At 42.5% G+C, this 288,358-nt stretch overlaps 4 protein-coding genes and 2 pseudogenes across 10 annotated transcripts; 1 reads left to right on the forward strand and 5 right to left on the reverse strand.

Annotated features, from left to right (window-relative positions):
- Positions 1-1,566: 1,566 nt before the first annotated feature.
- LOC147438531 (uncharacterized) lies at positions 1,567-2,405 on the reverse strand (annotated as a pseudogene).
- Positions 2,406-10,728: 8,323 nt separating this feature from the next.
- LOC147438532 (uncharacterized) lies at positions 10,729-14,165 on the reverse strand (annotated as a pseudogene).
- Positions 14,166-46,432: 32,267 nt separating this feature from the next.
- On the forward strand, positions 46,433-46,939 carry LOC147438533 (uncharacterized). Its single transcript, XM_086484520.1, has one exon. It carries the CDS (start codon positions 46,433-46,435, stop codon positions 46,937-46,939), a length of 507 nt encoding a protein of 168 aa, XP_086340646.1.
- Positions 46,940-100,974: 54,035 nt separating this feature from the next.
- LOC147438534 (Pseudouridine synthase family protein) lies at positions 100,975-223,318 on the reverse strand. Of its 7 annotated transcripts, none has more exons than XM_086484625.1 (15): positions 223,162-223,318; positions 196,275-196,332; positions 193,745-193,772; positions 193,614-193,660; positions 193,356-193,446; positions 192,984-193,161; positions 189,440-189,524; positions 189,182-189,248; positions 146,172-146,247; positions 134,680-134,747; positions 101,981-102,074; positions 101,740-101,833; positions 101,578-101,671; positions 101,447-101,506; positions 100,975-101,357 (listed from the first exon to the last, which is right to left on the reverse strand). In XM_086484625.1, the coding sequence occupies exons 1-15, from the start codon at positions 223,238-223,240 to the stop codon at positions 101,202-101,204; spliced, it is 1,275 nt and encodes a 424-aa protein (XP_086340751.1). In that variant the 5' UTR covers positions 223,241-223,318; the 3' UTR covers positions 100,975-101,201. The 7 variants fall into 7 exon arrangements, with proteins under 7 accessions (XP_086340751.1, XP_086340752.1, XP_086340755.1 ...); XM_086484626.1 differs by having other exon boundaries at positions 102,005-102,074; positions 223,162-223,317; XM_086484629.1 differs by lacking the exon at positions 223,162-223,318 and adding an exon at positions 196,447-196,495 and having other exon boundaries at positions 193,614-193,670.
- On the reverse strand, positions 106,708-107,980 carry LOC147438535 (uncharacterized). Its single transcript, XM_086484129.1, has one exon. It carries the CDS (start codon positions 107,795-107,797, stop codon positions 107,300-107,302), a length of 498 nt encoding a protein of 165 aa, XP_086340255.1. The 5' UTR covers positions 107,798-107,980; the 3' UTR covers positions 106,708-107,299.
- LOC147438536 (uncharacterized) lies at positions 108,298-110,129 on the reverse strand. The gene has a single exon (XM_086484128.1). The coding sequence runs from the start codon at positions 110,077-110,079 to the stop codon at positions 109,393-109,395; it is 687 nt and encodes a 228-aa protein (XP_086340254.1). The 5' UTR covers positions 110,080-110,129; the 3' UTR covers positions 108,298-109,392.
- Positions 223,319-288,358: the final 65,040 nt, after the last annotated feature.

Consider the following 288,358-nt stretch of genomic DNA (forward strand, 5'->3'; position numbering starts at 1 on the left):
TCCATAGTGTTTTAGGTACGTTTGTTTGGTTTCCTACTAGATGCATGTGCATTGAACTCCAACCCACGAGTTCAAACACCAAGAACCTGAACTCTAACACATACGTCCAAATCAATTATATGGAGCACTGTCTTCCCCTTTGTGCTACTCACAAGCCTCTCTCCTTAGGCTGAAGCTAGTGGCGGCAATGACCACATGACTAGAAAGGTGGAACCCTTGCCAGTGTAGTCTCTACCACACCAGCAAATCTTGTAACACATTCCATCGATAATCCGCCAACAACAATGGATTGGTGCACTCATCCATAGTGTTTTAGGTACGTCTGTTTGGTTTCCTGCCAGATGCATGTGCATTGAACTCTAACCCACGAGTTCAAACACCAAGAACCTGAACTCTAACACATAGGTCCAAATCAATTATATGGAGCATTGTCTTCCCCTATGTGCCACTCACAAGCCTCTCTCCTCAGGCTGAAGCTAGTGGCGGAAATGACCACATGACTAGAAAGGTGGAACCTTTGCCAGTGTAGTCTCTACCACACCAGCAGATCCTGTAGTATCCTTCCCTGTGTCATCATCATTGCTTTCGTCATTATGCTTTGCCCTTGCCTTTGTCCTTTGTAGAGCCTCTGTCTTTGTCTTGGGATTTGCAATCTCTGACCAAATGACCGCGCTTCCCACAGTTGTAACAAGGGCTTTTGGTCTGTAGTATCCTTCCCTGTGTCATCATCATTGCTTTCGTCATTATGCTTGCCCTTGCCTTTGTCCTTTGTAGAGCCTCTGTCTTTGTCTTGGGATTTGCAATCTCTGACCAAATGACCGCGCTTCCCACAGTTGTAACAAGGGCTTTTGGTCTTCTTTCTGGAATCCGAAGTAGCAATTGCTTCACCACCTCTATCGGAAATGCGAACTTTGCCTTGAGGTACCAACACAGCTTCCTCTGCAATGAGAAATGACCCGAGATCATCGAATTCCAGCTTTTCGTTCGTGATTTGTAGCTGTAGTATCCTAGACACCATCTCGGAAGTATGGCTCTTGGTGCATGTTTATTGACTACCGTGTGCTGAATAAGAATACTATCAAGAACAGGTTTCTTATCCCAAGGATTGATGATATTCTTGATCGCCTAGAGAGTGCGACGATTTTTAGCACCATAGATTCGGATTTGGCCAAAGGATGTGCATAAGACTGCATTTAGAACAACCTTTGGTCTCTACAAGTTCTTAGTGATGCCATTTGGTATGAGTCCTTGCCTTTATCTGCCTTTTTTAACCCCTGTGATGTATCAAGAGCCGCTTTCATAAAGGGCTTTGTGTTGCTGAATTTTTCTTAGTCTGGGCCCCTTGAACGTTGCCCTGGAACCCACTGTCCTCTCCCTTCAACAAGGCAAGACTAGTGTTGGCAACTTCCATAATCTGAGTGAGGGTGGCCACTCTGTTCTTTGTACAATAATCCCTAAGCCCTTTTGGCAACCCCCAGCAATACTTCTCAATCTGCTCTATCAGTGGCACAAACCTGTAGGAAGTTACTGAGAGCAAATCTTTGCAGAACTTCCGATTGTAGTTCTCTAAACTCCTGCAAAAGTAGCCGCAGTGAGTTGGTGCCAATCTGTCATGACATCGGCTTCAAATTCGTTTGATAGCCACGCAGATGCAAACATTTGCTTTAAGTAAACCCAAGTGGCGGGGGCCAACCCTTGGTTGAAACTGAATACTCCTTTGGCTGCATATTGGTTGTAGATACAGTTGGAATGACACCAAGATGGCGGCCAGTAGATGGTTGCATGAGGGAGAAGATAACGGTTGAAATGTGCAGCAACCAGAGACGTGAATGCAACTTGATCCTTGGCCGTGGTGAGGAGGCTGATGCAAAGCTGAAGTTCGCGAGAGGTATAGGGCAGAAAATCGCCAATAATGAGCCGATGACGCATTCCGGAGCTTGGACAACAGTAGTAGGAGAGCATTGTATAACTCTGGAAACGATGACATCCCGGAAGAGAGAACTTCCCCCGGATGGCATCGACCTCAAACGCAAACCTTGCCACTTCTGTATTGATTTTGGCTTCGCTGATATCTTGACTTTGACAGATCCGGAGCTGTTTTTGGCTTCGATGACAACCTCTCCGACATTAAGCATCCTCTTTCGGCATCTCCGACACATACGACTCCACTGGCGCATTTTGGAGCTCTGATGACGGATTCCGAAGATCCGATAGCGTATTTTCCGCTGCTCTATTGACACAAACCTCATGGCATTTGACTCCTTGCCATCCTCTTGTTGGTCTCTTCGAAGAGTTAACTCTCATACAAATAGAGGCCTCGACATCTCTGTTGTAAATGGTTTATGAAAGTTGAGATACACATATGACTCCGATGACGCATTCCGGAGATTCACCGGCAGCAACATGAGAGAATCGAATGGAAAATCTTACTGCCCTTGTTGCAATAGTTAGGGATGATTTGATGCACCCAATGGTACAAGACAGCAAATGGATCACCAGTGATGAGCCAACGATGCATTTCGGAGCTTGGACGACAATAGCATGAGAGCATTGTATAACTCTCGGACACTGCAACATCCGGATAGAGAGAAATTCCCCCAGATGGCATTGACCTCAAACACAAACCTCACCACAAACACTTCCCCCCAGATATAGTGGCCGGCCAAGAGGTCTCTTTGAAGAGTTAACTCCATTACAGGAAGAGGCCTTGACATCTCTGTTGTAAATGGTTTATGAAAGTTGAGATACACATATGACTCCGATGATGCATTTCGGAGATTCACTGGCATCCAACAGGAGAGCATCAAATGGAAAATCCTATTGCCCTTGTTGCAATAGTTAGGGCTGATTTGATGCACCAAATGTGAGGGCAACTTCTCCCATACGGCATCAACCTCGAACGTAAACCTTGCCACATCCATATCGATTTTGCCTCTGATGGCATCCTGACTTCAGGACATGCAGAGCGGTTTTTTTACTTCAACGAGACAACCTCTGCGACATTAGGGATCCTCCTTCGACATCTCTGATGTTGAGATGTCGAGCTCTACACCTTAAGCTGGCATCCACTACGGGTCTTGGCCGCTTACGGCATTTACTCACTGGCGCGTTAGGTGACCGACACGGAGGATCTCTGCCAGTGATTCTATAGCTGGACTACACTTATAGTGCCAGCCTAGTACGCTTCTAGCGAGTTCACACTTAGTGACCGCATGTACATATGTGCTACTTTTCAGCTTTAGCACTTAGTCATTTTGTACTCTCTTTTCTGTGAAGAAGAAGAAGAAGCTTTCCATCTTTGTGTGTTTTTGTGCTTGTCTTGTGTAGCTCTCTTGCATCCTCATTCTTTACATGGTATCAGAGCCTGGTGCAGACAAGAGAGGCTAAGAGAGCAAGAGCATCACAATCCCTTCGTTCGCAATCCACGACCAGATGCCAAGTTAGGTTTTTCGCACAAGTTTCTGAACAGGTCTCCAAAGTGCAGTATACAGAGATTTACTGTACAAGTACAGTGGTTGTGAAACGCTTGATTGTGGACACTCGTTGAGTGTAGAAAGCGTTACAGGAACCACGATAGCAGGTTCAGCAGATTTGCAGGTTTTTGTAGATTGCAGCTATTTTGTCTTAGTGCTTCAAGATGTCTGACGGTTTCAGTCAGATTGTTACTGAGAAGCTTGAGAAAAATAACTACCCTGCATGGAAGTTCAGAATAACAAATTTCCTAAAAGGAAAAGGTTATTGGGACTATGTAGAAGGAGACAATGAAAAGGAACCAGAGATTCCCGAGGCAAATGCTACAGCAGAACAAAGGAAAGCTTTGAGGGACTGGCAACAAAGCCAGAGCAAAGTGATGTATTGGCTTTCTATGAGCATCACAGATGGCATGATGGGCTATCTACAGGATGCTGAAACCCCCGCCATTGCATGGAGAAACTTAAGCAGAGTGTTCGAGGTGAACACCAAGGCCAGGAAGCTTCAACTAAAGTCGGAGCTAAATCAGGTTAAGAGGAACAACCTCTCAATCAATGATTATGCCTTGAAGATCAAGAGTATCATTGAGGCTCTTGGATCTATTAAAGTCTCAGTGGAAGATGATGACATTGTCCGTGCATGCTTGGATGGTCTAGGAGATGAGTATGTACATTTCAGGTCTTCCATGAATACAAGAGACGACATCCTCGTGTTCCAAGATTTGATTTCTATGCTTATTCTTGAGGAGAAGAACCTTGACACATCTTCTTCTCATGGCAGAAATAATATTGAACAGGCCTTCTATTCTAACTCCAACAGAGGTAGAGGTAGAGGTCGTGGTCGAGGCCCAAGGGGTTGCAGGGGCCAATTTCTGGAAGGTCAATCAAATCAAAACAATACAGGTGGCAGGGGAAACCAGTCTCAAGGCAGGGGGAGTCAAAGAGGTCGTGGTGCAGGATCAAGCAGGCAGCAACATACTCCAGATAGTAGAGAATGTTGGACTTGTGGTGAAAGAGGTCACATGTCACGTGACTGTCCAAAGGGAAAAGCAAGTAGAAAGAGAGAACAGGGCAACTATACATCTACTAGCAGAGATGCAGATGACAGCAAAAACGAGTGCATGTTTGTTATGCAGCATGTAATGAATACAATGACTGCAGAGAATTCCACCCAAGATGATGTTTGGTATGTGGATTCATGTGCCTCTAATCACATGACGTCTCGTGGAGAGTGGTTTAGAGATATGCGCAAACCAGATGTGTCAGGCTATGTGCAGACAGGAGATGACACAGCTCACCCCATTGCTCATGTAGGGGACATACCTCTAAATACGAAGAGTGGGAAATCAAAGTACTTAGCAGATGTACTTCATGTCCCAAACATTACAAAGTATCTTGTTTCTGTTGGACAAATGGTTGAGCAGGGTTTGCAGGTTCGCTTCAATTCAAATGGCTGTTATGTAGAAGATTTCCAGAATGGCTGTAAGCTGATCACAGAGGGAAAATGTGTGGGCAGAATGTTTACGCTGAATGTAGACATGCCTGAGGTAAAAGCTGCATTATTTGCACAGGGCACAGGTGTTGTGGCTGATGTTGACATTTGGCACAAACGCATTGGCCATGTCAATGAGCAGAGATTGCGCAGCATGCAATCAAAACAGATTGTAAAAGGTTTGCCCAAATTCAAGGTGGATGGTATGCATAAAGTGTGTGCAGCATGCCAGTTTGGAAAACAGTCAAAGGGCTCATTTCCACATGAGCGCAATGTATGTAAAAAGCCACTTGAGGTGGTGCACACAGATGTTTGGGGTCCAACCGATACTGCAAGTATACATGGTTGCAGGTATTATGTCTCTTTCATTGATGACCATACAAGGAAAGTATGGGTCTTCATGCGTAACAAAAGTGAAGTGTTTGGTCACTTTCAAGACTTCAAAGTCATGATTGAGAAGGAGACAGATATGCAAATCAAGACATTGAGGTCAGATGGAGGGGGAGAGTACTTCTCCAATGATTTTTCAGATTTTCTGCGAATGCATGGTATACACAGGCAGTTTACATGCAGATATACTCCATAGCAGAATGGGGTCGCAGAAAGGAAAAACAGGCACATTGCAGAGGTTGCACGTGCATTGATGAATGAGAAGAACATGCCTCATCATTTCTGGGCTGAAGCTGTAAATACAGCTGTGTACATTATGAAGAGGACACCTACAGCTGCGGTGCATGATGTAACACCTGAGGACAAGTTTACAAGTACAAAGCCTGATTTGGCACACTTGAAAGTGTTTGGTTGCATAGCTTACGTGCATGTACCAGATGAGTTGCGTAGGAAATTGGATCCTAAAGCAGAGAAATGTATTCTTGTGGGATATTCCCTTGAACAAAAGGGGTACAAGTGCTACAATCCTACTACACGAGAATTATGAGTGAGCAGAGATGTAGTCTTTGATGAGATGAGCAGCTGGTACAGTAATGCACATGGCACTATTGGGGCTGATGTAAAAGATGATGTGGTTGTACAAAATGTGAGGCCACAGTCACAGGTTTTGAGTGGACCACAAGAGTCCTCTTCTCGTGGCTCTGTTGAGAAACCATGGAATGGTAGACTACGTACGCAGGTTACTCCACCAACAGGTACAGGGAATGTATCACGAAAAGGAAAGGAAAAGGTTGATGAACCTCCCTTTATGGTTGATGCATCATCAGGTTTTTCACATGTAGACATGGATTCAGATGGTTCTGAACAAAGTCTTGATGAGGAATTTGGAATTCCGGCTGTCAGGACACCTGGTGTAAGGAAAGTACAAGAAGATGCTAGAGGGCAAAGGAGTGACCCAGGACCGCGCAGATCTAATAGAGTCAGAAATCCAGTTCAGAAATTGACTTATGATGGGTATCTAGCGCATCACCAAGCCTACATGGCTAAGGTGATACAGGATGTGGAGCCCACATGTTTTGAGGATGCAGTTGGAAATGTGCATTGGGATGATGCAATGAATGAAGAGATGGCTGCATTGGAAGCAAATGACACATGGGAGTTGGTGCCATTGCCAAGTGGCAAGAAAGCTATTGGCTGTAAATGGGTGTATAAAACCAAGCATAAGGCTGATGGTAACATTGAGCGTCACAAGGCAAGGCTGGTCGCAAAGGGTTATGCACAGACGTATGGCATAGACTATGAGGAGACCTTTGCTCCAGTGGCAAAGATGACGACAGTGAGAGCTGTCATAGCAGTGGCTGCATCTAGAGGATGGATTATGCATCAAATGGATGTAAAGAATGCCTTCTTGAATGGTGAGTTGCAAGAGGAAGTGTATATGGATCAGCCACCTGGTTATGTCGATCCAGGTTACCCAGATTATGTATGCAGACTTCTCAAAGCTTTGTATGGTTTGAAGCAGGGCTCTAGAGCATGGTATGACAGGATTGCCAAGTATCTTGTCAGTATTGGTTTTAGGAGAGCTCATGCTGATCATTCACTCTATGTACGTGATAGTGATGTGGGGATTGTGGTCATTACCATATATGTAGATGACCTTATTATTGTTGGTGACAATGCTATGGAGATTGACCATGTGAAGGGTCTTCTCAAACAGGAGTTTGAAATGAAAGATTTGGGCGAGTTGCACTACTTTCTTGGCATTGAGGTGATCAGGACTCCAGAGGGTGTATGGCTATCACAGAGACAGTATGCTTTGGACATGTTGTCAAAGTATGGTATGGTTGATTGTAAGCCAATTTCTATTCCCTTGGATGTGAATGCAAAGCTGAGTGCAGAGAAGGGTGATGTTGTTGAGGATGTCAACATGTACAGGAAGATTGTGGGTAGTCTAATCTACTTGACTATCACGAGGCCAGACTTGAGCTACACAGTAGGCTTGGAGAGTCAGTTCATGCAACTTCCGAGGAAGCCACATTTGGATGGAGTACGACGCACACTTAGGTATGTGCAAGGTACTCTTGACTACGCATTGTTCTATGCAGCAGATGCACCATTAGCATTGTATGGGTATACAGATGCAGATTGGGCAGGTAGCATTGTTGATAGGAGATCTACGAGTGGCTTCATGTTCTCTTTTGGGAGTGCTGTTGTTACTTGGAGCAGCAAAAAGTAGCCTACGGTTGCTTTATCGAGCACAGAGGCCGAGTACAGAGGTGCAGCAGTTGCGGTGTGTGAGGTAGCTTGGCTACGCACATTACTTGAGGACTTGGGAGTGCAAGTGGACCAGCAGATTTTCATCCATTGTGACAACCTCAGCAGCATGCAGTTGGCTAGGAACCCAGTGTTCCATGCCAGGACCAAACACATAGAGGTCCATTACCACTACGTTCGAGAGCGAGTGTTGGCGGGCGACATCGACTTGGTCTATGTCAGCACAGAGGAGCAGATAGCGGATATCTTTACCAAGGCCCTCGGAGCTGAGAAGCTTCGACATTTCCGGACTATGCTTGGACTCTGCGACATGCAGAGCTCGAGGGGGAGTGTTGAGATGTCGAGCTCTACACCTTGAGCTGGCATCCACTACGGGTCTTGGCCGCTTACGGCATTTACTCACTGGCGCGTTAGGTGACCGACACGGAGGATCTCTGCCAGTGATTCTATAGCTGGACTACACTTATAGTGCCAGCCTAGTACGCTTCTAGCGAGTTCACACTTAGTGACCGCATGTACATATGTGCTACTTTTCAGCTTTAGCACTTAGTCATTTTGTACTCTTTTTTCTGTGAAGAAGAAGAAGAAGCTTTCCATCTCTGTGTGTTTTTGTGCTTGTCTTGTGTAGCTCTCTTGCATCCTCATTCTTTACATCTGACACATAAGATTCCGTTGACGCATTCTGGTACCACGGTCGAGAAGCTTGTTTCAGGCCATAGAGGGCCTTTCACAACTTGCAAAACCATGTCGGGGAAATCTAGATCTAAGAACCCTGGAGGTTGTTCCACATACACCTCCTCCTCCAAGTTGCCGTTGAGAAAAGCCGAAACAACATCCATCTGAAAGACAGGCCACCCAAAGAAGGCAGCAAGGACAAAACCTGTCCGAGTGGTCGCCATCCTTGCGGTCGGGACATAGGTCTTGTCATAGTCCACACCAGGTTTCTGAAAAAAGCCTTTGGCAATGAGTCGTGCCATGTGCTTGTCCAAAGAACCATCAGATTTTTACTTGGTCTTGTAGACCTATTTGACACCAATCACCTTCCGCTTGGCAGGCCGTGGAACCAACTCCCAAGTGTTGTTCTTTTTTATTGAATCAAGCTCTTTCTGCATAGACAACTTTCGCTTGGGTTGTGGAAGTGCTTCCTCAATTCTCAGAGGATCTCTGTCTTTGATCACCATAGACATCAAAGTATAGTTCACCTGTAATAAGGGCTCAGTCGTCCCAGCAAGCGGAATTCGTTGAGAACGCCGAGTGGTACCGGCATCATGCCAGTCTCATGGAAAATCTGAAGTCGATGCATCTCACAAGGTCTCCAACAGTCACCTTCGTAACTTGTCTGTCTTGCCCCTTGTGGAGGGAGCAAATGGTACATCAGGTTCTACTTCGCCACTGTGTTAAGCACCACTGTCATCGGCATCATCAGGAATGGGTGCTATCTCCTTACATCTCGGTTATGCTACTCTCAACTTTGTACCTTATAAGAATGCCATCTTGAGCATCAATTGTCTTTTAGAAAATTGAACTATCTACGTCCAAGAATCTTCATTCGTGGTTTGTGAACACATCACATACAAAATACTCCAAGATAATGGACTTTGAAACACATTCCATCCATAATCTGCCAACAACTGGTGGTTGCATGAGGGAGATGATAACGGTTGAAATGTGCAGCAATCAGAGACGTGAATGCAACTTGATCCTTGGCCGTGGTAGGAGGTTGATGCAAAGCTGAAGTTCGTGAGAGGTATAGGCCAACAAATTGCCAATAATGAGCCGATGACGCATTCTGGAGCTTGAACGACAGTAGTAGGAAAGCATTTATAACTCTCGGACACAGTGACAGAAAGAGGCCTCGACATCTCTGTTGTAAATGGTTTATGAAAGTTGAGATACACATATGACTCCGATGACGCATTTCGGAGATTCACCGGCAGCCAACATGAGAGCATCAAATGGAAAATCCTACTGCCCTTGTTGCAAGAATTAGGGCTGATTTGATGCACCCAATGTGAGGGAAACTTCTCCCATACGGCATCAACCTCCAACGCAAACCTTGACACATCCATATCGATTTTTCCTGTGATGGCATCCTGACTTCAAGGGATCCGGAGCGGTTTTTTGACTTCAACGAGACGACCTCTGCGACATTAGGGATCCGCCTTCGACATCTCTGACACATAAGATTCCATTGATGCATTCTGGTACCACGATCAACAAGCTTGTTTCAGGCCATAGAGGGCCTTCCATAACTTGCAAAACCATGTATGGGAAATCTAGATCTAAGAACCCTGGAGGTTGTTCCACATACACCTCCTCCTCCAAGTCGCCATTGAGAAAAGCCGAAACAACATCCATCTGAAAGACAGGCCACCCAAAGAAGGCAGCAAGGGCAAAACCTGTCCGAGTAGTCGCCATCCTTGCGGTCGGGACAAAGGTCTCGTCATAGTCCACACCATGTTTCTGAGAAAAGCCCTTGGCAACGAGTCGTGCCTTGTGCTTGTCCAAAGAACCATCAGATTTGTACTTGGTCTTGTAGATCCATTTGACACCAATCACCTTCTGCTTCGCAGGCCGTGGAACCAACTCCCAAGTGTTGTTCTTTTTTATTGAATCAAGTTCTTTCTGCATAGCCAACTTCCGCTTGGGCTGTGGAAGTGCTTCCTCAATTGTGAGAGGATCTCTGTCTTTGATCACCATAGACATCAAAGTATAGTTCACCTGTAATAAGGGCTCAGTCGTCCCAGCAAGCCGAATTCGCTGAGAACGCCGAGTGGTACCGGCATCACGCCAGTCTCATGGAAAATCTGAAGTCGATGCATCTCACAAGGTCTCCAACAGCCACTTCCGTAACTTGTCTGTCTTGCCCCTTGTGGAGGGAGCAAATGGTACATCAGGTTCTACTTCGCCACTATGTTGAGCACCACTGCCATTGGCATCATCAGGAATGGGTGCTATCTCCTTACATCTCGATTATGCTACTCTCAACTTTGTACCTTATAAGAATGCCATCTTGAGCATCAGTTGTCTTTTAGAAAATTGAACTGTCTACTTCCAAGAATCTTCATTCGTGGACTGTGAATACATCACATACAAAATACTTCAAGATAATGGACTTTGAAACACATTCCGCCAATTGATGGTTGCATGAGGGAGATGATAACGGTTGAAATCTACAGCAATCAAATGACGTGAATGCAACTTGATCCTTCGCCGTGGTAGGAGGTTGATGCAAAGCTGAAGTTCGCGAGAGGTATAGGCCAGCAAATTGCCAATAATGAGCCGATGACGCATTCTGGAGCTGGGACGACAGTAGTAGGAGAGAATTGTATAACTCTCGGGCACAGTGACATGCGAAAGAGAGAACTTTCCCCGGATGGCATCGACCTCAAATGCAAACCTTGCCACTTCTGTATCAATTTTGGTTTCGCTGATATCTTGACTTTGATAGATCCGGAGCAGTTTTTGGCTTTGATGACAACCTCTCCGACATTAAGCATCCTCTTTCGGCATCTGCGACACATGCGACTCCGCTGGCACATTCTGGAGCTTTGATGACGGATTCCGAAGATCCGAAAGCACATTTGCCGCTACTCTATTGACATAAACCTCATCGCATTTGACTCCTTGCCATCCTCTTGTTGGTCTCTTCGAAGAGTTAACTCTCATACAAATAGAGGCCTTGACATCTCTATTGTAAATGGTTTATGAAAGTTGAGATACACATGTGACTCCAATCACGCACTCCGAAGATTGACAGACAGCAACACGAGATCATCGAATGGAAAATCCTACTGCCCTTGTTGCAATAGTTAGGGCTGATTTGATGCACCCAATGGTACAAGGTAGCAAATGGATCACCAGTGATGAGCCGACGACACATTTTGGAGCTTGGACGACAGTAGCATAAGAGCATTGTATAACTCTGGACAGTGCAACATCCGAATAGAGAGGACATCCCCCAGATGGCATCGACCTCAAACACAAACCTCACCACAAAAACTTCCCCCACATATAGTGGCGGGCCAACGTGAAGCAAAGCTTCAGTTTTCACCTTGTTCTGCTGCTTGCAATAAAAATAGCACTGGCGTAATCCCAAGGACACTCTAGCACGGATGAGAGTAAGGAGCTACAGAAGGTCCTCTCTCTCTCTCTCTCTCTCTCTCTCTCTCTCTCTCTCTCTCTCTCTCTCTCTCTCTCTCTCTCTCTCTCTCTTTTCTCTAGTTGGTTCTGTGTCGTTCAAAGAAATCAAGAGGTCTGTGTGTGTGTGTGTGTGTGTGTGTGTGTGTGTGTGTGTGTGTGTGTGTGTGTGTGTGTGTGTGTGTGTGTCTCAGCAGGCTAGCCTCATACAAGGAGGCCATGCAGATCGGTACCCATACCTCACCTTAAGCAGGAGGACTTGTCACATGCACATGGATCTGTGTGCCACGTGGACATGCTTCATCAATTGATCAGATTCATTTTTCTTGTCTATTCCTATAGATTCCCCGCCGCAGGACCTGCATGCCCGGACGAGTCCATTAGATTAGGTTTTCCAATTTTGGAACCCTCTTGCATAAATGGTTTGTACACACGTTTTGACAGATGTTGTTACACTTTGGTAGGCATCTGGCATGAGAGCATGTAGATTAGGGTTAGAGAAACCCGGCGTGCCCGTTTGCGAGTCAATCGAATTCCTGAGTCGACAGATGTGCGTGTTTGCACCCAGTTTTAACCCCATTCAATTTATTAAAATAAATTATTATTTATGATTTATTTTGTTGGGTTGGTGGACGGATTGCCTGACCCAGACTATAAAAAGTCCTTACGCAGTATACCCCCGATATAAAAGGAGCAGCTAGGCTCACATTTGGCATCTGCAAACAAGTGGAGGCGCTCAAAGCCCAAATCAGCCCACCGTTTTGGGGAGCAGCAAGAGACCCTAGCGTTTTTGCCTCTAAATCGGCCATAGAGTTATCAGTTTCGGGCAGGATAAACCTAGCGCCATCAAATGCAGCAGATCAGCCTTGCGTTTTCAGAATTCAGCGAAGTAGCAGATTAGCCAGAGTTTTCAGATTTCAGCCCTTCGTGCGGGTCGGAAGTCTATGCCGGCGTCTCCCCGCCGTTGCGGTCCGGTGCGTAGGCAGCCCACCGAGCATCTCCTCGGCCATTGCTTTGCCAACATCGAGTGCCCCCATTGCTGTCCATGATCGAAAACGTTGAGATCTGCATTTTCAGCCCTTTATTCCTCTCACGTCGAGCGCGACAATTCAGCCCATTGCCACTTTCGTCATGTTATATACCCACATAAAGCACAAGCCCTCGCCCTCAAGTCATTCCCCAAATTAGCTTCAGCAACTAGCACATTAAACTACATATGACCATCGACCGTTTGGACGTGCCATGCTCAGTTTGTTTAGAAGCACTGCTTCTTAAGCTACCACGAATGTGAATATCGTACAAATAGAGGCCTCGACATCTCTATTGTAAATGGTTTATGAAAGTTGAGATACACATATGACTCCGATGATGCATTTTTGGAGCTTTGCCGGCAGTAGTAGCTGGAGAGCATCGGATGGAGAATCCTACTATCCTTCTCGCAATGCTTAGGATAATTTGATGCACCCAATGTGAGGGCAACTTCTCTCATTCGGCATCAACCTCAAACGCAAACCTCACCACAATCGATTTTGCCTCCGATGATATCTTTACTTTGACAGATCCGGAGCAGTTTTCTGACTTAAACGATGACCTCTCCAATGTTAAGAATCCTTCTTCAACATCTCCGACACATAAAATCCATTGACGCATACTGGAGCTCTGATAACGCATTCTGATAGAGAATGCTACTGCCATCACTTTCTTGCTAGTCTTCCTGAAGCATTGAATCTCCAACAGATATAGGCCTCGACATCTCCATTGTAAACGATTTATCAAAGTTGAGATACACATATGCCTTGAGTAGTAACAAGAGAGCATTGAAGGAGAATCCACATTGCCCTTGTTGCAATGCTTAGGTATGATTTGATGCACCAAATGTAAGGACACAACCCTTTGGTTGAAACTGAATACTCCTTTGGCTGCATATTGGTTGTAGGCACCAAATGTAAGGACACAACCCTTTGGTTGAAACTAAATACTCCTTTGGCTGCATGCAACTGGATCCATGGCCGTGTGGTGAGGCTGATGCAAAACTGAAGTTTGCGAGAGGTATAGGATAACAAATGGATCACAAATGATGAGCCGATGACACATTCCAGAGCTTGGACAACAATAGTAGGAGAGCATTGTATAACTCTCGGACACGGTGACATCCCGATAGAGAGAACTTTCCCCGGATGGCATCGACCTCAAACGCAAACCTTGTCCAAAGAACCATCAGATTTGTACTTGGTTTTGTAGACCCATTTGACACCAATCACCTTCCGCTTGGCAGATCGCGGAACCAACTCCCAAGTGTTGTTCTTTTTTATTGAATCAAGTTCTTTCTGCATAGCCAACTTCCTCTTGGGCAGTGGAAGTGCCTCCTCAACTGTCAGAGGATCTCTGTCTTTGATCATCGTAGACATCAAAGCATAGTTCACCTGTAATAAGGGCTCAGTCTTCCCAGCAAGACGAACTCGCTGAGAATGCCGAGTGGTACTGGCATCACGCCAGTCTCATTGAAAATTTGAAGTCGATGCATCTCACAAGGTCTCCAACAACCACTTCGGTAACTTGTCTGTCTTGCCCCTTGTGGAGGGAGCAACTAGTACATCGGTTTCTACTTCGCCACTATGTTGAGAACCACGATCATCGGCATCATCAGGAATGGGTGCTATCTCCTTACATCTCGGTAATGCTACTCTCAACTTTGTACCTTATAAGAATGCCATCTGGAGCATCGGTTGTCTTTTAGAAAATTGAACTGTAGACCACACTATGTCCAAGAATCTCCATTCGTGGACTGTGAACACATCAGTTACAAAACACTCCAAGACAATGGACTTTGAAACACATTCCATCCATAATCAGCCAACAACAATGGATTGGTGCACTCAATAGTGTTTTAGGTACGTCTGTTTGGTTTCCTGCCAGATGCATGTGCATTGAACTCCAACCCACGAGTTCAAACACCAAGAACCTGAACTCCAACACATAGGTCCGAATCAATAATATGGAGCATTGTCTTCCCCTCTGTGCCACTTACAAGCCTCTCTCCTCAGGCTGAAGCTAGTGGTGGCAATGACCACATGACTAGAAAGGTGGAACCCTTGCCAGTGTAGTCTCCACCACACCAGCAGATCCTGTAGTATACTTCCCTATGTCATCATCATTGCTTTCCTCATTATGCTTGCCCTTGCCTTTGTCCTTTGTAGAGCCTCTGTATTTGTCTTGGGGATTTGCAATCTCTCGCCAAATGACCGCGCTTCCCACAATTGTAACAAGGGATTTTGGTCTTCTTTCTGGAATCCGAAGCTGCAATTGCTTCACCACCTCTATCGGAAATGCAAACTTTGCCTTGAGGTACCAACACGACTTCCGCAACAATGAGAAATGACCTGAGATCATCAAACTCTAGCTTTTCCTTTGTGATTTTTAGCCGTAGTATCTTAGACACCATCTCGGAAGGATGGCTCTTGGCGCATGTGTATTGACTACCGTGTGCTGAATAAGAATACCATCAAGAACAGGTTTCTTATCCCAAGGTTTGATGATATTCTTGATCGCCTAGAGAGTGCGGAGATTTTTAGCAGCATAGATTCGCATTAGGCCAAAGGATGTGCATCAGATTCGCATTAGGCCAAAGGATGTGCATAAGACTGCATTTAGAACAACCTTTGGTCTCTACGAGTTCTAAGTGATGCCATTTGGTCTGAGTCCTTGTCTTTATGTGCCTATTTTTCTTTGACTAGGTATAATTGGAATCACTTTGCCTAATCCACTATTACTGTTTGCAGAGTAAGCTATAGTGTTATACGATATTTTGTAAATTTTGAATAAAGGAGCCAGAAAAATATAGACGTTGGATAGCTCTCTTCACGATCCCAAATGTGAAGAAGGTCGAGGTAGTGCAACAAGGATATGATGGCCCGAGAATCAATGCTTGTGCATGGATTTGGTATAGGTGCTCTCTAAGTCAGGCCATATGCAAGAGTCCTCCAAGTGGGATGTGGGACGTGGATCTTTGAGGATCCTCCAAACTGTGGTGCAGTTTATACTCATGAGAAGGTGTTATAGCTCAAGCTCTTGTGCCTCCTCGAAGGCTCATCGTTTATGATGTGTGATGGCCTTCATATGTCGTTTAATCTTACTCTATGTGATCACCCCCAAAGCTGCTGCTGAGCTTGCAGATGCCTATAAAATTTTCTACACTCTCCATCGTACCATTGATTCTGGGGTATCGTCCCAGGAGGTGGGGGTCGGCGGTTGCTATGGATAGTGTGTGGGAAGCAGCTGAGGACCGAGGTGTGTAGGATAGTGGAGAGCTGGCTAGTAAGTGTAGCTAGTGGTGTGTTTGGATCCAAAGTGTATATCTCCTCATATATGTGGGATGAGTAAGCTCTAGCTAGCTCATGTGTGAAATGAATGGTGGTGTGTCATGTATAAGTAGGAGGTGTATATGGGACATATGAGACAGTAAAGGAGAGAGAAGAATATGCTTGGTCAGTCCCAATGGGTAGTGATCGTATGGTGAAGGATGTGAGCAGGTGGGCTGCCTCTTGAAAATCCATGATGTAATCTATTGTGCTCCCATCTCTTGGATGGTGGTACACATGTCAAGGCCGGATGATGGAAAATTGCATCATCCCGTTTTAGATAATGAGACAGTGCTATGATCCTAGGCAGAGCAGGTGTCGTCCATATGGTGTGGATGTCGTGGTATTTTTGAAATTCCTCTCTTCTCTTGTATGCTCCATGGTGGAGAGTAGCTCTGGGTCATCAAAGTCATAAATGTCACACTATCTGCTCTATGTCATGGCATTGAAATCTCCCATGAGAAAGAATTTCCTTTGTATGGAATACTCTATGATCTTCTTCATGAGGCATGCATATGGTGAATTCATATCATCCTCTTTCTCTCTGCCCATGTGTGTTGGACTCCTTAGCGTCTTCTCCTCTTGTCTGTGCAAATCTGGAGTCATTGGGCACAAAGTAGCAAATGACAAGGTAAAGAATGTGCTCCTTAGATAGCTAAAGCCGCATCCACATGTAGCGTGTGCAAATGGGTCGTGTGCTACTATCTATATTCTATTGTGGAGTGAGCGATGATGGAGAACTACTGTCCCATTAGAGCCTCTGGAAGTGTTGTGCCATATACACTTCGTATGTAGGGACTCCCACTGAGTTTTTATATTGGCATCCTATGGCCCTAGGGACACAGGATCTCTCATTACAATAGAGGAAAGCCTACAACCCTTCAATTTATACACTGGCACCCTGTGGCCCTAGGGCCATATCATCTCTCATTATAATAGAGGGGAGCCTATAGTTGTTCAACTTATACATTGGCCTAGGGCCCTAGGGCCATATGATCTCTCATGAGAATTGGTATATTTGATATGTATGATATACTTTATATAACTGATAAAGTTGATATATTTGAGATCATCCACCCTACAAACCATTGCTTCAAAGTTATTGATATCTCCCGACATTATTGTTAAGAAAGTGTTGATGTATAGCACCATGCAAAAAGCGAACGTTATGAGGCCTTAGCTCAATTGCTATGAAGCCCTAGCTCAATCGTTTGTGAAGCATTAAAGTGCAGTAGTTTTTTGTTACAAAGGTTTGAAGTATTAATACTTCATCAGCATAACATGATGTTCTCTTTTCGCACCAAAAAAAAAAGATTTCTTGAGCAACGCTTCACAAAATATACACTTCAATTGGAGCAGTGTAAAAATTATTAAAAAATTCTTTTTACATTGAGCTTTTTATCTTTAGTTTGAGTGTTGACAAAAAAATTATCCGTCTTTCCTCTTTATTATACATCAATGTGTCTTAAATTCAGATATAGATTGATCTCATAAATAATTACTATTATTGTTAACCTATACTTTACAATGGATTTTTAATGAGCACACAATAAATTTTTCATGTAGCTATTGTAAAAGGGTATGAATTCCTATATTTACTCATCGTGTTGTGAAAACAACACTTTGATTATGAATGATATTGATAGTTTTTTACCATATTATAAAGTCAAAGAAGGGGACCTCTGCATATTTTAAAAAAAAACTTCAAAAGATGCAAAACTTTGCATTTGATTTATTAAAAAACTTATGCATACAGTTATATTGTCATCCGATCAAGGGAGGATGAAGAATATGACTCTTTTTATGAGACTTTTGATGCCATCATAGTGTTTTGATATTGTATAATTTATATTAGTTAATTTTTAGAACTGAAATTGTGTCTTACCTTGGTACAATCCTATGGTTTTTTTTAGATTGTAAGAAGGTAGAACACAAGTTCAGTTTGCAAGATTTGACTATGTTAAATTGTGCAATATAAAATCACTATGATGACATCAAAAGTTCCATTAGATGAGTCATATTATTCATTCCTCCTTGATGGGATGACAACATAACTCTAGAGTTATAAAAAATTATCCATATCATTCACGATCAAAGAGTCGTCCAAAGCATGATGAGTAAATGCAACGATCCATGCCCCCTTGCAAAAATTGCATTAAAGAGTTACGATGTCCTCATAAAAAAGCTATGATAGAGTATGAGTTAACAACATTGATAATTGTTTATGAGATCGATTTGTATCTGAATCTGAGTAGCATTGATATATAACAAAGAGGAAAGACGATAAGTTTTTCTTACACGTATCCCTTTCAAAACCCAAACTAAAAATAAAAATCCCAATGTAAAAAAAAAATTATTGATAGTTTATACCCCTTGTATTGCTTCAATTGAAGTAGGTACGTTTTGTGAAGCGTTGCTCAATAAATTGCTATTTTTGTGAAAAGAGAACATCTTGTTATGTTGATGAAGTTTTTTTACTTCAAAGATTTGCAACAAAAAACGGCTTTAGATCCCTCACTCCCCACCTCTTGTGTGTAGGAGGATATCTTAGCATAGCTTAGTAATTAGCATGATAGAGGAGATGAGCATGCATTGGAGCTTGTCTCTTGGTTGGATTTGGAAGGAGATAGACTTTTCCTTGCTTCACACATGGTCTAGTGTGAGAGTGTGTGGAATAATGTCTCACAAATCATCCCTCTCTCTCATCTTGGTGGACCCCTCTTGCTAATTCCTCTTGCTGGCTCCCCAATGGATCTTGCCGGGCTTAGCCATCAGATCCCCTGCAGAGTGAGAGTCCCAGGGGCTCTTTTAAACTTACAAGGGATGACCAAAAGCAGAACCCCCAAAAGCATCATTTCTAAAAGCACATAACCCCAAAAGCTCCAGCTCAAAAATCTCACGTAAAACTACCAAAATCAGCCAGAATAAATTACGAAAATCTGTACAGCCTGCGCCACAACTGTCGAGAGCTTGTGCTCCATTGCCCCCTGTTCTTTGCTCTAGTAAATTATGTTGGAATGTGTGATACACACGAGAGGATTGTTGGGATATATTACGTATCTGTATCCCAACAAGTGAGAACATCAATAACAGTAAAGATCTTCCCAAGTATCCATGGCCATGTCCTCTAAGCTTATAAGTGTCTCCATGTGAACTATCTCTTATTGGAGCTCTTACATCTTGTTGTCATAACTCCTCATGGATGAGTACTTCGCATCAAGTGTCTTATAGTCAATAGTATGCATGATGAAGTTGATGGTTACATTGTTCACCATTAAGTCATCATATAGAAGCACAAGGACCTCTTGAGCCCTTCTTCTTTATCAAATAAATCAAGTACGATGCTCAACATGGTTGTGACAAGGATTCGTACAATTCATATTGCATGTGCTCCCTTCGTTCAAGGTTAAAGTACCTTCTGTGCCAACTTCTCTCGCAAGAGAGTACTCAATCAGAAACTACATATGTGTAGAGATTTTACTTCGATTAAAACTAACAAGGATTCATGCAATTCATATTGCACGTGCTCCCCTTCTTTCAAGGTTAAAGTACCTTTTGGGCCAACTTCTCTCACAAGAGAGTACTCAAACAGAAATTACAGATGTGTAGAGAGCTTACTTCGATTAGACATGGACTCTTTTAGCATTCTCAACCGTGACACAAAGCTGTTACACCATATCAAGACAATTTACGCGCTTTCCTTGTTCATTCTTTGTAAAACATGCAAAAACATTTTTTGACATGTACTTTGAATCCACTTTCACGATAAACCATTCATATCTATTCAATAAGACAAGCAACAACTTAGAGCCAACATCAACATTAATTACAACATACATGCATAGCAATGTCAATCATCAATTGGATATATTAATGCATATTTAAAACATTAGATCTTTCTTCAAATTAAATAATACATCATGTGTGTGGATGCATAAAACTCCCTGCACAATCAAAATTATCCATCCATAAGCTTCTATAGAGTGCTTTCCCACAAAACTGTAAGATTACAAACTTTGCACGTTGCTATACGTACAAAACTCTTCATGAGACAGTGCAAATAGAATCAATGGTTACATTGTAATGTATAAAACCATTACTAAGGTTGACATGCCAAATCAAGTAGAAACACAATAAATTGTTGCACCATCATATATGTTCCTGCTTGATTTGAAATGTCAACCTGAGCAATGGTTTTACACGTTACGACATAATCATTGATTCTATTTGTAATGTTTCTTGAGAGTATTGTACGCATGGCAACGTGCAAAGTTTACAAATTTAAAGTTTTGTGGGAATGCACTTTATAGAAGCTTATGGAAGGATGATCTTGATTGTGCAGGGAGAATCTTATGCATCCATACACATGATGTATCATTTAATTTGAAGAAAGATCTAATGTTCTAAATATGCATTAATATATCCAATTGATGATTGACTCCTATTGAACAGATATGAATGGTTTATCATGAAAGTGGATTCAAAGTACATGTCAAAATTTGTTTTTGCATTGCTTTACAAAAGATGAACAAGGAAAGTGCGTAAATTGTCTTGATATGGTATAAAAACTTTGTGTCACAGTTGAGAATGCTCAAAGAGTCCCTGTTTAATTGAAGTAAACTCTCTTCACATCTGCATTTTCTTTTTGAGTACTCTTTTGTGAGAGAAGTTGGTCGAGAAGGTACTTTAACCTTGAAAGAAGGGGAACACATGCAATATGAATTGCATGAATCCTTGTCATGTCTAATCGAAGTAAGCTCTTTACACATCTACAATTTCTGTTTGAGTACTCTCTTGCGAGAGAAGTTGGCACAGAAGGTACTTTAACCTTGAAAGAAGGGAGCACATGCAATATGAATTGCATGAATCCTTGTCACAAACATGTTGAGCATCGTACTTGATTTATTTAATAAAGAAGGGGGTTTTAAGAGGCCCTTGTGCTTCTATATGATGACCTAATGGTGAACAATGTAACCATCAGCTTCATCATACATAGTATTGACTACAACACACTTGATGCGAAGTACTCATCCATGAGGAGTTATGACAACAAGATGTAGGAGCTCCAGTAGGAGATAGTTCACATGGGGAAATTTTTAATCTTAGAGGACATGGCCATGGATACTTGGGAAGATCTTTACTGTTGTTGATGTTTTCACTTGTTGGGATGCAGATACATCATACACCCCAACAATCCTCTCGTGTGTATCACACATTCCAACATAAGTTACTAGAGCAAGGTTGCAATTCTAAAGGCACTCTATAAAAGCTTATGGATGAATGATCTTGATTGTGCAGGGAGAGTCTTGCATCCACACACATGATGTATCATTTAATTTGAAAAAAGCTCTAATGTTTTAGGTATGCATTAATACATCCAATTGGTTATTGGCTTTACAATGCATACATGCTATAATTAATTGGTAATTAATGTTGATGTTGGTTTCAACTTGTTGCTTGCTCTATTAAACAAAATATGAATGGTTTATCAAAAAAGTATATTCAAAGTACATGTCAAAGAGAGTCTTCGCATTGTTTTGCAAGGATAAACAAGGGGAGCACGTAAATTGGGTTTCGATATGTTGTAACAACTTTGTGTCATGGTTGAGAATACTCAAAAAGTCCATGTTTAGTTGAAGTAAGTACTCTCCACATTTGCAATTTCTGTTTAAGAACCCTCTTGCGAGAGAAGTTGGCACAAAAGATATCTTAACCTTGAAAGAAGGGAGCATATGAAAAGTGGGTGAGAGATTACGTAGTCCTTGGATGCAAGGGTATGTTTTAATCTATGTAAGCATTAAAATAGCAATGTAAGGGTATGTAGGAGTACTCTAAGACTAATTAAAAGGTTAATCACTCTTGTAGCAACTACTATACCCTGACACTATATTTACACCAATTAGTATACCTTGACATTACACTTGCACCAACTACTAACTACCAACTAGTATACCCTCACTCTATCCTTGCACCAACTACCAACTACCAACTAGTATACCCTCACTCTATCCTTGCACCAACTAGCAAGAGTATACCTTATATTACCCTTACACCAACAACTAGTATAGGATACCTTGACATTATCCTTGCTAGTTGGTTCTAAGGTAATGTTAGGGTATACTCTTTTTAGTTGGTGCAACAATAACTTCACGGTATACTCTTGACAGCTGATGCAAGGATAATATACTCTTCCTACTTGGTGTAAGGGTTATGTCAAGGTATACTAGTTGCTATTTGGTGCAAGGATAACATTATGGTATACTTGATATGTTTCAGGACACTCGTAATGTCAGGGTGTACTCTTGCTTGTTAGTGGAAGTGTATGCTTTGAGTTCAAGGGTAATACCACTGTGTACTCTTGCTAGTTGGTGCAAGTTTACGCTCTAAAGAATAGTTTAGGAGTAATTTCAGTGTACTAATGTTTCCAGATGGACCATTGCGCGAAGCAGGAAGGGAGGGACAAAGCACAAGGTGGAGACAGGGACGAGGACGGGGATGAAGCAGTAGGACTGTAGGACAGGGATGCCTGGCTAGGTGCGATGCGGAGAAACAGGGTGCGGGGAGGTGGACGAGGGGGAAGCAAAGAGCATAGTGAATTTTTTATTTATCTTAGGTAGAGTTCCCTGAGAGCAACCAAATGATGAGGCTTACTTGGTGTAGGACGATGGAAGGTAGAATCAACCTCCGAACAGTGGGGGTTCGAAACTAATGCAATACTGTTTTGTTTGACTCAATAACTGAGGGTGCGAGAGTCTAAGGCATGTAGAACTGCAAGGAGTTCCTTTTCATATATGCATAGAGCTTGCTCAACAGGGTCGAGCCTTCGACTTTCATAGCCTATGGCATGCTCTGCTTGGAGCAAAACAGCTCCAAGGCAATCACCACAAGCATCACATTGGACCTCAAAATGGCTTTGAGAGATCCGGTAGTGTAAGCACAAGTTGAGAGATAAGCTTTTTGAAAGCATTTTTCTCCTTGGCAGACCATGTGTACCTAACATTTTTCTTTGTTAGGTCATGTAATGGTCTTGCTATTAGTTAGTGAGAAATTTTGTATGAAGCGTCTGTATAGTATGCACACATACCTATGAAGCGTCTGTATAGTATGCACGCATACCTATAAAGCTTCTTAGTTCATGAAGATTCCTTGGTTTAGGCCATCCTTTTATTATCTCTAACTTTGATGGATCCATTTGGATGCCATCTTGAGAGATAATGTGACCTAAATACTCAATCTCTTGTAAGAAAAATTCACTTTTCTTTGGATTAACATAAAGTTTATTCTCTCTTAAAACTTGAAATATTACCTGGAGGTGTTGCTTGTGTTCGTCTAATGCATTAGAGTAGATGATGATATCATCAAAGAACACGCCAGTAAAGGTTTGATGAGGCCTGAATAACTTCTCCATAAAGCGGTTGAATGTGGTTGGTGCATTGGTCAACCCAAAAGGCATGATAATTTATTCGTAAAGACCAAACGTAGTGCAAAATGTGGTCTTTGCAATGTCTTGATCAACTACCCTTATTTGATGATAGACACTTTTTAGGTCAATCCTACATAAGTAGGTGGATCCTTGTAGCTTATCAAATAGGTCTTCTACCCGTGGAACGGGAAACCTATTCTTGATAGTGATCCTATTTAGTGATCTATAGTCGACACCCATACAATATGTGCCGTCTTTCTTTTGCACTAATAGCACAAGAGAACAAAATGGAGATAGCTAGGCCTAACTCATGCACCTGCCGCATAATCTCCTCTTGTTGAGCTTGAGAAACTCTATAAGGAGGTTTGTTAGGCGGTGAACTTCCTGGAAGAAGTTCAATTGCATGGTCATCATTGTCTCATTTAGAAGGTAGCTCACAAGGGATGTCGTCAATAAAGACATCTTCAAAACCCTTGAGGTAATTGGATAACTCTAATCCTTTGATTGTGTACATTTTCTTTTGCTAAAATATTAGGTTCATTTTGAGAGTCTTTAACAAAAATCATGTACACAAAAATAGATCTCTTTATTGACTTCTTGAAAGCTTGTGTATGTACAATGGGTATGGTGTTACCCATTTGCTTAGCATCTATGTACATATCTTTTTCTCTGAACTTAAAGGAGATTCTCCTTTCAAGGAATTTAACATTGCAAGCCATGCAATCAAACCATGGTGCCCCTAGGATTACATCATCATGCTTGAGAGGGGACATAAAGAAGTACTCTTTGTCCATATAGCTTTGGACATGGAGCCTCAATTTCTCGATTAAGGGAGTGACTAAAGCTTCTTGCCCCTTGAAAGCACCATCTCTGGACATCTCCCATCTCAGAAGCTTGTATGCCTAGCTTGGTGGCCAACTCTGTGGATATGAAATTTTGAGTAGGTTGTCAAAGAGAATAAAAGCATCATGTTCTCTTACCTTTCCCCAAGCATGGCATAAAGGAGATCATTTGTGGTGAGTTTCCTCCTCTTGTATTTCGACCAAGGTAGCTCTAGAAGGCTTATGGTGGCGGGTGTTCTTTTGGGGACAAGCGCAGTAACATGTCCTTGCTGCTCACCACACTCGAAAATGAAATTGCGAAATAAAATTTGCCCACCTCATTTGTTTGTCCGGAGAGCTTGGTCTGGGTCAAAGTACTTAAGACTTTGGTGATCCGTTTGCAGAATGTTCAAGGAGTCCTTAATAAATAGTGATTCCATGAGTCTAAGGCATGTAGAACTGCGAGGCGTTCCTTTGCATATTTGTGGATGGATTCGTAGGGAGAGAGCTTCAAGCTTCACCATTCGGTGAGTAGTTTTTCTTTGGCATCGGTGGCCAAAAAATGCTTCATCATGGAAGCTCTTAAAGCTTTCCATGTTCGTGGAGATTCACCGTTGGCCCCCCGCAGGCTAGACCACCATTGCCTGGCGTACTTTTAAAAGTGCACAGCTACATGGCATAACTTAGAGAACTCCTTGAAGCCCTCATCTCCGAACACCGCATCGAGCTGTTGGATAAAGGCCAAGACTTTGTATGTAGCACCAAAGGTTCCATCGTAGGTAGGGAAAGAGATGATCTTCCCTCCCTCTTTGAACTTCTTGAGCTTGGATGACCTCTTCCATGAGTCATAGGATTTCCTATGGCCTCTTCTTTTTTATGTTTCAAAGGTTGCACCGTCACTTTCTTCAGAAGGTGATGAATTTGAGGAAGATGGAGAAGAGGGTGACCTCTTTCTCGCCTTTTCTTGCTTTGATCTTCTTTGTCTTCACCATCACTCTCATAAGAGGAAGAGGATGAAGAAGATGGAGAAGAGGGTGTCCTCTTTCTTGCCTTTTTCTTCTCTTGATGTTTGTCACCCCTCTTTCAAATATGGTGTGGAGAAGTATGTGATGGTCTTCTCCGTTTTGGAGGTGATGAAGAGCGTTTAGCCCGCCCTCTTCGTGGAGCCATCTCCATCGAGGTGGCAGGAGACTCACTTCTTCCTCGTTCCTCCGGTGGGGGCTCTTGAATTCTCCTTTGAGAAGGACATGCCTCATCAAGGAGAAAATTTCTAAGCCCTTCAATCCTCTTTAGGGTAGATTAAAGGTTCCTCTTTCTTCCCTAATGCAATGGTTGAAATCACATCTCTAAAATCGCGATCAATAGCATACTCATCTATGATTGAAGATAGATCATTGTGAGTTGCTTCCATGAGTCTAAGGCATGTAGAACTACAAGGAGTTCCTTTTCATATATGCATAGAAATTGCTCAACAAGGTCAAGCCTTCGACTTTCATAGCCTATGGCGTGCCCTTCTTGGAGCAAAACAGCTCCAAGACAATCACCAGAAGCATCACATTGGACCTCAAAATGGCTTTGAGAGATCCGGTAGTGTAAGCACAGATTGAGAGATAAGCTTTTTGAAAGCATTTTTCTCCTTGGCAGACCATGTGTACCTAACATTTTTCTTTGTGAGGTTATGTAATGGTCCTGCTAGAACTTGCTCAATAGGGTCGAGCCTTCGACTTTCATAGCCTATGGCGTGCCCTTCTTGGAGCAAAATAGCTCCAAGGCAATCACCACAAGCATCACATTGGACCTCAAATGGCTTTGAGAGATCCGGTAGTGTAAGCACAGGTTGAGAGATAAGCTTTTCTTTAAGCTTTTTGAAAGCATTGTTCTCCTTGGCAGACCATGTGTACCTAACATTTTTCTTTGTGAGGTTATGTAATGGTCTTGCTATTAGAGTGAGAAATTTCCTATGAAGCGTCTGTATAGTATGCACACATCCTATAAAGCTTCTTAGTTCATGAATATTCCTTGGTTTAGGCCATCCTTTTATTACCTCTAATTTTGATGGATCCATTTGGATGCCATCTTGAGAGATAATGCGACCTAAATACTCAATCTGTGGACATTACTGTGGACATTACTACTGTGGACACTACTGTGGACATAACTGTGGACAGTATTACAGTATATGGCTAGTAATGTCAATCATCAAAGTTGGAGGTAATAAAAGGATGACCTATTCCAAGGAATTTGCATGAACTAAGAAGCTTTATAGGTATGTGTACATATTATAGACACTTTATAGGAAAATTCTCACTAATAGCAGTACCATTGCATGACCTAACTAAAAAGAACATTAAGTTTACATGGTCTATAAACGAAAACAATGCTTTTGAACTAAGAAGCTTTATAGGTATGTGTACATATTATAGACACTTTATAGGAAAATTCTCACTAATAGTAGTACCATTGCATGACCTAACTAAAAAGAACACTAAGTTTACCTGGTCTATAAACGAAAACAATGCTTTTGAAAAGCTCAAGGAAAAGCTTATCTCTCAACTATGCTTACACTGCCGGACCTCTCAAAGCCATTTGAGGTCCAATGCAATGCTTGTGGTGATTGCCTTGGAGCTTTCTTGTTCCAAGAAGGGCATACCATAGCCTATGAGGGTCGAAGGCTCGACCCTATTGAGCAATCTCTATGCATATATGAAAAGGAACTCCTCGCAGTTCTACATGTCTTAAACTCGTGTGATGGCCTTCATATGTCGTTTAATCTTACTCTATGTGATCACCCCCAAAGCTCGCTGAGCTTGAAGATGTCTTTATAAGTTTCTACACTCTCCGTCGTATCATTGATTCTGAGGATCGTCCCAGGAGGTGGGGGTCGGTCGCTATGGATAGTGTGTGCGAAGCAGCTGAGGACTGAGGTGTATAGGATAGTGGAGAGCTTGTTGTATTAGTTGTAGTCTCAGTATTGATGATTATGGTCGCAATGGCCTAGTGATACACAATTTGCCATGCATCATCATAAAACCATATTTGAGAAGATAGTGCTCATGGTATTGTTCATCTAGTAACTATTTAAAGACCCTTGCAAAATCTTCGTCATTGGCAAACTATTCCTTCATGTCATCAAGCTCATGATGACAAGGAATTGACACAACTGAAATTTGTGGCTTTCTTGACAACACATCAGCCACAACATTCTTTTGGCCTTCCACATGCACAATCTGAAAGTGGAACATAGACAAAATATTTTCCCATTGCATATGCTTTTTCGATAACTTAAACTGTGTCATTGATACAACCCTCCTAGAGCCATTTATACAATCCCTCACTGTCACAAGCCTGTGATGCTTAACTATCTTTTTGCAGATTTTCTTACTTTTGTATAATTTCTTTTGCTTTTTGGAATTACCCCTTTGGAAATCTAAACGCCGGGAGTTGCATGGCCAGTGTGAAACGGACGAGAATGTCCAGTAAGAGTCTTGGTCTGCGGCAGGTAGTTTCCCTGTTTGGCTAGTTGACACTATAATTGGACAAGTAGACAAGAGACTAGCAAATGTAATTGCAGATGTAGATGAGCTACATTGCAGATGTTGGCCTAGTGGCAGTCTTCAATGATGGTAAGGAGACCAGTAGGGATGCAATAGAAGCATCTCCTAAATTTTATGGAGCTACTATTTTTGGCTAGAAAATGTGTTCGCATCATTAGCTTCAGTATATTATGGAAAACATTTCTTAAGTTTGCCATCAAATCAACTGAGACATGGCTAGGTCCTTTTAGACAGAGCCTCTTTTGACAGAAATAGGGGTAGCTAGCTGCTGCTCCAAAGCAAGTACTTGCCACTCCAAAGCAGGTATCTATGAGGGTCGTAACATTGGTATATCTGATGATGTAGATGACAACAGTTCTTATTATAGTACAGAGGTAGATCTCAATATACTAGTAGCTCCTCCCGTGAGGAGCCAGACAGACAAGTTACTGAAGTGGCTATTGGAGACTTTGCGAGATGCACTACATATTTTTCACAAGATTGGAGTGGATTAAGATACGACTCGGCCTTCTCAACATCTTTGGATTGTTGCGGGCAGATGAGACGTTATTAAAGGTAAAAATCCACAATGATCAAGGATAGGGAACTTATGACAATCCTCTGAGTGAAATTAACTTGCCCGTCCGTGGCGGCAACGGCCATGTACGTACTGTCAGCCATAAACTGCTTGTGCCTGGCTAGCCTTGGTAGGCTAAGTCTGTGTCATGGTTTATGACAAAGATGTGGTTATTTTCGTCGACCACCCTGGGTCGGTTAAAGACTTCATTTCCATCGGCATAGCTGCCTGCCTTGGCATGGATGAATATGCAAAGTTCCGTGCAAAAGAAGACATTGATAGATTATGATTCAATTTGATGAGCACTTCACTCAAATAGATAATATGCCCTATCAAGTAGCTTCAAGTTGATTTGAAGATGGAAAATTCTGAACTCAGCGTTCCAGAGAGTCTTAACAAGAAAGCTAAGGAACACTACAACATCACCCATTGCCAATCGTATGACACACGTATGTGGAAGGTGACAAGGTATCCTCATAAAGGGATTGGTTCCCTAAAGGAATTAGTGTACTTCAAAAATTCCAATAGAAATAAAGCGAGAAGAAAGGGAGCAAAGCTAAAGGCAAATGAACGTAGCAGTAGAAAGAGTTAAATGCAATCCTATTGGACTTCTTGAAGCAAACTAATTCCTTTGGGGATCCATTCCCTTGATGAGGAGATCTTGTCGCTATTTACATTCATGTGCAAGATGGGTGACAATAGGTGATGTTTTAGTATTCTTTATCTTGCTCATTAAAAGTTTTTGGAACTCTGAGTTTAGATTTCTCCATCTTCAAATCTACCAGGAGCTACTAGCAGAGTATTTAGTCTCTTTGACTGCGGTGCTTTCATCAGATTGAGTCCTAATCTACCAATGTGTTGTCTCACACCCAAGTCCTAACTCTTAGCATTTTATTCCTTGATTGAGTTAATAGAAGGCACATGACAAGAAGCATACAATATAGTGATGTCTCTATGTCATATCATCATGTCAGAGAAGCTGTCACAAACGGGAGCGCATAACAATATCAAATATACTTGGATAAATAGAATTTATCGGTTAATACTGAAGCCATTTGATATGGAGAGTAAGAGAGAGAGAAAGAAGATCGATACTACATCAGGGACTAGAAGATGGGACGGTCCCTCCTTGTGAAGAGTATCTTTATTACTTGGCTTTATACAAGCATTTGAACCGAACGTAGTATCCCGTTCGTTCTAGATCAGATGAGATAGTACTAAGAATCCATTCTCAGAGAAAAACCCTATACCTAGGAACCTCTGTTCCTTACTCATGGGTCTCGGAAACCAAGGTTCTCACCTCCCAGACTCGTGGCGCGGCATCCCTATAAACTCTATATATTTATGTATATATGTATATTAGATGTATATTGTGCATAATTCTGTATATTTTGGTGTATTGTTTATTGTATATTTTATGATGAATATATGCATGTATATTTTGTATGTGCATATGTGAGGATGTATTTGTATGTTGTATGCATATTTTATGTGAAATTGTATATTATGTATATTTGAATTTGAATATGAGTGTGAGGATACTTATGTATATGTATATTTATGTATATTAGATGTATATATGTATATTGGATGATTAATATATGCATGTATATTTGTATGTTGTATGCATATTTAATGTGAATTTGTATATTTTGTTTATGTATGTATGCATATTTTAGGATGTATATTTAATGGATATCTAATATGAGTATATTTATGTATATATGCATATTTTAGGATGTACATCTGCATGTGAATTTGTATATCTATGCAATGGGAGTTGTTAGAAGATTTATGTTTAACCATGTCAAACCACATTGGGAGGCAGTGAAGAGCATTTTGAGGTACTTGAAAGGTACACAGGACACGGGTATATGTTATGGACATGGTACAATGTCTATGCAGGGATTCTGTGATTCGGACATGGCAGGTGATCTTGACACTAGAAAGTCTACCAGTGGGTATGTATTCACACTTGCTGGAGGTGCTATTTTAATGAACGTACCCTACAATCTTGATGCTTTTTAGATTTCAAATTTCAAATAAGGTGAGCTATTGGCTCTTTGAAATTCTTTGCTATACATTTCAGGCTCAATCAATGAATCAAAGGTAGGCTAAAGATAAAACATGCAAAGACAAAGTTAGAAGACTGTGTAGAGAAACCATACACAAACATAAAAGAATATGGTAAACACACTTGAGTTGAAGAAGAGCAATGTTAACAAACAACAAAAGAATATGGCGAAAACACACTTGAGTTGAAGAAGAGCAGTGTTAACAAACAACAAAAGAATATGGCGAAAACACACTTGAGTTTAAGAAGAGCAGTGTTAACAAACAACAAAAGAATATGGTGAAAACACACTTGAGTTGAAGAAGAGCAGTGTTAACAAACAACAAAGGAGATTTAAAAAAATACAGCTTTAGAGATCATGGTTAACACAATGGCTTCAGGCTTCAAGAACATATTTGTCCGCCACCGGTGAGATGTCAAAGAACATTTATACAATGTGCTTGAATAGACCTCATCGCAAGTGTCCCACAAAAGAAATGGATGATGGTGAAGGTTGTGATCTGAATCTAAGTCTAGAGTGTTACACTTGATTGGTTGACGGTTTGAGACAAAAAACATTTAAGAACGACAATAATCTTGATCCACTACATGTCATTTGATTATTCCATAACTTGGAATACGCTCTTGGGTGGTGATAGCTGACCACACCAATACTTCCTCAATAATAATAGAATGCTCTCTTTTTGCTGTGATAACAATTTTAGGAGCAATGCCTCTTAACAAAAAAACCTACTTTAAGCGTGACAATAAGCACACCCTAAAATAACATGTGAGGAGCTAAATGCTAATTGGGTCAATGCCACCTTTTAAGTAATAGATTCTTTTGGTAAGAAAGAACTTATAAAAATAAAATCTGCTTTAAAACAAAATCTACTTTAAGCGTGATAATAAACACACCTTAAAATAAAAAATTTTGAGGGAAATAAAATGCTACTTGTGTCAACACAACCCTTCGAGTAGTATGTATATTTGTATATTATATGCATATGTATATTTGGATATCTATATGTATATTTATATATTATATGCATATTTATATATCTATATGTGAATTTGTATATTAGATATTTAAATGTATATTTGTATGTTATGTGAATAGTATCTGCATATTTGAGGATGCATATTTGAGGATGCATATTAGATAAGTTCTTTCTTACAAAAAGAACTTATTACTTAAAAGCTTACACTGACTCAATTAGCATTTTAACTTCTCACAAATTTTCATTTTAGGATGTGCTTATCATCACGCTTAAAGTAGATTTTTGTTCAGAGGCATTTCTCTTAAAATTGTTATCATTGTAAAAATAGAGCATTCTATTATTATTGAGGAAGTATTGGTGTATAATCCTTCTAAGTTGCATATCAATGATATTTGTAAATTTCAAGATTGAAAACCTCCTCAAGCTTTAAGAGACATAGTAGGATTTGCAAAATTTGATATCTTCTTTTTTGGGCACAGTGAGTGCTTTGCAACATATCAAATACTGGCTGAACGATGATGAGTTTTGGATATGCAAGAATCAAGAGGTATTCTTTATAGAACATCTATTTATGTATAAGCTCAGTAGATTACAAGCTCAAAACTCTATTACTTTCTAGCTGTAGCTAATAAGGCGCTTCAATTCAATTCTTCATATATGGTGCCAAACGAAAGTAAGACATTAAAAAAAACCCCACCATCCAAGCCATATGATTTTGATACTGACCACATCAAGCTATCCATGGATGCATTCTTTGAATCTAGGTAGCTTTTAATCTTAAATGGGATGGCATTAAATCTTCATTTACTGTGAAGCTAATTTAGTAGTAGTTGGAATTGTTATGATGGCTAGTTTTGTTAGGCAACAAACACGTGGCTTGCCCTTATGGGTAAGTATGTATCATCTTGCAATATGAATGTATATTTGAGTTTATATCTAACTCAATATTCATTATTTATTTGAGTATATATTTAGATAAATATTTGAATATAGATTGCATATTTGAATGTATACTGCACATATGCATTTGAATATATGTTTTGATGTATATATGTAATTGTATATTTAAATGTATATTCCAATATTTATGGCATATGTGAATGTTTATTTGAACGTACATTACCTATTTGAATGTGCTTTCTCTCTTCTTGGGTTCGTCTTGCTTGTTCATACCATTTTGGCTTTTTGAAACTTGTCACACACATGTGATTAGTGTTTCCTCAAGCATTGGTTTGTTGTGTCACACGAAACAAAGACGAGCGCGTCTCAGCTAGAGTACCTTGTCTAGGAGGCACCTCACCATGTCTTGCTAGAGCACCATTGGTGTGAAGCAGGGCTACCCTCTGTCATGGACTTTGTTTGGGCTATATATCCACGAGTTGTCACAGCATATCCTTCGAGAGATGGGGGTAGGGGCGGGGACGTGGATTTAGCAAGTACACCTATTCATATTATGTTATATGCTGATGATATTGTATGAGTATCTGAGTCACAAGAGGGACTACAACAACATCTTTAGATTCTAGATGATTTTGCACACAGAGAGGTCCCACTATGAACCTCGGTAAAACCAAGGTTCTTATTTTTCATACTTCAAGATAGATCAGGAGTAGAGATAATTGAACACTAGTAGTAGGAGGGCAAGTCAGGAGTAGAGCTAATTGAACACTAGTAGTAGGAGGGCGAGTCGAGGTCACCAAATAATACATACATACCAAGATGAATCCTAGATAAGCCCAAAATAACCTTGGAAGAAAAGTGCAAGGTAGTTATCCACAAGTCAACATAACCATCAGCTCCACCATGCATAGTAATGACTAAATACTACAACATCCCCACTAACGTCGTGATAGTGGGTGTAGAATTGGATATATGCTCCCACACACACATCCACCACACACACACACACACACACACACACACACACACACACCAACTCATATATATACTTGCGGATCACTTTCATTGCTACTACAGGTCGGTTCTCCACGACGCGTGCAACCAGAGATAGGATTGCATGAGGATATGCGGCATTAGTCCTGCTAGAGCAACGATACCGCCAAGCACATTTTCAAGAGCTCCGCACCAAGGGGTGACTCTTTGACACACTATCCAACCTAGCTCTCATATATGCAGCACCAATTTGTGCACCAAGTCTTACAGGATTTTGGTAGACATAGGCTGAGAGACCACAGATTATCATGCTATCACGTTTGATATGCGGGAAACCCTCAGCTAACTATGTACACTTGGGTCCCATGTTTTATGAAACTTTGAATTTCAACCCCATGACATGCTATTAAATGAAATGGAAAAACTGTAGAACTTCTACATATAAATTAATGAGCATGGGCATCTCCTTCTTTGATATTTCATTCATTAGCAGCTCCCTGAGACCATCCGTATGTCTATAGCCACCTATGGGTGTCTCCTATCAAGCTATGGGTCTTTGCTACCCAACTATGGTTGTCACTTATCCAACTATGGTTGTCTCCTATCATTATGATATCTTTTCTTTTTTACGAGTGCTTGCAATTTTGGTATGCACAATTATATTTTGGAGGTAGTAGTACTATAAGAAATGATCAATAATGTCAAGGAGTACAAAGAACCCCTGGTGTGTGGAGAGTGTGGTTGTGGACCAAAATCAAATAATTACAGAAGAGAAGAGACTCAAAAAGAGAGATCATTGTGAATATCAATCACAAAGTGCACTTCCACAATAGGTGGCAACGATGATTAGAGAGGCCCAAGCTATACTAGAAACCTTCGTGGCAATCTTAGTGTTGACAACCTTTATACTAGCATCCTTTATGCTTGCAACCTTTTCATGCTTTAACACCAGTAATGCATTACTGTGCCAGTATTGCACAAGCCTGGTACTAGTGACAAGCACACATTTGCTCTCCTCTAGAACTCCACACCCTTAAACCTTGTGACTTCCGCACATGGTGGCCAAAAGCAGGTGGAATATCATTGGAACACCTGCCCAAAAGAGCACCTACCCAAAAAGAGCATCTGTCAAAAGAACTGAAGCATCCTGACCCTCTATCGCTCGCCAGACTTTTAGATCCAAAGGAAAAAGCTTTGTCCTCTCCCACTTTCGTAGTTGTTCCATCGAGAAGGGGTCGTGGACAGTTTTATAATACCATATCTATGCAGTTTTACAATGGACACTAATATGCAGCATGATAGGCAAATAATGGGCGCTAATGTACAGTGGAAAATAATATGTAGAGATAGTAATATGCATGTGTGATCAGTGTGGCAAAGATAGGGATGAGTTTGGTCTCCCTAAAATTTTTAGAGATGTTACAACAGCCTTCTTCTTTGTGTTTGTTGTTGCCATATGGTTTATGAGATGCCATAAAGCTTACCATAGGCAGTATGCCATAATGCTTGCCATATGGCTGGCAAGCCATATAGCTCACCATAGGCAGCATACCATAATGCTTTTCATATGGCTGGCAAGCCATATAGCTCACCATAGGTAGTATGCCATACCATATGGCTTATGAAAAGCCATATAGCTCACCATAGTCTATGTGCCATAGCATATGGCACATAGACTATGGCTTATGGCAATATGGCTTATGGTTTATGGCTTATGGCAATCCATATGGTACTTGCCAAAAGAATATGGCATATGGCAAGCCATTTGGAACTTACCTAAAGCCATATGTGAAGCATTATGGCTCACCAGCACCCTTCTCCTAGCGTTTTTGCAACCTGGCATTTTGCGTCACCTACAGTAAGACGGTTCAAGCTAAGCACTTGCCTTTGTAAACATCAAATTCCAGCAATCATCTAGCTTTTTCAGGTCGGGCCACATGAACGGAATTGAGAAATGCAGTGAGCCAAATATCGCATCTCGCAAGCCTCGTTTGGATGATTAGTATATTGATATGTATGCTTGTATGCATGTATATTTGTATATTAATATATATTGATTAGTACATTGATATGTATGCTTGTATGAATGTATATTTGTATATTAGCATATATTAGCACATATTATTAGTTTGTATATTATTATATTAGTATAGTACTATGTATATTTATATACTGGTATGTATATGTGCATGTATGTAAGTTATAGTTTGTAATTGTATATTATGGATCTGTATATTATGTATATTTGGGTGTGGGTTTTTTTGGCTTGCCCAGCCTATATGAAAGATTTCCAAGGCAGTGTTAGAAAAGAATGCATATTAGGGGTTATAGATTTTTCCTACCACACTACTGTTTGACTTGCTTTATCAAGCGGGTTGCTATCACATTTAGGTGCCTCAATATGCACTAAACCCTAATATGATAAACCTTGCAACTCTAATACTTGAAACCTTGCCTCAATATGCACTAAACCCAAATATGCTAATCCTTGCAACTCTAATACTTTAAACCTTGCAACTCTAATACTCTATTCTACTCCTCAACTTAAAAAAATAATTGAGGAGAATCTAGCTAGATGCTCCCCCCCCCCCCCCCCCTCCCTCCCCTTGCAAAAAAGACTATGTTGTCTTCCCTCTCCCTCCAACTGTGTCGCCCTCTCTTCCTCCATCGCTCCTCAGTTAGACTATGTCGTCTTTCCTCTCCCTCCAACTATGTCGCCCTCTGTTTTAGGTGCCTCAATATAGTCAAATAGGCATAGAGATACATGCACTATGGAATCACGAGACACACAAAGACATTTGTATGTGAGAGCTGTTGTAGGAGCTATCTTTCAAAGATTATATTGACACTTATAATATTCCTCAGATATCTTCGTCAACAGCTCTTACTAGTAGTCTTTGTTTGTTGTTGTGTTTGTGTTGTCACAATTCCATACTACGATCAGTAAATGGTCCACATATTATGTCTCTATACTGTGCCCATTTGGTTTTGAGGTAGACGTATCTTTTTTGACAATGACACCCCTCCACAAGCTGTCCCCTTGCTTGTAGTTTAGTGAGGTGTCCTCTAGGTGCCTTCCGACAAACTGACAAGTGTCCAGTTTTCCCATTTGGTTTAATTTCCTTATCTCCTTCAACTTATAAAGTCTAACGAAAGGCCTTAGGAGACTTTAAGCTGGCCTAGGCCTTCTCATGCGGCCGCTTATGTTGTGGTGGCATCTTCTAGACTCACCAAGACAGGGTTTGTCTCTAGGTTCAGATGGTTTGGTGTACAATTTGTATCCTCTCATGACACGAGTATGCCTTCATGATGGCTTTGTTACTTGGGACGCAATATATTTGGGTCTTATAGTTTCTTGGTCCTTATTTGATTTTTGACAGGGAAAATAAGGATCTCCTCATATTCATGTTGTTAGTAGCCACTCGTGGATGCTTATGTGAGAATTCAGACATACGTGTGTATATATATTTTTTTTAAAAAAAAATTTTTATTTGTATATGTGCATAATTGTTTATATGTATATATTTATATATGCATAATTGTATATATATATGGGGTTATAAAGTAATGGGAAGAGCACTATTTTAAACCTAATGTTTGGTACACAGCTGAATATAAGTGCTAGGCGGTGTATTCAAGGAATCTACATCCAGCTAGTGCCATCGGAGAGAGATAAATATGATTATGTAATGTTGCTTGACACAAAAGGGATAAGATCCCCATATTACTTTGGGCTTGAATAATTAAAGTCCCATGATAATCGGCTGGCCACATTTGGGTTTTTACCAGCAGATGCATCCATCTTTATGGTGCCTAATGAAGATGATAATGGATTGAAGGAATTCTTGCCAATGGTTTTGTTGGCTTTCAAGGGCTCTGCAATGGCACAGAGTTGTGGGTGTTACCCTTATCCATGTGTGACAATCCATCATTGTACTCTTATATACATTACCACTTATGCCCTGTATACATTACCACGTGTACCCTTATATACATTATGACTTGTAGCCACATCCACAAGTATAGTGGCACTCTTGCCTATACTACAACATCTACCCTTACTTTATGAAGTCAACCCTTACAGACATTACCTACCCTACCTTTATACTCTTAGAAGTTGCATCTAAGTGTAATGCTGCAAGAGTGTACTAGTAGGGTGCCATCATATTTGTCCTTATGGATATAGATTTCTATTAGAAGGTACAAGGATGACAATATATACCTACTTGTGGATATTTCAAATTACAATACATTAATGTAAAGGTTCATTTACCAATAGGCAAAAGGAAATGCTCTACTTAGCAGACTAGATTTGGTAATCTATGTAAGGGTGCATGGTTGATAGATATAGATAGGTAGGTGCATAAAAATCAACTTGATGAAGAGTTTTTAGGCAAGTACATAGCACTCTAGGGAAGTCAATAATACTCTAGCATGTCCATAATGCTCTATGCATGTCTGCAATGTGCTTTAGGCATTTACATAGCGCTCTAGGGAAGTCCGTAATAATGCTCCAGGGCAGTCCGCAATGCTTTAGGCAAGTACATAGCACTCTATGGAAGTACGTAACCCTCTAGGCATGTCTACAATGCTTTAGGCAAGTACGCAATGCACTTTAGGCAAGTACATAGCACTCTAGGGAAGTCAATAATACTCTACGCATATTCGTAATGCTCTATGCATGTCCGCAATCTGCTTTAGGCAAGTACATAGCGCTCTAGGGAAGTCAATAGTACTCTATGCATGTCCGTAATTCTCTATGCATGTCCATAATGCTCTATGCATGTCCGCAATGTGCTTTAGGCAAGTACATAGTGCTCTAGGTAAGTTCATAATGCTTAAGCATGTCCGCAATGCTTTAAGCAAGCACATAGTGCTTTAGGCAAGTACATAGTGCTCTATGGAATTCCGTAACGCTCTAGGTATGTCCGCAATGCCCTTTAGGCAAGTACATAGCACTCTAGGGAAGTCAGTAATACTCTAAGCATGTTCATAACGCTCTATGCATGTCCGCAATGTGGTTTAGGCAAGTACATAGCGCTCTAGGGAAGTTTGTAACGCTCTAGGGCAGTCTACAATGCTTTAGGCAAGTACATAGCACTCTATGGAAGTCTGTAATTTTCTAGGCATGTCCGCAATGCTTTAGGCAAGTACGCAATGCGCTTTAGGGAAGTACATAGCGCTCTAGGGAAGTCAATAATACTCTATGCATGTGCGTAATGAACTATGCATGTCCAAAATGTGCTTTAGGCAAGTACATGCGCTCTAGGAAAGTCAGTAATACTCTATGCATGTCTGTAACGCTCTATCCATGTCTGCAATGTGCTTTAGGCAAGTACATAGTGCTCTAGGTAAGTCCGTAATGCTCTAAGCATGTCCGCAATGCTTTAGGCAAGTACATAGCACTCTAGGGAAGTCTGTAATGCTCTAGGGAAGTTTGCAATACTTTAGGCAAGTACATAGCGCTCCAGGCATGTCTGCAATGCTTTAGGCAAGTACATAGCACTCTAGGGAAGTCCGTAACGCTCTAGGGAAGTCTGCAATACTTTAGGCAAGTATATAGCACTCTATGGAAGTCCGTAACACTCTAGGTATGTCCGCAATGCTTTAGGCAAGTATGCAATGCGCTTTAGGTAAGTACATAATGCTCTAGGGAAGTCAGTAATACTCTACGCATGTCCGTAATGCTCTATACATGTTCGCAATGTGCTTTAGGCAAGTACATAGCACTCTAAGGAATTCAGTAATACTCTATGCATGTCCGTAACACTCTATGCATGTCCGCAATGTGCTTTAGGCAAGTACATATTGCTCTAGGTAAGTCCATAACGCTCTATGCATGTCACAATGTGCTTTAGGCAAGTACATAGTGCTCTAGGTAAGTCCATAATGCTCTAAGCATGTCCGCAATGCTTTAGGCAAGTACATAGTGCTCTAGGGAAGTCTGTAATTCCCTAGGGAAGTCCACAATGCTTTAGGCAAGTACATAGCACTCTATGGAAGTCTGTGATGCTCTAGGTATGTCTGCAACTCTTTAGACAAGTACACGCAATGCCCTTTAGGCAAGTACACACAATTCCCTTTAGGCAAGTACATAGAGATCTAGAAAATTCAGTAATACTCTACGCCTATCCGTAATGCTCTATGCATGTCCGCAATGTGCTTTAGGCAAGTACATAGCACTCTAGGGAAGTCCGTAATTCTCTAGGGCAGTCCGCAATGCTTTAGGCAAGTACATAGCGCTCTATGGAAGTCTGTAATATACTATGCATGTCCGTAACGCTCTATGCATGTCCGTAATGTGCTTTAGGAAAGTACATAGCACTCTAGGGAAGTCATTAATACTCTATGCATGTCCGTAACGCTCTATTCATGTCCGCAATGTGCTTTAGGCAAGTACATAATGCTCTAGGTAAGTCTGTACTGCTCTTGGTATATCAAATGTGTGAAAGCATATTATGTATATTATGTGAAAGCATATTATAGTATGTATATTGTATTCTATATGTATAGATGCATATTATAGAACCTATATTACATGTGATTGCATATTATAGTATGCATATTACATATGTGAAAGCATATTATATTAGGTTTATTATATAACATGTTTATTATGTTATGTATATTATAGCATGTGTGAAAGCATATCTTAGTATGTATATTACATGTGTAGTTAGTTGACATTATGTATTTCTAATGGTCTCATATCTTAGGTAATGGATCCATTTATATAGGTAGTGGATTGATATGTGTAGCTAGTGGACCTCCTTACATGTTGACCTACAATCTCATCCAATTGCCATTGTATGGTGGACCAACATTATATGTGGTAGACACATTCTACTAGGATGGACACATTAGAGACATGTCTCTTACAAGAGTTTGACTAAGAGTTTGACTACTAGAGACATGCCCCTAGTAACTTCACCCCTTATTTGTACACATTTACTGTAGCTTTCCAACAACTGGGAGGGGAGATAAGGCAAAAAACATATGTTCCATGAGAATAAGGAATAGAGCATGACCCCTTCTAGAATGGCTCCACCCATTATAAAATGGGTCCACCCATTACAGAATGGGTCCACCCCTTATAGAATGGGTCCATCCCTTATATAATGGGTCCACCCATTATTGCAAATCCATGTGTAAATATGTGTAGAGACACGTGTATGTGCTTTAGTATTTTTCCAAGAGGGCAGTAAAGACCCCATGTGCAAGGTAGTAGAGAGCTATCTATATGTACATATTAAAGACAAACCCTTGTGTTTGTCTCTATGGGAGAGCCAAACAATTGTGTACTTGTTCATATGCTTCCTCCGTTGGCTCTATTGAGAGAAACTCTCCTATGAATGCAAGCACCAATTTTGAACTTGAAGAGGTTAGAACTGGATAGGGAAGAAGTCATTAGCTATATGCAAGCAAAGTATTGGTATACAGGAGTCTCCACTACTTATAATGTGTCTTTTCTACCCGCACATTGGTCTCCTCTACCCACATATGGGTTTGTTCTAGCCAAATATGGATCTCTATGATGGATAAAAACATAGATATCTATGTATAGCGCGATTATGGTGTGCGTAGAGAGACCCATATGTGTATCCATGTGGGGTTTTATTACACACACCCATGTGTGTGTAGAGAAAACCCATGTATACTTGTTTGAAACACTCATGGGTGTGTGTAGAGGAAACCCATGTATACACACATGGGTGTTTCAAACAAGTATACTTGTTTGAAACATGGGTGTGTTTAGAAGAAACCCATGTTTACTTGTACAAAAAATTTTGAGTGCTTACACAAATCCCCACTATTTCAACAAGGGTCTCCACTACGTATACAAGGGTCTTCACAACTTACACAAGGATCTTGACAACGTACACAAGGGTCTTCACAACTTAGACAAGGGTCTCCACTTCTCACAAAAGGGTCTCAAATGCTTACACAAGGCTATGGCTCCACCTAGTATAGAGATTGCTAGTTAGATACATAGATAGATAGCTAGGTAGATACATAAATACCTAGATAGATAGCTACGTAGATACATAGATAAATAGATAGATAGGTAGATACATAAGTACCTAGATAGATAGCTAGGTAGATACATAGGTAGATAGATAGCTAGGTAGATACATAAGTACCTAGATAGATAGCTAGGTAGATACATAGTTAGATAGATAGCTAGGTAGATACATAGGTATCTAGATAGCTAGGTAGACACATAGGTACATAGATAGCCAGGCAGATACGTAGGTACATAAATAGACAGCTAAACCAATAAATAGGTACAGAGTGGAGACCTCTGTGCATGAAATGGGGGAGTTTTTAAAATAGTGGAGACCATTATTCAAGTAGTGGGGGGCTTGTTTAAATAGTGGAGACCCTTGTGCAGATTTTGGAGACCATGTAAAAATAGTGGAGACCTTTGTAATAGTAGTGGGGACTTGTGTAAGAATTGGAGACCCTTGTGTATGTAGTGGGGACCCATGTAAGTATTGGAGACCCAACTAGTTGTGTACTTACACAAGTTCCCACTACATTCACAAGGGTCCTTTGTGAATGTAGTGGGGGAGTTTTTAAAATAGTGGAGACCCTTATTCGAGTAGTGGGGGGCTTGTTTAAATAGTGGAGACCCTTGTGTAGATTTTGGAGACCATTGTAAAAATAGTGGAGACCCTTGTAATAGTAGTGGGGACTTGTGTAAGAATTGGATACCCTTGTGTATGTGTGGAAACCCGTGTAAGTATTGGAGACCCAACTAGTTGTGTACTTACACAAGTTTCCACTACATTCCCAAGGGTCCTCACTACTTTTACAAGGGTCCCCATTACTTCACAAGGGTCTCCATTACTTTTATAAGGGTCCTTTCTGCTTTCACCAATCCCCCACTACTATCACAAGGGTCCCCATGACTTTCATAAGGGTCTCCACTACTTTCACATGGGTTTTTTGTACTTTTATCAATCCTCCACTACGTTCACAAGGGCCTCCCCTACTCACACAAGGTTCTCAACAAATTACACAAGGGTCTCCCTTACTTTTACAAGAGTCTCCACTACTTACACAAGGTTCTCACCAAATTACACAAGGGTCTCCCTTACTTTTACAGGAGTCTCCACTACTTTCACATGGGTTTTTTGTACTTTTATCAATCCCTCACTACTCACACAAGGTTCTTTGCTAATTACACAAGTGTCTTCCTTACTTTCACAGAAGTCTCCACTACTTACTTTTATAGGAGTCTCCACTACTTTCTTAGGTCCCCTCTACTTACACAATGGTCTCCTCTAGTTACACGGGTCTAGCTCTCCTATATAGACACATCGGTTGCCAATATGGACACTTGGGTCTCTTCCACAAACACAAGATAGATCTCTGTAAATAGATAGATCTCCACTACCCCACACATGGGGTCTGTACTATGCCATTGGGAGATTACTAGGCACAATTTTATACGGGATGGACCCCCTGTATAAGGGATGGATCCATTTTATACAAGGTGGACGTCCCCCTTGTATAAGGGATGGACCAATTCTATAAGGGGTGGATCCCTTGTATAAGGGATGGAAAAATTTTATACGAGGTGGACCCCTTGTATAATATATGGACCAATTTTATACGGGGTGGACCCCCTGTATAAGGGATGGACCCATTTTATATAAGGTGGACCCTTTGTATAAGGTATATGGACCCATTGTATAAATGGGTGTCCAATATGGACACTTGGGTGTCTTTCACAAACACAAGAGTCTTTATCTCTAATATGTAGAGATTATATATAAGTCTCCAACTAGCTGCGTAATAGTGTCCACCACTACTTATAATGTGTCTTTTCTACCCGCAAGTTGGTCTCCTCTATCCACAAATGGGTCTCTATGATAGTGGAGACCTATTACAATTAGTCAAGGCCCATGTGTGGCTAGTGGAGAGCTATTTATATTAGTAAATAGACACATAGATAATAAAGTACATTAAAGATAAATAGGTAAATAAATAAGTACATAGATAAATAGGTAGATACATATGTACAAATTGTTCATATATATGGATCCTCTCATCTATATGTATGGGTCCACTCATTGTATAAGAATGGACTTATTCTATCAAGGGTGGACCCATTCTATAAGGGATTGGCTTCCTCCATGTTCTGTTCCTAATTCTTGTGGCATATATATGTTTTGCCTTATCTCCCATCCCAATTGTTGAAAAGCTACGGTGAATGTTTACAACTTAGGGACATATGTATCTATGTACATATGTACATAGGTACATACATACCTATGTATCTATCTTTCTATGTACCTATGTATCTATGTATTATCGTCCTTGAGGTGGCAAAAATCTTGCTTGCCCTGATGTTATTTCAAAGGCTTCATTATCCTTGTGTGAATGCCTTGTAACCCCTTCCCTTTCATCTGATCTATTTCCCCTGTTGCTTCTTTCCATACCCTTTGCATTGCCCCGCCAATCGTGGTCCCTCCTGCTACCACCCACCTTGCCCCACCCAAAACCAGTACCTCTTTCACTTCCAAAACCCCCTTTTAGGGTCTTTTCATTGCTCTCAGCACAGTGCCCACAACCACCATTCCAACATTCAGTCAGCATAAGAGGCGACAGAAAAAGAATTGCAATTATGTTCTACAATCAAACTCTGTGTGAGGGATGAGTCTACTGTTGGCTGTGTGCTCCTATTGCACTACATAAATAGATCATCTACTCATTCTCCAGGTGCTCTCAAATCATTGCAAAAGCATGTCACAACTTCCTCAAGAGAAGACTCTCCTTCTCATATATATCGCTTAGTGTTTTATACATGATTATGCTCATTGCATTTTGAGAATCTTGTTGAGTTTTGTCATGATAGTAATGAATAGCACGAAGTGAGGCATGGGGGTGGCATTGGTATCATTTAAATCTAAAACTACCATGTATAAAATAATGGGAGGTTCTATATACATGCTTACCCTTTTCAATAAAACCGTGTTTAGTGTTCAATTTTTTACCAGTTAGTAGTTCATGGTTAGTAAGCTTCTTTTGTGATGGGTTCTAGACACTGCCAGGAATTGTTATCCTCTCGGTAAGACCGCCCAAGGTGAAGCTGTGAGAGTCAAGGTGTCTGCATGATGGATTCTATCCGATGTTAGTTTGGGTGGCATGGATTCCTTTCTAATGTGGAAGCACACTCTGGGATTGAGTTGTGTGATAAGGGAGGATTGTTGGGGTATGTCCCACGACTGACTGGACTCAGGGGCTTGAGTTGGGTTGTCTAGGGGATGAGGTGTGGGATGCACCTCTTGCAAGATTTGTGGTCTAGGAGTACATGCACACATACCAATAATGCTTCTTTGTTAGAAAAGAAGCATATGACCACACAAATGCACGTAGGTCAATTGAATAGCACTCTTGTGGGCCATCACATACTGCACGTAGGAGAGAGAGAGAGAGAGAGAGAGAGAGAGAGAGAGAGAGAGAGAGAGAGAGAGAGAGAGAGAGAGAGAGAGTAGTGTAAGGTGTACATGACATCACTTCCTGCACATACACTATACATAGAGGGTAAGCAAGCTTTCCATAGCTCTTAACCTGTGACAAAAGGCTGCAAATGAGGCTCCCTCTCTCAAATCAAGCGCCCCCCCTTCTCCCAGACTTGGTAGATTAACCAGAAAGTGCCATTTGACACCCATTCGTGCATTTCCCGCTTTCCAACTCCAGGTTTAAAAATATCCCAACTGTGATGTCAGGTGAATTGACCATAGAGTAATAAAATGATCACCTTGTCAGTCTGCAACTAATGACGCGAAGACATTTTGTAGTCCAAAAGTAGCATCCCCCTAAATCTTAAAAGATGTTGCCATTGCATCTTTACAGATCACCTGACCCTCTTTGTACACTGTAGCCACACCCAAAAGTGTAATGTATCCTATTTACCAAAGGAATTTCACTGGTGATCCCACCTTGGCCAACCTTAGACAACTTGTCCAGCTCTAGTGCTAACTGGCCACGCACTTGGACTCTGTCTAAACAGTTCCACACTAGCTATGCAATAGGGTCTTTAGATTTCCAGAGGGGTGCTTCCAAAAAGCAGAACAAATAATATAACAAGAAAGAAGCCAACATAAAGATACATAGTAGTCACATGTGACATACCCCCCTCTTGAAATCTCAAACGTCCGTGTTTACATCTATGTCGTACATGCTTACGGTCAACTCTAAGATTGCAAACTTGGCCATGGCTTGAAAACTCAAAGAGGTGGGGTTTTTTATAAGCCATGAGTTTTGAATATGCAAGGTGTCAAACATTCCTAACTCTATTGAGCATATATAAGCGCCCTCTTGCACGAGAAGATCTAACCAACCACATTGAAGATCTAACCAGCCATAGACTCATTCTATAAGAAAACAGACCAATTTTATACAAGGTGGACCCCTTGTATAAGAACACGGACCCATTTTATACAAGGTGGACCCCTTGTATAAGAAAACGGACCCATTATATATGGACTCATTCTATAAGAAGACGGACCCATTCTCTAAGAAGATAGACCAATTTTATACAAGGTGGATCCCTTGTATAAGAAGACGGACCCATTTTATATGGGGTGGACTCCTTGTATAAGAAGATGGATCCATTTTATATGGGGTGGACCCCATTTACAAGGAATGGATCCATTTTATATGGGGTGGACCCCATTTATGAGGGATGGACACATTATATGATGCAGGGTGGCGATGATGCAGGGTGGACCCCTTGTATAACTCATGGACCCCTTGTATAAGAAAGTGGATCCCCTACATATGCCACAAACCCATTAGGGTGGCCTCATTGTATAAGGTAATGGACCCATTATATAAGGAGTGGACCGTTTGTCTAAGCGTTAGGCTACTTTGAATTAGGAATAGAAAAAAAATCTACTTTAAAACAAAATCTAGATGAGTGTAATTTTTGACTTTTCACTTACTCTAAAAGCCCAAAAATTGGTGAACTTAAACGGTCTCTAGTTGCTGTTTTGATGGCCAAACTAGCTGATCTCTTTGTTTGCGGTGATTTGGACTTGACTCTTGATGGTCAAAACTTAACCATCAATTCCTACTTGGATTCAGGTGCGACAAGCAGTGTGTACAAATGTGATTATGGTGGCAAAGTTGTGGCTATGAAAATGTATAAAGCAGATGTCTCTTTGCAAAGTTGGGAATTGGCTATCAAGGAGAAAGAATGCTTGCAGCGGCTACAGGGTGTTCCTGGTGTTCCATCTTGTGCTGGAGCTGCTGAGGATTGCAACTTTTTGGTCATATTTTCAGTTGTAAAAAGGATAGGGACAAGTGAGCCAAAAGGAGCAAGGAAACACCTGGCTAGTATTGTTGACACACTAAAAGTGGCACACTCCAAGGCGATTGTCCACAGGGATGTAAGGTTACGGAATATAGTGCTTGTTGATGGTCCCTCTTTTTTGCTGATTGATTGGGGTTTTTCCTGTTGCACTACTGATGTAAAGTCATTTTTCATGGAAGCTTGCTGATGACAGCTTCAAAAGACGTTTTAGTCAGTACATTGAAAGTAGTTCTTCAGTATTGTGTCTGCCCAAGGATGACCTTGTTTTTTATGTGAAAGCTCTTTATTTACTGTCCCAACCTACCTTTGATCGGAAATTGCGTGGTGTTCAACTTGCTAGAGTAGGAAATGAGGTACCAGCATCAAAGGTGTTGTATCTATGGGAAGAAGAATTGAAGGGATGCAATGATTGGTGCAAAGCTATAAGTAAGTTGGATGTGTCGATGGATGAAAATAACTTCATTGTTGTTGACAAATTACATGCTTCTTTGCATGCCAAATGTTCTTTGATAGATAGATTTGCTAGCCTCAATTCAAAAGGTCATACATAGCCTCTATATGCAAATTATATAGTCTATGATTTATGGACTATGATTGATGAACTATGCATTGTGAACTAACAAGAAACTAGCACATATTATAACGTTGCTACTAGATATCTCTTCTCATCCCATCCCAAGCATGGTTATTATTTTTAAAAGAGCTACTTTATCGCCGTCAGCAAACTATAGTCTATATGCAAGTTATATAGTGGCCCTTGTGAAAGTAGTGGGAGATTGATAAAAGTACAAAAAATCCATGTGAAAGTAGTGGAGACCCTTATGAAAGTAATGGGGACCCTTGTGATAGTAGTGGGGGATTTGTGAAAGAAGCAACAACCCTTATAAAAGTAATGGAGACCCTTGTGAAGTAATGGGGACCCTTGTAAAATGAGTGAGGACCCTTGTGAATGTAGTGGGAACTTGTGTAAGTACACAACTAGTTGGGTTTTCAATACTTACACGGGTCCCCACTACATACACAAGGGTCTCCAATTCTTACACAAGTCCCCATTACTATTACAAGGGTCTCCACTATTTTTACAATGGTCTCCAAAATCTACACAAGGGTCTCCACTATTTAAACAAGTCCCCCCACTACATTCACAAAGGACCCTTGTGAATGTAGTGGGAACTTGTGTAAGTACACAACTAGTTGGGTCTCCAATACTTACACGGGTCCCCACTACATACACAAGGGTCTCCAATTCTTACACAAGTCCCCACTACTATTACAAGGGTCTCCACTATTTTTACATGGTCTCCATAATCTACACAAGGGTCTCCACTATTTAAACAAGCCCCCCACTACTTGAATAAGGGTCTCCACTATTTTCAAAACTCCCCCATTTCATGCACAAAGGTCTCCACTTTGTACCTATTTATTGGTTTAGCTGTCTATCTATGTACCTATGTATCTGCCTGGCTATCTATGTACCTATGTATCTTCCTGGATATCTATGTACCTATGTATCTACCTAGCTATCTAGATACCTATGTATCTACCTAGCTATATATCTACCTATCTATCTACCAAGGTACTTATATATCTACCTATCTATCTTTGTATCTACATAGCTATCTATCTAGGTATTTATGTATCTACCTAGCTATCTATCTATGTATCTAACTAGCAATCTCTGTAATAGGTGGATCCATAGCCTTGTGTATGCATTTGAGACCCTTTTGTAAGAAGTGGAGACCCTTGTCTATGTTGTGAAGACCCTTTTGAACGTTGTCAAGATCCTTATGTAAGTTGTGAAGACCCTTGTATACGTAGTGGAGACCCTTGTTGAAATAGTGGGGATTTGTGTAAGCACTCAAAATTTTGTGTACAAGTATACATGGGTTTCTTCTACACACACCCATGTTTCAAACAAGTATACTTGTTTGAAACACCCATGTGTGTTTCAAACAAGTATACATGGGTTTCCTCTACACACACCCATGAGTGTTTCAAACAGGTATACATGGGTTTTCTCCACACACACATGGGTGTGTGTAATAGAAACCCACATAGATACACATATGGGTCTCTCTACGCACACCATAATCGTGCTATACATAGATATCTATGTTTTTATCCATCATAGAGATCCATATTTGGCTAGAACAAACCCATATGTGGGTAGAGGAGACCAATGTGCGGGTAGAAAAGACACATTATAAGTAGTGGAGACTCCTGTATACCAATACTTTACTTGCATATAGCTAATGAATTCTTCCCTGTCCAGTTCTAACCTCTTCAAGTTCAAAATTGGTCCTTGCATTCATAGGAGAGTTTCTCTCAATAGAGCCAACGGAGGAAGCATATGAACAAGTACACAATTGTTTAGCTCTCCCATAGAGACAAACACAAGGGTCTCCCCCACAAACACAAGGGTCTTTGTCTTTAATATGTACATATAGATAGATCCCTACTACCTTGCACATGGGGTCTTTACTACCCTCTTAGAAAACTACTAAGCACATACACGTGTCTCTACACATATTTACACATGGATTTGCAATAATGGGTGGACCCATTATATAAGGGGTGGACCCATTCTATAATGGGAAAATATTTCTCCTCTCCCACATTTGTAGTTGCTCCATCAAGAAGGGGCCCTGGACAGGTTTACTGGGGTCTTGATAATACCATATCTTTTCTTTCTCATTGTTCCTGTTTGCCTCGGCTCCACCATCCACCCCTAGTTGTATAGTTTGTAGTTTATAGTTATAGTTTATACTTTATACTTCATACTTCATATAAATAGCTCATCGTTTATTATTGATAGTGTATAGTTCAAAAATCAAAGCATTGTTCTTATTGTATAGTCCATAGCTCATTGATGATAGTGCATAAATCATATAGTCCATAGTGTATTGTGCATAGTTTATAAATCATAGTTTGAGTTATTAGAATAATCTCTATTATTTGCTCCTTGATCCCAATGCTCCCTAGAACAATCTCTGTTACTATCTTGAAAAAATAGAATGTCAAATCCTAGCAATCGCCATGGCCTTGCCCCTTCTGTAATACCATGATGACACTCCTTTGCCACACTGCAATTTCATGTGTCCCATAGGGTCTTGAACCACTGTCTTGCACAAGCCTGGTACTAGTCGTCTTGTAGGCACACATATTGTCTCCTCTAGAACTCCACACCTTAAACCTTGTGAGTTATGCGCATGGTGGCCAAAATTTCATGGCATGGTTATGGTAAGGATAATGATGCAGAAGAGGACACTGGTGCTCATCACAGAGATGGTGGTTTGGGAGGCAAAATGCCTTTTCACAGCCAGAATGATAATTGGGGAGGCAATCCAAGTGCTTGCAAGAGGGGTGGTGGATGGAAGAGCAACACACATTCTCCCAGTAAGTATGATCTGCCTGATGGCTGCGGAGGCAAAGGAGTTACTCACAAGAAGGATGATGATGGCTAGGAAGGTGGAGGAGGATGTGCTCATTGCAATGATGATGGTTCGGGAGATGATGCAGGTATTGAATGTTGGAATGGTGGTTGCGGCCACTGTGCTGGGAGCAATGAAAAAGATTTTGAAAAGGGGTTTTGGAAGTGAAAGAGGTAGTGGTTTTGAATGGGGCAAGGTGGGTGGTAGCAGGACGGACCACGATTGGGGGGACAATGCAAAGGGTATGGAAAGAAGCAATAGGGGAAATGATGGTGGTTTGGGAGGCAAAATGCCTTTTCACAGCCAGAATGATAAATGGGGAGGCAATCCAAGTGCTTGCAAGAGGGATGGTGGATGGAAGAGCAACACACGTTCTCCCAGTAAGTATGATGGCTGCCCGATGGCTGCGGAGGCAAAGGAGTTACTCACAAGAAGGATGATGATGGCTGGGAAGGTGGAGGAGGATGTGCTCATTGCAATGATGATGGTTCGGGAGATGATGCAGGTATTGAATGTTGGAATGGTGGTTGCGGCCACTGTGCTGGGAGCAATGAAAAAGATTCTAGAAGGGGGTTTTGGAAGTGAAAGAGGTACTAGTTTTGAATGGGGCAAGGTGGGTGGTAGCAGGACGGTGGGGGGACAATGCAAAGGGTATGGGAAAGAAGCAACAGGGGAAATGGTGGTGGTTTGGGAGGCAAAATGCCTTTTCACAGCCAGAATGATAAATGGGGAGGCAATCCAAGTGCTTGCAAGGGGGATGGTGGATGGAAGAGCAAAACACGTTCTCCCAGTAAGTATGATGGCTGCCCGATGGCTGCGAAGGCAAAGGGGTTACTCACAAGAAGGATGATGATGGCTGGGAAGGTAGAGGAGGACGTGCTCAAAGCAATGACGATGGTTGGGGAGATCATGCAGGTATTGAATGTCAGAATGGTGGTTGCGGGCACTGTGCTAGGAGCAGTGAGAAAGATCCTGAAAGGGGGTTTTGGAAGTGAAAGAGGTACTGGATTTGTTGGGTGGGGCAAGGTGGGTGGTAGCAAGATGGACCACGATCGGACCACGATTGGGGGGACAATGAAAACGGTATGGAAAGAAGCAACAGAGGAAATAGATCAGATGAAAGGGAAGGGGTTACAAGGCTTTCACACAAGGATAATGAAGCCTTTAAAATAACATCAGGGCAAGCAAGATTTTTACCACCTCAAGGACGAGGTACCGTGCATGATGCTTCTACGAGACTAGGGGTGGATGGAGGCAAGGTAACAGAAACAATGAGAAAGAAAAGATATGGTATTATCGAATATGTGCGTATATTTAGACGGATATTATACGTGCTTGCATATTTAGATGGCACTTTTTTGGTTGGTTGAGCTCACATAACCGTTGCACCAAAGCTATGCATATGCATAACAACAACTAATGTGCCTTGATTGGTTCAATGTGCATATGCACCAAAGCTATGCATAACAACAACTAATGTGCCTTTATTGGTTCAATGTGCATATGGTTGAAAAAAAATCGAAATTTTTGGGATGATAGGAAAAGCTAGTTTTTAGAGCAGAGAATTAGTCATTGTACCTTTCTTATAGCATCATCTCTCATTTTTGAGGTTGTGTAGCTCATCATTCCTTGAAGCCATTCTAGTCATGAACCTTGACGACCTTGACACATGATTGAAACTCATACTTAGCAAAAGTATTTGCAAATTTTATAAATTGTAAATGCGCCTGCTGGCTTATCCCGTTGTAGATATTGGGTGTTCTAGTCCCGACTCCCGGCTCCCTCCAACACTGGAGATAAAGCTCCTCAAGAGAGAAAATGGAGACACATGGTGGAGAGGGACCAGAATCCCTCGCCACTTTATATATATCTATAGGAGAATATCAACCTATTGTAACTGACTACCTGACATCCCCCCCTTATAGGCATATTTTGTGTTTAAATGCCTATTAGATGCAATATGCACTCAAATAGACATCTCACATATTGTATGCAGCCAAATATACTATGAATGCCCCCCTTTTACTAATTGGAATAGATGCCTTTCAGCTAGTTTGTTGATTTATTGATGCTATAATTGCAAGTTAGAAGAAGCTACATGAAGATGGAAAAGAGTTGATAATGTCAATCAATGCTAGCAGCTTATAAGAGATTATATGGTTTTGAACATTGACTAGCTTTGAACAAATTGACTGGCATAAGAGGGGTTTTAAAGACATTAGGGCACTGTATGATTAATAATTGGGTTGCTAGTGAAGCCTTTCTATGGGCCTGGTCATGTGCACCTGTTTACCTGTTGTGCTGCCTTGTTTGCCGGTGGTGAATATGGCCCACTAATCACCATCATTACCCTCGATAGTGCTGGTCAACCGCTCGATGAGAGGGGCGTGAAATGAGCTTGCTATTGTGGCAGGGCTGCTACCCGGCATCTACGTCACGTCGAATGCAATCAGCGTAATCAAACCAGGATCCTACTAATTTCGAGGTAATGCAAACAAAAAAGCTCGCCTATTTATGTGATTTGATGGATGCATTCTCTCTCTACACAACCAGCTGGTCAACGGCTAAATAACGGGATAGCATTGCACGCGACCAGGCCCTATGCCTCCAATCTTATATTACACTTAAAAGCATAATAGTTACTTAAAAGCTTTGCTACATCTTCAATAGTCTCTCTGCATAGTCATGCCATATCTGTGGATCCTCAATAGCCTTGTAGTCGGGCGTGGCTTGCGGAGGGTGCGCCATTCCGTGTCGCTATCCATGCTCATGAATAGGCGGTATAGCTCAAGCTCCTGTGCCTCCTCGAATGCTCGTCGCTTCCGGCGTGTCATTGCTTTCATCTGCCGCCTGGCCTCTCTCTCTTTGTGATCTCTCCCAGGGACCGTTGTGTGCGGAGGCATCGGTATAGCTCTCTACACTCATCATCCTATCATCGGCTCTGGGGCATAGTCCCAGGAGGGGGGGTGCGTCCTGTGTGGGTGGTGTGTGGAAAAGAGCTAATGGCTGAAGTGTGGAGGACGGAGGAGATATTTGATGTGAGAGCTGAGAGTGGTGTGGATAGGTGTAGGAGGCATAGGCCGTGCTCGACCTCGGCCGAATAAAGAGGGGCTAGCTCATGTGTGAAATGGATGGTGGTATGCGGAGTGCATGCTGTGGAGCTGTGTAGAGTGGTGTCTCCGGTGATGGAAAAAGAGAGGTATGTGTGGTCGGCTCCAATGGGTATGGGTGGGATAGTGAAGGATGTAATGAGGTGAGTGGCCTCCCTGGGACCCATAATGTAGTTGACTATACTCCCCCCTCCCTCTGCAACTTCATGTGGTTGTTTAACTTCTATATGAGTGTGGTTGGTGGCCTCTCGCTATTTCACTTCTTCAAATGTAGCTACTAAAAGAAGAAGAAAGTATTTGTGTACCTTTGTATGTTGTTGTACGTTTTCTCAAGGCTTTGTAGCATTAATGCAAGATGCCTCCAACCTCGCCACACAATTAAGTTTGGAATTAGTAGCTATTGTTGGGGTATAAAGCCCAATGTGGTCGCCCAGGTAAGTGGGCGGGCCGCCAGGTATGTACACATATTCTTTTGTAAAAACCTAATAAGAACTCACTATGCTCTACACATTACAGTAGAGCAAGTTCACCATATCGTCGTGCTCTTCTTCTCGCACTTTCTCTCGCGTCGCACTTCCGCTCGTACTCCTTCAACTGGTATCAGAGCTCAGATCGAGGCTCGGGGCAGCACTGCAGGAGGCTAGAGTCACCAGCTCAGATTGGAGTGAAATTCGACAGGCGAAGACACGGCCCCAAATCTCGGTCATCTCGGTCACCGTTCGGCTTCGACAAAGGTCTGCGTAGGCCATTTTCGACTACATGGTCTCGGCGGGTGCAGATCCGACTCTGCAAATTTGGGGTTTTCGGCCTACGACTGCAGGTGCTGAGGATATCGACACTCCCAGAGTGCTGATTTGTGGCTGTCTACACATCGAAGGACGGCTCACAGTTCTTGGAGGCGTGTCACATACGACACGGGCGCATTTACACACAGTTTGTAGGCGACATCCACTAGTTCATCAGGTAGCTTGTGTTTGCTGCTTGATATTCCAGATTTCATCCTGACATTGCAGGTACTTCCACATGGGATGTATTGTCAGAGATGATGTATGTTTGTTGAGGGTTTCCTGGCTGTGAGTCACGCAGCAAACAACCGCCGCAGCGGTTACAGCATACAGTGGGAAATTTGTGGATGTATGACTTTGTGGGAAGTCTATGTACTGTCAAATTTACTGCAGCCTTTGTTGAGGGTCGAGTGAGGTTTTATTGAGCTGGGGGATTCTCGAATGTTGAGATCCTTTCGGTGATACAGGTCTTGGAGCGATCCCTCGAGCACCCTTAGATAGGTAGCTAGGATGTATTGACTGTGAGTTAGACAGTTGGGATTGCATCTTTGCTTTACTGCCGTTGAGGCATTGTCGCAGTCTATGCTTATAGGACAGTGACAGGACAGTGAGAGACAGTACAGGTGCAGGACAGGTTTACCCGCATCTTACAGTGTCAGAGAGACAATGTTTTTTGAGCTATTTTTTGGTACACCAGAGCCATTTTACAAAGGAGACTCTGCCAAAATTTATGCAGAATCTGAAGCTTTCTTGGTTCATTTGACAGGTTGATATTGGTTCAGAGGTCAGTTTACAGGGGAAACTCTGCCGAATTTTTCCCAAGAAAGTAAACCACTGTGAAGCGTAGCTATGGCTGGATCACAGGACACTGCTCTTTACAATATCAAGAAGCTGGATGGAACCAATTTCCCATTGTGGAACAAGCAGATTTGGCACGTGTTGGTACAAAAGAAGCAGATAAAACCTATAAAGCTCAAGGGGATAAAACCAGAAGATATGGACGAAGATGAATGGAGCGAAATGGATGAATTGGCACTTTCTACCATTATGCTGACTTTGGCAGAAAGCGTTTACTTCAATGTAGCAGACGAGATGTCGGCTTATCAAGCATGGTTAAAGCTGAGTGATCTTTATGAGAAGCACAGTGCAGCTTCACAGGTATACTGGCTTAAGAAGCTTGTTGACTTGAAGATGAAAGAAGGGACACCTATGTCCAATCATCTGAATGAACTCAACACAATCTACAGTCAGTTGTCAGCTCAAGGTGTCAAGTTTGATGAACCTGTTAGAGCTATGTTCCTGTTGATCACATTGCCGGAAAGTTGGGACACTTTTTGCACAGCTTTGAGTAATTCTGCACCTCCAGATGGTTTGAACATAGCAGGTGTAGAAGGAAGTCTGCTTACTGAAGAAACCAATAGAAAGACAATGGACAAAGGTAAAGGAACAGCCTTAGTTGTCAGGGGAAGGACCAAAGAAAAGTACAAAGGTGGAAAGAGGAATCAGTCTCGTAGCAAGTCCCGCAGTGCTAAAGGCAAGAGTGACATAGAATGCTACCATTGTGGCAAGAAGGGTCACATGAAAAGAGACTGCAGAGAATGGAAAGAAGAAAAAGGAAAAGAAAAAGCTGAAGACCATGGTGAGAAGAACAAGTCCTCAGTAAAGATTCAGGAAATAAATGTGACAAACACTGTTGCAGAGGATGACAGTCTAGTGTCAGGAGACATCTACTTCTTGAAGAATACAATGGACTCAGCTCTTCTTACAGCATCTGATGGAAATGCACTGAGTGACTAGATTATAGACTCAGGGGCATCACTTCATGTGTCTCCAAACAAGGAGTGGTTTACCTCTTATGTGACCACTAAAGATCATGTTTAGCTAGGCAATGGGCAGACATATGCGATCTTAGGTGCTGGAGATGTACAATTGAAGTTTCAGAATGGCTCTTCTTTCACGCTGAAGAATGTGAGACATGTTCCCACAATTACAAAGAGCTTGATTAGCACAGGTTTAGTTGATGATGCTGCTACGTCACCACTTTTGGACAGAACATGTGGAAGATATCCAAGGGTTCTATGACAGTAGCACATGGAGTAAAGTCTGGAGGACTTTACATGATTTATGTATCAAATGTCTCTAAAAATGTAATCAATGTAACCGAGCAGCCGAACATTTCTTTGTGGCATAGCCGGTTAGGACATATGTCCAAGAAGGGAATGGAAATCTTGTCTCGTTCTCGTTATTTGCCTGGCTTTTCATTTAATGATTTTGAATTCTATGAACATTGTCTGTATGCTAAGCAAACACAACAGCCACATAAGCATAGAAGCAGTAGAAGAGATACACAGTTGGCACTTGTTCATAGTGATTTGTGTGGACCTATGCCTAACCTATCTCTAGGGGGAGCTTCTTACTTTATGACATTTATAGATGATTACTCGAGGAAAGTATGGGTTTACTTTCTCAAGCACAAGGATGAAGCGTTTAGTGTTTTCAAAATGTTTGTGACACTTGTGGAGAATCAGAGTGGCAAGAAGCTTAAATGCTTACGCACTGACAATGGTGGAGAGTATGTTTCAAAGGCCTTTCAGGACTTTTGTGAGTCAAAAGGTATAAAACGTGAACTTACTGCTCCTGACAATCCTCCTCAAAATGGTGTTGCTGAGAGGATGAATAGGACCATACAAGAGAAGGTCAGAAGTATGTTGTCTAATGCACAGCTGCCAAATGGGTTTTGGGCTGAAGCTGTATCAACAGCTGTTCATCTTGTAAATAGATCTCCTAGCAAGGTTTTGCAGAAGGATTCAGTGCCAGAGATGGTATGGTCAGGCAAAATGACCTCATACAAGCATCTCAGAGTCTTTGGCTGTGAGGCATATACTCACGTTCCAAAGGAATTTAGGAACAAACTTGAGCCAAAGAGTAGAAAGTGCATCTTTCTAGGCTATGGTAATTCTGGTGAGATGGGTACAGACTTTGGGACCCGAATCCAGAAAGGTTGTCCGCAGCAATGATGTTCACTTTAATGAATCCAAATATCATTCTAAACCAGAGAGGGTTGAGGAGATTAGAAGAGTTGTCTTCCAAGAAGATGGACCTGCACGTGCAAGAAAAAATGTCACGGCTCAAGAGGAGCAAGGACAGGATAGAGTGGAACCACAGGTTGTGGCTGAGCCTGAGCCACCTATTGTGCGTAGATCTGGACGTGTCACGCGACCTCCTGATAGGTTTGTTCCATCTATGAACTATGTCATGTTGACTGATTGCAATGAGCCTTCATGTTACAAGGAAGCAGTGCAAATGAAGGACTCCGGGAATTGGCAATTGGCCATGCAGTCAGAGATGACAGCTTTGCATAAAAACCAGACATTGAAGCTAGTTAAATTACCACGGGGCAAAAAGGCTCTACCCTGTAAATGGGTTTACAGGTATAAGATCACCGCTCATGATAGTCAGCCAAAGTACAAAGCAAGGCTTGTTGCCAAGGGCTTTAAGCAAGAACAAGGCATTGACTTTGATGAAGTCTTCTCTCCGGAAGTGAAGATGAATACATTGAGATGCTTTCTTGCATTGGTTGCCATATTAGATTTGGTGTTGCACCAAATGGATGTCAAGACAACGTTCTTGCATGGTGATTTAGATGTGGAAATTTACATGCAGCAGCCAGAAGGGTTTGTTGAGAAAGGCAAGGAAGATTGGGTATGCCAGTTGTTAAAGAGTCTTTACGGCTTAAAACAATCACCGAGGGCATGGTACCATAAATTCCACAAGTTTATGCTTTCTCAAGGCTACAAACGTAGTGAGTTCGATCACTGTCTATATACAAAGAAGGCTAAGGATGGTAGTTGGTTGATCCTTATTTTGTATGTGGATGACATGTTGATTGCTGGCAAGCACTTGGAAGAAATTTCAGCTTTGAAGTCAAAGATGGCAAAATCGTTTGACATGAAAGACATGGGTGAGGCAAGTCATATACTTGGTATGCACATTGAGAGAGACAGATCAAAGAAGTTGATTTGGTTATCTCAAACAGAGTATATTGACAAGGTTTTGCAACGTTTCAATATGGAGAAGGGAAAGGCATTGAGTGTTCCATTGCCACCATATGTGAAACTTAGCAAACAAGATTGTCCTGTGTCTGAGGAAGAACAGGCTGAAATGGATAAGATTCCATATGCGTCTGTAGTGGGTAGTTTGATGTATGCAATGATTGCTACTCGCCCAGACATTGCACTTGCAGTGGGAGTAGTAAGTCGATTCATGTCAAACCCAGGCAAGAAACATTGGGAGGCAGTGAAAGGAATATTGAGATACCTGAAAGCTACAAAGAGTATGCGTATATGATATGGGAGTCAGGAGCTAAGTGTAAAGGGTTTTACAGACTCAGATTATGCAGGTGACTTAGACAACCGAATGTATATGTCTTTACATTGGCTGGTGGAGCAGTATCATGGCGTTCTAGATTACAAGATTGTGTTACTCAGTCTACTACAGAGGCTGAATATGTTGCAGCATCAGAGACATGCAAAGAATCAATTTGGCTTAATCGACTAGTAACAGATTTGGGAATCAAAGAAGAGATGCCTGTGTTATATTGTGATAGTCAAAGTGCTATACAATTGGCTCGCAATCCAGTTTATCACTCAAAGACAAAGCATGTGGATGTGAAGTATCATTTCATCAGGGAAATGCTCGAGGATAAGCAACTTCAGCTTGTCAAAGTTCACACCACAGAAAATCTTGTTGATCTACTTACAAAAGGACTTCCCTCAGAGAGATTTGCGCATTTTCGCAAGCAGTTAGGTGTAGGGTAGTACATCTCTTGTATATTAGCTTGTATAGTAGCTTCTCTCACATTTAAAGTACCACATTGGACTTTAAGTGGGAGGTTGTTGGGGTATAAAGCCCAATGTGGTCACCCAGGTAAGTGGGCGGGCCGCCAGGTATGTACACATATTCTTTTGTAAAAACCTAATAAGAACTCACTATGCTCTACACATTACAGTAGAGCGAGTTCACCATATCGTCGAGCTCTTCTTCTCCCACTCTCTCTTGCATCGCACTTCCGCTCGTACTCCTTCAGCTATACGAAGGTGAACATTGTTCAAACAATAATTTTGTAAGATGCAGAGAGGTGCATAGTGTGCACGCATGCTTGTGCTCTCAAAGAAAGGAAAAATACCATACATGTTGTATGGGCGGGGAGGTGGCACCGTCCTCTCCTCTCTCTCTCTCTCTCTCTCTCTCTCTCTCTCTCTCTCTCTCTCTCTCTCTCTCTCTCTCTCTCTCTCTCTCTCTCTCTCTCTCTCTCTCTCTCTCTCTCTCTCTCTCTCTCTCTCTCTCTTCCATTCTTTCCCTCCTAATTAAGTTTTTCTTTTTCCTCTCTCTAGCTCACTGTCTCTCACACACACTCTATATCTCTATCTCATGTCCTCTTCACATTGCTTGCATACCCAAAATGGAGCATAGATTGTCGGTGGATTATTGCAATCCAAAACTATATAAAGATATCTCTCATTCATCTGTTTCTTGTGTTGATTCCTTGTGTAGAAGCCCCCTTTAAAAGGAAAAGAATTGTTAACTCTCTCTCTCTCTCTCTCTCTCTCTCTCTCTCTCTCTCTCTCTCTCTCTCTCTCTCTCTCTCTCTCTCTCTCTCTCTCTCTCTCTCTCTCTCTCTCTCTCTCTCTCTCTCTCTCTCTCTCTCTCTCTCTCTCTCTCTCTCTCTCTCTCTACATAGATAGATTTTAATTTTATATCTATGTGATAACAGTAGCCCCTTTATTTGTTGTGAAGTGAGTCAGTAGTAGTTGCTATAGGTGACCACAAAGTCTCATCATTAGATCATGACAGTTGTCCTATAATCATCATGTTAATTGTGCAAAGCTCCGTGTGATCTTTTTGTCTTTCACAATAGTTGTGCCACTTCTTCTCCTTCCACAAGCATATGCAGTTCACATCCCCTTATGTTCTTCAACTGCTTATACCACAATATGATAGTCATAATGTTCTTCTCTTCCTAAGCTGTTCTTTTGACAAGTGTCCAATACACCAATTCATTGACTTGTTGACCACAACCTTCCTTACTTTTGACTTTGTAGTTTGCTACCAAAAAGACCTTATAAAACATTAAACAAACACAGATGGCACTAGGTGTGGATTGTATAGCCTCTAACCATTCCACATGGCATGTGTGGCCTATGTATAGGTATGTCAAATTCTTTGTTTGCAAGTCATACTCCCACTAATTTTCATTGAGAAACATCCCATCTAGGATTGGAATACTAGGGGGTTCTCTTGAGGTGGATGCATTGCGGCCTCATTGCGGCTCCCTACAATTTGTCTGACTCTTAGGGCCTGCAAGTTCATGAGAACGTGATTGCTCAATTGGTACGGCTATTGTCATAGGGGTCTTTGTCTTCATTGCTCGACGTTGTTCTGCTAGGCGTAATCTCTCTAATTCCTTCTCTCTAGTTGCTTGGACCATCAAAAAATAAAACTTTTGAGGGTGATGGATTGTTAAGGCCTTTAATGAATGCCATGGGCAAGATGTTTGTGTGGATACTCTTAGGGAGTGTGGGGTCTATATCAAATGTGAACAATGGTTTCAAAAACTAGCCATCTCCATAATTACTCCAGGCATCCCATGTAGCTGCCAATTTTTTAGTGTGTTGCTACCAGCAACACACTAAAAACCTGGTTGAAACCTATCTTCCCATACATAGGGCTATTAGTGCCCACCTGCATTGCTCCATAGGTATTATTTGGCATAGTTTATAAATCATAGTTTGAGTTAGTAGAATAATCCAGGCTATGGTTTGCTCCTTGATTCCAATTCCCCCTGGAACGATCTCTGTTACTATTCCAAGAAAATAGAATGTCGAATCCTAGCAATCACCATGGCCTTGCCCTTTTTGTAATACCATGATGACACTCCTTTGCCACACTACCATTTCCTGTGTCCCATTGGGTCTCGGACCACTATCTTGAACAAGCATGGTACTAGTCTCACAGGCACACATTTTCTCACAGGCATGCATCTTGAACAAGCATGGTACTAGTCTCACAGGCACACATTTTCTCTCCTCTGAACTCCACACCTTAAACCTTGTGAGTTCTATGCATGGTGGCCAAAACCAAGTGGAATATCATTGGACCACCTACCCAAAAGAGCACCTGTCTAAAAGAGCATTTGCCAAAAGAACTGAAGCATCTTGACCCTCTGTTGCTCGCCAGATTTTTAGATCCAAAGTGAAAAGCTGTGTCCTCTCCCACTTTTGTAGTTGCTCCACAAGAAGGGGCCCCGGTCAGCTTTAATGGGGTCATGATAATACCATATCTTTTCTTTCTCATTGTTCTTGTTTGCTTTGGCTCCATCCCACCCCTAGTCTGGTAGAAGCATCATGCATTGTACCTTGCCCTTGAGGCGGCAAAAAGCTTGCTTGCCCTAATGTTATTTCAAAGGCTTCATTATCCCTGTGTGAAAACCTTGTAACCCCTTCCCTTCCATTTGATCTATTTCCCATGCTGCTTCTTTCCATACCCTTTGCATTGTCCCCCCAATTGTGGTTCCTCCTGCTACCACCCACCTTGCCCCACCCAAAACCAGTACCTCTTTCACTTCCAAACCCCCTTTGAGTATCCTTTTTTCCGCTCCTAGCACAGTGCCCACAACCACCATTTCGACATTCAATACTTGCATCATCACCTCCCCAACCATCATCATTGCTTTGATTATGTCCTCCTCCACCTTCCTAGCCATCATCATCCTTCTTGTGAGTAACTCCTTTGCCCCCTCAGCCATCATACTTGCTCGGAGAATGTGTGTTGCTCTTCCATCCACCATCCCTCTTGCAAGCACTTGGATTGCCTCCTCAATTATCACTCTGGTGGCTGTGAAAAGGCATTTTGCCTTCCCAACCACCATCTCTGCAATGAGCACCAATGTTCCCTTTTGCAAAGATGGTGGTTGTTTAACTTCTATATGAGTGTGGTTGGTGGCCTCTCGCTATTTTACTTCTTCAAATGTAGCCACTAAAAGAAGAAGAAAGTATTTGTGTACCTTTGTATATTGTTGTACGTTTTCTCAAGGATTTGTAGCATTAATGCAAGATGCCTCCAACCTCGCCACACAATTAAGTTTGGAATTAGTAGCTATATGAAGGTGAATTTCTGGCCAAAACCCCGAGCTTGGGGTACTTCCAACCATGTAGTTTAAGCATGTGCGTGTTGATCCTTTCAACACCATATTGCTCACCACAACCATACCTACACACAAATGTTTTCCCACGTTCAGTACAACATGAAGCTCGTATACCATCGCTTTCCAGTCGTCTGTCTGTTTGTCGGGTTCAGGTGAATGCACTTCTTCATCATCGCTTTCCATGTAAGTATCACTAGGGTTTAGGCTGCAAGTATTACTAGGGTTTACGCTGCAGGTATCAATGCTTAGTGCATATTGCATAATGCATATTGCGTGTAACATTGTATATCATATTGCATATATGTTATGCATATTGCGTGTAAGATGATATATCATATCGCATATTGTGTGTAAGACGGTATACCATATTGCGTATATTGTGTGTATATCGAATTACGTATATTGACATATGTATACCCAAATACAAAGATAGGGGGGGGAGAGAGAGAGAGAGAGAGAGAGAGAGAGAGAGAGAGAGAGAGAGAGAGAGAGAGAGAGAGAGAGAGAGAGAGAGAGAGAGAGAGAGAGAGAGAGAGAGAGAGAGAGAGGGTGGGGGGGGGGGAGGTAGCGCTAGAGAGAGAGAGGAGGTAGCTCGCATGCGACTCCACTGACAAATATGAAAATTAGTTTGCATAATGAATTGAATTGTCATCTGCAAAGGGGTATTGCATGTAATGTGAATGGCCTATGAACTTAGAGAATAGAGGAATTAAGAGAATTAGAGTGAGCAATTTTGAGAGCATAGAGGGTGAACTTAATTGGTAGTAGCAACTCTATCATAACACTTAATTAACTAGGCATGAACAATACTTTTACAAGAGAGAGAGTGTAGAGAATATGACAACAGTTGAGGACCGGATTTATGTGGAGCCGGTCCCCCCTCCAAAAGGCATTTGTATTATAGATTCTCTCATTAAGAGAGACTTGGTACAATACAATCTTTGTGTTCCTTGAGACCTCCTTGGCAATATGAAGATGGAAGGTTCACACACCAAGATTTTGCATAATTTCAACAATCAATCTTAGCTTGGAAACAATTAAGAACTTGTGAACATCATTAATCTTTGTGTTCCCTAAATCATTTGAGTGCATGAAGATGTATACTTTTATGCATCAACTTGTGCTTAAAGCAATAATTAATCTACCTTGCAATACAATTAATCTACTTGCATTAAGTAATTAATCTACTTGCAATAAACCATTAGCCTTCTTGCAATAAGCATAACATGCACTTGTAGAAAGCATTAACTATCCCAAGCCTCAGTCCCAAGACCTCAAACACCTTCGAAGGTGGAGAGAGCTAGCAGGGAATGAGGGTAGGGAAGAGCAAGAAGAAACATTTCGTAGGATAAAGAAGTAGTTCCTCACTTATCATACTCTTGTTGCTAGCATACATAATAGCATAGTAATGAAGAAGGAGGAGATGGAAAGCTTAAGCATTGAATCATAGCTCTTGGTTGGATTTGCATTCCATAGCCAAGAGAGTTGGTGTAGGCTCTCAACTTCTCAAGGAGCTTGGAGAAGGAGATGGAGCTCTTGCACTTTGCATAGCACTCAATGAGAGTGTTTGTGAGTGTGTGTGGGTGAGTATACCCCCTAAGCACCCCCGTAGCTTGCTTGGGTCAACCCCCCCTTGTAGCTCATGCTTGAAGCTCCTTGGACCCCTCCAGGCCTAGCCAATCACAAGCAGGAGCCATTACAAGCAACATGGGTAGCCTTGGGACAAGTGTCCCCCTTTCCCCTTTGAGAGAGAGGACTTGATAAATGAAAAATCAATTAATTAAATATCCTAAATTATTATTCGACCCCTTGGGTGGCCAACCAATAGGCTTCAGGCACACCATGAGGGCAACATGGGGAGGAACTTGACAAGTGTCCTTGCTGCCTCTTCAAGCTGGGGCTTCCCTTGTGTGTGTGTGTGTGTGTGTGTGTGTGTGTGTGTGTGTGTGTGTGTGTGTGTGTGTGTGTGTGTGTGTGTGTGTGTGTGTGTGTGTGTGTTCTCTCTCATCCTCCCCCTTGTAGGCTCGCCCCCCTCCTTGTAGGGATCTTTTTGACTTTGGATGAGCAAGCCCCTTAGTCATCAAGCATGACAAAGCACTTAAACTAGGGGGTGGTCCCACAAGCATCTCAAGGCACCTCAAGCACCTTAATCATGTAGCAAGTGAAACACCTCAAGCATGGAGCTAGTCAAGCACCTCAAGCATCTTAATCAAGCACCTCAAGCATGTCAAGCACCTCAAGCACGACAAGCACCTCAAGCAGGACAAGCACCTCGAGCTTAGGCCGGGTTCCCACCTCAAGCTCAGCCCTAGCTTGCCTAAGGTCAAAGGACTTTTACACACATTATTGGAGGTCTTCAATGAAGCTAACCCTAAGGTCTTATGCTCCATTGGTTAGCCTTGCTCTTTGATAGACCATCTCTCATTTGGGCCCCTTAACCATTGGCCCCGTGCTGAGATAGATCTATAAGCACATGTCTATATCTTAACCCTTGTTCCCGTGTATTCTCCCACATTAAGTGATCAGTTTAATATGAGAAAATCATTTGGGTTGGATAGATATTAATTTTTATGACAGTACCTCTCTCTTGAAATCATAGTCGTCCTCGACTATGAGGTAGAGATGGTAAAGTCTCACCCATTAGTCCATTGGTCTTAGCGGGTAGAGGATCCATTTTTACCCTACGACATCATTCCAGAGTGGATGACTAATCCATTTGGTGCTTGAGAGACATTGTCTCCCGCAAGCATGTCTGCTCTTTTTAGTCCATATCATACTTCCAAAGTAGAGTGACAAGTTCTACTTGGTGTTTGGGAGACGTAGTCACCACAAACATGATCCTAAGTATGCATACTTTAAAATTTGTGCACAAAACAGAAAAAGAGAGTCCTATAAGACAAAAACATTGATCATTTAAAATGCATTTCTTTTACATTTGCTTACTCTTTTGTGTCATTGTAAGCATCATTAACAAGCTTGATATTATCCTTAAGCCATGTTCTTTGCATGCATTTAGCATCTTTGAAAGGATAATTAAATAAGATACTGTCAGTAATCTTACCATTTCTTAATACCTTGTCTTCTTGTTGAAGGATGAACTTGGGTTGGAGCTCCTCTGCTTCATCCTTGATTTGTGGCGGGTCTTTATTTGTGTATAATTTGCCTTAGATGAGCCTTGGGGAAGTTTAGTAAGACCCAACTTTTTTTCTTCTTCTTTTTTTTTTTTTTTTTTTTTTTAAGGATAAGGCTCTTTTGTGCCTAACGGCAGGAGCCTCTTTTGCCTAGCTAATAAATGGATATAGCCTGTTTAATCTTGTAAAAAGATTCGTTTTGATCTCGGCTATACTCCTTTGCAATGAAGATCTTCCCAGGTATCTTAAGCTACAAGGGACTTTTGGATCTTCCGTCTTTAGCCTCGAAAGGTAGTTTCTCCTTAGAAGTATGTTCACGTTATGAGAGACATACTATTATTAAGATAAGTACTTCTCTCATTTTGAGCATTGATCTACTTCGAATCACAGGCTTTTAGTAGATCAAGGATCATTAGTTTTGTAACTTTGCTTTTGGCCATCCGTTGGAATAGTAGGCCGACATAAGAGGATTACTCTAATTCTGATAGAGACTAAAATTAGTGGTCATAGTAGGATTTCTATTCGACACAATTGGATGTTGGCAAGCCATGGTCCTTTTTTCATACTTCATCTTTTGGTATACCATACATTTTGAAACATTCTCTTGTATGTTATTGTTTCTTGGTAAGCCAATACAAGTATGCTTTTACTCCTAGCATAGTAAATTCGAATTCCTCTTTGCCCCGCATATGGAAGGAGCATGGGAAGTAAGGAAGATATAGCCTATTGAGGTATGGAAGATAACCATCCTTTTACGTGAGTGGTTCTTTTTCTTCCATTTGTAAGGCTATTATCATATCCCTAAAGCCTGGGTTAGAAGCATATTTAACTATCATAAAACATATCTCATTGTAAGTTGCTATTGATATCCTATCTACCCTTGGCCATTGGGAAAGTGCATCGGCTACATGATTGTGCTTGCCAGCAATGTGAGCAAAGTAGAATTTAAGTTGCAAAAAGAAATTTTTCTACCTCATTTGATTGTCTGAAAGCTTGGTTTGCATCATGAATGGAGTCCGCAAGAAGTACTTCCATGTGTCTAGAGCATTTAAAACAGCTCATAGGTCCTTTTGTATATGACCAACATTCGCTCATTGGAGTTGAGTCTTTGAATCTTGTATGCTATGGTATTCCCTTCTTGAAGCAAAGTTTTGCTCAAAGGCAATCATCCAGGCATTACATTGGTCCTCAAATAGCTTTGAGAGATCCCATAAGTTGAGAAATAAGTTTCTCTTTAAACTTTTTAGAAGTATTTTTCTCTCTTTGCGGTCCATGTATACTTAACGTTCTTTTTTGTTAAGTCATGTATTGGACCTGCTATAAGCATGGATTTTTCCTATGAAGCATCTTTAGTATGCACTCATACCTTTAGAGCTTTGCAACTCATGTAGATTCCTTGGATTAGGCCATCTTTTATTACCTCTACTTTTTGTGGATCCATAGAAATACCACCTTTAGAGATAATGTGACCTAATTATTGAATCTCTCTCGAAACTTACCAGTCCATGTTATTGCCTTTTTGAACTCCTCTTGTGGAGCTTGTAAAGCTCAATAAGGAGGCTTATTAGGCAATGAGCTTCATGGTAAAAGCTCCATTGTATGGCCATTGTCCCCTCATTGTGGAGAGCCCACGGGGGTATCATCATTAAAAACATTTTGGAATCCATTTAAGAATTTAGACAATTCTAATTCCTCTTGATTCCCGTTTTTTCAATTATTATTATTTATTTAATAATATTGTTATTGGTTGAAACATTAAATTCATTTATAGACTTTCTAACAGAAATCATGTATATGAAAATATAAATTTTCATTAACTTGTGAAAGCATGCATATTTACAAGGAATAGGATACTACCCGACTCATAAACATGTATGTACATATCTCCTAGCATAGGAAAAACAAAAGCCTTTTTCTATAAGCATCCTCTTTTGGAGTTTCCAACATAGAAACTCAAGGTGGCTTGTTGTGTGCATTTCTTTGGGGACAAGCACGATAGACATGCCCTTGTTGTCCACACTTGTAGCATTTGTTATCCTTATCTCTAGCTCTATTGCAGAGAGTTTATTCTTACCTTTATAGACTCCTTTCTCCTTAACTTTGTTATCGGTGTTGCTAGAGTTGCCTTTGGAGGAAGTTTGAGCATTAGTACTCCCTCTAGGCTCATTTTGATCCTTCACTTCCATGGGTTTAGAGTTTTTCTTAACCCCTTTTTGGGAATCGATTTGAGAGGTGACCATAGTATGATGTATGACCGCCGATATGGTATTAGGCCTTTGTGAGTTAATATACTCGGCCTTCTCTTCAGAAATACCCGCACATAATTGTTGCTCTTGCTCCCCAAAGTCTATCTTTTTGTAGATAGTGGCTTTGAGAAATAAATCCCAAAAATTATCTACATACTTTTGGCTAGACTCGTAGGGAGAGAGTTTCAAGTTTTGCCATTCTGTGAGGACATTTTCTTGAGCATTGCTTGCCAAAAACTGTTTTATGATGGAGGCTCTTAAAGCCTTCCATGTCTTTGGAGCTTTTATTTGGGCTCGTAGGCTATCCCACCATTGTCGAGCGGAACTTTGGTAATGCATAGATACTTGATGCAGTTTAGAGGACTCTGTGAAGCCCTCATCACCAAAGGCCGCATCAAGCTGTTGGATGAAGGCCAAGACCTTGTCCATAGCACCAAAGGTGCCAGCATAGGCAAGAAAAGTGGTGTTCTTCCCTCCCTCTTTGAACTTCTTTAGCTTCTTGGACCTTCTCCATACCAGATAGAACTTGCGATGGCCTTTCCTCTGGGACTCTTTGAGAGAAGAGCCGCTACCTTCATTGGAATATGAGGAAGTTGATGAAGATGGAGAAGAGGGTGACCTCTTTCTCTCCTTTTCCTTTATTTGGTACCTCTCTTCCCTTTTGTGATAATGAGGAGGAGGACTTTGCAGTGATCTTTCCTTCTTGGGGGAAGTTGGAGATCATTGAGGCTGCCGTCTTCTTGGAGCCAAATCTTTGGAATTATTGGAAGACTCACTTCCTTCTCCTCCTCTTGGTGAAGGCTCTAAAGTAGAGACTTTATCTTTCTTCTTGGATGGAGGTAAGCCCGCTAGTAAACATTTAAGCGCTTCGTATGGGTTCTCCTCTTCTCTCGCCGTAGAGAGCCCTCTCTTGGAAATCTCATGAAGAGACTTCTCAGGTGCTCTCTCTTTTGGGGGAGTTTGGAGAATCCCATAACTATGAAGTTGTTGGAAAACTTCACCTTGTAGGAATGGGTTTTCCATAGCTTGTTGCAGCTTAGAAACAAGACATTTGATAAACATGGGAGCATCATCATTAGCACTTCAATGTGCAAAATCAAAGTTATCAATGTTCATTCTACTCTCTTGATTATTATCAGCCATGTTAACAGAATTTATGTATGTACTTAGTGTATGCTTTGGCAATTCAAAAACTTAGTTGCCACTCCTCTTAGCCTTTGAAAATCGGCTCTTAAGTATCTACACCCACGGCTCAAAGTGGTTAATTATAGAGAGTAGAGGAGTAGGTCTAACATAGCAGAATTGCCAAGGGCTAGCTCCTTTCGGACTTCTTATGGCTCAATAATGGTAAAGCCGTAGGCAAGTCTAAAAAGACTCAATTATTAAGTCCAAAGCTCCCGAGGTGTGCACCATGCCCCACATAGTGGGCTTAACAAAACCGATATTAGATCCCAGTTCCACTTACCCTATTATAATTAACAACATAAACCATTTATAGGCTACTTAAAGACCCCTCTTCTTAAGCAAGAAAAGAGAAACCAAATGCTCTGATACCAATGTAATGTGAATGGCCTATGAACTTAGAGAATAGAGGAATTAAGAGAATTAGAGTGAGCAATTTTGAGAGCATAGAGGGTGAACTTAATTGGTAGTAGCAACTCTATCATAACACTTAATTAACTAGGCATGAACAATACTTTTACAAGAGAGAGAGTGTAGAGAATATGACAACAGTTGAGGACCGGATTTATGTGGAGCCGGTCCCCCCTCCAAAAGGCATTTGTATTATAGATTCTCTCATTAAGAGAGACTTGGTACAATACAATCTTTGTGTTCCTTGAGACCTCCTTGGCAATATGAAGATGGAAGGTTCACACACCAAGATTTTGCATAATTTCAACAATCAATCTTAGCTTGGAAACAATTAAGAACTTGTGAACATCATTAATCTTTGTGTTCCCTAAATCATTTGAGTGCATGAAGATGTATACTTTTATGCATCAACTTGTGCTTAAAGCAATAATTAATCTACCTTGCAATACAATTAATCTACTTGCATTAAGTAATTAATCTACTTGCAATAAACCATTAGCCTTCTTGCAATAATCATAACATGCACTTGTAGAAAGCATTAACTATCCCAAGCCTCAGCCACAATACCTCAAACACCTTCGAAGGTGGAGAGAGCTAGCAGGGAATGAGGGTAGGGAAGAGGAAGAAGAAACATTTCGTAGGAGAAAGAAGTAGTTCCTCACTTATCATACTCTTGTTGCTAACATACATAATAGCATAGTAATGAATAAGGAGGAGATGGCAAGCTTAAGCATTGAAGCATAGCTCTTGGTTGGATTTGCATTCCATAGCCAAGAGAGTTGGTGTAGGCTCTCAACTTCTCAAGGAGCTTGGAGAAGGAGATGGAGCTCTTGCACTTTGCATAGCACTCAATGAGAGTGTTTGTGAGTGTGTGTGGGTGAGTATACCCCCTAAGCACCCCCCTAGCTTGCTTGGGTCGACCCCCCCTTGTAGCTCATGCTTGAAGCTCATTGGACCCCTCCAGGCCTAGCCAATCACAAGCAGGAGCCATTACAAGCAACATGGGTAGCCTTGGGACAAGTGTCCCCCTTTCCCCTTTGAGAGAGAGGACTTGATAAATGCAAAATCAATTAATTAAATATCCTAAATTATCATTGGACCCCTTGGGTGGCCAACCAATAGGCTTCAGGCACACCATGAGGGCAACATGGGGAGGAACTTGACAAGTGTCCTTGCTGCCTCTTCAAGCTGGGGCTTCCCTGTGTGTGTGTGTGTGTGTGTGTGTGTGTGTGTGTGTGTGTGTGTGTGTGTGTGTGTGTGTGTGTGTGTGTGTGTGTGTGTGTTCTCTCTCATCCCCCCCCTTGTAGGCTCGCCCCCCTCCTTGTAGGGATCTTTTTGACTTTGGATGAGCAAGCCCCTTAGTCATCAAGCATGACAAAGCACTTGAACTAGGGGGTGTTCCCACAAGCATCTCAGGCAAGCATCTCAAGGCACCTCAAGCACCTTAATCATGTAGCAAGTGAAGCACCTCAAGCATGGAGCCAGTCAAGCACCTCAAGCACAACAAGCACCTCAAGCAGGACAAGCACCTCGAGCTTAGGCCGGGTTCCCACCTCAAGCTCAAAGGTCAAAGGACTTTTACACACATTATTGGAGGTCTTCAATGAAGCTAACCCTAAGGTCTTATGCTCCATTGGTTAGCCTTGCTCTTTGATAGACCATCTCTCATTTGGGCCCCTTAACCATTGGCCCCGTGTTGAGATAGATCTATAAGCACATGTCTATATCTTAACCCTTGTTCCCGTGTATTCTCCCACATTAAGTGATCAGTTTAATATGAGAAAATCATTTGGGTTGGATAGATATTAATTTTTATGACATTGCAAATGAAAGATAGACATGGAGGGAGCAACTCTAGGCCTCCTTGTTTGTCGGTCAATCACAACCAAATATAGCAGGCACATATAATATACATCTTCAACATGTAACATACATTGTGCACATATAGTGGGCTATATAATCTACATCTTGCACACATTAAGCATCATAGAGGCACTATTTGAGACAGTTTGCTTCATTCAGAGGATGAGAGAGTTACCTCCTAACAGACTCACTGGTAGGGCTTTTGAGGCAGCCATACAACTATTAGAGAGTGGGTATGAGAGGGCATGGTACGCATAGGTCTGAACATGGTTTGAGGCACATGGTCTTGATATGGAGAGCCTGCCACCCTTCCAGTACGACCCTGACTCATCACCTTATGTTCACCTCTCTCGTAGCAAGAGGAATATAGTGCTGCGATAGGACCTTTTGGCAGCTATACATTAGGAGGGTATGGGAGTTACTGAAGCTTGGGATCGGGGATGTACTGCCGGATGGGTTCATACAGAGACCACGCTACATGAACACATATATGCCACATAGCTCACGGGTGGCGATTGGTTAGTTGAGGGTGGCATCACACAGATTAGAGATTGAGACCGGGAGACATATTGGGATGCCTAGAGAGGAGCGAGTCTGCCGAACCTGCACAGAGGAGGTGGAGAGTGAAGAGCATTTTGTATGTCGCTGTCGAGCATATACTGAGATCAGGGGTAGGTATAAGGCCCCATTTGGAGGACAACCCACCCTCCGAGAGATCATGGACTCCCGAGATCAGAGACAGCTAGGGTGCTTCTTACTAGAGATACAGAGTCATCGGGATACACTATTATAGCCACTCACAACTACACAGATAGAAGGGAGACAATTGCAACTCATAGGCTTCTTAAAGAGGACCACATCCCTCCCCTGCCCAATACTCCAAAGGGAGTGACACTTCCGCAAGCAAAGGCCGATTTCGGCTTGATATGGACATTAAAAATCTTTCTTTCTCTCTCTCTCTCTTTCTCTCTCTCTCTCTCTCTCTCTCTCTCTCTCTCTCTCTCTCTCTCTCTCTCTCTCTCTCTCTCTCTCTCTCTCTCTCTCTCTCTCTCTCTCTCTCTTCCATTCTTTTCCTCCTAATTAAGTTTTTCTTTTTCCTCTCTCTAGCTCACTGTCTCTCACACACACTCTATATCTCTATCTCATGTCCTCTTCACATTGCTTGCATACCCAAAATGGAGCATAGATTGTTGGTGGATTATTGCAATCAAAAACTATATAAAGATATCTCTCATTCATCTGTTTCTTGTGTTGATTCCTTGTGTAGAAGCCCTCTTTAAAAGGAAAAGAATTGTTAACTCTCTCCCTCTCTCTCTCTCTCTCTCTCTCTCTCTCTCTCTCTCTCTCTCTCTCTCTCTCTCTCTCTCTCTCTCTACCTAGATAGATTTTAATTTTAAATATGCATGATAACAGTAGCCCCTTTATTTGTTGTGAAGTGAGTCAGTAATAGTTGCTATAGGAGAGCACAAAGTCTCATCATTAGATCATGAGAGCTGCCCTATAATCATCACGTTAATTGTGCGAAGCTCCGTGTGATCTTTTTGTCTTTCACAATAGTTGTGCCGCTTCTTCTCCTTCCACAAGCATATGCAGTTCACATCCCCTTATGTTCTTCAACTGCTCATACCACAATATGACAGTCATAATGTTCTTCTCTTCCTAAGCTGTTCTTTTGACAAGTGTCCAATACACCAATTCATTGACTTGTTAACCACAGCCTTCCTTACTTTTGACTTTGTAGTTTGCTATCAAAAAGACCTTATAAAACATTAAAACAAACACAGATGGCACTAGGTGTGGATTGTATAGCCTCTAACCAGTCCACATGGCATGTGTGGCCTATGTATAGTTATGTCAAATTCTCTGTTTGCAAGTCATACTCCCACTAATTTTCATTGAGAAACATCCCATCTAGGATTGGAGTACTAGGGGGTTCTCTTGAGGTGGATGCATTGCGGCCTCATTGCGGCTCCCTACAATTTGTCTGACTCTTAGGGCCTGCAAGTTCATGAGAACCTGATTGCGCAATTCGTACGGCTATTGTCATAGGGGTCTTTGTCTTCATTTCTCGACGTTGTTCTGCTAGGCGTAAGCTCTCTAATTCCTTCTCTCTAGTTGCTTGGACCATCAAAAAATAAAACTTTTGAGGATGGATTGTTAAGGCCTTTAATGAATTCCATGGGAAAGATATTTTTGTGAATACTCTTAGGGAGTGTGGGGTCTACATCAGATGTGAACAATGGTTGCAAAAACCAGCCATCTCCATAATTACTCCAAGCATCCCATGTAGCTGCCAATTTTTTAGTGTGCTGCCAGCAACACACTAAAAACCTGGTTGAAACCTATCTTCCCATACATAGAGCTATTAGTGCCCACCTGCATTGCTCCATAGGCATTATTTGGCATAGTTTATAAATCATAGTTTGAGTTAGTAGAATAATCCAGGCTATGGTTTTCTCCTTGATCCCAATTCCCTCTGGAACGATCTCTGTTACTATTCCAAGAAAATAGAATGTCGAATCCTAGCAATCACCATGGCCTTGCCCTTTTTGTAATACCAAGATAACACTCCTTTGCCACACTACCATTTACTGTGTCCCATTTGGGTCTCGGACCACTATCTTGAACAAGCATGGTACTAGTCTCACAGGCACACATTTTCTCACAGGCATGCATCTTGAACAAGCATGGTACTAGTCTCACACGCACACATTTTCTCTCCTCTGGAACTCCACACCTTAAACCTTGTGAGCTCTATGAATGGTGGCCAAAACCAAGTGGAATATCATTGGACCACCTACCCAAAAGAGCACCTGTCTAAAAGAGCATTTGCCAAAAGAACTGAAGCATCTTGACCCTCTATTGCTCGCCAGACTTTTAGATCCAAAGTGAAAAGCTTCGTCCTCTCCCACTTTTGTAGTTGCTCCACAAGAAGGGGCCCTGGTTAGCTTTACTGGGGTCTTGATAATACCATATCTTTTCTTTCTCATTGTTCTTGTTTGCTTTGGCTCTTCCATCCACTAGTAGAAGCATCATGCCCGGTACCTCGTCCTTCAGGTGGAAAAAAGCTTGCTTGCCCTGATGTTATTTCAAAGGCTTCATTATCCCTGTGTGAAAACCTTGTAACCCTCCCCCTTCCATTTGATCTATTTGCCATGCTGCTTCTTTCCATACCCTTTGCATTGTCCCCCCAATCGTGGTTCCTCCTGCTACCACCCACCTTGCCCCACCCAAAACCAGTACCTCTTTCACTCCAAACCCCCTTTGAGTATCCTTTTTTCCGCTCCTAGCACAGTGCCCACAACCACCATTCTGACATTCAATACTTGCATCATCACCTCCCCAACCATCATCAATTCTTTGAGCATGTCCTCCTCCACCTTCCTAGCCATCATCATCCTTCTTGTGAGTAACTCCTTTGCCCTCGCAGCCATCATACTTGCTGGGAGAACGTGTGTTGCTCTTCCATCCACCATCCCTCTTGCAAGCACTTGGATTGCCTCCTCAATTATCATTCTGGTGGCTGTGAAAATGCATTTTGCCTCCCCAACCACCATCTTTTCAATGAGCACCAGTGTTCCCTTTTGCAAAGATGGTGGTTGTTTAACTTCTATATGAGTGTGGTTGGTGGCCTCTCACTCATGAAAAGGTGGACGCATTCATGGCCTCCCACCAAATGGGAATCGGCATTGTAAGGATTGCTTAAATGTTCTTGTGATGGTAGAAAATTACATTGTATCTTAATCAATTGATCAACAAGTCTTATGCTCCAAAACATTATGCATTCCTAGTCTTTTGATGTAAGAAGAGTTGAAAGACTACATTTCATGGAGCAAATATCTTGGCGCCGATCACGGGAGCCTCGCGCACAGCAGACCCTTGGTGCCAATTACGAATGCCTCGCGCATAGCAAACCCTTGGCGAGATCTCTAGAAGTCTCATACGTTTTTGCATGAGATTTTTATTTGAAGGCCCAATGCACGTGCATACATGTAGTCATGCCAGAGTCCCACGAACTGGGGGGCCATGGAGTCCCTTCACTTGATGGATTTTCATAGAGATGCATAGAGTGGGCTTGATCTGGAGATGGGAGGATCGCATGAGGGGAGCACATGGAAGGGAGATCAATTGGCAATGGACATTAAAAAATTGTTATTTCTAAACCTTTAAGCATGGAGGTTGTTCTTATTGAGCTTCTCACTAACAATAGCACCAATTTTATCCCTATTTGTTGTGACTATAGAATATCATAGTTCTACACAATCTTGTAGTGTACCAAAAATAGCCAATATTTGTTCACATGTGACCACAGTGTTGTGCGTACATACTCCCAAATAATATCTCAAACTACTAAACAGTAGTTGTGAATTTGCAAAATCTCATATCTTAGTGTTCTTGCATACAAATGCACTCTAACATGATTCTTTAAACATATGTCTCATGAAGACTGAGCCAATGTTGAGTGAAACAAAGGCGGGGTGCTTCAAGTCTTCCAAGAATCTTCATTGATTGAACAGACCTTTAAGGATTACATAGCAAGCATTAAACGGGCGTTTCACCATGTCAAGAATTTGACCCAAAATAATAGAAGACTCGACATGCCTGAGTACATAGCAAGCATTAAACGGGTGTTTCACCGTGTCAAGATTTTGACCCAAAATAATAGAAGACTCGACAAGCCTGAGTTGTGATGTTGTAGTTTGCTCCATGAAATGTGGTCTTTCAACTCTCTTACATCAAAACACAAGGATGTAACTAGAAGATCATGAAGCAAAATGCAAAAGTCACCAAAGATTCAATCACATCTTATATATATAACTTTGAAGCATAAAGGCTTTACTTCTTGCATGTCTTCTTAGTGTCAAGTGCTTCATAGTAGATCTCTACAAGTCTCATACATGTTTGCATGAGATTTTTAGTTGAACCCCCCACATTGCAAGATGATACATACTTTTTGAGCACCCAGGAGACATGAGGAGGGGTTTGTTTGTTGTAACAAATGTACTTAATTCTCTATTGTCCTCAAATAAGCCAAACCTCTTTTGTCTTATTATGATGTAAGTGTGCACAAAGCACAACAACAATTTCAACTAGTAAGATAGTTTGACATATTTGTTGCTACAAGATCGACCAATGCAAAGTTTCCCCTTTGTGTGCATGCACTCCATGTATGTGGAACCATTGCATACAAACTTTGTAATTGGGTGAACATGGTTTACCCGTATTAATCATTTTTGTGTTGCTCATTGGTTGTCACATAGCTACCCTTATTGCATATGCTCACCTTTGCAACAATCCGGCCTTAGTGTTTTGCCCAAAAGGTGGCAACACTCTGCTATACAAATTCTCTCTTTCATAATTCCTTGTGCAATCTTGAGTATTGATGATGTCTTGCTCTCCTTTGGCACCATCCATGGAGAGCTAGTTTAAAAGTACCTTATTATCCTCAGCTAATAAGATTCCAGGACGATTCTAAGCTTGTAATTAGTTGAGATTACACATAAACAAATTTTTTATAGAGAATACCTCATGTTTTTTGTTGTATATCCAAAACTCATCATTGTTCAAGTAAGCATTTGTCATTTGATATGTTGTAGAGCGCTCAACGGTCTCATCTATGAAGAAACACAAGGGGTCCTCAATATGTTCTTGGGAGCTCTCTCGAATATGTCCAAACCGCTCGTCTAGTTTAACATGACTAGTTGGCAGCATGACCAGCCTATCAACGGACGTCTTGCCAACTCTTAGAGTCGGTTCTTCAAAAGACAAAGGGCACTCTCAGTGCGCTCTGGAAGATGACATCCCAGACAGGAAGCTCCTCAAGCACTTTAAATCAGACTTGATGGCATATCAAATCCATGACAGATAGAGATCAGAGCGATCAACTCCATGACAAGTAGATTAGGGCGATCAAACCACTTCCTTGTCCCCCAGTTCTACTTGTTTGTTTTGATAGCAAGTGCTTATCGCCCATTTCACCCTACCTTCCATAAAGGAACTTACCAAATCTGCATCTCCTGTGTCAACAATTTCATGCTTCATTTCTGTATGAAATTCCTTCAGAGGAGATGTAACATCTTTTATTCACTTAGTCTCTCTCGCTCTCTTACTAAATGTAAGTACCGTTTGTCAAACCTTGCGTAGAAGCCATGAGGAAACACATGTGGATTATCACTAAGCAACTTATACACTGGCAACATATATACTGGCATCATTAACACTGGCAACATTATCACTGGTAACATTATGACTCGACTGGACCATTTCTCTAAGAGATGACCCATTTCATAATGGCCCATTGTATCACGATTGGGGGACCTTATACAATAGGTGCATCCCTTATACAAGGGTCCACTCTGTATAAAAGCGGTCCATCAACTTATACAATGGGTCCAATCATTATACAATGGGTTTGGCCCTATATAATGTGTCCATCCCATACAATAGGTCGGCCTCGTATTACCCCAACCAATGGGCTCACCTCATCTAATGGATCCACCCCATACAATGACATTTAGATGAGAAAATATGTCAAAATACGAGGTTTTAAAAAATGCCATTGGATGGGCTGGACTCAGTAGATAAGGTGAGTCCATTGTATGGGGTGGACCCATTATCTCAGCAAGAAAAAAAAAACCTCTAAAGATGAGATGCATAATTATTATGACAAAGTATTATCAAAATACAACCATTGGGTTCTTGAGTCCGCATAAAACTAGAGGTAATATATTCTTTCTTGTACATATGCAATTTCTTTTGAGTCCCTCCCACATTGGAGGAGAAGCATGTCCTGACCCTCCAACACTGGAGGAGATACAAAGTATATGACGGAAGGGCACGTTCCCTACTACAGTTATTAAGAACAAGGAGAGGACGGTGCCACCTCCCTGCCCATACAACATGAATGGTATTTTTCCTTTCTTTGAGAGCACAAGCATGCGTGCACACTATGAACCTCTCTGCATCTTACAAAATTATTGTTTGAACAATGTTCACCTTCATATAACTACTAATTCCAAACTTAATTGTGTGGCGAGGTTGGTGGCATCTTGCATTAATGCTACAAAGCCTTGAGAAAACGTACAACAACATACAAAGGTACACAAATACTTTCTTCTTCTTTTAGTAGCTACATTTGAAGAAGTAAAATAGCGAGAGGCCACCAACCACACTCATATAGAAGTTAAACAACCACATGAAGTTGTAGAGGGAGGGGGGAGTATAGTCGACTACATTATGGGTCCCAGGGAGGCCACTCACTTCATTACATCCTTCACTATCCCACCCATACCCATTGGAGCCGACCACAAATACCTCTCTTTTTCCATCACCGGAGACACCACTCTACACAGCTCCACAGCATGCACTCCGCATACCACCATCCATTTCACACATGAGCCAGCCCCTCTTTATTCGGCCGAGGTCGAGCACGGCCTATGCCTCCTACACCTATCCACACCACTCTCAGCTCTCACATCAAATATCTCCTCCGTCCTCCACACTTCAGCCATTAGCTCTTTTCCACACACCACCCACACAGGACGTACCCCCCCTCCTGGGACTATGCCCCAGAACCGATGATATGATGATGAGTGTAGAGAGCTATACCGACGCCTCCGCGCACGACGGGCCCTGGGAGAGATCACAGACAGAGAGAGGCCAGGCGGCAGATGAAAGCAGTGACACACCGGAAGCGACGAGCATTCAAGGAGGCACAGGAGCTTGAGCTATACCTCCTATTCATGAGCATGGATAGCGACACGGCATGGCGAACCCTCCGCAAGCCACGCCCGACTACACCTATTGAGGATCCACAGATATGGCATGACTATGCAGAGAGACTATTGAAGATATAGCAAAGATTTTAAGTAATTATTATGCTTTTAAGTGTAATATAAGATTGGAGGCATAGGGCCTGGTCGCATGCAATGCTATCCCGTTATTTAGCCGCTGACCAGCCGGTTGTGTAGAGAGAGAATTCATCCATCAAATCACATAAATAGGCGAGATTTTTTGTTTGCATTACCTCGAAATTAGTAGGATCCTGGTTTGATTATGCTGATTGCATTCGACGTGACGTAGACGCCGGGTAGCAGCTCTACCACAATAGCAAGCTCATTTTACGCCCCTCTCATCGAGCGGTTGACCAGCACTATCGAGGGTAATGATGGTGATTAGTGGGCCATATTCACCACCGGCAAACAAGGCAGCACAACAGGTAAACAGGTGCACATGACCAGGCCCATAGAAAGGCTTCACTAGCAACCCAATTATTAATCATACAGTGCCCTAATGTCTTTAAAACCCCTCTTATGCCAGTCAATTTGTTCAAAGCTAGTCAATGCCCAAAACCATATAATCTCTTATAAGCTGCTAGCATTGATTGACACTATCAACTCTTTTCCATCTTCATGTAGCTTCTTCTAACTTGCAATTATAGCATCAATCAATCAACAAACTAGATGAAAGGCATCTATTCCAATTAGTAAAAGGGGGGCATTCATAGTATATTTGGCTGCATACAATATGTGACTCTGTCTATTTGAGTGCATATTGCATCTAATAGGAATTTAAACACAAAATATTCCAGGGTCAAAGAGAATGAAAGCATCATGCTCTCTTACCTTACCCCAAGCATAGGAAAGAGGTGAACCCTTGCAATGAACATCCTCTTTTGGGGCTTCAATAATTGAAGCTCTAGGTTGTTCATTACATGCATTTTGTTGAGGGCAAGAACGATAAGAGTGTCCTTGCTCTCCACACTTAAAGCATCGATTGTCTTTGCGGTAGCGCTCTAGCTCTTCAGGAGTGAGCCTATTCTTTCCTTTGTAGACTCCCTTCTCCTTAGCTTTATTGTTGCTAGAGTTACCTTTGGAAGAATTTTGGGGGTGATTCTTCCCTCTAGGTTCATGCTTCTCCTTGGTTTCCATGGGCTTAAGATTTCTCTTAGCCCCTTGTTGGATATTGATTCTTGCGGCAACCATAGTGTGATGGATGACCGCTGAAATTGTTTTGGGCCTTTGAGAGTTGACATATTCGTTCATGTCTTCGGGTAGCCCAGCACAAAATTGTTGTTTTTGCTCCTCAAAGTCTATCTTTTTGTAGACAATGTCTTTGAGATGTAAGTCCTAAAACTTGTCTACATACTTTTGGATAGACTCATAAGGAGTTAGCTTCAAACTTTGCCATTCGGTGAGGAATTTATCCTTAGCATCGCTTGAAAGGAATTTCTTCATAATGGCGGCTCTTAGGTTTTTCCATGTTCGGGGAGCTTCTCCATTAGCCCGAAGGCTAGCCCACCATTGTGTGGCGGATTTTTGGAAGTGCATAGCTACATGACGTAGCTTTGAGGACTCCGTGAAGCCCTCATCTCCAAAGGCGGCATCAAATTGTTGGATGAACGCCAATACTTTGTCTGTGGCACCAAAGGTACCATCATAGGTAAGGAAAGAGATACTCTTTCCTCCCTCTTTGAACTTCTTGAGCTTATTGGACCTTCTCCAAGCAGCATGTGATCTTCTATGCCCTCTCCTTGGTTATTCCATTGAGGAATATCCACCACTTTCATCCGAAGAAGAAGAAGGTGATGAAGATGGAGAAGAGGGTGACCTCTTTCTCTCCTTTTTCTTCTTGAAGTTCTTCTCTTCCTTCTTGGATTCACGGTGAGGAGGACTATGAGGAGATCTCTTCCTCTTTGTGGGAGTATGAGATCTTTGTGCTCGACGCCTTCGCAGAGCTACATCTTCTTCCATTGATTCAGCAAGGGATTTGCTTGTTTCTTTCTCCTTTGGAGGAGATTCTTCACGTTGGGCATGGCCCCTTCTCCTTGATGGATGTGAATCATCAAGTAGCAAATTGTGAAGCTCTTGATATGGGTTTTCCCCTTCTCTCGCCTCAGAGAGTCCTCTTTTGGAAGTCTCTCCAAGAGACTTCTCAGGAGCTCTCTCTTCTTGGTGAGGAGGTAGAAACCCATTAGCTTGAAGCAGTTGTTGAACTTCACCTTGAAGGGCCGGATTTGCCATAGCTTGTTGAAGCCTTGTGATGAGGTAATTCACAAGCATGGGAGTTTCATCATTTGCACCTTCATGAGCAAAATCAAATTTATCAACATTAGTTCTACCCTCTTCATTATTGTCAGCCATGTTAACAGAATTTGTGTGTTTACTTATGATAACCTTTAGCTATTCAAAACTTAGTTGCACACTTCTTGGCCTTTGAAAAAGAGTTCTTAAGCATCTACACCCGCGGCTCGAATTCGATTAATTATAGAGAGTAGTGGAGTAGGTCTATCATAGCAGAGATGCCAAGGGATAGCTCCTTTCAGGCTTCTTATAGCTCAATAATGGTTAAGCCAAAGGCAAGTCTCGAAAGACTCCATTATAAAGTCTAAAGCTCCCGCGGTGTGCAAACATATCCCACCTTAGTGGGATTGACAAAACCGATAATTGATCCTAGTCCCACTTACCCTAATATAATTAATAGAACCAACCATTAATAGGCTACTTAAGGACCTCTATTCTTAATCAAGAAAAGAGAAACCATGTGCTCTGATACCAATGTAATGGAATTGGCCTATTAACTTAGATAGTAGCGGAAAATGAATAACATTGTGAGAAGTCCTTTTGAGCATAGACCTTGGTGTAGATAGAGAGAGTGCATGGATGGAGAGAATAGCATTAAACAAACATGAATACATATGAGGTTTGCCTATTTCATTATTCAGGTGAATGCATATTATGTTTCCTTATTAATTTAAATTTAATATGTATTCATGTTTATTGAAAGGCACACTCCTAGATGCCCACGCATTTTTTAATATGTAGGTGTGGCTTGCTTGATAAACATGGGCTAAAGAATTCTCAATGAGATGTTAGAAAAATATGTAGTGTTTGATAAATGCTTTGGTTGTCATGCATGCTAACTAATTGTGGCTGGCTTTGAAGGCGCCCAAAGTGAGTGTCCTAAAAACTTTAGGGAGGAGGAAAAAGATAGTAATGTTGTCACATGGATTGTATTAATAGTAGTTGGCTATGTCTGAGAGGGACATGACCAAAATGCTTCTGTTGTGTTTTGAACAAATATAGTGTGAGGGCATCCTTCCAATGCAGTGATCATATGCATCTTGAAAGCATGTGCCATGATTGGAGCAGCTCACACAAGGAGAAACAAATTCATGATGAGATTGCAAAGCAAGCGTTGCTACTACAGAACGACATTGTGTTGGGCGGAGCTTTGTTTGATATGGGGACTATTTCACATAAAATTGACATTCAAATATACATCTTAGATATAATATGCATTTAATACAAATATACAAATTACAAGGCAAGGAAACAAAGTTTTGATAAGATCAAGGTCATAATATGTCTGTCGTGTGCCTTTTTTGTGATGATTGGCAACAAAGTTTTGATTAGATAAGGTCATCATACCATACATGAGTGTATTGTGTGAATGCATATTAGATTGTCTATTATACGCATAGATCCCTTCGTGAATGCATATTAGATTGTCTATTATACACATAGGTCCCTTCGTAAATGCATTCACACATGTAATATACATAATCTCCCCCCTGAGTTCCCCCTAATTCACCCTGATTTCCCCCCTAGTTCACCTCAGTTCACCCAGGAACCCAACGATGCGCATCAACTCCAATCGTGATGCCTCTTTTCCACCGTATATCCCTCCTAGGTGTTGAGTTTCACTTAGGGTGGTTACACACCGCCATACATAATTAGGTACATAGCTAACTCCACCAAATATAATATGCATTCACCTTAACAAATAAATAATCAATCTATTATGTAAAAAACAACTAAGAAAAATTAATATGCATTTAGCTTAACACCATTTGTTTTGTCCAAACACTTCCACATCATATAAGGCCATACCTTGTCAACCACCTTTGGAGAAACAATCAGTGGAACGCAGTGATCAATTGTTTCTGCACACTCCTTCATGTAAGCTCCAAGATCTGTGGGTGTTTGCATGAGGTTTGTCTTTTTTCAAAGCTTTACCAACTCCTTACAGACAGGGAGTCCTATATAGAGCAGTACATATTAAGTTCTCTCCATACATCATGGATTGAGGCACCTAGTCCACTAATGGCTGATAAATCAACAGATACAAAGAATTATCGTCAGATACAGAGAGGAACGTATAAGATCTTTCACTACTAGGGATATTGAGGCTATGCTATAGAGACCCATGCAGGATTTCATCCGCCCTCGCAATGATGTGACTACCCATACCCAGTTTGAGTACCTAGATCTTTTCTCGATTGTTGCACACATTTAGTTTGTATCTATGTCTTTGCTATTCAGCATAATCTTTATAAGCCCGATCCGACATCATCAAGTGTAAAAGCACCAATCTCACTCATCAGAAGATTATATTAAGTTCTTAGAAAGACAAAGTATATCTGCATGGCCAAAGAGGGCCATAACATATGCAAATGAAGCTGCAATTCTTCTGAAAGAGAGACATGGAGGATTCTGAGAAAGATATTTCCATGCTTTGTAATGAAAAAAGTGTAGATACTTGCATATTAAGTTGAAGTCATATTATATTTGCATGTAATATCTTTATCATGCATATTATATTCAATATATTTATCTTGCATATTATATTGCATATAATATGTATTTATCATGCATATTACGTTTAATATACATGTTATATTTTCTTGTCATCCATATTATATATGAGGTGAAGATAATGTGCATGACAGGCAACAACACCATCCTTTACCATGTAGACAAATATAGAAATCTTGAAAAATATTCTAATACAACCAAATAGTCAAATATACATCATAGACATATAGGAATATTCAACGAAACAGTCACTTTATATATAATATGCATTTATAAATTCAAATCTAATATGAATTGGATATCAAATATGAATATTATATATTTTTAAGCATATTATCTATTTTAATGTAAATATACCCCTTGCACAGACAATATGTACTAAAATATACACCTCACATACAATATTCACTCAAATATCCACATGAGATATCCAATGGAGGCTCACTTTCCTCATGTGGTTTGGAGCCACCACATCCTGATTGGCCTTTGAGAATCTTCTCTCTTGTTTCATATAAGTCCCTTGGGTTGCCCCTCAAATGGCAAAGGATACCCACTCAATAGCAAACCCACCTGTATATGTGTATGTATGTATATGTATACATCTATATATATGTGTATGTATGTATATGTATACATCTATATGTATATTTGTTTTTATATATATCTGTGCATGTGAACGAGAGTGTATGTGTGTGTGTGTGTACTTGTTCATATGCCCATGTGTAGAAATGTACATTTACATGTGTATATTTGTGTATTGGAGAGGTGGTGTGGGAGTGGTCAACTTTGATCTAGCCACCCCACTTGTTGTTGGTGTAGGTGCCAAGACTGATGCGCAGAAGGGGCTGAAGTAGTAGAGGGCACCCCAACATTGGTGTTGCAAATAACGACGCAACAACGGCTTCCTTGTTGGGGCATCTCTCTTTCTCATGACACTATAGCTTCTTCTCTGCTAGTGATTTCAACTTCATGTTGATGTCCTTTATGAATTTGCTCCGCCTTACGACCTTGCTGATCTATGTGTATTTGTATAACTTTATATATTTATGTATATTTGTATATATATATATATATATATATATATATATATATATATATATATATATATATATATATATATATATATATATATATATATATATATATATATATATGCTAATTTGTAGATTTGTAACTTTATTATCTACTTGTGTTTATTTGTATATAAGTAAATCTGTATATTTGTTTATTTGTATGTATATGTGCAAATAAATGGTATATTTGTTTCTTTGTATTTATCTTTGTGTGTGTGTATGTATATATGTATTTGTGTATATAGCATGGTTTTTGCATATTGATGTACACTTCTATGTACATTAATGTGTATATGTCATATTTATATATTTGGATGTATATTTATTGTTTGTATATGTGTATTCATTTGTGTATTTATGTTTATTTATATATTTGCATGTTTATTTGTTTGTAAATCTATACATGGCGTTCAAATTTAAGCACTGCTTAGCAAGTTGATGTTGAACCCGGACTTCTTGTTAAATACCTAGTCCAATATGCACAACCCAAAAGAAAGCTAGAATACCAACAAGCGCTAACTCAGCTACTAGAGTGGTTGTGGCTAGGCTCGTGTGGTATGTATGCCCAGGCTGCCAAATATGCTCCCTTACAAGGTTGGGTGTGTGAGTGTGTGCAATTTCAAAGTTCAATTCCAATTATTTTTTTTAAAAAGGTGCTTGCATCACTTTCTTAGATTTTTAAACTATTCATCGCGAGCTGTGAGCTGTCGCTATTGTGTTGTGTCATGTCCCGAGAAAGAGGAAGCGGGAGGCCCCCCTCACAGTCAAAATCTACTATTTTAAATGTTGTTTCCCGCGTTCTTCGCTCAGGAACTAGAGAAGCACTGATCGTCTCGTCCGTGATGTTGCGTCTTCACCTGCCTGCTGATCCTTGTTCGTGGATCACGGCAGCGGCATACAGAAAAGAAGTTGGGCGAGGCAAGAAGTAGCTAAAAAATTCGAAGCACAAGTGGTCTTATTTTTTGAAAAGAAAATCAGATTCTCTAAAAGTATCCTCAAAGAAGCCCCTCTTCCCACGCAAGACCTATACCAATAAGGCCTCTTTTGGCCTCATTTCAAGCCTTCAAAACTGTGTTCCCGCACATAGAGAGCTTCTACAAAGGACCGAAGCCTATAGCTTTGAGCTAGGTCAGTTTCACACAAGGCCCTAATTGCTAGTGACCACATCTTTGCTAAATGACTTGTTCCCATGAAGCTCAAAAACTTGTCATCCTCGAGCACACAAGACAAAAAAGAAATGTATGTAATATTTTTGTACAAAAGCACATCGTACATGGGTTCTAGACACTACCTATACGTCACGTATATGGTAAGACCGCCCGTCAACATGAGCACACACCAGATAAGCACCACATTTACAATGTATGTATGTTTTTCAACATTAGGCATGAAGGCCACATCCTTGACAAAACGGACCGATGAAGAAGAATGGCGTCCACACATGAAAATGACAACCAACATGAAGACTATGACACAAAAAACGAGGATCACATTACGCTAAGGATCAAGGATGAATCCATACATACTTAAAAATACCCTAAAACCTATGTATGGATGTTTTCAAATGTGAACCCAAGCGTAATGCATCTAATTAGAACCATGTCGTGATGAATCAAAATGTGAACTCATGCCTACTCTTAAAGATGTCATTGTGAACCATGAGCTAATATATCCATTGAGAACTAGCCATGATGTATCCTAGGATAAAATTAGGTTTAAGGGGGCAATTGTTAGGGTTTTAAACCTACTTCCATCCTATGCATATGTGAACTACACCTAATGGTGCTACTCTTACACACTCTTGTGCGAAGAAACCCTACACTTTGCATGACCATTGACTACCTATGTGCCACCTACATGCCACTACCTCTCACCTAAGAGTGCCATCTCCTATGCCATGTAATAGGACATGTGGCTCAACATGTGGCTTAAGGCTACACTCTCCTAGTGCTTTATAAGCACACAACGCATTGAACAAACATGCATATTATCAATCTACCTATTTTGTATTATTTGCACTTTAATTACTTACATCAATTTTAGATTGGTGTGTTAACATAAATCCTAATTATGAACGCGACTAATCATTATTCTTATTAATTGAGCCTTACAAACTAGTGTATCGAGGCTACGAGAGGTTGTCAATCTCTCGAAAACACACTCAATCCATATCTTACTCAAAACACACTCAACTGCATGTCAGGCAGCAAATGCTCACTACGACACCACAAGAAATCTCATCGATTCATTGAGAAAATGAAGTCCAAATAAGACAAGACTTATAGGATGCTAGGCAACATCTAAAGACACATGCCCATGTACTCCTCAAATCCCCTTTCAACCACTTGTCAAAGGCGTTCTTATCTACAGGGTAGATTTGACCTAACTTTTTTTAGTCCTGAATGCACCCTAGAGCTTAGCAATGATGCCCCAACCCCTCTCCTATGCATACAATGCAATTTTGTTATGTAAATCTTGGGTTATGAGCAGATTTAGAATAAGATTAGTTGCAACAAAAACATAGTTTTACCGCGAGAGAAGCACAATGTTGCAAAGAGTTTTCATATGTGAATGCGATGAAGCAGATTCCACTTCAAACAAGCACTTCACAAGGGAGTTATGAGCTTGAGAAGACGGCAAGAGAGTACACTAGCTCTCATAATCAGTCGTACCGCTTATTGTCCTAAAAGTCTCCTTTAGCCAAAGTTTTAGGGTTCAAAAATGAGAAAATATTCCAACTCTCTGTAGCCTAGGATTTTATTGATACAATTTGAGCATGTTTAGCCCCACTCTATTTGGCTCATCACATAATGGTTACAAACTAATTTAGTAGTTATTGGACTATGTCATGTAATCAGGCACAATGAACAAATGGGGTAGAACCCTACAAGGAATAATACTAATAAAAATGTCAACAGGTTTGGGGAACTCTTAGATGAAGTATTTAACCCTTTTCATATGCAAATGGGGTACATTATCCAAAGAATAAATCTTCATCTTCTCAAGTTCTTGTAGAAACACAAAATGAGGAGGTTTCACCACAACAAGACTCTCTTGAGTCCCCTCTTTAGACTGACACTATGATCCCACCTGACAGCCCTATTGACAAAGCCAAGGGCATGTCCTCTAACTCTAAAACTTGAGATGGAGAGCCAAGTATCTCACGTACCCAAGACATTCATTCAACTCCTAAAAAGGAGGGCCCATACGCAAACAATTCTCTAGAAGAAGAAGCCTTTTTCAATGAGCTTCAAGAACAAGATAACTTAGATTTAAAGGAACCTTAGCCCCCTCTTAATTCTATGGACATTCTCATGACTCAAGTAGAAGAAGAGACTTTACCTCAGTCAAGCAAAAAACCTAAAAGAAATATATATAAAAATTTGGAATTTAACAAGGCATTAGTTTCCTTTATTAAGCCTCCTAAATCTCATAAAAAATGAATCAGTCCATTGCTGGTTTTTCTTTGAATTGTAAAGAATTGATAGACCTATTGGGGGTTCTCTTTGGACTCTGATCTTCAAAAATAAGCAAGAATCATAAGTGGTTTCACACCAATCACATTGCAGGTAAAGGAGGAGATGTGATTGGAATTAATCTAAAGCATGAGCAACAATCATTGACGTTCACATTTGAGAAAAGGGCAATTGGGTTGTTGTTACTCTTAAGAAACCTTTCAATTACATAGTTGTCAGTCTTTATGCTTCAAATTTTATTTAAAAAAGGACATCTATTTGGACAGAACTCGGTGCTATCAATGATCCCCTCATGATTATAGGGGACTTCAACATGGTTACTTCTTTGAATGAGAGATTCAAAGCTCTAGAAAAAATTATACAAGGCAAGGAGAAACAAAGTTGAGAGCATCTATCAGATAGATTAGCCTTAGTAGATACCTTTGAAGACTCTGGTTTCACTTGGGCAAGCAACCAACAAGGTACTTGTTACAGAGCTACCAGACTTGATAGAATGTATATGACAGCTAATCTTTTGCAATCCCACTAGATGGTGAGTTGCAAAACCGAGTCCTCTCTGTTACCATCTAATCATAAATGTCTGGTGTTTGAGCTTCTTTAAAGAGGAACGTTCTTTAAAGTTGGTTGGCCTCATCTAGACAGTTCCTTGTTTAAACTTTCATCAGTCAAAGCTAAGGTTAAAGTGATTTTTAAAAGGGCTTTTCGTAAACATAACAATGCATTTACTACTTGGGATGTTTCCATAAAGCACACCCAAAAGGCTTTCACCATCTTCAAAAGGAAAGCTAAGAAAATAAGATCTAACAGAAGAATGATGATCGGTAAGAAAATTTCATTGCTTGAAGCTAATTCTCCAACTGATCAATCATCCCTTGAGCTAATTTGAAAGACTAGCTAAGGAAGGAAGAGCTTTTAGAGGCCCACGGTGCCCTTGCTTGGACCAAGCAATTTTGGGCTGGTAAAATAGATAAGCCCAATACTCATATTTTCTCTTTATTGAAGAAGAAGAAATGTAGAGACTTCATTTTTTATTTGATTAAAAAAGATGGTGAACATGCCTCATCCAATAAGGAGAATGTTGAAATTAATAGGGCTTATTTTTCCAATATTTTCTCTCCTTTCCCCTAGAGAAATAAGGATATTACAAGTGCTAGAGCTAAAATAGCTCAAGTCATGAGAAAAACAATGCCAAATCACGTGGCCAACTTATTAGACCTACCCATCTTAGAAAGGGAAATAAGGGAAACTATTGGAAAATTGAAGCATGTTAAATCTCTTGGGATTGATGGTGTTCCAAATGAATTTTATTGTATACATTAATATTTTCTTACACCTTACCTGATGTTGGTCTCGCAAGAAGCCTTGGTTGTAGGATCTCTTTCCTCTTCCATAAATGTTGGTGTAGTGAAGCTTATTCATAAGAAAGACTCAAGGGATGACTTATTAAATTGGAGACCAATCACATGTATGACCTCTTGTATAAGATCTTCTCTCTTTCCTTAGCCTAAAAGGCTTGGTCCTCTTATGGACCAATGTATTTTAAAAGAACAAAAGGGTTTTATTACGGGGATGTTTATTATGGATGCATAATTACTCTATGGGAAGGTATGGAACATGCAGAGGGATCTAATAAAGACTATATCTTCTTCAAAATTGATTTGACAAAGCCTATGATGGAATTGAATGGGAATTTGTTTTGCAAAGCCTTTATTACATGGGATTTGGTAGATTTTTTCATATTCTTTTTGGTAGTGCAATAGCTAGAATTTTTGTTAATGGTACTCTTACTAACTCTGTCCCTCTCCACAAATCTATTAAACAGGGCTTCCCTTTATCACCATTGCTTTATGCCATTTTTTTAGATGCTTTGGGATGGCTTGTCAAAGATGCCATACATCAAGGTAAGCTAAAAGCTATTGACATACATGTCTCAGATGGACAGCTATGCTTGCAGAAGTTTGTAGATGACACTAATTCTCTATTTAAGAATGACCAGCAGTCTATTGAAAATTTTTGGCATTGCCTTAACATATAATATCTGACTAGTGGATCTATTATAAATCGTGCTAAAATAGGCTATAGAGTTTCAAAAGGTCCCTGCCTTGCCATCATTGTCCAAGCTAGATGCAAAGTTATTGAAGCTAGTCAAATTTTCAAGCTATTAAGGGATGCCAATGGGATTCAATGTATCCTTCAACCACAGATGGAATTGGGTGCTGGAAAGATTCAGGAAGAAACTTTTTTGTTGGAAAAACCATCAGCCCAATATAACTGCTAGAGATTTTGCTTTGAATCGCTACTTACTATCTACTCTCATTTTTCCCTTGTCCTGTTGGTCTCCTTCCCATTACCAATTGAACACGATATTCACCCTTGCAAGAGGTTTTCCCTAGGGAGATTTAGAGGAAACAAACAAAATACCAAAAGTCTCTTGGCAAATTTGTTGTAGTCCCAAAGAACAAGGAGGATTGGGGATTCTCAATCTTCAACACCTCTCAAATTAGCTAGTTAGTAAATGGATCATGAGGGCAGCCTCTTCTTCAGACTTTTGGTCTCTTCTAATCAAAAGAAAGATCAACCTCTTCCATCTAAAGGGTTACAAAGCCTAGTATGGGTTGTCTCTTCAAGATATTTTAACTTACAAAGGTAATTTTACCTCTAGAGGGTTTAATCTTGTCTGCAAGTTCTAGAAGGCTTGGAACATTCAAAAGTCCAAGTGGTCCCCTCCCAAAATCTGGGAATTTTTAGCTCAATTTTGGCTCTAAGATTCCAACTAGTTTGGATGGTTTGGCCATACAGAAGGATGGGAGCTATCCAAGAGGGCACACAAGTGCTTCAGAACAGGAATCATGTGCTAGAAATATGTCTATAAAGAGGGGAAGTTTCTCACTGCTGATGAACTCATCCAAAAGTTTTGGATCACTCAAGGATGTGCATATATGGTCTTATCAAGATGTGATAGGTTCCAAGACTTGCTGTAGAGATGTTCCAAACACCACTCAACCTCTCTCTCCCAGATTTGTACTCACATATATTTGTCTAAAGTTTTTTAGAACACTATGGAGCCAAGCCTAGTTAGAAAGCTCAACCACAAATGGGGGTTATCTTGAAATTCCAACTAATGGAGTTATTGTTTCAAATGTATTTGGGCTTACCCTCTTGCCATAAAGCATAGTTGTCTCGTGTGGCTCATCCTACATTAAGGTGTTTGGGCAGGCGCAAAAGTAAAGAGGCTGGATATTGCAGATGGTATTTTGCCAAGGTGTAAGTGCCATGAAGAATCATTGGTCCATCTTTTTTTGCATTGCAGATTCAACATCTTTTTCAAATCAGAGCTTCAAAAGTTTTTATGTTGAAGCCTTAGTGCTAAGTTCGAGATCCCTACTGCTGGAAGAATGCAGGTGCCATGAAGAATCATTGGTCCATCTTTTTGTGCATTGCAAATTCAACATCTTGTTTAAATCAGAGCTTTAAAAGTTTTTAGTGTTGAAGCCTGAATGCTAAGTTGGAGATCCCTACCGCTAGAAGAATGTAGTTTTGTTGATGTGCCTCTCTAGAGTTGCTTCAAAGGTGTCTTCTTGTGGCATATTTGGCTAGAAAGGAACAGAGCCCTATTAAGGAGACGTCACTCCCCTTCTGTTGTCCCATTGCCTATTAGTTTTATTGCAGCTATGAATGAAATCTATGGAGGGATAACTAAAGTTGCAGTGATGGAAGTTAAAGACCTACAAAGAGCTCTTAGATGGCAAAGATGGAGAGCAGTCATTTTCTCATTCTTGAGCCCTCCAAAATTTATTTGATCTTAGGATATTTATCTTCATTCTAATTTTGATATATGTCCCTTACTTCAGTCTGCACTCTTGCAGACAAGCTAACCCCAATCCTTCTTTAGGGGTGCTTGTATCTCCCTCTTCTTTTTTATTCATTCAGTACTTTCTCCCAAAAAAAAATGTTGACCAGCACGTTCGTTGGCATGCAGGGGATTGGGCCCGTAAACTCTGAGTAGTAGCATACGCCTTTGTAATGATGTGGATAGCACCAACAGGTGCAGATGAGCTACTTGAAAAGAGATGATAGCATAGAGACGGGCTTCATATGGAGGGTAGGGCAACACAATCTGTGACTAGGCAAGTAGCACCAATGGGTAACTTCGTGTGTGCATTGGTATGTTGGCATAAATGTCGTAGTGTATGCGTTACAACTGTAGGACAACAATTGGAGCATGGTATTGAAGGAGTCTTTGCAATGATGACGTTAGCATGGGAGAACTCCTTGGTGTCGACGAGCCAACAACATAATAATTTTGATGATAATGGCAGCTTTGAATGAGGTTTAGTGGGTCAGCGCTCAAAAGGAGGCTCGGTGTGAATTCGAGATCACCTGACCACCAACTTTGAACTCCTATAAAATTGACCCCCCAAAAACAAAAAATTTCCACGTCTTGGAAAGAGAAGAGGAATGTCACACACACATAATATTGTATTCGCCTTTGAAAATACCTCTCCCCACACACACACACACACACACACACACACACACACACACACAATGCTTCCCAACTTCTCTGCAGAAAAGCCCAAAAGGCTAATGATGCACTAATTTAATCGACCAATAAATCTCTCAATTGTAATCCGATTAGAGAAGATAAACAATCGTCAAAAATCTCTTGGTCAAATCTTCCTCCATACACAAGTGATGCAATGTGCTATGAGCTCTAAAGAAACTAATTGAAGTTGATAATTACGCAAAAAACTTCACGATATGCAATCAAGAGATGCAAATGCAAGGAAATACACACACACACACACACACACACACACACACACACACACACAAATTGCAATCTAAAATGCAAAAGTGCAATCTTCACATCACATAATCACCAAAGGGTAGTGGAGCATGCTCATGCCCAAATGGTGATAAGGGAATGGGATTATTATGAACATTAATGCAATAGAAATCAATCATCCTAGGTCCAAACCATTGACTCTGATACCACATGAAAGGGAATATCGATTATGGAAAAAACAAGAACAGCCCATTCATGGTTGTGTTAGTGTATTAATTACTCAAGATGAGAGAGAGAGAGAGAGAGAGAGAGAGAGAGAGAGAGAGAGAGAGATATGAACGCTAATTAAAGTGGAAAATTAGAAGTAAATTGATGTATGCAAATGAATACAAAGTGGGCTAGAGTGATGGGGTGGTGATAGGATGTACAGTTGGGTTTGAATTGGATTCAAAGTGATAGCTTATAGAACTGGGAGAGAGTCTTCTTAGTGATGTCAAAGTGTAGACTTCCAATTTAGACACTCATGGTGGTGTAGTTGTGTCACACACCTGAGCACAAAGTTTCCAAGGACCCTATATACATCTTCAAATAACTTGCTACAAAAAGCTTCACTTAAGCATTGTCGAGAATTGGCCTATTAAGGGAGTTTCAATCGATCAAAAGAGGAATCCTCACTAAGAAATCCATTTGGTTCCTATAGTTCAACTGGTAAAAATGGTAATAAAATTAAATACTTTCATTCTCTAGGCTTTCACTAGTCCTGCCAACATATTATAAGATTTCAATATGTAAGTGTATTACAAATATGATACTTATGATAGACTTCAAGCTCCCATTCCTCATAAGCCTCATTAGGGAAAATTTGGACTCTCAAAGGGGCCCCATAAGCATGTTTTCTTTCTCTTTGTTTTCCAAAATGGGTCCATTTTTTGCAAATGAAATCAAGTTGGACCTTTTGAAATTAGAATGTACTATTTAATATCTTTTTGTTGCTATATAGAATTCAATCAATATAGAAGATTTCATTTCTTGATTGGACAACTCTTCTAAATGAAATCTTCTCCCACATTTCAACTTTGTTGGGGAGGCCATAACTTGTGCAAACCAAATTTGTTGTTGATCTAGAACTTACTTTCTAAGATCTTTCGAGTGATATGTCTCTTGATGGGGTTTTGATGAAGTCTTCATGGACTTCACTAAGTTGCTCATTTTTTACAAGAGAGAAAAAGTCAAACATCCTTATAGGGCCCCTTTGAGGGTCCAAATTTTCCCTAATGATGATGGATAAACATATACAAAAGAGAGATAAAAATAAAAGTACATATAAGTGTTATGACAAAATATTTCTTAACAAATCTAAAGACATGACAATCAATGTAAACTTCTTGAGAGTGACACAAAATTGCAGAAGACTTCAAATTAGATAGATTATAGTTGCACCTAGGGTTTTGTACGAAGGAAACATCCCCAGCATGCAAAATGATATCAATATGGGTGCACCTATTGCACCAAGACCTCTTTAACAATTCTTCTACCTATCTCCGCCTTCACAAGTCCAAAACTCTTGCTTTTCAAGAAGTTGAAAAGAGATTTCTTTGACTCTTGTGCTCTCTTCTTCTAGGCTATATGAGGGCCCATTCCCTTGAATATCCTCATCTCGTGCCATTGGTTGCCAGTGTTTGGCACACTTGATATGAAAATAGATCCTATGGGAGTTTGTAGTGTGGCCTTTGACAAGGTTTAAATGGAGGGAGAAAGATAAAGGAAAGGAAATGAGTATTGATTTTTTCTTTTCGTAGTGGCATTAAAGAGGTTTAAGGAGAAATTGCAGAGGTAATGGAGAAAATTTTCCCTTGATCAGCCAAAAGTCCCACATATTGAAGAACCTGGTGATTAGAAAGACAGGTGACTATCTCAAAAATTCTCTTTTGAGATCAAATACATCCAATTTAAGCTATATATATAAATTTTCAGCAAATTTTTACATAATACACCTTGTTTCTGGAGGTGCACTCACTTGATGAGCGTTGTTACTAAGCCAATTTGAATTTATCCATGAGTCCACAATCAAATGTGAAACGAATTGTGTCAATCCCCGGCACCCTAAAGTGTGACCTTGCACACAAGTGGTTGTGTATGACTTGCACTGCATTAAAAGATGTCAATCATATGGCTAAACCAAAATAGTTAAGGTGTTGCAAATGAATTAAGATCAAAGTGACCTTTGGGCTGCAATCTTGAGAGAACTCTCACTTGTTTTTCATCTTGTTGGGCCCTCATTAGAGCATCACATAGACATATAAAACCCATGAAAGAGAGTAAGACTTCAAATTCCTTGGAGTAGTGCATTGGTGGTCATTTGCCCCTTGTAAAATGCACATCTTCTCTCTCCCACTTTGCTTCCTCGTATTGATCAAGCCATTTCTCCATCTCTGGTTTTTGAAGCATACAAAAGAGAATGACTTTTGTGCTAGCTCTATAATCATCATACTTCCCATGCCAAGGCCCACCTTTACATATGTAGTTAGGTGTTCATTGTTTGTTATGCGCCATAATGTATCTTTGTTGGCTACAATGTACGCAAGCTACGTCAAAAACCAATCATCCCTCATCCATGCTACTCTTTGGATGCACTCTTTGATACACAAAGCCTTTCAATGTATTCATAAAATACTCTAGGAATAACCTCCATTTGGAATGCATGATCCTTGCAACCTTCTACTTGACAACCAATTTTTCAATCTCCTTTTGCAAAATTCAATGGACCAACCTTGCAAGCTTATAAACAGTAGAGCAATCATTCATATAGAGAGAACCCTTGATGACCACATGTAAAATGAACAAAAATAATAAATTTAGATTACTAAATAGGTAATGCATTAAAAAACAAGAACACCCAAGTATTGGAACCAAATTATTGCCTAAAAACTTGACACATCTCAGGATAAACATGCAAATTTAGAGTTGTGTAAGCTTTTGGTCCTTTGGAAATGGCATTTTGAGATGGTGAATCAAACATGTTGGTGTTTGCAAGGCCCGTATAATCTCCTTCACGCTTGCAGTCGTTGGCTCACCATCCGCCAATGAGGGATTTCTTTGAAATGCCCCAGGTAGGTATGCAATGCCAGTTTAGTGTGTGGAATAACCTACACAAAATTTGAGCTACATTACATCTAGGAATGCTCATATGTAGGTGATGGATAATAGATATTTCCAATGGATGGTCAATGATGTCATGGTGTGATAATGGAGTCCCAATCCAAATCCATATTCTAATGTAATTTGTGCAGTACGGCATTGTGCACTATTCTTTGAGCTCTTAGAGAGTTTAAAGTTGTAAGGGAAATAGATTTAAGAAAGCCTATGTGATTATGATTGCAATTAAGGTGCTCATTAGCTTCGGATACTTGCACATTGTCAAGTAAAAACGTAGGTATGAAAGATATCTTGAAAATGTAAAATCGCTTTATGCTTATGCTCTCAAGAAAGAGTGACTATAGAGTCCTTGAGCGACTAATCAATATAAGTAATGCTAACATCTCTCTTAATGAATGCTTTCCTATTTTACTAGTAGTGTGTGTGTTTTACTTGCATGAGTATGCTAGCAAATCTAAGTGGATTAGTGTGCTTGCATCGTTTTCTTTAAGCATGCTAGTTTCCTTGCTATGCACTTTGGATGGTGCCACCCCATGCACTATGGGATGTTTGCATTGCACTCAATATTTTGAGTGTCCTCCTTCACAAGACTAGGGTAGTGTAGTCCACATTAATAGCTAAAATTGAGTCAATTCTTATTAACCTCAATTCTTCCAGAAGGTTCATCTTTTGTTTTTCTTGTTTGATTTGAGAAACCATTGTTATGCTTTCTAAGGGTTCACCCCGTTAAAGAATCGTCTAAATCTTCAAAGTATGATTGGCTCGTTGAAATGCAAAACATTAGAGGACGTGGACAAAGAGATGTGTGCTTGGACAAAAGGAAAGTCCACTTATGGGAGTTCTTCTTTGTCAATTATTTCTTCCCATTCCTCCATGTTTCACAATTCTTGTAAATCTTATGGGTCACACAACACATTCCTTCCGAGAAAGTGATTTTAGGTTAATATATGCCCATACAACATGAAAAATATGACTAGAGCATCAAACAACCAAAGCGTTGTGCGAGCTTGAAATTGCACTTGTGAGCACATCCTTCCCAAAAGCACTAAGGCATCATACCTTGTCGGCCAAAAAGTTTCATGGAAAGTGAGCATACCTCTTTCACCCTCGTGGTTTTGTAAATGGGCATATAGGTGTCCTCATTCTACCAGCCACTGGCTCATATATTGTTGAACTTAGCTAAAAATCGCTTACCCAATGGCATGCATTCTATGCAATGGTCTAGCTCTAGAAATTTAATCACACAGACTTTGCAAAAATCCACAAAGCAACAATAAATTATTCTCCTTGAACATGCTCCCTATTTAATAATTCCCCTACGTGTAAGACGATGGTCGACTATAGGGTATCCTCTCATGACTACTGATATTGTTTGGCCCACTGCTCTAAGCTGCATCCTCTTATCCATCTATATTTAATATAGGTCATATAGCTTAGCCAATGTATGCCCAATCATGATGGCACAATGATCAACTTTTGTATAGACATAATTGTGTTAGTACTCCAATTCTTAGAAAAAGAACTCACACATGGCCTTATTAAACACGGGTGCCAAAAGTGCTGCCAAGATATCATTATCATGTATAAGATGTTCAACAACTAATCCATAATTACCTTCTATACTAGCAGTGTCCTAAAACGCCCGAAATTCCTCCTTGTAAAGCTACAAACCAAAAATACTAGTTCCATCAATGGTTGTTGTGTGTGTGTGTGTGTGTGTGTGGTGGTGGGGGGGGGGGGGGGGGGGGGGGGGGGGGGGCACACCTACTTACTTGCAGAGGGGTGACAGTCACGAAGCGGACATGCATATTTCAAATTTCGTATCACACCTACTTACTTACTGTCCTTTCCCTACACCATCACAGTCGGGGGTCGCAGGGCACTAAATCACTATCGTACAATCACTATCGCATATTTCCTCGTAAAGCGTACTCCCGCCACGGCCCCCGCCGGTCGCCATGCAATCACACATTTTACGGGGAAAGGACACTCCAGGTCCTTTCCGTACCCCATATTGGCTAATTAGAAAGTTTTTGAACCATACTTTTTGCCAGTCTTCCTTGGCTTAAAACCTGCTAATATGGTTTTTCAACTAGGCTCCCATAGGTCTGGCATTGACGGCTGCCCCGTACCATCTGTGTTGTATCAATGGGGGCGCTTTACTTTCGAACCTCTCTAGAATCCTCCCCCATGCTAAGAGCACTCTTTTCTTTCGCCTAATGATACATGCGAGTAAGACATTCAAGGGCAACCTCTCTCTGGTGACAAGCTCTCTCCGCATTCATGACCCTGTCCATTCCTAAACGTAGGGAAATGGAAAGGTCACCCTTTTTTGAGGTATAAAAAGCTTGGCGTCCTTCGTATGTAAGCTCCTTAAGAGGAATCTGAGGATTCGCAGCACATAGATAGCCACTTTGTGTGAGTGTATCAGGTACATCTGGGTCCAATGTGAAACAATGGTTAGTAGATACATCTCGATCTGATGTGAAATGTTAAGAGACAAGGATGCAAGGTTCAATGTGACATCTTTAACTGAATTCTGTTTGTGCCATGTGTCTGTGGTATGAGCATGGGATCATTGTCTATTGATCTTCTATGTTATGTCTATTTAGGCACGTATAATCAAGGACAATTACTACGACACAAAAAGGTGACATGGCAATACTTGACGACCGGAAGGATCATCAGCACAACAGAATGATTTGGCAGGCTGCTTGATGATGTCAAAAGGTGTATAGGCAGACGGACAATCCAGAATCAATAATGATATGGCTCTAACATGGACTTTGAATTCAACATTTGCTTTTGTATCAACTTGTTCTACCATTAGCTTTTTGATTGATTTTGTCTAACATGCACTTTCAATCCAATATTGCTTTTGTATCAAGCTGTTTTATCATTAGCTTTTTGCTTGATTCTGGCCAGCAAGAACCTGTAAGTAAATGGCTTACATGCCAGCTACGTCCTGATATAGTGAGTCATACCCAATTTCATTCTCGCACTACAAAAAACAAAAACCACCAATAAGGTATGGCACGTTTAGGGGCCAGTGCTTCGGAGAGGGAGACTTTGGGCCTTTAATGCTATTGTACAGGTGGTATAGTGTATTTTTAAACGAATGAAATTGTGACCCTCAGCTACATTTTGAGCTTGCCCTGAAGTAAACTGGTAAACTTTTCCTAGTTTGTGCAGAAATCGGCAAATCCTTGAAATTTTGACATAAAAATTGGGAGAGATTCCAGTGTGCCCAATTTTTCTCTCGCTACAAAAAATGTTTTTTGTGAGCCTTGGTGCTGGTATTATCGTGTTAGTTGCTTTTTTATTCTGGAAATATGTATCAACTCTGCTCATTTCATTATCCTTGCATTAAGTCGTCGGTGTTCCCTGGGTAGAAGATGATGTGTAGGTTGTTAAATGCATATCAAGCTACCAGCATCCAATTTCAAGAGGCCCATTACAGTTGCTCATTGCAGTACATCCATAGAGGAAAGTGACTTACAGCCAACATCTCCACAAAACACATTGTAATGAGGCCAAATGCAAAAACACACACATAGAGACACGCTCACCCTGCACAAAGCATGCGAGACCATAAATTTTGAAGAATTTTCAACCAAAATATTTGTCAAATTTGGCCACATACATCTGTAGATGATTTCTTTGAAACTCCTACATATGACACAAATAGAGGTATTGAGTCACAAAACAATAGCCCACACCCACATAAATGATGCATACATATTGTCATTATTGTTTAAACACAAAATGACAGATTACAAAATGTGTTATGCTCGAACAAATGATCAGAGCTCAAAAATACAAGTGCATACACACATGAATGAAAGCATATATGCGTAAGACGAATTGGCATTTCAGTCAAAACATTCCAGGAAGGCCTTAATTAAGACTTGGAGATGTCAGGGTGCTAAGAAGGCCTTAATTAATTAAGACTTCGAGATGTCAGGGTAGAACAACCCGTTGGAGTATGAAATGTTTTGGGGCTGAAACGATCTGCAGTGACATCGCTTCCTGATCCTCGGACCTCTCCCAAAAATACGATTGTACCTTGAAGTGTTCTTCTCAAGCTCACAATTATTTCCTAGCTTTCATTGTTGACTCGTTGCTGCAATTGCAGCCTTATCTTCCTCCTTTGTTTCCTCTTCCAAGGCCTCACTGATGATAGCAGATGTTTATGTTTATTATGCAAAGATGAAGATAGCTCAACAACCTTTTGTTTCTTTACCACCTCATCTATTGGATGTTTTTCCACGTTCTCTTACTACGTCAGTCCATCTCCACCAGCCCTCTTCTACATATGTTTGAAGTGCCCAGATTTTTGAATTAATTTTTCCTTGATACTTGCCTTTCTCCCTCTAAGCTCTTCCTTGTTTGCCCGTTCTATCTCCAATCCACTTGTCAACAGATGCATCCTGAGATGTTTCATTTTCCCTTCTTTCTCGGTCATCTTTTATATCACTTTCTTTAAAAAATGATACTTTTACAAAGCACAAGCACATCATGTAAATGTATCTTTCTATAGCTTTATAAGCCTTGTCCAAAAAAAAAAAAAAAGCCTACTTAATTCAACAAGGTTTTTTTGAACTCATCCATTATTCCAAGAATGACTCAAAAACTACGTAGACATTGATTATTTTACACTTTCAAAGAATATGAACACTAGGCACATGTTTTCATGATCTGTTCTTAGGTAGTAGGGAAACAAAGTACGGAAAGAATTCACAATTGCGACGTAACTGCCAAAAAACAACGAGTTCAAGAGGCCAATGCCTATTATTAGTCAAAAGAAAAGAGTGTGCCACAATGCCAGATCCATCAATGGATCTATCCCCAAAGACACCTTAGAATAACAATGTGTCATTTCTACAGTGATAAGCATGCAAAATATGTTTCTAGTTTCTTACAGTTCTTTTGATGTCCTGACTGATGATGCCAACAACCATTCAAAGAAAAAAATTTCAAGCCAAGACTTTAACAACTCAGATGAAAAGTACTTCCATCCTACTGACAGCCTGATCACCTTGATCCTTGCTTTGCATAGTTCTTAGAACCGAAACTTGAACCACTCGAATGGAAAATACATGTATCCTACTGACAGCTATTACCTTGTCCTTGCTTTGCATGGTACACATGCACTGCAGCAGTACAATGCAAACGCTGTGAGTGCTTAGAGAGACATCAAGCAGGTGCTCCCTTGGTACACTATAAATGGCTAGCACTCAACTGCAAACTCTTCTCCAGGCATGCACAAGGTAGGCGGACAAGGAGCAACAATGTTAAGCGGCTGAAAACCAAGACCCTCCTTCAAATCCACACAAGAGTCTATTCATGAAAAGAGAAGAAAAAGAGCTCTACCTTTTCTGTGATGGGATGAATAAGCATTAGTTTGTGAGCATGTAAATGATATCCACAATCTCCAGGTACAGGATTCGCAGGCTTCAAGTAACCCCTGATTGCGTCGCAGTTAGTACTCAACGTCAAAAGCATCAGACTTCCGGGACTGAACACCGAACTTACCCATCATCATGATTGACTTCACTTTGCTGTGATTCTTCTAGCAATGCTAGCGAGCTCATCTCAGGTTTTCCGCCCGATACATAAAGTGGGTCACCTAAGCGCATTATGACAGAGAAAACATCATACCATCTTCCAAACCAGGTTTAGTTTGACCCACTCAAATCAAGTTGAGCCTAGTGCAACAAACTTAGCTTCCATATCTGCCAATCCATTAGAAAACTAAATGCATAATCAAATATACCCAACACGAAGCCATTTGACGCACTTATAAGCGGATGCCCCAAGTATGCTAAATGGATCCGTATTTGATGAGGTCTTCCAGAAAAAATCTCCACCTGACATAAACAGATGGCATTGTGTGATTGAGGTCCTCCAGAAAAATATAGCAGCATCTTGAACCACTGCTTGTCACCAAAGCATCAATTTCATGCACTGTTGAAGTCTATCTTTTATCCTTTTTTCTTTTCTTTTTCTGTTTGGGGATTTAAAGCCTAAACATATGTGAAACCTGCAACCCACTGCCACCTCACCACCCTGTGCCGGCTTGCTACCAGAAACATCTATCCACCATGGGTTCTTGCCAAGCCCTACTGCAATTTTCAGTCTTTGAGACCCCTCTGTTTCTATCCTGATTCACTGGTCCAGCTACCTTGTCCCCTAGCTTCTGTCATCACTTTGAAAGTTTATACCCCCTTTCTCTCATGTGTTTGTGCTCGCGTGTGCGTGTTCTTGTGTGTGTGCATGCGCGTGCATGTGAGTGTTTGTTATTACCTGGCATCGAGTTAGTTGTGCAATATATGTGTGTGTGTGTGTGTGTGTGTGTGTGTCCCGGGGGGGGGGGGGGGGGGGGGGGGGGGGGATCGGGCGGCTCCTGCGCGCATGGACGCCCTCAATTCCTGCGCATGGTTGCTCTCAGCCCCTGCATGGGATCACCCTCAGCCCTTGTGAGTCCTCGGAAATGGGTGAAATCCCAGCTTGTTTATTGGAAGATTTTGAGGATGCACGGAATGCCTCAGAGGGTCAGGACCCCACCACTGAGGTGCTCATTCTAGTTCAAGCTCTCATGGACCCAGTGGCACATTATGCTCTCAATGCAGTTATTTTGTTCTTTCCATGCAAGATGCCTCAGAGGGTCAGGACCCCACCACTGAGGTGCTCATTCTAGTTCAAGCTCTCCTGGACCCAGTGGCACAGTATGCTCTCAATGCAGTTATTTTGTTCTTTCCATGCAAGATGCCCACTACACAAGACGTGAGCCAATAGTTAGATTTCCTTCTTAAACGGCAGGCGTTCAAAGGTGTCTACTTCGGCGCCAGAGGTTTTTATGAAGTCTTGTTGGCAGACACTCCCGCCCGCAATGTGTTGCTTGGATTATCCCCATTGTTTTTTGGTACTCAGATGACACGTTGTCACCAGGAGGTGTATTTTTCCTGTTGCCTTCTTTAGACATGTACTACATATTTTTATTTATTTTCTTTTTACTTGTATTCCCCGGAACCCTTGAAAGGTGCATGGCCAGGGTGAAACGGCTGCGGCCGAACAGGTTTCTCACATTTCGGTCAGTCTGGGACTGGTCGGGCCAGTTAGCACTAGATTCTGATGAATATGGAAGCCTATGTGCGCCAAATGGAATCTGGGCCACTCGGCAAGTCACTTACAACTTTATAAGTTGGTGGGGCTAGGGAATTAAACCAAAGGGACAAAATGGACACTCGGCAGAAGGAGAGCAACCTGCAGGACACCTTAGCAAGAGGGGGCGCCTAAATGAGGGTTGAGACTGATTTGTACTTCAGAAGTGAATTACAGCGTGTAGCAGGTTCACCGCTTTAATGGAAAGCTTGCCTTCTCCTTTGTCTCATGTAGCACAATGATCTGCTCTCACACATCTCTCTTCCCCCTTTTGCACATATGGTAATGCCCCACTAGTTAGGCTACTCAGATGATCATGTACAATTCTGAGGGTTTTATGCGCGTTTGCCAAGGCAAGAGCCTTCTGAATAGGAACCGGATTAGCTAATTGCTAATCCCCCATAGGAACACACAGTTTCATCGCGAAAGATTGCGGATTTGGAGAGTTTTCTCGCTTGAAAACTCGTCCAATTTTCAAGGGAACTGTCCCATTGCGTTCGGGAGCCCTTGGGAGACGAGTTCACTCCGCTAAAACGATCCAAAACAGAGAATTACAGCCTGCTGTGTTTTCCTGTAGGTTTACGGTTTCGCACTTAAACTGCAAGGGAACACCAGGGGAGCCTCGGGAAGGCGTTGGCATGCTTAGAAAGGGTTTTGAGCACCTGGCAGTGACAAAATAGGGAATTACAGCATGCTGAATTTCTGTTAGAGAAATTCAGCTCAAAAGGAGATTTCCAATGCACAAAGGACTCGTGATGCTCGAGGGAAAGCCCATGTGGTTGACCAACCATCGGTGTCTATTAATCCCAAGCAATTTGCTTTAGCTGGTAGGAACCGTTTGTGAATGGTCAAGGGAGTAATGAGCAGGCTATGCGTCAGACCTTTCCCTTACCTACTACATATCCTGGTTATTTTGGAGGTGGTTCAGTGTTTCAAGCTATGGCTGGACCTTCCACAGCTTATATGCCAGGGAATGTGTTCGGGACAATGCAAACAGGCATGGGTAACCCTATGTACGGGAGCATGGGTGTCTAGCTAGGTTTTCAGGGTGCCTATGATCAATTTCGAATGCCTAGAACACAGTTTGATATGGCTGGTTTTTCGCAACCATATGCCCAAAATGCAAATATGACAGGTAAAACAGGTGATGCGAGTACTCGAATGCACAATTGTGGAGCACCACTTTTGCGAGGACCTGTTTATGACAATGTGACTCCTTTGAGTTACCCTAAGGATTACAAGGAAGGTGGGCACGCAGTGAAGTTTGAGACTTTCAGGGGAATTGAAGATCAACTCAAGGCTTTGACCCTCATACAGCAGTTCGATGTAGCTTATGCCGGAGGAAACTTCACGGAGTCTTCGAAGAATTTCTTTATTCTTTAGGAGGATAAATTACAAGAAAAGTCTTGGGAATCCTTTATCTGTATCGAGCTAGATACCACCTGTTTTGGCCAAATTCGACAGCATAACAATCCCAAAACTTGGACGAAACCCATTCCCCTGCTAGAACTCACTTCCATCGGCATAAACCCTCTGATTCCTGTGCAAAAACAGTAAATTCAGAATGCTGTATTTACTGGTTTTTGCCCTCTTTTCAGCCCCAAACAGGTCCTCTACCACTGGGGCACTATTCCCAATGGTTCTGGCGTCCGTATGGCTGAAAAACAGTCAATTTACAGCACATACACAGCGCTGAAAATGCACCTCTAAGGTAAGGTTATCACCCTCACCGGTGCTTGCTTTGGAATAGCAGTCAGCTACCCATGTTCCTGCTCAAGGAGGCTCTTGCCTCAGCACAAAAGCATGAAACCACACAGCTGTACATCAGTCAAATGAAGAGCCCTCTTGTGGGGCATCACATAACTGCACGTAGGGGAGAGAGAGAGCAGTGTGTAGTGTACAGGGCATCACTTCTAGCACCACACTGTACATGAGAGGGAATGAAAGCACTCCATAGCTCTTAACCTGTGACAAAATGCAAAGTGAGGCCTCTCCAAGCTTAAATTTCAGCGCCCATTTTTCTGAATGAGGCAAGTGCATGAAATTCTGCCACTTGGCACGATTAGAAGCTTTTGCCCGTTTGGGGGTTGCCGCCTAAAAATCTCCCGACTAGTTGCCCAATTGACTTCGTGGCAGAGTTGTGAAGTGTTCCCCTGGTCATACCGAAGGTAATGACGCGAACAATTTCACGGCCCAAAATAGCAGTTCCCTAATTTTTAGGAGATGCTTCCGTTGGGCTGTCATTGGTCATCTGACCATCTATCCTCATTGGGACCGCATCCAAAAGTGCAATGTGACCCAACTATCGGATACTTTCTGTTGGTGATCCCACCTTGACCTTATGTCTTTATTGAGTTCATCCCTAGCATCCACCAACTTGCTAAGTGCGACGGGGGGACCTACATGACCTTGCACTGAGCTTAGACATCCTCTTACTATACCAATTCCAGTGCCGACCAACTTCCCGTCTGCAGGTGAAACTACCGTTCACATTGGCCATACAATGTCCGACCATTTGCAGAGGATCTCAAAAATAAAACAAAAATCATTGGAAAGAAACCAACAACTAAGGTTAACAGTTGCCACGTCCTCGTGACATAGTTAACAGCTGCCACGTCCTCGTGATATACCCCCCTCTTGAAATCGCAAACGTCCTCGATTGTATACCATAAATACACGCCACTGATGATCTTGTGCTATCAACACTCTTTTATCATCGCATGTATCCGCAAGAAAGGTCGTACACATAGATACAAATGACTTAATGAGACCTTCATACTTTTGTCATTTCCATCTATTACACTAAATTCATATGTACATTTGATGTGCTAGCTCTATCATTACCCTCCTTTGCACACGTTGGGTTGGGGCATAAGTAGGTTGTAACCCAAAGGCTTCAAGGTAAAGCAGCAATACATTTGGTGACTCTGACAGTTCATGCACTTCCATCCACTTTGCATCCATAGGTGGATAGTTCTTGAACTTCACCAAATAGCATCTTGCAACCTGTCCTTTAACTTTTCTCTCCTTATGTGCCAAAACTTGCTCAGGTACCAGGATCTCATCAAGTTCTTCAACTTCTAGCTGATCCTCATCTGGCATATCTTCTGGCACATCACCCACGAAGGTTCTTAGAAGACTAACGTGAAACGCATTATGAATCTTCCACGCATCAGGCAATTTCAGCCTGTAAGCCACATCGTTGATCTTGTCAAGGGCTTGAAAAGGCCCATAGTAACGCATACTGAGCTTAGGAAACAATCGTTCCTTGACCTTCATCTTCTTTAACCTTGCCTTTTTGAACCTTAACAATACCCAGTCACCAGGTGATAACAGCAATTCACGACAGTGACAATCAGCAGCAAGGTTGTACCATACGTACTGTACGGGTCGTGACTGTACGTATTGTACGTCGTGCTGTATGGATAAATTTTTTAGGTACGAAAAAATACGTACCTTTGTAAAAATTAAAAAAATGAGAGGAAATTTAAGAAAATTTTATTTTTCTCGTCAGAGGGTTAACCAATCTATACCCTGCAAAGTACTTGGGGACACATTACTACACACATTATCCACTAGAGATTCACTTAACTTCAAAACAAGTACCAACCTTCAAGAAACAATATACATTGAACAACGTAAAAACATTTCTGCCTGCTGACAAGAGAACTCAGAACAATGACAAACCTTCAAGCATGAAGCTTCAAGCAATTGAACAAAAGGTAAGTTGCTGACAATAAACTCAGAACTGTACAAACATTGCTTCAAGACTCAAGTAGCCCACATGGCACAAACTGCTAATAAGGATGGAACCAAAATAATGACAAATGTCAAGCCAAAATTGCTCCTGATAGAGCGTACATAAAAAACAACATCCTGCTGAAATATGTGAAAATGTCTAGACTCTAGACTAGTAACCAGTCACTAGTGCCTAGTGAAACTCATCGTCAGAAGAAGAAGAAGATGATGCTGAAAAGAGCATGTCGCCATCTGCCACGACATTGCCCTTGTCATCAAACTCTGGCTCTATCACCATAGCATATGTGACCTCGTCTACACCAACTAGGTCTGGATCACTATCCTCCTCTCCCTCTGGAGTGTGAATGAGACGGACTGCCTCATTTGCACGCTGTCGAGGAGTACGTATGGGTAGCTTGCCTTTGCGAATGCTCTTCCGTCGTGCACTCCCCTCACCTGTATCCTGGAGGCGTAATGGAATGTTGTAAGCACGTGCACGAGACCTTGTCACACGCCGATCGACATCCTCTAGCTCTCTATGAAGCATGCGTACTATCTCCTCCTGCTCATCTCTGATATGCTGGTCCGCCTCCTCCACAGTAGGATTAACTACCAGCGTGATACGTGAGGGATCAACCTGTTGTACAATGTACATTTTGTTAACAATAGTGTAAATAAGAAACATATACATAGGATGTCATACTACATCGTCATACTACCTGCTTGGGTGTCCCCAAAGCGTGGTAAGAGCGCACAAGCCTCATGTTGGCCCTCCAATACACTAGCTTCTCCAATTGAGAAGTGCTAAGGCGATTCCAGATCTTGGTATGGATCAAAGAGTAAGCGCTCCAGTTGCGCTCACAAGCACCCGCTGAGCAATCCTGCATTAGAGCAATTGCCGGTGTCGTTGGCAGGATTTAAACGCATTGTGCAAGACCCAAGATAGAGAAACAAAGTGAGATTTAAAAAGCAAACGTAGAGCCATAGTAGTCAGGCATGGAAGACCTTGGCGACCATAACTCTGCCACCAAGTGAGAGGACAACTGGTTGCCTCTGGATGCAATGCTACCTGACGTGAAAACGATGGCCCCAAGTTGTTCATGTACTTGCACATCTCTGCATCTATTGCCAGCTGCTCGTGCTCCTCAAACGAATCATTAATGTACTTGTCCTTTAGTGTGAGGAGATCACTCTCATGAAACAACTCTGGGGTCTTGTAAAAAGGATGGAGTAAAGCAACCATCCCATGAATAGGACAGCTCATAAACTTCCACCTACTATCTATAAAGAATAAGATATCATCTCGCCTGCAAAAAAATCAGCAATGATCACACTCAAATTAGCAATGGATTCATGGCCTAGATGTAAAAAGAATGTCATGCAAAAATCTGACACTCACCGCTCCTGAGTCAAGGCTTGGCATGCCGTGATGTGGCTCTTCATCTGCATGAAGAGAAGGTAGACAAGGCCTAATGTCGAGCCCTCCATGTCCGTGACTCGTAGCAAGACATACATTGGCTGCAAAGCCACTATCAAGGTATGGACCTCTGTCCAAAAAGACTCATCCAACACACGCCTCTGAATGGCTTTGGTGTTCTCACTGTTTTCTCCACTTTGGGTCCACAACTGTCTGCAACAGTGGATCCCTCACCTTGGAGAGTCTTTGCAACACCAAATACATATATGCAAACCTGGTCTTGGAGGGCCGCACCATATCAAGGGTACTATGGCTACGAAAGATGGCTAAGGCCTGATGCTTCTTTCGGAAGAATGTGGTCAATCTGGTAGCCTCTGAAATTGTTGGCTGCACCCAAGGCAGTTTGCCTATGTCCTCCATCAACAAATATAAACAATGGGCTGCACATGGAGTCCAAAAAATGTAAGGAAACTGTGTCGTTACCATTTCTCCCATAGCTTTGCAGTTGGCTGCATTATCTGTGACAACTTGAACCACATTCTCTTTACCAACGTCATTGATGGCCCTTGAAATATGCTCAAAAATGAATTCACCTGTGATCTTATCTCCTGCCTTTCCTGCATCCACAGCACGCAAGAAATATGTACCAAGACAAGAAGACACAAGTATGTTAATGATGTGTCGCCTGCGTACATCACTCCATCCATCAAAGATGATGGTGCATCCAAATTGCTACCATCCAGCCTTAACAGGCACCAGCGCCTTATCTATCAAGGCCTTCTGCTCCTCCAGTGCTGTGGTGCGCATCTTTTCGTAATCGAGGCCATACCATGTATCTATGGCACCAGCACCTACCTGGGCAATGGACCTCACCATCCTCTTCTATTGTTCAGTCTTCTGGTGCGCATCTTTTTGTAATCAAGGCCATACCATGTATCTATGGCACCAGCACCTACCTGGGCAATGGACCTCACCATCCTCTTCCATTGTTCAGTCTTCAAGACATTGAAACTGATGTTGCACTCAATGAGAGTGCGAGCAATCTCCATCTCAGCCACTTTCTGATGCTCTTTTACCCAAGACACAGAATGCACACGTGAAGGCAAGGTGGTCTGCCTACGCACATGCACATCACCAACCTCCTCATTCTCCTCTTCCTGCATGATACGAGCCCTCTTCCTGTTTCCAATTTGCTGAGACCCTGAGCTCTCCTCCACCTGTGTAGAAGAGTCACCAAGCTGTCCAAGAAGAGCATCTTGCAAACGGTCTTCTGTTTGTTGTGCCACTTTTCCTTTGTCTGTTGTTGCAAATGCAGGGAATTTCTCAGCAATCAACGCTTCCCGCACACTTGGAGGTACGTTCTTGCACTTGCCACAATTATTTGTGCAATTGATGATAGTTAGATGCATCACAACTCGAGTGATTGTACTCGACAGCGTGAAACCACAGTACTTGCATGACCACTTGCGACAACCTGATCCAGCCTGCCCAGGAGTATTCACAACTTCAATTACATTGGTGTGCTCTTTCCACAAAGGGTTCGTAGGTTTCGGCATGATGAAGACAACCTGCTGAAAACATGCAAATAATAAGGTCACAGGTGAGAGTCGAGACTGGTGTATTCTCTAGCAGAGAGAGACGAGAGAGAGAGAGAGAGAGAGAGAGAGAGAGAGTTGGGAGGGGGGGGGGGGGGGGGGTAGGTACCTGGTTCTGCACAGTGTTTTGCACTTTCTCTGTAACGCTCTGCAACGGCAGTGTGCAGCGAAAAAGACACGCAAAAAGAATCCCAGATAGCCTAAAAGGGCTTTTTAAAAAAAATTTAAAAAAAAGCACCGTACTATACGATCTGTACACATACTGTACGCATCAGTACGGACGTACCGTACAGTACGGTTCAATACGTACTGTTGGTACAACCCTGATCAACAGCCTTTTTTTGCTTTGCTTGAGTCTTCTCCAAGGCAACTTTCATTTTCTTATACATTTCATCCATGTTCTCAACATATCGATCTGCCTCAAAGATCTTGTCCTTTGTATGCAAAATGGGAGGAACTTTTTTGCCGCCTTCAACAATCTCCAAAGGTGTTTTGCCAATTGACGAATGCACCGTATTATTGTACGCATACTCAAGCATAGGCAAATACTATTCCCACTTGCCCTTATTATCAGACACATAACATTTTAGCAGATCTAGGACAGTAGAATTAGCCTCTTTTGACTGTCCATCAGTTTGTGGATGAAACGAAGACGAGAATTTGAGCGTAGTGCCCATGTTCTCAAACAATCCTCTCCAGAACAAACTGGTCATGCGAGGATCACGATCACTAACAATCGGTTGTGGCATACCATGGTACTTAAACACATTGCACATAAACAAGCGTGCCACCTGATCAGATTTTATCTTCTTCCTGACAGGGATAAAATGGGCCTGTTTGTTGAACCTACAGATAATGGTCCATATACCATCATTCCCTGTTGGCGTTCTTGGAAGATCAAAGATAAAAGTCCATAGCAATGCTTTCCCATGGCTTATCCGGAATCAGCAGTGGTTGTAACAACCCTGGTGCCTTTTGCCTGTCAAAGTTGACATTTTGGCAAATTATGCATAAGGCATCCACATCTCTTCTTAAGGTAGGCCAATAGAAGAATGTCTCTACCGCTTTAACTATCGCATCAATACCACAACCCCCTGCATATGGTGGGACACGACTTTCTTCCATAACCTTACGTCGCAATGGCCTAGTGACACAAAGTCTGCCATGCATCGTCATAAAACTATCTCTGAGGAGGTAGTGCTCATGATGTTGCCCCTCTTGTGACTGTTCAAAGATCCTTGCAAAGTCTTCATTAGTAGCATATTGTTCCTTCATGTCATCTAGCTCATGATGATAAGGAATTGACACAGCTGAAATTTGTGGCTTCCTTGATAACGCATCAGCCACAACATTCTTCTTACCTTCCACATGCATAATCTGGAAGTGGAACATAGAAAGAATGTTTGCCCATCACATATGCTTTTCGGATAACTTTGACTGTGTCAAGAAGTATCGCAAGGTTTGATGGTCTGTCTGGACAACAAGCGGCACCTAAGAGGTAGTGCTTCCAGCTAGAAAGCGCATGAATCACGGCCAAGACTCTTTCTCATAGGCTTGCATAGTCTTCTCTGGCCCTTGCAAAATTCGGCTTTCATAATCTACTACCCGTCCGTCTTGCATTGGCACTGCTCCGATGCTGCCACACGCGTCACACTGGACCACAAATGACTTCCTCATTTCTGGCAAAACAATTACTGGATCTGAAGTCAACTTTTCCTTTAAGAGACTAAAAGCTGAAATCTCTTTTTGGGTCCATCTCAAAGTGACCTCTTTCTTTTGCAAAGCGTGAAGAGGTGATACTACCTCTGCGAAATTCCTGATAAACCTTATCTAGTAGGAACACAATCCCAAACAGTCACCAAACTCTCGCGAAAATGCTGAACTTTCTTTATCTAACACAGATAAATTTGACTGACAATTATCTGAGACATCACGTGCAAAAATCAAGTATACAAAAAGATGATTCTTTATTACAAAAGTGATAGCAGAAGCAGATACAATAGGGACAGACTCCCCTTTGAGCTTTACATCCAAAACATGAGTTTTGTCCCTATGCTAAAGGGTGATCGTCTTCCCGAAGACATCGAGCACGCCATGTACTCTGAACATCCAGGGAATCCCAAGTAGCGCATCGCACCCTTCCAATGGCATGATATAGAACTCTTTTGTGTCCACATACGACTGAATATGCTAACAAAGCTTTCCAATAATGGGAGTAAGCCAGGACATGCCAACCCTGCCTGTGCTGTGTACCCCATCTCTTCAGCTCTGATGCCCAGCTTCATAGCTAGCTCTGGTGAGATAAAGTTTGGTTTGGCACCTGGATCAAAGAAGATGAGTGCCGTCTGATCCCTAACTTTACCCCATGCCCTGCATAACGCACTGGCATCTGTACTGGGTCTATCACCCACCATGTTTGGCACCAAACCTGCCGTGGGTTTAGGCTTCTTGCCTTTGTGGTCTTCTTTATCATCTGAGTCAGCTGGTCTTTTCCTTTGTGGACAATTGGTAGCACAGTGACCAGGCTGCTCGCATATAAAGCATTTATTTTCAGCCATTAGGACCTTCTTTTCCTCGAGCGACTTGCGCACAAAAGGCTTCCTTTTCTGTTTCTCTGCCTGCGCTCTAGAAGTCCCGGTTGAATCCTTGTCTTTGGTGGCCTTTTCTGACCCCTATGACGCTTTAGGAGCCGTTTTGACAAAGGACTTCTTCGCTTAATTTTTATTCTACTGCCCTCCTTTCTCGTTGCTCGGAAACCCACTGTCCTCTCCTTTCAACAAGGCAAGACCAATGTTAGCAACTTCCATAAGCTGAGTGAGGGTAGCCACTATGTTCTTGGTACAGTAATCACGAAGCCCTTTAGGTAGCCCACAACAGTACTTCTCTATCTGCTCTATCAATGGCACAAATCTGTAGGAGGTCACTGAGAGTAACGCTTTACAAAACCTCCTATTGTACTCCAGCAAGCTCTTGCATGTAGCCAAAGTAAGTTGGTGCCAATCCGTCATGACATCGGCTTCAAATTCATTTGACAGCTAACAGATGCAAACATTTGCTTGAAGTAAACCCAAGTGGCGGGTGCCTCTCCTTGCATTAACAATGTCGTCCACCATGTAAGCGCATTGTCCTTTAAGAAAGTGGAAGCTTTCTTGACCTTAGAGGCCTCTGTAAAATTCCCTCTTGCAGAAGCTGTATCAAACTGCTGGAGGAAAGTGAGAGCCTTTGCTTTATCCTCGAAGCCACTGAAAGTGCTGAACTTTACAGCTGCACTACCTTCTTTGTAAGCTTTCGGCTTTTCCAATGCCCCCAAGTTATCATACGGAATAGTCTGCAACATGGGCACTGTAGTAGGCATCATTGGCACATCTTGGGCATTAACATTTTGCGTGGCTGCTGTCCAGAAAAACCAGCCATGCCAAAATGACCCTGTGGCACCCCAAACTGGCCCTGGTTGCACTGAAAACCTTGCTGTATGCCGATACTACCATACATGGGGTTTGGCATCATGCCTTGCATACCCCCAAACACTATTCCTGGCATGTACGGCTGACTTTCAGGCGCATAACCATCCATACTTTGCAACATTGATCCACACCCGAAATACCCAGGTATACCGTGGGTGGTGGAAAAACTGGGTGCATTGCCTGGTATCCAGTTCCCTGTCCATTCAAGACAGCATGCGGGCTCTGAAAGGTGGCGGACTGAACTGGCATAACCTGTGGAATAGGCGTTCTAGCCACTTGTTCAAACACGGGAGGAACCTGTTTTGGAGCCCCTGACTCCGCAACATGCGAGTGTTCCCTATCGTGCTGAGTCGCATGAAGTACTTGGGATTGAGCCTCAACAAGCTCTGTACGCGGTGTAGGTTGTCTATTTTGTTGTTGCACTGGTGGTGCTTGCAAGAACTCCATAAACCTTGGATGTTGCACCAATTTCGAAAAGACATTCACCGCGGCAACTAACTGTGTCCTGAACGCATCATCCTCAAGTTGCCCAGTATCACATGACACAACTAACCCTATGTGTAGTGGACAAGCTACTTCATAACAAGGGTTCAGTCAGTCCAGTCAGTATAGCTTAGGAAGTGATCTGGCACTTTTGTGAGTCTGTTCGCAGATCGTGCATGTCCAAACACTTATAGCAGATGCACATAGCATTACCATTAGAATCCATCAGGATCATTTTCCAGTGCATTAAACCTATTTTCCCTATTTTTGACATTTTCCACTTATTATTTTTAAGTGACTTTTGTTGGAAACTGGGTAGGGCAAATCCACTAAGCATGTACATAAGAAAACCCTAGTGCTAACAATTCTGGCAGAAGAGGTAACAGGAGCACCTTTGCTCAACAGGCACCTTCTCAGCAGGACCCCCACCAGGAACCTAGCATTTTGCACTATCTGCAACAAGCTAGCGTTTTTGGACAAGATCAGCCCCTAGCGTTTTTGCATTGCAGATCAGCCCGGCAGTAGCAGAAGACAGATCAGCCTAGCGTTAGCAGTTTGCACGAGCAAATCAGCCATAGCGTTAGCAGATTTCCACAGCATGATCCCAATTCAGCCTAGCGTTTTTGGGATCAGCCAGAGACCTAGCGTTTTTGCAGATCTTCGCGACAGAAACACAAGAGGAATCAACGTTTTCAGATTGTAGCAGTCAGACATCGCAGAAGAAGTCCCAAACCTCGCAAATCTCACCTTCCCGCAACAAATCCTCGCCGCACGGTCAGATCCAGCGCAGTTTGCAAATTCAGCCCGGAAAACGCAGATTTCAGTATCTGCGTTTTCAGCGCGTCGTCGTTGCATCGTCGCCATCGACATCGAGTCAAAATTCAGCAGATAAAGATTTGCAGATTTCAGCCGTTAGAGTTTTTAGATTTCAGCCCGTCTCGTCATCATCCTCATCGTTGTCGACATCGTCGGCAAGTCCAAGCATTGTAGAGATTTGTGCAATCAATAGTAGACCGCTCTCGCCATAGAGAGTGGGGCCTTCAGAGAAGGGTTTTGACAACATTCTGGTGTCGTATTCTTCTCTCTATCTCTCAGTCTCAGCACCATCATTCACAATGTTCACCACTTTGTTTGTGTCCATTGCACTCTCTCACTGAAGGAACGGAACGCTCTCCCTTCCGTAAGTAAAAGGAACCCTTGAGCACAGTTTGGAGCACTCATCTTGAGCAAAGTTCAACATTCACATCCACTTCACCTTACACCCAGTCATAAAGCCCTGTACTACTGGAGGGACATTCACATTAACAGGAGGTACAGTCAGACGTGGCCGTGAGCTCTCGCCAATCTCAAAGACCATAGGAATTTCCTGCCTGTCCTTCGAAGAGGAACCCTCTTCCATAATGCCCTTCCCTTTGTCGGCCAAATTGTAATCCAACGTCCTGTACTCTATGTCTTTACCCAAAACAACCGAGGCTCACTCTTTGAGGAAAAAGTGATTGATGTCCCGGCAACGGAACCTTAAAACCGGCCCGTGGGGCAGTAGGTATTGGCTTTAACACCCGAAATTCTTTACTTTACTTTAGACACACACAGAGAGAATGTGCAAAGGAACCCTGCGACAGGAATTAACACTTAAGCACACACACGGCTCGAAAGATAGAATGCTTCGAGCAGACGCCAACAACCTGTAGGCCCCAAAATTGACGCCCCTTTTGGTATTTCTTTATTCTTTAGGAGAGTAAATTACAAAGAAGAGTCCTGGGAATCCTTTATTTGTATTGAGCTAGCTACCACCTGTTTTGGCCAAATTTCGGGAAGATAACAACCCCAAAACTTGCACGAAACCAATTCCCCTGCTAGAACTCACTTCCACTGGCATAAACCCTCTGATTCCTACCCAAAAACAGTAAATTCAGCACACTGTATTTACTGGTTTTTGCCTTGTTTTTCGCCCCAAACAGTCCCCTAACTGTCCTCTGCCAGTGGGACACTATTCCCAATGGTTCTGGCGTCCGTATGGCTGAAAAACGATCAATTTACAGTGCATACAAAGCGCTGAAAACACACCTGTACGGTGAGGTTATCACCCTCACCAGTGCCTGCTTTGGAGTAGCATATCAGCTACCCCTCTTCCTACTCAAGGAGGCTCTTGCCTCAGCACAAAAGCATGAAACCACACAGCTGTACATCAGTCAAATGAAGAGCCCTCTTGTGGGGCATCACATAACTGCACGTAGGGGAGAGAGAGAGCAGTGTGTAGTGTGCAGGGCATCACTCCTAGCACCACACTGTACATGAGAGGGAAAGAAAGCACTCCATAGCTCTTAACCTGTGACAAAATGCAAAGTGAGGCCTCTCCCAGCTTAAATTTCAGCATCCATTTTTATGAATGAGGCAAGGGCATGAAATTCTGCCACTTGGCGTGATTACAAGCTTTTGCCCGTTTTAGGGTTGCCGCCTAAAAATCTCCCGACTGGTTGCCCAGTTGACTTCGCAACAAAGTTGTAAAGTGTTCCCTTGGTCATACCAAAGGTAATGACGCGAACACATTTCACGGCCCAAAATAGCAGTTCCCTGATTTTTAGGAGATGCTTCCGTTGGGCTCCCACTGGTCATCTGACCATCTATCCTCATTGGGACCGCATCCAAAAGTGCAATGTGGCCCAACTGTCGGATACTTTCTGTTGGTAATCCCACCTTGACTTTATGCATTTATTGAGTTCAATTCCTAGCATCCACCAACTTGCTAAGTGCGACGGGGGGACCTACATGACCTTGCACTGAGCTTAGACATCCTCTTACTATACGAATTCCAATGCCAACCAGCTTCCCGTCTGCGGATGAAACTACCATTCACATTGGCCATACAATGTCCGACCATTTGCAGCTTCAAAAAGAGGGTCTCAAAAATAAAACAAAAATCATTGGAAAGAAACCAACAACTAAGGTTAGCAGTTACCACGTCCTCGTGACATAGTTAACAGATGCCACGTCCTCATGACAGGCAATGCTGCAACAAAGCCTCCTGTACCCCCCACAAAAAAATCCTCCACTGATGAAGCTGACACATCCAAGAAGCACTCTAGATCTACTTCTGGGCGAGGACAAGGACAGAAAAGGCATTTTTCTAGCAAATCTTTTGAAGAAAGGAAAGCTCTAAGGGAGGCCCAAGAAATGCTACATTTGTGAAGAGGAGAGACATTTTGCGAATGAATGTCCACACAAGAAGTCACAAGATAAGGATGACAAGTCAAAGCATAAAGGAAAGAAGCCGAAGCCCACTGTAGGATTGTATCATATTTGACTGATGAAGCTGACACGTCCAAGAAGCACTCTAGATCTACTTCTGGGCGAGGACAAGGACAGAAAAGGCATTTTTCTGGCAAATCTTTTGAAGAAAGGAAAGCTCTAAGGGAGGCCCAAGAAATGCTACATTTGTGAAGAGGAGAGACATTTTGCGAATGAATGTCCACACAAGAAGTCACAGGATAAGGATGACAAGTCAGAGCATAAAGGAAAGAAGCCAAAGCCCTTTTTAGGATTGTATCAGATTTGGTTGGTGACCAGCCAAACATAGATGCCACGGAACTATGCAGAGCTTGGGGCAAAGTTAGAGACCAGACAGTGTTGGTTTTCTTTGATCCAGGAGCCCATGCAAATTTCATATCACCACAATTGGCATCAAGATGGGTATGACAGGTGACGCACGTTTAGCATGCCCAAGTCATTCAGAGCCTGTAACTCCCATTTTGGGGAAGCTTCGTCTGCACATTCACAGTTATGTGGATACGGAAGAATTTCATATTATGCCACTTGAGGACGGTGATGTGTATTGGGTATCCCATGGTGTTACAGGTTGCATGCTATGGTGGATACTTACAACAAAAAGATTACCCTTGTACATAGAGGAAAGACTCATGTCCTTGATGTAAAGCTTAAAGGCGATCCTGTTCCAGTTGTTTCTGCTTCTGCTATTTCATCTTTAATAAAGAATCATCTTTCTACGTACTCAAGCTTTGCAAAAGAAGTACCTGAAGTTGTATCTACTTTGTCTACCTTAGATAAAGACAGGTCAACTTTTCTAAGTGATTTTAGTTATTGTTTTTCGGACTCTTTGCCAAGGGAGTTACCTCCTGAGAGACTTGAGGATCATACCAGAGATCTTGCGTCACGTTCTAGTCCACCGAATAGACCACCGTATAGGGTTAGTGCAATCCAGCAAAAAGAGATTATGAGTCAGGTCAACGAGCTTCTAGAAAAGGGGCTGATTCAGCCCAGTTCATCCCCTTTTTGTTCGCATGTACTCCGAGTGCAGAAGAAGGATAGTTCATGGCGCATGTGCATTGACTATCGCACCTTGAATAAAAATATTATCAAGAAGAGGTTCCCCATACTGAGGATAGATGACATTCTTGATCGGCTTGAGGGAGCGTCATTGTTTACAAGGATAGACCTAAAGAGTGGGTACCACCAGATACACATTAGGCCAGAAGATGTCCATAAGACTGCATTCACGACAGCATTTGGTCTTGATGAGTTTCTTGTCATGCCATTCGATCTCACAAATGCTCCTGCCAAGTTCAATAGAATGATGCACACAATATTTAGACCGCATAGAAACTATGTGGGTACCTTCTTCGATGACATGATTGTCTACTCAAAGTCTGAAGAGAAGCATAAGGATCACTAGACTGCAGTTTTCAATGAGTTACGCAAGAACAAGCTACTCATTAATGCGAAAAAAAGTGAATTCTTTTTGGAGGAGATTCACTTCCTTGGGCACATTGTTTCAAAGGATGGGGTACGCATGGATCCCGCCAAAGTGGAAGCAATTAGGTCATGGCCAAACTTGAAGTCCGTACATGACATTCGAAGCTTTCTAGGCTTATGTTCCTACTACAGGAGGTTCATCCAAAATTTTGCTGAGATTGCTTCTCCACTCTGTGCACTACAAGGGAAAGGAGTTACTTTCAAGTGCACAGCCAAAGAAATTCTAGCCTTCAAACACTTGAAAGAGAAGCTCGCTTCAGATCCAATAATCATTTTGCCAAATCTTTTGAAACCTTTTGTGGTTCAGTGTGATGCATGTGGCCACAGTCTTGGTGCACTTCTAATGCAGAATGGCAGAGTAGTCGCACATGAACGTAGAATTCTTTTGAAGACCGAAAGGAACTTGCAAAGTTTATGAGAAAGAATTGTTGGCAATAATTCACGCTCTGTCACGAACTGGTGAAGTGGCATGGCCCTGGACATGAGGCAGCAGCATACACACACACCCCGGTGAGGCAGCAGAAATGCGGAGACAGGCTGACGTGGTAGATTCCGGAAAACACTGCGGGCTGGTGACGTGGCATGCCATACGTACTTCCGTGATTTGCACCGTAAAAAGCGGCCAACCTATACGGAATTCCAGCTTTTGTGTTGCTGAATTCTATGCAAGAAGATTGAGAAGCTTTTGGGACTGGTTGCTTTATTTTGAGTGGCTTTTAAATTGACAGCTTTTGGGGTGGGCATCCCTCGTAAACTTATCAATAAGTGGCAGGGCCCTCACAACTCAGAGCATCTGGACGCAGAGTCTGAGAGTGAGAACCCTCCCACTTTGAACACAAATTAATACAAAAAGAACTACCGAAAGGGGCGCCAGTCTTTGGGGCCAATATCTCTAGGCACGGAACTCCGTCGGGCCGTGTCGAATCAAGTGTGAATTGTGAACTGTTTTGAAGTGAATCTCTGTTGTGTCGCGGTAGAATCTTGACTTGGAGTGTCCAAGTTTGTTACATGCTCTCACTAGTTGGAAACACTATCTGCTAGGGCCTGATTTTGTTGTCCAAACAGACCATCAAACCTCGCGATATTTTCTCACACAACCGAAGTTGTCTGAGAAACACATGCGATGGGCCAACATCTTTCAACGTTCCATTTTCAGATTGTACATGTGCAAGGGAAAAAGAACATGGTGGCTGATGCGTTGTCACCAAAGCCTCAAATTTCAGTAGTGTCAATTCCGTACCATTGTGAACTAGAAGAAATAAAGACACAATATACTAAAGATTCAGATTTTGCAAAGATCTATGACCAGCTTGTTGATGGGCAACATCATGAGCACTATATGCTTAAGAATGACTTTTACATGATGCATGGAAAGTTTTGGGGCTCGCTTTTTGGCATCCCTTGTAAACTTATAAATAAGTTGCATGGCCCTCACAACTCAGAGCATTTGGACGCTGAGTCTGAGAGTGAGAACCCTCCCACTCTCTTGTACTTTGAACACAGATTAATACAAAAAGAAATACGGAAAGGGGCGCCAATCTTTGGGGCCAATATCTCTAGGCACGGAACTCTGCTGGGGCGTGTCGAATCAAGTGTGAATTGTGAACTGTTTTGAAGTGAATCTCTGCTATGTCGCGGTAGAATCTTGACTTGGAGTGTCCAAGTTTGTTATAGTGGTATCAAAGCATAGAAAGATTCTTCTTCTACGGAGGATCCGATCCTTTTTGCAGAGCGCACAACTTTTGGGAAAGAATCTTCGTGTTCCAATCCTTGACTTATTAGCGACTCCCACCCGTCATACATCGCGCATCGAGCGCGCTCCTGTCTTCATTGCTCTGTCTTACAGGGCATAAAGCCACAGAGAATCCAAGATTACACATGGATTCTTGTGGAGAATCTGACAGAGATGACACCTCTCAGTGAGAAGGCAACGAAAAGTTGAAGATTCGGCGTGGGAACGAAGAATGAAGATTTGGGCAAAAAAAAAATCAAAGTTTGTCTGAACAGAGTACAATGTCAACTACAGATTGACATATGAACAGATTGATTTACCCCAGGGACCCGAGATTGGCGAAACACCTGAAGAATTACCCGATTGATAAGATTTACTCGAGATGGCGTGTGGCCATTGCTTCTTCTCTCAGGTAGGGAGGAAAGCCGAAAAGACAGACGATTGCAGAAAAGTAGAACCTGTACTCGTAGAAAGACATGGACAAGCACTCTTGAAAAGAAGCACTTCTACAGAGCCAACCAGTATGACTTCCTCGAAGATAAAAGCAAGAAAGTTAGAGAATTTCAAGAAGGTGGACAGTCAATTAAGTTTGACACTTTTTCTGGATTCCGAGATGCTTCGAGGGCTTTGGCCTTCATACAGCAGTTTGACATAGCTTTCTCTGGAGGGCATTACTCAGGGCACTCCAAGATTCGGAGAGCTACCTCTTTCTTCAAGGGAAATGCTCGAACATGGTGGTCCACACTTCTGCTGAGACAGGAAGCGCCACTTAAATGGCTGAAATTCAAAAGGCTCTTTAGTTCTTCTTAGCTAACTCGAGAGTACGAACGAGATATATGAGCCGCTTGGAATCATTTTCGGATGACCAAGAAAATTCTTTGAACGCTTATTGCGAGAGATTTTGGAACTCTTTTCTACCAACCTCTTCATTTACGAAGGTCTTGTTTAAGGAGCAGATTGAGCGGTTTTGCTGCGGACTTCGTACGCAGATTCGAGACTAGTGCTTGGAATAGAAGTCGAATTCCATTGATGGGTCATGCGAAACGGGGTTTTTCCATACACTCGAGCAATCTGACTTACCCCACTGATGAGATCTTGACTCAGAGAACCCAACAGACCTCTCACAATGAAAGTAGAAAGAGAAAGAGTTCCCAGGACAAAGAAAAGAAAGATACACGTCACAGACTCTTAGAGAAAGGGCTATCTATCTCAAAGAGGGGAAGTGTTTTGGCTGCGGGGAACTTGGACACATCTCCACAAAGTGCCCCAAAAAGGCACAGCAAGAACAAACTGAAGACAGGCCAGAGAGTTCTAGAGCAACAGAGGAACGTGGCAGAAAAGGTAGATGAAAACAGAACTGTACCACATTGCGTGGGGCCCGAACCGAATCAGATGAACGAAAGTACAAAACTTTGCCGCACTTAGCACAAAGTGAAAGACCAGGAAGCCCTCATTTTCTTTGATGGAGGAGCCAAGGCCAACTTCTTTTAACTTGAATTGGCAACTCGATTTGGAATTACGCCGACAGGCTGAGCCCACAAGCGGAGGCAGTTCTTGCAGTACCCGGACAAAATGTTTCCATTACATTGATCTTTAGCAAACTTCATTTGCAATGTCAGGGGTGTTTAGGACACGAGGACTTCTACATAATGCCCTTAGAGGGTTGTGACGTCCTCCTCGAAATCCCTCGGTACCACACGAACAACGCCGTGATTGACTATCGGGCTAAGAAAGCGACTTTGACAAATGAAGGGGACAGAGATTGTACTTGATGAAATTCAGTTTCTTTACTCATTTTTCTAGAGAGAACTGAATGATGATTGAAGGTCGAATATGTTTTGACCTCGAAAAAGAACGCCAAGATTGTCTCCACACTCATGCCGATTGCTTTTGCCAAGCGCGTTGCCAATATCTCGTCCTGAGGATCATACTATTGATCTGATACCTGGAGACCCTCCACCGAACCGGCCACCTTACCGAGGGAGCCGAACCCAGAACGAAGAGATTATGAACCAAGTGAAAGACCTCTTGGAAAATTATCCAGCCGAGTACTTCACCCTACTGCTCTTTGGTGTTGTTGGTTTTGAAGAAAGACGGATCTTGGAGATGTGCATTGATTATAGAGCTCTCAATAAAATCACCATCAAGAACAGATTTCCGATTCCGAGGATCGATGATATTCTTGACCGACTACAAGGATCCTCTTGTTTAAGCAAGATCGATTTGAAGAGCGAATATCATCAGATCCAAATCGCGCCAGGAGATGCCTACAAGACAGCTTTTCAGACGACCTTCGGTTTATTTGAATTTTTGGTGATGCCTTTTGGCCTTACCAATGCTCCAACGACCTTTAACCAAATGATGGACAGGATTTTCAAAGAGTACAGATCTTTTGTTGGCACTTTCTTTGATGACAGTATTGTCTTCTCCAAGGATGAGGCAGAACATAGAGAACATCTGCTACAGGTCTTTCACGCATTGCGAGATCACAAGTTGGTGATCAATGCAAAGAAGAATGAATTTTTCTTATCAGAGATACACTTTTTGGGACACACTTTTTGGGACACACTGTCTCAGCAGCAGCAGGAGTGCAGATGGACCCGGCCAAGATTGAGACTATACGTGGTTGGCCCGATTTGAAGAATGTCCATGAAGTTAGAAGCTTCTTGGGCTTATGTTCTTACTACCGGCGGTTCATTAGAAAGTTTGCAGAGGTTGCTTGGCACATGCTTTGTCCCGGAAGCCATTGGTCTTGGCTATTTCAGCAACATCATAGAAGCTTCCAGGATATGGTTGATCAGTACAACACAGATCCAGATTTTGTAGATATAATCGGTCGAATACAAAGTGGGAAGGTAGTACGGGATATTCCATTCGGGTCCCGGGATGGCTACTTGATGAAGAAAACGATGTTGTGCGTTACACAGCCCCGTTGAGGGAAAAGGTTCTAACGGAATGCCACTATCCATCATTTATGGGTCATGGCGGCATTGATACCACCTTGAAAGGTGTGGAGAGATACTTCTTTCGGCCGAGACTCAAGGAGGACGTGGACGATTTTGTACGCAGTTTCTTGGTATGACATAAGGTCAAGTTTGACAGGCATAAAGCACAGGGATTGTTACAGCCTTTACCCATTCACACTCGCCCCTGGGAAAGTATTGCTATGGATTTCATTTTTTATCTCCCGAAGACACAGAGTGGCCACGATGGTATCTGGACTATTATTGACAAATTTAGCAAGCTCATTTCATTCGAGTGAAGAAAACAGTCGAGCCGGATCATTTAGCGAGACTGTTCATCGCATAGATATTCAGATTACATGGCATGCCTGAGACAATAGTCTCTGACAAAGATCCCCGATTCATGAGTTTGTTTTGGAAGACTATTTGGGAGAACATTGGCACACCGTTGCAGTTCTCCTCATCTTTTCACCCGTAGATAGATGGGCAATCTGAGATTGCAAATTCAGTTGTACTGGATTTATTGAAGTCTTACATGTTGGATTAGCAGACTCAATAGGAAAATTTTTTGCCTTTGGTGGAATTTTCCTACAATAACACGATCCACTCTTCGATAGGGAAGGCGCCATTTGAGATTATTGAAGGTGCTACGAAGGTTCCACCCTTCCTAAGCACAAAAGATAAGATTTTTGAAACCGACCAGTTCACGAGGGACTTGGATTTGGTCCAGGGGGCTTTAGAGAAATCTCAATATAGACATAAGAAGGCAGCAGATCGACATAGTCGCGGTTTGAAATTAAAGGAGAATGATTGGATGCTTTTATGTTTTGAGAAGGCACGACTGAGAAAATGAAAAGGAAAGGAGCGGCTTTTTCCAAAGCTTCACATGAGATACTATGGACCTTTCCAGATAAAAGAAAAGATAAATGATGTCTCCTTTAGACTGAAGCTGCCCGATACTTGGAGAATTCACAATGCTTTTCATGTGAGTCTCGTGAAGCCTTTTAAAGGCGATGTGCCCGATGATGGGGAGCCATATGAGCAACCCGAGGTGGAGGAAAGCGAGGAGATGCTCGTTCCGGAACAGATACTGAATAAAGATAGAAAGATAAAAGGTAAAGTGATGAGGCGGTTCTTGATTAAATTCAAGAACTATCCCGCATTGGATGTGAAGTGGATGGAGGAGAAGGAGCTGGCAGATACTCTCAGGTTGTGAACCTTTACCTTGAAGCATTCGGTTTAGCATAGTCTACTCGGATAGAACCCCGATTTCAGCATGGGCGAATCTAGTGCAGCGGATATGCACAAAAGGGGAGTCATTGCACTCCTTTGTCGACAGATTGCCCCGATACTTTGATTTGATATAAAGTCACTGATGTCCCTTTGGGTTTCAGGAATACTGCTAGGCTAACAGTATTCTGCTAAATGACTTTATGAACTAGAATTTCCGAAAATGATACTGATTGATTTGTACTTGACTTGTTTGAGTGTAGGAACTGATAGACGAAATGAGTACAGCATTTCGGTCTGATAAATCTCTATAGACATGATTGCAATAAGGATTAGTTAATCGGGCATCTGAGAGGGCCCGACTAGATCTAGATGCGATTGCTAAATACGTTGCCGATTAATCATGGTCTGAGATTGGAATCATTGTTGAATGTGATTTGTCATGTGATGTCACGTGATGTCCTGTGATGTGACTGTCGATTGTCACATGTGCTAGATGTATTGTTCCTAGTGCGTCGGTACTAACAGTCAATATCTGCTAAGACAGTTTATGGCCTCTGTCTGTTTTGCAAGAGTAATCGAGGGCGATTACAATGCTTTCAAGAGGGGGCTATGTCACACATGGCATGGCCCTGGACATGGGACAGCAACATACACACACCCCGGTGAGGCAGTAGAAATGCGGAGACAAGCTGACATGGCAGATTCCGGAAAACGGGGCGGACTGGTGAGGTGGCATGCCGTACGGACTTCCGTGATTTGCGCCTAAAAAGCAGCCAGGCTGTACGGAATTCCAGCTTTTGCGCCAAGAAGATTGAGAAGCTTTTGGGATTGGTTGCTTTATTTTAAGTGGCTTTTAGATTCACAGCTTTTGGGGCTCTGCTTTTCAGCATCCCTTGTAAACTTATAAATAGGTGGCAGGGCCCTCACAACTCAGAGCATCTGGACGCAGAGTCTGAGAGTGAGAACCCTCCCACTCTCTTGTACTTTGAACACATATTAATAAAAAAAGAAATATTGAAAGGGGTGTCAGTCTATGGGGCCAATATCTCTAGGCACGGAACTCCACCGGGCCATGTCGAATCAAGTGTGAATTGTGAACTGTTTTGAAGTGAATCTCTGCTGTGTCGCGGTAGAATCTCGACTTGAAGTGTCCAAGTTTGTTACATGCTCTCACTAGTTGGAAACATTATCTGCTAGGGCCTGATTTTGTTGTCCAAACAGATCATCAAACCTTGCGATATTTTCTCGCACAACCGAAGTTCTCTGAGAAACACATGCGATGGGCCAACATCTTGTCAAAAATCCATTTTCAGATTGTACATGTGCAATAGAAAAAGAACATGGTGGTTGATGCGTTGTCACCAAAGCCCCAAATTTCAACAGTGTCAATTCCGTACCAATGTGAACTAGAAGAAATGAAGACACAATATATTGAAGATTCAGATTTTGCAAGCATCTATGACCAGCTTGTTGATGGGCAACATCATGAGCACTATATGCTTAAGAATGACTTTTACATGATGCATGGAAAGTTATGCGTTACTAAACAATGCCAAAGGTTTTGATGGAAAGTCATGCTCCACCTTATGCTAGGTATCGTAGAATTGATGCGACAGTGAAAGGGGTTGAGGCATTTTTCTATTGGCCATCTTTGCGTCAAGATGTTGACACATTTGTAAGATCATGCTTAGTATGCCAAAAAGTCAAATTTGACAGGCAAAAGCAACCCAAATTGTTGCAGCCATTGCCGATCCCTGATAGGCCATGGAAAAGCATAGCGATGGACTTTATCTTTGATCTTCCAAGAACGCAAACAGACAATGATGGCATTTAGACTATCGTTTGTAGGTTCAGTAAGCAGGCCCGTTTCATTTCTGTTAGGAAGAAGTAAAGCCAGAACACGTGGTCAAGATATTCATGAGTAATATCTTTAAGTATCAGGGGATACCTCAGTCAATCGTCATCCACGTATGACGAGTCTTTTCTGAAAGGCATTGTTTGAGAATATGGGTACTACGCTAAAGTTCTCATCTTCGTTACATCCACAAACTGATGGACAGTCAGAAGAGGCAAATTCTATTGTCCTAGATCTCTTAAAATGTTATGTGTTAAGAGCACAAGGAAACTTGGGAACACTATCTTCCATTGGTTGAATATGCTTACACTAACATTGTGCATACGTTAATAGGTAAAGCACCATTGGAGATAATGAAAGGAGGGAAGAAAGTCCCACCCATTTTGCAAACCAAGGATAAGATATTTGAGGCAGACAAGTATGTGCAAGATATAGATGAAATATACAAGAAGATAAAGATTGCTCTCGAGAAGACTCAGGCTGAGCAAAAGAAAATTGTTCATCGTCACCATCGTGAACTTGTATTTTCACTTGGTGATTGGGTACTTTTGCTCTTTGAAAAGACCAGGTTAAGGAAAACGAAAGGCAAGGAACGTTTGTTTATTAAGCTCAACATGCGATATTATGGTCCTTTTCACATTTCAGAAAAGATCAACGATGTAGCTTACAAGTTGAAGCTACCAAAAGATTGGAAAATAAATAATGATTTTCATGTCAGCCTTCTAAATGCATAGTTTTGTTAAATGCATTTCATATGAAATTCCAAAAATCTAGCATGGCCCATATTTGGGTGGAGTTAGTGAATGCATCCGGATGGTCCCAAAAGAGAGCCAAGAGTCACAAAGGGGTGAGGTGAATCTGAGCTTCTCGGTCTAGTTTCTGGGGTGTTCCAAATAGGTGCTACAAAGAAGCATATATACGTGTACGTGTGTGTGTGTGTGTGTGTGTGTGTGTGTGTGTACAGAAAGTGGATTGGGTTATGAATCGCCTGAATGTTAAATTGCATTACTGGAAGCTTTCTACGTGGCCGCTACATGTTCCCCTGCGAATTGTTCAGAGTATACTCATGGCATATGTTCAATTTTTTCTGCCTTTGTTGCATTGGCCACGTCATTGTCTTGACTCTCTCATGTCGGCCATTTTGTCTCATTTGTGGCGAACGCGTGCTCACAAAAAAGGTTTGCGCTTGATATCGATGGCAAAACTTTGTACACCAAAGCGCTTTGGTGGTTTGAATATTTTGGACATGCCTACTGGACATGCGTAGGCATGTCATTGCTAGGAAGGCTATGCTTTTGCCTACACTTGTGCAACAATCTCAGCCTTGGACTCTTATGTTTGCACACTTGAGTCAGCATGTGGTTACATCCTCATTTGATCACTGGCAATCATCCATGTAGGAGGTAGTATTTGGTAAGATGGAGGGTCGTATTCCTGGATGCCCTCTTTCTTCCACCTTCCTTTCTGCATGGAAACAGGTTACAATTCATCTCTCATGGAATGCTCGGAGGGAAGGAAACTCACTTCGTGTGGAGAGCCTTCATTGGAGTCGGGCTTTTTCTCTTACTTTGGTCGACCGCTCGCCTCGCCAGGCGTATTTCCTTTCTTGCCGTGGCATTCGAGTGGTTGAGGATGTGGTGGATGCAGCTGGTTTCACTTTCGAGTTTCCATTTGCCGCTCGTCGCTTTGGATTGGGCATGCACTATCGCCAATTTTGGAGAGAATTACAGCAAATGTTGACCAATTTCTTACCAGTTTCACCTTTGGCTGATGGTGATCGCATGTCTGATTGGAAGCTTGGGGAAATGCCATTTCAAGATATTTCTGCTGGCCGGGCGTATGCTCTTCTTCTGCCTCGTCCCTGGATTGCTGATCATTGCAACGCTATTTGGCACATGCATAAATCAGATATTTGGTGGCGTAGGATTATATCTGCAACATGGGAAAGTCGTTTGCCGTTGAAAGAGCGTTTGTTTCTTTGGCGGTGTTTGCTTGGTGTGCTCCCAGTGGGTACCTTTCTTCAGAGGCGCCGTATCCGCTCTTCATCATGTGTCCGTTGCTTGTCTGCCGACGAGGATGTTTGTCACCTCTTGTGGGATTGCTGTGTCACTCGAGAATTCCTTCGTCGGGTTTCTGCTTGTCTGCGGCTACGTTTTCCCACGACGGTCTTCCATAAGCGGTTTTGGATTTTTGGTATCTTCTCGCCAGCGTTGCAGTGCTTTGCAGCCTTCTTCATGTGGGTCAGGTTTTGGGCATACTGGAGCCTGTGGCGACAGCGTAATGGCTATATGTTCCATAGCATTCATACGGATCCACTACCTTTCTTCAAGATTTCCCTTCGGCACTTTTTGCGGTTTGCCTTGGAAGTTGGTGATATCACGTCAGAGATGCATCATCTTTCTTATGAATGCTTTTAGATAATTTACACAGCCAAACACTCCTGTGTTCCTTTCCTTGTACATCTTTTTGGTGGGTTTTCCTCTCTTTGAGGTTTCCCACAGTTAGTTAAATCAAATTGATTTACAAACAAAAAAAAAGTGTGTGTGTGTGTGTGTGTGTGCGCACTGATGTATTAAACTTATACTTATACACAAAAGAACATAAAAGTTCAAAAGACAAATGGCTTTAGATAAAGAACAGAGATTGGCACAAAAATGACTCAGTCTTAGATTCATTTTTGTACATCAAAGTGAGAATGAAGTATCATTCTAGTGCTTTTATACATGAAAGAGTAAAAAAATAGTTCTAAAGTAAAGGAGGCCAGGTTCTTCAGTGTCAGACAACAGCTAAGCCAAAAAGATCCTAAGTAGAGATAGAATTCTCACCTCCATCCATATAAACAAGACAACAAATTCGTTAGCCTTGAATAAATATTACAGGTGTCAACGAGCCCATCAGTTTTATCCATGTCCTACTTAAAACCCTTTTAACTTAAACTTACTATCCTAGCTAAATATCAATAATCCTAAAATGCTGACATCTTTTCTAGTGATCAGAAGGCCATCACCCCTTCTAATCCAAGTGTTATCAAAGCTGAAATTTCAAGTGTTTAAACAAAACTTTAGTTATTGGTTTCAATTTAAACTCTTGGACTATTTCGAAAGCAAGTAGAGAAACCTAGGGAAGTGAATTTTCCCAAGTTTTCAGTGTGATCAGAAGGCCACCACCCCTTCTGATCCAAGTGGTGTAAGAACTCTTTAATGTTTCTTTTTTGCTTAAAATAATGATGTATTGTTAATCTTGATGTAACACTTGTTAAGAAACTCACTTATTGCAGCAAGTGTTTTGAAGTTTGAATAGTACTTTTTCACAAAAGTAGAATTAAGGTTCAGTACAATCAGCCCTTCTTCTTCTTGAACCCTTATAATTCTAGAGAGAAATCTAGCAATGTTAAAGAGAAAGCTTATGAGTTACCCAAGTAATTCAATAACTCCACCAATCTTTCAAGCCTTATTTTTATGAGTTAACCACAAACGTTGTATTCCCCCAATAAAAGCCACTTACTAGATTTTCTTGATATATATCCATGCCGGATCAGTATTTGCTATGACTACGACTTGTATCAAAAAAGGTTCTTGTTTCGAAGGGCAAGTAGCAGCACTTGTAAGCTTTTGCCAGATTTGAACTATCTCATACCCAATCAATACACTAAAACTCATCCATTTCAAGTCAAGAGCAGGTCGGCTATATTCCTCAGCATATTTATGCAACGAAATATCCGAGATACATCAGTCAATTCGAAAAAACAAGAGATCGTCCCACCCCCCTCTTTTTTAAGATTAATACTCCCCAAGATTTAATATTACTACATAGAGTAGCAAGGATTAATGATCACTAAACCAAGCAAACAAAACCTTTAAAATTTTCCCAAAAAGAAGATCTTGAGAAGGAGCATATTGCTCAATCAGTCCCAAGGTTCACAGGACCATAGTTAGGCAGTGACATAATATCAAAAATGAAGTTCACTTATATCAATTATCATCTTATAAGTGCAAAAATAAAAGATACCCCTATATTTGGTCAGATCCACATCGCGCACACGAAATAACCAGAAAGAAATGAGCAGAATTTTTTTGATTCAAAGCAACCCATCAGATATATATACTACTGTCACAAACCGATATAAGCTATCAGTATTGATATTATAACACAAGAAAACCTTAAGCAGAAGTAAATCATCAGAGGTTGATCAATACAACCACAAAAGTATTATGCATGCTCAGTTACAAAGAAATCATCATGCTCTATCCTGCATTAAAAAAGCAGATGTTCCCCGCTACTATATCATTCAGCACAGTAAACTGAAATCATTAACTTAAATCAATAAGAAACCATTAAAGCCAACTCGGCACCAACCTGCGAAGCGTCTGTTTTCTCAACCAAATCCATCTCAAAGTATGCAGGTCAGCAAACCAAACAACGACCCTCTCTCACAGAAGTAATACGCAGAGCAAGGCTAAATAAGGGAGAAGAGTGTCCCTCACCCGGTGTTAAATAGGTTAAGAGAGGAAGTCCAATCAGCAACCCTCGATCAATAAGATCGTCCATTTGTGCTTACAGAATCGGCCCGAATTCCAAGTCAGCAAGAAGCATAGCTTCAAGATTTTTGCAAGGGAGCATAGCAAGCCTTCTCATTGATGACTCAAGGAGGAGAGAGATATGGGGAGCTATTGATCAGGCGAGCACATCGTAGGCGGGAGAGGCTTGTAGGCAGAGCATCAGAACTTGGGAGGAGGATGAACTAAAGCACGCTCCTAAAACCACTCAATGGTACAGGGAGGAGAGATACAAGGTAGACTATAGGCCAAGCCAATACCCAGTAAGCAGCGGCTTCAGTGCAGGAGAACGACCATGCTTGAGAGGAGAGGAGTAAAGGCAGCGTACCACGCTCAGAAAAGTGGGTGGAGGGGTAATTACTTCTTTACCCAAAAAGGTTTTAAGGGTGAGGTCCCACCCAGCAAAATTCACCACTTAGGGGTTAAGTTTTGATGAGTAAGTAGGATTTTTTTACCATATTGTTTGTCCAAGCCAAAAAATTATGGGGGATAGGTCATGCCATAGGGGATGAATGGTTTAGGGCCCTTTATTTTAAGCACCAAATGGGTGGCAAACCAAAGAGATAAGGGCTAGTCAAAGTGATAGTGGTACAGAGGCATAAGAGTGATATATCAACGACAGGGTAAATGAGTAATCGAGGAAAATATCCTGCTAGTAAACCACAGGAAAAAGTGACCAGTGTATAAATGTGTGGTTTAAGGTCAAGTTCACACCCAATAAACTCATCCCAAGGTATTATTTATCCTGACTAGGCAACCTTCCATAATTAGAGGACCCATGGTGAGCAGATAGTTGATATATCCTTCATCTAAAGAACCATAAAAGGAGTAACCCGTCAGTATACCAGGTGGGGAATCAAGGTAATTATCTATACGACAAAGTTATCATTGATACCATTATTGTTCAAATAAAATAACTTTACCTCATGCTATCAGCCATAAGACCCATGGTTAAAAATATCCCACTAAGGTGCTAGGTAAACCATCAAAGTAGTCCCATATTAGGTCAAGCCAAGTATAGTGACAAAGTGTGTGTGTGTGTGTGTGTGTGTGTGTGTGTGTGTGTGTGTGCGTGCGCGTGTGTATGTTTGTTTCTTTGCGGCTACACTATGTCATCATGCTACCACTTCCGCCTTTGGTCACTGGCAGACTTTTTTCTCTGGGATTGTGTTTGGCAAGATGGTCGGCCATATTCCTGGTTGCTCGATCACCTTTAGTTTTGCTTGGAAAGCCATTACGATCATCTTTCATGGCATGGCAGACAACAACCAGATGGGAATTCGTTGCACTTGGAAAGGATTCACTGGAATAGGGCATTCTCTCTTCCTCTTGTTGATTGGTCACCTCGCCAGGCGTACTTCCTTTCTTGCCGAGGCATACGCACGGTGGATGATGTGGTTGATTCATCCGGGAATATGCTTCTTTTTTCTCAGGCAACTGCACGCTTTGGGTTGGGTGTGCATTATCATCAGATTTGGAGTGCGCTTGAGCATATGCTAGCTGTTTTCCTCCCCATTCCGTCACTGGCTAGTGGATGCCGTATGCCGGATTGGACTTTATGGGACACTCCTCTTAATGCCATTTCTGCCTGCAACATTTATGCTTCTCTCGTGTAGGAGTCTTGGGCTGACCATTGTAATGCACTTTGGTCTTTGCATAAATCTGATCAATGGTGGGGAAAGGCTCTTACTGCTATTTGGTAGTGCCACTTGCCTCTTAAGGAGCGTCTGTTTCTTTGGCGTTGTTTGTTGGGAGTTCTCCCTGTTGGAACTCTCCTTGCGGCAAGTCGCAGCTGCTCTTCTCGTTGTGTTACGGTGATGAGACTGTCACACATCTGCCTTGGGATTGTTGCTTCACCGGCTTTCCTTGACCGCATATCTGCTTGTATGCAGCCAAAGATTTTGGGTTCTGTGGGCCATCTAGCACCATAGGAACTCGTTGATGTTTTGAGGCACTTGATGCCTACAGGATTTACTTTGACTGTTTCTAGCCTTCGGAGCCTCATGGTGCTCCATTTTTTGTATCTCTTATTTTTCGTGGGTTTTCCTCGTTCTGAGGTTTCCCACCTGTAAATTCCATCAACAAGATTTACAAAAAAATGTGTGTGTGTGTGTGTGTGTGTGTGTGTGTGTGTGTGTGTGTGTGTGTGTGTGTGTGTGGAGTGAGAACTTCTGCCCTGCGCATGAACATCTGACCTGCGCGATAGTAAGCCTGCGTGTACCTCTACCTCTGCCGTCAACCTCTACCCTGCATGGGAGTAGGCTTGCAGGAACCTCTGCCTCTGCCAGCTCTGTTGGGCAGCCTGCAGCTTCTGGAGGTTTTGTGCAACGGTTGGTGGGGGAGTCCGGGCTCAGTTTTCCCTTTGTGCAATTGAAAAAACTCAAGCCCTGTAAGCTTAACCATGCATATATTGCATGGCATAATTGGGAGGGATAGGAGTGACCAAGAAGAGCAATCTAGGATTCACTGGAAAGCTCTCGTGAGGTAGAACTCCCACACAGTAGTAATTGTTACTAGTGGTTAACATTATAAAAACTATAGGAGCTAAAAGTAGATTGATAATTCCATATTTGAGTGCAACACACGGGAGATTGTGACGGAAATATTGATAATGCATTTCTAAGCTAGTGTGAGGGTTTGACACAAGCTGATGCAAGGATTCAATACACCGATTACTGACGTGGCAGAGACCCACCGAACAGATAAACCCAAGCAAATCTGAGACCCGCAAGCAGGAGGAGCTGACATGGCAGCCCGCAGATCGCAGAACAATTCCCGATGTTGTACAGTTGCTAGCGTGACATTCATATGGATTGATGATGTGGCAGGTTCTACATGGACTGCTGACATGGAAAATTGCTACGCATCCTTTTATTGCAGATTCCCTACATGGGCTATTTGACCATGATTTTTGGGGCTAGTTGTTAAGAGCAGATACCTTGGTTGGCCTTGGGACCTCTACTGCCTACAAAATCAAGGCCATGGCGCCACCTGTACACAGATCATCATAATTGGGCTCACTAATCAGTTGTAAATGCTATTGTTCATCATTATAAAAGGAAATTTTGCAAGGGGTGCCTGTTGAGGGGCCAATATCTCTGAGAGGGAAACTCTGCCCCTCTGTGTGTCTTGTCAAGTGTTTCCAGTTCAGTCTGTTGGTTTCAGCTCAGTTGTGATATTGTTGCAGCATTTTACCACCTTGTCGAGCGACCAGCTGGTTTCAAAAACACCTGATTTTGTGACACTGGTGATCTGAATCCTTGTGAACCTCACTCTAAAAAGGTGAATATTTCCACAGATTTTTTGTGAGTACCAATGCCTTGGTTCCTTTGGACTACACAGGGTCCATCAATGAGTTTAACCCTCATTATAACCCATGACTGTGAAAACAACTGACACCACTTATCTACCTGGAACTCAATTCCATTTTTGCTCATAGCAAGCAAAACAGCATTTTTTTCTCTTCTTTTAAGTATTTCTATCAAGTGCACCACAAAAAGCATACCTGCACCAGTGAACGATTGTTCCTCAAATCTCGCTGCAAAACCACCACCTTACTCTGAGATGGCTTTCCTGCCAGCAAAAGATCTCCTTCAGTTATATATGGTACTTCAAATGTCTGGTAATACATAGAGATAAAGCAGCTGGCATTGTGGAACCTAGAACACATTATGTAGATGAAAGTTGGTTCAGATTGTTCCATCATGCCTTCATACAACTAACAAAAGACTGTAAGTTTTCAAAGCTTTGGTCAAATATTTCATCTTGGGCAAGAATTTTTAATAAAAATTAAGTGTCAAATATGGAAAGTCAAACTGAAAGTTAGGTTTCTTCAGACCTTTGGTAGAACACCATAACGATTAGTAAAGCAGAGTTCCATCCTGGTGTCCCTTCAGGGTTCCATCCGTTGGGCGCTCTCTTCCAGCTATCAGAGCCTCCAATGACCAATACTAAATAGCCCTTGAGTGATGACAACCAAGCTTGGTGGCGTGCAGCTATCAGGCGGTATCATCAATGGAGGATGATCACTACATCTACCCAGTCCCTTATGAGTCTAGGTAGCATACTAGTCTAGTTGAGTCATAGTCTACCCTTATTCTGCATGGCACCCTCTCTCAACACCTTCGACCCAAATCACCGCCCTTTGAATCTGAGAATGCTGTCAGTCCATGATATTTTTATACATGATACGAAGTATAAAGGTTCAGCTAGTTGTTCCTACCGTGCTAGTTGCACTTCCATTCAGAGTTGCAGACCCATATGCTGATAGCAACTATCCAATATTGCTAGACTTTAGCATATTCAACCGCCAAGATAATAATAGATATTGTCATCTTTCCCTTCACAATAGTCTCCACCATGTTGAATGGCACAGTTGCAGATTCTTCTAAGACTTATGCTCCTCCTTTTGACTCTTCTATTTGAACCAACAATATTCCATGACTTTCCATTTTACTTGGAACACGTGCCTAAGCCTTTCCACATGCATCGCCGTAACGGTGCTGTCAGAAGTTAGGCCTACCCATTGGAAAGATGAAGACATTGTTAGGGATTTTAGCTTGAAAGAGTCTACGTTGTAGACATAGTTAGGGCACCAATGTAGAAAGTGAAGGACTTAGACTTGGATATGTTAGCCCATACTTGGTCACCATTTAAGGATATTTGGGATAAACCCTATCAATAGTCCACTCAAATACCAGCAGAGGCACCATCTCTACACCCTTTCCCGATGTCATCCTCACAGTTACTTCTCCCAACAAAGTTCAGCTACCTTCACCTACACCATACCATGCACCCTCAGCATCCTCAACCATTGTGCCTCACTCACACTAATACCCCTATCCTCGACAGTTCCTATCCCTTTACCCCCCCTTATCCCCTCTTCCTCTTCCCCTCTACCTTCCCCACCCCCCCCTCCATGGAGGGCGACGACTTGCGGGCTATCCTGGTTATGGTCAACATCAAGTTTCTTTTTTTTTCCCCAAGAAAAAGATCCTTCTATTAGTGAAGAAAACTGCCCAACCGACTACAAACTGCCCCGCCAAAAGGGGGCTACATCAGCATGAGGGGGGAGACTCCCAATGAAAAAGTGAGATATATACAATGACGGCTAAATTAGAAAATGGGAGGAGGAAACAACCACACAAGTGGCCGGTAGTGCCATCTAGGAGCCCCATGGACCATGGTGTAGAAAGGCCCTGGAAGCCAAAGCCGTAGGAATGCCTCACGATGCTCTCGCATACAGTCGGGTCTGTGAAACAGACTTGGACACCCCAAGTCAGAAATCTGGCATGACACATGAGAGAATCACTTAAAACACTTCACAAATTTCATCACAATTCACTTGAGTCGACACAGCCCGGCGTAGTTCCGTGCCTAGAGATATTGGCCCCAAAGACTGGCGCCCCTTTTGGTATTTATTTTTGTATTAATGCTTGAGCAAAGTTACAAGGCCCGAGGGTCCTCTCTGCTCTGTTGCTGCTCGTCAGCAAAAACTGAGCAAGAGAGTGGCCCTAAGGTCATATTTAAAGGCCCTTTGGGCTCTTAAAAAGCAGCACATGAAAAGCTTCAAACTCAAAAGCTTCAAGTCCCAAAAGCTAGCGCCAAATCCTGTCAGCGCAAAGGTACTCCTGTCTCAGGCCTGGGAAGCAAACTGAGATAGGAAGATCTACCTCCTCCTCTAACACATCTCATGTCGGGTCAAAGATGTGGTGCCACTATTTGAAATAAGCTCGAGCCGTCCGAATGCCCAGCAGGCTCATCGAAATCACTTAGGCTGCCATCTCTGGAGACTCAAAATCTATCTAATAATATCCTCTCTCGAGAATCTGCACATCAATGATCTTGCCCACTTCGGTTAGGAGTCAGGCTTGTAGCAAGTCCCGAACCTCGCCTCTACTAGGCCGTGTGCCAACAATCTTGCAAATGACCGAGGTGGCTTGGAGCCAATCCACCTTGGCCATCAAGCTCGCTTGCTCTTCTGGCGAAAGAGTAAGTCGAAGGGTCGGCTCCGCGGTGTCAGACGAGGGGGCTTCAGTAGAGTCCCTCTAAGATGGAGCGAGAACCACCATTCTGGGTCTGCTGCTGTAAAGTGGAGGACAAAGGCGTCGATGTAGGCCACCTACAAGCCGGAATCAGCCCACTGACAGCCTGAGAGGGCGACGAGGGGAATGAAGGGTGGGGCATAGCGAAAAACGACAACCAGGTGTGGAGGTCGGCACAAAAGGGAGAGAAAAGGGGGGGGCGGGCTGGGGGACGAGGGAGCAGCGCAATGCGTTGTTTGTGGGGGGGGGGGGGGGGGGGACGAGGGAGCGGCACAATGCGTTGTTTGTGGGGGGGGGGGGTGTGTGTGTGTGTGTGTGTGTGTTGGGAGGAGAGGGGGGGGGGGGGGGGGGGGGGGGAGGGATGGGGGGAGACAGCAAGCAGCGAGCTCGTTCAATCAGGAATCGGGGAAGAACAACATCAAGTTTCTTATCCACAAGGGTAGATGAAAAAGAACCGCAACAACCACGTTAGGATGTTCCTCTCCCTCCGTAGGAACCCCTCAATTGACAAGACACCTAAATCATCATGTTCCCTTCCAATATGGCTATCTTGGAGACAAAAGATTCAGCCAATCTGAGGCACCACCTTGCCAAATGAGATGTTATGATAACCGCTTTCTACAACATCTTTTCTCTCAAACGATTATTGAGTGGTAGAGCTCAGCCAATTGGAGACTTGAAGCTGCAGGAAGATGAAACTTTTGATGAGTTGATACTCATGCTAAGGCTTCCGCGGTAAGCGCCCCCAAACCTATCGTGACTGTATCAGCCCGCCATATTCACCAAAACATTTCAAAGTTTCAGGAGTTTCATAGTTTCTCAAGTTTCAGGCAGGAATGTTTTGGCCTTTCAACTAAGCACGTCAAGGTTTCAAAATTGTATACATACAAGTCTCGGCTCTTGAGAAGTTTTGGAGTTTCAAGGTTTTGACGTTTCTAAAGTCAGAAACGGGTTCCTTGGTTACTATGCCAAGGGAATTGCCCCTTACTTGAGGGATCCCCCTCCTGCTGACATTTTTCCATGGTTTAAGGACACTACCCAAAGAACGTCCTAAGCAACATCCTTCTACATCCTCCCAACACCCCCAAATGACTTCACTCTCTCCGTAAACACAAATCGACTAAGTAACTTCTCTCACTAGCCCCCTGATGACTTCACTCTCCAAAAACCGAGTGAGTAACTTCTCTCCTAGCCCTTGCTACCCACCCAAGATCTGAAAACAGTGCTTCTTCAGGCCCGACAAGCTACTCTGGGCCTTAACCTAGGAGGTTCTCTTCCCTCTAACCCTCAATCCCACAGTCTCCACGTCCACCCAGGTTCCCTCTCCACAAAGTTAGATGATGCCTTTGGATGCTCTTCAAGATCAAAATATCGTGAAGATAATTTTGAGCATTGACCAGTTTGTACGGATCGTTTCAGAGTTCCCCGTACGTTTAGGTACACCTGCATCCTCTATTGGAGGTCACAGGGCTAGCGATGTTGGTTAGCATAAAGGTAGCCCGATCTTGGGCAGTCTTTATGCTTTCCTTGGCAATCACGAGCATTTCTTGCATATCGTGCAAGAAATCGTCTACGGATTTCATCTTAATGCCTTTGAGTCCAGCAGTGATTGGTGGTTTCTGCTCATAAGCGTACATAAGCATGAACAAGCTATAACCACTAGCCGAGTCTTAATACTGTTATAAGAAAATTCAATCTATGGGAGATAACGTTCTCAATCAGATTGACATCGGGAGACATATGCTTGAAGCATGTCCTTTATTGTTTGATTAGTGCGTTCGTTCTATCCATCGATTTCAAGATGATATGCAAAAATGATGTTTGAGAGACCATTTGCCAAGAGTTACCTATGAATTTGGGATCACTCTAATTGACAATTTCTTCAGGCAAACCATAGAGCTTATATAAGTGCTCCACAAAGAGCTGAGCTAACTCATGGCTCTTTATGGTGGTGCGTATAGGAATGGAACGTGCCATATTCGGGAGTCGACAAATGATGACCTGAATGGAATCATGACCTCGATTGGTCCGAGGAAATCCTACAACAAAGTCCATAAAAATGCTAGTCCATTTCTTGTCGAGAATCTGTAAAGGATGTAAGAACCCAACACGCTTTTGATGTTTAGCTTTATCAGGCTAGGGAACAGGGAACGGGGCAGAACGCCATCTCAATGTTCCGAAACAACGTTGTGGATAGGTCCGGCTCTTGGAACAGAGTCGGGAACAAAACGCCATTTCGGAATAGGGTGTAACTAGAACAGTGACCCAGAACGGGGTGGAATGGCATCCAAAATGGCAGAATGGGCATCCGGAATGGTCAACTAAAAAAGTAAACGTTTTTTTAACTAGCCATTTGGGGGCATATTTGGGACTGTTTGAGGGCACATTTGGGGCTATTTGAGGGCAAGTTTGGGGCTATTTGGAGGGCAGTTTTGGGTTGCTTGGGGGCTTGTCTCAAGCTCCCCCTCCTCCACAAGCTCTCAACGTCTCTCTAGACTGGCTCTTGAGTCTTCCAGACAGTTAGCCTCTTCAGGGGGACACTTCATGCTGGTATGCACAGATGACATCATGGTTTCAGACGCATGGCTTCACCATGGACAGGCTGCCCCCTTTCCAGTACTCTCTTCAGGCACCCTCGATGTCTCTTACACGGGTGGAGATTACTAGACTCGCTCGTCAGGACCTGATCCAGTTGGATACCAAGAGGACATGGATAGAGCTGCCACAGGAGTTGGGCACATAGATGGCTTTATATAGAGAGCATCTTCTCCACCTCACAGGAGATGGGTTTGTGATTCGACCCAGCTATATGGACACACATATGTCTCATGGTTTGCAGTGTGCCATTGGTCACATACGCACATCCTCACATCAGCTGGAGATTGAGACTAGTAGATTCAAAGGGATACCAGCAGACAGCAGGATATGCCGCTTATGCCAGCTAGAGCCAAAGATAGAGCTACATTACATATGTCATTTCACAGTGTACTATGAGATACGGGGCCGTTTCCACTGCTTATTCAGAGAGGGTTTGGGTCCTTTCTCTAGGGTCATGAGTTATGAGGATCAGAGATGTCTTGGGCTATATCTACTTGAGTTACACAGATATAGAGACACTTTACTGGGGAGAGATAGAGAGAGACAGTCCTAGAGACAGATTATAGATTCTTTTCACTAGATATGGGACAGCCAGAGGAGCAGCCATCCCTGTAGAGCTCAGCCCAAACTCATTCGACCACTACCGGCACTCTCATCAACCAAGCACTAGAGCTACGGAGATCCAGACGGCCACGATTGAGGAGAGGGGCTACACATCATCGACGGAGACTACAACAGAGGATTCGAGCCATACTCTCTCAGAGTGCAGATGAGGATGGATTCTAGTAGTAGTATCTTTGTTCTAGTTCTTTTGTACCCAGACATGGTATTAGATTCACCATTCTGTAACAGATTGGTCTCATAGGTCATTTTGGCCCAAGGTAGTTAGGTACGTAGTATTCGGTACAAATTCGGTTCATAAGGTACGTAGTACAAAATGGATTGAGTTTTTAGGTGTGTAAATGTTCGTACTTTTTTTCACAAAGCCTGAAACTGACAGTACTTCATACATTTATATCTGCATTCACCAAGACTTCTAATAAAGACTAACAAATCAACAATAGAACATTACAAATGCCAAAAACTAGAGTCCACGACTCTAACCGAACAATGAAAACACAAAGCTAAGCTTAGCTAACCAAATAGTGTCACATGTCTGTTGTCATGGTCACATAAAACTAAGAGCATCAAAATAAATACATAATGAATCATGATAATCCAAGACTGAAGTCTAAAGTCCTGACTCTAATAAGTAGGAAGTACTACAAACTGCACACTGCACTCAAAGCTGGCACCTACAAGAGAGGAGCACACACTGCACTATACTTGTATCTTTGCTAAAACCAATCGCTCTCAGCCATACAACAAGGCGTTTTTCGAAAAGAGAGGCCTAATCGGCTGAAATAGAGTAGCCCCCCACCACCACTCTATAAAAAAAAGTTTAAAATTAATAATAAAAAATGTGTACGGATCCTATCCGTATGTACTGTACGGCTGTACTGTACGGATAGAATCCGTACATACGTACGGATGCAACCTTGTTTTGGCCTTTTGAAACGTTAATATAACATTTCATTTCATTTCATTTCTACTAAGCTACTCTCCTTGCTAAAGCTTTAAGCTTGGACATTTTTTGAAAAAAGCACATCACCCTCAAAGAACAAATGTGGCTTCTCTCTATTTCTCAAGTTCCATCCCTCCATCTCATCTCTCAAGTTCCATTCTCCTCTCTCTCAAGAGTCGAACTCCATCCCTCTCTTTCTCAAGTTCCATCCCTCCATCTCATCTCTCAAGCTCCATCATCGTAAAACATGCCTAAATATGGTTCTAATTAGACTAGTCGAATTCAAAAGCTTAGCTTATAGATTTTTAATGACATATGAGCTTATAAGGTGTCCTGCATTGGGAACATCGTGACACTCAACAAAATCTTCTTACGGATATCCTCATTAACGGGGGCACACTTTTATCTTGCTTGAAAAGTATTCCACCACAAGTGGAATACTTTTCCACTACCTTCCTCTCCTTAACCAGCCTACAAACATCCCAATCGGCCTACGTAATCCTTCTTGGACTCAACACCAATTCACCAAGTCTCACCGAAGTGAGGATTTGTTTGGCAACACCCTTTGAAAAAGATAGAAGTTAGTTGTGATTTTAGTAAACGAAAGAACATTGACCCCCAAGATCCTACTAAGGCATCGGCCGCCGCACTCGTAGCCCCTTTACAGTAGTGTATCTCAAATTCAAACTCCGGCATGAGCTCGACCCCCTTGCCTTGCGACCTTAAAGATGAGGCTCATCACATAGATATTCCAATACATGGAGGTCAGTCCACACCATGAAGTAGGCACCATAGTGGTAATAACGCCAATTTTCAAAGCATGGATGGCTACCAACAGCTCCTTCTCCTCTATGGAGTGACGACATTGTGTGTTCGTGAGCTTACAACTCCAAATGCTACAAGTCGGCCGTCTTGATAGAGAACAACACCCATGACATAATCACTAGCATGTCTTTCCCCTAAAAAATTGTTTGGATCCACTATCTGCAACATCCATGCAAATGTAACTAGTTGCTTCAATGTTTAAACAGTGAACGAGCTCATCAATCCATGTGATAGATGGACTAACACTACGTTTCTTGCTTCTAACTCCCTTGAGCAAACCGGTAAAGGGTTCAACAATCTTGACGTAGTCCTTTAAAATTTCTTGAAAAATTCAAATGCAACCTAGAAAAAAAATTCACTTGCCGTATGGTTCGTAAAACGGGCCACCATAGGACCACTCATACCTTTTCGATATCAATTCAGATGCCATTGGGCAGAGATGACATGACTGAGATACAACAACTCCGTGCAAAAAATTAGCACTTGGGTTGGTTTGCATACAGCTTCTCCACTATAAAATATGCAAGACTAGGCGAAGGTGTTGCAAATGCTCCTCGAGTGTTCGACTATAAATAAGTATGTCGTCGAGAAACATAACAACCCACTTTTCAAGATACGGATGAAAGAGACCATTCATCGTCGGCTTGAAAGTCGCAGGAGTGTTGGTCAATCCAAAAGGCAACACCAAAAACTCATAATGTCTATACCATGTATGGAACGCGGTTTTTGGGACATCACGTGGGTGTATCCATATTTGACAGTAATCGGGTCGAAGATTGATCTTGGTGAAGTAGTGTGCACCTAGGAGTCGATCCATGAGGTCATCCATCCGAGGTAATGGATCCTTATTCTTGAAGGTGAAATTATTGAGACCCTTGTGACCTATTAAAGTCAAAGCCATTCACTCTCATTGGTGGCCATCCATACAAGTCTAGTCTAGATGGTGTTTTACGCAGGTGTGTCTATGAAGTCCAAAGTAGTAGTGGTCCGTCAGGTGGGCACTACCTTGGTCACATCACTGCCCCAAGGATTTTGCAGAGTGGTCTATAGTGGCCATAGCTGTTTCCAAATCCCATTCCCTATGTCAAAGCATGTAATGTTTGCCAAAGATGTCCTACGAAGCCTAGTCGCCAAGCTAACCATCCATTACAAGTGTTAATGGCATGGGTACCATTTGAAAGGTGGGGATTAGATTTTGTTGTTCCAATCAGTCCAACAGTACAACCTGGGAATAAAACAATACCTTTTGATTGCCACCGACTATGCTACGAAATGGACGGAGGTAGTTGCCACCACAGTGACCAAGTTCCTCTAGGAGAATATACTCTCTACTGGTGGTCTAGGCAGAGGGGCTTGGCAGGACATCGAGTGGTAGCCAAGTGGACACCGTCACCTGCCTACGAGCACCACTACAGGCAATACATATCTGCAGCTCTCTTTTCATAGACATTTTCTTGAGTTATGGATGATGGATGTATAGCCATTGTACATATGGTGAGTCTGGTATGAGTTGGGTATGAGTCTTTGGTCTAGAGTCTAGTCGTTGCACACAGCATTCTCCCTGCACAGTCCGAGCCTCGACACTCCCATTGTACCCTTGTGAGCACTTGGTCTAGAGCTGTGTGTGCTGCCAGCCAGAGTCTGTAGCTGATAAATTAAGAGTAGTCGATGCTTACATTGGGCTTGGAGTCTATCATGTCTTGCTATTTTGAGTACATTTCTGTTCTTTGTTGCATTTCAGTTGTCTAGTTTGTGCCACGGAGTGAGGTTTCTTGCATACTGCACTTAAGAGCACCCACACTAGAGAGCATATCATTGTTTTCCTGCTACACGTAGTACTTCCAACGGTGAATAGTGGGTGGATCAAGCGAAAGTTGAGTGCTCACGGGTGCCAAACTCTGCTTTCATTGTCGTCAAATGGGGCATCTAGCGAAGGCCTGCCCTGGTCGTAGACCTCGCCCCCCTCCGTTCAACAGCCCCAAGCTAAGACACAGTGACAACATGCACAACCCTAGCTAGCTTCCTCAATTGACCTCTCTCTCTCCCTCAGCTGCGCACGCTGATACAATCCCGAGACGGATGATCAAGGGTGGCAGCCAGCCCATGGACATAGACCATAGTAACAAGGAATGTGTTCAGGAGCCCTATTCATTTCTCAAATGCGTTCTAGAGCCTTTGTAGTGTCGAAACGCACCACAATGTAAATCTTTGCATTTCTTAGTATATAACCTGTCAAAACTTTGCAAAATGTTCTGCTTCTTCGAATGCCCCTGCTGGAACACAATGTTGCAATCATCATTTCGTTCACTGTTTTGTGAACTTTTTATTAGCACTTGTTGCCCCCCCCCTATGGGGCCTCTTCTTCAATATAAAATAACGGGCTCATTGGCTTCCATATTCTCAACCATTGCCTAACCTTTGAAGGCTTGAGAATTAAAGATGAATCTCAAGAGGGCATTTCCTCTCTTGCTCACCTTCCCTCTACCTTTCTTGCTCTAGAACATATCATCTAGCCTCTCTTGCAAGTCACTCAAGGCTCAAGAATCTACTATCTTGCCTTGCTTGCAATTCACTCAAAGCTCCAGCCTCACCCTCCTTGTACCTCTCTTTCTGGAATGTTTACCTTCTGTTGCTTCTTTCTGTAGGACATTATGGCACTGTAGCATCTTCTTGTAGTGCCTCTTTATATGGTGCCTCCACCACTTGTAGCTCTTTTCGATATTTGGTCATTACTTGATCAAAATCCTTTTCCAATTGTGTTCCACTTTTCTCTGTACCTCCTAGTTTTGCTTTTCATGTAATATGTTATCCTTCAAACACCTCTATTTGAAATGCGCATATGAGTAATCGTAACTCAAGAATTGTGCCTAAGGTGATTCGTTTCAGCTGTACAGGCAAAAGATTTGTTCTATACAAGTCTTTTTAAATTATGGAGCTAAAAAATACATTGTGGAACGGGAACAAATTTGAAAAAGGGGAACAGGATCAAGGGTACAGAATGGGAATGGGACGAAATGGGAGGCAAAAAAATCAGCCTGCTCACCTCATCAAAAACATCAAAACGAATAACATTCGTGCCCGATGTTTTCAATGAGAGATCGCATCACAACTGTCAAACGTACTCTCTGTCACGAAGTCATTCGAATCATGCCGTCTTTTCTTAGGAGATTCCATATATCTACTTAAGGCATCAAGCTTTAGAGCACCTGCTTCAACAAATTATGAGGTTATAACAAGGGAAAATGAAAAATCAGCTTTGCTCTCAAGGCATTTAGGGATTATGTACAAGAGCATGCACACCCCATCCTTCTCCCTAGATAGGAACTGTTTTATCTTCAAGGACAGTTGCTCCTATCATATTTATTCTCTCGTCTTAGATATTAAGCCCTACCCTCTCATCTGAAATAGTATATATATAAATATATTAATATCAAAGCAATTGTACCAAATTTCCTACTTGCCTATGCCAAGGACAATGCCCTTCGTGATAACTGCCCTCTAGCCTAAGACACATACACTTTGTTAAAATCTCCCTGCTGTCTTTCAGTTGTCATGCATGTAGCAATCATTGAAACCAAGTTATGGAGCTCCATAGAACAAGAATGTCAACTTCATGGGCTCACAACTCCCAACTCCTGAGAACCCAATATATACCTATGGTAAACGTCTTTCACCAGGGGCTCAGAAAATGAGTCACGACACGTAAATGGTAGATAAGCAACCTATGTTATGCAAGGTGACGGTGTGTTTTCCATTACATCTTCATATGAAGTCGAATTAAAAAGCTTAAAATCTTAGTCCCTTCCATCAGTACACTGGGTGCTGCATGTGATTTTTGTTTAGAGTGTTCTTGTATGATAAATCAAAATGTGACATATAATCCTATTACCATGAGAAGGGAGGTTACAAAGCTAACTTGAAAAGAACACCATTAAACTATCAGTTCACAGAATTAGACAACGTTACCTCTTGGTGTTGCAGCATATAAACCCTTCAAGACACCGGGATACTTTATTGTACCAATAGGTTCCTTAATGAAAGTCTGGCAAGATATACCCAAAATTTTGTAAGTACTGAATTCCGTTATGTATGTAACTCTCTTTAGCAAGTAAAAATGCTTTGCTCAGGTTTTGAACTGTGCCCCTCCAATGAGCCCAGACCATTTGCTTGCACATTCATCTCCCTTAGTATAGTTCCACAAGGAGCTCATTAAAGGAATGTGTTAGTAGTGTTGGCTATTGTCACTAAATCAAAAGCTACCCGAGCAAAAACTGCTAATGAAAGTCTAGCAAGATATACCACAAACAAACCCAAAAAGAAAAAAAGCAACAACAAAATCCTTCCATTAGTTAAGGAAAACTGCCCAATGGGCTACAATCTGCCCGTGCTAGAGAGGGCTACATCAACATGTGGGGAGTGTCACAAACAGGTGACATGGCAGAGCCACCCGGACACTCACACAGCTCCCGCGATCCGCGCTGACTGCTGACGTGGCAGCGAACAGACAGTCTGGCGTGGCACTGTACGGACACCCGCTTTTCGTGCTGACAGGCTCACATGGCAGCAGTACGGAATTCCCCGACTTACGCTGACGTGGCAGAGCGTACGGATTTCCGCAGATTACGCTAACAGCTTTTTGTGGCAATTTTTAGACCAATTGATTTTAGGACAAGTTGCTTTTGATTTTGAAAGCTTTTGGGGCTCTGTTTTTAGCATCCCTTGTAACTCTTTATAAGTGACCCCAGGGGCTCACTTAGCAGAGTATCTGAACGCAGAGTCTGAGAGCGAGCACCCGCGGGTCGGTTGTCCTTGCTCAAAGATTAATATAAAAATAAATACCGAAAGGGGCGCCAGTCTTTGGGGCCAATATCTTTTGGCACAGAACTACGTCGGGCCGTGTCGATCGGTGAAGTATTTTGACGTGAATTTCTACTGTGTCGAGGTAGAATCTTGAATTGGGGTGTCCAAGTTTGTTACAATGGTATCAGAGCACGGCTGATTTCTCTGCTACCGAGAAATCCGATCCTTTTCTCGCGACACTTATGGATTCCAACAAAAGTCATTCGACCTCTTCTGGAACCGCTGAGGCAAGAGGAGACCACGCAGAAGATTTAAACGAATTAACAGAAGAAGAGTACGGGCCACCCTAGCCTACAGAGTATGAACTTCAAGAGATGCAACGTCGACAGCAAGTTGACGAGTGCACAAAGTAGATGATTCAGTATGCGAAAGATCCTCAGTTTGCAAAATTTTATCTCAGCAATCCACCGCTGAAGTGCACACTCAGTGGCAGAAAGCCACTAAACCACCAATCATACCAGCAATCAAGAAACCTCCTTCTCCGAGGATGTTTACAGAACAAGAACTTCAAGAGGTGGTTCAGACTCAGGTCAATCAGCTTTTGGACACGAAGAATCAATCCAGAAGGAATTGAAAAAGCGCGCGAAGGGGACTGACTACCCTGGTTATTTGGGCCGTCAATCTTCTTTTGCATCTGCAAGAAAGCAAAAGAAGCATGTACGCTTTGAAGGACTACCCAGTTCTTCTTCTTTCTCTACTTCTGACAGTTCTTCTAGCTCTTACACTCAAGTGAGGAGGAAAAAAAGGATAAAAAGGGAAGCAAAAAGCAAAGCTTCGGAAAGACCAATAACAAGGCAAAGAAACTCAGATTTCGACCAATTTCTGATAGCTCTACGAAGGATTCATCCTCTGACAATTCGGACTCCGTTGACTACATGTTTTATGCAAAGAAAAAGCAATTCTATAGAGCCAACCAATTTGACTTCTTCAAAGATAAGATGTAACAGACTTGGACACTCCAAGTCGAGAATCTACCACGACACCACAAATAATCACTTCAGACGGTTCACAGTTCACAATTGATTCGACACTGGCCCGGCGGAGTTCCGTGCCTAGAGCTATTGGCCCCAAACACTGGTGCCCCTTTCGGTATTTCTTTTTGTATAAATCTGTGTTCAAAGTACAAGAGTGCGGGTAGGCACTCACACTCAGACTTTGCGTCCTGATGCTCTGAGTTGTGAGAGGCCAACCCGCGTATTAAAAGGTTACAAAGGGATGCTAAAAGAAGAGCCCAAAAGCTGAAAATCAAAAGCATTAAAAGCTTTGAAAAATAAAGCAAAGGCTCTTTTTCTCTCTTTCTCCTATGCTTTTGCAAAATAAAGCGACTTTCAAAGCTTTTCTCTCTCTCAGCTCTTGCGTAGCAAAAAGCAACCAAAAGCTATGCCCAAAAGCTGCCGTAATATGCGCCGCAAAACGCGTTGGCGTCCGTACAGCCTGCCACATGGCATATTCTCCATGGTTTTCGGGTACAACCAACCACGTCCACATCTAGGGGTTCTCTGCAACAACCAGCCACGTCGCCATTTCTTCTCAGAGGGTATGTGTATGGGCAGCCACGTCACCAGTTTGTGACATACCCCCCTCTTGAAAGATTTGTAATCGCCCTCGATTACGCTTGCAAAACAGACAGAGGCCCTAAACTGTCTTAGCAGACACTGATTGTTAGTACCGACGCACTAGGAACACACATCTAGCACATGTACCAATCGACAGTCACATCACACGACATCACGGGACATCACTAGACATCACAGGACGTCACATGACAAATCACATTCAACATTCATTCGGATCTTAGACCATGATTTTTCGGCAATGCAGTTAACAATCGCGTCTAGATCCACTCAGGACCTCATAGATGCGCGATTGACTAACCCCTATTGCTACCATGTCTATTCAAGATCATTTAGACCAAAATGCTGCAGTCATTCCGTCTATCAGTTCCTGCACTTAAAAACAAGTCAAGAACAAATCAGTTCATATTCAAGAATTCCATTTCAAAAAGTCATACAGCAAAATACTGTCAGCTCTCAGTATCCCTGAAGCTCAAAGAGACATCAGTGACTCTAATATTCTAAAATCAAGGCATCTGTTGACAAAGGAGCGGAGTAACTCCCCTCTTGTGCAAACCCACTGCACCAGAACTCCGGCCAAGTTGAATTCTGGGTTCCATTTGGAATAGACTATGCTAAACCAAAAGCTTCAAGGTAAAGTTTCACAATCTGAGGAGTATCTGCTAGGTTCTCCTCCTCCATCCACTTCACATCCAATGCAAGATAGTTGCCAAAATCTGTTCAAGAACAAGGATCTCCTCGTTTTCCTCCACTTCAGGTTGCTCATCAGGCTCACCATCTTCGGGCACATCACCTTTAAAAGGTTTCACATGAAATGCATTGTGAATCCTCCGAGTGTCATGCAGTTTCAGTCGGAAGAAGACATCATTGATCTTTTCGGAGATCTGGAAAGGTCCGTAGTATCGCATACTAAGCTTTGGAAAAAGGCTCTCCTTTCCCTTCTTCTTTTTCAGGTGTGCCTTCTCAAAACGTAAGAGCACCCAATCATCCTCCTTCAATTTCAAATCGTGACGATGGCGATCTGCTGTCTTTCCTAAGATTTCTGCAAAGCCTCGCGGACCTTGGCAAAAGCCGTGTCCAAGTCGCGCGTATACTCATCAGCTTCAAAAATCTTATCTTTTGTGCTTAAGAAGGGTGGAACCTTCGCAGCACCTTCAATAATCTCAAATGGCGCCATCCCCATCGAAGAGTGTATCGTGTTGTTGTAGGCAAATTTCACCAAAGGTAGATACTTTTCCCATTGAGTATTTTGATCCGAGATATAAGACTTCAATAAATCTAAAACCACTGAATTGGCAATCTCAGATTGCCCGTCAGTCTGCGGGTGGAAAGATGACGACAACTGCAACCGCGTGCCAATGTTCTCCCAAATTGCCTTCAAAACAAACTCGTAAATCTGGGATCCCTGTCAGAGACAATCGTCTCAGGCATGCCATGTAATCTGAAAAGCTGGGCCACAAACAGTCTCGCTAAGTCATCCGGCTTGACTGCTTTCTTCACTAGAATGAAATGAGCCTGCTTGCTAAATCTGTCAATAATAGTCCAGATACCATCGTGACCATTCTGTTTTAGGGAGACCAAAAATGAAATCCATTGCAATACTTTCCCAGGGGCGGGTGGGTATGGGCAAAGGCTGTAACAATCCCTGTGCTTTATGCCTGTCAAACTTGACCGTCAGGCATACCAAGCACCTACGCACAAACTCGTCCATATCCTTCTTGAGTCTCAGCCAAAAGAAATGTAATGGAATTTGCCTATTCAATTTGAGAATAGCGGAATTTAATGAGAGTACTTTCAAGAAATGATTTTGTGAGCATAGCGGGTAGACATAATTGAAGATAGCAACATAATCATAGCAATTAGTTAACTTGGCATAGACAATACTTTTGCAAGAGAGAGAGTTTAGAGAACATGACAACAATTGAGGACCGGATTTATGTGGAGCCGGTCCCCCCTCCAATAGGCATTTGTATTATGATTTCTCCCATAAAGAGAGACTTGTTACAATACAGTCTTTGTGTTCCTTGTGACCTAGGTGATGCCATGAAGATGGAAGGCTTCATGCACCACAAACATAACATAAACTTGAAGAAAGCTTTAACTATCCCAAGCCTCAGTCCCAAGACCTCAAACACCTTCAAAGGTGGAGAGAGCTAGCAGGGAATGAGGGTAGGGAAGAGGAAGAAGAAACATTTCGTAGGAGAAAGAATTAGTTCCTCACTTATCATACTCTTGTTGCTAGCATACATAATAGCATAGTAATGAAGAAGAAGGATATGGCAAGCTTAAGCATTGAAGCATGGCTCTTGGTTGGATTTGCACTCCATAGCCAAGAGTGTTGGTGTAGGCTCTCAACCTCTACTTGCTTGGAGAGGGAGCTCTTGCACTTTGCATATCACACAATGAGAGTGCTTGTGAGTGTGTGTGGGTGAGTATACCCCCTAGGCACCCCCCTAGCTTGCTTGGGTCGACCCCCCCTTGTAGCTCATGCCTGAAGCTCATTGGACCCTTCCAGGCCTAGCCAATCACAAGCAAGAGCCATTACAAGCAACATGGGTAGCCTTGGGACAAGTGTCCCCCTTTCCCCTTTGAGAGAGAGGACTTGATAAATGCTAAAACAATTAGATAATTCATGTAATTTATCATTGGACCCCTTTGAAGCCTAGCCAATAGGCTTCAAGCAACACATGAAGGTAACATGGGTAGGGGCCTGACATGTGTCCTTGCTGCCTCTTCAAGTTGGGCTTCCCTTGTGTGTGTGAGTGGGTGTTCTCTCTCTAGCCCCTAGGAAAAGGGCTCGCCCCCCCTCTTGTAGGAATGCTTTTGACTTTTAGGTGATCAAGCACCTTACTCACCAAGCATGACAAAGCACTTGAACTAGGGGGTGTTCCCACAAGCATCTCAGGCAAGCTTCTCAAGGCACCTCAAGTACTTTAATCATGCAGCAAGTCAAGCACCTCAAGCATGGAGCCAGTCAAGCACCTCAAGCATCTTAATCAAGCACCTCAAGCATGAAAAACACCTCAAGCATGACAAGCACCTCAAGCATGACAAGCACCTCGAGCTTGGGCCGGGTTCCCACCTCAAGCTCAGCCCTAGCTTACTTAAGGTCAAAGGACTTTTACACACATTTATTGGAGGTCTTCAATGAAGCTAACCCTAAGGTCTTATGCTCCATTGGTTAGCCTTGCTCTTTGATAGACCATCTCCCTTTTGGGCCCCTTTACCATTGGCCCCGTGTTGAGATAGATCTATAAGCACATACCTATATCTTAACACTTGTTCCCGTTTATTCTCCCACATTAAGTGATCAATTTAATATGAGAAAATCATTTGGGTTAGTTAGATATTAGATTTTATGACATTACCTCTCTCTTGAAATCATAGTCGTCCTCGACTATGAGGTAGAAAAGATAAAGTCTTAGTCATTAGTCAATCGTACTTAGCGGGTAAAGGATCCCTTTTTACCCTATGACATCTTTCCAAGATGGATGACTAATCCATTTGGTGCTTGGGAGACATAGCTGCCGCAAGCATGTCTGCTCTTTAGTCCATTTTATTCTCCCAAAGTAGAGTGACAAATTCTACTTGGTGTTTGAGAGACGTCGTCATCACAAACATGATTCTAAGCATGCATACTAGTTAAATTTTGTGCACAATTAAAAAGAGGACTAGTCATATAAGACAAAAACATGAGTTATTTAAAAGAAATTTGTACATTTGCTTACTCTAATGTAGCATTGTAAGCATTGACAAGGTTCATACTATCCTTAAGTTGTACTCCTTGCATCCATTTAGCATCTTCAAAAGGATAATTTTTGAACTTAATAAGATACCGTCGGATAATCTTACCATGTCGTAGTACCTTGTCTTCATGCCGAAGGATAGCTTCGGGTTGTAGCACCTCTTCTTGGTCTTCAACTTCGGGAGGGTGTTCAGTAATTGGTTCAATTGGTGGCTCTCCTTTGTAGGGCTTAAGTAAGCTTACATGAAAGGCATTGTGTATAAGCCAATGGTTGGGCAACTTGAGTTGATAAGCCGTCTCATTGATAGGCTTCAAGATTTGGAAAGGACCATAGTATCTTTTTGCTAGTTTAGCATAATACTTTTGATGGCCCGTAGGATTTTTGCCCATCGTTTGCCTTAATCGAGCCTTAGGAAACTTGAGTAAGACCCAATCATTTTCTTTGAACATTAAGGCTCTTCTGTGCTTATCAGCAGCAGCTTTTTGCCTTTGTTGAGAGATGGCTATAGCCTCCCTAATCATTTGAAAAGATTCTTGTAGGTCACGGCTATACTCATCGGCGGCGAAGATTTTCCCATGTACTTTCAGTAGCAAGGGACTTTTAGGTCTTCCTTCTATGATCTCGAAAGGTGCTTTGCCCGTAGAAGTATGTACAGTATTATTGTAGGCATACTCTACTAGCGGTAAATACTTTTCCCATTGTGAGCGTTGATCTACTTCGGTAACATAAGTCTTGAGTAGATCGAGTATCGTAAGATTGGCTATCTCACTTTGGCCATCCGTTTGTGGGTGATAGGCCGAAGAGAAATTCAATCTTGTTCCTAGATTTTCAAAGAGACCTTTCCAGAAATTACTGGTCATTCTAGGATCTCTATCTGACACGATGGATGTGGATAATCCATGGTGTTTGAAAATCTGAGATATGAAGAGAGTTGCCATTTGATGTGCCTTAATAGTCTTTTTGACAGGAATAAAATGTGCTTGCTTGCTAAACCTGTCGACTATTGTCCATATTCCTGTATTCCCATGGATAGACTTGGGTAATCCAAAGATGAAATCCATGGATATACTCTCCCATGGTGAATTTGGAATAGGCAATGGCTAGAGTAATCCAGGTTGCTTCCCTCTATCATACTTGGTCTTTTGGCATACTACACATTTTGAAACATACTCTTGTATGTCCACTTTCATGGTAGGCCAATAGAAATACGTCTCTACTCCTCGGAGAGTAGGTTGAATACCTCTATGCCCTGCATATGGAGGAGCATGGGATTCATACATAACCTTCTCACGAAGGGAATGGGTAACACATAGCCTATTGCCGTGAAGAAGATAACCATCCTGCAAGGTGAATGGTTCCTCTTTCTTCCCCAAAGCAAGGGCTGACATTATGTCTCTAAAGTCAGGGTTAGTAGCATACTCATCTATCATAGAGGATAGATCATTGTGAGTAGCTATAGACACCGCATTAACTTTTGGTCGTCGTGATAGTGCATCGGCAACTTGATTGTGCTTACCAGCTATGTGAGCAATATGAAAATTAAATTGCGAAAGAAAATTTGCCCACCTCATTTGTTTGTCAGAAAGCTTGGTTTGCGTCATGAAATACTTGAGACTTTGGTGGTCGGTTCGTAGGATAAATGGAGTCCCCAATAGGTAGTGCTTCCATGTGTCTAGGGCATGTAGAACAGCTAAAAGCTCTTTCTCATAAATGCCCAAGACTCGTTCATCACCATTGAGCCTTCGGCTCTCATATGCTATGGTATGCCCTTCTTGAAGCAAAACCGCTCCAAGGCAATCACCACAAGCATCACATTGGACCTCAAAGGGCTTTGAGAGATCCGGAAGCACAAGGACTGGTTGGGAAGTAAGCTTCTCTTTGAGTTTTTCAAAAGCATTTTGCTCCTTAGCAGTCCATACAAACTTAACGTTCTTCTTGGTTAAGTCGTGTAGTGGTCCTGCCACTTGAGAGAATTTTGCTATGAAGCGTCTATAGTATGCACACATACCAATAAAGCTTCTTAGCTCATGTAGATTCCTTGGGTTAGGCCATGATTTTATTACCTCTAACTTTGATGGATCCATACGAATACCATCGTGAGAGATAATATGGCCTAGATATTGAATCTCTTGAAGGAAGAATTCACTTTTCTTTTGGTTGAGAAAAAGTTTGTTCTCCCTCAAGGCTTGAAAAATCACTTGGAGATGTTGCTTATGTTCCTCCAAAGACTTGGAGTAGATGATGATATCATCGAAGAACACTCCAGTGAATTTTCGATATGGTCTAAAAATTTTCTCCATCAAACGATTGAACGTAGCTGGTGCATTAGTCAAGCCAAAAGGCATGACTAGATATTCATAAAGACCAAATGTTGTGCGAAACGCGGTCTTTAAGATATCCTCATCCACTATCCTTATTTGATGATAGCCACTCTTAAGGTCAATCCTACTGAAGTAGGTAGAGCCTTGTAGCTTATCAAACAGATCTTCTACCCGAGGTACGGGAAATCTGTTTTTAATAGTGATATGGTTTAGTGCTCGATAGTCCACACACATACGGTATGTACCATCTTTCTTTTGCACTAAAAGGACTGGAGAACAAAAGGGAGAGGAACTAGGCCTCACCATCCCTTTGTCTACCAGCTCTTGTACTTGCCTCATGATCTCCTCTTGTTGAGCTTGTGAGACTCGATAAGGAGGTTTGTTAGGCGGTGAGCTTCCTGGAAGGAGCTCAATACGATGGTCATCATCCCCTCGTTTTGGAGGTAGGTCCATAGGGATATCATCGATGAACACATCTTGGAATCCTTTTAGAAAAGTAGACAAGTCTAACTCTTCTTGATTCCTATCATTTTCATTTGATGAAACATTATTAGCTTTTAGAGACTCTTTGACATAAATCATGTACGCAGAAACTGAGCTCTTCATTGATTTATCAAAAGAAAGAGGATTTACAAGTGGAATAGTGCGACCACGCTCACTAGCATCTACATACATGTTCTTTCCCCTGTAGGTGAAGTAAATTCTCCTTTCAGGGAACTTCATGTTGGCAGCCATGCGATCAAACCATGGTGCCCCTAGGATAACATCCTGATGTTGGAGGGGAGAGATGAAGAAGTCTTCTTTGTCGACATAGCTTTGGACATGAAGCCTCAACTTCCCAATCAAGGGAGTAACGGAGGCTTGTTGTCCCTTGAAAGCTGCATCAGCTGTTACTATATCTCCCATCTCAAAAGCTTGAATGCCCAACTTGGTGGCCAACTCTATTGATATGAAGTTGAGAGTAGAGCCAGGGTCAAACAAGATGAAGGCATCATGCTCTCGTACCTTTCCCCAAGCATAGGAGAGTGATGATCCTTTGCAATGAGCATCCTCTTTTGGAGCTTCGATGGTGGAAGCCCTAGGAGTTTCATTGCGAGTATTCTTCTTGGGGCAAGAACGATAGCCATGTCCTTGCTCCCCACACTTGAAACACTTATGGTCCTTGCGAAAAGCTTCAAGCTCTTCAGGAGAGAGTTTTTTTACCTTTGTAAACTCCCTTCTCCTTGGACCGATTGTTGTTGTTGTTGTTGGAAGTGCCTTGGGAATTATTTTGAGCATTGGATTTCCCCTTTGCATCATTTTTATCTTTGTTTTCCATGGGCTTGACATTACGTCTAGCCCCTTGATGGAAATTGATGCGTGAAGCAACCATGGTGTGGTGGATTACTTCGGTAATAGTACCGGGCCGTTGAGAGTTGATATATTCGGCCATCTCTTCAGGTAATCCCGCACAGAATTGCTGTCTTTGCTCGGCAAAGTCTATCTTTTGAAAGACAGTAGCTTTGAGATGTAAATCCCAAAACTTATCTACATACTTGTTGATAGACTCATGAGAGAGGAGCTTCAAGCCGCGCCATTCGGTAAGAACTTTATCTTTAGTATCGCTTGGAAGAAATTGCTTCATGATGGAAACTCGTAGAGTTTTCCATGTCTTTGGGGCTTCTCCATTGCCACGAAGGCTAGCTCACCATTGACGAGCTGATTTTTGGAAGTGCATAGCTACATGGCGTAGCTTGGAGGACTCTGTGAAGCCCTCGTCCCCAAAGGCCGCATCAAATTGCTGGATGAAGGCCAACACTTTGTCGGTAGCACCAAAGGTGCCATCGTAGGTGAGAAAAGAGATACTCTTTCCTCCCTCCTTGAACTTCTTTAGCTTTTGTGACCTTCGCCATGCAGGAAATGATTTGCGATGCCCTCCCCTCTTGTATTCTCTAGGAGAATAGCCATAACTTTCATCGGAAGAGAAGGAAGGTGAAGAAGAAGGAGAAGAGGGTGACCTCTTCCTAGCCCTTTTCTTCCTTTGTTTCCTCTCTTGCCTTTGAGAGTGATGAGGAGAAGGACTATGGGTTGCTCTTTTCCTCTTGGGAGGAGTAGGCGATCGTCTAGACCGCCTTCTTCGTGGAGCCACATCTTCAGAAGAACTTAGACTTTCATTGCTTTCTTTCTCTTTGGATTCCTCCTCTCGAATGGGAGAGAGTCTTCTTTTGGGGGTCTCTTCAAGAGGCCTCCTAAGCTCTCTCTCCTCTTGGAGAGGAAGGGAAATTCCATAGGCACGAAGTTGTTGAGTAACTTCGGCTTGCAAGGTAGGGTTGCCCATAGCTTGTTGCAACCTAGTCACAAGATAATTCACAAACATGGGAGCATCATCATTAGCACCTTCATGTGCAAAATCAAAGCTATCAATGTTCATTCTACTCTCTTGATTATTGTCAGCCATGTTAACAAAATTTTATGTATGTACTTAGTGTATGCTTTGGCAATTCAAAACCTTAGTTGCCACTCCTCTTAGCCTTTGAAAATCGGCTCTTAAGTGTCTACACCCACGGCTCAAAGTGGTTAATTATAGAGAGTAGAGGAGTAGGTTTAACATAGCAGAGTTGCCAAGGGCTAGCTCCTTTCGGACTTCTTATGGCTCAATAATGGTAAAGCCGTAGGCAAGTCTAAAAAGACTCCATTATTAAGTCCAAAGCTCCCGAGGTGTGCACCATCCCCCACATAGTGGGCTTAACAAAACCGGTATTAGATCCCAGTTCCACTTACTCTATTATAATTAACAACATCAAACATTTATAGGCTACTTAAGGACCTCTCTTCTTAAGCAAGAAAAGAGAAACCAAATGCTCTGATACCAATGTAATGGAATTTGCCTATTCAATTTGAGAATAGCGGAATTTAATGAGAGTACTTTCAAGAAATGATTTTGTGAGCATAGCGGGTAGACATAATTGAAGATAGCAACATAATCATAGCAATTAGTTAACTTGGCATAGACAATACTTTTGCAAGAGAGAGAGTTTAGAGAACATGACAACAATTGAGGACCGGATTTATGTGGAGCCGGTCCCCCCTCCAATAGGCATTTGTATTATGATTTCTCCCATAAAGAGAGACTTGTTACAATACAGTCTTTGTGTTCCTTGTGACCTAGGTGATGCCATGAAGATGGAAGGCTTCATGCACCACAAACATAACATAAACTTGAAGAAAGCTTTAACTATCCCAAGCCTCAGTCCCAAGACCTCAAACACCTTCAGAGGTGGAGAGAGCTAGCAGGGAATGAGGGTAGGGAAGAGGAAGAAGAAACATTTCGTAGGAGAAAGAATTAGTTCCTCACTTATCATACTCTTGTTGCTAGCATACATAATAGCATAGTAATGAAGAAGAAGGATATGGCAAGCTTAAGCATTGAAGCATGGCTCTTGGTTGGATTTGCACTCCATAGCCAAGAGTGTTGGTGTAGGCTCTCAACCTCTACTTGCTTGGAGAGGGAGCTCTTGCACTTTGCATATCACACAATGAGAGTGCTTGTGAGTGTGTGTGGGTGAGTATACCCCCTAGGCACCCCCCTAGCTTGCTTGGGTCGACCCCCCCTTGTAGCTCATGCCTGAAGCTCATTGGACCCTTCCAGGCCTAGCCAATCACAAGCAAGAGCCATTACAAGCAACATGGGTAGCCTTGGGACAAGTGTCCCCCTTTCCCCTTTGAGAGAGAGGACTTGATAAATGCTAAAACAATTAGATAATTCATGTAATTTATCATTGGACCCCTTTGAAGCCTAGCCAATAGGCTTCAAGCAACACATGAAGGTAACATGGGTAGGGGCCTGACATGTGTCCTTGCTGCCTCTTCAAGTTGGGCTTCCCTTGTGTGTGTGAGTGGGTGTTCTCTCTCTAGCCCCTAGGAAAAGGGCTCGCCCCCCCTCTTGTAGGAATGCTTTTGACTTTTAGGTGATCAAGCACCTTACTCACCAAGCATGACAAAGCACTTGAACTAGGGGGTGTTCCCACAAGCATCTCAGGCAAGCTTCTCAAGGCACCTCAAGTACTTTAATCATGCAGCAAGTCAAGCACCTCAAGCATGGAGCCAGTCAAGCACCTCAAGCATCTTAATCAAGCACCTCAAGCATGAAAAACACCTCAAGCATGACAAGCACCTCAAGCATGACAAGCACCTCGAGCTTGGGCCGGGTTCCCACCTCAAGCTCAGCCCTAGCTTACTTAAGGTCAAAGGACTTTTACACACATTTATTGGAGGTCTTCAATGAAGCTAACCCTAAGGTCTTATGCTCCATTGGTTAGCCTTGCTCTTTGATAGACCATCTCCCTTTTGGGCCCCTTTACCATTGGCCCCGTGTTGAGATAGATCTATAAGCACATACCTATATCTTAACACTTGTTCCCGTTTATTCTCCCACATTAAGTGATCAATTTAATATGAGAAAATCATTTGGGTTAGTTAGATATTAGATTTTATGACAAGAAATATCTCTCTACCCCTTTTATGGTGGTAGCAATGCCACGGTGACCCGTAAAAGGCGGACGGCGTCATTCGGTCATAACCTTTTCCCTCAACGGCTATGGAACGCACAACATGGTTTTCCTCATTAAGTAGCCATCCCGAATGGAATATTCCGCTACTGTCTCCCCATCCCGTAAATCCGTATGTGGCATATTGGTTGACCATATCCTCGAAGCTCCTATGATGCATCGCGGAAATAGCCAAAACCAACAGCTTCGAGACAAAGCATCTGCCAACAAGTTCTTCTGTCCCTACACATGGACAATCTCGAAGTGAAACTGTGACAAGATGTTCGGCCACCGCATCTGCTTTTCCAATAGTTGCTTCTGTGACAAGAAGTAGCGTAAACTCTGATGGTCTATAAAGACAGTAAAATCCGCTCCGAGTAGGTAATGCCGCCACTGAGTAAGAGCATGGATAACTGCCAAAAGCTCTTTCTCACAAATCTGTGCTGTCAATTCCGGCCTTGAGAACAATCGGCTCTCGTAAGCAATGACATGTCCTTGCATTAAGACTGCACCCAGACTACGACCACAAGCATCACAATATACTTCAAATGACTTCTGCAAGTCCGGCAAAGTCAAAACTGGTCCCGTAGTCAATTTCTCTTTTAAAGTCTGAAAGGCAGTCACCTCTGTGGGTCCCCACCAGAAAGGGACCCCTTTCTGTGTCAAGATATGCAAAGGGGAAGCAACCTCTGCAAACTTTTGAACCGCCTGTAGTACAAACACAATCCCAAGAAGCTTCTAACTTCATGGACATTCTTCAAATCGGGCCAATCACAGATAGTCTCTATCTTGGCCGGATCCATCTGCACTCTTGCTGCTAAAACAATGTGTCCCAAAAAGTATATTTCTGGTAGGAAAAATTCATTTTTCTTTGCAATAATCACTAACTTGTGATCTCGTAATGCTTTAAAGACTTGAAGCAGATGATCTCCATGTTATGCCTCATCCTTGGAGAAAACAATGATATCGTCAAAAAAAGTGCCAACAAATAGCTTGTACTCTCTAAAAGTCCTGTCCATCATCCGGTTAAATGTCGCAGGAGCATTGGTTAAGCCAAATGGCATCACCAAAAACTCAAATAACCCAAAAGTCGTCCAAAAGGCTGTCTTGTAGACGTCTCCCGGCACAATTCGGATCTGATGATATCCACTTTTCAAGTTGATCCTGCTAAAGCATGAGGATCCCTACAGTTCGTCAAGTATATCATCGATTCTAGGAATTGGAAATCTGTTCTTGATGGTGATTTTGTTGAGAGCTCTATAATCGATGCACATTCTCCAAGATCCGTCTTTCTTCAAAATCAACGACACTGGAGAGCAATAGTGAAGTACTAGGCTGGATAAGACCCTTTTCCAAGAGGTCTTTAATTGGTTCATAATCTCTTCATTCTGGGCGCGGCTCACACGGTAAGGTGGCCGGTTCGGTGGTGTGCTTCCAAGTATCAGATCAATGGTATGATCTTCAGGACGAGCGGGTGGTAACTCGCCTGGCAGGCCCTCTGAGAAGCAATCACCATGAGCGTGGAGAAAATCTTGGCGCTCTTTATCAAGTTCAAACATATTTGTCCTATCCTCATCACTCAACTCTTTCAAAAAGATCGAGTAAACAAACAGACTGGATTTCATTAATTTAGAAATGGCCGAAGCCGATACAATAGGGATAGACTCGCCCTTAAGTTTTATATCAAGTACAATGGTTCTGCCATTCTCTGTGGTCGATGTCGCTTTCCTCGCCCAATAGTCGACCACGGCGTTGTTCTTGTGGTACCAGAGAATTCCCAAGAGGACATCACAACCTTCCAAAGGCATTATGTAAAAGTCCTCATGCCCCAAATACCCCTGACAATGCAACCGAAGTTTGCCAATGATAGGTGTAATGGCTACGTCCCTGCCGAGTGCCGCTAGAACAGCCTTTGCAAGTGGTCCCATCCGATCGGGAGTGATCTCGAGCCGCACCGCCAATTCCGAGTGAAATGAAGTTGGCCTTGGCTCCTCCATCAAAGAAGATCAGGGCTTCTTGGTCTTTCACTTTGCCCCAAGCTCGGCAAAGTTCTGCACTCTCGTCCATCGTGCTGGGATCGGTACCCACGCAATCTGAAACCAGTCCTATTTTCATCTTGCCTTTTCTTCCACGTTCCTCAGCTGCTCTCGAACTCTCAGGCCTTTCGTCGTCCTTGTCGTTCTATTCTTTCTGTGCCTTTTTAGGGCACTTCGCGGAGATATGTCAAGTTTCCCCGCATCCAAAGCACTTCCCTTCCTTGATGTAGCGAGCTCTCCTGAGGAGTGAGTTTGGGTCGTGCATCTTTCTTTTCTGGGTTGCTCTTCCTCTTTCTACTTCATTTGTCGAAGTCTGTTCTGCTCTTTGTGTCATGATCTCATCGGTGGGGTAGGTCAAACTGCCTGAGTGTATGGCAAAACTCCGTTTCGCATGACTCATCAACTCCTGAATGGAAGCTGACTTTCGTTCTAAGCAGTGATCTCGGATCTCTGTAGGAAGACCCAAGGTAAACCGCTCAATCTGTTCCTTGAACAAGATCTTCTTAAATGAAGAGGCGGGTAGAAAAGAGCTCCAGAATCTCTCGCAATAAGCGTCCACTGTATCCTTCTTGGTCATCCGAAGATGGTTCCAAGCAGTTTTTATATCGTGTTCATACTCTCGAGTCAGCCAAGAAGAAATAAAAAGCCTCTGAATTTCAGCCATTTAACTGGCGCAGTCTTGTTTAGTAGAAGCATGGACCACCAAGTTCGAGCATTCCCCTTAAAGTAAGAGGCAGCTCTCCGAATCGTAGAGTGCTCTGAGTAACGTCCTCCCGCGAAAGCGATGTCAAACTGCTGTACAAAAGACAAAGCCTTCAAAGCATCTCTATAACCAAAAAATGTGTCAAATTTAACTGACTGTCCACCTTCCTTAAACTCTCGGACTTTCTTGCTTTTGTCTTCCAGAAAGTCATATTGCTTGGCTTTATAAAAATTCTTCTTCTATGCATAAAAGCTGCTGTTGTCAGAGTTCGAACTGTCTAAAAACAAGTCCTCTATAGAATCGTCACTCACAGGGCGAGATTTAGACTTCTTTGCCTTTTTCTTGCCCTTTCCAAAGCGTTGCTTTTTGGTTCGCTTTTTGCCTTCTCTGTCTTCTTCGCTCAAGTCAGATGAGGTAGAAGAACTGTCAGAAGAAGAAGAAGAAGAAGAACTGGGTACTCCTTCAAACCGAACACGCTTCTTCTGCTCTCTTGCCTTTTCAAAAGTAGACTGACGACCCAAATAACCCGGGAAGTCAGTGCCTTTCTTCTGCTTTTTGTCGTGCTTTTTAGCTTTGTTCTACGCGTCAAAAATTTGAGCAATTCGTGCATCAACCACCTTTTCTAATTCTTTCTCTGTATACTTCCTGGTGGTAGGAGGTTTCTTGAGAGTGGATTTGGGGGGTGGTTTTGTGGTCTTCTGCCACTACGTGTGCACCTCGTCGAAAGAGGTTTCGCTCATATAATTTGCAAATTTTGGATCCTTCACAAAATTGAGCATCATCTTTGTTGCATCGCCGATCAATCGTTGACGCTCCATCTCTTGACGCTCCACCGGAGTAGGCCGAGGCGGGCCGTACTCCTTGCTTGAATCTTCGTTTGTGATCCCTTCACGCATCTCCGGATGCAAAGGGAGTCGAATGATCTTTGCCTGAAGCCACAAATTTGCCTTTCGGTATTTCTTTTTGTATTAATCTGTGTTCAAAGTACAAGAGTGCGGACAAGCACTCACACTCAGACTCTGCGTCCAGATGCTCTGAGTTGTGAGAGGCCAACCCACGTATTTAAAGGTTACAAAGGGATGCTAAAAGCAGAGCCCAAAAGCTGAAAATCAAAAGCCTTAAAAGCTTTGAAAAATAAAGCAAAGGCTCTTTTTCTCTCTTTCTCCTATGCTCTTGTAAAATAAAGCAACTTTCAAAGCTTTTCTCTCTCTCAGCTCTTGCGTAGCAAAAAGCAACCAAAAGCTATCCGTAATATGCGCCGCAAAACGCGCTAGCATCCGTACAGCCTGCCACGTGGCTTATTCTCCGCAGTTTTCGGGTACAGCCAGCCACGTCAGCATTTAGGGGTTCTCTGTAGCCAGCCATGTCACCATTTCTTCTCAGAGGGTATGTGTATGGGCAGTCACATCACCAATTTGTGACATAAGAGCAAGAAAATGAAGGAATTTAAAGAAGGTGGACAATCAATAAAATTTGAATCCTATTCTGAATGCCGAGATGCTCCAAGGGCTTTGTCCTTCATCCAGTAATTTGACATAGCCTTCTCTGGAGGGCACTACTCAAAGCACTCCAAGATTAGGAGGGCTGCATCTTTTCTCAAAGGAAATGCTCGAACATGGTGGTCCACTCTTCTTCTGAGGAAAGAAGCTCCAATCAAGTGGTTGAAATTTAAGAGGCTCTTTATTTCTTCTTGGCTGACCCAGGAGTACGAACGGGATGTAAGGACTGCTTGGAACCATCGTCGGATGACCAAGGGAGATTCTTTGGATGCTTATTGCGAGAGGTTTTGGGACTCATTCTACAACCTCTTCATTTAAGAAGGTCACCTTTAAGGAGCAGATTGAGCGATTTTGTTGCGGACTCCCTACAGAGATCCGTGATTACTGCATTGAACAAAAGTCAAATTCTATCCAAGAATTAATGGGTCATGCAAAACGGGGTTTCTCGTTACATTCGGGGAATTTGACATACCCCACTGATGAGATCTTGACTTAGAGGACCAGAAAGACCTCCAACAATGAAAGTAGAAAGAAAAAGAGTCCCCAGGAAAAGAAAGACACGCGACCCCGACTGACTCTTCGAGAAAGGGCTAACTATCTCAAAGAGGGGAAGTGTTTTGGTTGCGGGGAACAAGGGTGTGCACATCTGTGCAAAGTGCCCCAAAAAGGCATAGCAAAGACAGACTGAAGACAGGCCAGAGAGTTCTAGAGCAGGCGAGGAACGTGGCAGAAAAGGCAAGATGAAAGCAGGATTGGTACCACATTGCATGGGTACTGACCCAAGCCAAATAGATAAAAGTACAGAACTTTGCCGAGCTGGGGCAAAGTGAAATATCAAGAAGCCCTTATCTTTTTCGATAGAGGAGCCAAAGCCAACTTCATTTCACCTAAATTGGCGGCGCGGCTCAAGATTACACCCGACAGCATGGGACCACCAACAGAGGCAGTTCTAGTGGCGCCCGGATGGGATATAGCCATTACGCCTGTCATTGGCAAACTCTGTTTGCATTGTCAAGGGTATTTAGGGCACGAGGACTTTTACATCATGCCTTTGGAAGGGTATGACGTCCTCCTAGGAGTCCCTTGGTACCATAAGGACAACACCATGGTCGACTATCGGGCCAAGAAAGCAACCTTGACAAATGAAAAGGGCCGAAAAATTGTACTAGATATAAAACTGAAGGGCAGGTCCGTCCCTATTGTATCAGCGTCGGCCATTTCCAAATTAATGAAATCCAGTCTTTGTTAAACTCGATCTATTTGAAAGAGTTGAATGATGAACACAAAACAAACATGTCCGAACTTGACAAAGAACGCCAAGATTTTCTCCACACACATGTTGATTGTTTCTCTGAAGGCCTGCAAGGCGAGTTGCCCCCATCTTGTCCTGAGGATCATACTACTGATCTGATTCCTGGAAGCACACCATGGAACCGGCCACTTACCGTGTTAGCCAAGCCCAAAATCAAGAGAGCATGAACCAAGTGAAAGACATTCTTGGAAAGGGTCTTATCGAGCCAAGTACTTCACCTTACAGCTCTCCGGTGTTATTGGTATTAAAGAAAGACGGATCTTGGAGAATGTGCACTAATTACAGAGCTCTCAATAAAATCACTATCAAAAATAGATTTCCGATTCCAAGGATCGATGATATTTTTTACCAACTTCAGAAATCCTCTTGTTTCAACAGGATTGATTTGAAAAGCGGATATCATCATATCAGAATCGCCACGATGATGTCTACAAGACAGCCTTTTGGACAAGTTTCAGTTTGTATGAATTTTTGGTGATGCCTTTTGGCCTTACCAATGCTCCAGCGACTTTCAACCGAATGATGGATAGGATTTTCCAAGAGTATCAATCTTTTGTCGGCACTTTCTTTAATAACATTATAGTCTTCTCCAAGGATGAAGCAGAACATCGACACCATCTCCTACAGGTCTTTCAGGCATTGTGTGATCACAAATTAGTTAACAATGCCAAAAAGAGTGAACTTTTCTTGCCGGAGATACACTTTTTGGGACACATCGTCTCAACAGCAGTACAGATGGACTCGGCCAAGATTGAAACTATACGGGACTGGCCAGATTTGAAGAATGTTCATGAAGTTAGAAGCTTATTGGGCTTGTGTTCTTACTATTGGCGGTTCATTTAAAAGTTTGCAGAGGTAGCTTCCCCTTTGCACATATTGACTCAACAAGGAGTCGCTTTCTCGTGGGGACTGACAGAGGTGACTACCTTTCAGACACTTAAAGAAAAATTGACTACTGGACCAGTGTTGACTTTGCCGGACTTGCAAAAGTCATTTGAAGTATATTGTGATGCCTATGGTCATAGTCTGGGAGCGGTCTTAATGCAAGAAGGCCTTGTGATTGCCTATGAAAGCCGATTGTTTTCAAGGCCGTATTTGACAACACAGATTTATGAAAAAGAGCTTTGGCCAGTGATCCATGCTCTTACTCAGTGGCAACATTACCTACTCGGAGCCGATTTCGCGATCTTTACTGACCATCAGAGTTTACGCTACTTCTTGTCACAGAAGCATCTTTCAGAAAAGCAGATGCAGTGAGCTAACATCTTGTCACAGTTTCACTTCCAGATTGTCCATGTTTAGGGACAGAAAAGCTTGGTGGCAGATGCATTGTCTCGCAAGCCCCTAGTCTTGGCTATTTCCGCGATTCATCATAGAAGCTTCGACGATATGATTGATCAGTACGCCACAGATCCAGATTTTTCTGATGTATTCACTTGAATACAGAATGAGGAGGTAGTAGCGGGATATTCCATACGGGATGGCTACTTGATGAAGAAAACGATGTTGTGCGTCACACAGCTGTTGAGGGAAAAGGTTTTGACGGAGTGCCATTGTCCACCTTTTACGGGTCATTGCGGCATCGACACCACCTTGAAAGGTGTGGAGCGTTACTTCTTTTGACCGAGACTCAAGAAGGATGTGGATGACTTTGTTCGAAGTTGTTTAGTATGCCAGAAGGTCAAGTTTGACAATCATAAGGCACAGGGATTACTACAGCCTTTACCCATTCCCACCCGCCCTTGGGAAAGTATTGCAATGGGATTTCATTTTTGATCTCCCAAAGACACAGAGTGGGCATGATGGCATTTGGACTGTCATTGACAGATTTAGCAAGCAAGCTCGCTTCATTCCAGTGAAGAAAACAGTCAAGCCGGATCATTTAGCAAGACTGTTCATTGCACAGATTTTTCGACTACATGGAATGCTTGAGACAATCAATTCACGAGTTTGTTTTGGAGGGCTATTTGGGAGAACATTGACACACGGTTGCAGTTCTTGTCATCATTCCACCTGCACGCAGATGGGCAATCTAAGATTGCAAATTCAATTGTTCTGGATTTATTGAAGTCTTACATCTTTGATCAGAAGACTCAATGGGAAAAATATTTGCCTTTGGTGGAGGTTCCACCCTTCCTTAGCACTAAAGATAAGATTTTTGAAGCCGACCAGTACACGAGGGACATGGACACTGCTTTTGCCAAGGTCCGGGAGGCTTTAGCAAAATCTCAAGAATGACATAAGAAGGCAACAGATCGACATCGACGAGATTTGAAATTAAAGGAAGACGTTGGGTGTTCTTACGTTTTGAGAGGGCACGCCTAAGAAAACGAAAAGGAAAGAAGCGGCTTTTTCCAAAGCTTAGCATGAGGTATTATGGCCCTTTCCAGATAAATGATGTCTTCTTTAGACTCAAGCTGCCCAATACTTGGAAGATTCACAATGCATTCCATGTGAGTCTGTTGAAGCCTTTTAAAGGCGATGTGCCAATTGATGGGGAGCCTGATGAGCAACCCGAACTGGAGGAAAGCCAGGAGATACTCGTTCCAGAACAGATTTTGGCAACGAGGATAGAAAGATAAAGGTAAAGTGATTAGGCGGTTCTTGGTTAAATTCAAGAACTATCCTGCATTGGATGCGAAGTGGATGGAGGAGGAGGACCTAACGAATACTCCTTAGATTTTGGAAATTTACCTTGAAGCATTCGGGTTAGCGTAGTCTACTCCGATAGAACCCCGAATTCAGCAAGGGTGAATCTAGTGCAGCGGGTTTGCACAAGAGGGGCGTCACTCGATTACCCCGATTTTTGAATAAGGTCACTGATGTCCGCTTTGGGTTGCAAGGATACTAATGGGCTGACCAATATTCTACTATATAACTTTATGACACGGAATTCCCGAAATTGAATATGATTGATTTGTACTCTATCATTTGACTTGTTTGAGTGCAAGAACTGAAAGACAAAATGGCTGCAGCATTTCGGTCTCGTATATCTCTATAGACATGACTGCAATAAGGATTAGTTAATTGGACATAGTGAGGTCGGGAATGGATCTAGATGCGATTACTAAATACGTTGCCGATGGTCATAGTCTGAGATTTGGAATGAATTTTTCTGTGATTTGTCATGTGATGTCCTGTGATGACGAGTGATGTCCTGTGATGTCCTCTTATGTGACTGTCATTTTGTACAAGTGCTAGCTGTGTCTAGTGCATCGGTACTAACAGTAAGTGTCTACTAAGACAGTTTATGGCCTCAGTTGTTTTTGCAAGTGTAATCCAGGGCGACTACAATTCTTTCAAGAGGGGGGTATGTCACAAATTGGTGACGTGGCAGAGCCACCCGGACACTCACACAGCTGTATGGAATCCCACGATACGCGCTGATTGCTGACGTGGTAGCGTATGGACAGGCTAACTTGGCACTGTACGGACGCCCGCTTTTCGTGCTCACAGGCTGACGTGGCAACAGTACGGAATTCCCTGACTTACTCTGACTTGCTGACGTGGCAGAGCGTACGGATTTCGGCAGACTACGCTGACAGCTTCTTGTGGCAGTTTTTAGACCAGTTGATTTTAGGACAAGTTGCTTTTGATTTTAAAAGCTTTTGGGGCTCTGTTTTTAACGTCCCTTATAACTCTTTATAAGTGACCCTAGGGGCTCACTCTGCAGAGTATCTGGATGAAGAGTCTGAGAGCGAGCAACCACAAGTCGGTTGTACTTGCTCAAAGATTAATATAAAAATAGATACCCAAAGGGGCGCCAGTCTTTGGGGCCAATATCTCTTGGCACGGAACTACGTCGGGCCGTGTCGACTCTCTTTTGATCTGTGAAGTATTTTGACGTGAATTTGTGCTGTGTCACGATAGAATCTTGACTTGGGGTGTCCATGTTTGTTACACGGAGACTCTCCCAAAGAAAAGACAAGATATGTACAATGATGGCTAAATCAGGAGATGGGAGGGGGAAACAGCCACACTGGTGGACGGTGCTGCCACCTAGGTGCGCCATGAACCATGGTGAAGAAGGGCGGTGGGCGCCAAAGTCACAAGAAAGACTCACAGCGCTCTTGCACGCAGTCAGAGCTGCCCCAGAGTCTCTCAAGCTGGCCCCTAAGTGTGTGGATCAACTCCAGCCAAATGTCACGGACAATCTTCGCCGGTGGGACGGGTCGAGCCTCGAAGATGCAGAAGCAGTGAGCTCTCTAGATGAACCACAGTGTCAGGCTGCAGATGAGCTCCCAAGACCACTCTCTATCTCTGCTCCACTCCTGAGAAACTAACTTTGTTGCTGGGTGGAGTGAAGGCCGGCCCTCTTATATCACAATCATCCTGCTGATTGAAGCCATCTCAAAATGAAGTGCTGGGCCCGTGAGTGTGGACCAAGTTGCAACACCCCAAGTGTACCGGTTGGTTGTAGAGAGTGCAGGCATCAGCCAAAGAATCCAAAGCCAAACCTGTTGTGCCATGGGGCAATCCCATGGACGACGACGCTGAGTCTCAAGTGGGTGTCACACTCGGCACATACTGCCGAGACCCCGCTGTGCACCAACCAACTCCCGACTACAGTAGCCACCGGAACATGGTAACTCCCATCGGCTGCCTGTTGTCCCACAAGCGCTCCTAGAATCCTACCAAGAGCTCGCACATAAGACCCTCTTCTTGCTAGTGAATCACTGTTGTCAATATGTGACAACCTGGCCGAGCTGTGAACTGGAACAAAGGGGTCCCCGGGTAATCGGCTGGAGTAAAGGAATCCCGCCAAAACCAGTCCCCCCGGGTCCCAATGCACTCGCACCAGCGGATGGCTTTCCCAAGCCTAGAGCCTCCAATGTCCTGCCTCAAGATCTATCGAGTCGGGGTCCTCCCACTGATGTCCACGACTCTGATCCGCTGAAAAACACTCAACCACCTCTAGTGCCTTGGCTGTGACCTTGTGGAGGCATCCCTCCCTCTAAACCTCAATGAACAGGCAGGAACCTGTGTCTGAGCTCAGCAAGCCCTAACTGCAATGAGGAACTCTAGTCACGTGAAAGCCCCCATCCAGTAGAGAGCTACCAACGCCATAGGGGTGTGCCATTCTGTAGGTATAGCCTCTACAATATCTTGACACGTACTTTGCAGCCCCCTCATGTCTCGCAGCTGAATCCTCCCTCAAAAAGTACTATAAACTCCAGCCAGTCCCCAAAAGAGCAGGCTAGACCCTCATAGGATCCCAAGAGACATGAGGTCTCCTACCACTCATGTGACCTTGCTATGTGCTGACCATAGGGTTCCAAACAAGTGGCTGCCTCAAACACTCCTCAATGCATGTGGGCTGGTGCTACTCAAGGCCACCCCGCAGCTGCACTAATACAAAAAAATACTTCTTGTTTTATTACGAATCTGGTTAAATATTTAACATTTTCCACGATTCTCTCTCTTTCAAGTATTCGGGGAATTCTTTTGAACACTCCCAAGATCGAAGCAGGCTTGCAGCAAAGCGGTCCTCCCATCTCCTGCTCACGCCAATTCTGCACATTTTTGTGAAAATTCAGCGGGTGGCAAGGCTCCATGGGCCGCCTGTCTGTGGGCGCGGGCCCGAACCTAGTGTCGCAACAGCTCCTTCCAGGGCTCCTCCCAAAGAATTCTTTTGACCACAAGCTTCCCAAGGAGGGCTCTACTCTGCAATGCTGGGTCGGTGATCCCCAACCCTCCCTGAGAGCAAGGTAAAGTGATGACCTGCCATAAGACCTTGGCCCGCGCCGACTGTGAGTCACGCCTTGACCACAAGAAGTTCTTGACCAGCCTCTCCAACTGGCTGATGCAAGAACTCAAGAAAATCCAGCAAGACGTGATGCACCACATAGTGGCCAACAACACCTGGTTGGCCACCACAACACTGCTAACAAGAGAAAGCTGTGCCAAACTCCAATGGAGCAGTTTCCTCCTAATGGAGAGGAGCAGGGGAGCAATCTGCTGCTTTCGAGACAAATCCAAACCAACCTAACAGCCCAAGTAGAGTACTGGTGTCCCTGGAAGGAATCCACCTAAAGCCCTCTCCGAGTGATCAATCGGGCATGGGAGCACTACCAACCCAGAAAGTCACCATCTTCCGCCAGTTAGTGTGCTCCCGATGCACAACAAAACACCTCAAGAGCCTGCTCACACCTGTGCAAGTTGGCCTCCCGGCCCTCCAAAAATATGCTCGAGTCATCAGCAAACTCGGCATCCAAAATCTTCTCTCCCCGAATACGCAGCTGCACACCATGCAAACCAAACCTTTTGTGAGGTCAAAAACCTGCTCATCACCTCAGTAGAGAAGAGAAACAGGAAGGAGGCAAGAGGGCAACCCTGTCAAAACCATCGTATGAGTATAAAACGTTTCCCTCGTCCCCCTGCCAACAACGCCTAACTTTGCGCACACTTGCAAAGAGCTGACACTCCCCTAATCCATGCATCGCAAAACCCCATCCGGCGCATAGTGCCCTCAAGGAAACCCCAATCAACTCTGTCATACGCTTTCTCAAAATGGAGTACCACAAGATCCTCTCCTCGAAGCCATGTGAGGGCGGTCGCCTCCCAAAAGGCAAAAATGTTGTCAAGGATACTGCGCTCCTTCACAACGCCCGTCTATGTCTCATGAATGATGCCCTCAAGTAGCGGCTGAATTCTCAAACTCACAGCCTTTGCTAAGATTTTGTAGGCTGAGTTGAGAATGGTGATGGGTCGCTACTGCCGAATCTCGTCCAAGGAGCCTCTCTCCTTGGGGATACGATAAATCAATTCCTCACTTGTGTTGTCTGGCATCTTCCCAATATGCAGAATGTGCCGGTAAGCAATTCAAAGGTCTCAACCAAGCACCTCCCAATAGAAAGAACTAGGAGTCAAACCATCCTCCCCGGGGGAGCTACCCCTCGAAAGTGCCTTGAGGGCCTCGTGTAAATCCTCTGGCTGGAGCGGGCTCTCAAAGAGACTCAAACCTCTAGCACATCTCCTCAGTGACTAAACGAGGCATTTGTGCCCATACCTGCTCTCACCATGCATCTCAATGCTCTGACCGTGGCTCGGTTGAGGGCGATCAAGCCTCTTCAAATAGCCAACACTGGTGTATGCATGGAGAGGGCCCACAATTTGGAAAAAGTCACCAATAACTCCGTCGCCCACCTAAATCCACTGAGAAGCCTAACGATGAAAGGCTAACTCGAGGCGCCGCTCCTCGATAGTGATTGCTCCTACCGAGCCTGCTGCATCTGCTCCTCTATCCAAGGGCTGCCTAGGTGGCGCTCCCGCATCCACTGTAAGGAGGCAATGGCACGTCGGAGTCGCTTCTCCTCCTCCATAGTCGCAGCCAAGCGAGCTGTAGACTCCTAGAAGAAGAAAGGACCAAGCTCCACAAGGCCAATGGCCGCTCCAGTAGCAGGGCACCCTGCGTAACCAAACACTCTTTTCAAAGTACCACAACTTGCTCTTTAAGCTCTATATCCAGCAAAATCCTCTCTAGGATGTGTAGCATGACATTGCCCCCCCTCTGTCTATCTGACACAATAAGAATCGCTGCCGAATGATCTGAAAAAGTAGCCCCTGCCAAAATGCAAACTAGTCCTCCCATGTCACGGATGTGGTCACTAGCATACAAACGATATATCCTAAATAGATTCACGCCCCCTACTCTGCGGTCAGACCGAAAGAAAGAGAGGCTATATGAGGGCCATACAAAGCTTGCATGCTGCCATACATCCGAAATGCTCAAAGTCATACATAGGCGCTCCCAAGTAGACAACTCAGCCCCGTGAACACTAACATGGCTGCCCCCAATCCTATCCGAGGGGTCCTCCAGCATATTGAAATCCCCCCCAATGCACCACTGCTTTGCATGAGGCAAGAACTCCACAATATGTGACCAAAACTCAGCCCAAGCACTTGCATGATTGGGCGCATAAATATTTAAGAATACCACAAGGCTACCTTGAACTTATATGGTGACCCTCGTCTATAAAGACCACGGGGTCTGAGACAAGGGATCTACGGCGACGCGTGTGATCGGCAGAAGGGGGGGGGGCTTTGGGCCGTTGGATCCACGCAACAAGGGGGCAGGTTTTTATAGTTGCGGAGTCATTGCCCTTGCACGGACGCGTGATAGCTGGGATGGATAAGGCGTGGGCATCTGAGGAAGGACGTCCGTGGCTCGAGTCGCAACCGGGACAGTGGGGAGCCTTATTTTTTTGTCCCTTGGAGATGGGATCAACCGTGGATTAAATTTCCACTGTAGATCCCTCGACTCCACCCTGTGGCTTTTATAGACGAGGCATGATGACCCACTGGGGCCTACCTTGCACAATAATACCTCTGCCCACAATGGCCTGCTGCCATGAGTCGGCAATAGTCATACATACACCTCCCTGAATGCCGCCCGCAGGCCAAAAAGCAGCTAACCAAAATGTCTCATAACGGCCTTGCAAAACGTGACCACAACACCGAATGCAACTCTCACATAGATGATGCTCATGTAGCATAAAAATATCAATAGGTCCACCCACAAGGCATCTCTGGAGCTCCTGTCTCAACCAACCCCAATGGCGCAAAAACTATGGGCCTCCAAGGTCCTGAATATTCCATGAGACAATCCTCATGGGTCAGTGAGAGAAAACCGATGTTGCTTGGCTGCAGCGGCCAAGCAAGCAATCTTCGCGGCCAGTTTGGATGGGGAGTAATCCGCATCCAAGCGACGCCAAGACAAAGGAGCCTTTATCACATGCCCCACAAAGGCCCAAGATGACTGTGCAGTTCTTTGAGCCAGATCCTCTGCCCAAGAATCCTCATGAGTGTATACGTAGCAAGGGGAGAACTCTGCATCTGCAAAAAAAAGTGAACAATAATGTGTCTGCAGCATGTGGAATCGAGCAATAAGGGCCTGAGTCTAAGGCCAACCAAGTATCGAAGCCAAGATCCAATCCCCCTTGTCTCAACCACAAAGTGGAAAAGAGAATCCCACTGTAGAGTCTAGAGCATCTATACCGCATGCCGCAAGAAACAGGACATGAACCCGAAAGCAAGCCGCCTCTAAGTCAACATGGGGGTCACCAAGAAAATGAGTGAAGGCGTAGCTGAAGAGGTCCCACCGTTTGCTGATATCGAAACTAGAGAGGCCCCCCGGAATAGCCCCAAAAGTCAAGGTCTCAACTAAGAGGGGAGGTCGAAGGGAGGGCTACCTCTCCCTAACCAACCCACTCGCAACAAAAGAGCTGCCCCAAGGAGCGGCGTGCAACAAGAATGCACTCAAATCCAACAGCTAGAGGAGAAATGAAATGAAATGAAATGTAATATTAACGTCTTCAAAAGGCCAAAATGACCTACGAGACCAAAAGGTTACATGTGGTGAATCTTATACCAGGTCTAGGTACAAAAAGTACAAAGAACTGAAAAGAAAATAGTGGGCAGGGGTGGGGGTGAAGGCTGATACAAAGGAGAGAGAGAGGGTGCTGACGGCGGTGAGACTAGTGGTGAGGGGAGAATGGGGCCAAGAGGGATATCGGGTGTGGGGAAACGAGGGTAGGGTGGGGGTGGATTGGAAGAGGCACCGGGGGGGGGGGGGGGATCCTCCTGCCCAATAGAGGTGGAGGGTGAGGGGTCTGGGGCGATATCTTGTGGTAGAGGTCCGAAGCGGTTTCTCGTATGAACCCACTCCCGGCGAGGCACAGTAGATGGCCACCCGGGCGACATGTCTGGCCCTATTGATGGCGGCCACGAACCTTGTGCCATCCCTCCTCGGTCAGCTATCTGTCGCTGCTGAAGCTGGATCTTTGGGGGTCTCCGAAGCCCTGGTAGGGGGGACCTCGTAACTCGATGTAGAGCGAGCCCTAGGGGCATGTGGTTGTAGAGCTGGCCAAGCTCTCCTGCGTGGATAGGCCCTGGCAAGATAGCCCATCTGCATCTGTGTGCAAATGACACACTAGTTCGAGAGGCCCGAATACTCCACACTTTGTCTGATCCAACCACCACTAACTCAAGGTAGTAAAACCACCTCCGAAAGTGTACGTGTCCCAAACAAGAACCCGCACAGTGGGTAACCCTACGGCCTTGGCCACAACTAATGCTGAAGTATGCGGGGTCTCCAAGACCGTCCCAATCATGGAATAAATCCTAGAAAGTAAAGAAAGATATTCCCGCCTTGTAGCAGGGCTACAATGTCGCAGGCACTGGACAGTTACTCGCACTTGGGTTGAATCCACACTGGACGGACTGTGGCCTGGGCAGTGACACGTGGCAAGCATACGGGTGGTGGTCTAGCGGTCCCAGGCCACACCACCACCACCACAGTTTAAAGGTAGTCTTAGCTGGATTAGATATTGGTGAGCCGTTGGTGGCTCTTTATGGTTGTATATATCCGTAGTTGTTAGGGTTTTATGGTATCATCTACTTTTGTGTGGTCAGTCGTCTAGAGTCTATCATCTTGAGTTGTGCACAGCACGTCTGTACCATCCCTACACAGTTGAGCCTCGACACCCCCACTGTACCTATGAGATCTGGGTTGGAGCTGAGTGTGCTGCCATGCCAGAGTCTGTATCGGTTTCTTTGAGTTTGTCGATGTTCATGTTGTTCGTGTTCAGGTTCTGTTGAGTCGTACTGTTGTTGCTCTGTTGTTCATTGTCTTCTGTGTTTGCATTCTGTGGAGTGAGATATCACGCACATTGCACTGAGGAGCACCCACTATAGAGGGCACGACACATTATCTCCGCTACACGTGCTCTCATTTTTGGCACGCCCGGTGGGATAGAGATGCTACTATTTTTGCTTTGCGACATGCATTACAAGAAAAGTATAAAGTCATTGACGACCTCCGAGCTCAGATGCACGGACTTCGGGAAGTGCTACTTCACAATGATATGGGATTTCAGGGTCCAGGGAGTAGGGGATATGGTTGGACAAGGCAGGGAATACAGGTACAGGCTTCTGTTGGATATGTACAACTAGGTAGCTCTGCCCATTTCATGGGACCCTCTACACACCTTCTATCGGATACGGCCAGCCTCAGCACTATACCTACTATCCTCAGGAGTTTCAATCGTCGACTTCCTTACCCCATATGCAGTCGACACAGAGCGTTCCTTGCAACAGCCTTGCTGGTTCACACTTACATGGTTGTGTTAGTCAACGCCCTGAGTACACTTCAAGCCAGATGCTCCCATCAGCAGCGCAGCAGGTGGCAGCTCCAGTCATCAGGAGCCAGTTCAGCGAGAGCAGCAAAGCTCAGCAACAATAGCATCCCACCATTGATTTGATGGCTCCTCTCCCAAAGGCGGATACTTCAACAGTAGTGAAGACGACTCTCTCTCTCTCGGGTGACCGGATCGATCTGCTCCGCTTGGTCTTCTTTTGTACATATGGTAACTTCTTGGTTCTCTTTGCAGCATAGTGTTACTCTCACCGAGACGATGAGTGGTTTTGTGGCAGGCAACCTGTAGCAGGGCTACAGTGGACAGTTAGTTGCACTTGGGTTGAGTCCACACACTGGACGGACTTTGGCCTGGGCAGTGACACGTGGGAGGCATACGGGTGGTGGTCTAGCGGTCCCGGGCCACACCACCTGTAAGGTGCAGCGGAAGTGGTGTTGAACTTTGCTCAATATGAGTGCTCTGAACTGTGCTCAAGGGTTCCTTTTACTTACGGAAGGTAGAGCCTTCAGTTCCTTTAGTAAGAGAGTGCAATGGACACAAACAGAGTGGTGAACACTGTGAATGAAGGTGCATGAGTCTGAGAGATAGAGAGAGAAGAATACGATATTAGGAAGCTGTCAAACCCTCCTCCAAGGGCCCCACTCTCGATGGCGAGAGTGGTCTATACTATTGATTGCACGATCTGGTACAATGCTTGGACTTGCCGACGATGAGGACGACGACAAGACGGGCTGAAATCTGAGAATGCTAAGGACTGAAATCTGCAAATCTTTATTTGCTGAATTCTGACTCTATGTCGATGACGACGGTACGACGACGACACGCTGAAAACGCAGATGCTGAAATCTGCGTTTTCCGGGCTGAATCTGTAAACTTCGATGGATCTCCACCGTGCGGCGAGGAACTGCTGCGGGAAGGTGAGATCAGCGAGGTTCGGGACTTCTTCTACGATGTCTGACTGCTGAAAACTGAAAACGCTGAGTCTAGGGCTGAATTCTGTTGTCGCTGTGGAGTCTGCTAACGCTAGGGCTGATCTGCTATCTACGGGGAAATCTGCTAACGCTAGGGCTGATCTGAGGTCGTACTATCGCCAGGCTGCTACAATGTAAAAACGCAGGCTGATCTGGAAGCAAAACGCTAGGTCAATGCTGATGCAGAAAATGCTAGGCCTGCTATCTTGTGGGGTCTTGCTGAGAAGGTGCCTGTTGAGCAAGGTACTCCTACTGCCTCTTCTGCCAGAAAGTGCTAGCGCTAGGTTTTCTTATATACAAACTTAGTAAATTTTCCCTACCTAGTTCCCAACAAAAGACACTTAAAAATAATAAGTGAAAAATGTCAAAAATAGAGAACATAGATCTATGCACTGTAAAAATGCTACTGATGAGTTCTGACTGGAAATCTGATGATCATGTTGTGGGCAGCTAGAGGATATGCATCTACTCTAAGTGTCTGGACATGCACGGTCTGCGAACAGACTCACAAAGGTGCCAGATCACTTCCTACTCTAGACTGACTTGACTGAACTGAACCCTGGTCATGTTGTAGCTTCTCCACGGACACATAGGGTTGGATGTGTCACGTGACATCCCCTCCTTTTCAAAGTGAGGTACTGGTACCGAACTGTATGGCGTCGAGGGAGATCGCCAATAACATCCGGAATCCTGGAAAGGACTCTTCGCCGGCCCACTCTGATGTGTTGGTCGTGCGATACTTAAACTTCATAAAGGTCTGCAAAGTCTTCTTCTTTGGGCCGCGCCGAAAGCGACACAAAGTCATCGTCAATGCTTCCACTTCTTCTATGGATGTAGGTCCACCTTCTTCAAGAATCTCCGAGGATGAAAATTCCTGAAACCACTTCCAACACAAAAAAACATGAACATACCCATTCCATGTAAAGTGACTGGAAAAATTCTATTCCGTGGAAAAAACTGTGCATGCTATGCAGATGAACAAAGTGCCGGAGTGCCAAACCGTTCATCAAACACACGCAAACAATGGGGTCGAATCTTGTCTTTCTGATCTAAATCAATCAACTGCGGCAAATCATAATGGAAATGCCGATGCTTTATGCTCAATCCTTCTTGTGCTCTTTCGAATACTATGTCATGCCAAGGAAGAGATATAGAATGTGAATTCCTTGAATGCAAACACGTCATCTTTTCATGAGTAATCCGCATACATTCGTGCTCATTCATGAGTGAATCGTGTTCAATATACAATATGGCATGCCTGTGAAAAGGGATCACATAAGGACGGTGACTAAAATACAGGAAACGACCACGAAAGAAACATTCAAACAATGCATGCTGACTAATCAATTGAACACATAGTACTTCCTGTGGGGGTTCTTTGGACCTAGGCTTGAGAGCCAAGATCGGTTCTTCGTGATTGATCGAATCTTCATGTGGGGGTTCTTTGGACCTCGACTCGAGAGCCAAGATCGGTTCTTGGTGATTGATCGAATCTGCAATGAGGTTAGCTCCACTAGAAACAATATCAACTAACCCATCATTCTTGTGAACAATCACATCGTGCTCATACAAATCATCATGCTCGTGAGAAATCACACCTTGGTCATGCAAATCATCATGCTTGTCATTGTCATCCAAATCATCATGCTTGTCATTGTCATGCAATTCTTCATGCTTATCATTATCATTCAAATCCTGTGTGTCATGCTTTGGAGAAGAAGAGACGAAGAGAGTCTCCTTTTCCCGAATCTCTTGCATCTGTGCCTGCACTTGAGAAAAGAGTCGCAACATCTATTTCATGTGTCAGTCGTTCATTGCTTGTCTTGCTTTGTTCTCGCGATCAAATGCTGCTTGTCTTTCTTTGTTCTCGCAATCAAATTCTGCTTCTCTTTCTTTGTTCTCGCGATCCAACTTTGCTTCTCGTGCTTTGGCTTCCAAGCGTGCTTGCTCGTGCTCACGCTCTATGGCTGCCATTCTTTCTTCGTGTTCGCGCTCTATTTCTGCTTTTCTTTCTGCGGCCTCCAAGCATGCTTGCTCGCGCTCACGCTCAAAGTCGGCCATTCTTTCTGCTTTTCTTGCTTCGCGTTCTAACTTCCTTTCCATAAACAACTGCTTCGACTCCTCCATAGGAGTTAGTGCAATCCTTGGCGTAGATGGGGAAGGGGGAGGGTCAGAAAAACCTCTTGGTGGGGAAAATTCTTCTTTGCCTCTCTCATGCTCATCACCTGCAAGCAAAGTATCCAATCCGCTTCGAGTGATGACCGTCCACTGAAGTCGTGGGATCTTGTGGGTTCTTGTGGTCTTGGGTTCTTAAGTTCACGAGGAACTTGGGTTCTTGGGGGTCTTGGTTCTTGGGGTTCTTGAGGGTCTTGAGGTTCTTGAGTTCTTGAGGTTCTTCTTTAGCTTGCAATCTGTGTTAGAGAAGGATCTTCTCTTCACCCGAGTTCTGCTCTTTTCCGCTGGCGCACCCGTTGGCAGCCCTGCGCTCACACCAAGGTTTCTTTTTCCCACTTCACGTCGATTGGCCGGCCGCTAAGTGCACGGCCCGCTCTCAATGAGGGAAAAGAGGCACAAGGGGAGGCTGGACAAGCCCTTCTTTCTTGGGTTTCCTGTCACTCTTCAAAAACACGATTAGGAATCCACACGCCCAAGAGGACTTGGGTTGCGTGTGACCTCAACAAGCAAAAAAAATTATGTGGTTCTTGTGGTTCTTGTGGTTCTTTCCTTGAGTGATACAGAACACTGCCAAAGCTCTGATACCAATGTAAGGTGCAGTGGCAGTGATGTTGAGCTTTGCTCAAGATGAGTGCTCCAAACTGTGCTCAAGGGTTCCTTTTACTTACGAAAGGGAGAGCCTTCCGTTCCTTTAGTGAGAGAGTGCAATGGACACAAACAAAGTGGTAAACACTGTGAATGAAGGTGCATGAGTCTGAGAGATAGAGAGAGAAGAATACGACACTAGGAAGCTGTCAAACCCTCCTCCAAGGGCCCCACTCTCGATGGCGAGAGTGGTCTATGCTATTGATTGCACAATCTGGTACAATGCTTGGACTTGCCAACGTTGTCGACGACGATGAGGACGACGACGAACAGGCTGAAATCTGAGAATGTTAAGGACTGAAATCTGCAAATCTTTATCTGCTGAATTCTGACTCTATGTCGATGACTACGGTACGACGACGACGCGATGAAAACGCATATGCTGAAATCTGCGTTTTCCGGGCTGAATCTGTAAACTTCGATGGATCCCCACCATGCGGCGAGGAACTGCTGCGGGAAGGTGAGATCTGCGAGGTTCAGGACTTCTTCTGCGATGTCTGACTGCTGAAAACTGAAAACGCTGAGTCTAGGGCCGAATCTGTCGCGATGGAATTGCAAACGTTGAATGTCCTGCTGCTCAAAAAACGCTAGGGCTGAATTCTGTTGTCGCTGTGGAGTCTGCTAACACTAGGGCTGATCTGCTATCTGCGGGGAAATCTACTAACGCTAGGGCTGATCTGAGGTCGTACTGTCGCTCCAGGCTGCTGCAATGCAAAAACGCTGGCTGATCTAGAAGCAAAACGCTAGGTCAATGCTGATGCACAAAATGCTAGGCCTGCTGTCTTGTGGGGTCTTGCTGAGAAGGTGCCTGTTGAGCAAGGTGCTCCTGCTGCCTCTTCTGCCAGAAACTGCTAGCGCTAGGTTTTCTTATATAAAAACTTAGTAAATTTGCCCTACCTAATTCCCAACAAAAGTCACTTAAAAATAATAAGTGAAAAATGTCAAAAATAGGGAAAATAGGTCTATGCACTATAAAAATGATCATGCTGTGTGCAACCAGAGGATATGCATCTACTCTAAGTGTCTGGACATGCACGTTCTGCGAACAGACTCACAAAGGTGCCAGATCACTTCCTATTCTAGACTAACTTGACTGAACTGAACCCTCTTCATGCTGTAGCTTCTCCACGGACACATAGGGTTGGATGTGGTCACGTGACACCACCACGAGCACAGTTTCAAGATAGTCTTAGCTGGATTAGATATTGGTGAGCCGTTGGTGGGTCTTTATGGTTGTATATATCCAAAGTTGTTTGGGTTTTATGGTATCATCTACTTTTGTGTGGTCGGTCGTCTAGAGTCTATCATCTTGAGTTGTACACAGCACATCTACACCATTCCTGCGCAGTTGAGCCTTGACACCACATCTGTACCTATGAGATCTGGGCTGGAGCTGAGTGTGCTGCCATGCCAAAGTCTGTATCGGTTTCTTTCAGTTTGTCGACGTTCATGTTGTTAATGTTCAGGTTCTGCTGAGTCATGCTGTTATTTCTCTGTTGTTCATTGTCTTCTGTGTTTGCATTCTGTGAAGTGAGATATCACGCACATTGCACTGAGGAGCACCCACTACAGAGGGCACAACACATTATCTCCGCTACAGGTGCTCTCATTTTTGGCATGCCCGGTGGGATAGAGATGCTACTATTTCTGCTTTGCAACATGCATTGCAAGAAAGTCTAAAGTCATTGACGACCTCCGAGCTCGGTTGCAGGGACTTCGGGAAGTGCTACTTCACAATGATATGGGATTTCAGGCTCCAGGAGTAGGGGATATGGCTGGACAGGGCAGGGAATACAGGTACAAGCTCCTATTGGATATGTACAACCAGGTAGCTCTGCCCATTTCATGGGACCCTCTACACACACTTCTATCAAATACGGCCAACCTCAGCACTATACATACTATCCTCAGGGGTTCAGTCGTCGGCTTCCTTACGCCATATGCAGTCGACACAGAGCGTTCCTTGCGACAGCCTTGCTGGTGCACACAGACATGGTTGTGTTAGTCAACGCCCTGAGTACAGTTCAAGCCAGATGCTGCCATCAGCGACACAATAGGTGGCAGTTCCAGTCACCGGGAGCCACTTTGGCGAGAGCAGCAAAGCTCAACAGCAGCAGCATCCCACAATTGATTTGATGGCTCCTCCCCAGAGGCGGATACTTCAACAACAGTGGCGACGACTCTCTCTCTCTCTCTCTCTCTCTCTCTCTCTCTCTCTCTCTCTCTCTCTCTCTCTCTCTCTCTCTCTCTCTCTCTCTCTCTCTCTCTCTCTCTCTCTCTCTCTCTCTCTCTCTCTCTCTCTCTCGCTTTTCCATGCTCGTTCAGATTGTCTGTCCGCCGTTTGTAACAAGGTGGATAGGACAACCTCCAAGGAGCCCGCGTAAGGCCACATCAGTGATGGCCGGCACCCCAGTGTGACATAGGCCTAAACAGGGAGATCAAATCGTCTGCAATGTCCGGCACGAAGAGGGCATCCTACAACACTTTGTGCTGCGCCACCTCTCCATCTTTCATAGACAATGCCCCCAGATTTTGGTTTCATGTATGATGCATCTAGGCCCAGACATGGATAACGCATTTTAGGGGTGGAGAGGGAGAGCAGACAAACGTATGGGCTCGGCTGGAGGGGTAGAGAAAGCTGGAGCAGCTGGTGCAGCTGGCGAAGCTTGAGGTCAAGAAGTGGAGGCCGATCCGGTGAACTCTCTCTCTCTCTAACATCTCTCTCTCTCTCTCTCTCTCTCTCTCTCTCTCTCTCTCTCTCTCTCTCTCTCTCTCTCTCTCATCACGCCATCTCTCTCTCTCTTTACCATGCTTTCGTTTAGGGTTCGCTGCTGTATTTTAGGGTTCGCGACCTGTTTTTAGGGCTCGCGACCTGTATTTTAGGGTTCGCGACCTTTTCTTTTTTTTTTTTTCTTTTTTTTTCTTTTTTTTGGGGGGTTGTTGGACAGATCTGCGTTTTAGGGTTTGCTGCATTTTCTGCACTTTAGAAACATCAATCCTCTCTCTCTATCTCTCTCTCTCTCTCTCTCTCTCTCATGTCATCCCCAACCTCACCTATGGCAACAAGCAAACTCAAATATATGCTTCACTCCAAACGAATTTCCATCATTGAATTGGAAATGAAAGCATGGAGAAAAGAGATGGAAGATTGGAGGAATGCGAAGACCGTTTTCCTCCGAGAAAATGAAGAAAAGGAGAAGAGGTGGAAGGACGAGAAGGATCATCTTCTCAACAAGATCGCCACGTTGGAGAATAGCATTTTGGACCTCCACAAAGAAGTGTTGGAAACACGGTCAAAAAATGGGCTTGAAGAGGGGGAATTTCAGCCCTCTTTGAGGGAAGAAATTGACAACATCAATGAGGAGAAGAAGTCATGGGCCGCGGTCATATCCGAAACGCAAAAGAAAGTAGAGGAGGCCGAAAAATGGATTGAGGTTGCCAAGAAAGGGAAAGGTAAGGAAGCTCCTTGTACACCCACTCTTATCAACATGACCCTCGAAGAGGAACAAAGAAGGAGGGTGCGGGCTCTACATGTGAGGGTAACCGGCCTCAAGGACATAAACAATGTGGAAAAAGAGGTCACAAGCCTCACATCAATGATGGGGGTGGAGAAGCCTTCACACACAAAGGCATGGAGAGTGGGCAAGAAGAGTGAGGGCCCCGGAGAATCTTCAAAGGAAAGAGCTCTCATACTACGCTTCCCTTCATTGGAAGAGAAGAAGGAATTCTTGAGGAAGAGACCTACTCTCAAGAAGACAGGTATTTTCTTAGGCGATGACCTCACTCTCTCACAACTTGAGCATATGAGAGAAGTAATGCCCGAGATTCAAGCGGCAAGGGAGAAGGGGAAGATGGCCTTTTACAGAGATGGTCGGGTGGTGATTGTAGAGCGGCGCTCTACATGACGGTGCGAGACCTATGGGACCACATTGAGGATGGCGACTTGGAATTGTAATGGGTCTATGAGGTTGGATGTTGGTGCCTTTGAGGACAGTTTCAGAGACAAGGACATTGTTTTCTTTTCAGAGACTCACCAGGCCCCTGGCCAACTGTTGCCACATGTGGTGGGATACAAATGGGAGACAGCCCACAGAACAGTCACGAGATCTGAGCATGGGAGTAGAGGTTCAGGAGGAGTAGCGGTGTTGTTTAGGGAGGAGCTACAGCCACTACTACATATTGTATGGAGAGATGATCAGGCTAGATACATGTGGGTGAGGCTGAGAGCTGACACAGGTCGATTTCTATATATTGCTATATGTTACTTCCCCCCCAGTACGTCAGTATATGCTGTATCCAGAGGGCAGTCGCCTTTCTCAATTCTAGATGATGATATATGGGAGTTTTCTAGGGATGGTGATATCATCCTCCTAGGAGACTTCAATGCTCGAACGGGCAACTGTCAGACAGTCTTCTACGACACTTCAGATGAGATGCTTAGAGAGTTGGATGTGGGTGAGCTGGGGTTTGACAGATGTTCACATGACAGAGAGCAGACTGAGTATGGGAGATACCTCACGGAGATGACGACTACACATGGGCTAGCCATACTTAATGGCTTACAGCGGTTTCCTGGAGCAGCAGGCTTCACATGCTTTCCACACAGACATGGGGCCAGTACAGTGGACTATGTTATGACACAGCCGAGCTTTATTCCTTGTATTCAGGATTTCACAGTGGGAGCCAGACCAGTGGGCGTAGCAGTGGATCATGCTCTCTTGACACTGTCCGTATCTTTTCAGTTTAGTACAGCCCAGAAATCAGGAGGCAGGTCACACACCCGTTATACATTTACACCAGAGACTGACTCGGTTTATACAGAGGCGATCTCGGATCGTCTATGCACAGTTGCTCCAGGCCTCTCAGTAGAGGAGTGCACTACTTTACTGACTGAGACACTACATGATGCAGCATCAGAGGCATACCCACACACTCGACCGGATCGGAGGCGACATTCTGGGAGCATGCCCCAGAATAGTTGGTATGATGAGGAGTGCAGAGAGATGAGAGCCCAGCTTCAGAGGGATCTTCATTTAGGAGTCATCACCTACAGACAGTCGCGGATTGCTTTCCGGCGCCTTGTGCGAAAGAAGAAACGAGCTTACCTGGCCCAGATGGAGCGAGACTTGTATCAGTTGTTCTTGAGTAGAGACTCAGGCGAGGCATGGCGACTCTTCCATGAGCACTCCCCTCCCCCAGTGATTACTTCTCCTGATGTGTGGGGCCAGTATGCGACATCGTTATATACGGTTCCTGGGCAGGATCCCCTTCCAGATCCTACAGAGCCATGTCCACCTACGAGCACCTTCTTTACCACTGAGATGGTAAAGAGAGCCATTGACAGGATGAGGACCAGGAGGGCTTACGATCATGACGGTCAGGTAGCGGAGCACTTTATACATGCTAGGGATATGCTAATGGAGGTTCTTGCAGTGTTGTTCAATCGTGCCATGTGTGAGGGATTACCTGAGACTTGGAGGTTGTCTACTATTGTGCCTATATTCAAGGCAGGTGATCCTACAGAGCCTGGAAATTACCGCACTATTATGGTTGGACACACACTGGCACGATTGTATGCATCCATTATTGAGCAGCAGTTGAGTAACTGGGCAGAGGGTGAGGGTGTACGGGCAAAGGGACAGGCAGGTTTCAGGAGGGGTTTCTCCACTCTTGACCATATTCTGACACTCAGAGCTATCATTGAGGAGGGCAGGTCACATGGGAGACGGATTTATTGTAGCTTTGTGGATTTCCGCAAAGCATTTGACATGGTACCGAGAGCTCGACTGATGCGCAGACTGCAGGAGATGGGGGTGCCCACAGTGTTGATTTGGGAGATTATGGCTTTATACAGATCAGTGATGGGACATGTACGCACCCCAGAGGGGATATCTGACTTAGTTCACTCCACTATCGGGGTGAAACAGGGTTGCCCATTGTCTCCTACTCTATTTGGTATGTATGTTGATGAGGTGTCTGATTACATTGACAGAGAGGGTGATAGAGGTGCCCAGCTGGCAGGGACGTGGATCCCATTGTTGTTATATGCTGATGATATTGTCTTGATCTCTGACTCACCAGAGGGTATGCAGCGACAGTTGGATGCATTACACAGTTTTGCAGAGGATAGTGGATTGTCTGTAAACCTTGGTAAAACCAAGGTCATGGTGTTTAACACCACACCGCAGTGGATCAGGAGATCGGCACCGACCTTCACGTATGGTCAAGAGATTGTGGAGTATACAGATGCATACACTTACCTTGGGATAGTCTTCACTGGGCCGAGGTTTTCTTTGGGGAGAGCAGCAGAGACTAGACTGACCAGAGCTTATGCGGCCTTGGGAGGCTTGGAGAGGATGTGTTCGCAGGTTCAGTTCCAGGAACCTCGGACAAAGTTATGGCTCTTTGATACTTTAGTAGCCTCAGCTATGATGTATGGGGTACAGGTTTGGGGACCTTCTGTAGGCCAGGATGGTTGGAGACGTCTGGAGAGGCCCTTGGTATCTATGATCTCCCGATTGATTAGAGCCAAGGCCTCCGTACCTCACGCGATCATTCGAGCAGAGCTAGCTGCCCCCCCCATGGAGATTGAGGCGCTTACCAGATCAGTGTCCTTTGTGCACAGCCTATGGGATACTACTAGAGACAGATATGCTAGACTGGCCCTTGAGTCTTCCAGACAGTTAGCTCTACAGGGGGACACTTCATGCTGGTATGCACAGATGACTTCATGGTTTCAGACGCATGGCTTCACCATGGACAGGTTGCCCCCTTTCCAGTATTCTCTTCAGGCACCCTCGCTGTCTCTTACACGGGTGGAGATCACTAGACTCATTCGTCAGGACCTGATCCAGCTCGACACCAGGAGGGCATGGATAGAGCCGCCTCAGGAGTTGAGCACGAAGATGGCTTTCTATAGAGAGCATCTTCTCCACCTCACAGGAGATGGGTTTGTGATTCGACCCAGCTACATGGACACACATATGTCTCATGGTTTGCGTTGTGCCATTGGTCAGATACGCACATCCTCACATCAGCTCGAGATTGAGACTGGTAGATTCAGAGGGATACCAGCAGACAGCAGGATATGCCGATTATGCCAGAGAGAGCCAGAGACAGAGTTGCACTACATATGTCATTGCACAGTGTTCTATGAGATACGGGGGCGTTTCCACTGCTTATTCAGAGAGGGTTTTGGTCCTCTATCTAGGGTCATGAGTTATGAGGATCAGAGATGTTTTGGACTATATCTACTTGAGTTACACAGGTATAGAGACACTTTATTGGGGAGAGCTAGAGAGAGGCAGTCCCAGAGACACATTACAGATTTCTTTTCACTAGATATGGGACAGCCAGAGGAGCAGCCACCACTGCAGAGCTCGTCCCACACTCATTCGACCACTACTGGCACTCTCATCGACCGAGCATTGGAGCTACAGAGATAGAGACGACCGCGACTGAGGAGAGGAGCTACACAGCATCGACGGAGACTACAACAGAAGATTCGAGCCATACTCTCTCGACATCCAGAGAGCAGATGAGGATGGATCCTCACCATTTCTTCCATCTTTGTTTCACACACTGTTACATCCAGTTTACCGGGTACCTATTGTATCAGCTGCTACACCCACGTAGTTTTAGATTGTAGTAGTAGTAGTAGTATTTTGTTCCACTTCTAGTTCTTTTGTACCCAGACATGGTATTAGATTCACTATTTTGTAACTGATTGGTCTCATAGGTCATTTTGGCCTTTTGAAGACGTTAATATAACATTTCATTTCATTTCATTCTCTCTCTCTCTCTCTCTCTCTCTCTCTCTCTCTCTCTCTCTCTCTCTCTCTCTCTCTCTCTCTCTCTCGGGTAACCAGATCGATCTGCTCTGCTCGGTTTTCTTTTGTACATATAGTGACTTCTTGGTTCTCGTTGCAGCACAGTGTTACTCTCACTGAGACGGTGAGTGGTTTTGTGGTGGGCAACCTGTAGTAGCAGGGCGACAGTGTCGAAGGCACTAGACAGTTAGTTGCAGTTGGGTTGAGTCCACACTGGAGGGACTTTGGCTTGGGCAGTCACACGTGGCAGGCATACGGGTGGTGGTCTAGCGGTCCCAGGCCAGACCACCACGACCACAGTTTCGAGATAGTCTTAGCTGGATTAGATATTAGTGAGCTGTTGGTGGCTCTTTATGGTTGTATATATCCGTAGCTGTTTGGGTTTTATGGTATCAACTACTTTTGTGTGGTCAGTCGTCTAGAGTCTATCATCTTGAGTTGTACACTGCACGTCTGCACCACCCCTACACAGTTGAACCTTGACGCCCCCACTGTACCTATGAGATCTGGGCTGGAGCTGAGTGTGCTGCCATGCCAAAGTCTGTCTCGGTTTCTTTGAGTTTGTCGATGTTCATGTTGTTCATGTTCAGGTTCTGCTGAGTCGTACTGTTGTTGCCCTGTTGTTCATTGTCTTCTGTGCTTGCATTTTGTGGAGTGAGATATCACGCACATTGCATTGAGGAGCACCCACTATAGAGGGAACGACACAATATCTCCGCTACACGCCTCAGGCCTAGGAAGCAGACTCAAAAAGAAAGATCTGCGTCCTCCTCAAGCACATATGAAGTCAGGCCGAAGTGGTGGTGTCACTGTGTGAAGTAAGCTCGACGCCCGGATACCTGACGGGCTCATTGATATCACTTTGGCTGCCATCTCTGGAGACTCAAAATCTATCTCATAATAGCCTCTTCCGAGAATCTGCAAATCAATGATCTTGCCTACTTCGATGAGGACTCGGGCCTGGAGCAAGTCCCGATCCTCGCCTCTTCTGGCCGAGTGCCAATAATCTTGCAAATGACCGAGGTGGCTTGGAGCCGTTCCACCTCATCAAGCTCATTTTCTCTTCTTGCCAAAAGAGCAACTCGAAAGGTCGGCTTCGCAGTGTTGGACGAGGGGGTTTCCGTAGAGTCCCTCTGAGGTGGAGCAGGGCCACCATTCTTATTTGATGTTGAAAAGAAGAGAACGAAGACATCAATGCAATCCACTGGTAGGCTGAAAACAGCCCACAGATAGCAAAAGAAAACTCATCAGATCAAAGGTTTGCGATGCGCAGCCAGGAAGGGGGGCAGGGCAGGTCGGAGTGGGGAGGAGCAGCACGAGAGCAGGTACAGCAGCACCGAGCCAGACCATTCATTCAGATATACACCGATTTTGTAAGTACTGCATATAATTCTGAATGTAACTATTCTCTAGCGAGTAAAAACACTTTGCTTAGGCTTTGAATTGTGCCCCTCCAATGAACCAAACCATTCGAATGCACGTTCATCTCCTTTAATGTAGTTCCACAAGGAACTCACTTTAAGCCTTAAGGGATGTGATAATAGTATTGATTATCATCACAGAATCAAAAGTTACACAAGCAAAACCTGCTTGATAAAGACTATTTTTCAAAATTTCCATTACCTCATCTGTGTCAATGATGCCCGACACTAATGCCCTGTAGATCTTCATGATACGCTTCTCTGCAAAACTGAAATTCGACTTGAGCTAATCTTGCAGAGCTAATGTGAACCAAGATTACATCAGAATTTGGGACAAAATGTCACAAATGACTTCATACTTAATTTCCTTTTTCAAAGGTTGACTTGAATGTGTGGTCAAGAGCATGCACACCAACAAACTTCCAATGTGATGTGATTAATCTGGAATAGAGAAGTATACCTGAAAGGCTCTGAAGAAGCTCCCATCGCCAAGTCTAAAGAGAGTTTAGATTTTGCAGCTTTTGTTTTTGCACAAAGGAGCACACCTGCTCCATTGCATGTGGAAACTAGTGAATAACACCTAAAATTTACACGACTCACCCAGCACAAATGTAGACAAGTAATGGTGGGAACACCTACAAACATCGATGGCATAGTCTTGGTCTTCATAGTATAGTTGAAAACAAAGCACGAATTTATTATGCAGTTTGTTCTCGGAGGCAGTACACTGCTCTATGCCAAACCAGATTCAGTAATTGCTGTGATAGTCCATTTTGCAATGCCTCAATGGTGAGGTTAGCTGCCTCTCTGCTATAGTAGAGAAGGTAAAGACATTGCACTACAATAATTTGCGGTAAGACTTGTAAGCTTGAACTAGGAATAATTGTGCAAGAGCTCAAGGGTGAAAGACTTTTGCACTTTGAGCTAAGATCACTCTTATACAGGGGAGAGTTGGTGACCCTCAACCACCACAGGACAGAGTAGGTAGGTCTTTGTTTTACTTCACCAAAGCAGGCTACAAGAGGTAAACTTCTTCTAGAAGTCTCAGGCCTTAGTGTGCCCCCTATGAGTGCTCACACATTGTGTGTAATCTCAAAGCTTCCTTAAATCCCTCTCAAGCAGCAAACTTGGAAAAAGGTATTCCATGCAGCTTCTATAACCGGACAAGTGCAATCTTCAACTGGGGCTGAAAAGCAGATTTTTGCACAAGAATTTAGAAGAAGGAAACCAGAAAGAATACTGACATATTACTGTCATGCTTACGTGCAATTCACCTTATATGATATTATACTGCCCTAGCCTTATCACTTTCATTTCAAGAGATCCTTTCAGACCCCACTAAGTTCATTTCTAAATCCACTTAAAATTTCATAAAGGTTGAAAATAATGCAAACAAAATTACCATGTTAATACACTGTAATCTGACGTGGCATCTTTTGCATGAGAATATGGGACCAATCAGTCTTCAATAAAAAAAACAAATCCGGAAGTCTCTTGTTTAAAATGGACTGGCAATCAAAAATATGTCTTGAATCTTCTTTCAGCTTTACATCACAGGCTCACTCTTTGTCAAGTAACAAATTTTTTCTTTACAATACTCTTAACATTCTGAAATTACTCGATCAATATTTCCGACTTCTATACGTCTTCTCTATTTGTGCCGTGAATTTGAATAGCATCGGCCAATTCAGACGGACCATTTTGAGAATCGTTGCCATCGCCATTATATAGATTATTGAATAGCATCGGCCAATTCAGACGGACCATTTTGAGAATCGTTGCCATCGCCATTATATAGACTATAATATCCTCTTATTCCGCATTGCATGATTGCTTGTTACAGATTTGTCTATGAGAATAATCATGCAAAGTTGACAAGTTAAAATTTCTTCAGATGCAAAGCTTATGACTTTATAAGTTATTTCACCTCGTTGACATTAGGAAAAAGCACACTGGGCATAGTCATAAGCAACAATCTCTCCATCTCATGCACGAACAAATAAAATCATATTTTCCATGGCCAGCTTTTTCATTGTTCTAGAAGATAAAAGAACATATTCTGATGACACTTGAATGCGCAAATCACTATTTCACTCTGCAAAGAGAACTCATACGGTACCTACTTAAGTAGAAGCTATTCTCAGATGGCGCATGCCAAAAAATCTCAAGGACCTGCTGATCTTTCTAGGCATGTAGGCATTTTACTTGTTATATGTTAAGGACTACACAAAGATCACAATCATAATGAGTGACCATTGAGAAGAGTCCAAGAATATCGGAAGCCCAACAAAAATCTTCACAAAACTCAATATAGGTATTGCTTCTCAGCCTCTTGTGAGCATTGTCGACTCTAATGAGCCTTTTATCCAAGAAACGAATGTGTGTAGTGAGGTTATTGGGACAGCATTGATGCAAAGAGGACGCTTGGTTGCACTTGAGAGTAAAAACAAGGATGGAGCTCAACATAAACATGAGCACCTCATAAGTAGAGGTTCACTACACCAGTTGGAGCTACCTCAAGGGAAATGGGAAATCATTTCGAACAACTTCACCCAAGGAGACTGACTCAAATAAGTTGAGGAATGATTTGGTTTGTGGTGGATAGGTTCACTAAAATGGCAAAGTCTATACCTACTAGGAGGGATGTGAAAACACTTGAGCTAACTAGATTGCTTGTTGACCATCTCTACAAACTGTGGCCCCTACTTGCCAAAATAGTGTTGAACAGAGATAGGAGATTCATTTGCCATTCTTGGAGGGAATTCTCTGAATATGAGGACAAGCGTTCATCTCTGGTCTAATGGTGAGACCCAGAGAGTCGACCACTCTTAGTATGAGTACAACTAATCATCTGCAGTCTCATGGTCACACAGAGAGAGTTAACTAAATCAGGGTTAGAGTTTGTATTGTAATACCTACGACCTCCCTCGATGAAATATGTAAAGATGAAAATCTGCCACAAATCTAACAAAGAACCAGCTAAAAAATTGTGATCTCTTATATCAAGTTCTAAAGAGAACCAAAGGACACCAGGTTGCAAAAGTTTTAGAAAGAGAAAGTGGCCAACTCTTTACTTTTATTTCCAAAAACCTGCATCAATGTGGCAAACTCGGTAAGAGGATTAATTTTTTCTTTTATGATGTCTTCAATAACCCAACAGTTTAAAGAAAGGGATTCTTGGAAAAACTTGCTAAAGTGAAGACGACCACATTTGATAAGAAAACCTTTTGTTAATGGTTTTCCATGTCTTTGCACAATTGTCATGCATTTCACCTTGGTGAGTGTGCAGTCAACATTGGTCAACTCCATCAAAATTCAGTGAAACATTCCACATCCTGCCTTCTATTATTCTCTCCTTTCCATGATGTCTTAAACCCCATCAAATGTCTGCTTCATCTTCTAGGGCCATCTTAAACTCCAGCAAAAAATTGAAAAAAAAAAATCGCAAATTTTTCTGGTTTCTACAGTCTCATGAAGTGCTCTAAAGGATGTAATATCGCTTGAGAAGGGCAAGGATTTAGATAAGTGCTAGCTCAAGTACCAATCTTACCAAATTCCGCTACAGCCAAAGGCCAGAAAGACAATGCACTACAAAACCTACACCCATTAAAGGTTATATCCAAGCTAATCGTAACACCTGAGATAGGGTCCAAGAAATCTAACAGAGGGGAGTGCTCCTAAACAAGAGAGAGTTGGCCCCATTGCCAAAAACCTTCAGTCTGTCACAATATATGCCCAAGGTTTGTTGTCAAGCTAGCATTCACCACTGCAAGTTCTTGCTCTCACCTACATGTAATACTCCCGCATTGCACAACAATCTCACCCACAGGATATGGGCTCTACCCTAGGTTTTCTTATACTTCCATAAAAAGACAAACACAAGCACATAAAGCAATGTGTGCGATGCTGGTTATACAAAACTTGCATCAGCACCCAGATCCACCACTATGAACAGGCAGAAATTTGTAAAACTTCAAAATTCTCTAGTGTGAACGTAGTCTTACCTGAAGTGCCCCTACCAAGACGATGAACTGGAGACGGTTGAGAGATGCAAGGATAATCGAGGGTAGAAACGTTTGCAGCTGCGGCTTGACACCTCCACATCAGCTGTGTAAGAACCGTCCGTTGTTGGTAAAGGCCCCCAGGAAGGACTTGCAAACCAGAAGGTTTATTGACAGCAAGCTGATAAAAATGTAAAGGAAACTTCACAAACTAAGACGTAAAGACCCATTAACAGAAACTCAAAGGCTTGTATAAACCAAACAAACAAGTCAAACTTTTGCAATGGAGACTCGGCAACTAGCTGATTTTAAGGAGCTCTACAAGGTTTTACAGTAATTCATCAGTTTTGTATTATGCAAAAGTGTTCTGCTCACCAAATGATCATCTTCATAAAGAATCTGCAATCTCCAAGGTGCTGGAGGTTCTGTCCACGGTAACCTGTGGTATGTAAGGCAATTCCCAGCTCTGCAGAGTCACCAAAAGCCAACAAATAAACATAATCAAAAAACAGAAACATGTGAGCCTGCATGCACACACGAGCAAATTCAGACTGAACCGCTTATTGCATTGTGAAGAAACTTTGCAACTATATTAGCCCAAAAAAAAGACATTGCTTGACAAATACCAGCTACCTTAGAGTTGTATCAAATGCTTTGACAACTTCCCCATCTACTGTAATCTGTTATGTCCTGAAAAATGAAAGTTAGCAGCGGCAAAAGAGCGGCACTATCAAAGAAGAAAGCCCAGTTGAAACCATGCCCACCTGCCCATTTTGAATTCTTTGTTGCCACCTGCCAATGGGCGATTTCAAAGTACATTCAATTATCAGTCAAAAGAACCTCTCATAAGACAGAATTGTTCTACCAAGCTAACTTCTGCATGCCACTACATCATGGTTTATTAGAAAGTGTAAAATAAGCAGCTTACTGAAACCTTCTACTGCTCAAAAATATCAAAGATCAGGGAGGAGGAGGGAGGGTAGGGCCGAGAAGAAGGTGCTCTAATCGCCCCTACCCACCCCCCACCCCCTCTCAACTTGCCCCTACCCTCCTACCTCTCGCCCCTACCCAGCCCCCCTCAACCCTACTCCCCTCGACCCTACCCCTGTTGCCCCTACCTACCTAGGTCTCATATGTCTTTCCTTGTACTCCATCCATCCACCAAAAAGGTGTGCAATGACGCCCTTCTTAATACAGAATACCAACCATATAACTCTGATGAAAAAGCTAAAGAGAATATCTTAGTGCTTTATTGTGTTTTCTTAAAAGGAAAATGCTTTCTTTTCACGTCACAACTTCGTGTATAAAGTCCATTGAATCTTTTCCTTTGTTCATCCCTCAACGTGGCATCAATATTGCATGGCGTGACTGAACTGCTTTTTCTCCTTTGTTATCTGGTGGACTTAAACTTGCACATTGAGTGCATGTTATGTCCTGGCTGAGTTTCCCTTTGTTCCAAAAGTGCATTGTTTTGGCATTCTTCTCTTTGAGGATGACAAACTAAATCTCTTTATTCCTTTTTAGAGCTGGTTTACTGGGTTTTTTATTTATTTTTTGTGCAAATTCTGGACTATAAGAGCACATTTTTTTCTGCATTGGGGCATTTGGTTTCCTTCTTATGGGGTAAATTTTGTTGTTTTCATGGATTAATCTCATGTGCATGGGTGTCACCTCATTGTAAAACCACTTGTGTATCTGTTATATGTATTGCCCACATTCTAACATAAAAGATTCTTAAGATTGAGGGTTTGGAAAATGCTGATATATAAATTGGCTTAGTGGCGAGAGGTAGGAGGGTAGGGGCGAGAGGTAGGGAACCAAATCAACAAGCACTCGTAGGAAGGTGGGCACTAAGGGTGACGACATGCTGTTTTCCAGACCTCCAGAGATTGCAAGTACCAAGGTGGAAAGCCCAAGTTCGGAGAGGAAGAAAGATAAGCTTGTGGAATCGTGCTTCGCAAGGGAAGTGTAAAGGTTAGATCTCCAAGGAGTCCTAAAATTGCTTAATCCGACAAAAGTCTCAACTCATCAGATGTAAATGGAGAGGGTATTGAGGCTACCTAAGGAAAGACTCTGGTTCCACGCACCCAATCATGTCTTCTAGAAGGACAGAAGATCCAACTGAGGAAAAACAAACGATTTGTTACGTTCTCAGGTGTGCTTGAGATGACCTTGAAATGATTCATAGCATCTCAGAAAGGCCGTCAGCAGAAGCTTTGACAGAGAGTAGGATCATCTTTAAAGGCTTGGCAGCTGATCAACAGAATCAAATCGTGCTATCAACATAAAAGTTTGAAGGTTCCGGAAACAGTGTACAATGGCAGAGAAAGGGAGGCAATTGGACGGCATTGGTAGGATGTTGCAAACACTCGTAAAACATATGTGCCTAGAATCCCTACCAAGATGGTGAAAGGATGACCCACCCACAACCAAGTGCACGTGAGAAAATCCATAAGTGAGATCAAAAGCATTTGGAAGGTGAACGTAAAGTTCTAACGAAGGGGAGGATTGTTGGTCACAGTTACAGGGAATGGCCGTTTTTAGGTACCCGTTCCCCGTTCCCATCCTAATTTCCCGTAACCCGTTCCGATTTCCCGTTCCGGGTAATTATGTTGTTGGTAGGCATATGCTAATGGCAAACCATATGACCTATCTCTAAGCTCAATCATATGAGCAGGTCCAAATGCCCTATGATGTACTACCATGTCTACCATGCACCATGATGTGAAGAATGATACAACTCTTGTTTATGTCACCTATGAAGGATGCAAACTCCAAAGCCTATATAAAGACTCTCGCTTTGTAATGTTTGAGGTTCAAGTTTGGTTTTGCATCTCCTCTCATTGAGTCTGTCACACACACTCAGTTTCTAATCATGAAGGCAACCAACTTCTTTCCAGCATGACTCTAAAAAGGTTACCCTTATGTATCCCATGTTGATCAATCGCAGCCCAAGAAAACACACAAGGGGGAGTTGGGACACTACATCAGCAAGATAGAAGGAGACGCCTGGATCAAAATTTCACATCTGCTCCTCCAAAACCCTCTTAACCTAGGCACAAGATGCACTCTTATTAAAGACTGGAACAGCCACCACTCTTTAAGCTGCAGGAGGTCAGAGCTGTAAGACAAGTTTTGTCTGCCTACCTCCATGATGTGCAAAGGGAAAGTGATTATGTCAACAAGTTTTTCAACTCTCCGAGCAGCAAGAACGAATAATGACATGCTTCACGACCAGTAAAACAACTAAGCTACCAAAAAGTGAAAAATGAATAATAACGTGGAGGTACTTACCCCTCTCTTGGCGCGGAGCAGTTGTACTTCGTGCAATAGAAATCCAACACACTTGAAGCTACATACAAAAGCATTAATCTTCAAGTGCCTCAGTCTTATTCAAAAGCATTTACAACACTGAAACTAACCAGCAAAAACACATTGCAAACAATACGCTATGTATATCAATCACCTCACTTTGTCTTTCAATCGAATCTTGCCCCCTACTCAATTGCACTTGTACCTCTTTTCCTCCCAATTTCCATATTTCGGTGATCTATCCCCTTTCCCTAGAAGGCCATGATCAAAATTCTAGTTCAATTTTGAAATTCACTCCTCCTCTCAATCATTAAGCGCCCCCCAAACTAATGTTGTCACCAAATTTCATTTTTGGTCTACTAAAGCGATTCTCTTTCTATAGAATTGGCCATCCTCGTGAGAGAAAATAAAAACAAAGTAAAAGGGCTAATAATGTAAAAGTAAAAGAGTTAATAATGTAAAATGGGTAGTAGAATGTATTTTAAGACTTGAGAGATCCAAAAGGTGGATGCATTTTATAAGGTGGATCCAACTGGGATTTTAGGGACGAAAACTAGATATTTAGGAGTCCAAACGAGTCTGAAACAAACCTCGAAAGCCTCTGAAAGTGGGCAATATGGTTAACCAAAAGGTGGGAATGGGAGCCAAGGTGTTATTATCCACACATGCAACGCTAAAGCTATGTGGAGATGAGGGACATGATCCACAAGCCTCCCATGCAAGAGAGAAAGTAAAAGGAGTAGTTCTAAAAATAAAAAACTATCTACGCAATCAACCCCCCAAAGACGGTTCGTTTCACAAAGTGATGACGTGTCATGGCCTACAAGACAGAAGAGCCAATAAAGTGTTCCCAACTTATGATAACCCCAGCCGAAGGGCCTAAAACTTTAAAAAATAAAGCAGGACACCCAAAAGAGCGAGCGGCTTATGACATGGCAAGTTGTACGGCCTATGGGACAAAAGGGCCAATAAAGTGTTCCCAACTTATGGTACCCCGACCGAAGGGCCTAAAACTTTTAAAAATAAAGCAGGACGCCCAAAAAAGCGAGCGGCTTATGACATGGCAAGCTTTACGGACTTCCACGAATCGTGCTGCAAATCGCGCCAACATGCTGACGTGGCACTGTGTATCGACAACCCAGCAGGGCGCTAGCTTTTGGGACAAGATGCTTTTAGCATAATAGCAGGGAATGGCCATTTTCAGGTCCCCGTTCCCCGTTCCCATCCCAATTTCCCGTTCCGAATCTCCGTTCTGTGTTTCAAACGTGAGTATCCGAAACAGGGAATGGCATTTCATGCATGTTGCCGTTCCCCGTTCCGATTTCCCGTTCCAAGTAACTATGGCTTTTAGACCTACTGGTTTTCATGTACTGCTTTTGGCCAGAAGCCTTTATAAGTGTGTCAAGGCCTCTCACTTTGGCAAATTAACTTGGAAACACTGCATGGAGAGCACGCACCCTCAGACATTGTAACTTTGGAAGTATAATAATAAAGGAACACTGAGAAGGGGCGCCAATCTTTGGGGCCGGTACTTCTGGGCACGGAACTTCGCTGTGCCGTGTCGTCTCTGTCTCTCAATTTTGTTCAATTCTTTAAGTTTCTCTCCGAGTGTTTATTAGATCTTTGGCTTGGAGTGTCCAAGTTTATTACAGTGGTATCAAAGCTCAAACGATTCTTCTTCTCCGGAGGATCCAATCCCTTTACTCGAAGCACACATGGATTCAGTCGATGAATCCTGCCGAGAGAAAACTGTTGCACCTGACCACTCGGGTATGGGAGAAAACAACAGTGATTCAAACGGACATCGACCACCTTCCGACGACTCGAGAGAAGAGTACGGTCTGTCTCTACCCACAATACAAAAGAATGGAGATGCAGCGACAACAACAAGACGACACCTGTGCTCGACAAATGCTTCAGTACTCCAAGGATCCCCAGTACGCGAAATTTTTGGCGAAGCACCCACTTGACAAGGTGCACTCTCGATGGCGTGCCGCCATCTACTCGCCTCTCAAGTCGACTTTGAAAAAGAAATCAACATCGGCAGTACCAAGACAAAGGGTGTACTCAGAGGATGAATTTAATGAAGTTGTAGAGCGACAAGTCAACAAACTCATGAAGACTAAGAGGCAGCTGTGGAAGATCCCAGCTAAATCTGTCGAAAATCTACCTGGGTCAAAAATCTACCTTTAAGGCCGCCAGTACGTCAAAGAAACATGTTCGATTTGAGGGTGTTTCCAATTCATCCTCATCTTCTTCTGATAGTTCGGAGATATCTTCTTCCTCCGACTCCAGCGATAAGGATAGAAAGAACAAGAAGTAGAGAAAGACTCAGAGACTTAGCAAAGGTAAGAAGAAGGCAAAGAAGAGCAGATCCCGCAAAAGATCTCGGAAGCACTTTGACAATTCGGATGAGGACTCCTCGTCCTCCGAGAGCTCAGATTCCGATGAGCCGATGTATGCAACAAAGAGGAAGTACCTATACAGAGCAACCAGTACGACTATCTTGAGGATAAGGCCAAGAAGCCAAACGATTTCGAGGGTGGGCACGCTTTAAAGCTCGATATGTTTTCCGGCTTTAGGGATACCCACAAAGCCCTCACTTTTATCCAATAGTTTCACATCGCATATTCGGGAGGACGCTACAAAAAGCACCCCAAGGTACGAAGAGCGGCATCCTATCTCAAAGGGAATGCCCAAACCTGGTGGTCCACCCTACCCTAAACGCAGGGAAGCACCAACAAAATGGCTACAATTCAAGCAGGTATTCACTTCTTCGTGGCTCACTCAGGATTACAAGCAAGATGTAATCACAACTTGGAATCATCTGAGAATGACCAAGGAAGACACATTGGACGTCTATTATCAGAGATTTTGAGATACTTTTCTACTTGCCTCTTCTTTCAAGAAAATCACCTTCAAGCAACAAATTGAGCGATTTTGTTGTGGATTACCCATAGAGATGCGGAGTTATTGTCTGCAGTGCTTAATGGGACATGCCAAGGAAGGGTTTGCAATGCACCTTTGCACTTTGACTTACCCTACAGATAGGCTTGTGGCAGTATGGACGGAGCAAGAATCGAACAATGGTAGCAGAAGGAAGAGAAAGCAACAGGAAAAAAAAACCTTTGGGCCCTCGATTGTCAGCAGAGCAACGAGGCAAGTACTACAAAGAGGGTTAATGCTACGGATGTGGGAAATCAGCACGTGCCCCAACAAAGCGTCTAATGATCGGGCAGAGGAAAAACCAGAGAGTTCCAAAGCAGCAGAGGAGCGAATAAAGAAAGGAAAGACGAAAGCAAGACTGGTAGCAGATTTTGTGGTGACCGACCCTAAATAAGTGGATGAAAGTACGGAGCTATGCAAAGCGTGGTGCAAAGTGCGAAATCAAGAAGCCCTCATCGTCTTTGACGGATGAGCCAAGGCCAACTTCATCTCGACTGAATTGGCGGCTCAACTTGGAATTACACCAAAGGAAATGGAACCGCCAGTCAAGGCAGTTCTACCGGCACCAGGACAGTATGTTGTCGTTACACCTGTCATAGGCAAACTATGGTTGCATTGTCAGGGGTATCTAGGACACGAGAACTTTTACAACATGCCTTTGGAAGGGTGTGACATCCTTTTGGGAATTCCCTGGTTCCACAAGAGCACCGTTGTGGTTGACTACATGGCCAGAAAAGCGAGATTGAAGAATGAGAAGGGTAGAGATATAGTATTTGATGTAAATTTAAAGGGCGAGTCCGTCCCACTTGTATCAGCTTCAGCCATTTCCAAATTAATCAAATTCAGTCTATTTGTTTAACTCAATCTACTTAAATGAGTTAGATGACACTTAAACATCAAACTTGACAAGGAACGACAGGATTTTCTGCAAGCTCAAGCTTCTCTTAAGGCTTACTGGGAGAATTGCCTCCCCAACGTCCTGAAGATCACACCATTGATTTAATTCCCGGCAGCATGCCACCAAACTGGCCACCTTACCAAGTGAGCGAAGCCCAAAACGAGGAAATTATGAACCAAGTGAAAGAGCTTCTAGAGAAGGGTCTCATTCAGCCTAGTACATCACCTTATTGTTTGCCAATGTTGTTAGTATTAAAGAAGGATGGAAATGTGTATGGACTACAGAGCTCTCAACAAAATCACCATCAAGAACAGGTTTCCAATACTCAGGATCATTATATATTGGACAGACTACATGGTTCTACATGTTTCAGCAAAATCGACCTAAAAAGTGGCTATCAGCAAATCAAGATCGCTCGTGGCGATATATACAACACCGTGTTCAGGACGTCCTTTGGATTGTACGAGTATTTGATGGTGCCTTTCGGTCTCAAAATGCTCCTGCAACATTCAATAGGATGATGGACAGGATTTTGAGAGAGTACAAGTCATTTGTGGGCACCTTTTTTTATGACATCTTCGTATTTTTCCAAGAGTGAGACAGAGCACAAATACCATCTTTTACACGTTTTCAAGGCACTGCGGCAACATCAACTAGTGGTTAATGGGGAAAAGAGTGAAGTTTTCTTGCCAAAGACTTAACTTTTTGGGGCACCTTGTTTGTGCGGAGGGTATAAAAATGGACCCGGCTAAGGTTGAAACCATTCAAGATTGGCCAGATTTCAAGAATGTACACAAAGTTCAAAGCTTTTTGGGTTTGTGCTCGTATTATCGACTGTTCATTCGAAAATTTGTAGACATTGCTTCTCCGTTGCATATTTTGATACAAAAAGAAGTTCCTTTTTCTTGGGACTATCTAAGCTTGCAGCCTTCGAGACTCTCAAAAGAAAAAAAAAGAAAAGTTGATAATTGGTCCAATGTTTGTATCACCAGACTTGCAAAAGCCATTTGAAGTTTACTGTGATGCCTGTGGTCGCAGTCTGGGAGCGGTATTAATGCATGAGGGCCACGTTATAGCTTATGAGAGCAGAATGTTTTCACGCCCAGAACGAGTTGCACAAATTTATGAGAAAGAGCTTTTGGCAGTCATCTATGCTCTAACTAAATGGTGTCATTTTCTACTCAAAGCCAACTTTGCAGTGTTTACCGACCACCAGAGCTTGCGATACTTCTTGTCTCAGAAACAACTTTCGGACAAACAAATGAGGTGGGAAAATATTTTGTCACAAATTCACTTTTAGATCGTCCATGTTCACGGACAAAAGAACTTGGTGGCAGACACATTGTCTTGCAAGCCATAGATTTTGGCTATTTCGGTGATTCACCATCAGAGCTTCAAGGATATGGTAGATCAGTACGCCACAAATCCAGATTTTGCTAACATCTTTGACCAATTATAGAGTGGGGAGACATTTGCATGCTATCCTCTAAAGGAAGGCTACTTGATGCAAAAAGCTATGGTGTTACACAAGCATTGAGAAACAAGGTTTTGACAGAGTACCACTGTCCACCTTTTTTGGGTCATCACGGCATAGACACCACCTTGAAAGGTGTGGAGAGGTACTTCTACTGGCCGAGGCTCAAAAAGGATGTAGACAAGTTTGTTCGCATTTGCTTAGTATGCCAAAAGGTCAAGTTTGACACCCATAAGGACCAGGTCTTCTACAACCTCTACCCATACCTATATGAGCTTGTTCTGGAGGGAAATCTGGGAGAATATTGGCACGTGGCTATAATTCTCGTCCTTGTTCCACCCACAAACGGATGGGCAATTGGAGATAGCAAATTCAGTAGTCTTGGACTCGTTGAAATCGTATATCTCTCATCAGAAGACTCAATGGAAGAATTATTTGCCCTTGGTGGTTCATACGTCTATGGGAAAGGCATCATGAGATTATCGAGGGTGTTAAGAAGGTTCCACCTATTCTAAGCACCAAAAATGAGATTTTTGAAGCAAATCAGTATACTCAGGATCTGGACACTGCTTTTGCTAAGGTGCACGAGGCTCTTGAGAAGTCTCGAGCATGGCATAAGAAGGCAGCAGACAAGCATCAACATGACTTGCAACTGAAGGAGGATGATTGGGTGCTTTTACGGTTTGAGAAGACAACCCTACGGAAACGGAAGGGTAAGCAGCGGCTTTTTCCAAAGTTGAGTACGCGATACTATGGCCCTTTCCAGATTCAAGAGAAGATCGATGATGTATCCTTCAGACTGAAGTTACCAGATACATGGAAGATTCACAATGCATTTCATGTGAGTCTATTGAGACCTTTCAAAGGTGAAGTGCCAATGGACAAGGAGCCAGAGAAGCAGCCTGAAGTGGAAGAGACAGAGAAGATTCTCATTCTAGAACAAGTCCAAGCTTACAAGGAAAGGTAAGTTGACACACCGGTACTTAGTCAAGTTCAGGAACTACCCGGCTTTGGATGCCAACTGGATAAGGAGGAGAACCTAGCAAATACTCCTCACATTTTATTGCTTTACCTTGAAGCTTTTGGTTTAGCACCGTCTATTCTAGAAGTCACCGATCAATCAGCAGGTTGAATCAAGAGAAGTTGAATCAAGAGGAGAGTTACTCCGCTCCTTTGTCACAAGTTACCTCAATGAAATAAAGTTGTCACTAGAAAAGTGAGACACGTGACATGACATCACTGATTTCTTTTTGAGATTTTAGAGATACTAACGAGGTGACGATATTTTGCTAAATGACTTTATGTAAAGAAGGTGAAATGGGAATTCCTAAAATGAATTTCTTACATGTGCTCTCTCATGTGTGTATTGTTTGAGTGCATGTTTCAAAGACGAAATGATGTGTCTTCTTCACCTGAGGGGTGATGTGGATATGATAGTAAGGAGATTTAGTCAATCAAGACATCCGCCAAAGGTCAGCGCGGTCTGGGTGTAATTGCTAATTAAGTTACAATGATCATGATTCTCATCCAAGATCTCGACGGGGATAGTGATGTGAATATGATGTAAATGTTCAGTGAGTATCGTCTTTTGTGCAAGTGCTGGATATATGTGGTCTAGTACGTCAATACTTAGAGTCAGTGTCTACTGAACTAGTTTTTATCCTATGTCTCTTTTGCAAGCGTAATTGAGGGCGATTACAATTCTTTCAAGAGGGGGGTATGTCACAAAGTGATGATGTGGCATGGCTTAAAAGACAAAAGGGCCAATAAAGTGTTCCCAACTTATGGTACCCCAGCTGAAAGGCCTAAAACTTTTAAAACTAAAGCAGGACACCCAAAAGAGCGAGCGATTGATGACGTGGCATGTTGTACAGACTTCTGCGAATCCCGCTGCAAATCGCATTGACATGCTTACGTAGCATCGTGTACGGACAACCCAGCAAGGCGCTAGCTTTTGGGAGAAGATGCTTTTAGACCTGCTGCTTTTCATGTACTACTTTTGGCCAAGGGCCTTTATAAGTGTGCCAAAGCCTCTCACTCCGACAGATTAGCTTGGAAGCACTGGAGAGAGAGCATGGACCCTCAGACCTGTAGTCTTTTGCAAAGGTGAAAGAGAGAAAATAGCAGGTTCAATATGGAGCTAGCATGCTACCACTAAAGGACAACTCCGTGACAAAAGTCCATCTCCAATCATCCAAGCGCAGCAATCTCCCGCAATGTAACCATGCCTACTGGGCATAGTAACAGGGAATGGCCATTTTCAAGTCTCCGTACCTCGTTCCCATCCCAATTTCCCGTTCCGGATTCCGGTTCCGTGTTTCAGACGTGAGTATTTGAAACAGGGAATGGCATTTCATGCATGTTGCCGTTCCCCGTTCCGATTTCCCGTTCCGGGTGACTATGCTACTGGGGTCGCCTAGACAAGCAACATGTGTGGGAGATGAGCCGCGGGTGTGAGGATGGTGAACCTGCACAAACTGAGAGAGGGAGAGAGAGAGAGAGAGAGAGAGAGAGAGAGAGAGAGAAATGAAATGAAATGTTATATTAACGTCTTCAAAAGGCCAAAATGACCTATGAGACCAATCTGTTACAAAATGGTGAATCTAATATTGTCACATGCACATCTAACCCTATGTGTACGTGGACAAGCTACTTGATGACAAGGGTTCAGTTCAGCTAGCTTAGGAAGTGTTCTGGCACCTTTGTGAGTCTGTTCGCAGACCGTGCATGTCCAAGCACTTAGAGTAGATGCATATCCTCTAGTCACATAGCATGATCATCAAATTATTATCAGAACCCATCAGGAGCATTTTTACAGTGCATAGACCTATTTTCCCTATTTTAGCCAATTTTCACTTATTATTTTTAAGTGACTTTTGTTGGGAAACTGGGTAGGGCAATTTGGCCAAGGATCTATATAAAAAAAGCTAGTGCTAGTGTATTCTGGCAGAAGAGGCAGTAGGAACCGAGTGTTCAACAGTGCACCTTCAGCAAGACCCCCCTCGGCAGTCAACCTAGCGTTTTCAGCCAATAAGAAGTCCAGCATTTTCAGCTTGCAGACCATCTTCAAGCCTCAGCGTTTTTGGACAAGCAAGATCACCAAGCCATTGCAAATTGTTAGCAGATTTCAGCCAGCCTCGTTTTGCTCCATTGCAGATCGTTAGCAGAACTCAGCCAAGTACAAGTTTCAGCCAGCGTTTTTGGGATCATCCACTAACGCAACAGAACCTTCAGATTTCAGCCTAAAGAACAAAGAGACCTTGCCCTGCTGCACAGCCTCTTCGCCGCATCGCAATCCTCGCAAGAAAGGCCCAAAACCCCAAGCGTTTTTGCATTCACTTGCAAATCTGCCAGCGTTTGCAGATTCAGCCCAAAAAACGCAGCATCTCCGCTTTTCAACACGTCGTCATCGCCGTCATCACCGACATAGAGTCAGAATTCAGCAAATACAAGATTTGCAAATTTCAGCCATTAGCGTTTTCAAATTTCAACCGTCTCGTCGTCGTCGACATCGTCGGCAAGTCCATTGCATTGCAGAGATTTGTGCAATCAATAGTAGACCGCTCTCGCCATAGAGAGTGGGGCCTTCGGAGGAGGGTTTGACAACATTCTGGTGTCGTATTCTCTTCTCTCTCTATCTCTCAGTCTCAGCACCTTCATTCACAGTGTTTATCCACTTTGTTTGTGATCACTTGCACTCTCTCACTAAAGGAACGTAAGGCTCTCCCTTCCATAGGTAAAAGGAACCTTGAGCACAGTTCAGAGCACTCATCTTGAGCAAAGTTCAACATTCACTTTCGCTGCACCTTACATTGGTATCAGAGCTCTATGTGCTTCGGTTTCACGAACTCAAGGGAGGAACCTAAAGAAGAACCCCAGAAGAATCAAGAACCTCAAGAACCCAAGAACCATCAAGAATCTAAGGAACCCTTGAGCACAGTCCGGAGCACTCATCTTGAGCAAAGCTCAACATTCACATCCGCTGCACCTTACATTGGTATCAGAGCTTTGGCAGTGTTCTGTATCACTCAAGGAAAGAACCACAAGAAATTTTTTTTGCTTGTTGCGTTCGCACGTAACCTAAGTCCTCTTGGGCGTGTCGATTCCTAATCGTGTTTTTAAAGAGTGACAAGAAACCCAAGAAAGAAGGGCTTGTCCAGCCTCCCCTTGTTCTCTTTTCACTCATTGAGAGCGGACCGTGCACTTAGCGGCCGGCCAATCGACGTGAGGTGGGAAAAAGAAACCTTGGTGTGAGCGCAAGGCCGCCAAGGGGTGCGCCCGCGGGAAAGAGAAGAGCTCGGGTAAGAGAAGATCCTTCTCTAACACAGATTGCAAGCTAAAGAAGGACCTCAAGACCCTCAAGAACCTCAAGACTCGAGACCCTCAAGAACCTCAAGAACCAAGACCCACAAGAACCCAAGTTCCTCGTGAACTTAAGAACCCAAGACTTCAGTGTATGGTCATTACCTGAAGCGGAATGGATACTTCGCATGGAGGTAATGAGCATGGAAGTGGCAAAGAAGAATTTTCCCCACTAGGAGGTTTTTCCGACCCTCCCCCTTCCCCATCTACGCCAAGGATTGCACCAAATCCTATGGAGGCTTTGGTCAAGATGATGATGGACAAGATGTAACAACGAGAAGCACAACGCGCCGCCTTGGAACGCGAGCGCGAGGAAAGAAAAGCAGAAAGAATGGCAGCCATAGAGCGTGAGCGCGAGCAAGCACGCTTGGCAGCCGAAGAAAGAATAGCAGAATTGGATCGCGAGCGCGAAGAGCGTGAAGTGCAGAGCGCCCAACGCATGCAACAGTTGGTCCTACTATTTTCTAACGTGCAGGAGCAGATTGAAAAGAATCAGGAGAAGGAGACTATCTCAGTCTTGTCTTCTCCAAAGCACGACACACATGAATTGCATGATAATGATAAGCATAATGATTTGCATGATCAAGATGTGATTATTCACGAGCATGCTGATTTGCATGATCAAGATGTGATTATTCACGAGCATGATGATTTGCAGGATAACGATGTGATTGTTCACAAGAATGATGGTTTAGTTGATACTTTTTCGAGTGAAACTAACTTCATTGCAGATTCGCTCAATCACGAAGAACCGATCTTGGCTCTCGAGTCGAGGTCCCAAGAACCCCCACAGGAAGTATTATGTGTGTGCATGATTACTCAACACGCATTGTTCGAGTGTTTCATTCGTGATGCTTTCCTGTATTTTAGTCACCGTCTTTATGTGATTTCTTTTCATAGGCATGACATATGGTACAATGAACACGATTCGCTCAGGAATGAGCACGGCTGTATACGGATTACTCATGAAAAGATGAAATGTTTGCATTCAAGGAATTCACATTCCATGTCTCTTCCTAGTCATGACACAGTATCCAAAAGAGCACAAGAAGGATTGAGCATCAAGCATCGGCATTTTCATTGTGATTTGCCATAGTTGATTCCAGACGCTGTTGGCGATCTCCCTTGACACCATACAATTCGGTACCAGTACTCACTTTGAAAAGGAGGGGATGTCACGTCACATCTAACCCTATGTATACGTGGACAAGCTACTTCTTGACAAGGGTTCAATTCAGCTAGCTTAGAAAGTGTTCTGGCACTTTGTGAGTCTGTTCGCAGACCATGCATGTCCAGGCACTTAGAGTAGATGCACATCCTCTGGTTGCACACAGCATGATCATCAGATTACCATCAAAACCCATCAGGAGCATTTTTACAGTGCATAGACCTATTTTCCCTATTTTAGCCAATTTTCACTTATTATTTTTAAGTGACTTTTGTTGGGAAACTTGGTAGGGCAATTTGGCCAAGGATCTATATAAGAAAAGAAAAGCTAGCACTAATGTATTATGGCAGAAAAGATAGCAGGAACCGAGTGTTCAACAGTGCACCTTCTCAGCAAGACCCTCCCGCCCTGCAGTCAACCTAGCGTTTTCAGCCAATAAGAAGTCCAACGTTTTCAGCTTGCAGACCATCTTCAAGCCTCAGCGTTTTTGGACAAGCAAGATCACCAAGCCATTCCAGATTGTTAGCAGATTTCAACCAGCGTAGCGTTTTGCTCCATTGCAGATTGTTAGCAGATTTCAGCCAGCCTAGCGTTTTGCTCCATTGCAGATCGTTAGCAGAACTCAACCAAGTACAAGTTTCAGCCAGCATTTTTGGAATCATACACTAACGCAACAAAACCTTCAGATTTCAGCCTAAAGAACCCATAGCGTTTTTGCATTCACTTGTAGGTCTGCCAATGTTTGCAGATTCAGCCCAAAAAACGCAGATTTCAGCATCTGCGTTTTTCAGCGCGTCATCGTCGCATCGTCATCACCGCCGTTGTCACCAACATAGAGTCAAAATTCAGCAGATACAAGATTTGCAAATTTCAGCCATTGGCGTTTTCGAATTTCAGTCGTCTCGTCGTCGTCGACATCGTCGGCAAGTACATTGCATTGTAGAGATTTGTGCAATCAATAGTAGACCGCTCTCGCCATAGAGAGTGGGGCCTTCGGAGGAGGGTTTGACAACATTCTGGTGTCGTATTCTCTTCCCTATTTCTCAGTCTCAGCACCTTCATTCACAGAGTTTATCCACTTTGTTTGTGATCACTTGCACTCTCTCACTAAAGGAACGGATGGCTCTCCCTTCCGTAAGTAAAAGGAACCTTGAGCACGGTTTGAAGCACTTATCTTGAGCAAAGTTCGACATTCACTTCCGCTACACCTTACAAATACCATGTTTGGGTACAAAAGAACTAGAACAGAGAGAGAGAGAGAGAGAGAGAGAGAGAGAGAGAGAGAGAGAGAGAGAGAGAGAGAGAATCTCCGCAAAAGAAGGGAAGAAGGCGGCGCTAGAGGCAGACAAAGGTGCCTCTAGTCAGACAGGTATACAGACCAAGGGATCCACTACTAGACTAGATTCACCTCTACAGGCTTGCTCTTCTTCCGCAAAAATACTACTTGCTTCTTTTAAACCCATTAGGGTTCCTGGGGAGAAACGCGGCGAATTTTTTTTATTTTTTTTTTTTTTGCTCTTCTGCCAGAAAAAGTGAGAACGAAAACACTGGCTAATTGTGTTGCTTTATTTTCCAGGTGGTTGCCACTTATGAAGTGGGCGGCTGGCATATTGTAAAATTGGTTTGAATCTACCCAAAAACTCAATAAAACCTTATAAGTTAAAAACAATGCTTTCACAACACTTCCCAAGCGTCCCTGGAAGCAACCACATGCAAAAATGCAATGCAGACATAGATTCCTCGTGAGAAAGCGTCTGCTCTTCCTGGAAAACACGTTAAAATATTTCGCTTTTTAAGAAAAGCTTCTCAGAAGCCATCTTTATTCTTGTGTTTGCGTCTTTACGCGTATTTCTCTTTCCAATTCGGGTTTCCTGCTTGACCCACTGAATATTCCCTTTCCAATGCTCCCGTCACCCATCACATGACGCATCGGGAATATCCATTCTCCGGTCTCTCCTACCGAACTAACAGTACAACTCCTTTGCCATGCTTAATGTCACCTATCATATGACGCATCAAAGTTTTTCCATTCCTGATGACTTTTAATAATTCCAGTAGATCTACAATTCCTAACCTTACGGTTCAAGTGCACATATTTAAATATCCTAATTTCAATAGAAAGAAATTACTCAAGAAAATAAGAAAATAGTCAATTTAGCAACATCCCTCAACAATTGTCCTCAATTGTAGTGCTTGTACATATCCTTCCATAATCTCGGGATAGGATGCTATTTCCTGCCGGTCATCCACTAAGCATCTAATGTAGAATGATTCTTAAAATTTACCAAATACTTCCGAGTAATCTTCCCAGACTTAAGTAGCCGCTCTTGATAATGAATAATCTGCTCCCGTTAGAGTATTTCTTTCGTTTCCTCAACCTCAGGAGGTTCCTCAACAATAGGCTCACTTGGAGGCGGTTCCACATATGGCCGGAGTAAACTAACATGGAAAGCATTGTGGATCTTCCAATTAGATGGTAAGTCTAATCGAAACGTCCCATCGTTCACTTGATCAATTATCTTAATCGGCCCATAACAGCGATTGGAAAGTTTTACCACTTTCTCTTTACGAGTCGCTTGTTTCTTTAGTCTTGCCTTCTCAAACTTGAGTAAGACTAATTGACCGACTGTTAAGTCCAGATTCTTTATGTGCTTGTCTGCAACTTTCTTATGTTTTTCCTGAGAGCGCAAAATTGCTCTCTTAACTTGCCCATAGGCCGTGTCCAAATCCCGAACAAACTCGTCTGCTGCAAAAATCTTATTCTTAGTGACAAGGATTGGTGGAAGCAAAGGCTTACCATAGAGAATCTCAAAAGATGCTTTCCCCATAGACGAATGCACGGTATTGTTATACGCATACTCAACAAGGGACAAATACTTCTCCCAGTCAGACTCTCTTTCTGACACATACATTTCAGCATATCCAATACTGTGGAATTAGCGATCTCACTCTACCCATCCGTTTGAGGATGATATGAAGAAGAAAAATTCAACTTCGTGCCAATGTTATCAAATAAGGCACGCCAAAAGTTGTCTGTCATGCGAGAATCTCGATCGCTCACAATATGTTGTAAGCGCGTGTGGAGCTAGAAGAGAGCAAGAGGAGGCGCTCACAATGTACAAGAACTTGGACTTGATGATAAGCTTAATATTGATTATAAGACTTAATACTTTATTAAGAGATCTAGATACAAGACTTGGATTACATGACTTGAGTACAAGACTAGGCTTGATTGCATGGACAAGACTTGAACATAAGAACTAAAAGAGGGATTTACTCATAGGAGCCTCACAACTGGTGTTGGCAAGACTGAGGGGCTTGTGGCCCGAGACCGTTATTTATACTAGTGCTTGAGGAGGTTACTTGAGGAGGTTAGAACTTTCTAGGTTCTTCTTGAGGAGGTTAGAATCTTCTAGAACCTTCTTGATTCTTCTTCAACTTTCTAGAGCTTTCCAAGAACTTCTAGATTCTTCCGGAATCTTCTCCAAGCTTCTAGAAACTTCTTGATCCTTCTAGTTCTTCTAGAACCTTCTAGATCCTTCTTCAACTTTCTAGAGCTTTCCAAAAACTTCTAAATTCTTCCGGAATCTTCTCCAAGCTTCTAGAATCTCCTTTATACTTTTAGAACCTTCTAGAATCTTCTAGATTCTTCTAGAGCCTTCTAGTGATGATGTAGGCGATGACATAGGCGATGATGCAGGTAGCGACTGACTCTCAAGCATCCATGACATTACCCCCTCCAATAGCGACGAGTTCCACGAGGAGCAGTGGTGTTCATTGACTGGGGCTTCCATGGATACTGTTGATGGAACTCTTGGACTTTGAGAGATGCATGTTGAAGATTGTGTGTTGGTTCCCAAGTTCGTTCACTGACAACATAGCCTTTCCAATGCACCAAGTACTGTAACCTGCCACGTGAAACTCGAGAATCTAGGACTTTTCGACCTCATATTCGTCATGTCCTTGAATCTCAACCAGAGGAGGTGCTTGTAGGGCTCTTCCTGGGATCTTAGATGTGTGACAAGGTTCTAAGACTGAGACATGAAAGACCGGATGGATATTCATGGATGAGGACAATCAGAGTCGATAGGTGACTGGATTGACTTGACAGATAATTTTAAACGGCCCAAGCCTTCGATAATCAAGCTTTTGACAGGGACGAGATGAACGCAGATCACACCGGAGGAGCCACACTTTATCTCCTTCTTTGTATTTTGGATGTTGCATGCGATAGAGATTTGCACTTTCCTTATACTTGGATTGAGCTTCTTTGATATGAATTGTAAGTTCTTTGTGAATTGCAGATAATTGTTGTGTAAGATGAATAGCAGCTGGATTCTTGACTCAATGGTGTCTGTGGATATCCTGTTTGGGATGTTGACCATAATTGGCAAAGAATGGAGTGTGACGGGTGGAGGCATGAAAACTGTGGTTATAGGAGAATTCTGCTAGCGGTAGGAGCTCGACCCACTTATCTTGGTGATAATTGATAGTACAACGGAGATACTGTTCCAAAACTTGATTTACTCTCTCTGTTTGCCCATCACTTTGTGGGTGATTGGCTGAGGAGAGGTTGATTTGTACTCCGAGTAGCTTGAATAAGCTTTTCCAAAAGCTAGAGATGAATTGTGGGCCTCAATCAGAAACTGTCATCTGGTAATCCGTGATAACGATAGATATGTTGTAGAAAGAGTTTGGCCGTACCTTCGCTGGTGATGGTTTTAGTGGTTGGAATAAAGTGTGCCATTTTTGTAAACCGATCCACGACTACTAAAATGGAGTCAAATCCTTGTGACAAGGGTAGCTCTATAATGAAATCCATGGAGATGGATGTGTTGGGGTATAAAGCCCAATGTGGTCGCCCAGGTAAGTGGGCGGGCCGCCAGGTATGTACACATATTCTTTTGTTAAAACCTAATAAGAACTCACTATGCTCTACACATTACAGTAGAGCGAGTTCACCATATCGTCGTGCTCTTCTTCTCGCACTCTCTCTCGCGTCTCACTTCCGCTCGTACTCCTTCAACTGGTATCAGAGCTCAGATCGAGGCTCGGGGCAGCACTGCAGGAGGCTAGAGTCACCAGCTCAGATTGGAGTGAAATTCGACAAGCGAAGACACGGCCCCAAATCCTGTGAGGTCATCTCGGCCACCGTTCGGCTTCGACAAAGGTCTGCGCAGGCCATTTTCGACTACGTGGTCTCGGCGGGTGCGGCAGATCCGACTCTGCAAATTTGGGGTTTTTCGGCCTACGACTGCAGGTGCTGAGGATATCGACACTCCCAGAGTGTTGATTTGTGGCTGTCTACACATCGAAGGACGGCTCACAGTTCTTGGAGGCGTGTCACATACGACACGGGCGCATCTACACACAGACTGTAGGCGACATCCACTAGTTCATCAGGTAGCTTGTGTTTGCTGCTTGATATTCCAGATTTCATCCTGACATTGTAGGTACTTCCACATGGGATGTATTGTCAGAGATGATGTATGTTTGTTGAGGGTTTGCTGGCTGTGAGTCACGCAGCAAACAACCGCCGCAGCGGTTACAGCATATAGTGGGAAAATTTGTGGATGTATGACTTTGTGGGAAGTCTATGTACTGTCAGATTTACTGCAGCCTTTGTTGAGGGTCGAGTGAGGTTTTATTGAGCTGGGGGATTCTCGAATGTTGAGATCCTTTCAGTGATACAGGTCTTGGAGCGATCCCTCAAGCACCCTTAGATAGGCAGCTAGGATGTATTGACTGTGAGTTAGACAGTTGGGATTGCATCTTTGCTTTACTGCCGTTGAGGCATTGTCACAGTCTATGCTTACAGGACAGTGAGAGACAGTACAGGTGCAGGACAAGTTTACCCGCAGCTTACAGTGTCAAAGAGACAATGTTTTTTGAGCTGTTTTTTGGTTTGTTTTTTGAGTACACCAGAGCCATTTTACAAAGGAGACTCTGCCGAAATTTATGCAGAATCTGAAGCTTTCTTGGTTCATTTGACAGGTTGATATTGGTTCAAAGGTCAGTTTACAGGGGAAACTCTGCCGAATTTTTCCCAGGAAAGTAAACCACTGTGAAGCGTAGCTATGGCTGGATCACAGGACACTGCTCTTTACAATATCAAGAAGCTGGATGGAACCAATTTCCCATTGTGGAAGAAGCAGATTTGGCACGTGTTGGTACAAAAGAAGTAGATAAAACCTATAAAGCTCAAGGGGATAAAACCAGAAGATATGGACGAAGATGAATGGAGCGAAATGGATGAATTGGCACTTTCTACCATTATGCTGACTTTGGCAGAAAGCGTTTACTTCAATGTAGCAGACGAGATGTCGGCTTATCAAGCATGGTTAAAGCTGAGTGATCTTTATAAGAAGCAGAGTGCAGCTTCACAGGTATACTGGCTTAAGAAGCTTGTTGACTTGAAGATGAAAGAAGGGACACCTATGTCCAATCATCTGAATGAATTCAACACAATCTACAGTCAGTTGTCAGCTCAAGGTGTCAAGTTTGATGAACCTGTTAGAGCTATGTTCCTGTTGATCACATTGCCGGAAAGTTGGGACACTTTTTGCACAGCTTTGAGTAATTCTGCACCTCCAGATGGTTTGAACATAGCAGGTGTAGAAGAAAGTCTGCTTACTGAAGAAACCAATAGAAAGACAATGGACAAAGGCAAAGGAACAGCCTTAGTTGTCAGGGGAAGGACCAAAGAAAAGTACAAAGGTGGAAAGAGGAATCAGTCTCGTAGCAAGTCCCGCAGTGCTAAAGGCAAGAGTGACATAGAATGCTACCATTGTGGCAAGAAGGGTCACATGAAAAGAGACTGCAGAGAATGGAAAGCAGAAAAAGGCAAAGAGAAAGCTGAAGACCATGGTGAGAAGAACAAGTCCTCAGTGAAGATTCAAGAAATAAATGTGACAAACACTGTTGCAGAGGATGACAGTCTAGTGTCAGGAGACATCTCCTTCTTGAAGAATACAATGGACTCAGCTCTTCTTACAGCATCTGATGGAAATGCACTGAGTGACTGGATTATAGACTCAAGGGCATCACTTCATGTGTCTCCAAACAAGGAGTGGTTTACTTCTTATGTGACCACTAAAGATCATGTTCGGCTAGGCAATGGGCAGACATGTGAGATCTTAGGTGTTGGAGATGTTCAATTGAAGTTTCAGAATGGCTCTTCTTTCACGTTGAAGAATGTGAGACATGTTCCCGCAATTACAAAGAGCTTGATCAGCACAGGTTTACTTGATGATGCTGGCTACGTCACCATTTTTGGACAGAACATGTGGAAGATATCCAAGGGTTCTATGACAGTAGCACATGGAGTAAAGTCTGGAGGACTTTACATAATTTATGTATCAAATGTCTCTAAAAATGTAATCAATGTAACCGAGCAGCCGAACGTTTCTTTGTGGCATAGCCGGTTAGGACATATGTCCAAGAAGGGAATGGAAATCTTGTCTCGTTCTGGTTATTTGCCTGGCTTTTCATTTAATGATTTTGAATTCTGTGAACATTGTCTGTATGGTAAGCAAACACAGCAGCCACATAAGCATAGAAGCAGTAGAAGAGATACACAGTTGGCACTTGTTCATAGTGATTTGTGTGGACCTATGCCTAACCTATCTCTAGGGGGAGCTTCTTACTTTATGACATTTATGGATGATTACTCGAGGAAAGTATGGGTTTACTTTCTCAAGCACAAGGATGAAGCGTTTAGTGTTTTCAAAACGTTTGTGACACTTGTGGAGAATCAGAGTGGCAAGAAGCTTAAATGCTTACGCACTGACAATGGTGGAGAGTATGTTTCAAAGGCCTTTCAGGACTTTTGTGAGTCAAAAGGTATAAAACGTGAACTTACTGCTCCTTACAATCCTCCTCAAAATGGTGTTGCTGAGAGGATGAATAGGACCATACAAGAGAAGGTCAGAAGTATGTTGTCTAATGCACAGCTGCCAAATGGGTTTTGGGCTGAAGCTGTATCAACAGCTATTCATCTTGTAAATAGATCTCCTAGCAAGGTTTTGCAGAAGGATTCAGTACCAGAGATGGTATGGTCAGGCAAAATGCCCTCATACAAGCATCTCAGAGTCTTTGGCTGTGAGGCATATACTCACGTTCCAAAGGAATTTAGAAACAAACTTGAGCCAAAGAGTAGAAAGTGCATCTTTTTAGGCTATGGTAATTCCGGTGAGATGGGGTACAGACTTTGGGATCCCGAATCCAGAAAGGTTGTCCGCAGCAATGATGTTCACTTTAATGAATCCAAATATCATTCTAAACCAGAGAGGGTTGAGGAGATTAGAAGAGTTGTCTTCCAAGAAGATGGACCTGCACGTGCAAGACAAAATGTCAGGGCTCAAGAGGAGCAAGGACAGGATAGAGTGGAACCACAGTTGTGGCTGAGCCTAAGCCACCTATTGTGCGTAGATGTGGACGTGTCACGCGACCTCCTGATAGGTTTGTTCCATCTATGAATTATGTCATGTTGACTGATTGCAATGAGCCTTCATGTTACAAGAAAGCAGTGCAAATGAAGGACTCTGGGAATTGGCAATTGGCCATGCAGTCAGAGATGACAGCTCTGCATAAAAACCAGACATGGAAGCTAGTTAAATTACCACGGGGCAAAAAGGCTCTACCCTGTAAATGGGTCTACAGGTATAAGATCACCTCTCATGATAGTCAGCCAAAGTACAAAGCAAGGCTTGTTGCCAAGGGCTTTAAGCAAGAACAAGGCATTGACTTTGATGAAGTCTTCTCTCCGGTGGTCAAAATGACTACATTGAGATGCTTTCTTGCATTGGTTGCCATATTAGATTTGGTGTTGCACCAAATGGATGTCACGACAGCGTTCTTGCATGGTGATTTAGATATGGAAATTTACATGCAGCAGCCAGAAGGGTTTGTTGAGAAAGGCAAGGAAAATTGGGTATGCCAGTTGTTAAAGAGTCTTTATGGCTTAAAACAATCACCGAGGGCATGGTACCATAAATTCCACAAGTTTATGCTTTCTCAAGGCTACAAACGTAGTGAGTTCGATCACTGACTATATACAAAGAAGGCTAAGGATGGTAGTTGGTTGATCCTTATTTTGTATGTGGATGACATGTTGATTGCTGGCAAGCACTTGGAAGAAATTTCAGCTTTGAAGTCAAAGATGGCAAAATCGTTTGACATGAAAGACATGGGTGAGGCAAGTCATATACTTGGTATGCGCATTGAGAGAGACAGATCAAAGAAGTTGATTTGGTTATCTCAAACAGAGTATATTGACAAGGTTTTGCAACGTTTCAATATGGAGAAGGGAAAGGCATTGAGTGTTCCATTGCCACCATATGTGAAACTTAGCAAACAAGATTGTCCTGTGTCTGAGAAAGAACAGGCTGAAATGGATAAGATTCCATATGCGTCTGCAGTGGGTAGTTTGATGTATGCAATGATTGCTACTCGCCCAGACATTGCATTTGCAGTGGGAGTAGTAAGTCGATACATGTCAAACCCAGGCAAGAAACATTGGGAGGCAGTGAAAGGAATATTGAGATACCTGAAAGCTACAAAGAGTATGCGTATATGCTATGGGCGTCAGGAGCTAAGTGTAAAGGGTTTTACAGACTCAGATTATGCAGGTGACTTAGACAACCGAAGGTCTACGTCAGTGTATGTCTTTACATTGGCTGGTGGAGCAGTATCATGGCGTTCTAGATTATAAGATTGTGTTACTCAGTCTACTACAGAGACTGAATATGTTGCAGCATCAGAGGCATGCAAAGAATCAATTTGGCTTAATCGACTAGTAACAGATTTGGGAATCAAAGAAGAGATGCCTGCGTTATATTGTGATAGTCAAAGTGCTATACAATTGGCTCGCAATCCAGTTTATCACTCAAAGACAAAGCATGTGGATGTGAAGTATCATTTCATCAGGGAAATGCTCGAGGATAAGCAACTTCAGCTTGTCAAAGTTCACACCACAGAAAATCCTGCTGATCTACTTACAAAAGGACTTACCTTAGAGAGCTTTGCGCATTTTCGCAAGCAGTTAGGTGTAGGGTAGTACATCACTTCTCTACATCTCTTGTATATTAGCTTGTATAGTAGCTTCTCTCACAGTACCACATTGGACTTTAAGTGGGAGGTTGTTGGGGTATAAAGCCCAATGTGGTCGCCCAGGTAAGTAGGCGGGCCGCCAGGTATGTACACATATTCCTTTGTTAAAACCTAATAAGAACTCACTATGCTCTACACATTACAGTAGAGCGAGTTCACCATATCGTCGTGCTCTTCTTCTCGCACTCTCTCTCGCGTCGCACTTCCGCTCGTACTCCTTCAGGATGACCATGGTTTGCTTGGAATGGGCAAGGGATGGAGTAACCCATGAGGACGATGACGAGGAGCCTTTGATCTATTGCAAGTGTCACAAGTGCCTACATACTCCTTGACAAGCTTCCATATTTGAGGCCACCAAAAGTCACACGAGAGAAGCTCAATTGTCTTATTAACCCCAAAATGCCCTGCTGATGGAAGATCATGCCGTTGCTGAAGTACCTCCAAGCGTGTTGGTCCTGGCGGAATATAGAGAAGATCCTTATAATAAATTAGTCCATCAATTTCTTGAAAGTCCTCATTAAGCTCTTGTCCTTGTAGTTGTTGGCTAATATTCTGAGCAAGTGGGTCTTTGGCAATTTGCATCCTCACCTTAGAAAGAAAAGTAGAATCTTCAGGAGCTTGGCTCATGGTGGCGTTTAGCTTAAGCTACTCGGATTTCAAAATCACTGACTCTTGTTGATCAAATGCTGCGTCGCCTTCTCTAGGTGCAAGGTAGGATCTTCTTGATAAGGCATTTGGCTTACCTTGTTGACGGCCAGGTCTATAAGAGATAAGAAAATCAAACCACCACTCAACCTGGCTTGGCGACGATTCAAGACGTGGGATGCCATGAAGTATTCCAAATTCTTGTGATCTGTATAGACAGTGATCTTATGAGGAGCTCCTTCAAGTAGGTGACGCCAAGTGTCGAAGGAGTCGATGATTGCTAAGAGCTCTTTGTCATGGATTTCATAATTGATTTCTGCAGCTGAGAACTTGCGGGAATGAAAAGCCACTCGATGTACTCGACCATCCTCTCCTACTTGGGATAGAATAGCGCCAAGGGCAAAATCTGAAGCGTCTGTTTCTAGGATGAAAGGCTTTGTAGGATCTGCATGAATTAGAATGGATGCGGTTGTGAAAGCTTGCTTGAGAGTCTGAAATGCTTTCATGGCCTCTGAGTCCTAGACAAACTTATTATGGCCTGTCAACCTTGTGAGTGTTGTAACCACCTTGGAGTATCCCTATATAAAGATACGATAAAAATTTGCAAATCCAAGGAAACATTGAACATCTCTTACCGAGGTGGGTGTCTCCCAATCAAGGATGGTTTGAACCTTCTTTGGATCCATGGAGATTCTCTTTTCAGAAATTACATAACCAAGAAATTCCACCTTAGATTGATGAAAAGAGCACTTCTCCAACTTTGCATATAGCCCTGATGCACGAAGCTTTTCAAGCACTAATCGTACATGGTGCTCATGCTCTTCTTAATCCTTGGAAAATATTAAGATATCATCCAAATAATAATCCAAATACTCCCGAAAGATATCGTTCATTAAATGTTGAAAAACAGCTGGGGCATTTGTGAGGCCAAACGGCATGACGGTATATTCAAAGTGGCCATACCTTGTGCGAAAGGCTGTTTTCTATTCATCACCTTCTTTGATTCTGACTAGGTTGTAAGCACCACGAAGGTCTATTTTTGTAAATATTCTTGCCTTGCCAAGGCGCTCAAGAAGCTCTGGGATCAAGGGAAGGGGATAGCGATTCTTGACGGTGATCTTGTTCAGGCCCCTATAATCCACGCACATCCGGAGAGCTCCGTCCTTCTTTTTCACAAAGAGTATTGGAGCTCCTGCTGGGGACTTTGAATGCCGTATGAACCCCTTAGCAAGATTCTCATCAATATTTTTTCGTAGTTCTACCAATTCATCTTGAGATAGCTTGTATATTGGGCCAAAAGGGGGTTGGGTTCCCTCTTAAAGCTCTATAGCAGAATCATAGGGTCGATGCTCCGGTAAGAGGTCTGCATTCTTCTTCTCAAAAACATCATTGTAATCTTGATATTGACGTGGCAATGTCTCCATGATTTTTGTTATCGACGTGTCGGTTGGTGTTGCAAATATCAGGAAAGTTGGATACTTTTTGGCCGCACGCACGAATACCTTGGCTCCAAGATATATAGGCCTATTATGCCTTCTCTTCTTCTTTTGGACTTTTCATGGTTCAATTCTCCGAGCCCTCCAATCGATGTCAGGATTATGTAATTCAAGCCATGGTCGCCCAATAACAATTGGACTGCTTGAGCTTTGTATAATATTGAACGCTGTTCTTGAAACATGCTCCTTCAATGTTACTTCTATGGGGCGAGTTTCATACCTGACATCCCCTGAAGCGAGAGGACGACCATCAATGACTTCTATAGTTGCTGGATTAGACTTCTCCACAAGTGGTATACCTTGTTCTTTTGCAAATTCTTTGTCTATGAAGCACGCCGTTGCGCCTCAATCTAGTAATGCTTCACAATCCACGTGTCTACCCGGCATATGGATCTTGACTGGTAGCATAAAAACTTGAAGTGGAATCAGCGGGAAGAAAGAGACCTTTTTTTGCTTGTCTTTTGTCCAACCGGTAGGTTTCTATTGAGGTTGGACGTCCATGTTTTCCGAACACGTTGAGGCCATTGCACCATGAACCTTCATCCTTCTCTTCCTTAGACACTGTTGAACTATGTGTCCCTTCTCTCCGCAATACATGCATAAGCCATTGATGCGTCGCCTTTGCTTCTCTTGGGCTGAGAGAGGTTGAAACCGTACTGAATCAATTTGCATGGGCTCAATGCATGATTCATGGCCCTGTTGAGGTGTGTAGCCAATATGTGTCACTTCTGTTTGGGGTCGTAATGGTGCCCCAAGACGTCTCTCTTGTCTCCTCTCAAATAGTCGATTATCACATTCTATTGCTCGAGAGATGAACTCGCTTAGTGTGTGAACCTTTGGCATAGTCAATAAAAGATCTTTTACGTCATCCTTTAATCCCCACTGAAATTGGCTAATGAAATATTCCTCATGCCAAGTCAGATCACAAGTGAGCTGTTGAAATTCGGATGCATAGACGGATACAGGTCTTGATCCTTGGCGGAGATTTCTAAGTTTGGTTTCAGCAACCCTTGCTCTATCAGTATCCCCAAAGGTTACAGAGAACTCCCGCACAAAAGCTTCAAAGTCATGAAGGAGAGGAGATTCTTTTTCAAGTAAGGGAGCAAACGAAGAGAGAGCCGTACCGGAAAGGAGGGTCCCAATAAGGCCTACTTGAGAGGCATCATCTGGCTAACGCTCTCGTTGCATTCGAATGAAGAGACGTACTTGTCGGAGAAAACCTCTAAACTGTGATCTAGTCCCATCAAATTTTTCAGGCATGCTGACCTTAGGCTCCTTCTTATGTTGTTGAGAATAGCTCGATTTTGCAGCTTGTGCTTGATGTGTGATTGTCTCTTGAAGCTCTTGAATTTGACGTTGAAGATCTTGCAACGCCGGTCCCAAGATTAGGGGTTGCCCTGCTTGAAGTTGAGCGTTACTCTCGCGAAGTTCTTGTAACTGATCTTGGATGCTTTGCAATGCGTTGATGACGCCTTCCATCGTCGGCTCCATGATGGCTTGAGAAGAGTAAGAGATGGTAGTCTTGCCAAACTGTTATGAGCGCGTATAGAGCTAGAAGAGAGCAAGAGAAGGCGCTCACAATGTACAAGAACTTGGACTTGATGATAAGCTTAATATTGATTATAAGACTTAATACTTTATTAAGAGATCTCGATACAAGACTTGGATTACATGACTTAAGTACAAGACTAGGCTTAATTGCATGGACAAGACTTGAACATAAGAACTAGAAGAGGGATTTCCTTATAGGAGCCTCACAACTGGTGTTGGCAAGACTGAGGGGCTTGTGGCCCAAGACCCTTATTTATACTAGTGCTTGAGGAGGTTACTTGAGGAGGTTAGAACTTTCTAGGTTCTTCTTGAGGAGGTTAGAATCTTCTAGAACCTTCTTGATTCTTCTTCAACTTTCTAGAGCTTTCCAAAAAGTTCTAGATTCTTTTGGAATCTTCTCCAAGCTTCTAGAAACTTCTAGTTCTTCTAGAACCTTCTAGATCCTTCTTCAACTTTCTAGAGCTTTCCAGAAACTTCTAGATTCTTTCGGAATCTTCTCCAAGCTTCTAGAAACTTCTAGAATCTCCTTTATACTTTTAGAACCTTCTAGAATCTTCTAGATTCTTCTAGAGCCTTCTAGAGCCTTCTAGTGATGATGTAGACGATGACACAAACGATGATGCAGGCAGCGACTGACTCTCAAGCATCCATGACACAATAGACTTGGGCAGTCCATGATGCTTAAAGATTTGTGCCAGAAAGATGTCTAGCCATATGATTTGCTTTAATTGTTTTCTTGACTGAAATAAAATGAGCTTACTTGCTAAATCTGTCCACGATGGTCCAGATCGCATCATTTCCAGTTTGAGTCTTTGGGAGATCCATAATAAAATCCATGGCAATACTCTCCCATGGTTGATCACGCACAGGTAAAGGTTGGAGTAACCCAGGCGTCTTATGCCGATCATACTTTACTTTTTGGCAAACCAAGCATTCCATGGCATATTGATCAATGTCTGTTTTAAGGCTTGGCCAAGAGAAATATCTTTCCAATGCTAAGGTCGTAGGGAGAATTCTCTGATAACCCGCATAAGGTGAAGCATGTGCTTCTTCCATGATTTTCTTTCTCAACGGTTCTGCCACGCAAATTGCTTGGTGGTGATAGAGGTAATTGTAACAAACTCGAACACTCCAAGTCAAGATTCTACCGCGACACAACAGAGATTCACTTCAAAGCAATCCACAAAGATGACACGGCCCGGCGTAGTTCCGTGCCCAAAGGTATTGGCCCCAAAGATTGACGCCTCTTTCAGTATTTCTTTTTATATTAATCTGTGTTCAAAGTACAAGAGAGCAAGCAGGTGCTCACTCTCACACTCTGCATCCAGATGCTCTGAGAAGTAAGGCCTAGCCCAGTTATTTATTGGTACAAGGGATGCCCAAAAGCACAGCCCCAAAATCTCTGACTCAAAAGTAATTGTCCCAAAAGCAATTTTCTTAAAATCTTTTATCCAAAAGCTGCCAACTAAATCAGCCAACATAAATTGCGCAAATCCGTACAAAATGCCACGTCAACAATGTCAGCGCAAAAAGCGGGTCCGTACAGTTGATGTCCGTACAACTGCCACGTGTCATGCTGTCAACGCAAATTGCGGCGCATTTTCCAAGAATCTCCATACAGTTAGCCTGTCGTCGGCGTAATTCCGGGGTCCTTGCCACGTCATCAACTTGTGACATACCCCCCTCTTGAAAAAATTATAATCACCCTCAATGCAATTGCCACGTTATCACTTTGTGATAATATATGATGTGAGGAGCTTCTTGGGCTTGTATTCTTACTGACGGTTGATCAGACAAGTTGCAAAGGTAGCTTCGTCATTGCATACTCTTACTCAAAAAGGGGTACCATTCATTTGGGGACCTTCACAAATTACACCATTTGAGCGGCCCAAGCAAAAGTTGACTACAGAATTCTACAAAATTCTACCAAACTTTCGGAAGCCATGAATATCCGATGTTAGAGCAATGCATCGTCAGAACATTGAATTTCAAGATATTCTCCCAAGGAAACTTAATTTGATGCATAAGACCATGTTGGGTTTGAGGCAAAAAAAAATTGTTAGGCGAAGTGTCACAATCCTGGGCATCAAGGAATAGAGGCGATGCTCTCCTTCTATCGGGCTGAGCTCAAGAAGCACGTGGATGAGTTTGTGCGTACTTTGTTAAGTATACCCATTAAGTTTATCCCCCCGTCCCTCCCTCTCTCTCTCCTTCCTTACTTGAGAAAGTGGAAGGCAGCACGTCGCGGTAGATAATGCCCTCGTTACGGGGAGGCCAGGATACTCCGAAACTTTCCATAGCAGCGAAATATTTAGCTCTTCGAAATCATTTGAAAAAACAACAGATGTTCTTGCGCTTGGCAAAGTAGAAATGTGAATGGGTGCGGAGAAAAAATTTTGCTTTTATCTTCTCTTCTCTTAACACAGTCTCTCTCTCTCTCTCTCTCTCCCCTCACGATAGTTTCCTAGGACGTTAAAACAATCTTCTTCTTGGGTGTGTGTGTGTGCGCGCTAATAAAAAGAGGAAAATGGTATAACCTTTTTATCACCCAAGTGTGGTAGATTAGTTATGCCATTTCCCTCTTGAGTAACAGGTCTTGAGTTCAACTCTCCTCGTCGGGTAGACCTATAAGGTCTCTTGGGATAGTTTCCTACGATGTTAAAACAATCTTCTTCCTCTTTCTTTTTCTTCTTCTCATCCGGAGGACAAGTCTCTTGAGATAGTTTCCCACGACGTTAAAAATTATATTCTTCTTCTTCTTCTGTCTCTCTCTCATCCGGAGGACAGGTCACGTACTTGTAAGGGTAAGAACTCAGGAGGCTAGGATGCAAGCCATTCAGTCTTACAAAGAGGTAAAAATAGAGAATTCCAACAACCATGTCGTCTTTTGAAGGCATCAGTTTCATGCCACAACATTGGCCTTCTTCTCTACTTAACCGTGTCAAGAACTTTAGAACTTTAGAGAAGCTATCAAGGGCTTACTAGCACAGAGTGAGTGTGTGTAGGTGTTTTTAAATGAATTAAACGAAATGCATTGTTAACCAAGAGAGTGGAGTGACGGGATAAGGGGTAAGAGATAGTATAGAAGCCAACGAACATATTACTTAGTAAATAACAAGGGTCTACAAAGCCATGGCCTAAAAATGAGAGAGCGGAGCTTTTCACTCTCCAAGTTTGTCTCTTCATGGGAGGCAAGGTAGGTGTAAAGGGACCTACCCACATGTTCTATGGAAGACATGACTAGATCTCCGTAGGAAGTTTGTGATTGGAGAAGGTGTGAGGGCCAAGCAACTTTTCAAAAATTCTATAAGTGGATGCATTCCTAGTGACAACCCTTAAGTAATACTGCCAATTCTTTGAATATCAGTTCTTGGGGCACCATGGCTCCACATTTTCTTGGAAAACAATTACTTCTTGCCCATAGATACCCGGGTGAGTGGGTGTCTCAAGGCTACACAGTCATACCTATCACATCTCACGACAAGACGGATCCAAAACTATAATGTCAATCATGGGAAGCACGTGACACGAGATGCATGCCAAGAGGTTGTCATTCTCTCGTCTGAACTCAATACACTCCGAGGAAATTGTCTATGTGCACTCTAACTACGGTTTTTACCTCTCTGATCCAATCACACCTCCACATACATGTCATAAAATCTAATATCTAACTAACCCAAATGAATTTCTCATATTAAATTGATCACTTAATGTGGGAGAATAAACGGGAACAAGTGTTAAGATATAGGTATGTGCTTATAGATCTATCTCAACACGGGGCCAATAGTAAAGGGGCCCAAAAGGGAGATGGTCTATCAAAGAGCAAGGCTAACCAATGGAGCATAAGACCTTAGGGTTAGCTTCATTGAAGACCTCCAATAAATGTGTGTAAAAGTCCTTTGACCTTAAGTAAGCTAGGGCTGAGCTTGAGGTGGGAACCCAGCCCAAGCTCGAGGTGCTTGTCATGCTTGAGGTGTTTTTCATGCTTGAGGTGCTTGATTAAGATGCTTGAGGTGCTTGACTGGCTCCATGCTTGAGGTGCTTGACTTGCTGCATGATTAAAGTACTTGAGGTGCCTTGAGAAGCTTGCCTGAGATGCTTGTGGGAACACCCCCTAGTTCAAGTGCTTTGTCATGCTTGGTGAGTAAGGTGCTTGATCACCTAAAAGTCAAAAGCATTCCTACAAGAGGGGGGGCGAGCCCTTTTCCTAGGGGCTAGAGAGAGAACACCCACTCACACACACAAGGGAAGCCCAACTTGAAGAGGCAGCAAGAACACATGTCAGGCCCCTACCCATGTTACCTTCATGTGTTGCTTGAAGCCTATTGGCTAGGCTTCAAAGGGGTCCAATGATAAATTACATGAATTATCTAATTGTTTTAGCATTTATCAAGTCCTCTCTCTCAAAGGGGAAAGGGGGACACTTGTCCCAAGGCTACCCATGTTGCTTGTAATGGCTCTTGCTTGTGATTGGCTAGGCCTGGAGGGGTCCAATGAGCTTCAGGCATGAGCTACAAGGGGGGGTCGACCCAAGCAAGCTAGGGGGGTGCCTAGGGGGTATACTCACCCACACACACTCACAAGCACTCTCATTGTGTGATATGCAAAGTGCAAGAGCTCCCTCTCCAAGCAAGTAGAGGTTGAGAGCCTACACCAACACTCTTGGCTATGGAGTGCAAATCCAACCAAGAGCCATGCTTCAATGCTTAAGCTTGCCATATCCTTCTTCTTCATTACTATGCTATTATGTATGCTAGCAACAAGAGTATGATAAGTGAGGAACTAATTCTTTCTCCTACGAAATGTTTCTTCTTCCTCTTCCCTACCCTCATTCCCTGCTAGCTCTCTCCACCTTCGAAGGTGTTTGAGGTCTTGGAACTGAGGCTTGGGATAGTTAAAGCTTTCTTCAAGTTTATGTTATGTTTGTGGTGCATGAAGCCTTCCATCTTCATGGCATCACCTAGGTCACAAGGAACACAAAGACTGTATTGTAACAAGTCTCTCTTTATGGGAGAAATCATAATACAAATGCCTATTGGAGGGGGGACCGGCTCCACATAAATCCGGTCCTCAATTGTTGTCATGTTCTCTAAACTCTCTCTCTTGCAAAAGTATTGTCTATGCCAAGTTAACTAATTGCTATGATTATGTTGCTATCTTCAATTATGTCTACCCGCTATGCTCACAAAATCATTTCTTGAAAGTACTCTCATTAAATTCCGCTATTCTCAAATTGAATAGGCAAATTCCATTACATTGGTATCAGAGCATTTGGTTTCTCTTTTCTTGCTTAAGAAGAGAGGTCCTTAAGTAGCCTATAAATGGTTGATGTTGTTAACTATAATAGAGTAAGTGGAACTGGGATCTAATACCGGTTTTGTTAAGCCCACTATGTGGGGGATGGTGCACACCTCGGGAGCTTTGGACTTAATAATGGAGTCTTTTTAGACTTGCCTACGGCTTTACCATTATTGAGCCATAAGAAGTCCGAAAGGAGATAGCCCTTGGCAACTCTGCTATGTTAGACCTACTCCTCTACTCTCTATAATTAACCACTTTGAGCCGTGGGTGTAGACACTTAAGAGCCGATTTTCAAAGGCTAAGAGGAGTGGCAACTAAGGTTTTGAATTGCCAAAGCATACACTAAGTACATACATAAAATTTTGTTAACATGGCTGACAATAATCAAGAGAGTAGAATGAACATTGATAGCTTTGATTTTGCACATGAAGGTGCTAATGATGATGCTCCCATGTTTGTGAATTATCTTGTGACTAGGTTGCAACAAGCTATGGGCAACCCTACCTTGCAAGCCGAAGTTACTCAACAACTTCGTGCCTATGGAATTTCCCTTCCTCTCCAAGAGGAGAGAGAGCTTAGGAGGCCTCTTGAAGAGACCCCCAAAAGAAGACTCTCTCCCATTCGAGAGGAGGAATCCAAAGAGAAAGAAAGCAATGAAAGTCTAAGTTCTTCTGAAGATGTGGCTCCACGAAGAAGGCGGTCTAGACGATCGCCTACTCCTCCCAAGAGGAAAAGAGCAACCCATAGTCCTTCTCCTCATCACTCTCAAAGGCAAGAGAGGAAACAAAGGAAGAAAAGGGCTAGGAAGAGGTCACCCTCTTCTCCTTCTTCTTCACCTTCCTTCTCTTCCGATGAAAGTTATGGCTATTCTCCTAGAGAATACAAGAGGGGAGGGCATCGCAAATCATTTCCTGCATGGCGAAGGTCACAAAAGCTAAAGAAGTTCAAGGAGGGAGGAAAGAGTATCTCTTTTCTCACCTACGATGGCACCTTTGGTGCTACCGACAAAGTGTTGGCCTTCATCCAGCAATTTGATGCGGCCTTTGGGGACGAGGGCTTCACAGAGTCCTCCAAGCTACGCCATGTAGCTATGCACTTCCAAAAATCAGCTCGTCAATGGTGGGCTAGCCTTCGTGGCAATGGAGAAGCCCCAAAGACATGGAAAACTCTACGAGTTTCCATCATGAAGCAATTTCTTCCAAGCGATACTAAAGATAAAGTTCTTACCGAATGGCGCGGCTTGAAGCTCCTCTCTCATGAGTCTATCAACAAGTATGTAGATAAGTTTTGGGATTTACATCTCAAAGCTACTGTCTTTCAAAAGATAGACTTTGCCGAGCAAAGACAGCAATTCTGTGCGGGATTACCTGAAGAGATGGCCGAATATATCAACTCTCAACGGCCCGGTACTATTACCGAAGTAATCCACCACACCATGGTTGCTTCACGCATCAATTTCCATCAAGGGGCTAGACGTAATGTCAAGCCCATGGAAAACAAAGATAAAAATGATGCAAAGGGAAAATCCAATGCTCAAAATAATTCCCAAGGCACTTCCAACAACAACAACAACAATCGGTCCAAGGAGAAGGGAGTTTACAAAGGTAAAAACAAACTCTCTCCTGAAGAGCTTGAAGCTTTTCGCAAGGACCATAAGTGTTTCAAGTGTGGGGAGCAAGGACATGGCTATCGTTCTTGCCCCAAGAAGAATACTCGCAATGAGACTCCTAGGGCTTCCACCATCGAAGCTCCAAAAGAGGATGCTCATTGCAAAGGATCATCACTCTCCTATGCTTGGGGAAAGGTACGAGAGCATGATGCCTTCATCTTGTTTGACCCTGGCTCTACTCTCAACTTCATATCAATAGAGTTGGCCACCAAGTTGGGCATTCAAGCTTTTGAGATGGGAGATATAGTAACAGCTGATGCAGCTTTCAAGGGACAACAAGCCTCCGTTACTCCCTTGATTGGGAAGTTGAGGCTTCATGTCCAAAGCTATGTCGACAAAGAAGACTTCTTCATCTCTCCCCTCCAACATCAGGATGTTATCCTAGGGGCACCATGGTTTGATCGCATGGCTGCCAACATGAAGTTCCCTGAAAGGAGAATTTACTTCACCTACAGGGGAAAGAACATGTATGTAGATGCTAGTGAGCGTGGTCGCACTATTCCACTTGTAAATCCTCTTTCTTTTGATAAATCAATGAAGAGCTCAGTTTCTGCGTACATGATTTATGTCAAAGAGTCTCTAAAAGCTAATAATGTTTCATCAAATGAAAATGATAGGAATCAAGAAGAGTTAGACTTGTCTACTTTTCTAAAAGGATTCCAAGATGTGTTCATCGATGATATCCCTATGGACCTACCTCCAAAACGAGGGGATGATGACCATCGTATTGAGCTCCTTCCAGGAAGCTCACCGCCTAACAAACCTCCTTATCGAGTCTCACAAGCTCAACAAGAGGAGGTCATGAGGCAAGTACAAGAGCTGGTAGACAAAGGGATGGTGAGGCCTAGTTCCTCTCCCTTTTGTTCTCCAGTCCTTTTAGTGAAAAAGAAAGATGGTACATACCGTATGTGTGTGGACTATCGAGCACTAAACCATATCTCTATTAAAAACAGATTTCCCGTACCTCGGGTAGAAGATCTGTTTGATAAGCTACAAGGCTCTACCTACTTCAGTAGGATTGACCTTAAGAGTGGCTATCATCAAATAAGGATAGTGGATGAGGATATCTTAAAGACCGCGTTTCGCACAACATTTGGTCTTTATGAATATCTAGTCATGCCTTTTGGCTTGACTAATGCACCAGCTACGTTCAATCGTTTGATGGAGAAAATTTTTAGACCATATCGAAAATTCACTGGAGTGTTCTTCGATGATATCATCATCTACTCCAAGTCTTTGGAGGAACATAAGCAACATCTCCAAGTGATTTTTCAAGCCTTGAGGGAGAACAAACTTTTTCTCAACCAAAAGAAAAGTGAATTCTTCCTTCAAGAGATTCAATATCTAGGCCATATTATCTCTCACGATGGTATTCGTATGGATCCATCAAAGTTAGAGGTAATAAAATCATGGCCTAACCCAAGGAATCTACATGAGCTAAGAAGCTTTATTGGTATGTGTGCATACTATAGACGCTTCATAGCAAAATTCTCTCAAGTGGCAGGACCACTACACGACTTAACCAAGAAGAACGTTAAGTTTGTATGGACTGCTAAGGAGCAAAATGCTTTTGAAAAACTCAAAGAGAAGCTTACTTCCCAACCAGTCCTTGTGCTTCCGGTCTCTCAAAGCCCTTTGAGGTCCAATGTGATGCTTGTGGTGATTGCCTTGGAGCGGTTTTGCTTCAAGAAGGGCATACCATAGCATATGAGAGCCGAAGGCTCAATGGTGATGAACGAGTCTTGGGCATTTATGAGAAAGAGCTTTTAGCTGTTCTACATGCCCTAGACACATGGAAGCACTACCTATTGGGGACTCCATTTATCCTACGAACCGACCACCAAAGTCTCAAGTATTTCATGACGCAAACCAAGCTTTCTGACAAACAAATGAGGTGGGCAAATTTTCTTTCGCAATTTAATTTTCATATTGCTCACATAGCTGGTAAGCAAAATCAAGTTGCCGATGCACTATCACGAGGACCAAAAGTTAATGCGGTGTCTATAGCTACTCACAATGATCTATCCTCTATGATAGATGAGTATGCTACTAACCCTGACTTTAGAGACATAATGTCAGCCCTTGCTTTGGGGAAGAAAGAGGAACCATTCACCTTGCAGGATGGTTATCTTCTTCACGGCAATAGGCTATGTGTTACCCATTCCCTTCGTGAGAAGGTTATGTATGAATCCCATGCTCCTCCATATGCAGGGCATAGAGGTATTCAACCTACTCTCCGAGGAGTAGAGACGTATTTCTATTGGCCTACCATGAAAGTGGACATACAAGAGTATGTTTCAAAATGTGTAGTATGCCAAAAGACCAAGTATGATAGAGGGAAGCAACCTGGATTACTCCAGCCATTGCCTATTCCAAATTCACCATGGGAGAGTATATCCATGGATTTCATCTTTGGATTACCCAAGTCTATCCATGGGAATACAGGAATATGGACAATAGTCGACAGGTTTAGCAAGCAAGCACATTTTATTCCTGTCAAAAAGACTATTAAGGCACATCAAATGGCAACTCTCTTCATATCTCAGATTTTCAAACACCATGGATTACCCACATCCATCGTGTCAGATAGAGATCCTAGAATGACCAGTAATTTCTGGAAAGGTCTCTTTGAAAATCTAGGAACAAGATTGAATTTCTCTTCGGCCTATCACCCACAAACGGATGGCCAAAGTGAGATAGCCAATCTTACGATACTCGATCTACTCAAGACTTATGTTACCGAAGTAGATCAACGCTCACAATGGGAAAAGTATTTACCGCTAGTAGAGTATGCCTACAATAATACTGTACATACTTCTACGGGCAAAGCACCTTTCGAGATCATAGAAGGAAGACCTAAAAGTCCCTTGCTACTGAAAGTACATGGGAAAATCTTCGCCGCCGATGAGTATAGCCGTGACCTACAAGAATCTTTTCAAAACATTAGGGAGGCTATAGCCATCTCTCAACAAAGGCAAAAAGCTGCTGCTGATAAGCACAGAAGAGCCTTAATGTTCAAAGAAAATGATTGGGTCTTACTCAAGTTTCCTAAGGCTCGATTAAGGCAAACGACGGGCAAAAATCATACGGGCCATCAAAAGTATTATGCTAAACTAGCAAAAAGATACTATGGTCCTTTCCAAATCTCGAAGCCTATCAATGAGACGGCTTATCAACTCAAGTTGCCCAACCATTGGCTTATACACAATGCCTTTCATGTAAGCTTACTTAAGCCCTACAAAGGAGAGCCACCAATTGAACCAATTATTGAAGACCCTCCCGAAGTTGAAGACCAAGAAGAGGTGCTACAACCCGAAGCTATCCTTCGGCATGAAGACAAGGTACTACGACATGGTAAGATTATCCGACGGTATCTTATTAAGTTCAAAAATTATCCTTTTGAAGATGCTAAATGGATGCAAGGAGTACAACTTAAGGATAGTATGAACCTTGTCAATGCTTACAATGCTACATTAGAGTAAGCAAATGTACAAATTTCTTTTAAATAACTCATGTTTTTGTCTTACATGACTAGTCCTCTTTTTAATTGTGCACAAAATTTAACTAGTATGCATGCTTAGAATCATGTTTGTGATGACGACGTCTCTCAAACACCAAGTAGAATTTGTCACTCTACTTTGGGAGAATAAAATGGACTAAAGAGCAGACATGCTTGCGGCAGCTATGTCTCCCAAGCACCAAATGGATTAGTCATCCATCTTGGAAAGATGTCATAGGGTAAAAAGGGATCCTTTACCCGCTAAGTACGATTGACTAATGACTAAGACTTTATCTTTCTACCTCATAGTCGAGGACGACTATGATTTCAAGAGAGAGGTAATGTCATAAAATCTAATATCTAACTAACCCAAATGATTTTCTCATATTAAATTGATCACTTAATGTGGGAGAATAAACGGGAACAAGTGTTAAGATATAGGTATGTGCTTATAGATCTATCTCAACACGGGGCCAATAGTAAAGGGGCCCAAAAGGGAGATGGTCTATCAAAGAGCAAGGCTAACCAATGGAGCATAAGACCTTAGGGTTAGCTTCATTGAAGACCTCCAATAAATGTGTGTAAAAGTCCTTTGACCTTAAGTAAGCTAGGGCTGAGCTTGAGGTGGGAACCCGGCCCAAGCTCGAGGTGCTTGTCATGCTTGAGGTGTTTTTCATGCTTGAGGTGCTTGATTAAGATGCTTGAGGTGCTTGACTGGCTCCATGCTTGAGGTGCTTGACTTGCTGCATGATTAAAGTACTTGAGGTGCCTTGAGAAGCTTGCCTGAGATGCTTGTGGGAACACCCCCTAGTTCAAGTGCTTTGTCATGCTTGGTGAGTAAGGTGCTTGATCACCTAAAAGTCAAAAGCATTCCTACAAGAGGGGGGGCGAGCCCTTTTCCTAGGGGCTAGAGAGAGAACACCCACTCACACACACAAGGGAAGCCCAACTTGAAGAGGCAGCAAGAACACATGTCAGGCCCCTACCCATGTTACCTTCATGTGTTGCTTGAAGCCTATTGGCTAGGCTTCAAAGGGGTCCAATGATAAATTACATGAATTATCTAATTGTTTTAGCATTTATCAAGTCCTCTCTCTCAAAGGGGAAAGGGGGACACTTGTCCCAAGGCTACCCATGTTGCTTGTAATGGCTCTTGCTTGTGATTGGCTAGGCCTGGAGGGGTCCAATGAGCTTCAGGCATGAGCTACAAGGGGGGGTCGACCCAAGCAAGCTAGGGGGGTGCCTAGGGGGTATACTCACCCACACACACTCACAAGCACTCTCATTGTGTGATATGCAAAGTGCAAGAGCTCCCTCTCCAAGCAAGTAGAGGTTGAGAGCCTACACCAACACTCTTGGCTATGGAGTGCAAATCCAACCAAGAGCCATGCTTCAATGCTTAAGCTTGCCATATCCTTCTTCTTCATTACTATGCTATTATGTATGCTAGCAACAAGAGTATGATAAGTGAGGAACTAATTCTTTCTCCTACGAAATGTTTCTTCTTCCTCTTCCCTACCCTCATTCCCTGCTAGCTCTCTCCACCTTCGAAGGTGTTTGAGGTCTTGGGACTGAGGCTTGGGATAGTTAAAGCTTTCTTCAAGTTTATGTTATGTTTGTGGTGCATGAAGCCTTCCATCTTCATGGCATCACCTAGGTCACAAGGAACACAAAGACTGTATTGTAACAAGTCTCTCTTTATGGAGAAATCATAATACAAATGCCTATTGGAGGGGGGACCGGCTCCACATAAATCCGGTCCTCAATTGTTGTCATGTTCTCTAAACTCTCTCTCTTGCAAAAGTATTGTCTATGCCAAGTTAACTAATTGCTATGATTATGTTGCTATCTTCAATTATGTCTACCCGCTATGCTCACAAAATCATTTCTTGAAAGTACTCTCATTAAATTCCGCTATTCTCAAATTGAATAGGCAAATTCCATTACATACAAAACCAAATAGCTAATCAACTTCAAACAACTCCAAACTTAATAGGATGATTCATGCATGGTCGAAAACATATCTAGGTCATCAAACCTAAAATCTACTCGCAAAAGAAAGACGTGTTTTTTTTTCCAACAACATATATGCAGGTCATCAAAATTTGATGTCAGACACGCCTACTTGGTGCTCCAAAGTGTTGGGAATCTGATGCAATCGACAGAATCTCAAACAACCCTCGGATAGTGAGATATATCACCTAGAAAGTTATGGAAGTCGATGCTCGGATCTCGCAAAACACTTGCAATGTAGATATCCACATGGAGACCTCACTGAGACTAACACAATGTTGCTCTCAGAATTCCGATATAATGATCGTGTGGTGCAATGTAAAGAGATAAAGACACAATAAAAAGAAAAACACACAACATACTGAGAAAGCCTTATCTGCTCAGTTTTATTAATAATGATGATCCTCAAAACTTTACAAAATTTTCCTTTTATACCCTAGCTCTAGGTTTCAGGTACAAGGACTAGATTTATTTCAAGAATACCATAGAATACAACTTGAGAGTTTATAACCCCAAATTCTTCATGATTATAGAATGAACAAAGGACTAATGGTTTTGGGCAAGATAATTACAATCATTTTCCATTACAAAGGCTAAAATTCTTCTCAGACATCTTCTTTTCCAGAGCTGGCATCTGCTGTTGTTGGAATCTTCCAACTCCCCCCCTCCTATTTCATGTCATCCTCAACATGAGTCAATGCGGAGGTGGTGGTCGAATTGCAGGTTGACGTTGTATATAGCGATGTGTTGTCCATCTGAGTCCTTCTCTATATTCTTTGGCTAGCTAGACATCTTCTTGGGCATAAGGCTTGACGGTGTCCTGTTGGTGGAGATCAATGGCATGGTAGCTAATAAATCTCACTCGAAGATCATTGATCTCTGGCCCAAAAATGGTTATGTCCAATGTGAAGAATCTTATGTAGAAAGCCTCTTCAAAAGTGCTTATGTAGCATGAGGACATAAACATCAGGTGTGCTAAGAAACCATGCAAAATCTGTTCATAAGGTTGCTTGCTGAGATCATACACCATGCCTTTATTCCCCTCCAAGAAGGAAATCCATGGAGTCTCTAAAATCCACGCTTTATGGTACATATTGATGCAGGCTGCCAACATCCAACATATTTTTCGGAGCATTTGGCAAGACAGATCTGGAAAGCCTTCATATTGCTTTACATGCGATGAGAGCACATAGCATATACTTCTCATCTAACCTTTCATGGTCATCCAGTACTGGCAACGGTGGGTAATTCAACCAATTGTGGTGTTGCCTTTGCATTGTCTGATGCTAGCTCCAAGTTCTGACTCGAGCACCGGGCAAAAGGTGACATCTTGTTGGAGTGAAGAGGGTGCTTGCATCAGGTGAATCACCTATTCCAGATGCTTATCAAGCCATGCCTTCCTCCATTGTGGTAGATCACTAGACTGAGCTTCAATCATTTCTTGCTTTATGGCCGCTTTGTGGTGAAGGCACTCGTATCTGATCAATGGGAGTGGGAGGGCTTTAATATACCAATCTTCATGGATCTTTGTCAGTCAGAGTACTTGTATATTGACTGAATGTAAAATTCTGACCTCCCATTCCATGGCTCTTTTCAAGTGCATCTCTTTTATTGTGGTAATGCGTTCTTGCAGCTCATTAATTGCTAAATCTATTAATCTATCGGTTTCCACAAGTGTCTCTTGAGTTTCACACTCCCTTGTGCCTTCCATTCTTGTCCTTTGAGCAGTGCTCATCTTTGGTACTTCTTGAGCTGTCTCTGATGCGGTTTGCCAATTTTTTGGTTTTTTCCACAAGTGTATCTTGAGTTGCACACTTCCTTGTGCCTTCTGTTCTTGTCCTTCGGGTAGTGCTCATCTTTGGTACTTCTTGAGCTGTCTCTGATGCGGTTTGCTAATTTTTTGTGCTTTTTCCACCTTGCGGTTTTGATGTATTGGTTACCCCAGATGACGAACGTGCTATCTCCCTTTGTTGATGCCCTTGTTGTCTCTCAGATTCCCTTTGTGTATCTTCATCATCTTCATGAGCGTTTGTATGAGTGAACTCTAGTTGTTTGCACTCTAACTTCGCTTGTAATGTTGCTATCATTGCTTGTAGATCCTCATTGCCCTTTTTCAAAACATCATTCTCTCTTTGTAGATCATCCTCGCGAGCTATGGATGTCGTTGTGGCATCTTGGTGCGTGAGCTCTTTTATCCGGACAGCTTTCTCTAGCTCTCTTCCGTTCTTGTCCATTCAAGGATGTTGCTCCTGCATGTCTCGGGTTGGTCTTGATTTTCTCGACTATACGCTTTTGGGCTACCAATTCTTCTTTTGTGCTCTCTAACTGCACTTCGGCAATTACTAGCTTGTTTTCCAATGTGTTTCAGTGCTCAACAAAATCTTTGATCACTACTTCTAGATCAATAGTTACACTTTTATGCAGGCTAATTGACATTTGTGCTTCTGCTACCTAGGGCATCTTGTGTTTTTGTCAATTCTTGTTGTTGAGGTATCATCTAACTTTTGAGGTCTTCTCAAGCGATTTGAGCTTTGATTGTGGCCTCTTCCTGCTCGTTTCTTTGTGTGTGTGTGTGTGTGTGTGTGTGTGTGTGTGTGTGTGTGTGTGTGTGTGTGTGTGTGTGTGTAGCACAGCATAGGCTTTTGTCATTTCACTTTGTAGAGCTAGGATGGTGTTCACATCTTGTGCATGTTCTTGTACTGCAACAATATAAATATTTATAGACACTCATTGTAGAGCTTGATAGTAGGATTCCGTCATGCTCCATTGCCTAGCTAAATGTGCTTCATATAGGGATGGGCCATTGAAATTTTTCTTGCACTATAGGGGGATTTTGAGGTTTAGGAAAACTATTTTAATATTTTGGGCCCTCCTAAGCCAGTGAAGTCTTCAGTTGAGACTCCTCTCCCTGAGAAACTCGTTTCTTGGTAGTATCACCATAAGAGTGTCCACTTTATTGGGAGTGTGAACTCGTTGATGTGATGTTGGTCACTCTGCAGCTTTCGCAGTTTCATTCTCTTTAGCATCTCTTTGCACCTTTTCTTCTAGGAATCCATTTTTTTGCAAAGTCACCCTCGTCTACCCTTTTCTTCTTGAAATCCTCGACTAATCTTTCAACTCTTGCTTGCTTCTGTGCTTTCTCCACTTTAGCCAATAGGTCAATTGTCATTGGTTTCCTTGCCCCTTTTATCTGCATGTTCATCTTCAGTCAACTTAGACGCTACAACTTCCTTTTTTATCTTTTTTGAGTTGTAGTCTGAGTTGATCCAGATTTTATAGTCTCTTCATCACTCCCCTCTTCCAGGTATTGAATCCAGTCATTCTACGTGGGTGCTTCAGGCAACTTCCAAGCAGCTCCAATGGCACGATATGCATTTTTTGTATCTCTGGAGCTCCAAGATATGTTAGCTTTGTGTGCTTCTTCTTCTTGGTTAGGAGCTCCATAATGTTTTGGGCGTGATTGATCATCACAGGATGTGTTTGTTGGTAGGCCAAAGTGTATGTTGCAGCCACTATATGGTTGGGCATTGTGTATCGACCTGGTCTCTTGTCATTGATAAAAAAAAGTACATGAATATACGAGTGGGCATCTCAGCTTCTCACCATATCATGTCTATAAATGTGCTCATAGCTCCTTTCCATACGAAGACTTCAGCTTCTAAGTCCTTTTTTTCCTTGATGGTTGCATCCTCATCTAACAAGTGTAATGCTTCAGCTATCACACCTATGGTGACCAGCACTTGGACTTTATCATGTCTAATGTGGTAATCGTAGCAGTCCTTGATGGGGTCGGAGTGCGTCTGTGCGAAGTGTGCTAGAGAGGGAAGGATGCAAGAAAAGGGGGAAGAGAATTGGGGAAGAAGAAGCTGTACAGAGAGTTGGGTTAGTGGAGAGGACAGTGAGAGAGTGGTCAACGCTCTCACTTTCTCTCCCTATACTCATTAGGTGAAAGTGAGTAAAGGTGGTTTCCCACGGCCACCTGGCCTACACCCCAACAACCTCCCACTTGAAGGTCATGGTGGCCAATAGTGACATCATTATAGTTAGTCTATACAAAGTTGATGGAGCATCTCCTAGGCTTCAACCTACACCCATAAGTTCTATGCGATGTGTAAATCACTCTGAAGCTAGGCTCTTTGTGAGAGCATCTGCGGGGTTGTCGTCAGTGTGAACTTTGACAAGCTCTATGAGCTTGCCAGCCAATGCATCTCGTATGACATGGTATTTGACCTCTATGTGTTTCGACTTTGAGTGAAACACCGGATTCTTTGCCAAAGCAATGGCACTCTGACTATCACAATGCAGTACTGGAACCTCGTGAATGCCCAAATCTCCCACTAGACAAGCTAACCATATGGCTACCTTGCTTGCATCAGACGCAACAACATATTTTGCCTCAGTGGTAGATGAAAACGTGCAATCTTGGAGACACGATCTCCAGGGGATAGTTGCTCCAGCAAACATGAACACATAGCCAGATGTGGATCTTCTACGATCCACGCAACCCGCATAATCTGCATCCGTGTAACCTACAATAGATGCATCACTGTTTCGAAGCGAAAACACTTGCTAGCTATACCCTTCAAGTATCTGAGGATTTTCTTCATTGCTTCCCAATGCTTCTTGCCAGGGTTTTCCGTATACCTACTAACCACTCCCACTGCATGTGCAACATGTGGTCTTGTGGCTACCATAGCGTACATCAAACTGCCAACTGCTGAAGAATATGGCACTTTCGCCATTTCCTCTTTCTCAGCCACTGTCGTGGGAGAATCTTCCTTGCTAAGTTTGGAGTATGCTTGCATTGGGGTACTCAGTGACTTCCCCCCTTGCATACTAAAATGTTGCAAGACTTTGTGGATATACTTTTCTTGAGATAATTCAAGAATTCCACGTTGCCTGTCTCTCTTGATTTGCATACCAAGAAAGTGATTGGCATTTCCCAAATCTTTCGTGAAAAACTGAGTGCTTAGCATCTTTTTCAACTGATTGATCTCATCAACTGATTTACCTGCAATAAGCATATCATCTACATACAAGATCAAGATGATTGCAGAACCACCATTCAATTTCTTTGTGTATAAGCAATGATCCTCTTGACTTCTTATGTAACCCTGAGACTGCATGAATTTGTTGAGTTTTTGATACCACTGCCGTGAACCTTGCTTGAGGCCATAGAGTGCCATTTTAAGTCTACAAACCAATTCTGCCCTTGTTAGCTTTTGGGTTTCACATTCGAAGCCCTCTGGTTGTTTCATGTAGACATCTTTATCTAGATCCCCGTGAAGAAATGTTGTGTTCACGTCCATTTGGACAAGTTCCATGTCCTAGATAGCAACCAATCCAAGCACAGTGCGAAGTATAGTCATCTTGACTACTGGAGAGAAAAATCAAAATTCACACCTTTTTGCTGCTTGAAACCCTTGGCAACTAGACGGGCCTTGTACCTAGGCTCGGGATATTTCGTTGTATAATTCTTCTTGTATACCCACTTGCAAGGTAAAGCATTTTTTCCTTTTGGTAATTCAACCAAATCCCATGTCTCATTAGCCACAATCGAATTGTATTCTGATTGCATAGCCTGCTCCCACTTAATGCTATCGACCACTTGTATAGCTTCTTTGTAGTAGGTTGGCTCTCCACTGTCAGTGACCAAAATGTGGTGTATACTTGGCTCAAACCGCTCGAATGCACGTGATACTCTTACAAAGTGTCTTAGTGCTTGACTGCTGGTCTCTACTCTCTCCGGAGCAATAGTAGTATCTTGCACTTGAGGATTAGGTGCAACACTATTGAACCGAGTTGCTTCGGAGGATACATCCTCAAAATGAACGTGTATGTACTCAACTTCCTTGACGGGCTTCTTGTGCATTTTTGACTCATTGAAAATCATGCATGAGCTACGAATGACTTTGTTGGATTCTGGGTGCCAGAGACGATAGCCCATCCCTCCATTTGCACCATAACCGATAAAAATGCATTTGTGTGACCTGGGATCTAACTTGCGACGAAGTTCTTTGGGCACATGTGCATATGCCTCACATCCAAATACACGTAAATTCTCATAGCTTGGCGATTTCCCAATCCATAATTCCTCTAGAATTTTGAAATTCAAAGGAGAATGGGTGACCTGTTGATGATGTGCACTGTTGTCAGAACAACTTCCCCCCAAAACTCTGGAGTAAGCTTCATCATAGACATCATAGAGATAACTCGCTCTTGAATTGCGTGATTCATTCTTTCAGCTATCCCATTTTGTGCAGGTGTGTATGGAGCAATAAACTGCCTACAATTGCCTCTTCGATTGCAAAAATCCTTGAACTCCGTGGCGACATATTTTCCACCATTGTCCGTGCGAAAAGCTTTGAGCTTTTTTCCTAATTGGTTCTCAACCATGGCAAGGAATTTTTGGAGCATAGAAAAGACCTCTTCCTTACACTTAAGGAGATACACCCACACCTTTCTAATAGAATCATCTATGAAGGTGAGAAAGTAGTTTGCCCTCCCTAGAGTTTTATGTGGCATTGGACCACAGAAATCACTATGCACCAAGTTTAGGGGTTCGCCTAGTTTCTTGATTAATGACGAAGATGTCAACCTAGTTTGTTTTCCATATAGATAGTGCTCACACAATGGAAAGTTCGTGTAATCTAACACAGGTAAGTAGCCAAAACGCTAAAATTTTTTCATTCCCTTTTGGCTAATATGCCCTATCCGGCTATGCCACAACTCAGTAGACGACAGGTCGGCAACATAGATAGAGTGCTCGTCGACACTCGAAACAAACATAGAGTACATGGATCCATTTTTACGACCTTTCATCATGACAAGGTTGTTCTTGCGGATTAGTCAAGAACAATTACCAAAAACTGTAGTGTAGCCAAGCCATCCAATTGCCGTATAGAAAGCAAGTTCTTTGTAAGCTTGGGCACATGTCTGACACTCTGCAACACAAAAGTAGTGCCATTATGCATTTGAAGTTTCATGTCATCAATGCCAATTATGTCAAGCTCGTAGGAATCACCAAACTTGACTATGCCATGCATGGATGCATAACAGGAAAACCACTCTCTATGCGGTGTGACATGAAAACTTGCACAGGAATCAAGAATCCAATTCTGTGCATAACCTTCATCCTGTGCAACCAAAGCATCTGGAGTAAGATCTGAAGTGAAAATTGTAGAGTGTGCAGGTGATGGAGAAGGTAGGAAAAAAGACTACACACACACACCAACACACATCGAGACACACACACACAATCGTTACCCTACAACAGCCATTCAAAGAGCTGCTCTTCTCTTCTTCATCTCTTTGAACTATTATCCAAAGTATATTTACAACATAGTGTAGTCAGTGTCTAGCCGCCCATAGCACAAGGGGCATATTCTTTAACATCATATTCTTTAACACTCCCCCTCAAGCTCAAAGTGAGCTTGCATATGACGGATTCCCAATGCTTCACGAAAGTAGCAAAACTTCTCCTTTCCAAGAGCTTTTGTGAATATATCCGCAACTTGATCATTTGTCTTCACATACACCAAATCAATCTCATTTGCCAAAACTTTTTCTCTAATGAAGTGATAATGTACCTCAATGTGTTTAGTGCGAGCATGGTAGACTGGATTCTTTGCCAACATGATGCTGCTAATATTGTCACAATATATAATGACACTGTCAAGATAGTCAAAACCAAATTCTACCATAAGCACTCTCAACCATGACTCTTCACATGCTGCCAAAGCTGCTCCACGATATTCAACTTCTGTACTTGATAATGCTACAGTTGATTGCTTCTTGCTACTCCAACTTATCATACCATTTCCAATGGAAAATGCATAACCACTTGGAGATCTTCTATCCATAAAATCTCCTGCCCAATCTGCATCTGTGTAACCATAAAGACAAAGCTTCCAATTCTTTTCATAAAACATTCCATAACTAACAGTGGCTTTCACATATCTCATAATCCGTCTCACTGCATCAAGATGACTTTTACATGGCTTTTGCATGAATTGACTAACAACACCCACTGCATAACCCAAATATGGCCTTGTTATTGTCAAGTAAATAAGGCTTCCAACCATCTTGCGGTACATAGTGACATCCTCAATGTAATGTCCATCATCAAACAACTTCACATTTTGATCAAGAGGTGTATCAACCGGTTTGCACGCTGTCATTCCATACTTCTCAAGCATATCCAACGCGTATTGTCTTTGTATCATCCAAATTCTTGATAAAGTATTGACAATTTCAATTCCCAAGAAATATCTCAACTCACCAAGGTCCTTCATGTTGAATTCTCTCAACAAACTCTTCTTGACATGCAAAATTTGCTCAGCATGACTTCCAGTGAGAATCAAGTTATCAACATAGATAACAATAACGACGATCTCTCCATCAACATGCTTCAAAAATAATGAGTGATCAGCAGTAGATTGTTTAAATCCAATCTTCTTCAAGAATCTGGTTATCTTTTCACACCAAGCTCTAGATGCTTGCTTCAAACCATACAATGCTTTCTTCAACTTACACACATAATATGGAAACTCTGGATGTTGATAACCCTCTAGCTGTATCATATGAACTTCTTCTTCCAAGTCACCATTCAAGAATGCATTATCCACATCCATTTGCCGTAACTTCCAACCGAACATACTTGTCATTGCTATCACCAATCTGACTGTTGTCATCTTTGCAACTGGACTAAATGTCTCATCATAATCAAGACCTTTTGTTTGTGCATAACCTTTAGCAACAAGCCTCGCTTTGTATCTTCCCACACTACCATCTGACTGGCACTTGACTTTGTATACCCATTTTGAACCAATTGCTTTCTTTCCACTTGGCAAGCGAACCAAATCCCAAGTGTCATTCTTCACAAGAGCATCCATCTCATCATCCATAGCTGACTCCCATTCTGATTTTCCAATTGCCTCTTGAAAACATGTAGGCTCTTTATGTTGCACACGTGAAACCATGTATGCATAATGTGTACGCATGTAACCGTTGTATGTCAATCTATCAACTGGATAACGCACCCTCTCTGATCTTCTCAACTGTGGTGCACTCTTCTCTTCAACTCTTGCATATGGGGGTACATATTTCTCAATATGCTTACTGCCAGGTGTCCTCAAATGTGGTAAACCATGCTCTTCATCGAGGCTTTCATCTCCAGAACTCTCTTCAACCACTTTCTTCTTGCCTTTGTCGTCTTGCTTCTTATCTCGCAAACGACCGCTCCATGGGTTGACACTTCCGGTACTCTCCTCTGCCATATGTGGTCCTGAAATAGTTCTTGTTGATGGTCCTGGCTTATCAACAACATGACGCACATTCTCTTGCTCTTCATACTCATCTTCTATCATCACTGGCTTTGGTTTATACCATGGTTCATGCTCACAAAATCTGACATCTCTACTGACATAAACTTTTCTTGTCGTAGGATCATAGCACTTGTAACCTTTCTTTTTAACTGGGTAGCCCAAGAATATACACTTCACTGCCTTTGGCTCCATCTTCTTTCTTGCTTCATTTGGCACCTGAACATAGCAAACACATCCAAAAACTTTCATGTAGGAAATTGTTGGCTTGATCCCATAAAGTCTCTCATAAGGTGAAATTTCATGAATGGCAGCTGTTGGTGTTCGATTCATAATGTGTACTGCTGTATGAACTGCTTCAGCCCAATATTTTAATGGCATATTCATCTCATTCATCATGGCTCTTGCAATCTCTGCTATGACTCTATTCTTTCTCTCAGCAACTCCATTTTGTTGTGGTGTGTATCTGCAAGTAATCTGTCTTCTTATGCCTTGTTCACGTAAGTAATCATCAAAACTGTGTGACATGTACTCTCCCCCTCCATCTGTACGTAGGCATTTAATTTGACAACCATTCTCTTTCTCAACCATAACTTTGAACTCCAAAAATACTTCAAATGCTTCTGACTTTGCCTTTAGAAAGTAAACCCATGTCATTCTGCTGTAATCATCCGTAAATGTGATAAAATATCGACAACCATTCGGCGTAGCATGATCACAAGGTCACCAAATATCTGAATGAACAATTTCCAGAGGACTTTGGCTAATTCTCCCCCTCTTTGGAAATGGTAAACGAGATTGCTTTCCAAATTGACAAGCTTCACAAACATGATCAAAATTCAATCTGCCAAACTTTGGTAATCCACGTACAATTTGATTTGATTGCATATGCTTTAATCTTCTAAAATTGACATGACCAATCCTCTTATGCCATAACTCTGCCCAATCATCTTGAGTGGCTAATTTGTTTGCATACATACCACTGTGTAAACATGGATCTCCAACTTCCAATGAGAACAAACGACCTTTCTTTCTTCCACGTGCCAATATCTTGCCTGGTCTGCCTTTGTGAAACTCCTCTATGAAGCAGCCATAACGATTAAAACGGACTTGCAACCCTTGATCTGTCATCTGTCCAACTGATGCTAAATTCTTTGTGATTGAAGGCACATATAGAACATCTCCCAATGTGTTGTATGTCCTGTCTTTTTCTAGCAATGGAACTGAACCAACATGTGTAATCCGATGCAAAGTATCATCACCTGTAGCGACAAACTCATCCTCTTCTAATTTCTCTTTTCTGTCAAACCATTCACCATGATATGTCATATGATTTATGGCACCACTATCTAAATACCAATCATCTGTATGATGTGGCTCCACCATGCTTCCAACAACATGCTCCATAGGAAATAAATGTCCACTCGACCTATAATTGACATATATATTTTGATCATGAGGATTGTATCCAACAAAGTTTCCTCCACGTCTGCCATAACCTCGGCCTCTTCCACCACGATCACGATTTTGATTTAGCCTTGTGTAACATTCTCTTTCAAAGTGACCATAAATGCCACATTTGTTACAATATCCATCTCTTTGAGGATGTACAAATCGTCCACCTCCACGTCCACGAGTTCGGGCTCTCCCCCTGCCTCTTTGGCTATAATCGTTGTAACTTTGACTTTGTTGGTTTTGCCATTGACCTCTTCCAACATTGTTTCCACGACCATAGTTTCCTCTTCCACCTCTATTGTTTCCACGACCTCTAGAGTAAAAAACCTGATCTCTAGAATTTTTATTTGATGTAGAAGGACCTGACTTGCCTAACTTCACCTCTTCCTGCAAACAAAGGTTTAGTAACTCTTCAAAATCAGACATGTGTCCTCGAATAGATATAGATGTATCCAATGACTTGTATTCCGGTCCCAAACCATTCAATGTCACTGAAACTAAGTCATCATCTGGAACTTCAACATTAATGCTCGCAAGATCTTCCTATATTTGCTTTATCTCTGTCACATAATCTGATATGGATCTATTTCCTCGCCATACACAATGTAACCTTTGCTTCAAGTGAACTTTTCGTGGTTCTGTATTGGAGCTGTTCATTCTTGCTAGTATCTCCCATGCTTCCTTTGGAGATTGAGCCTTCTTCACATGTGGTATAAAGAAGTCACTAATGCATAGTGAAATCCAATGCATCACTTTCCTTGAATTCTCGATCCATTTCTTGTAAGCTTCTACTCCTGCTTGCCATGTTTTATGTGCTTCAACATTCTCTCTATTTGGTTCCAAACCAACCTCGGGACACTCTTGTTCACCTGTAATATAATCCCATAAACCTTTGCCCATGATAAAGTTTTCCATCCTGTAAGACCATATGTTGTAGTTCTCTCTGGTCAGCTTCTCTCCAACAATCTGTGTGACTTGAGTTGAACTTTCTACCATCTTCACTCTCTCAATTTCTTTCAAAGGATTTTGATAAAATTTTGGCAGAGTTTCGTTTGTATTTGGACAATATCTCAAGTGACAATTTCAACCAAAGTGCTCATAAACACTAACAGAAAATCTCTCACTGCCAAGGGAAAATCCACTGACTCACTTTGCCACAGACTGACTCAGTACTATGCATAAATACTCTAAAACAATGTCCACATGGACCTGTATGCAAATGCAATCCATACGCTGTCCTGTACCACATATCCATACATCCACCTTCTTCCCATAGTCGTAAACGACATATGAGGTCTTTCGCGGGGCTAGTCGGGGGTTCGCTCCAGTACCTAATCCACCTTGCCAAGGTACCAAAGCTCCCAAGGTAAGGCTTCAAAAAACCTCACTCGACCCTCACAAAGGCTGAAGTTTTCCAAAATACATTGACCGCATATCCATACATAACCACAAAGTACTCAATCTGACAATATAACCGCCTCAACTTCTTCCCACAACCTTTCTTACATAGGTGGCTGTCCATAACGGACCCACAACAACCAAACATAATCTTCGATAACACAATATCATGATGCAAAAGCTCTATGTCGCTCTCCAAAACCTGTGTAAATGCTGAATTCTTCACCTGTAACCTGTAAATCTACTGCCGAGTGCAAAACTGGACATCTCCTATGCTTGTGTGAACTGGCTGTTTGCTGCAGAAAATTGCAGATTTTGGAAAATCTGAGTATGCCAATGCGTCCGAAACGCCCAAAAACATAAAGATAGACTCCTGGATCACTGTATTCCGAGTTCGGGTGAGGGAGTTATGACCAAAAAACCTCTCTTTTTTGCTGTTTTCGAAAGCTGCGGAAACCTGTGTATTGACTGTAGCTCCTTAAACTGAGCTCTGATACCACTTTGTAGAGTGCGCAAGTGATGGAGAAGGTAGGAAAGAAGACTACACACACACACCAACACACATCGAGACACACACACACAATCGCTACCCTGCAGCAGCCATTCAACGAGCTGCTCTTCTCTTCTTCATCTCTTTGAACTATTATCCAAAGTATATTTACAACATAGTGTAGTCAGTGTCGAGCCGCCCATAGCACAATGGGCATATTCTTTAACATCATATTCTTTAACAAAAATGAGAACATTTGAGGGATCTGGTGTCACCTCTACATGAATCTGTGTTGGCATAATGATCATCACTGGAGGAGGAGCATCCTCTACTGCAACGGTAGGTATGAAAGACTCAACCACATTAAGCTCCTCAATCTTTACCGTACTTTTGCCTTTGCCAGAATTATCCTTTTGCATGTTTTTCTGATCTCTTTAGAAACTTCGACAATCCTTTTTGTAATGGCCCTTTGTGGCAATGATAACACTCGACATTTCTGGCATTGCGGTCTCTACTTGAGTTCCTGTGTCTGCTAGGACTACAAGGAATTTGCTCTCTACTTTTGCTTTTGTATTTGTTCATGTCACGGCCTCTTGCCTTCCTTGAACTGCGAGCCATATATGCATCTCCATGACTAGCATCGTCGAGAGATTTACTTTGAATCTCTTCAGTGAACAACACATCTGTGACAGCATTGAACACTAACTTGCCATTCGGAGCCGAATTGCTAATGGCTGTGCAAAAGATGTCCCATGAACTGGGTAGAGAGCATAGCAAGAATATAGAATTGAGTTCGTCGTCAAACTCCTTAAAGTCCGAAGATGTCAATTGAGTGAACAATGAGTTGAACTCATTTAAGAGACCAGAATTTGTGCTACCTTCTTTCTTGTTGAGCTTCATAAGCTTTTTCATGAGAAGAAACTTTGTTGGATGCACTTTTGCTCTCGCATGCATAAGCTATCCCAAAGTTCCTTGGTTGTTGTCTTCCCTATGTTAGTGAAGAACACTAACTCAGCTAGATGTAGATGTATCGTAGCCATGGCTCTCGCATCTAAAAGCTCGCATTGAGATTGCGTATAGTCATCATCCTCTGCGCGCTCTTTCAACTGTTCTGAGAGGCCTTTGTTTGTCAAAACATCTTTCAAGCGCTCTTTCCACATGGTGAAGTTGCTGCCATCGAACTTATGAATGAAATACTCCTCCTTTTCTGAAGAAGAAGCCATCACTGACAAGAGGGTTTGAAAGGTGCCAAACTATGGTAAGAAGCTGCAAAAATTTGGGCAGAGTAACCTTTGTATCGAGAGTAAAATCTCAATCGAAATAGGCTCAAAAGTGTCAACAACAAAAGTCATGACTCGCGGGAAGGAAATCCGGTAGAGTCTCCTTTGTATGAGGAATCAAAATTCAACTAAAAGTACACATAAATGTGCCAACTGCACTAACTGAGCATCTACTGCACAAACCCACTGCTGTGTGACCGCCAATTTGATTTTAAAAGCACAAAAGCCCGTCGAGATACATATCCTATGACGAGGGTACCGAAAATAGGAAACTCCAGCTACCTGTATCACCAAAGGTGTCTCAACATTCGAGCACACTGCAGCTCAAGGAAAACCTCATGCTATCGACCCTCCAAAGGCTAATGCAGACACAAATGGACTAGCCACAGTTTCAGAAAGGGCTCTTTCGGTCCGAGTCTCAGAATGGCTGGGAAAAAATGCCAAAATAGCAAAAGATGGCTCTACACGTAGTACAGTGGGCAGTGTCCACAACTCAACGTACATGAGTGAATCGCGCTCAAACAGGCGCTAAGAACTGCTGCATGCAGTAAAAGTGATCCTTGCGGGGATATCTACTCTCAAAAGGGCTCAATAGCACTAGGTGTGCTCATAACAAAATGCATCTGTAAGTGCATTCGTCCGCAGAGAATCTGCTGTCCAAATGATTGCCAAATCGTCTGTGAAAGTGTTGTGTCTGGAAACCTGGAGAATCTGTGTGTGAACAGGCGAAAAAACCCCCTGTAACCTGTAACCTGTAACCTAGTGTTAGTGTCGATATGTGCCAATTTCCACCGCCGGGCAGAAATACGCTAGTCGAATAGTTGCCAAAGGTGTCGTAGCAAAAACCATGCCGTACAGTGCGCTCGGTGCACTCGGTGCCGATGCCGGGTGTCACTCCTCTATGGTAGAGGCACCTCACAGCTATCGACTGTGATGGGAGTAATGTCGAGCCGATGCGAAACGCTGAGAAGAACCACTAAAGCCGAGCCGTTGAATCAATGTCGTAAATTGACGCCAATGGCTGGTGCTCAAAGTTGTGGAAGAGAAATGCGAGAAAAATCGTCGAATCAATGTTGAAAAACTGATGCCAATGACGCCTCCCACTGTCGGGCGGGAGTCTCCAATGCCGAGAAGAACACCGAGAAAATGGGCGGATGCCGGGCTTACTTGCCACTTGTAGCCGAACACACTGTGTTCTCATACAACTCACTTTCTCTCAAGCTCTCTCTCTCTCTCTCTCTCTCTCTCTCTCTCTCTCTCTCTCTCTCAATCACTTGCTGTCGATTTCTCACAGCTCAAGAGTCGGGATCCAAGGGTTTGGAAAGGAGAGGGGGCGGTCGGAGAGTCAGGTTTGAAGGTCAAGGCTTGCATGGGGTGTGCACCCACCCTCGCAGACAAAACATGTTTGTGTCAAAAAAGCTTTTTAAAAAAATTCAAAATTTTTCAATAGCTCTGTCGATTTTTGCAGACGAGTGTGTGTGTGTGTGTGTGTGTGTGTGTGTGTGTGGATATCCTTACGGCACCTGCTCCTCCACCACAGCGCTGCCTTGTGTGCTCCTACAGCTTGCGGTGCTTTCGGTTGCTCAATTCGATACTGCCCATAGCCCACAACCCGAATGTGGCTCAATAATAAATTTCGAGCGTTGCTGCCTATGTGGCAACAACCATTGCCATTAAAAAGATCAACAAATCTTAAATCAACGGAGACTGCTACTGCCACGTAGGACACTAGCGCTCGAAATTTATCCGCAGGTCCGAGTGTGTGTGTGTGTGTGTGTGGGTGTTCAACACACCACCACACATTGCATAGAGTGATTTGCAGCGGTCTTGAGATGCAACTAGATCTGCAGCAATCTTTTCGACAAGAATTGGTTGGCGCTCTTGTAAGCCCGAGTTCCCCCCCTTTAATTCAAGCTCCAATTCTGATTGTGCTTTGCTGCAGAAAGCTTTATACCAATTGCCTTGGTTCTTGCTCGTTTCCTGCTACTGCAGCCTTTGACTGGCTGCCCCTACGCACACACTCCACGATTGTCCTCAGCCGCAATAGGCTGCTTGTGAAGTTGCTAATTGCTCTCGAGTGCTCGAGTTTGCAATTCCTTGCTTGCACACGGGCCTACTCGAAGTCCCCCCAAGCTCTCGGCTCAGCCCCGATTTTCTCTTCTTTCTCCCTACTTCATGCTCTGCTTGCAATCGACTTGCACTGTTGTTGTGATCTTGTTGCCGGCGTTGATCTCCGTTGAACGAAACGCTCTGATACCAATTGATGGGGTCGGAGTGCGCGTGTGCGGAGTGTGCTAGAGAGGGAAGGATGCAAGAAAAGGGGGAAGACAATTGGGAAAGAAGAAGCTGTAGAGAGAGTTGGGTTAGTGGAGAGGATAGTGAGAGAGTAGTCACCTCTCTCACTTTCTCTCCTTATATTCATTAGGTGAAAGTGAGTAAGGGTGGTTTCCCACGGCCACCTGGCCTACACCCCAACAGTCCCATCCTGTTTGACGCTTGTATAGAGCTCATGAGCTCTCTAAATGTCCATGCCACATGGCAGCAACAACTGAAAGTAGTTCAACAGATTTGTCTTTTAAGAGCTTCTTTGATTGGCAGTTTCTTGGCAAAGGTTGTATGCTTCCCTTGGTATCATGGGCATCATTACCATATTGTTTTCTTGATCCCTCTAAATAGATTCGTAGCTAAATGTGCCTTCCAACTCCAACCTCTCTTTCTCGATTCTTCTCAAAGGTAGTCCTTGAGAATTGTGAGCTCTGGCAGCTACTCTAGCTTCTTCTTGCGGCTCCATTTTTTATGATTGCCTTTGGTCTCATAATATACTTCATAGCTCCTGCAAAAATTTATCGCAATTTACTGAATTGTCAGAGCTAAATTTTCCATTTTCATGTCCCCATACATCTATTGGACTTGTTGGCTGCCAATCTTGCTTAGAATGCTATATGAACCATGCATAGTTTACAAATTTTGAAAAACCATTCCTTATATACATGATGAGGAAAAAAAATGTGTTTCTTTCCCAGGTATGATGGAAAGCAATGTTTTTTGGATTCTGACACCATGGGCTTGATGTATAGTTTAAGAAAAGGCTTTGGTGTAAAAAAGATAACAAGTGGATGGATGGTTTAGCCACACACTAAGATTTGTGTCTTGACTACAGGACCTTTGAGCTGTATACACAAGATCTATGAGTTTTTGGGGGTTTTGACTTCATAGATGGGGTCTATAGGCTCTTGTCGATATGACTATCAAGTTGCAAACGTGGTTTGGTTGATAGTCATAGTCACTTTGTAGGAAAAAAACACGTTTTTTCCTCAGACTTGGGATTTCAACTCTGATGATCTTGTTGGGTTGTGGGCATGTTCCGATGATGTAACAAGGATGTTGAATCAATGATCACCCTGTACCTTGAATGTGGCACATCATGTAAGATTTCAAAGTATGGAAAAAATAGACATCCAATCCATGTGCATTTTCTTGGATAGTGACTTTTCGTTGTGTTGAACACCCTAGTGACCATCAAAGCTCTGGTGCTTCCAAAGACTAAGCCAAAGAAAAAACGTGTTTTTCCCCTACCTAACAATGATTAAGCATTTTATCAATTATGCAAACATCCTAACATGTTTATATCCTTCGTGGAGGCCCATTTGAGGTGTCACTTTAGTAGTTGGGTGGCAATATCACGATTTTTGGAAGCTCTACCCTATGAAAGATTCTTCAACGTTTGAACCGGACCAACGGCTATTACTTGACAAAATGCAGCATAGGGAACATGTGGTGGTTGACCTATGGAAGCCACATATGAAGTATCACTCCCTTCTGATGCCATGTGACAATTTGCGGCAATTTGACGCTTTCTTTGGCCACGAAGCTATGTTCCTGTTAGACCATCATTTACCATGTTTTTTCCTCATACTCCTTCAATATAGGTGTTAGGATTCATGCATGTGAACAATTGGTGAAGTTTAGTGGTCATTTGACTACTGGAAAAAAAACGGGTTCTTTTCTATCAATGTTTCTTCATGAGGCCAATTGTGATTTTCAGGTTATGGGTTGGTTAGTGGACTCAAGAGCTACCCCCTCTATGGATTCTGGTAGGGTTTGGGCAATCGTGACGAGAGTTACGACTTGGTTGACATTTTGTGGACCGAGGCCTCTCTAGGGTTTCTACGTGCTGTTTTTGACATGCAACTTGATAGAATAGTAGTCCAATGGGTAGAGAACATATCTCTCATGATCGGTATCGTGACTCAATGTGTGCGTGGAGAACAACGGGCACAAAAGGCGCTCCACAAACTCTCTCTCTCTCTCTCTCTCTCTCTCTCTCTCTCTCTCTCTCTCTCTCTCTCTCTCTCTCTCTCTCTCACACACACACACACACACACACACACACACACACACACACACACACAATAGAAATGAAGCTCCTAAAGAGAGGTTAATCTATACATACCTCGGGTTGCCGATTCACTTTTTGGCAAAACTTCACAGTTAGTCCTACCTCATATGTGCGATGACCCTCGGATCAAAAAACTCTAGAAACGAACATCATATGACCAATTTCCATCAAACCTAGGCTTTTCAACTTAAAAACAGTTCTCACAATTTAAGTGACCATTGTCGAATTTGGATCAAACAGTCTCCAAATCAACTTCTGCAACTTCTTGTCACTTCATGAACTCTTCGTGGATGTATAATTCTTGGTTATGAGAGTCTTCTATTTATAATTTCAATATGCCATCAGGGCCTCAGTGATATAATCTCCCACTAAGTAGCTATAAATGACTGCTCTACGCTCAATCAGTTTTCTATCAGACATTCTTTCATGATCTACCATCAATTGTCCTATGGTTAAAATCAAAACTATTCTCTCACTCTATCTAGGTATCATCTCAATATTAAAGAGATATGCATCTAGAAAATCATCTTGAATTCCCTCAGAATTCTCTCCGTTTATGAGTCTAAAATGGTGATCAATCCTTCAATGGGTAGTACTCTTCTTTACCACAATTGTGAAATCAAATTCAAGTAAGATGATGAACCACCTTACTATTCTACCTGTGTTACAGGACTTGTTAACAAGCTACAACAACGCTTAATGATCAACAAAGAAAATGAATTGATTTGTGAGGTCCGAGGTAATGCCTGAATTTCTTCACTGCATAGTCCATTCCCAATCCTTCCCTTTCAGTGGTTGTGTAATTTTATTCGATATGATTTATTGGGCAATTGGCATAGAAAATAGGGAAATCCATATTGCCTTCTCCAGGTTGTGCCAATATACATCCAATGGAAAAAGCAGAGGCATCAACATGCACATGGAAGATCTTATTCGTCATGTTGATACCAATGCTTGCTTCAATTTTTGAAATGATTCCTCACAATCTTCTGTCCAATCAAAGTCTTCTATCAAACCATAAAGAGGTCTAGCAATAATGGCATACACGTATATAGTCTTTTTCTGATATCCACAATGTCTCATAAACGATTGAACCTCTCTAATCGGTTTTGGAGTGCATTTCCACAATATTTTGATTTTATCCATATCCGTGGATATTCCATTTGCTAACTCAATATGTCCTAGGATCTTGCCTCGCCTGAACATGAAGACACACTTCTCTGGGTTAAGGCATATTTGATAGGTGCAACATTCCTCAAGTACTTGTTTTAGATGCCCTATATTGTCTTCATGCAACATTGACTGGCTTTTCCCTAATGAGCTTTTCAACAATAATCTTGAGGTCCTGAATAGTGTACTTTTTGTAGTGGTAATTTTGTCTTTCTTTGGCTCGTTTTTGTTCTCACTTTCCATCTCTATCATCCATACCTCTTTCAAGGTCTATTTTAACTCATTATATTTCTTTCTTTGCTCAACTTTTGTCCATCGAGGCTCGCCAAAGTCATCAAGTGCCTTGGACATGTCCTTGGGTGGTTTTTAGTCTTTGAACTATTTTTTTGAGAAAATGTAGAGAGTTTCCTTGACACCTTGTCCACCATTATGCAATCGTAGGCTCCTGCAAGAATCAAGTAAGACCTCTTTCCTTCTACATGCAGCATTGGGTTTCCTATCATCCCTCTTTTAGTTTGTTCGTTCTTGTATCGATGTTGTCGTCGGGGTCTTTGATTTAGGGAATAAAAAAATTTCTCCAACACTGGTTCAGGTTCACTTTCTTGACCCTCTGATCTTTCATCATCAGCACAAAAGTCCGGATTTTCTAGAGCATCCATAATGTCATAAAAACACTCATCATATTGCTCTTTAATCTCGTTTAGAATATAGTCCGTGTCATTACCCATGGTAAGATCCTGAATAGAAATCTCGTCATGTATGCGCAAACATTGCACACTAGTCTCTAACATCAATGCTACATCATCGTCCATTTTTCTCTATGGTTGTCTTGTTCTTGAATCCCATTTATCATGCAAAATGGAATCAAGTCCATATGATTTTTGTTGCAGAACTTTTTCGGGGTAATCTCATTCACACACGCATCTAAGGTGGCCAAAATTTGAGTCCACTCTAGGGGAAAGATTCATGTATGTAATTAGAATCTTCAAATGACCTATCCCTTTACACTCCTCTTTTGTAAGGCGGCTTTCACATTCGGAAGCTCCACACGTCCATAGGTGAGATTTGCTCGTAAATCAAAAGTTTAATAGTATTTTGATACTTCTAAATTTCACTGACATGCAAACCAAAAAGACAATTTTAGCAAAATGCTTCCTTGATACCATATGTAAGAGTTAATGTGGGTAGATTAATGTGCCACTCATGCTAATGGCATGCTTGGAGAGGTTAGTGTAGAGCTTGAGAGAGAAAATTTCACAATGGAGTAGATGCAAAATAGACTTGATTATTGGATGCAAAAGAGATTACAAAGAGCTGCTTATATGCTAGCTTGTCACATGCACCTTGCCTGTTGTTTATGCCACACACACACGCGCGCGCGCACGCATGCACAGACACACACACACACACACGTGCGCACACACACACACACACACAAGTTTCTTGCTTACACACACCTCTTGCCTTCATAAAGGCACACAAATGCTCCACATGACTTCTAGAATAGGGGGCTTTTCTATGGTCATGAGATGTGACAAAATCCCTAACCCCAAAAACCCTCCCCTAGTGGGTTTTGTGGTGTAGCACTCACACAGAACATCCTCCCCTCAAAACACACTAGGGGTAGGTACACGATTTTGTCTCCCCTTGACATTGAGGATGTAGGCACAAAAACCTCCCTTGGAACAAAGTAGGGTATGGAATACAAGATCCCCCAAACATAAGGTGGGATCACACAAATCCTTCCCTACAACACAAATGAGGGTATAAGGAATACACAAACTGAGTGCTTTTAGATATTCACAGTTTTTTTTTTTGGTTGGAGGATATTCTTTCCCGCATAGATCTTGTTTTATTTCTTCATTATTGTTGTTCTTTTGATTGTCGTCATTGTTGTTGATGCCATGTGTGTTGGAATTAGGGTTGCAGGAAAACACACAGCTTGGAGAAGACTTTAGGGGGTTCACTATGTGTAAAACTACCATATCACGTGTGTTCAAGACATGTTTGTAAAACCCCTTATCTATGAATTTTTTGAGGAATATAATATACCCTTTTCTTTTAAAATCTGTAAATTTTTCTCAATTTTGAAAAAATAATGCCCTTCTGTATATATATTTCTGTAAGTTTCAAGAACTTTAAATACCCTTCTGTTGAACTCACGTGATAGGTTACATTTTTATTAGGTAACCTCCCCCGGGAGAAGACGAAGGAAGCTCAAGGCACACAACAAAGAGTGTATTACTTAGTGCAATGGAACGATAGATAGTCCTAGAATGAATGGGCGTATATACAATTCACAGAGGAAAATACCTCTTAAAGAGGGAAAAAATGCCCCGACGGTCCTAAGTGTGTTCACACACATCACTACCACATGTATATGGTAATCTCCTTTGGAGTGATGCGATGAACGAGAGCTGGCACATGAGTAAAGGGAAGTGCCATGCCCTAAGGACATGATCAGTCCACAAAGGGGAGTAAGCCCAAAGCTTTGTGGAAAGCTTCAAACTTCTCAGGAGGCAATGCCTTTGTGAAAATATCTGCAAGGTTGCCCTGTGTTGGCAAATAAGCCAAGCTGATCTCTCCTGCTGAGAGCCTCTCTCTGACATAGTGGTAATGCACCTCAATGTGCTTTGTGCGAGCATGAAAAACTGGGTTCCTCGCAACTGCCAATGCACTCTGGCTGTTAGTGCAGATAGTGTCGGCATTGTCTTGTCCAACACCCAAATCATCCATAAGGCGCCTGAGTCATAACACTCAATCGTAGCTGTGAAGATTGCTCTGTACTTAGCCTCACAATTAGAAGTGGCCACAGTAGGTTGCTTCTTGCTCAACCATGATATACATGAACTGCCAAGCATGAAATAAAATCCACTTGTAGACACTCGCGTGTCAAAACAACCAACCCAATCGGAGTCGGAAAAAGCATGTAAGTCTGGCAGCGATGATCCCCCCTTGCGATAAAACAAGCCAAGATGTAGAGTGACACTCAAGTAGCGGGAAATCCTCTTCACAGCTTGCCAATTATTAGACCATGGGCTATGCATAAATTTGCTGACCTATGAGACTGCAAATGAATATCCGGCCTCGTGTTGCATACATAAATGAGGCATCCAATAGCAGTTGGGTAAACACTGACATCTGCAGGATCCCCAGAATCATGAAGCCTCAATTTTAAACCTGTTCCCATGGGAGTGGCAATAGGTTTGCAATCCTCAAGTCCAAACTTACATATTAATGTCTCTATGTAACTTTTCTGACACAAGGCAATACCACCATCACACTGCTTAAATTGTACACCCAAGTAATCATGCAACAGCCCCAAATCTTTCATCTTGAAAGTAGCATTCAAATCAGCCTTAAATTCATCAATATGTCTCTCTTTTGGTCCAGTGATCAGCAAATCGTCTACATAAAGAACCACAATGAGAAGTACATCACCCTCATGCTTTACATACAATGTGCTTTCTGATGAACTGTTACGAAAGCCTTCTTTGACCAAATGAGTGTCAGCCTTCTCATACCAAGCATGAGGAGAATGCTTCAATCCATACAAAGCTTTGTTACATTTGCACACCTTATCCTCTTCTCCTTTTTTGACAAAACCACGAGGCTGCGTTACATAAACTTCCTCAAATATGTCACCATTCAAGAAAGCAATAACAATGTCTGACTCATGTACATCCCAACCAAAATGAGCTACCAATGCACATAGAAAACACATAGTAGTCATACGACAAGTGGGAGCAAAATTCTAGCTCTTCATAATCTATGCCTTCTTGTTGTGCATAACCCTTTGCAACAAATCGAGCCTTATAGTGATCAATATCACTATCCGGCTTGCGTTTTAACTTGTAAACCCACTTTGTAACAATGGCCTTTTTGCCAGGAGGCAAATCACATAAAGTCCATGTGTCATTTTCTATAAGTGCATCATATTCTGATTGCATGATAGCCATCCAATTTTCTGAATTCTGTGCTTTATCAAAAGATAGAGGTTCCTCAACATCATGTAAGCTAGACGCAACCAAAGCATAACAATGTGATGCATAAGATGCATGGCGAGAGCCTGAACGAGTGCGACTAGACAAAGGTGCATCCAATTTATTGTCACACAATGTATGCACCAACCATTTTGGCATACCTCTAGCCTGCTCATTTTTAGCCCTGTCCTCAACAAGTACATCATGTACATCTGCATCAGTAATAGGCTGATCTGTAACATTTTCAGAAACCCCCATAGGTTGTACATTTGCCTCATTGGAATTCACATTCGAACTTCCACCACTGAAAAGAGGCAACAAAGTGACATAAATGTCCTGTGCGCTTACATTACTGTCTCTAGTACATGACAGCAAGGGCTCAATAGAATCTTCCACAAACACAACATGTCATGAAACCAGAATATGCTTTGTTTCTAGATGATACAACCTGTAACCTTTGCTTTCGGCACTATAACCAACAAGAATACATTTGACAGCCTTATCATCCAAGTTTTGCGATGTGTTTGTGGCACCAAAGCATATGCCAAACAACCAAAAACACGCATGTGCTCAATAGAAGGCTTTCTATCATGCCATGTTTCAAATGGAGTAATAGACTGCAAAGCTTTCGCAGGACATCGGCTTAGTACATAAGTGGCCCACATGATGGCCTCAAGCCAAAACGAATGCGGCAAAGCTTGACTTTTGACCATACATCGTGCCATTTTTGTAAGTGACCTGTTTTTCCTCTCAGGAACACCATTTTGCTGAGGCGTATAATGCATTGTACATTGGTGTTTTATCCCACGACTAACCAGAAATGCATTAAATTCATGAGACATATACTCTCTCGCTCTATCGGAACAGAGGGTGCCCATAGTACATTTCGAGACATTTCAGCCATAGCCAAAAATTGTTTGAAGCACATCAAGACTTTGGACTTCGCTTAGCATTGAATGCAAGTGTGAATGAAACAAGTAGTATCCGAGTCACACTCCCTAAAGGTGAGTGTGGATGGAGGCTTCGATGTGGCACTTGCAAGTCACAAGGATGTGCTAAGCATGGTTGATGGCTCAAGACTCGTTGCACACATCTCATTCGCTATAGGCAGCCCCCAAGGTTTTTTGCATTTCTCGTTTGGTTTGCAGTTCTCGTGTCTACAAGCGGGCAGGGGTAGGAGTAGCAAGGAGGGAGGCAAAGAGAAAAGGGGGAGTAGCAAGGGGAAATAAGGTAAGAGGTAGGAGAAAAGGAGCAGGTAGTCCAAAGGGGACCAGGCGCTATGACGCTGGTGATTCTTGCGATAACGCAATATAGAAGACTTAGGCAAGAGAAACAAAGGAGGGGGGTTTCTAGCCACTTAATGAATGGGTTTTATTTTAAATATGACTCAAAATTTTCTAATTGTTGCAATGGCTTTGCGAGTGCTAACAAAGTGAGAAGTCTCTTTCTTGTTACGAGTCATGAGCATATCGTAGGTAGAAAAAGTATATAAAATCTTGAACATTTGCTTAATGGAGATTTAAAGTTATACTCATATAATGGAAAACTCAAAGAAGTGCCACATGTTGTGATTTTTGAGTTTGGAGGGGGGAGGGACACAGAGAGAGAGAGAGAGAGAGAGAGAGAGAGAGAGAGAGAGAGAGGTTGGCTGAGCAAGGTTTTTGGACCATTGGACAAGAGGTCCCTTCACCTTCTCCCGTTGGCATCCTTCTCTCTCCAACAATTGTGAGAGGCACGGGCGGCACGGGCGGGCCACTTTGTGAAAGAGGCATGAGGTGGTGCATTCATATCGGGCCCAATCCCTCTCTCTCTCTCTCTCTCTCTCTCTCTCTCTCTCTCTCTCTCTCTCTCTCTCTCTCTCTCTCTCTCTCTCTCTCTCCATGTTGGGCTCACCATAGATGCTCCTTGCATACTCCATTAGCCACCTTATCCTCATGTTTTGTTCTCCCTCTAGTATCCTTCTCTCTCCAACAGCTACGTGATGCACATATGAAAATTTCTTTTTAAGCAAGCTTCATACCCTGCAACTCCCCTCCCGACCTCTCAACTCAACCCCTACCCTCATAGCCTTGGCTCATGAGATCTCTGCCATAGCTTTGACAACCCCCATTATTGCCAGATCAATGCCATCAACCAACTCTCCATCAACACTATAGCTCTCCACCCTTGCAACGCACTTTGGATGCCTATCATCAACGCCATTATTTTTTACCACTAGCTTTGCAGGCTACACCTTCTGGGTTACCATCCCTATGCTCTGTAGAGGTGCAGTGCTCACAATTTCTATATTCCTACTAAACACACCTTGAGCTCAAATCAAATTGTAAGTGTAGCTGTCTGGACCATGCTCTTGCTTCTACTTGTTGGAATTAGGGTATAGCTTGGAGAAGACAAATGAAGCTCAAGGCACACAACAGAGAGTGTATTACTTAGTGTGTAATGGAAAGATATAGCCTTAGAATAATGGGCGTATATACAATGCACGGGGGAAAAAACCTCCTAGTGAGGGAAAAAATGCCCCAACCGTCCTAAGTGTGCTCATACAGATCACTACCACATGTATATGGTAACAAATCTCCCCTAAAGTGATTCCGTAAACGAGAGCTGGCACATAGAGTAAAGGGAAGTGCCATGCCCTAAGGACATGATCATTCCACAAAGGGGAGTAATCCCAAAGCTTTGCGGAAAGCTTCAAACCTCTCATGAGACAATGCCTTTGTGAAAAGATCTGCAAGGTTGTCATGTATTGGCACATAAGCCAAGCTGATCTCTCCTGATGAGAGCCTCTCCCTGACATAGTGGTAATGCACCTCAATTGCTTTGTGCGAGAATGAAAAAATGGGTTCCTCGCAACTGTTAAGCGCTCTAACTGTCAATAGATAGTGTTGGCAGTGTCCTATCCAACACCCAAATTAGCCATAAGGCATCTGAGCCATACACACTCAACAGTAGCTGTGAAGACTGTCCTGTACTCAACCTCACAACTGGAAGTGGCCACAGTAGGTTGCTTCTTGCTCAACCATGATACGCATGAGCTGCCAAGTATGAAACAAAAACCACTTGTGGACAATTGTGTGTCAAAACAACCAGCCCAATCAAACTCCAAAAAAGCTTGTAAGTCTGGCGGCAATGATCCCCCCTTGGGATAAAACAAGCCAAGATGTAAAGTGCCACTCAAGTAGTGAAAAATCCTTTTGAAAGTCTGCCAATGCTTAGACCCTGGGCTATGCATAAATTTGTTGACCTGTGAGACTGCAAACTGAACATCGGACCTCGTGTTGCATACATAAATGAGGCATCCAACATTAGTTTGGTAAAGAGTGACATTTGCAGGATCACCAGCATCATGAAGACTCAATTTCAAACCTGTTTCCATGGGAGTGGCAATAGGTTTGCAATCCTCAAGTCCAAACTTACATATCATTGTCTTTATGTAACTTTTATGACACACGGCAATACCACCATCAAACTGCTTAAGCTGTATACCCAAGTAATGATGCAACAATCCCAAATCTTTCACCTTGAAAGTAGCACTCAAATCAGTCTTAAATTTATCAATATGTCTCTCATTTGGTCCAATGATCAGCAAATCATCCACGTAGAGAACCACAATGAGAAGTACATCACCCTCACGCTTTACATACAATGTGCTTTCTGTTGGACTGTTACGAAATCCTAGTTAGACCAAATGAGTGTCAGCCTTCTCATACCAAGCACAAGCAGATTGCTTCAACCGAGACAAAGCTTTGTTAAATTTGTGCACCTTATCCTCTTGTCCTTTCTTGACAAAACCACGAGGCTACGTTACATAAACTTCCTCAAATATGTCACCATGCAAGAAAGCAGTAACAATATCCGATTGATGGACATCCCAACCAAAATGAGCTGCCAATGCACATAGAAAATGCACAATAGTCATACGACAAGTGCGAGAAAAAGTCTCTTCATAATCTGTGCCTTTTTTCTGTGCATAACCCTTTGCAACAAGTCGAGCCTTTTAGTGATCAATATCACTATCCGGCTTGCGTTTCAACTTGTAAATCCACTTCGTACCAATGGCCTGTTTGCTAGGAGGCAAATCACATAAAGTCCATGTGTCATTTTCTATAAGTGCATCATATTCTAATTGCATGGCAACCATCCAATTTTCTGAATTCTGTGCTTCATCAAAAGACAAAGGTTCCTCAACATCATGTAAGCTAGACACAACCAAAGCATAACAATCTGATGCATAAGATGCATGGCGAGAGCCTGAACGAGTGCGACTAGACAAAGGTGCATCCAATTTATTGTCACACAATGTATGTACCATCCATTTTGGTATACCTCTAGCCTGCTCATTTTTAGCCCTTTCCTCATCAAGTACATCATGTACATCTGCATCAGTAATAGACTGATCTGTAACACTTTTAGAAAACCCCATAGGCTGTACATTTGCCTCATTGGAGTTTACATTCAAACTTCCACCACTAAAAAGAGGCAACAAAGTGTCATAAATGTCCTGTGAGCTTACATTACTGTCTCTAGTGCATGACAGCAAGGGCTGAACAGAATCTTCCACAAACACAACATCCCGTGAAAGAATAGGCTTTGTTTGTGGATGATACAACCTGTAACCTTTGCTTTCAGTACTATAACCAACAAAAATACATTTGATAGCCTTAGCATCCAATTTTTTGCGTTGTGTTTGTGGCACCAAAGCATATGTCAAACAGCCAAGAACACGCATGTGCTCAATAGAAGGTTTTCTATCATGCCATGCTGCATATGGAGTATTAGACTGCAAAGCTTCCGTAGGACACTTGTTTAGTACATAAGTGGAACACATGATGGCCTCAAGCCAAAACGAATGCGGCAAAGCTTGACTTTTGACCATACATCATGCCATTTTCGTAAGTGACCTGTTTTTTCTCTCATCAACACCATTTTGCTGAGGCGTGTAAGGCACTGTACATGCGAATGCTTGCCAAAGGTCATAGAAATTGGAGAAAATGAGCAGGCATGTGTTGGAGCTGGTGGCGACTAAGCCCAGTCAGATGCAACCTGCTCTGATACCAATTGTTGGAATTTGGGTTGCAAAAAAACACACATAGCTTGGAGAAGACAAAGAAAGCTCAAGGCACACAGTAGACAGAGAGTGTATTACTTAGTATGCAATGAAAAATAGATAGCCCTAGAATGAAGGGTGTATATACAATGCACGGGGGGGAAAAACTTCCTAGCGAGGGAAAAAATACCCCGACGGTCCTAGGTGTGTTCACACACATCACTACCACATGTATATGGTAACACTACTCTTGCTCTTAGCAGTAAAATCCCTTGGCCTTAGCCAATTGTAGGTGTAGCTAGAGGATCCGTCAACGTTTGCAAATGTGTCTTTGCATGTCCTTGCTTAATGGTTTTTGCAAATATCTTACAAAGATAAGAACATGTTTGATCAACCATATTAATTGGGTGCTTACGTGAATTTTTCCTTAATGTTTTTGAGTTAGAGAGTTTGATGGATTTTGATAAAAGTACTCAATGTTGGGGTAAAGGCGATGCGCCTTTGCTCGGAGTCGGATATCCAGTGTCGGATCTCCCACTATTCATGCCTATCCTTATTGGTTGTACATATACAAACTAATAAGGAGCTCCTCATTTGAGATCTTCTCCACCCATACACCATGCATGCTCTTCTCTTCCTTTGCCCTTTCACGCACACACGCATCCAAGCACTCATCAACTAGTATCAGAGCTACGGTCTTCCAACCCGCTACTCAATGTGCTTGCAAGTGCTTCCCGGTGAGCTAAAGCTCAAGCTCTAGGATCTTGGAGCTCGAGCTTGAGCGGAATATCCAATGGAGCTCAGAGCTCCTGGCATGTGCAGTCTCCCCTTGTAGCTTAACATGGAATCCTGAGGAGGATTTGGCCATCTGCAGTAGAAGCGGGTAGATCTACAAAATGGAGCTCGAGAGGAATTTGAATCTCTGGCCATCTGCAGTAGAAGCGGGTAGATCTACAAAATGGAGCTTGAGAGCAATTTGAATCTCTACAGAGAATCAAGCAAAGGGGATCTGTAGCAAATTGACGAGCAGCCAATGAGCAAAGACGAGCGGAGAATTTTGAGCATGGGGAGTCGGGCACGATAGAATCAAGCTAGAGATTCTCAATCAGGCAGTGTTGAAGCAAAGCTGAAGGTAGAGAAAGGGAGATGCAACTTGAAGAGCAGGAGTTTTGTAGGCAATGATGATCACTTGCTGAAGCATCGTAGTAAATGAAGGGTGGCGTTGTTTTTATTTTAAATTAACTCTATTGTGCTGGAAATTGAAGGAAAATTCTATGCAACGTTGGTCTAGAGACGGAGACCTGTAGAGCAATGAATTGAGCAATGCAAAAATTGAGGAGAATCAGGGAACCTCAAGGGTAGCGCTGGGCAAATGGGCATCGTTTTCTTTGAGAGAACTCTCTAGCTACAGTAGGGCTACAGAGTGGAGATAGAGAGAAAAGCAGCACGGGAAGAAGAATTCGCGTGCACACAGTACACACTCAATACGGGAGAGAGTATTGAAAGATAGAGATAGAGATAGATTGGGAGCTCTCTTGGTCGCAGAGAAAAGAGAGAATGCATGTGTGATCTCGGCAAGAGCATGTCTGTGTCCACGTGCACGCGCGCGCGCTCACACACACAGTCTTTCGGTTGTCAACTAGCGCAAAGCACACAGGATTTGTGGAGATTCTAGGCATCAGCTATCGACATCATAATTTTGGATTCAACGGCGGTAGAATCCGGCTATCCTTAGCCTTCAGTGGACTGAAAGCAGGTTTAGGCTCTCCTTCCACATAGTTTCGATAGCGAGGATTCTTGTCCAACATCCCCTCAGCTCTCGACATCAGGGAGATTTGACATCTCTCGGCATATTCAGAGCAAATTGGCTTCAAATACCATTTTCTCTCAGCTTTGCATCGACTCGGTCATTCAGTGAGCACTTCCATCTGGTGATGGAAGTCGGCATCGACACACTTCTGCCCGACTAGCACTAGGTTGGTAATGGGACACTTTTATGTCCTGTTAAGTGACCATTTTCCTTGAATTATGTCAAGAGTTTCAAAATGGATTTTGAGGTGCTATCTATCTAGAAAGTTGTCTCCTGAGCTGAAAAAAACTCGACATTTTTTTGGAATATCAATTCCATCTTTAACATTGTCCTTGCACAACATTTCACAACCTAAACTGTGTGAAAAAACAAGTCCTGTTTTTGGCTTTTTGCAACTATACCACTCTAGAGTTCATGTTTGTGAGGTCTATAATGCCAGAGAACTATCTTTAGTAGTCCTCAACATGTCATGATTCTTCTAGGGAGAAATAAATATTAAAGTTGTAAGTTATGACCAGATTACAAAAATTGTCAAATCCTGTTTTTTAGCCAATTTTAGCTCTTCTATTATTTTTTTGGTGGATTTCATGATATCCAAATGCATTTTTGATTTTCTATGTCGCATATTGTAATATAAAGCTAACATTCCTCGAGTTTTGGAGCACCTAATACCCTATTTTGCATAGTACACAACGATGGTTGATTTTTTCAATTATAGAAGAAAACGAAGCATTCTAGTATATCAAGTATAGCTTTTTCAATATTGTTAGTTTCTTGTGACAACTACATGCATTTTGTAGGTAGTAACTATATCTAGTCATAAGGATCAAATTTGGCTAGATATTGAATAGTTTCTATGGGATTCTACAACTCATAATGTTGAACCCAGTTTTTTCATGTTTACTTTATTTAACACTTCATCTTTGTCCCCAAGATTCCCCTTGGTAAGAGATGTATTATTCTTTTGACATGCTCCATGGCTCCTTATGAACATAAACGACAATAGGGAACTAAGAAAACATGCATATATTATTTGTATTGAGCGTGGCTATAGAAACTTTGATGATATGTTTGCAGAATGGTAAAAAATCAACTTTTTTGTACCTATTTATTTTGGCAAAACAAAAAATAGTGAGTGAGAAGCAATCATATGTTCTGATCACCAACCCATTGAAGTTAACTAGGGAATTTATCTCAAGTCCTACAAAAATCCCTAATCTTATTTTTATGCAACAAAACGTAAGAAATGACTGTTTTGATGAAAATGCACTGGTCCATCAACTTTGGAGGCTTGGTGTGACCAAAAGATGAGAAATTTTACAAGTTTCTTATTTTTTCCATGTGTAGTAGGCCTTGAACTATAACCTCATGAAAGGATTTTACAAAATGAGTGGATCTACTATGGTTTTGGAGGTTTTTTTCAAAACCCTAAAAGGACACTTTTATGTCCTGTTAAGTTACCAACCTAGTGCTAGAGAAGATGGAATCGGCGTGTTATTCCTAGAATTGACATAGTGAGAGCTATCTGGCTCTCCTCTGGCATAGCCTCACCATCGTTTCTCCTCCAATGCTCATCTAGAGCAGTTTTGCTTTGATGGTTTCTCCGTAGCATCTTGGCCTTGACTTAGTAGGAAACATATATAGAGAGAGCAGCATCGGTTCTCCTCTAGCTCGCATCCAGAGCAGCTCGGCTCCAACGTAATCTTATCGATGATTTTGGCTTTGAAGATTCTCCCCTTTATGTTTTGACGATACACATCCGATACATACAACTCCAACAGACCATTCCAGAGCGGATTTCCCATGAGTGAGTTTGGCTCCTAAATGGTGTTTATGACCATAGGTGGTTGGTTGTTCTATGTATCTAATTTTCAATCAACGTGTTTTTTGACCGACGAGGAAGTGTGCCAGATTCCAAGGATTTTGCTCACAGGGTGCATCCTTTCCAATGCAGATTATGATGCATAGGTATTGTGCTCATGTATGACATTGTGGGACAATTCAGAGAGTAGTTTCAACAGGGTTTTGTGCGGTTTTGCTATGTATGCATATACGGATAGAACGTGAGCTAGTTACAGCTTGCAAGTGATAGATTCACAGTTTCGTAGGGTTTTCGTAGTAGTCCTTAGAATTGCTTGTTTAGGAATGAGCTACATTACCATGGTCTTGGCAGTTTATGTATATCACATGTGGTTTTGCTACATACCCAAGGAATGTCATCCAATTAGGAATATTCAGTGGTTGGGACATCACAATGCAACATAAATGCTCACATATACATGTTACAAGACATAGAAACATATAGCCGTGATGAACACTCCCCTTGCAAATAACCACATTGGTTCAGGCCATGAGCTATTCAACAACTGCCTCATCACTCCTCCCACAAATAACCTAAAAAGGTTTGGACCATGAGATATAGAGGCCTTTTACAACCAAACGCTCCCCAGACCATCGTCTGTGTTGTTTGGAGGTGCTAAGAGTAACCACTTCTTAATACTCCCCCCTTAAATAACCATCTAGGTCCGGGTCATAAGTAACAACAACAATACTCCCGCCACAAATAACCACAAGGGTCTAGGCCATGAGTACATTCAACACTTTCCCCGCAAACAACCACAAAGGGTCTGGTCCATGAGTATGTGCAAGCATTCTTAGACATCAATCCTCTTCAGTACTCCACCCAAGAGTGAATAACCAATCATTGATATTTATTTAAATAGTTATACCTACGTGTGTGCTATTTTTAGCCTAAGTATGCCTTACCATTGTGCATACCTCATATTTTATAAATAAACCTATTCATGCAAGCCTCCCTTAATATTTGTGTGAACTCACTTTTAAAAAATGCATAAAAAATACTTTTCACTTAGTCACCCATTTTTTGCTATATAAGTATTTTCTACATGCATTTTTTCTTACTTCAAGGAAATAAATGCACAAATAAGGGTCTCCCTCACATGTTTCCATATTTTTTGTATGTTGTTTATTTTTCTATTTGAAATTTTATCTTTATATAGAGGTGTCATTATTCCAGATTCTATGATGCTAACCTTAATGGCTTTAAAAAATAAATGCCTCATGTCTTAGGAGATACCCTGGATAAATCTTATTCTCCAAACTACAACAGTAGAAATGGCTTTGACAAACAATCATATTTTCCAACCTATAAGAGCCTACATTGACTGCACACAACCAATGTCCACACAATCTTGTACATAGAGGTGTCCATTGGACGTGAGACGGAGGCAAATTGGACTAATACCACCTCAAAAGAAGAAAGTAGCGGCATCATTACCAAAGAGGAGTCCTCCATTGAATTCATGGGGGTAAAGTTTTGGCTCAACAACCAAGAGACTTATTTTCAAGGCTTGGAGGTAGGTACCTAAGAGAACCAAAGTGTACAGGATGAAGGAATACCTTCTAAGGAATGCTAGAAGGTAGGCTCTTAAAAAAAACACTTATAAGAGAGGAAATAGAGGAATTCAAAGGTGTACTAAGGAAGTTTTCTAGCTTTTTGGTAAAGATTACACAGATGTGTGTGGAGTAGATGCTATTTAACGCAAAATAAATTTAAAGCTTGAGGCCACACCTAAAGCCAAAAGGAATGGAGGCTAGGAGTCATCAAGGAGCAATAAAGCATATTTGAAGTTAAAACATGTTAATGATAACAATTTGATTCACATTTTGATTTGAAATTTGATTCACAGTTTGAAGTTTCACAAGTTTAGTACAGAGACAAAAGGGGGCAAAACTGCTCAAATACAAAGTATATGACAAAAGGAAGCAAAATTGCACATAGGGGACTCTGAAACAAGCCAACCCTTTGCCATGCTACCCAATGGACGTGTCTTCCGATGCACATATCCCTTGAGCATTTTCATGAAACGTTCTAAAATAAACATCCACTTGGAATGCATTGTGCCTGCTATTTTCACCTCGTCAACTACATGAACGAGAAGGTGCACTTGAATGGTCAGTATGGTAGTAGGAAAGTGTGTCTCGAGCATGCAAATGTACAGGCGCAAATGACTCAAGGACAAGCCATTTTCAAAGTCCGCGCTGTTTTAAATAATCCTAAATGTAAACCTACACATACATTTACCTTGCTGTGGTCGTCACATTCATAACCCTGAGCATACATATACATAAATCGCACATATTTTTGAAGACATACGCTTTTCTCGAGTATCACACGTATTTCACCCGAGCGACTGTATCCTCGCATTCATCGCATATTCTAAAAGGCTCTACATGGTGGTGGCGACGAGCTCTCTTAGCTTGATATTAATAAATACTGATCACGTTAAGTGTTAACATGACCTTGATGATGACCTGCAAAAACTAATAGAGCCGATTAGCAAGCCAGGTAAAAGCATATTCCCTCAGGGCCTACTAGGTGGGTTTTTATTTTCCGAACGGGTTCGTCGAAAAAAAAAACCTGGTGGACATAATTATATAAAGTAAATCTCGTGCTTACCGTGATGCTTTGACTAAGCAAATCCCTGGGAATGTTTTCGAGCGTGGGGTATAATCATCTCCTTGTGAATTGACCTAAGGTTACAGAGTCATAGGTCCATTTTTTGGGCCGAACGTGATTCTTAATTTTGGTAACCACTTCTAAAAACATTTAAATCCTTCACCGAACATAAAGGTACGAAACCAAAATAGTTGAGAATTTGGAGAGTCGTGCTCATTGCAACGAAGCCATTGGTCCATATGAGGGTTGAAGTTGGTTTTAGAAGATGACCATATGTAAATGATGAGTCGATAGTCGAGGGTCGAATGCCTTTTACTAGTATATTGGGTATATAAAGATCCTTGAAGTCTTGCATTTTTCACCATCATATATTTGAGTTGATATACATTGTCACTACACAATATAAGAGCTATAATCCTTAATTGGGTGAAAATAGTTGAATTGGATGCATAAGGGGGCTACGATCCTTGACTGGTTACAAGTAATCCTCAACTTTGTGATTGTATTGAAGATTTCTTTGTGTTGTTTCATGCATTGGTTTATTTAGAGAGTGCATTATGTATTATGAAAGATTGTTAGTGCATGACATGACCAATCATAGATATTATTGCTTTCGTGTGTGTTTTGCAAATAATTGACATCGTTTCAATGTAGAAGATGATTATTCTTTGTAGCATTTAAAAATAGATGTGTCGTATTGTTTGCAAATTGAAAAGGATGTATAGTTAATCATCATAATAATAATTTCATTGAGAAATTCATAGCATTGTTGTATCTATAATGCCATGCAGAGTGCATTGCAATGTGTATGTTTGCTCACAACATATGTGATCGATATGTGTCGTATTGTTTGCAAATTGAAAAGGATGTATAGTTAATCATCATAATAATAATTGCATTGAGAAATTCATAGCATTGTTGTATCTATAATGCCATGCAGAGAGTGCATTGCAATGTGTATGTTTGCTCACAACATATGTGATCGATATGTGGATTGACTAGAGTGCATGAAAAATCTCATATTGTGCAGAGTTGATTACTTTCTTAGTGATTGGTTTTTTAATATATATTGAAAAGAAGAAAAATGTTTTAAAAACTGAACATCTAGTTCTTATGCCTTCAGTTATAAAATGAAAGCAATGAAGCTAAATGTCGGTACAAGTGGTACAAAGAAGCCAAAGAATAAAAAAGCACCTGACAAAGAGTGGGATTATGCTCACAACATATGCAGTCGATATGTGGAGTGGCAATGTAAATTTTTCTTCACAACAAAATCACGCGGTGCACCACGTAGTAGGGACCATTTTTTGGGTAGCATTAAAAAGAATTGTAGAAAATGTGAACATCCTTAGGCACCTGCAACTGCAAAGCGTTTGAGAGAAGAGCTCGCCAAAAAGGATGGCAAGAGACAACGGATACATAGCTTTGATATGGATGCAAGTCAAGAGTATCCATAGCCAAATATTAACTCTACTGACCCTGTGGTGACACCAACTAACCTTGGAGAATAGCCAATGCAGGGAGAGAAAATGTCAAGAAGCATTCCTTTTAAGCATCACAATGAAGGTGAACTTGGGAAAATGCTCGAAAATCATTGCATCAAAGCTTTCGGATGCAATCTGTAGAAGAAGCACAAACTGCACTCGTCTAAGTGATTTTCTTCATTGGAAGTGCTCTAGTCATCGTAGACAACAATCATTGGAAGGCTGTTTGGAAGAAAATGCGTGTGCGAGTGCAAGTGCGAGAGTAGAGAGAGAGAGAGAGAGAGAGAGAGAGAGAGAGAGAGAGACCTGCTTTGAGTGGAGTGCACAGCAACGTTATCTTGTTGCAGTTCCTTATTTTATTGTATTAAAGAATAAGTGTATAATGGTTAAGTTAGTAGATGGGTTAGTAGTAAGTGGGATGTCTGGCTAGTTGACGTGAATCCCAACAAACTCCCACTTGAAGGCCAACGCAGCCCAAGTGAACTGGTATGTACAACCTTGAAGCAATCTAGTGGCTTCAACCTATACCCATCAACTCAGTGCAATGTGTAAACCGCTCCAAAGCTAAGTCTTTCGTCAAAGCATCTACTAGGTTGTCGTGAGTGTGTACCTTGACCAAATCAATGAGCTTTTTGGCCAAGAAATCTCTCAGGAGATGATACCTGACTTCAATGTGTTTCGATTTGGAGTGAAACACGAGATTCTCTACCAATACAAGAGCACTCTGACTATCACAATATATCACTGGAGTCTCATCAATGCCAAGATTTTTGACTAAGCGAGATAACCATACAACCTCTTTACTTGCATCCGACAATGCAACGTACTCTGCTTCCATAGTGGAAGATGACGTACAATCTTGAAGACATGACCTCCAAGATACTCCTGCTCCAGCAAATATGAAGACATAGCCAGATGTCGATCTCCTATTATCGACACAACTCGCATAGTCTTCATCCGCATAACCCACGATGGATGCATCACTATTCCCAAAGAGTAAACACCTGCCGACCGTACCTTTGAGGTACCTAAGAATGTGCTTCACTGCTTCCCAATGCTTGCTGCCAGGATTAGCCATATATCGGCTCACCACTTCCACTGTAAAAGCAATGTCTGGTCTCTTGGCCACCATAGCATACATGAGACTACCCATTGCCAAAGAATATGGTAGCTTAGCCATTTCAGCTCGCTCAACATCAGATTTGGGTGCATCTTCCTTGCTGAGTTTCAAGAATGCCTGCATTGGGGTACTCAATGCTTTCCCCCCTTGCATATTGAAACGCTGCAAAACTTTCTCAATGTATGTTTCCTGAGATAACTCAAGAATACGACGTTTGCGATCTCTTTTGATTCGCATGCCAAGAAAGTGTGTAGCATCCCCCAAATCTTTCATTGCAAAATTATTGCTAAGTGTTTTCTTCAAGTTGGCAATTTCCGCAATGGATTTCCCAGCTATAAGAATGTCATCAACATACAAAAGTAGAATGATCATCGAGCCATCATCTAGCTTTCTTGTGTACAAGCAGTGATCCTCTTTTCTCCTTTTATATCCTTGAGACCTCATACATGCATCAAATTTATGATACCACTGCCTTGAACCCTGCTTTAAGCCATAAAGTGCCTTTTTGAGCCTACATACTAGCTCCTCACGAGATGCGTTCTTCTGAACAAACCCTTCAGGCTGCTGCATGTTAACATCCTCATCAAGATCCCCGTGAAGAAATGTTGTCTTCACATCCATTTGGACAAGTTCCATGTCCTCAATCACTACAAGACCAAGTACGGTTCTAACGTTGTCATCTTGACCACAGGCGAGAAGATTTCATCAAAATCGACTCCCCTTTGTTGTTTGAACCCTTTGGCTACAAGTATAGCCTTGTACTTTGGATTTGGATCACCTGAGGTAAATTTATTCTTGTAAACCCATTTGGAAGGTAAAGCTTTCGCATCATTTGGCAGTTCTACCGAGTCCCAAGTATCATTAGCAAGAATCGACTTATACTTAGATTCCATAGCCTGCTCCCACTTCACCACATCATCCGTCATCATGGCTTCTTGGTAGCAGCTTGGCTCACCGCAATCGGTCAACATGACGTAATCAAGACCTGGCTCGAAACGCGTAGGTGGACGAGAGACTCTAGTAGACCGTCTCACTCCTTGACCATTACTATCCACTCCCTCTAGAGCATTGCTAGTGGAAGGTATATCACTAGCCCACTAAGTTGATTTCACTGTCTTTGAGGCAACATCCTCAAAAGTGACTCTCCGAATCTCTATTTCCTTGATAGGTTGTTTATGCATCTTCAACTCATTGAAGATCACATCTAAACTACGGATGACTCGACGAGATTTCGGGTGCAAGAGACGATATCCCATCTCTCCATCTGCACCATATCCAATGAAATACATTTGTGTGACTTTGGCTCTAAATTTTGTCGAAGTTGTTTAGGCACATGACCATAAGCTTCACAACCAAAAACACGTAGATGGTCATAGTGGGGCTTATGTTTAGACCATAACTCTTTTCGAATCTCATAATTCAATGGCGTACTAGGCGAACGATTTATAATGTGCATTGCGGTCAAGACGGCTTCTGCCCAAAACCCTTGTGTGAGATTTGCTCTAGAAAGCATGGCTGTGACTCTTTCTTGAATCGTACGATTCATGCGCTCAGCAACTCCATTCTGAGCTGGTGTGTATGGTGCAGTAAAACCGCCTTTTAATCCCCTTTTTATCACAAAAATTGTCAAACTCCTTGGAGACATACTCTCCACCGTTGTCAGTCCGCAACCTCTTGAGTTTCTTGCCAGAATGATTCTCAATGAGTGCTAAAAAAATTTGGAAAACGAGAAGAACTTGATCCTTATGTTTCAAAAGATATGCCCACACCTTTCGCGTAGAGTCATCTATGAATGTCACAAAATAGCTGGTCCCCCCCCTAGAGGTTTGGTTGGCATAGGACCACAAACATCACTATGTACTAAATCTAGAGGTTCAGCTCGCTTTTGACCCAATGGTAAGTGCACAGACCTAGTCTGTTTGCCATAGATACAGTGCCCACAAACAGAAAAGTCAACATAAGACAAGACAGGTAAGTATCCAAAATGAGTCAGAGTTCTCATTCCTTTTTGGCTAATATGACCTAGCCGGCAATGCCACAACTCAGTAGACAACAGCTCGGCTATAGATATGTAATCATGACCAACATCTGACACATACATGGAATACAAGGTACCATGCTTCTGACCTCTGAGTACAACAAGGTACCATGCTTCTGACCTTTGAGTACAACAAGATTACCTTCGTGTACTATCCACGAACCATTTCCAAATGTGGTGTTGTAGCCCAAATCATCAAGCTGACCAATAGAAATCAAGCTTTTAGTCAACTTGGACACATGTCTGACATTACAGAAAGTAAAGTATGTGCCATTACTTAGATACTATTTGACGTTTTCGACACCCTCAATGTCTAGTTCATAAGCATCACCAAGTCTCACTTTGCCACAAGAGTGAGAATAAGTAGAGAACCACTCTCTATGTGGTGTCACATGGAAACTCGCACCAGAATCTACTATCCAATTCTGTGCATACTGCGCATCTTCTGTACCAAGAGCCTCGACAGGTAGATCTGCTGTGAATACCAATACATCATAGGTAAATGGCATAACAACTGCTGGAAGAGTCTCTACAATAGGATCATTTGAAGACTCTAGCACATTGATCTCCTCTAACTTTGCTTTGCCCTTGTTTGAATCATCAGACTTAGAAGTGTCATCGGATTGTTTATCCTTCTTGCTTTGCTGCCATTTCCTGCAATCCTTCTTCACATGCCCTTTTTTATGGCTGTGATAGCACTCGACATTACGCATAAAACCCCGAGACTTACTGCGTGAGCCCCCACGTTTCTTGCTTTTGGCACAACTTTGAGTGCGACCCATTTGTCTATCACTAGCAACATATGCATCACCATCCTTCTTGACTTCGAGAGATTTCCTACGAATCTCCTCGGTAAACAGACTCCCAAGGACGTCATTGTACACTAGACAGGTACCAGGTACTGAGTTGCTAATCGCAGTACAAAACGTATCCCAAGACGAGGGTAAACTGCATAGCAAGAAGATACATTTGATTTCCTCATGGAAGACCAAACCCTGAGTGATCAACTGAGTGAAAATGATATTGAACTCATTAATGTTAGTAGAAATAGTGCCTTCTTCCTTCATACGAAGGTCAAACGGCTTCTTCATCAAGAAAACCTTCTTAGTGGCACTTTTGTTCTCATAACTGGAACACAACTTATCCCATACATCTCTAGCAGTCCTTTCTCCAACTATAGTAAAGTACACAGATTCGGCCAAATGCAAACGGAGGGTAGATTTGGCCTTAGCATCAAGTTTCTCCCATTCAACGTCTGTATACTCACCCTCTGGGCGCTCCATGATAGGATCCAGCTGGCCTTTTTGTATAAGAACATCTTGATCTGCTCTTTCCAAATAGCAAAATTTGTCCCATCAAATTTCCGGATATTGTAAATATCCTTTTCACCGCTAGATGACGTGGCTGCAAGCTAAAGATAATATGGCGATAAACATTGGTAATTCTGGAAAAAATTTGGCAGAGTATCCCCAAAAAAACTGACAGAATCTCAATCCAAAACTGTCACAAGAGATCAGTAACGCACCAAAAGTAATGCTCTCAGAGCATAAGACAAGCGCATCAACCACTAACTGTGCATAAAAGTCAAAAGCTGACCTAAGACTGCCAACACGGCATCAAATGCACCTAGCCCTCTCTATACATGTCCTATGGCGAATCCACGAAAAAGGGGTACCCCAGCAACCTGTATCACCGAAAGGATCTCAAAATTCGAGAATCCCCTAGCTCAAGGAAACCTCACGCTATCGACCCTCACAAAAGGTTATGCAGACAAGAAACTAGCCCAGTCTCAGAAAGGGCCTTCAAACCGAGTTTCAAAAACGGTTGGGATTGCCAGAAACAAGCCAAATCGGCTCCACAAAAGGTACATATGGCAGTTTTTGCAACTCAACTTACATCCTCTGTCAACAACTGCAAGATGCAGTATACGGGCTCAAATAGGCGCCAAACGAAATGTACAAGTAGTAAACAAATTCGTGCAGAGAGTGAAACAGCTCTCAGAAGAGCTCAAGCACTATCAAAAGTGCCAAAACAATGCATATGCGCATCAAGTACTCCCATTGAAATTTGTGCTGATCTAAACACTGCAAACTGTAAGAAACTTGGATGTCCTGTATGTATGCAAGAACCTATGAGGAGATGGATGCTTAAAAAATCCGAGACAATGTCGATGCCAAAAAGTGCTCCTAAACACCATCTCAATAACACATAATAGCCATAAAACGGCTATATACCATCCCAAAATAGTCTTTGAACAACCTGCACCTGTGTCTTATACCTGTACCTGTAGCTGTAGGAAAAGTGGAGTTGAAAAATACAAATCCTGAAGCGTAGCTCGGATGAAGCTTTCGACTCCACGAACAGCTTCGAAAGGGGAGTAAAACTCAAGGGCACCTGGAAGAAATGCTCTCGGAACGCTGAATTTGCCGATGCCGAAATCAAAAACCTGTTTGCACTTTTAAAAGTGCGTGCACGCGCGGACGCAAAAACGGCAAGCACAAACCTTGCTCTGATACCAGTTGAAGGTGCCGCGAGAAGCGTGTGCGATTGCAAGGGCGAGAGCAGAGAGAGAGAGAGACCTGCTTTGGGTGGAGCGCACAACAACGTTATCTTGTTGCAGCTCCTTATTCTATTGTTTTAAAGAATAAGTGTATAATGGTTAAGTTAGTAGATGGGTTAGTAGTAAGTGGGATGTCCGTTTAATTGGGCTGAATCCAAACAAAAATGTCCCCTTGAACAAATGTTACATCAAAGTCAAAGAGCATGTTGCCAAAACAATTCTTGGAAATTTCCGCTTTCAGGATGCACAATTGTGAGTGATGGTTGGTCAAATATTCAAAGAAGACAACTGATCAATGTAATGCTGGTTTGTCCAAGGGGATCAACATTACTGATCAATGTAATGCTGGTTTGTCCAAGGGGATCAACATTTATAAAGGCGATCGACACTTTTGATGCAATTAAAAGTGGCAAATACATTTTTGAGGTCTGATTAATATAATTAAAAAAATCGGCGCTGGACATGTTGTTCAAGTAGTCACGGACAACTTAAAGAACTGTAAAAACGCTAGCAAATTAATAAAGAATGCTTTCCATACATTTTTGCCAATGGTTGTATTACGCACAGCTTAAACTTGGTGCTGAAGGATTGGTACGCTAGTGAAGAAATCAGATGGTTTGCCAAAATAACTGACACACCGTGCCAAGTTGTGAAATTTATCTTAAAACGACAAACATGCTCGATTTGAAGAGAACCTGCATGTCAATGATGTTGAAACTTCCTGTTGAAACTCGGTTTTACACGCAATTTTATACCTGGAATTACTTCTCCGCAATAAGTGCACCGTGATTGACACTTTCATTTGCACGGCCTTTGACGAATGGCAGCTTGAACAGAAAGAAAGAGTGAAAGAGAAAACTACATGTCTATGTGGCTCTATAAACAAGGCTGCTTGGTGGAGGAGTGTAATGGATGCATACCATGTAATGATGCCCGTTATGTTCGTGATTTGCAACCTTGATGAGAAGAGGCCAAATATGGACAAAGTGTGGATGACATGGTGGTCAGTCCAACAAAGTCTTGAAAATCTTGAGAAGTTAACAGAGTCTGTAGTAGAGAAGGAGTGGCGACTACCATTCTCTAGCAAACAATAAAGAATTTTGGCCAAGTATTTTCATGCAAGATGGAAGAGCGCTCATAGTCCATTCCATAGTGTGGCTTACATACTCGATCTAGAGTATTGGAATTTAGATATGATGTCGAATACAGAGGTGGTCATCGATTTCTATCATGTGGTCAACACGTTCTACTCCAATGTTCAGGACCAGTTTGATTGTATCAAAGAAATGATTCCTAAGATTTCACCCACTTCATCTTGATCTTATTTTCCTCCCATACTTTGTGCCAAAGCTCTAAGTTTGCCATGTCGCAGAGGAATATCTTCCTTTAAGTCTCTGCAACAGAATTTCATATTGGCCAACATTGTCCTAACCTTGTGGTGGGGGTCAAATTCTTGAATCCCTGTTGGAATCAGCATGTCATAAAAACTAATATCGAATTCTCCTAAATGATTTTCTCATGTTAAACTGGTCATTTAATATGGGGAGTGCCAGGCGAGAAAAAGTTAGAATATTGGTTAAGCTGGCAGACCGGCCACAGTAGGGATCCAAAGGAGGGAAAGTAGGGATCCAAAGGGGGGCCATCTGCAACATAGCAATGTGCAACAATGGACTTAAAAGACCCTAAGGTTCAACCCATCAAGACTTCCAAAATGCTAAGGTTCCAAAATTCAAAGGTTGTGTCCAAAGGTCAAACATTAGGGAAATTGGATGCTTTGTGTGTGTCCCAAAAGTCTTCATGCATCCCTACATAGGAGGGGGCGAGCCCTAGTTGTAGGAGATGAGAGAGAAACACACACACACACACACACACACACACACACACACACACACACACACACACACACACACACACACACAAGCTCCCTTTACACAAAGGGAATGAGGGACACATGTCAGCTCCCTAGCCCAAATGCCCACAAGGTGTACTCAAATCCTATTGGATGACCTTGGAGGTGGACCAATGAGAATTAGACTAGAGTAAATCTAGTTTAATCAACTTAAAAATACTTAATAAAGAACCAATAAGAATTAATCTCTCTAGAAGACTATTGGACAGTCTCCCAAGGGGTCCAATGAGCATTCAACAGCCCAATGGCTTGCCTGATTCCTATTGGCCAGGAGGCAAAGGGGTCCAATGAGAGTTAAGTTCCATTTATTAATTACCTAAAGCTCTCACAAAAGGGGAAAGGGGGACACATGTCAGAAGGCTATCACTTATGCTGCTTAATTTCCATTGGTTGAGGCTGGGGAGGTCCAATAGGGCTGTAGCATGAGCAATTAGCAAGGGGGGTCGACCAAGAGAGAGGGGGGGCTGATTTTTGCAAGGCATTATCACACACACACACTCACACAATCTCATGTGTGAAGCAAAGAAGACTCTCTCTCCTTCTCAAGCTTTAATAAAAAGCTTACCACCTACTCCAAGATTGTGAGAAGGGAGGCCTACACCAACAACTCTTGGCTTTGTGATGCAAATCCAACCAAGAGCCAAGCTTCAATGCATGCTCATCTCCTCTACCATGCTAATACTAAGCTAAGCAATGCTATTATGAGTGATTATGTGAGGAGATGTACATCTTTCTCGTAAGAATACTCCGTCTTCCTCTCAATCTACTCTCATACCCCGCTAGCTCTCACAATCTTCGAAGGTGTGCGAGGTCTTGGGTCTGAGATCGTGAGGGAATTGATGTTGTGTTTGATAAGTGTTTTGCTTAGTGCTTGAAGTTGCCATCTTCATTGCACTAGCTAGTATTGAAGGAACACAAAGAATTGTATTGTAAAATTTCTCTCTTGATGGGAGAAACCATAATACAAGGCCTTTTGGAGGGGGGACCGGCTCCATGAAAACCTAGTCCTCAAATGTTGTCAATTGCTTAATTTCTCTCTCTTTTGAAGTATTGTTCATTCTATCTAACTATGTGTTATGCTTTTTGTTGCTCTCTCCACCCAAGCACTCTTGTTATTCTCATTAGGAAGCTATTCTAATGAAATGCTCACTATGTTCATGCTATTTTCCGCTACACACAATTTATTAGGCCATTAAATGTTACATTGGTATTAGAGCACAAGGTTTCTCTTTTCTTGCTCAAGAAGGGAGGTCCTCAAGCTAGCTATAAATGGTTTGTACTATTAATTGCTTGTGAGTAAGTAGAATAGGGATTTTTCAGCCTTGTAGTGCGCCTGCCTTTGTGCAGTTAACGGGGCATCACCGTCGAGAGCCATGGTCTTAATGGTGGAGTCCTATGGGGCTTGCCTATGGCTTAACCACTATTGAGCTATTAGAAGCTTGACAGGAGCCGGTGCTGTTTTGGTGTTGAACGACCCTCTCTTCTATTCCTTGCAATTAATGGTATTTGAGCCATGGGTACAATAGCTTGAGTGCTTTTTCTAAAGGGGTAAAGAGGAGTAGCAACTAGGGCTTGAAATGCCAAAGTACACCTAAAAAGTTTACACTTAAAAGTTGTTAGAATGGCTGACAATAGTAAAGAGAGTGAAATTAATGTTGATAACTTTGATTTTGCTAATGAGCAAGCTACTAATGATGCCCCAATGCTTGTTAACTATCTTGTTTCTAGGCTTTAACAAGCCATGGGCAATCCATCCCTCCAAAGTGAAGTGCAATGGCAGCTTCGTGCTCATGGGATTCTCCAAGCTCCCCACCATGACGAGAGAGCACCTAGGAAGCCTCCTTGCGAGACTTCCAAAAGAGGCCTCTCTCTGGTTCGGGAAGAAGAAGAGGATCCATATGAAGGGCTCTATAATTTGCTCATTGATGACGCATCTCCTTCTCAAAGGAGACTTCAAGAGCCTCCACCGAAGGAACGAGAAAGAAGTGAGTCTCCTGCCAGCTCGTTAGAGATGGCTCCATGAAGACGGCGGGCTAAACGCTCTCCATCACCTCCAAAACGGAGAAGACCATCGCATACTTCTCCACACCATACTTCAAAGAGGGATGACAAAAATCAAGAGAAGAAAAAGGCAAGAAAGAGGACACCCTCTTCTCCATCTTCTTCATCCTCTTCCTCTTATGAAACTGATGGTGAAGACAAAGAAGATCAAGGAAAGAAAAAGGTGAGAAAGAGGTCACCCTCTTCTCCATCTTCCTCAAATTCTTCATCTTCTGAAGAAAGTGATGGTGCAACCTTTGAACCATAAAAAAGAAGAGACCATAGGAAATCCTATGCCGCATGGAAGAGGTCGTCCAAGCTCAAGAAATTCAAAGAGGGAGGGAACAACATCTCTTTCCTTACCTATGATGGCACTTTTGGTGCTACGGACAAAGTCTTGGCCTTGATCCAACAATTCGATGCAGCGTTTGGAGATGAGGGCTTCATGGAGTCCTCTAAGCTATGCCATGTAGCTATGCACTTTCAAAAGTCCGCTAGGAAATGGTGGTCTAGCCTACGAGCCAACGGTGAAGCTCCACGAACATGGAAAGCTTTAAGAGCTTCCATTATGAAGCATATTTTGGCCACCGATGCCAAAGATAAAGTACTCACCGAATGGCGAAGCTTGAATCTCTCTCCCTACGAAGCCATTCACAAATATGTAGACAAGTTTGGGGATTCACAACTCAAAGCCACTGTCTTCAAGAAGTTGGATTTTGGAGAGCAAAAGCAATAATTTTGTGCGGGCTTAACTGAAGAAATGGCGGAGTATGTCAACTCCCAAAGGCCACGCACCATATCAACATATACACCATATTATGGTGGCCTCTCAAATCAATTTCCAAACGGGGGCTAAAAGAAATTCTAAGCCCACGAAAAACAAGGGTTCCAATGAGCCTAAGGGGAAGGACAATGTCCAAAAGTCTCCTAAGGGAAACTCCAACAAAGCTAAAGAGAAGGGAGTTTACAAAGGCAAAAATAAACTCTCTCCTGAAGAGCTTGAGTGTTATCACAAGGATAACCATTGTTTCAAGTGCGGCGAGCAAGGGCATGTGTACCACGCTTGTCCCCAAAAGAACACCCACCATGAACCCCCTAGAGCTACCTTGGTAGAAATCCAAGAGGAGGAAACTCACCACAAAGGATCTCCTCTATGCCATGCTTGGGGAAAGGTAAGAGAACATGATGCTTTTATTCTCTTTGACCCTGGTTCTACTCACAATTTTATCTCCATAGAGTTATCCAATTTTCTCAAGGGATATCAAGATGTCTTTATTGATGACATCCCTTGTGAGCTACCTCCTGAACGAGGCAATGATGACCGTGCAGTTGAACTTCTTCTAGGAATTTCACTGCCTAACAAACCTCCTTATAGAGTTAATCATTGAAATTTGATAGATTAATGCATTCTTGCTATCATACAAATTTCACATCATGTATGACTTCACTTAGGCAAAGGATCATAAATAATTTGTTTATGCAAAAGATAAATGATTTCTAATGTTATGTAACATCTCTTCATGTACTTTTATTTTGCATAAACGTTAAATGTTTTAAAGATTTCTCTTCAAAATCCATTTTTACATTTTAAAAAGTTCTTAATAAAATCAATGCTCATACACATAATCCTAAAATCAAATCACATTGATATATAAGCCAAAAAGAGATAGAAAGACAAAAGTACACTAAGTGTCCATTTATACAACCATTATATATTCAACTTTTGGATAATAATTGATACATGTCTACATGATTACTGACTTTCATTTCAATTACATGGACCTTCAAATATTTCCACAATTTCATTGCTATTTGAGCAATGTATACCTTTCCATTACAAAACTATCATTGTTCGCCTCAGTGTAATCTGCATGACGTTACTTTCTATGGAAAATTCCTTATCTACAATCTTTTTTTAGTAGAGTTTGCTTCATCTCTAGACTCATTACCAATTGCAATTGTATAGATACATGCTTGTCTAATCATTTGAAGCACCTCAATGAACATTATACATGCCCATGCAAGATCCATGTGCTTGCAGTTCACGCCATTGTAGTCTACATTGACATCTGTAAAACCTCCTTGTATACAATATTTTGAGTAACATCAAACCTATGTCTTGGATTTGCACCCACTTGCATTGTTGCATCGTTCCTTACATGCACTTTCAAAGCTCTATATGATCTTACTCGTGACAAAGCAACATATAATTGTCCATGCGAAAACACAGATGTATGCAAGTAAAGGCCCAATACATTGAGAGTCTGCCCTTGAGCCTTGTTTATTGTCATCCCAAAGGCCAAGCGTACAGGAAATTGTCACCACCTCATGTCAAAAGGAAGTTGATGTGAAGGTGGAATAAATGTAATTCTTGGGATAAATACTCTATCACCACACTTATCACCTGTAATTATCTGTGCTTCTATGACCTTTGAATGGAAGTTTTTGCAAATCAATCTAGTTCCATTACATAAGCCTCGTCGAGGGTCCAAATTTCTAAGCAACATAATAGGTGCATTGTGCTTCAATACAAATCGGTGAGGAGGAAAACCACCACCAAAATTCAAGCTATTGATGTATTTTGTTGTGTAGAGAGGGCAATTCCCATTTGAGGTAGGTACAATAGAGTCTGCACTAAGATATTCCACTGAGCTTCTTGGCAACAAATGAAAAGCACACTCATTTATCTCATCAACCTCTTGATTGCGAGGTGCAAGAATAGCACGATCCTTGAAAAAATTGACATGATCAATATTTACATGTACCCCTCTACAAACCCAAGAAATCAAATCCTGCAATCCACTGTTCAATAGCATCTGCTTAGGCAATGTCACTTCCTCGCTATGTTGATTTCCCTATGTACAACCATTTCCAATATTCAAAAGCCACTGGCAAAATTCTCACTTGCAGCTATTGGCTTCACCTTGAAGTACACACATATTTTGAGTCAAAGAGAGCAATTTTACATGTGACCAAAGCCTCGATCAGCACAATGTTGCATCAACAATATCTTCTCGTGAACCTTTGACTACGACTGGCATTATTTGTCTAAAATCTCCTCCAAACAATATCACTTTTCCACCAAAGGTATTTTCATTGTGCATTACATCACATAGAGTCCTATCCAGTGCCTCAAATGCATAACGATGTGTCATTGGTGCCTCATCCCATATTATCAACCGTGCAAGCCTTATAACCTCTGCATGAGGACTATTTATGCTAATATTACATGTGCTGGAAGCATTCAAATTGAGTGGAATCTTAAATCAAGAGGGAGCAGTTTGACCTTTAGATAGCAAGAGAGATGCTATACCTGAGGATGCACATGCCAAAGCCACAAAACCTTCACCACGTAAATGCGAGAGTAAAGCATTATAAAGATATGTTTTACCTGATCCACCAGGACCATCCAAAAAGAAAACTCCACCATTACCATCATGAACTGCATCCAATATAGTGTCATAGGCTCTTTTTTGGCTATCATTTAAGGTCCTTTCCATGCGGGCACTTAATGATGCTTGTTCTGACACGTCAAATGCCATCTCTTCGTCCAAAAATCCATTATGTCTGCTTATTGATACTGATATGTTTGGCATAGGCATGCCTTCAAAGTCATGTAGATGCTTTCCATATTGCTGCAAGATCTCCTCAATGTTCAACAATGCCAAGTCATTTGCATGAGTTGACCCCAAGTGCATGTGGCGATGAGCATAGTCTTCGGAAAGTTCGCTGGAAAATCTATCCCAAAGTTCTCTGGGATGCAATGGAGCACAAAATATTAGAATAATCACAAATAAATTTCTTAATTGAGCACCTGTTTGTTGCAATGCAGCTTCTCTCAAGCATGCACTCCACTCCTCATCACTTTCCAGCAGTCCTCGAGCAAGGCAAGCCTCTTTGAACGAAGAGTATACATATCCATGAAGAGTACGCAATTCCTCAAAAGATCTACATCCCTTGCAAACTATCAATAACATACGTAAATAATACTTTTCACCAGCACTAGGACAAATGTTGTACATACGTCCAATAACATTTCCTCTGCCTTGTTTTTCATTTCTTGCTCCCTGCTTTCCAAACCCACTCGCATGGAAAGTCACCATATACTAATGATCGTGCATCTTCATGCAATTCATTAGTTTTGAACCATTCTGTTAGAGTGGTTCTTTGATTTCTGTCTTCTCTTAGCACATCCTGCAAATTGTCTCCATCATTGAAGACCACATTATTTTGCAAAGGCAAATGGACGTGTAACCTTTGTACAGCTGGTTGCTCATTATGCATACCATATGCATAGATACGCCAACATGCCTCTGACGCGGATACATACCTTGTATTCAAGTACAAATTAATCTCATCCATAATACCCTCTGAATCTTGCAAGTGCATAATGGCTCTATCGTGTCCCTTGTACACATATTTAAAAAGGTATTTGACATCTGTAATTGTTGAGCAAACTTCAACATTTATGTGGGCCTTATATCGCAAGGACAAAAAGGGATTATAGGGCACGATCCATCTACAATCCAGTATGTTTCCTCTGACTATTACAGTACCACTATTTTCATTTCGCATATAAGAAGGATATCCATCCTCATCAACTCTAGTTGTAGGTGAGAATCGTTTAGGATAATGGTGTTTACATCTTCCATCCACCATGCAAGGAGCATTTCTATTGAATGCACCACATGGCCCATGAATATTTGAGTGGCATACCACATTATATAGATCAGGAAAAACTATTTTATTGGGTAGCTCTGCACACACAAATCTATTGTAATGTGCCACATCAACAGGCTTGAAGAAGCTTTGTAATATTAGAAGTATGTGAGCATGTGGAAGACCTCTCTTTTGAAATTCATTACAAATACATATCTAGATACCACTCCAAAGAAGGACCTCTTGGTTAGCAATGCCATTAGGTCTTTAAATTTTGCATAAAAGACACGTGTAGTCAAATCCGGTCGATCTTGAGCAGTTGCCCTGGTAGCAATGCACCAGTGATCTCATCCCACTTCGGATTGCATGTGAAGGTTATAAACAAATCAGGTTTTCCCATTCTTCTAACAATTGCCATTGAATCTTGATAAAGTTTATGCATAAATCTTGGACCTCCACTGTAAGAAGAGGGCAAAACAACTCTTCTTCCAGCATCTCTACCAAATACATTTCTTGGAACATCATGAACATTAAGCATGTCAGCAAGACCTTGGTACACTTCAACACGTAGTGTTGACTGATGATCACGTACCCATACTAATCTACACTCTTCAATACTTCTATAAGAATCTACTATATATTGTTGTAGCAATCTTCCTCCACGAAGAAGACATTTGTTGCTATCTTCTCGCACTTGAAGTCTAAACGCATAAAACTCACGTTGAGTAATTTTTTGTCTCGTATTTCCTCCACAAAGATGAATCCCTATATGCCATCCATCTTCTCCATTTGGGAACAATATAACATACATCAATGGCATATATGACCTGTGCAAATTTGAAATTCTCTTAACAACCCCACTATGTGTAAAGATTTGAATATCTCGATGACCAATATCAAGGTCATCACCTTGACCAGGCATGATGGCTGCAACTTCACTTGCAATTGGAACAGAATACTATCTAGAGGTGGCTCGAGTCTCAACAATAACCATCCTTAAATTGACATGTGGTGTCACTGCTAGATGGTCTCTTACAGAAGAAAGTACACGTGCATATGGATTATATACATGTATCATATGTTGTAATTGATGCATTACTCGAGAATCTAATGAAAAAACTCCTTCTAACCTATTATTCAATTCATGATCTGTGTCATGCACGTATAGTTGTGCATACCTTGGACAATGTTGTTGTGGTGCATTAGGCAATAGAGATCCAATGCGATGAAATGTTAACCCATTGATCCGAAATGTATAAACACCCCCACCTCTAGTGACTTGGTCATCTACATGAGCACCCAAGGATACAAAAGATAAGGATTATTGTATGCTTGTATATTTCTTCTAAATGTCTTGCTGTGCTCATCATCATTACTCAAAAGAGTTTCCAAAACCTCTGGAGGGTTGTGCAAAGGAGGCAAGGCAACTTTTCCCTTTGAACAACAATACCTACCTACAAATCCGTGAGAGGTACTTTCTACCTCACACTTCCATAGATATGCATTACAAAAACAACACTGAAAAATCATGCTATCCATATGGTGTAGACTACAATCACCAAAAAGCAATGGAAAAGTAGATGGATGATGATTTTGAACTGTGTCTGAATTTATATGGTGTAAGATAGAGCCACATCCAACTCGTATTGCAGATGCATCACCCACCACAAAAGTAGTAGGATTTGTAATTTTTTTCTGGCTTGCATTCACATTGTTTCTTTGACCACCGAAGTCGTTTGTATGTGCTTCTCCTCTTTGCTCTAAAGTCCCACCTCAAATGTCCTGTGATAGTTTTCCATATTTAATGCATTGCATCTCCTTTGGTTTGTCATGTATGTCTTATCTCGTGCACGGCTACGGCGTATTGAGCGTGCTACATTCAAATTTTTTAACCATTGAACTCGAGTTCCAGTAAGAAACCTAGGAGGGGCCATATCTGATGTTGTAATTGAACAACAAACGTTTTAAGAAATAAGATGTAGTAAAAGAAAAGGAAGTATTCTCTTTCTCTTATCTATGATTTTTAAAGTGCAGTTCTTATAAAAACACCTCAACAAAAAAGTTGCCTTATAAGCTTCATACATTTTTTGTAGCCATGTAAAACCTACATGTAGTAAAGTGTATATATTCATATCTTTTATATCCCTCTTCTACCTCAGAAGTATACATGAAAGAGCAGACGCAAGTGAGAGTCCAAGTCCAACATTAAAAGTGCAAGCAAAGGAGACAGTGTAGGTGCAAGCGAGAGAGTAAATGTTGATTTAGAGGCAAGGGTAGGTTTACAAATAGATCAGAGAAGTGGCAACATGGTAGTCAACCTCAGACAACATTAGAAATACTTCAATTTCAAAGCTTCAAAGTCAAGATGTAATTGAGAAGTTTAGGTCAACATGACATGGCATTGAGAAACACCTTAAAATTGCCACCAATAAATAAGCACATTATTGCTATAAATATGGGAGAAAACATCAATACACATAAAAATTCTTTTGATTGAATGAGTATAATATGCCCACAAAATGGTGAATCCAAAATTTTCCATGTAAGAAACCTAGGAGGGGACAATCTTGATACCACAACAACCTAGAAATATACATTAAAGAGCAGGTAAAAGTGAGAGCATCCAATATTAAGTGCAAGCAAAGGAGAAAGAGCAGGTGCAAGTGAGAGATAAAGCCCAACATTAACTGCAAGCAAATGAATAAGAGAAGATGCAAGTCAAAGAGAAAATGCAAATTTTTTAAGGAATAAGCGAGAGATGTGACAATGTGGAAAATTGACTCCAATTAGTGGTAGGAACACTTCAAAGCTCGATTGAGAAGCTCACAATAACATGAGATGAGATTGAGAACCAGCTAGGTTCAACTTCACAAAAATTGATAAGCAAATAATTACTAAATTGATAGACAAAGTGAGTATAAACAAAAATTTATTTTGATTTAGTGGCAATAAAGCATAGAAAGTTTAAATTTGTCACATGAGAATCACCTAGACCATATGGATAGATTGTCCACAAAAGAGAAACCATGAACGATTATTTTTCTCTAGTTCGGCAAAGGCTTTGGCATAGCCAAATGACTTAGCCTCTTTTCTATGGCATTTAATCGATTAACGGCCATCCTCAAAGCTCTAAGATCACTCTCTAGAGTAGTAACTTGCTCCTTTAATGCCACAACATCCTGATTATGCTCTATGGAACACATAGAGAAGTGTTCAATAGACTTGTTTTGAAATTCTTGCATCAAAGAAAAAAGGTCACGTTGATTTTCTCCCAATCGAATAATATCTTTCTTCATGCCCTTCAAAGATGAAATTATCTCCTCTTGAAGACTTTCATCATTGCTAACATGAGATCCTTGGCCTTCTTGTTGAATATCCTCCAAATAACCTTTGCATTGGAGTTGGTTTTCAACGTGGAAAACATAGTCGTCTTCAATCATCCTTAAACATTTTGAAGAATCTTTAGTTTGATCTTGACTCTTAGAGCGTGCAAGTTGCTTTACATTCCTGATAGTATTATGATTGGGAAGCATTGGCATGATGATGACCTCATTGGAATTGTGTGGCCCTTCAGCAACAATACCTAGGGAAGAATTGAAAGGGCTATCAATGTCTATAACAGAAGAAAAAAACTTCTTAAATTGTCAAAAATATCATCTTTATATCCCTAACTCAATCTATGGAGTAGTTTGCACCTTGGATTTGGTCCACTGAGCATGCAAGTTTCTTTGCATCTCTTACATTAGCATGCCTTGGAGGGGTTGATAAGATAACCTCATTGGGATCATATGGTTCGTTGACAAAAGCAGCTGAAGTTCTTGATGTATTGATTGGATTTTCCATCACTGAAAGATTTTTTTTTTTTTAATGTTTCTTCTTCGCAATTTGATAAACAAAAGGAAAAAAAAAGATTCATGATGTTTTTCTTTTATTAAGGATTCATTCTAAAAAATTTCTTAGACGTTCTACCAAAACTACATAACACCCCTCTCCTATACATTGATTCGACATATTATCACACATGGGTGTCACATTACATGGCTCTCTAGATGACAACGGAAGAAGAAGGCATACCTTCGTTTAACGACTCTCAAGAACTTTTCTTGGAAATGGTGTGTTTGTGCAAGGCAAGACAATAAGGGTAGGGCCACGAAGCTATGGGCTTCTCTCTAGATGCAATTACCTACCCTTGCATTTGAAAGGCATGTGGCACTATGCAAGACACTTTTATGGGAAAAATAATTCAATATTATTAGTCAAAGGCTCTTGAAAGAAGAGGTCGTTCTTGC

The sequence above is a fragment of the Adiantum capillus-veneris genome, chromosome 16 (assembly GCF_014529385.1).
Source record: "Adiantum capillus-veneris isolate H3 chromosome 16, ASM1452938v2, whole genome shotgun sequence".
Lineage (NCBI taxonomy): Eukaryota > Viridiplantae > Streptophyta > Polypodiopsida > Polypodiales > Pteridaceae > Adiantum > Adiantum capillus-veneris.

Coding starts and splice junctions, on each gene's coding strand:
- LOC147438533 (XM_086484520.1), top strand. CDS start 46,433: ATGGCCAAACTAGCTGATCTCTTTGTTTGCGGTGATTTGGACTTGACT.
- LOC147438535 (XM_086484129.1), bottom strand. CDS start 107,797: ATGTATATGTTTCTTATTTACACTATTGTTAACAAAATGTACATTGTA.
- LOC147438536 (XM_086484128.1), bottom strand. CDS start 110,079: ATGCCGAAACCTACGAACCCTTTGTGGAAAGAGCACACCAATGTAATT.
- LOC147438534 (XM_086484625.1), bottom strand. CDS start 223,240: ATGGAAAGTTTCGGAGTATCCTGGCCTCCCCGTAACGAGGGCATTATC. Junction 189,249..189,439: donor GCTTCTTCAGAGCCTTTCAG/GTATACTTCTCT, acceptor GTCGAATTTCAG/TTTTGCAGAGAAGCGTATCA. Junction 146,248..189,181: donor GCATCATTGACACAGATGAG/GTAATGGAAATT, acceptor ATATCTTGCCAG/ACTTTCATTAAGGAACCTAT.